The following is a 214,606-nucleotide window of genomic DNA, read 5'->3' as shown; positions in this document are numbered from 1 at the left end:
GTATGGGTCACTCTTACAAGTGGATCATTATATTTGGGGGTCCTTGGCATCAAATTGTTTGAAAATCTGTGATCTAATGCATGAGAGTTATCAAGTGTCCAAATAATTTTTGTGGCCACTATAGCTGTGTTGGCACCAAAGCTTTTCTTATTTCTTTGCTTGAAGTTACATAAAGATCCAGTAGAAACAGACATGGGTGTATTTTTGCTTTAGCAGCTCTTAAACGTCTACAGCATATTTAATTGAATACAATGTACAGTTTATATTCCGCTGTTGTAGATGCTGACACAGTTGTCATGGTGTAACATCTGCCAATGTACTGTATATGTGCTCGCATAAACATTACGTTATAACAGTTGTGAGACTGCATGTATATCTGCGGTGTTCTCTAGTGTGATGCGGGAGTAATATTACGGGGATTACCATAAAATGATAGGCCCTGGGGCTGGTGGATGAGGGTAGGGGGAGGAGGGGCTGTTTCCTGGATGTAGCCCTTGTTTGTCTGCCTGACCTGGCATCACTAGGGGCAGATCCCACGCCTGTCTGAAGCTGTTAGCCAGCCGCTGTGTTCGGCTAGCTGAGCTTAGTTTGGCTGGGCATGGGGGAGGCTGGGGCCAAAACATGCTTTGTGCTGGGGTGTGTGGGCAGGGGGGTTATGACTCTTGTCTAATTCATCATACCATTTCTTACTTATCAGTCAGAGGTGTGCTTAGCACTGTTGAATTAAAACTCAGTAAAAATACTGCCTGTTCAGTTTCTCCATCCTGCTAATCATCACTCTCTTGCTCACTCCTACCCAATGGACTCACCAGTTTAAAATATTTATTGACCATTTATGGCCATTCATCATAAATCTCTGAGCTTTAATTCTATGCTCTGGACATTGGCTTGTTATATGCATTAAAAGGGTCCAGAGTTACTTTCTACCTTCTGACAATTCTGTAGATCCCTTGTGTTGAAAAGTAAAGCTTTGGTAATTCCCTGGTAGGTTTAACTCATTACATCTATTGAGATTTCTCTGTGCAGTGTGCACATTGACTATTATTGTCTTTCTGTAACTCAATCAGTGAAATCTTGGGTCAGAGATGTTGCAATGATGCTGTAATACAAAGAATTTACTCTAGTATATTACCATTTTTTCTAGTCTCATTCTGGAGCAAATAAACCAGCTGTATTTTCTTAACATTTTGTAAAGCTTTCACTGCTCAATTGCTGTTTTTAGAGGCTTGTTATTATTTTTCAATTGGTGGATTGAGAGTTAGTTTGAGAAGTCAGTTACAGCCATTCCGTGTGTTGTTTTTGTCTTGGATACACATTGAACCCTAGGCAAACTGTGGGATAGAGATAGAGAGTAAAGTAGCAAGCGAGAGATCAAAGATAGAACTTGCAAGTGAGTTGAGGATTTAATTCTGTCAACAAATTCAGTTGTGGAAAAGTTTCAGCTTTTTCATATAAAAAAAACAGTCCCCTGTAAGACAGTTAAAGTTACATTGTTTAGTTGAAGAGTATTTAACTTCTACCTCTCCAAACTTCCCATCTTAATCCTGACCCCCAAGACCCCCAAGTTAGTGGAACCTATTATGTCAGCCACTTTGCCTTATCTCAAATCTCACATGTATATTCTACAGGATCAGATATCAGGTAACACTTCCTTTGTTGGTTTCCTTGAAGGACAGAAAGAGACAGAAAAGGAAACATATTTGACAGCTTGCATGAAGCATTATTGACATGAATAAAGCAATATTTTGCTTGACCACTGGCGTTTTTTCTTTGGGGTATTTTGAATTTAGGACTTATTTTCATAATATCAACTTTCGGTAGGTAATCAGTTTAACCTATATTGTTGCATTAACAGATTGAACAATGGCCTATCTGAATATACCCCTCCAACAATAATTTAGCTTTGATCTTTTGACCTTACTTTCTTTGTTAGTGAGGGTGAACTGTCTCCAGCACCCAATCGGTTGTCATGAGGCAGTCCAGCCCGTGTCGTCACCCAGCCAGCTCTATAAAACTCCCCCCGACTCACTCACCTGGTTGGACAAACACCTCTCTAATCTACAGCTGAGATCACGCAAATTTCAACTTTTTTAGTCAGTATTTCTACGTCCTTTTAGTGGGCAAACTGAGGAAAAACTAGATTCTAAAATCCAAAATTTATACAATACAACTTTTATATGAATCTCGCAAACATTTCATATTTCACGGGCATGTGCAACATGACGGCAGAGTCCCAGCACTCGCCCGACGAGGCGGCCAGTCCAGTGGTATTGTCGCCTAATGTGAGCCTGGACTCCCCCATTCCTCCACCACTGAACCACCATGTCCGATTCAAGGATGGTGTTCTCATCAAAGCTGAGCCTCGGGGCAGCAGCCCAAACACAGACAGAGATGAAGGGCTTTCACTGGGACAAACCGAGGAGCACCTTCCCGCCACTGGAAGCCGGCGAAGGAAAAGGCCAGTGCAGCGAGGAAAACCACCCTACAGTTACATCGCCCTAATAGCGATGGCCATCGCCAATTCACCTGAGAGAAAACTTACCCTGGGGGGCATCTATAAATTTATCATGGAGCGCTTTCCATTTTACCGCGAGAATTCGAAAAAGTGGCAAAATTCTATACGCCATAACCTCACCCTCAACGACTGTTTCGTGAAGATCCCACGGGAGCCCGGTAGGCCTGGGAAAGGAAACTACTGGACGCTTGACCCAGCCGCTGAGGACATGTTCGATAACGGGAGTTTTTTGCGTAGGAGAAAAAGGTTCAAGCGGACTGATGTAAGCACATATCCTGGGTACATGCAAAGCTCCAGTGCTTTCACCCCCACACCAATGGGCAGACAGACATTCCCCAACTCATTGTACCCGGGTATGACGTCGGGCTACGGGTCTCAGGTGACTGGATCTGCGCACCCAGCGATGCTCCATCACTATCAGACATCGGCCGGGGTCGCGCAAGGTCAGCCCAGAATGTTCAGCATCGATAACATTATTAGTCAGCAGACAGTCATGCAAAGCGGGCCTGGGGGAGACCTCAGCCCACAGTCTTTCGGCCTGGGCGCGGGAGACCTGGGTACCATGACCTCCAGCTGTTCCGTATCTACCTCTGACCCAACCTTCTTTCAGACCCAGTCGATAAATCCCACAAGTAACATGCTGAGCAGGAACACCGGATCTTTTGCTTCAAACATGACAGCCGGCTTCACTTACCCCTCATCGGCTTCACCTACTCACCTGTCCGGGGTCACGCAGTCCAGCTTCTCTCCGGGAGGTTCACAGGTGTACTGCACTGGGAACAGGATGTCGCTGCCCGCTGTACGCTCTGGGTCGTGCGCCGAGCACACAGAACCCCTTTTAGGTCTCCCCGGATCAGCTATGAACTCCTACAATAATTCCTACGTGAGACAAGCAAATTTTGCCTCTGGACTGGAGCGATACATGTGAAAAATCGACTGATAAGACATTTCACTCCTTCATAAACTACGTAAATGATTGTTCTGACGATTTAAGAATTCGTCTGGATCCATTCTGAAATACATGACACTGCTACCGCTCAGGCCCCATGAATGGGTTCTTAATCTTCATGAGTGTTGATTGTATAACAGAAGTTGTGTACCATATGGTAAAATGAACACGTTTAAAGTTAAAAGTATCTTCTGTGCTTCCTAAATCGAAAAGTAGCCTATAACCGTTCTGTTATTGCAATGTAGGCTCATTTGTTACCTTGTTTGTATATATAGGCTAGGATCTGTGGAACAAGAAAACTGACAATCAGCCACTTGAAAAATTTAAATATTGTAAGCTAATAAATGTGTTCTGTGCAATTCGTTTTGTTTGTCATCTATTTGAAATCGCTTAAAAAAAATCGCAATAAAACTGGCTTGAGTTTTCATTACTTAGAGCTGCTAAAAACAAAATATAAGATAAAAACGAATAATAAATAGAGTAATAATAGCCTAACTGTAGTAACCACTACTAATGCTGCTTTCTTAAATTGAAAACAAAAACCTAGGTTTTTCAAATAATTCTGTTTTCCTTTGTAATTCCAAGCAATGTTTCTTTCATTAAATTAAATGAATTAATTGAAACGCTCTTTTCAGTGTATGTGATATAAAATCATAAATTATGTAATCTGTATTGATTATGTAATCTGTACAAAAACAGTGAAACAGCCACTCAAAAAATAAAAAAAAATCCTACTAAATTCAGTTTGATTATTTTTTTTTATAAAATTGTAATGCGTAATCTTAAAAGTATTATTTCAATAATTAATTTTTTGAGGGAATGGGCTTGTAAAAAATTTAACATTTTATTAATTTAAATATAATATAATTTAACATTGTTTGAAATATTCATATTTATCCTATATAGGCTGAATATAAATTACGTTTGTAATATTTTTTTAATTACAATAAAGTTATTCGGTCAGTTGAATGTATCTACAGGAAACAAGCAGCCTACTAATAATCACTTGTGTTCAACTTAATTCCGCTATTGGAGCGATGTGAAGACTGACATGTGTGACGTACGATATTTTATATGATATAACAATTAGACATTTTGTGCTGTGGTCTTTAGATGATTCTTTTGTAAAATGCGTTTCTATCCTCTCACTTTAATCCACATTCTGGCATTCTACATGCAACATAATATTTAAAGGCTGTGTTTAACCCACAATCACGACAGATTTTGTAAAGTCCACTCATTTTGCTGGTTAGGGCGACATCGACTGGTCATCTCTGTATTCATTGGACAAAAGGCCGATCTCTGTAAAACTATGATTTGAAGCAATTCACCTAAAATCCACCAGATGTCAGGCACCACCAAGTCAAGACCATGGCTGACAATTCACTAGCCATTCACGGACTACTTTGCATCTAGTCAATTTTAGATAGGCTTCTAAGATTTAAACCATCTTTAATCATTCAATTTTATTATTTATCCTTACATTTCAAACATTGCCTTATTAACATCTTGATTGATTTATTAATTAAGGTATTCAATTAAAAACATGTCTACACATAGCCTAATATTTAGATACATATTTGGCATATATACATTTATTATAGGGGGACTGGCTCCCCTGCTATGTCTGGTTCCTCCCAAGGTTTTTCTTTTTCCACTACTTCACTTCCTATAGAGTTTTATATAATTTTTAAATCGTTCAATCGTCTTTGGTATGCATAATTAATCGCAATATAGGGAATATTAATACAGGGCACAGCGTTAACATTTCTGAAAACATGTCTTTCCAAAGCCATAATGAGGCCTAATATCATTTGCAACATTCAGTAGGAGCAAATGTTTCATAACATATAACGTCTCGTAAAGATAACATGCAATTTTGTCTGGCAGGGAGACAATAAGGAACTAACTAGAGAAACATGCGTCGCCCCATCATAAAAGTCTTAATTACGATGATTTGGATGAGGACCCATCCTTCGACTTAAGGGTAACACAAAGTAGCCTACATTTAATTACATTTAGCATATATTTAGGAACTACATATAAAAAGTGTAGTGGTACTCATGAAATGAGAAATTTAATTTAAAATGCCTGCAGTTTAAAAGTCTGATTGAATGGTAAGGAGTCGCATGAGGCAACGGCCGCTAATTTGTAAAGTTCAAGCTCAATCCATTTTAAGATTTATGGAGTGCACCAGACAATCGCTAGGTGGCAGTAAATCGGTGTAAAATGTGTTACAGAGTTGCAGACCGTTTCCTTTGCCAGAGTGTTTCTATTCTGTGCCACACATCAACTGAGGAGGAAAAAGCCTCTTTGACAGTTTATAAACTGATGTTGATTTTCTGGGTCTTTTCCAGTGTTGCCTGTGATTTGCACTATGACATTCAAGCTGTGCAGAGCCTTGAACGGGCAGACGTTCAAAATACCTTTTTGGTCAATTGAGGAGAAAGGAGAGAATGTTAGGAAAGTGTATTCAGTCACTTGAGAACTGTACATCTCTTCTCGACACTAGAGAAAGGTGCGTGGCGTAAGGCCTCATTGAAAAACTCTCCTAAAATAAACACCTTTAAACCGAGCCTCATATGAGGAAATCCCGTTTTGAGCCATATAAATATATTGTATTTGATGAGACAGGAATTTTGCACAGTATTGCTTCGTCCCCGTGATTGTTTAAAATAAACAGATTCCTTCAAATGATGAACTAAACTGTATATTTACGCCTTTAAATCTTAAACGATATTTACCAGAAATCAACCAAGTGCAGAAAAGCCGTGCTTTCAATACTACAATCAGACTAAAAGATCCAACTAAAATACAATAAAAAAGAAAGTATGTGTTCCCCTTAACAATAGCAGGCCTACAGACCTACACTGAAAAAAATGTCTCAACAACCATGACGTATGTCTTTTTTAAATAATTTGTATCTTTACTTAATTTGCATTAAAGTGTAAAACACAACATTTAAAATTATAAAGTGAACTAAGAGTGATACATAGTCAATAAATAATTGAAGTTCTTTGGCTTAAAAATCCATAAAATCAAAGATTTGAAGTAGCCTACCACTAACTGAAACGATCAAGTGAAGAACTGAGAATGAGGGGACGTTCAAGCATGTTTGCTTGATCAAAAGAAACTTTTTGGGGCATGAATTAGTTGTTTTTAAGAATTCATAGTGATTTTAGCTCTTTTTAGTATTATTGATGTTGTTTTAGGCTGATGTAATGAGTTGTTTTGTGTAAAGTCACCATTAGGGTGATTAGTGTTTCCTTTGGTGAAGTTGGATTCTGTTCAAACCTTGTATTATTTCCTTGCGCATATAAATGTGCATCGTTGAAGTGGAGCTTTGTGTATTATTTGGGGACTCAAGTTTCATGACCTCAGTTGTTATTTTCTTTAGAGTACGTTAAATTAAGACGAATCAATGATATTCATGTTAATATGAAATAACTTAGTATTAGTTGTTAAATCTTATTCGTGCCACAAACATTTTAAAGTAATAAAGCTGAATGAACGTAGGAATAACAAAAGTTTTCAAGTTATGATAATATAAAATTACCACAAGTTGAATTTACTTAAGAAGCATAATGCAAAAATTCCTCATAAATATTTTAAGTAAATCCAACAAATCTTTTTTTCTCCCCAGTGTAGCCTAGTCTGTATAATACTAGTTTCCTAAGGATGAAATGAAAGATAATTTTTTTTATATACAAATATGGACAGAAAGCACACAGAGTGCATTTTAAAAGGAGAAATGTGCATAGCCATTGAATACCGTAAAAGGATTTAATCGGACTTCATTGAATTCGTCTGAGGCACGAAATGGATCGTATGTGAATAATGAGCAAAATGACAGAGAATTCGATGCCGAGTTCTGCGGCGTATAGCTTGCCATCCAACAATGAGCAATGAGATGAATTGGAGCAGGTTGCATAGAGTATGTGCGCCGTTTACATACAGAATATATGGTATGCGAAAAACGTAAACGGAGGGGTTGTGAATTCCTGACAGAGGAAACATTAAAAACCCAAGAGATGTGGTTAATAACGGCAAGAAAAATAGAAACCTTCTCAAAATTCGAACGTAAAGAGAGACTTCACTGGAAGCTAAACACAAACTAGGCTAGAGCTTTATAGAGCATTCTGATTCACCCCCGTTTTAGGAGGACGTGAAATAATAGTCTAATCATAGACAACTAATTCTCATACAAAAACAAGCAGACATACAGACAAGCAAACAAATAGCGTACTAAATAAATAGCCTATATGATAAGCAAATAGTTTTAGATTACGATTATAATTTAACTCGGTGTTATTTAAAGAGCCCGTTCAATTGCCGAATGACATACTAAGTTATTGATGGTGTTCTGATTTAGTAATGAGATGCAAATTAATACTACATTTACAAATAACATTAAATAAATATGTGGAATGACTTGAATACACTTGAATACAACTAATTTGTCCCTATTGCTGTGCATGTTTGAGAGATGTGCACTGTAGATTGAGAGATCTAAAATATTTAGATTTGCAATGTCATACAACCTATTTTAAATGTGTTCATTTATTGAAGAAAATGTTATTTGTTGATTCTCTTTTGATAATTTGTTTTATTTATTTATTGTGAATGTATCTCTCTGTTAGCCTATAGAACATCCATCTCGTGATTTAATGCAAAGATAATGTCTTTAATGTTTTGGTAGCTTTTTGTAATATATTTGCTATATTAATCACTCTTGAAATTAGGCTATTTTTGCCTTTAATTTCTAACCAGCATTACTATCGGATGGATTGTGTATAAGGTTATTATATTGATATTTTGAACAAAAATAGAAAATAAAACATCAAGTGTAATAAGCTACCAAATGTTTTTATTAAATTATGGATTGCCATCTTATTTGTTGTATCCAAGCAGAACAAATCATGCGGAAATTTACCTGTAACGGAAGGCTTTTTCATATATTTCTCGTTTGTTATTTTGCCATTCGTCATGATTGTCAGTTAAATATGCTTGATTCAAGATTATCACAGAAGATAACATGCACTTGCTGCCTTTTCCCCTGTGCTGCTTTTCTCGGCTCTACCGTAGTTCCTGGTTACTGACATGCTGGTCACGTGATTGTGGTGCCAGAATAAATAGTTTTTGAGAGCCGCAAGGGGGTATACTTGGAGACTCATTCACGCTACGCACTACGGCTGTACACGCTAACAAAGTCTCGAAAATGAAAACAAGCCCAATAGTTCAGGTATAGTTAGAGTGCTCTTCGTATTATCTTAAAGTGTATAGGCTATTGCAGAGGCACCAACTACACTACAACTATAGAAATCAAGGTCTCATCTGAGTGTCCAGTTCGAATTGAATGTACTCTGGACAGTTCTTGCGTTATGCAAGTCTCGTCTGATTCTTTCAAGGGTTTGCAGTTGCATAAGGTACATTTTCTATGCGGCTCCAGGACGTGAAGAAAACCTCTTCTTGGCCCTTGAAGGACGGGGAGTTTTGTTGGTCCAGAGCACACGAGTAACTGAGAGGACTCACTGATTGTGGTGGGTGCTACACGAGACTGGACACGGAACGCGAAAGAGGAAGACAAAAAGACTCTCCAAGAATGACTCTGGGGACGGACATGTCGGACAGTTCTACTCTGTCCGACGACGTGGACATCGATGTCGTTGGGGGTGATATTGTAAAAGAGGGTAAATATCTTCACCATCATCACAGTTTTCACTTGGACAACGACTCCGATGACACTCTGTCCCAAAATGCGGGGGAGGGCGCAATGTCTCCGAGTCAAAGCAGCTCGGACTGTCCGGCTGACCGAGTCGAGCCACGGGATGAAAACAGGACTGGGGCGTTGACTGGGGATAAACCAGGGAAAAATGCATTGGTGAAACCCCCTTATTCCTATATAGCCCTGATAACCATGTCTATCCTGCAGAGCCCGAAGAAACGATTGACTCTAAGCGAGATCTGCGAGTTTATCAGCAACAGGTTCCCGTATTACCGGGAGAAATTCCCTGCGTGGCAAAACTCTATCCGACACAATCTGTCTCTAAATGACTGCTTTGTCAAAATCCCCCGCGAACCCGGTAACCCGGGCAAAGGCAACTACTGGACCCTCGACCCAGAGTCCGCCGACATGTTTGACAATGGGAGTTTTTTGCGCAGAAGAAAGCGCTTCAAAAGACACCAAGCCAATGAGATCCTTAGGGAGGCAGGGGGATTTCTACCCGGCTTTGGCTACGGACCTTACGGTTACAATTACGGCATACAGTTGCAGAATTTCCACGCTCATCACCCCTATCACCCACACCACCCGGGAGGCACTTTTCCTTTCCAAAACGCGCCTTGTGTTCTCCCAACGCCTTCTTCAATATTCTCAACGCCACACTCCTTTCCTTCGTTTTTAGGTACCGAGCTGAGAAAGCCATTCTATCCCCAACTCAGCCCGACTCTTCCTTGTCTAGCGCCACTTAAAACGGACACTAATGCTCCAAGTCGGCCTTCCTTCTCTATAGACAATATAATTGGTGCGGCTAGCTCACCAGCTTCGCCTTACACCGCACAACCGGGTGGACAGGCTCAGATCTTGGCCATGCTGACTCCCTCACTTGCTTCGGCCACGAACCACTTGAATCTAACACAAGAAACGATGCTAGCTGGCACACAGACATTCTCGAGCAAAACGTCAAACCTTAACAATTGCCATTTCTAGACTGGCAGTAAACTGAATGTGCAGCAGTCCAATTTAATTTGGTTGTTTCGTCATTTGCTAAGGTAGGATTTACATTTTTGCAAGATTAAGAAAGCCGCCCATGTTTCTGAATTCTTAAAAACAAGGGTAATAATTACGTTTATTTATGAACTGTAAATATGTAAGCTTTTGAAGCGAGAAACAGGCCAATAAAAGGAAATTAAGACCATGTATATATAGTAATCTATAATGGAGTCGAGATTTCACCTTTGGACGGCCAGTGGACCTTTGCCGTTTTATTCAGAAAGTTATGTTGTGTACTCATTGACATGGGATTTCCTCTTTGGCCGACTTAAATGAAGATTGTTTTAATTATTTTATTATTTTGTATATTTGTGAATTTGTGAACAGCACTGTCATAACCGAGACTCAGGATTTAGTTGTTTTGAAAGCACATTGCCAGAGACAATAGGGGCTGTAAATAGATTGCATAGTTAACGTCCCACTTCCCCTCGTTCTCTCAACAGACGTATTCTGGTAAAATTATTCTTATTTTATTTCTGTTAATAGATGCTTATGTGGTTTTTGGTGTAAATCGTATTACCTCTCTTTCTGTCTGACTCTTGTGCATAAGTAAATACATATTTCATTATTCCATTGAAAATAATATGTGAAAATAATATTGTTATGTAAAGAGACAAAACAATGTCCATAGGTCATTTTTGTTGTATTGACAAGACAATAAATGTTTGTGAATTTTGAAGATGTTTCCGTTAACTTCTTTAAGCTTTAGAATTCGATTAGGCCCGTCGACCTGCAGCCTAATTGAACTGAGGTGCATAACGTTTACACAAAATGTTGTTTATAAGTTCAACCCTGTTTAAAGTCCACTTCCAAATGTAAAAAGTCCACTTGAAAGTTAAGAAAAGGTTAAATGTAACAGCATTACTTTTGGGTTCATTGATGTTTTGTAATCATTTTTCCAACACAAGCGTGTGCACAGAGGCCTAACAAGTCAATGGTGTTAAATGGCTAATAAAATCTATAGCCTAACAATGTTTGCTTTGTGCATTCAAAAAATGTCCTTCCGCCACACACTATATTACTCAAGATTTTAAGTAAAATACTTGTATCCTGTATCTTGTATCTGAAATAATATTGAATATCTTAACGAAACAAAAAACATAATAGTAGGCCCTATGTGATATTTTCACACCATATTTTCAGCTGTCTCTATAGGCTGAGAGTCCAATGCACATGTTTCCTTATGTGTGGCGCTTTGAGTCATGATAATTGACCAGTTTCTGGCAAACGACAAAGAGCTAAAGCAAGGGGAACATCAGCCCATGAAAGCCTATTGAATGTGAGGGTTCTACATGGATACCCACGAAGTCTTTAGAGGATTCGTTGCTAATTTGTGGTAGCTTTTTTTTTCATCTGGAATCTAATCCACAATAATGCAGCTTTTTCCTATTTGTTGATGTTGTCACTGAAGACCTTGTCCCTAAAGCCTGAATGGGCACCCAGCAAGTGGTCCCTAGCGAGACAAGCCACACACATTTGCTTCTGAAAGGCGATCGTCTTAAAAGACTCTCGGTTGTCCGCTTTCATGTCATCTGTGTTGTCTCGAGACATGTACAAAAGAAGCAGCGGGAATTCGCCGGAGTGCGAAAAAAAGACTGATGAATCAATTTCAGAGTTGGCCGAGCTGCACGGGACTGTTCTGAAGGTGGTACATAAAGCTGCCTTTATTTACTTGGTTCGTGCGCAAATGGGTAAATTTGCTTCGTGGGGTGTTTTTGACAACTGATCGTTAGGCATAAAGGGAGGGTTAACTGACTCGCCGTATTTTTCTCTCTTCTTCATCTCCGCAAATCCTTTGAAGCAAATGCAAACATGTTTTGGGGTTGTAGCCTATTAATTAAAAACGTTATGAATGTAGTCATTTTAAAAATGAAGTCTGAAATTTTGGGTTACATTTAATTGGAACAAAACTTGGCAAAACGAATAGTTAAACCTTATTTTCAAGCGTGTTGGACCACCAGCCAAGCACTGCGCGTGATGTCGTCTGTCATTTTTGGGATATAGGCCTAATGAACATCTCCTTAAATAGTTCAATATAAAGGCATGACGCTGTTATTCTTTATGTTTCAAATCTAGTTGCAGAGTACATTAATTTGTAAATGACTTGACCATTGACGACTAACGTAAATGTGATGCGAATGTAATGCACTGGAGAGGCCTGGCCATTATTAGCATATAGCCTAAATATGATGAATAATGAAGCTGAGGATCTTCTAGACCGTCTAAGTTTATTTTTCTTCTACTTCTTCCTCTTTATTATTATTATTATTATTATTATTATTATTATCATCATTATCATTATCATTATTATTATTTCTAAGCGTGCAGAGTTTGGGACTTAAGCCTGACTTCATGGTAGAGGTCATGTCATCCTCTAGTAAACTCGCGTATCCCCACATTCAAAAAGACTGAGAGGAAGAACGATAAATGTATTGCAGGTCGGAGGTGAGAGCAGTAGAGAGGAAGGAGCGTTACACAACAGTGTACTTTTGATCTGTACTGGGGGGGTGGGTGAAATGTCCATTGATGAAATGTCCATTAAGGAAAATCACAGAGAAAACTTTTTACAGCCTAGAAATGCTTGATTGGAGGTTGTTATGTTTGAAGCTGTCACATTTGTAGTATATAATCCAAGTTTCAGACAAACAGGCTGTTGATTAAATGAAGCGAAATGCAAGATTAATAGGCGTACATCTTCTCTCTTGACGGTCAGTAGGCCTACTTTTGAGTCTTGTTTTGTTCAAGTGTAAATCACGGGTTGTGGCCTTAAATCCCACTAATTACCCGTTCATTTCGCTCTCATTTTTTCCGTGTGGCGCGTTAGTTAGGCTATACGCCATGAGGGGACCACCCACGATTTCGCATGGAGCAAAGCATATCTCTTATCTCCTCTATCGTTCTAAATTAAAAACGGATATCTTTAAACAACTCTACGGATTTGCTTCGGGCATTTGTTTTATGTTCTCTACATTCTGCAGTGTTGTCTTTTTTTTTTAGTTTTTTTTTTTTTTTGCACGGGCTATTAATCTAAACAGCGGCTTTCACTGTTGTGAAATGTCAATTTTCACCGATCTGTACTCACTCGACACTTGAGCATAAGCTTTGAATTTACATTGACCTTTAACAGGAATATTTGGAGTTGTGTAGCCTAAACCTTTCTGTTTATAATGCTTGTCTTAGGATATGGTGACGTTTTGGTTTCTGATCATTAGAACTGTATTTATTGGTTTATTTTGTTTAGGTATTCTTGTCTGCTTGTGTCTGAATACTTTTTCTGGTTCAATTATAATTTTGTATTATGGGCGCTTTTGTTAGATTAAGCAGACCACACATTTGGCAGTTTATCACTTCCATTTATTTATCAAGTACATTTTTTTTTTTAGCTTGTTCTGAACTCAACGATTAAGCATATTATGTTGCAATTGACATTTTGACTTTTTATACATATAGGCGGCTACTGTATTTCAATTATTCGATTAACGTAAAATGAATCTCTAAATCCAGTATAAATTTGGCACAGTTTATTGATTTATTTTGCAGTGAATAATGCATAATATGCATGAACCCTTAACCTTTAATTTAGTTTTCATGTAGGCTATGTGTAATAAGTAAAAAGTAGGCCTAATGCAGCTTTATAAATAATTATGAAATACGTGAAATGATTAATGCCTGCAAATAAATATTTTAGGCTTGTGTGATGAAATAATGTGTGATAAAGGATTTCTATAGAAAATATTTTAAGATTAATTCATACATTTGTATTACTTTAAACATAAACCGCGGTGTATTATTTTCATTATTATTATTATTGATGACTTATAACGAACAACACTCCATATCTAGTTCATTACTTTTAAATCTGTTTAAGAGACATGATTATAATTTGAAAATGAACGTGTCTTGATATAAAATGGATCTGAGGGTATCACATTTGTACCTTCTATGAACTGAGGCACCTGCTGCAAGGGTGCCCCTTTTTTCATCAATGGCTCCATTTAATATTAGTCTATTCATATATATGTGAGGACTTTTTAAGACGAGTTATCAGGCACCATAAAAAAATTAATGAAAAAATAAAAAAATAACAATGCTTCGTATCAACCCGCATTATGCATTTATTTGGTTTGTGAAATTGGTGTGAATCCCCTTATACACAGTAGCTACTATTTCTATTATTACTGCAAATACAGTCGCTGAACCTCTTGGGAAATATTCGCCTTTCTAATTGGCCTAATTATCTCATTTGCCAATTTGGTCTATCTGTGGACCTTTCCAAATTAAACTTTGTGTTTTAAAACGGTATGCTAGTCAGCAGGCCTTCATCCATCTGATCCTCCCTCTAGCTCTCTCTTTCTCGCTGTCCTTCTCTAACAAACTCTCTAATTTAAAGAGGTGAAACAAACAGATGATGGGAGCACTCGCCCTCATTGTAAAGGAATGCCGCTGGCCGAGACCCCCGACACCCCGGTATGAAGCAGAGATGTAGGGCCACAATAAATTAGACCCTCCCGCCGAGACGCAGCATCTCCCCCTCCATGTTTTTCTAGCGCACCGAGGAATCCTCTGCTAAATTAATTTAGAATGTGCAAATAAAGCAGAGATACAGGCCTCCCCTCTACTCTGGAAACAAAATATTAACTTTGGATGTGTTCGCCCCATCGACTCACTGAAGGACACCTGCTGTTGGAACCCATCCCACATCACTGCGAGCACTGAGGTCGATGACCGAATATTGAAAACTAATCTAAAATCTTATGAACACAATAGCTTCTTTAGATGTTCTAAAAATGACAGCAGCCTCAACAAAAGGCTTTTTCATTAGATGACAACATCCTCACATTATTCTGTATGTTTGCCACAAAAACAGTAACACACTGATCCAAAGTGTGTCCGGGATATTACCGAATCCGAGCCGGACGGTTTAGTGTTAGCGTTGCGGGTCGTGGGCTTAACTTGATGTGACCAAAAATCTGTTGGTGTGATGGAGAGGGGCAGCTGTCGGCTGTCCGCGAGCACAATCCCATCCGGTCAACTATAGTGGAAACGTTCATGCTCAAAAGATAGAGGATTCTTTTTCCAGTCTAACCACTGAAAAACTTGCGTGAAGTTGAATATTTAATTTGATTATTTTGCTGTTGCACAAAGTCATCATATAAGCCATGTTGTCTTTTTTCCGCTTTATGGGCAAACAGGGTCCTCGTCGTGACAGCGGATGACACACCTCCGAAAATACATTTATTCACAGGCATATTGCATAAAATAATAAACAAACTCCAAGACTTTTTCCATTTAGAAAATCACATTTAAATACAGATGGTGCAGCAAATGAGGAGATTAGCCGAAGCTATCAATAGCTTCACTGATAATAATCTATAGCCTAGTGATATAATCGTCTCAGATAACTGCATCTCTATTACACTTGAAGTGAAAGATTTTCCCTTAGAGGGAATTTTTGAGTTCTGCCTGAACAAAATAATGAGATTTTGGTTTACTAGAATAATCCAAACACGTTTCCCAGCTGAGTAGCATGCATAGGCCACCTTTTCATCTTGAAATTAAAACTAAATTCCCGTGTTGCATTTAACGGGTCCATTTTCCACATTAAAAGAAATGAGATAGGCCTACATGTTTATCCCAGAACCAGGTGAAACAGAAATTTCGTCAGAGTAGGCTTTTCATATCTTTGTTAACCGAAGACTGTTTTCGGAAAGAATGGGAAAGTCCCGAGATAAAAATGAAGTTTACTATAGGCTACAGAGTGAAATGCGATCAGAGAGAGGTCGCAGGGCCAAACTTTTTAAGACTAATGTTTATTTAGAGAAGTGAGCGCTGCACTAATGTCTTAAGCAGAGCTGACCGGACCCCCGCGCGAGCTTCCCTCCGCGTGTGCGCGCGAGCCTCTCCTGGCTACTGACAAACTGACGGGAACCTCCTCGAGGAGACGTGTGTCAAAATGCGAAAATGTTTTTCACATTGTGATTCGTTTGTCAAATGTCACACATTTATTGGTTTGAAATTTTAACTGTTACAATCCGAGCGCAAGTGAACCTGTTTCAGACCGATTTGACCCGCTGCCTCGATACTTTTTGTTAACGGACGAAAGCCTCCGTGTTTGTGTGAGTGTGTGTTGTTTGTAAGCAGATGCTCCACTGAGCTCTGTGTTTTCTTACAGTTTGTGAAATTGAATTAGATACGGTTAGGAATCTGACCTCGTAGCAGACCCGTACATATTTCCAACTCCCATGTTCGTCGTGTTTTGGGGTGTTTTTGTTTGCTCAGCTGGAATGACCGTCAAACAGCCAGCCGTTGTCTTCTGCGTCTGACTCCCTCTCCGCTCCTGCCTCGCTCCCTCCTGTCCCCTCTCATGCTCTCCCGGCCTCAGCTCACCGCCAACACGAATCATAGGGAGGTACAATCAGATCCGGAGGAACACTCACCTACTCACACCCATACATTAACTATGTTTTTGGCAGATGCTGCTTTCTTACAAAAGCAGTCACATCACATGACGCCAAGACTGAAGAAGTAATTTTGACAATATGGGTTGTTACAATGTACTCTATAACTGCTCTGTAAGTCAATACAATGCAATTCAACACGGTGAAAAAAAGCACATTAAAGCAGCATAAAAGTAATCCATGCAAAGATACTTTTACTTATATTATTTTTCAGTATAATTGATCCTCCCTGCCCAGTAGGTGGCAATGTGCACGAAGAATGTGAATCGCCAAAAACAAAGAAGAGCTCTTTGGAGAGAAGGGCAATTGGGAGGGCTGTTTAAAAGTGGAAATTTATAATAAATTAGGGACTTACATTTTCCCACCCACTTACGTAACGGATTTGACTAAAAATCTTCATTTGTGTTCAGCAGAAGAAATAAGTCATACACATCTGGGATGACATGAGGGTGAATAAATGAGAGAAATATCATTTTTGGGTGAACGAATATACTTTAATATAGGCTTTAATATAGGCTTGAACTAAATATTTCCCCTTTATTAAAGGGATAGTTCACCCAAAAATGAAAATTCTCTCATCATTTATTCACTTTCATGCCATCCCAGATGTGTATGACTTTCATTCATCTGCAAAACACAAATTATGATTTTAGAAATATATTTCAGCTCTGTAGGTCCATACAATGAAATTGAATGGGTGCCAAAATTGTGATACTCCAAAAAGCACATAAAGGCTTCATAAAAGTAATCCATATGACTATTTTCAGAAGTGATATGATAGTTGTGGTTGAGAAACAAATCAAGATTTAGTCCCTTTTTGCTTGCAAATCTTCACACTGCCAAGTATGCACAAAGAATATGAATAATCAAAAACACAAGAAGAATGTAAAAGTGACCTTATTCTCGCTCACACCTATCATAACGCTTCTGAATACATTGAGTCTAATGAATTATTTTTATGCTGACTTATGTGATTTTTGGAGCTTAAAAAAATTGGCACCCATTCACTTACATTGTATGGACCAAAAGAGCAGAGAAATTCTTCTAAAAATCATTATTTGAGTTCAGAAGATAAAGAAAGTCATACACATCTGGGATGGCATGCGGGTGAATAAATGATGAGAGAATTTTAATTGTTCGATGAACTATCCCTTTAAAGGACTCAAAATGAAATTCAGAAAGAAATTCATGCATTCATCACATATCTGAAAGCCTATGTTCATGAATTGTTATACTAATTTAGAATATGCATTTTTTTAAATTATGTAGATTCAAAAAAGACTAAATTTGAGGTACGAAATTACAGCTTTTGTGCTCTAGACAAACATATGACATTGGGTGTATAGAGTTGCAACAACAGCAATATGTTGCTTATAATCGGAGTGTTATTGCGTGAAAACTAGTGGGCAGATGCCACACCACTGAGATAAGGCCATTGAGAGCAGAGAAACACAATGGCTGGGGAGCAACACATACCAAAGAACATACTCAAGTGAAGAGGCAGCGGGCAGAGAGCGCAAGATGAAGCCTCTCTGCACTTCACTCGCTTAGTACTACCTTTATGGGACCCTATCACAGCAGAGCCCCTTGCCTCCCAGATCTGGGCCAGCATACGGGCACAATAGCATTGAGTTCACCGGGTGACTCGAAACACTTAATGTTCCACCGCTCTCAAGCACCTTTCCCCAACCCCACTCTATAGTATTGCTGTGTGAGGTAATGAGAGAGGGAGTTTGTGTGTGAGTGAGTGTGTGAGTGTGTGAGAGAGTGTGTGAGTGTGTGAGTGAGTGAGTGAGTGATGTACTCATTAGTAAAACAACACCAGATAATCCGGATTTGTTGCACCTTCACATTTAACACTGCAGCATAGAAGCTGCCCTAATGTGTCTTTTCCAATAATTCATGGTTTCAAGCTGCTGCTCCATGCTACGTTAATATGTTTCAAATGACCTGGATTGGTGTTTTCTATCTGAATTAATTTACTGTCATTTTGTTCACATGTAGATCTGTGTGCAGGAGAGGAAACGAGGACAGGAAACTATTTGCACATTTTGGAATGAAGTCTTTCTCTCTGGTCCTGTTGGTCATCCCTCTTCTACACCACAGCCATACCAAGCAAATCCACGAACCAAATGTTTTGGAACAGTTTCTTTATATATATATATAGTTAAAATATAATTAAATGAAACCCATTATGCCACTTATATATTATCTGTTTAAATTAGTTACAAATGTAAAAATATTATGACTTGAAAAATACAGTATTTAAACATTGCAATATTGTTAAATATTATAATTAATTGTAATTTTCACAAATGCATTATTAAATTGTTTACAAAATGCTTTATTTGCTGGCCACTTGTAAACATTTCTTTACACACAAAAAATAGAAAACATAGAATATAAATAATGTCAATAATATTGATACAATAATAAACACTCATGCTGTTATTATTAATGGTGTTTTTATGAATGACACTACCATTCCCAAGTTTGTAAACACTAAGACATTTTTGTCCTTGAAAGAATTTGATGCTTCTCTTCACCCAAAAACACTACTTTCAAGGAATATTAGATTCAAGACAAGTTAAGCTCAGTCAACAGCATTTATGGCATAATGTTGATTAACACAAAAATTAATTTTGAATCCCCTTTTCTAAAAAAAAAAATAGCATAAATTGAGGTGACAGTGAGGCACTTAGAATGGAAATTTTTGGAGGGTTTAAATGCATAATTGTGAAGCTTATAGTTTTATAAAAGCACTTACATTAATTATTCTTTTAAAATGGTGTATTATTTGGCTGTAAAGTTTAATGTGAAGTTTAAATCTTAATCTTTTTTAGGGTTTACAGCATTACGTCATCATGGCAACAGTGAAAGTAGATTTAAGCTAACTTTACACAGAAAAGGTTATTACATGATCTTATCACACTAAAATCATATTAACATGCATATAGATTTTGTCTTGTGGCTCTACTTTTGAAACAGTGAGTATTTTAACATTTACGGATTCATTCTAAATGCCTCACTGTAACCCAGATTTTGTCTTTTCTTTTTAAGAAAAGGAGCGATGAGCCGAAATTAAGTTTTGTAGTAATCAACATTTGAGCTTAACTTGTATTGAACCCAGAAATGTACATGAAAACATTATTAATGCTATAAATTACTATTACTGTTTGAAATAACTGACATATATTGTTTATAAAAATAAAATACTTGAGTCAAAGCTCCAAGTATGTACACACACACACACACACACACACACACACACACACACACACACACACACACACACACACACACACACACACACACACACACACACACACACACACACGTTGTGTTTCCATGTTTTATGGGGACTTTCCATAGTCATAATGGTTTTTATACTGTACAAACTTTATATTCTATCCCCTAACCCTACCCCTAAACCTAACCCTCACAGAAAACTTTCTGCATTTTTACATTTTCAAAAAACATAATTTAGTATGATTTATAAGCTGTTTTCCTCATGGGGACTGACAAAATGTCCCCACAAGGTCAAAAATTTCGGGTTTTACTATCCTTATGGGGACATTTGGTCCCCACAAAGTGATAAATACACGCTCACACACACACACACACACACACACACACACACACACACACACACACACACACACACACACACACACACACACACAGTAGTGTTTCCATGTTTTATGGGGACTTTCCATAGTCATAATGGTTTTTATACTGTACAAACTTTATATTCTATCCCCTAAACCTAACCCTACCCCTAAACCTAACCCTCACAGAAAACTTTCTGCATTTTTACATTTTCAAAAAACATAATTTAGTATGATTTATAAGCTGTTTTCCTCATGGGGACCGACAAAATGTCCCACAAGGTCAAAATTTCGGGTTTTACTATCCTTATGGGGACATTTGGTCCCCAGAAAGTGATAAATACACGCTCACACACACACACACACACACACACACACACACACACACACACACACACACACACACACACACACACACACACACACACACACACACACACATGTTTGGTTTCCATGTTTTATGGGGACTTTCCATAGACATAATGGTTTTTATACTGTACAAACTTTATATTCTATCCCCTAAACCTAACCCTACCCCTAAACCTAACCCTCACAGAAAACTTTCTGCATTTTTACATTTTCAATAAAACATAGTTAAATATGTTTTTTAAGATATTCAAATAATGGGAACACTAGAAATGTCCTCATAAACTACATTTATAGCATAATACCCTTGTTATTACCAGTTTGTCTCCTAAAAAAAGTCCTCGTAAATCACTTAAACCTGCCCACACACACACACACACACACACACACACACACACACACACACACACACACACTATACTGTACACATACAGTATATACTGAAAATAATATGTCAGTATATACTGTACTGTATATACTGCCCTGAATCATGTCCAATGTTGCCTTATTCAAATTACATATTAAATATATATACAGGGTTGGGAGGGTTACTTTTTGAATGTATTCCACTACAGATTACAAAAAACATGCTGTAAAATGTAATGTGTAACATATTCAAAATACTTTGCATTACTTCTTCAGCACTGGTAGATTTTTTTTAAAACTTGTTTTAACTATAAAAACTCTCTTATGCCATGTTGTTTCTAAATCAAGATAAATAATATTGATATTGTTTTAAGGATTTTTAAGATATTTTTACTGGAAAACAATAAAAAAAAATATTATCAAGAATACTATTTTTGCCCTAATATCAAAGGTCTTACTAGAAAAATAGAAATTATGATCCAACGTGAATTTTCTTGATATAAAAACATGATCATGCCTGGTAACCTGCCTGTAAAACGGCTAGAAAAAGCATTTTAGCTTAGTGCTGACAATTGACACAAGCTGACAATTTACACAAGGTTTATTTCTATTTCTTCTACTCCAAACTTACTTCAACATTACTTCTCTGTCTGCTCGAATGAATATAACACATCATAAGACAGTGTTTCACCACTGTTATAAATGTATTCCATATGAAAGGACTAAATATTAAATGAAACAAATGACAATGAAATGCAAAGTAATCTCTTCAGTAATCAAAATACTTTTTGAATGTAATCTGTATTCTAATTTCCAATTATTTAAATTGTAACTGTAGTGGAATGAAGTTTATATTTTTTATATAATATTTTGTAGTTTAAATACATAATCCCGTTACATGTATTCCATTACTCCCCAGCCCTGTATATATATATATATATATATATGTATTGTTGAATGTTGCATACTTTTATGCTTTGATTCAGGGCACACAGTATGTGCTAATATTAGTTTAATAAATAGCAGACAATGCATTTCTATCAGATTTTTCCCTGTAGCACATATGTGTTATGGTTCCAGCTTGTTGTATCTCTGAGGTTTGTTTTACAATTGTGTGTTTGTTTACATAGCTGGAGTATAGCCATCATGTGCAACATGTAATCACACTCACTACAATACTTTTCCTGCATCTCCAAACACTACAGGAACTGTGGAGCACCGTTACTACATCAGCAACTCTCTTTCTAAAACAGAACGGAAGGAGAGAGGAGGTGGAGACTACTTATCACTCCTAGAGAAAGTTTCTAAGGTAGTAACCCTACTTTAGTGGTTTTAGTCCTAAATACTGTTACTCATACCCTAATCCTTTAAGAGAGGACTGTGTGTTCATGAGTGAGTGAGTGAGTGAGTGTGTGTGTGTGTGTGTGTGTGTGTGTGTGTGTGTGTGGTTATATTCCCCTTAGTCTTTTGTTGCCTTTAGAGAACCTTTCCTAGGACTATTTTTTCAGTGCTGAAGCACCATGTTATGGCGGAAGTCTTTTGTGGTGTATCTGTGGGTTTCTGCATGTGCATATGAGTGTGTGTGTATGTGTGCGTGGCCACACAGGGCTAAAGGTTCTGAAGTGGGTTGCGGTTTTCAGCCCCCAAGTTCAAAGCTGAGGAGGGCTGAAAAGCGGGAAAAGATGATGAGACCTCTCTAATGCACCTTATTTAAAAAATGTTAGGAATAAAGAAATAAAAGCTGGCCAGAAACAATGGCCATCCTCCCTGAGAGGCAGCAGCGGTGGAGGTGAAGTGCCCTGAGATTGCAGAGCAGAGTCTCAAACAGAGAGGCATCTGGCAGTACAGGGGCTGCTTATAATCTGCCCTAATTATTAATGTCCTCTAGTAATTTTACTAAGGATTTCTCTCCTTTTTTGTAATGAATGCATTGTAAGAAACCTCAGAGAAAGTAAGCCTGTCTCGGTGTGTGTGTGCATACATATTGCTGGCAGAGAAAGTGACAGAGATTAGGTTAAGTGGGCTGTTTAGATGTAACAGATGCTGAATGAGAGAGAGTGAGAGAGTGGAGAGAAAATGAAAGGACATCTTGGGACTGTGAGAGGACCTCAGGGGAAAAGCTAAAGTGAAAATTATATAATTGCACAGGACTCTCTCCGTATTCCGTAGTAGTATTTGTGTTTTGATGAACAGACTTAGATGTATACCAAGGTACAGCTCATGTGGTGACACATTTAAAAACTTTCACAAACCAATACAATTCTCCAAATAAAACAACCTCTATTCATCATAACATGCATTTTGTGTCAATTATATATTTTCTCTAATCAAACCCTCAGGTTTTTCGTTCCATCTCATGTTCTTTTATTTCTGCGTCATGTTTTGGTGAGGGGCAGGACGTTTTTTCGTGGATATTTATATACCAAGAGGATGTGGTATGTAGCACTAGGGAGGCCGTCAGGGTGGCAGACCCCAGTGTGAGTATCATGGGGTGAGGGAGAGGAAGTGAGCTCCGGGTCCACCACTGTTTGTCTTCCCCTGTGGTACTGCCCGGCTCTGTCACAGACCATTGTGGCCCAAGCAGATTGATGGGGAGCAGTGGCAGGAAGTTGAGAGCTAGGAAGAAAAACCAAAAGCAGGTAAAGGAATGGATTGCTCCATCCCCCTCTCTTTTCCAACCAAAATCTTTACTTATATCCATTATTCCCTTAAATGGTACACTTCATTATTGGTTGCTTTATAATGTGTGTTGAGAATATAAATATTACTGAAAAATCCACTGAGATCATATCAATAAAATGACAAACATGGATCCAGACATGAGGTTTGTGCTGATTCAATCATTGCCACTGTCCCAAAATGTTTGAGATTATTGTGGATATCCATTTTACCTGTGTGACATCGCCATCCAAACTCCTCACTGATACTAGTGTTTAAAAATAATCTGAAAACACAAATCAAAACAAAATGTTATGCTTTTGAACTGTTCTCAATTATGTATGCCCACTACAATTGGATGAAGAGTAGGCTTTTCACTTATCACATTAAAGTAATAGATTTGAATAAATTAACATTTTGTAATTAGATACTCACCTTCATGTTGTTCCAAACACATATTCTTCCATGGAACACAAAAGGAGATGTAAGGCAGAATGTTAGCCTTAGTCACCATTCACTTTCATTGCATGGAAATAAAAAAAAAAGCAAAGAAATAAAATGGTGACAAAGGCAAACGTTCTGCATAACATTCCCTTAACTTTTGGAATAAAGCCTCTATTTGCCTCTATAGGTCCAAAGTGTAATAATTTTTGTCTATAAAATATAAAATATACTTTATTAGCATATCACCTGATAGCCTGAAATATACAATTTGGTAAGAACTGAGAAATGTATGTATTGTAATAGAGAAATTAATTAGATTGTTAATTATAAAAATGTTATTTACATTTTATAGACTTGATCAGTGGTTGCCAAACATTTTCTAACTCCATAACCCTTTTCACATTTAATCACTTTCTCTACCCCAGGGAGGCCATTTGTATTATTGTATTGAAAAAATAAACAGTAAATGAAAGGTTTTTCAATATTTAGGTGAACTACTCTAACTGGTGGCTCCCTTTTTGAGCACAGACCTGACAGGGAAATACACAAAATGAAAAGAGTGCAGTACATGAGCCCTGGTCTATTTTTAAAGAATAAAAGAGTAAAGACGCTGACTACCACACCTTGAGTTGCAAGTTCGAATACAGGGCTTGCTGAGTGACTCAGTCAGGCTTCCTGAGCAACCAACAGGCCTGGTTTCTAGGGTGGGTGAAGTCACGTTGGGTTAACTTCCTTGTGGTCACTATAATGTGGTTCTCGCTCTCGCTGGGGCGCATGGTGAGTTGAGCGTGGATGCTGCTGAGAATACAGTGGGCAACGAATTTCACCAAAAGATGAGTAGTTTGCATCTATGGAAATTTCTGTCACTCTGCACAACATGTTTTTTTTTTTTTGTTATCTTACAAGTCACTAATATTATTTATCTGAACTGTTGACCTGATGACCTTCATGAGCTGGAACAATCCTCTATGTTCTACTAATGTCTATTGTGATCATAGCCCTGCACATTGCTTGAAAACACTCACTTGCACAGAGAAACAATTTCTAACTGACACTTTATTCCCATTGCCCTCTGTTTTACTAGTCTTACTCATTAACCAGTGCTGGAGGATTGATTTAATATATTTCGAGCTGGAGAAACTAACCGGTATCACCTATGAGAATGAGCAGCAACATAGGATGAAGAGGAATTGGATCCCAGATGAGCTCTGAGCTGTGTTATAAATGCTGGTCCAGATGGCAGTGAAAGGGTATGTGCTCCCAGAATTCTGTTGAGCCAACTCTCTCACCCAATGTTGTTCTTCCTCCTGCGTTCTGTCAGACTTATTGTCTTAGTTCATTTCAACATGCTTTTCTTGGCATGGAGGTGTCAGACACTTCCTTCTCTCTCTTCCTCTCACACCGCCCCTCTGTTGTGTTCATCACCCTGTTCTAGCTTCATTATTGTTCTGGTTTGCTTTTTTCACCTGGATGCCCTTCCTTGCATCCTTTCTTTATTTCTCTCTGTCCTTCTGTGCAATCTCTCCAAAAGAGCATGAGACAGTGCGAGAAAGAGAGCAAGGGAGAGAAAGGTCACTCTTGGTTGAGTGGTTTCACCCCTCCCAAGGCACTGCAAGAGTCTGAACCATATGCTCACATGATGGAGAAGTTTCTGTACAGGCATTCTTCTGCATTGCATACTTGCAGGTTAGTATTGGATAACAAATGGAGTTGCAATGAAATGTGTTTATTTTTCATTTTATACTGTATATTGGGTTACACTATAGGTCCATATTTAGCATTTATATGTGTACCTGCATGTAACATGTGCAAGAGTGTGTGCAAATGTTGGCCCTTTTGTGTTGACACAGCAGCGTTTTAAAGAGCCTGACCGGCGAGTGGATGAATGAGTGTGTGTGTGTGTGCATGTGAAGGGGATCCTGTTGAGAGTATTTGTGTACACAGATGCAGATTGGGGAGAAAAAGAGAGAGGGTGAGCAAGAGAGAGAAAGAGAGCGAGAGAGAGAGAGAGAGAGAGAGAGAGAGAGAGAGAGAGAGAGGGAGAGAGGTGATTGGCCAATGTGTTAGTGTGGAGAGGGCAATCGAGGGGATCGTCTTCCCCGCTGGCCCTTGCCTGGCCCCAGCCATGGTTCTCCAGGGGTCCCTCAGTTCCTTTGGAAAAACATTTCAGCCCCTCTCACCTCTGAACCCAGCTCTCTGCCTGTTTATCTTGGCTGTGCTGCCTGACAGCTTTACTGATGTTCAACACAGCCACACAGGGTTAGAAGGAAAGGGAGACAGATAGGGAGAGATGGACAGAGAGAGAGAGAGAGAGAGAGAGAGAGGGAGGGGAGGAAACGTGGTAGAGTTGGTTTACCCTGATCCTAATCGCCAAATTTTGGAGCCTTTTTTGGAGGTCTCATTCAGTAATTCTACAGTGATGCTGGAGTAAAGATGGGAGAAAAAGAGAGATACAGCGAGGGGGAGTTGATTATAATGTTTTCCTCTATGACTGTTCACACAACAGCAGAATATGGTTGTGAGTCATGTCTGAAGAGCTAAATATGTTCATACACAGTCCAGTATGAAAAAGAGTGACAACCACATTATACAATCCAAACTTGTTATGAAAAGCATTTTAAAAACCTCTAGTTGTTTAATCCATGTCTTCAGAAGAGATATGATTAACAGATTCATATTTAAATCCTTTTTACTCTCAATCCCCACTTTTACATTCTTCTTTTTTCCCTTTTCCTCCCAATTTGGCATGCCCAATTCCCAATGTGCTTTTAAGTCCTTGTGGTTGTGTAGTGATTCGCCTCAATCTGGGTGGCAGAGGACGAATCCCAGCTGCCTCCACATCTGAGACTGTCAACCCTTGCATCTTATCACGTGGCTTGTTGAGCACGTTGCCACGGAGACAGCACGCCCCACTGTGAACGAACCACATTATAGTGACCATGAGGAGGTTACCCCATGTAAATCTACCCTTCCTAGCAACCGGGCCAATTTGGTTGCTTAGGAGACCTGGATGGAGTCGCGCATTATGCCCTGGGATAGCAAACTCTAGGGGTGGATGCCAGCGTCTTTACCACTGAGCTTACCCATGCCCCCTTTCTTTTTGTGTTTTTGCTGATTTGCATTCTTCGAGCATATCACCACCTAATCGTTTTTCTGGATTGCTTTTATGCTGCATTTATGTGCATTTTGGAAAATTTTGGTCAACATTCTCTTGCATTGTGTGGACCAGCAGAGCTGAGATATTCTTCTAAAAACCTTTGTTTGTCTTCAGCAGAAGATAGATAGTCACACATCTGAATTCATAGATGTTTTAGCTCTTTTGTTGTATTATTTATGCTTTTTTGCATATAGTTGTTTGGTGTAATGTCACCATTAGGGTGATTTGTGTCTCTTTGGTCAATCGCACTATCTCAGTTCTCTTAGTGTATGTGCAGATGATGTGCATGTGAAAATAATTATATAATAACTGACCTAGAATCAGTCATTATCTTTATTTGAGCTGTGCTGTTGTTTGATCTAAAATTGAATCAATTCATTTAAAATGTACAACAGTAGAAACAACAATATTTAAATTCAAATCTGAGTTAAGTTTTCTTGCGTGTAGTTAACTCAACTTAAATAGTTAAGTTTACTCTACTTGAAAACCAAGTTAACTGAACTTAAATACTCAAGTTTTGGGAGACCCATAACTCAGTGGAATTGAAAGAACGAGTTTACTCAATCAAATGAGTACAGTGAACTTCTTAGGGTTTTCAGTGAACCTTATAGATAAAAAGTCTTAATGTTTACCAGAATTTAAACTATGTAAATACTTAAAGACAGAATGAAAAGTCTTGAAATGTACTATTGTTATCCATTACTAAGGTTACAGCCATTAAAAGCATATTAGAATAGAGGGTTAACTTCAGTTTATACAGATCATACAGACAGTTTACGATTCTGTTTTGTTCTCCACAGGACTTCAAAATATTTAAATGAATGTAGTAACAAGATATTTGAGATTTGAGTGGTGGTGGCGTAGTGGCTAAAGCACATAACTGTTAATCAGAAGGTTGTTGGTTCGATCCCCACAGCCACCACCATTGTGTCCTTGAGCAAAGCACTTAACTCCAGGTTGCTCCGGGGGGATTGTCCCTGTAATAACTGCACTGTAAGTCGCTTTGGATAGAAGCGTCTGTCAAAGAAAAGAAAAAAGAAATAAAAATACATTTGCTTTGCATTCATCCAAAAGATCTGCAAGATGTATCTTTTGTGTCTAAACAGAAGTTAGTCCACAACAATTACTGGTGATCAATCACCTGAAACAGTGCCTTGACAGATGTGTTTGTTTGTAAAAACGTTTGCTTGTCTTATTAGTCTCAGTGGTCACAGATGCAAATCACATCCGTATGTGTCTCTTGTCCAGTGTTGGGGTAACGTGATAAAAGTAACATAAGTTACATAATCAGATTACTTTGTCAAGCAACGAGTAAAGTAACACAATCATTTATTTTAGACCATAATATCTGAGTTACCTTTTTAATAAATAATGCATTGGTTTTGTACACTTCTACTGTCCCTGTATTGCAAGAAATCAGGAGTAAAAGTGTGCAAACGTCGGGGAGGAGATGTAGTGCATAATTGGCATTGTAGGTCTATAGAAGGTGAGGCCAGAGACTATTTAGCAGAGATGAGTCACTCCTATTAAAATAAATGGGAGAAATTGGAATGCCCAACCAGGAAGCTCTAGCATCCAACAGTCAATGGATGTAGAAAGGAAGTCCCACCTTGCAGGTAAAAGAGCCAATCACCTTTTTGTCTGTCAATCAACTCGCTAACACACATGCAATTTTCGTGCTTTAAAGTAATATGAGGTCAACATTCTGTTGAGTAAAACGCAATTGAACCATTTGTAAATACACAAATCATTAAACACGTTTAGGTACTATGAGTTACCAGTAAACTCGTAAATTATGTACAATTCTTCATGAGATCGGGTAAGACTTTATCCTTAAAACATTTTGTATCATTCTTTATGACATCATCCACATTCTCACACAACATTCTGCAATACTTCATGACATCATCCAACCTCTCACGAATACTATATGAAGGTATGACATCACCCAGTGACCCAACACAACTTAAACAGAAAAGAACTGAAAATATTGCGTAGTATTAAGACATTATCAACCCACTAATTTAAACAATTACTTGTTTATTCACTGAAATACACAACATTCTACTGCATAAGTTATAGCATCATCCATCCTCTCCTTCTGTTCTGTCTGGCATCACTGTGGAAACAGTGCTACAGTAAAAACAGCTGTTAGAAACAGAGGTTATGAGGGTCAGTCACAGGCTGAGAGAAAGATCTGTGTAGGCCTGTCAGTAGTTACAAAGATTTTAACATCTGGCATGGCCCTAGAGAGAGAGGGGAGATAGAGAGAGAGAGTAAAAGTGCTGTATGTCTTCGCATTGACAGTCTAACCCTGTCTGACCTTTGACTCCTGCTGTCTCTCACTCTCAGCCAAAACAGGACATTAGTTAGCAATAGAATCTCCCTTTCATTACTACTCCCTGTAGATTACTCATCAAAGCCTCTATCATACATGGATATATATTTGTGTTTATCATAATAGAATGGATTTCAAGGGAGAACTCAGCAGCCAAAAAAGTTATATATAATTGCTGATATATCTTTACATATCTCTCTTCCCATCACCCAAATCCACACCTAGTCGGCTACTGTTTAACCTTTTTTAATGCACTTTGAACACTTGTCATTTCAGTTGCATGGTACATGCATATGGTAATCATATTCCTATGGTAACTGTGGCCTATTTTTCAATATTTGATACCATCATGGTACTGCCACAGTAGGCAACATTTTTTAAATGAGAATTTTGAGAAACTTCACGTGAATAAAAACACAGTTGACTATTTAAACATTTCAAAGCTACAGTTGCCACGTAGTTTGTACAGTAACTAGCTTTTTAGCTTAGTTAATATTTCTGTAGAGTACAGCGGTTTAGTTAGAGTACAGTTGCCAAACACTGTTGAGTCTGTGAAGGGAGGACAGGTGACAAATGAAGGGTTATGAGAATATTATGAAAGAGTCAGATGGGAAACAGGGATGTCTGCCATTTTAAAAAAGACAAATCTGAATAAAAATTCATTATAAGCTGTGTAGTTTTTAGTTTTGACTTGTAGAAGTTATGAATTGCTGGTAATGTAGAATTTAGTAGCCAAATTGGCTGGTTTGAGAAATTTTTTTAAATAGGAATTGATATAGATAAAAAGTGTATCCTACTCAGTCCAGAGATATAGGAAACTTCACAAACAAACAATGTTTAGTTTAAAAAATATGAATATCTGCTAGTGCTGTTAAAAAGCAAAATGCAGTGATCCTGCTTATCTGGATCAGGGAACTTTATAATATCACATTTTCATTTCAAATTTACACAAGCACATAATATCTGATTTAGTATTCTGATATATGATAATGTTTATTTTCACCAGCGTTGAAAGATAAAAAGAAGCAAAACACATGTCCTGTGTCTGCGGCTTGTGACATTTTAAACTTACCGGTTTAGCAAAGGTTGTACAACAAACCCTGTGTTCAAGTTTGTATTAAGATTCATGTGCCAGAGGTTCTCAGAGGGAAAATAGTAATTTTATAGATCAAGGGGCATCTGAGTGTAAATTATCTTTTCGGTATATTTGACAGTGTCAAATACACTATTTATTTCATATTATGGATGAATGATTAAGTACTTTATATCCAGTCATTTTATTTTGTTGGGCATTTTAATGGAATATAACTGGGAGAGTTTCACATCATAGTTGAAAAATCAGTTTGTACATTTTTCGTCAGCTTATAAACCATTTACAGAAGATTCTCGTCATTATTTGTCAACAGAAACACTTAATACTGAAGTTTTTTAACAGCGCCTTCTAGACTAGACTAGCTGGTTTGTTTTTAATTGTGTGTCTTATATCCAATGTCTTAAGCTGTACTTTGCTCAGTATGCCGTGCCCACCAGTCCACCACTCTCGAACATGTAAACATATTTCAATGCAAATAAACCCATTAATAGTAAACTCTTTTGCAAATTTGTGAGTTACCTTACAGTTTTATCTAAAGTGACTTGCAGTACACTTATCACAGGGGCAGCCCCCTGGAGCATCATAAAGTTGAGTGCTTTGCATCAAGCAAGACATTCTGTCGATCACTTGGTTTCTATTTCTGCTGTGATGTGCTCTAGCCTCCTCCACTGTGAACTCTCAGTGGTCCAAAATCCTGCTCCTCATTACTGTACATAAACATTTTGTATGCTCTGATTGGCTGTGGTTGAATCTTTTAGCATCCATCTGGTTAGGACACCATTTAAGAATGACAGCAGTCTGACCCACCCTAAAACCTTTCATCCTCGACCCCTCTCACTACCTCCTGTCCCATGGGCACCTTTGCTGTTTGTTTGGTATATGTCAAGTTTATGGCAAACTGTGTCTGATCTAGAATAATAACATGTGTGTTCCACATTAGGGGTTGGGAGAGTCCACAGAGAGAAGGAGTGTGAACAAGGCAGGAGTATGCAGAAACCTGGAGAAATGGTGAGAAAAAGTGAAGAAGGCTAATTGATTTGATAAAAAAACGGATTAAGAGGAAAATAAAGAGTATACAATTAAGAGGCAGGACATTTTTAAAGTTCTTACCTTTTTTCCTGAAGCTTGCTGAGTATGGACACCCCGCTTAGAAATGCCAACTGGATCAGAAGTGACTGATGAGCTGAATTGAAGGGATGTGACGAGGGTGGTAGAGCAAAAGAGAGAGCAAGTGCTACAAGCCAAGAGGGGGAGCCGAAGAAAGAGTGAGAGGGCATTCTGAGGCCATCCCAACCAAAGGGTGAAAGGGACAGGAAAAAAGACAAATGACAAATCTGATAAAGGTTCTCTGAATAGTTGTGGCCATATTAAGAACAGGGCTATCTGGGCTGCACATCTGCAGAATCCATTACAGGGTGTGCAATGTACTCGGTGTTTTTTTCTGCCTGGATGGCCCAAGACCATGCGGCAAAGCTGAGCTCAGGTTTCGCCTGTGTGAGGCAGGGGGCTGTCTCCTGTTGACGCGTGATGATTTAGTCAGGTGTGAGCGTGCATTTTCCAATTTGGGGGAAAATAAATTAGAAGTGATTTTTTATGAGGGCTGTGTCCCAGTTCCCTGCCTTGCAATCCACCCCTACTGTGCACTGTCAACCCAACTGATGTGTTTATTAAGAGCATGGCGGTTGGACCTCCGGGCCCTTGCAAGAGCACATACTTAACTAACTCATCGACTTGCATGTCTAAACATGAACACACACAAACAAACACACATACAGTGGGTTCAAAGGTCTGAGACCACATTGAAAATCTGGAAATAAACTGTTTTAGGAGCTTAAAAATTTAAATAAAGAAACGTCAGACTATAATATAAAAGAAATGTAAAATATGTTAGATTAAGTCACTAATCATATAAGCAAATATGTGGCATTGATCAGATTTCCTTGCTACCATTAAAGCACACAAGATGCTATCAGGAAAATTCTCAGATAATTCTGGAATAACATGGATCATCAGATTTGCACAAACTTGTGGAGCTCGAGAGCATGCTGCCTTTAAAGTAAAAGGGAACATATCAAATACTAAGAAATTCATGATAATTAATCAGTTTAGCTTTTAACTCAAACCTTGGATGGACTCGGGAGTCAGTTTGACCCATTTTAACTTTTAACAATGATTTACATCCATTTAACTTTACATTTTCAGCCTGAAACGTCATGACATCCTCAACAGAGGTGATCAGAACATGACAATGTATTTGTTTTAGAACATAAAACAAATCTACAAAAAAATCTGTACTTTGTACCTCAGAGTAAAGTTGATCCGGATCATATAAAAACTTACAAGAAAGCTTTAAAATGGTAGAAAAGTTTAAAATGTTCTTATAAATACACTCATACTCATAATTTCACACACACACACACATGCACGCACACACACACACACACACACACACACACACACACACACACACACACACACACACACACACTCATTGACAACAGACACAAATGCAAACACAAGTTTTTTTATTGATATTAATTTGTTCAAAAGGTATTTTACTGTTAATTCGGTGTTCATGATATGTTAATTAAATGTTCTACATGTTAAAATTAAATATATAAATGAAAAATAAACACCTGGAAAAAAAGTATAAATAATGCAAATTAAAGCTAATAGTTAGTGGATTATTTTGTTCAAATAATCATCAGAAGAGTTTCAAAGGGAATGCTAGTCCAACATGACATGCATTAAAAATATTGAGTGTACCTTTAATTGTCATGAAAATAACATCTCAATGAAAGAAAAACATGCTAATTGTCTTAAAAATAAGCTTATTTTTCTTTCATGCAATTTTTTTTCATTTGATTTTTTTACTGAAATATGACGTTTTCGCAAAATTCACCAATTCATACATACAGTATACCACTTAATATTTGTGAATTAAAAATCCTGTAATTCGTGAGCACAGTTAGGATAAAGTACTAAGCTCTTAATACTTATATTTTTTTAACAATATAAGTTGTTAAGCTAATATGATCTCTGTTGTGTTGAAATTTCATGTGCTTGGCAGTCTCATTTGTATTTAAAGATGAAACTCTGATTCTAACATCATATGCTGGTAAAGAAAAAATATTTTTTTTTTCCCCTCTCACTGCATTTTCCCCTGTGCTGCTTGAAGAGTAATATTTTTGCAGAGGAGGGTGCAGTAAGTAGTCTGTGCCCAAGGAAGCGCCCTGACTGAGCTCTGCAGGAGGCTTGGCTCAGGAAACCCAAACCCTCAGTGACCTCTGACCTTTGCTACTGCGCCAGCATCTGCACCAGAGAAAGAAAGATTGAAAAGGAGGAATAGACCAAGATGAACAGTGTAAGACAAAGACAGAAAGTAGAGATTGAGGACAGACAATGAGCTTAATAGAGGTTGGAGTGAGAGAAAAAGCAACTGTGTTAGATGGAAAATGAAAGTCAGAAAAATAGTAGCAGAAAATAAATAGACAAAGACAGTGGTGCCATATTACGCTCTGTGACTGTCCAAAAAGACTTTGTGCTAATGTTTGGTTTGAGTGGTTAGAAAAAAGTCTGAAATCTGTTCTATTACTGTAATACTCTGACAGCGGTAGTGATAATGACAAAGACAGATCACAAAAGCAGCGGCCGGAAATGAGCCCTCCTAACCATCAAGAAAACAGTAGTGCGTGTCTCCTCTCTGAGGTTTAATTTCATTATATATAGGTGAGACCAGGGCTAGTTGTCACAATGGCTATACCTCTTAGACACACAAATGCTTATTTGCTCTAGTAATGGTTTTGTATGTTGGTTTCAAACATGCTAATTTTTTATTTTTACTTTTGTGAAATCTATTTTCCAAATTAAATTTAATTAACCATCATACTTTGATGGTTGACAATATTTTTATAGGTTGTAATTTCATGCAATTAATGAATTATAATATCTGTTCAACAAAACTATTGTTTGCTATTTTTGTATTTTATATTTTACATTTTTGCTCTTTTGAGCACGTTTACATTCACCAAATTTATACTGTATGTTCGTGTCTTTTTAAAGGTGTCATTCCATAAGTGTTTTCTTATGCGAGGGACACATCCCGCCATCAGATCAGCATGAGAACTACATTCACTTTTTGGGCCACGCAGAGACAGCTCTCGTAGAGATAGATTGCCCTCACTGTGAGGGCATGTGTCTCAAGATGCTTCGCTCACAATCGCCCATGTTCTGAGGGACGGATCAGCCTCACGTGCACTTCCCCCCACCTCTTGTGTGACTCACGATGGATCACATTAGGACGCATGGTGGGGGCCGCGAGGTCGAGCAGGATGAATTTGAGGTGGACATCATGCTGGCACATGCCCCGCGAGCCCCTCAGTCTCTGTATACTGCGTGTATGCCAATGCAGTATGTGCATGACGAGCCTGGCCCTCTGTAGGAGTGTGCCGCCTCGTCACGTTCAGCGGTTCTGATGCTGGGGATGATGATGTTATGTCTCTAGCTGCATCTGGCGAGTGGTCAGTGGATGGCCAAAGAGCTCGGTCTCGAGCAGTCTCCAGAGAAACCTGAAAAACCTTGCCATTATGTATGGTTTGTGCAGTTCGGACGCCGTCAAGCAACCACGATCCGCTCTCCCTGGAAGTTCATAATGAACTGACAAAATCCTGGCAAGTGCCCTATTCAGCTTGCTCGCAGAGCGATTCCACTCTTCTCAATAAAGTGGACCACGGGGAACACAAAAGTTATGCCCAACTACCCCCACTGAAAGAGGCTGTAGTGACACATCTCTGCCCGGCGAGAAGCAGGGTGTGGAACTCACGGCCCGTTCATCTTTCTGAAGAATTAACTTCAGCACTGTCTGGAAAAGCATACACAGTGGTAGGCCAAACTGGTTCAGCACTCTACGTGATTACGATGCTCCAAGTTTTCCAAGCTAAGCTACTCAAACAAATGATCCAGAGATGTTCAAAGAGCTCCGCATAGCAATGGATTTAACGCTGCGAGCCACGAAAGTTACTGCATAGGCCATTGGTTAGTCAACGAGCAACCTGATGTTTTTGGATACTCACATCTGGCTGACCCTCACGGAAATGTGCAACGCTGTAAAATACGCTCTATTTGATGCTCCAGTGTCTCCAGCTGGCCTTTTCAGAAGCTCTGTGGATAGATTTGTTGACCACTATGTCACGACTCAGTAACACTCACAGGCTATGATACGTTTTATAGCAAAACGGAGCAGTACTTCATCACAACCGGCTTACTCCCACTCTGGCCAGCAGCCGGCCAAAAACCCCACACCAGCTGCCTCAGCGCCGGCAAATTTCACCACCAAGCTGCTGGTAAATCCTTGCAAGCCTTGAGCCAAAAGAAGGCAGCAGCCTCAGCGCAAGCCCTGTGCTGAATGGAACCACGAATGTTGTTCAATATGTTGTTTTCTGTTTCTCACATTAATCACATGTAATAAAGTTTGCACATTATGCACAACCACTTCCCAATGGTGAGCAGTGCATTAAGTACAGCACTCACACGAGATGCTCACACTTTTTTAATAAAGGGCTTTCCCATTTGGCGCATTATATCTTGTAATGAATGTACAGAGATTGCAAAAAGAGTACAGCGCTCTCCTTTTTAGTAGTTCATGCGTGCGCACCTCATGGTACAGACCATTCTTCGGTGTCTGTTTCAGTTCAAACTGAAAAAAAGTCATTTCATTTTCATGCGCATCGCGGTGATGTACAACTGTCTGGCTCCTCTTGCACCGTAGACAGCGTCAGCCTTCTACCAACAGGGTGTTATGCTGGGTCAAGTTTTCAGAAGGAAAGTGCTGACCACAAATGCATTCAACACAGTTTGTGGCGTGGTATGTAACAGATGCCCGACTTTCTACACCTGGACAGGTGTGAAACAGCTGTGACATGCCAACCGCCTAGAACACTGGTTCCCAAGCCTGTTCCTGTAGGCCCCCCAACACAACACATTTTGGATATTTCCCTAATCAAACATATGGTTGGCAAACACAAGTATGTGTTTCCCCCGATGCGCCTCCTTCATTCTGTCATTAGCAAAGTCTGAGGATCATTTATATGGTCACCCTGGCTTACGAGTCACAGGTTGCGTATTACCCAATTGGTGTTAAATTACACTCAACTACAGGTGTGGCCTCTTCATGGGCATGGACGAACAATGTGTCCTTAAAGACATTTTGTACATCTAATTTTGTAGCAGGATGATCTTCCCAATGCTAATAAAAACCTACAGTAGGCTATTTAATGGCAGGTTCCCATTTTGACAACTTGCCTTTCACGGTTTGACAACATGCCGCAATATCTTTGCAATTTCTTCCCTAGGCAATAATGTTTTTTTTTTTTTATAGCCAAGGTATTAAGCCAATACAGTATGTGCCTACACAGAAATCGACTTATAATAAACATGCCTTGAGAAATATTTACTTGAGTTAAAAGTGTGACAACTAGCCTCACTCTACCCTATAGCCCCTGAAACGTTAAGCCAAGAGATATGTCTTCTACTTCATGTTCATTGGCCATGCAACGCCCCATAGCTGCCATCAGGGGAGTGGCAAGAGATTCTCTAACAACAGGGTTCAAAGTCTTGCACATTTAGGAGTTGCTATAACATGACTGGGAGTGTCAGAGAAAGAGAGGGAGGAAATGACAGTGTAGTTTTCCAGCTCATGCTTTGCTGAGCTGGGTGAGGGGCAGCAATCGGCTGGGTGGTCAATTGAATTGTATGTATGGAAAAACTCAAGGACATAATCACAGGGCTCTCAGATTTCTCTTATTGCTGCTTTATCTCTTTTTCGACCACTCGAAATGCAACTTAAGTTGACTTTCTCTGTTTGGGTTTGTACTTCATGAGTTCCCAGGAGAACAGTAGTCTGAGGGAAATGTTTCTAAAATCATGTGCTTTAACACGTCCCAAAATACCCAACAGCCCAGTTAAGCCAATTTCAGTTTCACTGAAATTGACAGAATGAACAACAGACATATAACACTTTTTTATGTCGTCCAGCACTCAATTTAAGCCCAATTCAATTTGTCCACTTCAGAAATATCAAGCCTAGAGATACACAACATTGTTTGGGAGCTAAGAGGGTGTTGAAATCTGCTGAATGGTATTGTTAACAAAGCTCACAGGACAGTCTGTTTCTTGAACTGACTTTGGGGCCCACTCTAAATGTCAGCTCTGATTGGCATGATTAGATGTGGCGCTATGGGAAGCGCCCTACCACGATCCAACGGAGCAAGCTGTCAGCGGACAGAGAGAAACCCAAACACGGCTGGCCGCAAATCTCGTCCGTACCTCCAAACCCAATACTTTCTGCAAAACATAAATGGTTTCTATTAGGTTGCTCCTGTGGCTTTCTCTCCATTTCTTTCTTCTTGCCCAAGCTGTCTAGTGCTCTTGCTCTTCTTCAAGCACTTACTGTACTTGATTTCTAAAAACAAATCCATACAGCACGATTGAATTAGCAACATCTATTCAATAACAATGATGTAATCCATTTATACTCAGGAATCCAGCTTTAATGCGGCAGTGGAACGTTGGAATGCTGCAGAAAAACAAACGCAGCATAGGAAAATAGACAAAACTGGATAATGGTAGGCAGAGAGGAAGAAAGAGCAAATGAGAAAGAGAGAGAAAATTAGATGGACGGGTAAGAGCATGACAAAACTGATAATAATGTGTGTTCTTTTCCATCAGTCATACTTCGAGTTTTTTAGGCAGAAATTTTTGGCACTTTGTTTAGAAGAGCGCAGAGATAGAACAGGACATTATAAGAAGAGGGAGATAGGGGGAACATGATCATATATGAACCATAGAGTCGCCCAGCACTACAGCTTAGTGAGCATATTAATGAGGGCAATTACATGTGCACCAATATGCTGATAACTACCAAAAATCTGCTCTTTCAAAAATTCCAGCAACGCAAGAACACCATGTTTGCGCAAAATTTGAAATCATTGTGTTATTCTCTGCTTTTGACTACAAAATGTGTTATTTGCACAACACTTGTGCACATTACATAAGAACCCCAGTAAAGGTGTTTACATGCAACATGAAATTGGGGAAATGGTTAAAAATCTATGTGAGCTGGTTTTTGCTTGAACCGTTTCTGACAGATGCACTCAATGTGTCTGACCATGAGAGTTTTCAACTCCGAAAGATCTCATGTTTTGAGGGGGTATCAAGTATTGATACACTGTATTGAGTGAGTTTGGCAGAGAGTAGAGTCACTCAAATACTGATCTTCCATTGAGAGAGAGAGAGAGAGAGAGAGAGAGAGAGAGAGAGAGAGAGAAAGTGGGAGAATGTGTGAGAGTAGTAAAAGTGTTGACAATGCTGAAGCTTGTAACTCAATGCTGACACTGAATACACCATCTTTCCATGCCCAGAGTTGTCTCTCTGCTCCCCCTGCTTAGTTCAGCTGCTTCAACTCATTGAACACAGGGTCGTCTCAATCAAATATTAAAATTCTGTCATTATTTACTCACCCTTACTTTGTTTCAAACCTGTATGACTTTCTTCTTCTGTGGAACACAAAAGGAGATATTAGACAGAATTGCAGCCTCAGTCACCATTCACTTGAATGGAAAAAGATGCAATTAAAGTGAATGGTGACTGAGATTAACAAACTGCCCAGCAACTCCTTTTGTGTTTTACAGAAGAAAGAAAGTCATACAGGTTTGAAACAGCATGAGTAAATTATGACAATTTTAATATTTTTTGGTGAACTATCCCTTTAAAGGCAAATAGCAGAGTCAAACCTCATATCATAAAATGATTATATGATAATATTTTCATTCTTTGTGAGGAGGTTCAAGAGGAGAATTCAGGCTCCTGTCATCTTCTCTTTGCAGTGTCGTAATGTGTTTGCATTATTAATGAACGCAAGGACAGAAGTGACGAAATCAGTCAGAATATCAAAGGAGGGATATAAAAACTGTTGTTATGGAGAGTGTAGAATGCTGGGGCCAAAACAATTATATTTTAGTCACGATCTAAGATAATAGAATTGGAGAAATAAAATAAAAAACACAGACAATCTGATTAATATGTCACTAATCAAGGCCAAAAAACATCTCTGGATCCTTTTCGAATTATAAACAGATGTTTTTTAAGGATGCAATCTAGTAGTTGTGAAAATGGCATCTAGTCCATGTCTTAAAGTGCAAAGTGTATTGGAAGTTTTTTAAATATATATACTGAAATGTACTGAGGTTACTAGAATGTGTTTAAATTTAGGAAGGACAATTTTAATGGTTGCAAGGGTCAGGTGATATTGTCAAATTACACACACATTGTGTCACCTGGCATACCTCATTACTGTAAGGTATACACACAGAGGTGGGGAAGAGGCTATGAGGAGGTATTTACAACCTACAGAGTGACGTGCTAACAGCTTTAACGAGAGAACAGGAGTTAATGTTTAATTTGAAGCTGGTCAAATGGATGCTCACTTTTCTGTATTCCTACAAGATGACAAGGCCATGAAACACTCATATACACCCACACAAACACATACTAAAGATATAAAACTAACAACTTAGTTTATTAATTCTAAGGGCTATGAACAATCATCAACCACAATCACTCCGACCCTGAGTAAACGACAGGAGCAGGATTTGAATGCACTTATTTCTAATGGTGAACGTGGTGTAACAGGATAAATGCAACAATGTAAACTTCTATTAAGGATATCACCTAAAACGTGCATTGCCGTTTTGAATAAAATACTCTCATAGTGCTTATTGCATACTGTGCAGTACATACAGTATGCTAGAACAATATATTTTTTTATAAAACAATATGAGACTGAATAAAATATCAGTTTCAAACAGTTGTTGTCACATGACCTCTTTATGCTGCATGTTTAATTTAGTTAATTAAGGCCTATTTTGCATTTTGAATACAATTTTTGTGTACAAATGTCTAAACTTTTGGCAGTATGATCAAAAAATAACTAATAAATTAATGTCAAAATAAAATAAAATAACCCTTTTTGGGTGCACCAATAAATTAAATTGTGTGCCGATAACGATTATTTAGAACAAATACTGATAGTTAGGTGGTTCAGCTTTTTTATGCTGCCTTTATGAAATGACTATCAATCAATAAATCATATAATGTTTTTAATGTTCTTAACTCAAATTAATTTATTCTGAATAATAAATCTTGTCCCTTTTTACATCAAGTAGCCTCTGCTTTAGCTATAACAAATACATGATATTTCTCGCTGTGTTGAGTTTTAAGGTGAGTAATCAGATTAGTTTATTTAAGGTTTTAACTGTAGTTCCTCCTCATAAAATTCTAGCAGTGCAAAGCTTACAAATTGCAACTGCGCTTACATTGTCAACCAATTCATAGTAATTCTATGGCTAATTGTCAGATGTGTTTTTCTGACTGGAAATAATTGGCTCTGATCATCTGCTATTTTTACAGACTTAACTTTTCTTGAGCTTAATTCGGTCTGTGTTTATCGGAAATCAAAACACAAACCCCAGTGGCCGAAGTGGGAAGTGCTTTCGCTCAGTTTCTGGGTGAAAGGCCCACAGAGGGCTGCCAGAAGCCAGTTGTTGTTTTTTTTATTAACTATAAAGGATAGTAATACAGTGAAGCAGAATGCATATATATATTTTTTTTTACTTTACCCCCAAACCTCAACCCTAAACCTAACCATTAGTGGAGTAAATAATTGAATCTAAGATGGAAAATGGATACTCTGAATCACGCATTAATTCTACACGATTACTTCCTGTTTTTGATGCAGGACTAGAATCCAGAACTCCTTCACTGCTGATACAATGAGCCTCCGGTTGTGCAACAGGAAATAAGTGAATAATTTGAACCAACGTAAAAACGTGTGATGGGAGATGGGGCTGATCAGTAACTCTGCATAATGGGGCAGATATTTGGGTACTGGATCATTCAGAAACAACAAGATGACTTGCTGTGTGATCATGTTGGTTTTTAAACAAAGATAATTGCTTTTATATATTATAATTATTTACTATATTTTATTATATTACTATATTTACATTCTTAATACACATTCCTTGTCTAATTCTAAATTAATCTGTGCATGTTATTCCAAAGAAATTAAAATATTTGTCTCTGTAATATTGAATCGTAATGAAATAACTTTGTTTACCCTGATGGATAAAATCAAGTAATATCAAGTAAATATCCTGATTTATCTAGAAATTTGTGAAATTTCAGAAGTTCATGTTAAAATCAAAGTATACTGTATAATGCACAGTATACTGCATACCACAAAAATAGTAAGATTAGCATGGCAGTATTCTTTTTCAAACATCAGCATCATCTAGGCCCACAGCTACATAGGCTACCTAATGCACAGATTGTTGTCAGTTGAGCCCTATAACGAGTCTGGAGTAGAGGAGAAGAATAACTAACAGGATCACACAGCACATCTTAATTTAGCGCTTTGATTAGCTAATTAGTTAGCAATAATATTAGCTGACTTGACAGAGAACTCAAGTGCACTGTGATGTTAACAGTCTAGACAGTTGCTGTGGAGTTTCTACTAAATAAGAGTCTTTTTAAGCTTCAGGTATGAAAATTCCACCCTGTGTACATCTCTTGTCCATTCTGTTCATTTAACTTCATCCAACACTTAATTTACAGCATGTTACCAACAGACTCAAAAGTATTCCTGGAAAAATAAGGTTGCATATTTGTCTTCGTGCAGTTGTGTGAGTGTGTGTGTGTGTGTGTGTGCCAGGCAGAGGGAAATTAAAACACATTACACTCTCTTGCAATCTCAAGTAGCCTTGACCTCCTGCCCTGAGTGTGGCTTCCCCACAGCTTAGCTCATGCATCTTCAGACAAGCATACATATGCATGAATACATGCCATAGTACAGTTAGAGAACAAGGTAATTGCCCATAGCCGGGTGGGACTGAGGGCAAGAACAAGGTTTTACAGCACAGATGAAAATAAAACATAAGGACTTTGTGGTTCACAGTACAGTTGGAAAGACAAATATTATTTTTTACGAGGGAGAGAGAAGGCTGGGGCTAGCTTTATAAAACACCTTAATGACTGAATAGCTTAAGTATTAAATCTCCCGACCTGAGCTCTGTCAGGGAGTCTGTAGCCTTGCACCAGATAGGAAGAGGGTGAGGCGACGGACCAACCTTGTGAGAGCGGCAATGTGGTCAGGAGGAGATTAAACCCTCCCCACATTCTGCTTTCGATCAATCTTCGGCAGGGACACCTTCTCCATAAATCTTTGTATTGGATAGCTTTTGGTGGTTTAATAATTACCTGCGAATGAATTAACTTCACTTTTTGATGTGAACTCAGAGATTGGGGTGAAAGATGCATTTTTGAACGGTGCGCTGTGCTGCTATTTCCTTGAAATGGAACACTTTGTTTTTTTTTCAATAATGGACAATAGGCTACTGAACCCATGTAAAATATATTATTCAAAATATTAAATAAAAATGACAATAATTCAGTGCAAATAAGTTGATTTTGCATATACTGCTTTAAGCTACAGTACCCTCTCACTGAGAATCTTTAAATTCCACCATACGTGGGTCAAAACAGTGAAGCTCAGTTTTTTGTTCATATCTATTAAATGATTCAAAGATACATTACATTACAAATGCAATTAATTCAAAACAATAATTTATATTAACGTTTTCAATTATGAAAATGTTTCTAATTAATAAATTCAAACTCATTTTGATATTAAAGCACACAAAAATATGTGATTTATAAAAATCATGAAAATAAAAGTCTTGAAAAGGGGAAATTCTTGAAAGAAAAGAGGTTTGTTTGGTTGAGTAGTGCAGAATGTTATTATTATTTAAAAAATAATCTGTGAACAATTTTATTTTAAGATCTTAATATTTAAAAGACTTCTGTCCACCAAATCAAAATCATGTGGTGTAACCAACATAGGCATTTTGTTGTAATGGGGAAAAAAACAAAACACAGAAGACACCTGTACACCCTCGTGACTGTTTAAAGTTAGAAAAAAAAAAACAATATTATTTTTAAATATAATTATTTTTATGAAAAGGCATGATAAAAAAATCATGATATTTGTGAAGCACAATGTTTCATCTTGAAAAATGCGTATGGAAGCTTTTTAACATTTAATTTATGCAAACATGTATTGAAGTTGCAAGGAAAGTATTTGAATCCCTTTTACTTTATGGTTAGACCACATGACTTTTAATGTAATTAAATACTTATTTTGTAGAAAATGTTATTTTTTTTTCTTCCTTCAAAACATTTTAAAACCTGCATGGATTCAACGATTTCATTTCTGCGAACTTCACACTTTCAATTTGATTTGCAAAAGATTTTAGATTTGTATCACCTCTGAACACTTTATTTGTCAGTGATGTATGACCCAAATATCATGCCTACATGATTATTTAAAAACTTGTTGACATAACCTGGTATTTGGTAGCTGGCCTTCTCATGTAATAAAAGAGGCCTATCTTTATAAAACACCTTAATGACTGGATGGCTGAAATAATAAATTACTCAACCTGAGTCAGTGAATCTGTCTTTAAATTAAATCACAATGAAACACTCCGCAACAGACTGTAGACCTAAACCAGGTCCATTCTTGCCTTTATATTTGGATAACCCAACAGAATCTACTATGGTAACATATGAATCCCGCCCATCTCATCTTTAATGCAAATTGCCACCTTCACCTCCACTTACTTTCCATGACTTCTGCCGAGGAATCACGTTATTTAGTCAAACATTCTTGTGGTTTGCAGAGATAGCGACGGTCCGCGTGTTTGGACGGTACAATATACAACTCAGATGGAGAAGATCAAAGACAATGGAGGAAAGGATCTTAGAAGTCAGAGCCAAGGCTCATTACCGGTATACACATCCTGCTCCGGAATGTTAACACGGAGAGTGGCTGTGTCAAATTCTCCACATATGCTCGTCGCGGTTCAGTTACTTTTTAAAGCGAGATACCGTATTTAAATGTTTTGGTTACGTTACCCCAGGCGACGGTGATGAATATGCTAATAGGCGGACATACCACAGAAATGACTCAGATTTTCCTTGAATATGTATTTTACCCCTCGGGCCGCCGATGATAATCATCACTGATAATCATTACTGAAACGGCGGGAATGTCCATTCACTGCGGCGCGCGAATATCTTGAACGTTCATTCTGCGCGCAGTTTCTCACGAGCTATCCGTTACGGTTCTGCTTTGCAAGCACGCGAGCTATTTCAACCTGGTTTCTCAGTGCCAGTGTGTGTAAAAACCAAGATTAGTATTTCATTAAATGCATCAGACAAAATAAATAAATAAAAAGGAGAGCTCTGGGCTTTAGTGGCTAAACCACAGCAGTTTGCCTCTTTCATTCCTATTTCTCCCTCTTTCTCTGTTTGCCTCTGTCATCTACATTCTCTTTAAGTCTTTCTCTCTTTCACTTCAGCTGCAGGCCTGATGGTAGGACTTCCTCCTGTTAGCCATTATGATGTGTGTGTCTCTGGGTGGTCTGGCCCCAGTTCTATGGCTCTAATAGTTTTGTACTGGTGTAGCCCTTGCTAGGCCCAAGGGCGTAGAGAGAGAGAGAGAAAGAGAGACACAGAGGGCAGTTTGTCTAATAAAACCCATGTCCAGACCACTGCATGTCCCTTTTAGCACTTCCTGGACACTGCCCCCTGCCAACCCCAACCACCTCCTGTGCTCCACCTCTAATGGGACACAGCTGGTAACCCCTCCCTCTTTACTTCTCTACTACTATCTCTTTATATAATTTTAGCTATTTCATTCATCCTTTATCACTCTGCTTCTCTTTTTATCTATCTTGCTGATGTGCAGGGCATTCTAAAATGCTTAATGAGAAAAATGCTTAACATAGCTTAATGTATTAAGACAGTGAAATCAGAGGACCAAATTCAGTATGCACTTTATTGATGATGCACACTATTGACCTGTTTCAGTGACGGTCAATAGACAGTCAATTTTCTTTGCAGCCACAATATTTGTGAACTTCAGTGGGAGGAAACAATGGCATTGAATGGAAAAACACCCTTGAAACAGAAAATCTAAACTTGCTGCAAACTTACCGCAAACGTGCCGTTCATTATTTTCACATGCGAATAAGCTTGTGATTCGCTTCAAATGTTGGCCAGAAGTTTACATCTCTTCACCGGTAGTGGAAAACTTCTGGTAAACCTTTGGCAACAATGGACAGTTTGCCAGCAAGTTTGCCGCAAAGCTCATTTGCATGTGAAAATGATCTGTGGCGAATTTGTGGCATGTTTTTGGCTAATTTGCCATGAACTCTTGATTTTTGTATGGGACGATATCAAGAAAAACATAAAAAATTGCTTTTGATCCATGGAAAGTCCCAGGAAAAGTTCATACAGTTCTGAAGACCAAACTGGACTTTCAAGGACATCTAAATATATTTGATCCACGTTTCATCTCCATAAGATGGCGAGTCTGATGTGTGACCGATGCACACATCGTACATTTGCCCACCAATACATCACTGTAAACATATCTCATTCAGAAGTTACAAATGTTGTTTTCAGGTTTGATTTGTTCACAATATAACGAAACGTCTGTGATGATCACATCTGTATGAATGTAAGAGTTGCTTTTAACTTGTGAAGAAGGCTTCTGTTGCATCCCACATCTAAGCACATTAAAGTTATATGGAACTTCTTTTTTTTGGGGATACAAGATGGTGCCGCAGATAGCAGCCTTGGTGTGGAGCTCTCCAATTCTTTTGTTGTTTTTGTTTGTTTGTCCTGTGGTTAGTAATTTTTTTTACAATCAGTTTTACCATGGACAAACTGCTGAACGTTCAGCAGCACATACCAGACAATCTTTTACAGGTTTTTGACTATTTTGATATTTTTGTTGGAGATGCAGCTGTGTTGTTCAAGCACGCTATGACACGCAAGCGAGGGAAGCGAGCCGGCGTGCTGGTCAAGCTCCGTCAGTGCAGCTTTTGTACAGCACTGCTGAGTATTCATCTAGTGAATCTCCACTCTCTACCTAACAAACGGACAAACTACATCTCCTCACCCGTACAAACAAGGACTTTTCAAACTCTGCTGCCTTGTGCTTCACAGAAACCTGGCCGAGTGAAGCCGTTCCATACAGTGCGTTACATTTGCCGGGTTTCCAGCAGTTCAGAGTGTATCACATTGAGGAGTTAACTGGGGAAACTAGAGGTGGTGGAACATGCTTTTACATCAATTAAAGTTGGTGTACAGATGTTACAACATTAAAGAAGATGTGCTGTCCTAATTTGGAAGCTTTTTATCAACTCTAATCTTTTCTACTCGCAGGCTGGAGTTTTCCTCGTTTATTCTGGTGAGTGTTTATATTCCTCCACAAGCATGTGTGAGCACAATGCTGCAACAGCTGGCTGATCAGAACACAGACATTGAACAACAATACCCGGACTGTCTGGTGCATTCAAAACAACCTGTAGCTGAACATGCTTAAAACAGTGGAGATGATAGTGGACTTTACGAGGAACACCTCAACAGTGACCCCACTCAACATTCTGTACAGCACTGTGGCAGCAGTGGAGTCATTCAGGTTCCTGGGCTCTACCATCTCACAGGACCTGAAGTGGGAGACCCACAATGACTCCACTGTGAAAAAGGCCCAGCAGAGGTTGTCAGTTGAGGAAGTTCAACCTGCCACAGGTGCTCCTGATACAGTTCTACTCAGCAGTCATTGAGTCTGACCTATGCACTTCAATAACTATCTTGTTTGGTTCGGCTATCAGAAGACTCTGATAGCTGTCAAAGGACAGTTCGGACTGCTGAGTGGATTATTGGTTTCCCCCTTCCCTCCCTTCAAGAACTGTACACTTCCAGAGTGAGGAAAACGGCTGGAAAAATAACTCTGTACCCCACTCACCCAGCCAACTACTTCTTTGAACTTTTGCCTTCTGGCCGGTGCTACAGAGCTCTGAGCACCAGAATCATCAGGTACAAGATTTTTTTTTTTCGCTCAGGCTATCCATATCATGAACAGTTAAAACTGTCCCATTGAGCAATAATCATATGCATTACACAGCTTAGTCTATTTATTTTCATCCAACTTGCCATTACATTCCCTTGCATTATCTGTATATAACATATTTTATTTTTACATATGTATACAGTGGTGGACGAAGTACACATACCATGTACTTGAGTTAAAGTAAAGATACTCAAGGTAAAATATTACTCAAGTAAAAGTAGAAGTGCTGCCTTTAAACATTCACTTGAGTAAAAGTACAAAAGTATTTGCCTTCAAATGTACTTAAGTATCCAAGTACTATGATTTTTTTATGGCCATAATATCCTATTATAATTTGTCACAAGACTCTTGCTTAACTCAGTCTACATGAAGACTAATGTCACTCTTGGCACACCAATCTATTAATAAAATGACAATTAGTCAAATGTATATATATATATTTGAATTGAATACATTTTTTGTGTGTAATTTTGGAGGGAAGGGGACTGTTCCCATAAGGTATAATACATTTACAGTATTTACTGTATATATTTTTCTCGAGTGTCTATGTCATAATTATTAACATCCTAATGTTATGATACATTCACATAAACCTGCACAACGCCATTAAATATATACACACACACGCGCGCGCGCGCGGCGCACACATACATAGAATATATATAAATATATTAGATATATTCTATGTTATGGGAGCAGCCAATTTCCCTCCAAAATTAAACACAAAAACGTATTAATGCAGTGTTTCTGCTACTCCCCAGAAAAAAAAAGCTATTATATGCAAGTCATTTTAGTGTCAACATAATAATCAATGTACATTATGCGTCAATGTTTACCGATAATTGCTGCAATAATAGCTGCTGCTCTCTGCCCAGCTTAAAATCATTGTCAACGCAATTTGTTTGGAACTATTGAGAACTACACGAATCACGTGACCGCGCGGCGGCGAGATCACTGTCGCAACCGTCTATGTTCGCAACTCTCATATTTAACGGCTCTGGGGTGCGTTTCCCGTACAACGACGTAACTTGCTGCTCCACTACCGTAGTACGATGCACTGTTGAAGAAATCAACTTGCTAGTCACGACTGTTTCCCGAAACCGTATTGTCGCAAATTGGTTGTTCAACCACGTTGGTTAATGAATGTCACACATGTGGTGGAGTAAAAACTACTTTTAATGAATCTGTTTGTGATCGAATTAATGCTATATGTTTTGCTATAAATTACGGACATGTCATCTGAGGACTATCTCATATTTTTCTCAGTTATTTGCTTTATTTCCACTTTCCAGATTCAATCATAGGCTCGTTCTTACGCACTAGAGCACGTTCACACATGCGCACTCTTCAAAAACGGTGCTTTAAATCTATTGACAAACTAAAAGACATTTGTATGTCTTCTAAATAAAAGATACTGATTGTACTGAATGTCATCTTGCTTATTTGGCTCAAGATAATAATTTATTAAGCCCACATGTTATAATAACAAGAAACTCTGCTTCTAACCACAGGTCGAGAGCTGTCGTTCCAACCACACAACTCTGCGATGCTGTTTGCGAATGTTCGTTGGAACGATGGTTTCGGGAAACACCGACTCGTTGAACTATGATGATAACGACGGAACTTGCGACCATAGTTGGCTAACGATGCTTTTGGGAAACGCACCCCTGGTTCGCTTAGTAGATGCCGCCAAGGCAAGTTCAAAACAAAGCGTGCGCGCTGTACTGTGATTGGTGGCTCGTTTGACCAGTTACGTTTTTATCCACTCATAAATAAAAAGGAACGACTGATTTTGAAAATGTAGTAGAGTAAAAAGTAAGATATTTGACTTTGAAATGTAGTGGAGTTAAAGTAAAAGTCTCCCCAAATTTAAATACTTCAGTAAAGTGCAGAGTCTCTTTAAATACTTAAGTACTTAAGTACAGTAATGAATTACATTTACTTCGTTACTGTCCACCACTGTATGTATATAAATTCTATATTTAAAGTTGCACATTAAACTTTTTCCCTCCATAAAAAACGTTATAAAGAAAATGCTTAACGTAGCTTAATGTGTTAAGACCAAATTCAGTAATCAGCCTATGCATGCTTGGTATAGTAAGGGGGCAACTTTTAGATTCTGGGCTCATCTGCTTGCTTGTATATAGTATGCATCATCAATAAGGTGCATGCTGAATTTTTCCCATTAACCATTTTAGAATGTCCCTGCTGTACCTGTGCTATGCTTGTTTCTCTCTTATTCTGTTTGTCTTTTTCTGTCCTGTCAATGCTTGGGGACAGTTGTATGGCTGGATGAGAGTGGACTGGCTGGGTTTTGCTCTCTGATATGGCGTGAGACAGTATGTGAGGGGCTGCAGAGAAGATAATACTCATTTACACACACACACCCCACGGCCTCAGTGCCCTACCTTCCACTATGTGTGTGTGTTCACACATCGGTCCACTTCAGCACACTCTCTTTCTCATTTACTTCTTAACATCCTCCACCATGTGGCCAGTAACAGCTCCAGTGTGGGGAGCATTTGTTCTGCAGATATTCCTCTGGCATTTCTCATTAAAAGAGTGCTGTGCTGAGAATTGCTTAGGATTTTACAGTATGATGGCTGCAAAACAAACAGAGCAGCGAGTTCTATGCAGCCTGGCTGTACGTTAAAACCCACACCCACCATCTGATAGCATAACGGCTCTCCCAGCCAGATCTAGGGGTTCACAGGGTGACGATTGTACTCGCTGCCGCATGCTTTTGGCAGAACACGATAGCTTTACATCTTCAACAGCATGTTCTGTGTGATGTGCAGCACACAGGTGGGCATATACACCATTTCCAATCAGATGTCACTGTAAAAGTGAAGACCACATGACTTTCAGTAGATAAAGCCACAGTACGGGGAGGGGTGGATGGCAATTGAAAGGTTCTGTGAAAAAGGCAGACAAGCATTCTGCCCTACAAAATTAAAACAAAGTACTGCCAACAACACTGAGAAAAAATTGTTTCAAAGTTACTTTGTTGTAATGTGGATATTGACATTATTGCAGTTTTCACACTCGGTTTTCTCTAAATTTGTACACTGATTAGCCAAACCTGTCTGTCGCTAGACACGATCATAGTCTAACAGACCCGGTTTTGGTCACACTCAGTTTTGAGAGAATTTGCAGTTCCTGCATTTTGCCTTTGCACAGCAGTGTTTTACTCTGTTATTATTCAGAGAGAGTGGCAGAAATGAATAGAGAGGAGAAGAAATTAAATGTGAGGGAAATTAAAGAGCAAAAAGAGAAGCAGCAGTTAAGACATTCTAATTTGGTACAAAACAAGTAGTGGAAGAAGAGGAGGTGGAAATATTGCAGATGCTCTCTTAAAGGAATATCCCGGGTTCAATTAAAAAATAATGTTGATTACCACAAAAATTTATTTAGAATTGTCATACCTTTTCTTAAAAAAAAAAAAAAAAACGTTTGGTTACGTATGTAACCTCCGTTCCCCGAGGGAGGGAACGACACGTTGTGTCGGAGAAGCGACACTAGGGGTTTCTCTTGAGCGCCGATATCCACCTCTGATCTATGAAAAAAGGCCAATGAGAGTTGGCAGCCAGTATTTGCATGTTCCGCCCCCGGACATACGGGTATTTAAGCGGCGCAAATACGGGAGTTCATTCAGGATTTTTCTGAGGAGCCGGAAATGGTCCGGCCACAACAGTGGCTCGGTTCAGCGACATGGCGGAGGAAAGACACAACGTGTCGTTCCTCCCTCGGGAACGGAGGTTACATACGTAACCAAACATTCCCCTTCTGTCGCTCTCTCCACGTTGTGTCGGAGAAGCGACACTAGGGGACCCATTCCAATCTTGCCATGCGCTGAACCGTGTACGTGAACCGCCGATACAGAGGCGGGCAGGGATTTCATCCAGTGCCACGCATTGTCTGTACCTGGCTGCACGTACCCTTCCCCAATGCCCCATAAGAACATCGGGATCCTTCTAGTTACCCTGAGAGGGGAACAAGGCGATGTTTGCCAACATGGGAACGGGCCAGCCTGGCTGGGCCTCTTTTCTCTCTATGTTTCTCGCATAGAGCAATCACGGCCGGGGCCCTTACACGCATATAGGGAAGGGGGTCTTACCCAGACCCTGCGGAGACCACACCTGCCATTTTTCTTGGGGAGGAAAAGTGGTAGACACGTCACATGGCCGTTCTTGGGGCTCGTGTGGAAAGTATGGTGTGGTGGTAGATCCAGCCTCGAAAGGGAGGAGTTGCTACAGCACGGCGACCGGGGCAGCTGTAACTGCCTAAGGGAGACACGGGGGTCCGCTCGTAAGGGGACAGAACCGTGGAATACACACAGGGGGAGTCCGAGCAGGAGGCCTTACCTGTGGAGCACCTATACCAGTACAGGGTAGCCATCAGGATACCCGCAGTGGCTTGGGTCGGCGAGTTCCTCCGCTGAACCGCGGACCCGGAGGGCTGGGGAGGAATCGACCAGGGTCCCGACTCGGAGTGGGGCGCCCTGGGAAAAAAAAAGCGCACTACTTAACCTTGACGTCAGGAAAAGGGCGCTGGGAAAAAGCCTATGTGTTACCAAGTTCTACGGGCTCGGACCTGAGAAAACACGAGACGCAACCGACTCAACGCGGAGGTTGTAAAACCTCGCGAAGGTGTTGGGTGTTGCCCAACCCGCGGCTCTACAGATGTCTGCTAGGGAGGTGCCCTTGGCCAGTGCCCACGAGGACGCAACACCCCTTGTTGAGTGAGCTCGGACCCGCAAGGGTAGGGGCACGGCCTGGGTGTGATAAGCCAGTGTGATGGCATCGACAACCCAGTGGGCGAGCCTCTGTTTGGAGACGGCATTCCCTTTCTGCCGTCCCCCAAAGCAGACAAAGAGCTGCTCAGGGTGTGCACTGGACATAGCAACGAAAGGGCTGGGTCTGCCTCCTCCCGGGGCAGCGTTTGCAGGTTCACTACCTGATCTCGGAATGGTGTGGTAGGAACCTTGGGCACATAGCCCGGTCGCGGTCTTAGGATCACAGACGTATCCGCCGGACCGAACTCCAGGCAAGTGTCGCTGACAGAGAACGCTTGCAGGTCCCCGACCCTCTTGATAGAGGCGAGCGCGATCAGCAGGGCTGTCTTAAGAGAGAGGGCCCTGAGTCCAATTGATTCAAGCGGCTCGAAGGGAGGTCTCTGGAGTCCTGCCAAGACTACCGAGAGATCCCGGGAGGGAACTAGGCCTGGCCGGGAGGGATTCAACCTCCGAGCGCTCTCAGGAACCTGAGGATCAGGTCGTGCTTACCCAAAGACTTGCCGTCTACAGGATCGTGGTGGGCGGCAATGGCGGCAACATACACCTTGAGGGTGGACGGGGACAGCCTCCTGTCCAGCCTCTCCTGTAGGAACAGGAGCACTGACTTGATCGCGCAACTCTGCGGGTCTTCAGTTCGGGAAGAACACCAATCTGCGAACAAGCGCCACTTTAGGGCGTAAAGGTGCCTGGTAGAGGGGGCTCTGGCTTGGTTGATTGTATTCACAACGGTCGCCGGTAAGCCGGCTAGCTCTTCCGCATCCCGTCCAGGGACCAGACGTGGAGGTTCCAGAGGTCTGGGCGCGGGTGCCAGAGCGTGCCCCGTCCCTGGGAGAGGAGGTCCTTTCTCAGGGGAATTCGCCAGGGAGGAGCTGTCGCGAGAAGCCTGAGTTCCGAGAACCAAGTCCGAGTGGGCCAGTAGGGGACCACTAGCGTGACTCGCTCCTCGTCCTCCCTGACCTTGCACAGCACCGGTACAAGAAGGTTCACTGGGGGAAATGCGTACTTGCGCAGCCCCGAGGGCCCGACTGGGGGTGAAGCCTCCACTCCCCGCTGGGCAGGCGTTGTCGTGATAGCGCGTCCGCTACGACGTTGAGCTTGCCGGGGATGTGAGTGGCACGCAGCGACTTGAGTCGCTGCTGGCTCCATAGGAGGAGACGGCGGGCGAGTTGTGACATGTGGCGGAGCGTACGCCGCCTTGGCGATTTATGTACGCCACCACCGTGGTGCTGTCCGATCTCACGAGGACGTGTTTGTCCCGAACTAACGGGAGGAACTTCCTGAGGGCAAGAAGGACGGTCAGCAACTCCAGGCAGTTGATGTGCCAACGCAGCGGGGCCCCTTTCCAACGGCCCGCTGCTGCGTGCCCGCTGCACACGGCACCCCACCCGGACCGGGAGGTGTCGGTTGTGACCAGAACACGTCGGGACACCTGCTGCAGGGGCACTCCTGCCCGTAAAAAGCAGAGGTCTGTCCAGGGTCGGAGTGTTTTGAGGCAGGCGGGGGTGATCCTTACCCGATGCGTGCCGTGGTGCCATGCTTGTCTCGGGACTCGAGTCTGGAGCCAGTGCTGGAGTGGTCTCATATGCATCAACCCCAGCGGCGCAACTGCCGCGGAGGACGTCATATGCCCCAGGAGCCTCTGGAAAAGTTTTAGAGGGACCACTGTGCCTGGCTTGAAGGAAGCGAGGCAGTCCAGCACCGACTGAGCACGCTCGCTCGTGAGACGTGCTGTCATTGAGACTGAGTCTAACTCCAACCCGAGAAAAGAGATGCTCTGAAACGGAGTGAGCTTGCTCTTTTCCCAGTTGACCTGAAGCCCCAAGCGGCTGAGGTGCCGGAGCACCTGGTCTCTGTGTGTGCATAATAACTCTCGAGAGTGTGCTAGGATGAGCCAGTCATCAAGGTAGTTGAGAATGTGGATGCCGGCTACTCGTAGCGGGAAAAGGGCCACCTCTGCGACCTTCGTGAAGACGCAAGGGGACAGAGACAGGCCGAAGGGGAGGACTTTGTACTGAAACGCCTGGCCGTCGAACGCGAACCGTAAGAAGGGTCGGTGTCGTGGCAGAATTGAGAGTTTTAACAAGGCCCAATTGAAAACTCGCAGGTCCAGGATTGGTCGTAAGCCGCCGCCTTTCTTGGGTACAATGAAGTAAGGGCTGTAGAGACCCTTGCTCATTTCGGTTGGAGGGACGGGCTCTACCGCGCCCTTGGCTAAGAGGGTCGCGATTTCCATGCGCAGGGAACTGGCATGCTCACCGTGTACTGCGGAAAAGCGGACGCCCCTGAAGGGGGGCGGGAGCCGGGCAAACTGAATTGCGTAACCGAGTCGAATGGTCCGGTGCAGCCAGCGTGACGCGTTGGGAAGCGAAAACCACGATTCCCAGCTCCGCGCTAGGGGCACCAAAGGGACGAGTATTTTGGACGTACCCGGCGGGGCCTCGCAGCGGGGCGGAACAGGTAATGCAGCGTCGGGCGGCTTCGTTGCGGCCTGAGGCTGAGGTGCTGAGAATAGACTCAAAGCACTTACCTTGCTCCGCGCGCCTGGCAGGGGGCGGGTTCGTGACTGAGGAGGAGGTCTGATGTTGGCATCCTCTGGACTCGTCTGAACCGGCCAGCCGGGGGACAGTAGTGGGCAGGCGGAAGGCGGGATCTCCGTGTCCGGTGTACCGGGACTGCCGTAGTCTGAAAGCAGATTGCCGTGAGAACGGCATTTGCGGGCCAGGTGACCCAGAGGCAAAGAAAAGAGCTCTTTTATTGAGAATGTGGGTACCACAGCCCCCGTCAGGGGATGTGGCAAATGAAAAAACAAAGGATTCTCCTCCCGGCCCTCCACCGGGGGACGGAGCGGTCTTACCACCTCTGGAGCTAACGTCTTCGGCTCTGGGTCGACTGTCTCAGGAACTCTTGGGAGCCTTCCGGGTCCTAGAGGGGGTTCGTGAGACAGGGGGCGTGCGCCACCTGTGGGGTGCTCGACGCTGGGGCTGAGAGCTGGGCCCGGGTTGAGGCGGAGCAGGAGCTGGTTTCTTCGCCGCAGGGGGACGCCCTCGGCGAGCAGACGGGGCAGGGCCCGTAGCGGCAGGTGTGCGGTGGGGCATGATGTGAGATATGGCCTCCGTCTGCTTCTTCACCACGGAGAACTGTTGGGCGAAGTCCGAAAAGGCCAATCTGGGAGACAGGTGCGTCTAGGAAGCGGTTCTTGTCGGCCTCACGCATCTCGACCAGGTTGAGCCAGAGATGGCGTTCCTGGACCACTAGGGTGGCCATCGCCTGTCCGAGTGCCTGCGCTGTGGCCTTCGTCGCTCTCAGGGCGAGGTCGGTCGCTGAGCGCAGTTCCTGCAGCACATCAGGATCAAGTCCACCCCCGTGCATGTTTCTGAGTGCTTTGGCCTGGTGGACTTGCAGGAGGGCCATCGCATGCAGGGCGGAGGCAGCGCGTCCAGCCGCACTGTAGGCCTTCGCGTTGAGCGAGGATGTTGTCCTACAGGGCTTGGATGGGAGTACGGGGCGGCCACGCCAGGAGGTAGGGCTACCGGGCATAGATGGTACGCAACTGCCCTATCGACCTGGGGAATTGCCCCGTATCCGTGGCGCTCTCCGCCGTCGAGGGTGGTGAGAGTGGAGCGGGTGGCACCTAGACGAGCGGAGAGCGGGGCTCTCCACGTAGACGTCAGCTCGTCATGCACCTCCGGGAAAAACGGGACCGGGGGATGCGAGGCCGCGAACGGCGCTGCCCCCAGGAACCAGTCATCCAACCGTGAAGGCTGTGGGGAGGATGGAGGGTTCCAATCCAACCCCACGCTCACGGCGGCCCGGGAAAGCATGTCAGACATCTGAGCGTCGGCCTCAGCCTGGGCCTGCTGGCCCGAAGGTGGCAGTCCAGGGGAGTCCTCGGCATCAGACATCACACTCTCTGATGCGGCGGCGAGCTCATCTGCTTCGGGCTCAGGAGGATAGACAGCCAGGCCGTGAGGCGAGCCGCTATCGCCGCGAGCGTAGACGTGGACCAGCGAGCATGTCGGGGAACGGGAGGTTCGCGGGGGGCTACCCGGCAAAACTGCACCCGCTGCCGCCCCCAAATCGCCCCCAGCGCCAACCGCATCGTCCTCAATCCCGTGGGAAGAAGGAACAATGCGGGGTGCAGCTGGGGTGGCTTGCTTTCTGTTGAAAGCAAGCCGCGACCGCAACGTGGTCGTGGTCATGGTCATGTTCTCGCAGTGAGAACATGAACCATCCACAAACGCTGCCTCGGTGTGATCGCGGCCCAAACACACGAGACAGCACCTGTGGCCGTCTGAAGCAGAGAGGCTTCTACCGCATCCAGGAACAACACAGGGGCGGAAGGGCATCTTGAAAAAGACGCGTCCTGAAAAGGACGTTCAACGCCGCTGTGTTTTGCTCTTTTAGAGAAATTCACTCTTTTAAGGGAAATAACTCTTTTAATACACAGTATGTGTGTGTGTCTGCGCTGTCGAAGCGCTCAGGGGCAACAATGCATGCCGTGCAAGTAGGAGAAAGCCGCTGTTGTGCGCCGTCAAATCCAACAGCATGCAGATCGTCAGAGGAAACAGGAACGTAGTGGTGTGTAAACTCGCAGCAAACTGCAAACAGACCATCGGCTCCGAAGAAATTTTCTGAATGAACTCCCGTATTTGCACAACTTAAATACCCGTATGTCCGGGGGCGGGACATGCAAATACTGGCTGCCAACTCTCATTGGCCTTTTTTCATAGATCAGAGGTGGATATCGGCGCTCAAGAGAGACCCCTAGTGTCGCTTCTCCAACACAACGTGGAGAGAGTGACAGAAGGGGAATCTGGGTTACAGTGAGGCACTTACAATGGAAGTGAATGGGGCCAATCCGTAAACATAGCCATAAAACGTAAACAAAATGTGTGTTAACATGATTTTATTGTGATAAAATTGCTCACCTTTCTGTGTAAAGTTAAACCCAATTTTACAACTTCGTTGCCATGACATTGTAATGCAGTGAATCCTGATATCTTGCAAAAACAATGATTTAAAATAACTTTACAGCTTAAATAATACCCAAGTTTTAACAGAAAATTATAAGCTACACATTTCTGTCTTTAAACCCTGCCACAAATGGCCCCCATTAACCAACCTCGATTTAGCTTTTTTTTTTAAGAAAACGAGGGATGAGATGAAATAAATATTTGTGTCAATCAACATTATGCCACAAATGGTGTTGATTGATCTTAACTTGAATTGAACCTGAAATGTTCCTTTAAATGCATTATCTTCTGCTTCTCATATCTACAGAGCATTCAAGTGATGCCATGGTTAATGCAAAGACTGTCAAGTTCTTCATTGTCATAGTGGCAGTGTCTGGGTCAGCCATGGGTTTTCTGCTTCAATTTTCAGACTGTCCCATCTCTTTGATCGTGCCACAGCGGTTACATAGCCCTCTTCTGTTTACTGCCCAGAGACGCCCAGCAGACGCCCAGGCTAAACAGGAAAGGACCCAGCATCAAAGGGGATACAGCAGTCAGTATGTACATGTGTCTCACACATACAAACACACAAATGCCAGATGCAGAACCACTATCACATCTGCCATTTAATCCAGATGTGGTTTCAGACCTTTAAGAACATTTTACATGGGGTTTTCTTCAACTTCTGGCACTTTTAAAACATTATTCACACTCTCACTAGTTATTTAATTTGTTTTCTACTTACAATGTTCAACATTATGCAGTATATGCATCACAGGAGACTTATGTCATTTTTGTAATTTATTTTCTGAAAACATGAAAATTCCCACCAGTGTCATTTCTAACACATCTAAAATTCTGTTCCTTATTCATTGATTTTTAATGGGAATGACAACAAGGCTGTGAGAAATATACTTACAGTCTCTTCAAAGGGCTGTACTTCAGTTTTAAGTCTTAAAGTCACTGACAAAACCTTGCTAAAATATCTGTCCAAAAGCATTCAGTATACAAAGAACTCCAGACATCATGATTTGTGGAAAATCAGATGTGATCTAAGAACTTTATACAGCGTTATACTATTCCTTCCATTGAAGAGATGGTAAGTCTATCCCTCACAGCCGCAGTTTCATTCCCATTAATAATCAAAGATGGCACTACCGTGAATAAGGTCCATTGGGTTTAATAAACTCTGTGGTGTAAGAAACAGTGATAAAAACAAAATCCTTAGTCTCGCTAAGGCTAATTTCACACTCTAGCTAATATCTAGCAAAATTACATCTTGACTGAACATAACTTGTCTTATATTGTGTAACTTGATGGCCTAGGGGAGTACCCCAGCCATGACCCCGGTTGGAGCAATAGCCCAGCCCCACATCACACTCACGAAGGTGGGGCCACAAGGAGATCCAGAGGCCTTCATCGAGCTCTTCGTGCGGGTGGCTGAAATGTGGGGCTGGCCCAACACCCAGTGGGCAGCCCGATTGCTGTCCTTGCTGTCCGGGGAAACCCAGCTTGCGGCCCAGCAAATTCCAGTCGTAACACAGTACATAAAAGTGTACACAGTACACAGACCTAAAGTGGGCCATGTTGCAACGGGTTGGCCGTAACCCAGAACAACACCAGCAGTGCTTCTGTACTCTGCCGTACAGTGTATGCGGTCGCCCGTTTGCCTTTGCTCAACAGCTCTGCGATGCCTGTTGGAGGTGTCTGCTGGCAGAGGATCACGACGATGAAGCTGTTTGTCTGCCGGTTTCCGAAAGGAATGGCTGAGTGGGTCCAGTGCCACCGCCCAGTGTCACTGACGGAGGCAATCCAGCTGGCTGAGGACCATTTGGTGGCACATTCGGGGGCCAGCGAGCCCACTTCTATCTCTCTCTCTCTCTCTCTCTCTCTCTCTTCCCTCCCCCTCACATTCCTCTCGTCCTGCTCCTATTCCCCAGAAATGGGGTATTCTGACCCAAAAACTGGTTCCCCGGTCCCGTGGGCCATTCAACCAGATAGTTTTCTCTAACCCACTCCACTCTCCCTCACAGGCTGGTGAATCCGCTGCCACGGGTGCAGGTGTGAAGTCTGGACCAGTCTGCTGGAGCTGCGGGGAACCTGGGCATTTCCAGGACCAATGCCCCGTAATGGAGGTGGAGACATTGGTCCAGATCCCCAATGCATCACAGGCCGCCCCCGATCGAGCAGAAGCTTATCGGATACCTGTGAGTATTAAGGGGTGGTACATCCCAAGCCTTGGTGGATTCAGGTTGTTATTAAGAATTGGTTGTATCGAGTGACGCAGACACTCAGACAAAAGGGGATACAACCCAATTGTTAATACCAAAGAGCCGTCAGGAAATGCTATTCCAGATGGCTTATCATAATCCGATGGTGGGTCACTTAGGACAGGAAAAAACACTAAACCATCTGATAGCCCATTTCTATTGGCCAGACATTGATCAGGTGGTGTGCAGCATGCCGTGAATGTCAGATGGTGAATCGCGTGGCCACCCCAAAAGTGCTATTGCGTCCCCTTCGAAAGAATTGCTATGGATCTCGTCGGGCCATTAGAGCAGACAACATGCGGGCATCGCTTTGTGTTGTTTCTGGTGGAGTATGCAATGCACTATCCGGAAGCAGTGCCTCTGCTCAGTCACTCTTCAAAAGTCACTCTTCAAAATAATCTGCTGAGTACGGATTCCGAAAGAAATCTTCACTGAACAGGGCACAATGTTTATGTCATGTACACTAAGTGAACTGTACTAATTATGGGGGATTAAATTGATTTGGACCAGCGTTTACCACCCCTAAACAGACGGCTTTGTCGAACGATTTAATCAGGCACTAAAGAATATGATTTGTAAGTTTGTGGATGAAGACGCTCGAAATTGGGACAGTGGCTTAAGCCCCTATTATTTGCAATACGAGAGGTCCCGCAAGCCTCCACTGGGTTCTCCTCATTTGAATTATTGTACAGGTGTCGACCGTGCAGTGTGCTTGATGTCCTGTGGAAAATTGGTAGGAGGGATCTTTAAACAGCAAAAACTAATTTCCATACATTCTTGACCTGAGAGCAAAACTCCACACACTGGGGAAATTCATCACATCAGATTTACCACTTCAGAGAGGCAGTCCCTGTGACTTTGGCGATGGTGGTTCCAGAGAGGGAGTAGCTCGGACCGGAGGTGAAATTAAAAGCCACTGATTGAGTCACCCCGGTCTTTTGCGGAGACCACCTCTCATCGTCACAAGTCATGAAGGTTGTCAGGTTGCAAGGAAAATTCTCAGACTATTTCTCACCTCTTCCCAGTCGTATGAATCTCATAGAGCACCATTTCGAAATGACCCTAGGGGTAGTGGTACGCAGTCGTTCCTATCCATTACCTGAGCACAAAAAAATAAGTGGTTTGGGAAGAATTAAAGGCCATGCTAGATATGGGGGTAATAGAAGAATCCCACAGTGACTGGGCCAGCCCGGTGATGCTGGTTCTGAAGAGTGACGGCTTGGATTTAACTAAGGGATATTGGCAGGTCCCCTTAACTTCCATGTCCCGTGAAAAGACGATATTTTCCACACCATTCGGTGTTGGAATTACACCAATTCGTGAGACTTCTGTTTGGTTTGTTCAGGGCCCCATCTCTGTTTCAGTGGCTCATGGACCAAATCCTCAGAATTGCACACTCCTGACTTCTTTCTCACATTTATCTTAAAGACGGATGCATCAAAAAGGAGGATAGGAGCGGTACGGTCCCACATGGTGGAGGGGGAGGAGCTCCCCAACTCTCATTGAGGGAGACTAGGTACTGCACAATAGAGAAGGAGTGTTTGGCCATCACGTGGGCAGTTCTCACCTTCTGGTACTATCTGTTGGGGCGTGCTTTTACCCTCTGATCAGACCCCATCCCGCTCCAGTTGCTCCATCGCACGAAGTATACCAATGCGCGGATCACCCATTGGTATCTAGCTCTTTAGCCTTTTAAATTTGAGGTGGTCCACAGGCCGGGGGCGCAGATGGCTGTGGCGGATTTTCTCTCTAGAGGGGGGCCGAGTGACATCTGTGGAGAGCGAGGCTGAGAGAGGATGAACGGTAAGGATAGAAACCTGTGGGAAATTATCTCTAACAGCTGTTCTGTGTTACAGTGAGGGCTGGAGAGGGATAAAAAGGGTGTCCAGACCACCAGAGGACAGAGAGAAAGACACATGCAGCAGAGTGTGTGTGCATTTACATTGAGCTGAAAAGTTGAGTTTTGTGTTAAGCTGAAAAATGAAAAAATAAAGATTTACATGGACTGTTCACCTGGCCCCCACTTCCTCCTTCAAAGTAGCAAGAGATCTGTTACAACATAAAAATATTTACTTTTACACTGGATTTTCATAGTTTAATATTGAAAGTCTGTGTCTGTGACAAGGCTAAAACAATAGAATCTATACATTAAAAGCATTTGGAAAGTACTGAAATTAAATGATCAAGGCATGGTTAGAAGTTTCTAAGTAAGTTTTAATATGTGACTTTCAAAAAGTAAACAACTTCTGATAGTTATAATAAAAATGAACCCCCAGGACATGAAATTGCCTGAAGTTGAAGAAACACCTAGATGAGTGCGTGTCTGTGTGCAAGCATGTATGAGCATAGTGCCTCGGGACCTCCCAGATGAATGTTTGTGATTGTGCTGAGGTAGTGCATGTGTATTATATAGTGTTTGGATGCACTTATGCATTTATGGGTTACTATAAGCTTCCTCTGTACTAGAGTAAAATAAACAGGCAGAAAGAAGGAAAATCTACTGTGTGTGATAGATGTGAATCATTGTGCATATGTGTGTTTTGAGGGGCAGGGTGGACACTGTTTGTGTATTGAGGGAATAACGTAGTGCCTACTGTACACATGCTCCTCTCAACTAAAGGAAGAAAAGCAAGACATGCTGCTTATGATGTCAGATTTATATTAAATTTGAGCTCTTTTTATGTGTGTTCATTTGTATGACCTCTGGCATTGTATTTGTTTCAGGCCGTAAACATCGGAAATGAGTGCATATGTGTGATAGAGAGCCTTCTAAGAGCAGCCTTAACTTCAATAGCAAGGCTGTTAGAGGTGATGTGACGAGTGCTGGTCAGGGTGAGGGCTGGAGTTTGTCAGGACAGTTCAAGGACGGTGTCTCTCTGCCAAGTGTGGCTCCAGTGACAGGGCAGGAGGAGACTGGCGGGGCTGCAGGCAGTGCAGTCTGGGTGGAGAAAGCTTAGTAAGTTTACCTAAGAGGCTCAGTTTACGTTCTGGGTCACCAAAGTTAGACCCTATACACTGTTTAGCTTTAGATGTGCAACTTGCATGGTGAGGTTGTTTGTCAGGAGCGTGAGTAAATGATTTATTGTATATGACATTCAACAAGACAGATCTAACTAGACTGTGTTGCAGGCTTAATGTTTAAAGGGCAGTTTTGGGAGCATTGTTTGTTCTCAAAGTCCTTTTACAGTATGCAATGTTTGGTAAATGCAAAATTACTCCTATAAACAACCTGCGTTCATTGCTGCACTAAAAAAAGTCAATAAACACACTACAGTATTTTACACCAAGTTCACCCTGCAATTATAGCTGATCTGATGACCTGTGCTGAATTACTATGGCCTGGATGTTGTGTCACGAATCTGCTGAAGGGCCTGACAGTATGCCAGGTGAAGGGCATGGTGCCAGCCATGGTCTGCAGAGGTGTGGAAATGCCCAGCTGTTGCTTATCCCTGAGAAAAATGGCATTTATTAATATGTGAGACAACAGTGATGACTGCACTGTTACGTGCGTCTTTTTGGGTATTTTCTTAAAAGGATAGATTTAATAATATTAGGCAGAAGGTTGCTTTTTCCATAAATTGAAAGTGGATGACTTAAGCTGTCATTGTCCCTAAAGCCCAAAGTATACTTCAGATTTGACGCGAACACCTAGATTATGCTACAGTGGAATGCTAGCCTTTCAAAGTATATTTAATTTAACTGTGCACATACACAAGAGGTTGGCACATGCACGCTATGACTGCTATGAGCAACTACACTATTTCTCTTAAGGAGTTTAGACCCATAAATATCTTTTTATTCCTTCAGACTCGAGTTGTATTTTCTACCTTCGTCTTCTGATGTTTCCCGGTGATTACATCTTCTTCTTGCGCATTTGCGTGACAGCAAAGGCTCTATTGTGAGTGTTGGCACCTTGTGGACACACTAATTAGTGCAAATAATTCCAGGCACATGTGCTCATTCTGTGCATTCAGAGTTTGCACTGTTAGTCAAATGTGCATGCATTCAAAGCTCTTACACAGCATATGCTGACACCTTGCATTCATGACCGACAAAGTATAATTTGGGTTTAACATCTCCTGTTGTATTCCATGGATGAAAACATTCATACCAGTTTGAGACAACATGAGGGCGAATAAATGATGACAGAATATTTGGATGAACTACCTTTTAAAAAACGAATTTCTGTTTACACAGTAAACGAATAACTAAAGTCAAGCTAATACTTTACTGTACTAATACCCCCCCCCCCTCCTACTGTGTTTGGATCGGTCCATCTCCTGGAACTTTGAGTGACACACAGCTCACAAATTTGTCTCAGTGAGGTACCGAAACCCAACAAGAAGATGTGACGGACAACTAGCCACTCAGCAAATTATGAGTGGACTTAACATTATTTAGCAGTCAAAAACAGGACTGACAACCATAATGTTCTGTTTTGTGAACGTGGCCTATATATGTTTGGGAAACTTCCTAATCTTCTCTTGGCAACTCCAGATCCCTCAGGTGTATTTGAGCATCCTCAGAGGAGCAGCACTCCTGGGACAGGGGGCATTTGACCATACGTTTTGCCTTTATCTTCCTCTCTCTCTTTTTATCTTTCCTTCTCTCTCTATCATACATCTAGCTCAGTGATACAAAAGCCCTTCACAATAAATGAAGCAGGCCTTTCAGCAGGCCAAGCGTCAGTGTATGTCAGTGCGACTGTGGTTTCACCCTCCACGGAGGTCCAGGACGCTGTGTGTTGTGGCCCTTACCCCCAGATAGACCCATTCAGCCATGGGACATAATGAACACTCCTGGCCTCATTCACTCCCACAATGGGCTTCTCCACTGCCATTGAGTGTAAGTACAATAGAGAACATCGCTCCAATTAAACCCCAGAGGACAATACATGTGGAAGGGGGCCAATGCTTGGGTGTTTGGGGTAGAAGATGTTGGGGGTCCCTCTTCTGGGTGCTGAAGTGGGGGGTCATAGGGGTAACGAATGTCGCCGACCGGGTGCATTTGTCTGTGATGTGCTATTAGGATCAGCAAGAAGTAAGAACTGAAGAAGTAGGAGCCCTCCATGGGGCTGTTGGCCTAATGAGAGGGATGAGGTGAAGAGAGGGGAGGAGTGAGAGGGATACTATATGTGACATATTAGAGGAAATAGATCAGAGACACTTGTCCTCATTGCTGCTCATCTATATTGAAATCTTTGCTTTGATATTAAAGGAATAGTTCCCCAAAAATGTGTAATTCTGTCATTGTTTATTAATTCTCATGTTCCAAACCCTGATGTCTTTCTTCCCCCCATGGAAAAGAAAAAATATGTTATTATAGGCAATAAACATATTGACTTAGTCACTAATCTCTTTCATCTTTTTCCATGAAAGTGAATGGTGACTGAGGCTCTCATTCTGTTTAATGTCTCATTTTGTGTTCTAGAGAAAAGAGTAAGTCACACTGGTTTGGAAATGCCAATTTCTATCAAACAACAATAAATATTTTTTATGAATAAAATTAAATCAACCAAAATATAACACATGGGTTATATTTGATGTATTTAATATCAGAAAATGACTTGAAATCGCATGCTCACAAGTAAATAACCCATTATAAAAAAAAGTTTTGGAACCCTGGCCAAATGTTATTACATTTATTTGATTTAATGAGAGTTTATGTTTACACTACATATCTCATGTTGTATTATTTGTTTAAATTTCATAAATTACTAATATACCGATAACCTCAGTTACATAGGTGTTTACAAGTACGAATGATGTTCATTTCTGGCTGGACTATTCCTTTAAACTCATACTGTAGCATACTGTGGTTGCTTTGTTTACAATGGAAGTCATGTCAAGAGATACTGAACTATGGTCTACCTAATGTTGTTGTTTAAAAGGTTTTTCAACCAAAATATAAGACTTTACTATGATCTAATAAACAAAAATTAGTCATTTAATTTATTATGAATTATATGTAATATATATGTGATATTTGTAATAGAAAATCTCCTCTTGAAATCAAAGCATTATGCTTTTATTAACCCAATCAATAACCCATAAGGGTTCTTATGGTCCAATATTTTTTGGGATCCTGGTCCTATATCATTTCATTATGTGTGATTTTATGAGAGTTTCTGTTTACAAATAATCATGTTGGATTATCTCTGTAACCCAAACAGCTGTGTCTGTAGGTCAGTGCTACAAAACCCAATGTCCGGAATCCTAAATATAACTCAATTCAAAGTCGAGGTGCAGGCCACTGCATCTGTGAGTGCAGATGGTCTGAGTTTTCTTTGTGGCCAAGGTGTGTAATTGAATCGGGCAGACCTCTGGACAGCTTTGTTCCTCTCCTGTCCCTTGCGGTCCCGGCAGCCACACAGGAAGACGTGTGTCAAACACTGAGACAAGGGAGCTCTCTCTGCACAGCCCACACAGGAGCAGGGGAACGGAGAGCGAGAAGAAAAGGGAAAAGGTGGAATTAATGCTGTAAGAATAAACATGGAAAAGAAACACAGGAGAAGTGGTTAGTTAAATAACAGAGAGGGAAAAGCTGCTCTTGGGGAACATTCAAGACATACCCGAATTTTTTTAAAGTAAAGTCTCAGCGTTGAAAAAAGGTTACAAAATGCTTGTGCAAAGAATCCTCTGCCATATTGTGGTTGTATAAACGTATTATTGACATTTATACACAAAATAGATGGAGGCCTTTAGAGAGGTGACATTTCACTGGGCGAGACGGCCACGAATACCAACAAACTGACAGAGCGAGATGGAGAAAGCACATGCATTTTAGAGCTTTGCCCTTTTGTTGATAAGCAGGAAGAGGCTAAAGTGTTAGGGCGGCTCACTGAAAGGGCTGAGGTGGCTCTCGATCCCATCAGGGTCCCTGAGGAGGGCTGTAGTTGATCGGGTGTCTGTCAGGGCTGGAGGTTGTTGTGTTGTGTCCTGGGATCAATCTTCCTCTCTGACCCTAAGGGACTCTTAGAACTCTTAAGGACATTGAAAGTGAGAGACACAGTAATCCCTAAATGTTCCCTGTCAGCCTGACAGCTGAGGCCTTTTCTTCTCTAAGTGTGTGTGTGTGTGTGTGTGTGTGTGTGTGTGTGTGTGTGTGTGTATTTTGAAAATGTCTTACTAATATGATAAAACATGTGGAAAACATACTTATGAGCACCTTTAAAATTCTCATAAATTGGCCAAATCATGTTTTGCTTTAAATTTAATGTCAACAGGTTTACAAAACAAAAAGGTTCTATTTGTTAACATCAGTTAATGCTTTAGGTATCATGAACAAACAATTAAAAACATTTTTCAACATTTATTAATGTTGGTTAATGTTAATTTGTCAAAATACTATTGTTGCTTATTCGTGTTAGTTCATAATGCATTAACTATTGTTAATTTATATGACTTCTAATGCAAAAATCAAAATAAAATGTACTGGGGTCATTCCGTGCCAATTCAACCAGAGGACTCTGGTTCAAAAATGTTATATATATATATATATATATATATATATATATATATATATATATATATGTAACTAATGAAGAATAAACACTGGATTACAATGAAATCCAAAATGTTAAAAACATAGATTCATATTTACTGAGTAATACATTATTTAGAGGTGTTTCTTTATTAAGAATATTGAGGTATCTTTAATACTTTAGGAGCACTCCAACTTTGAAAAAACAGCACAAATAAGTGTTTTACCCCCATTTGTGTACTGACACCATAGCTACGTATATGGTGTTTTTTGTTGTTGTAGTTACCTGTAGTTTTGCTCCAAAATCATGGGTGAAAATATAATTTTGTTAACGAATACAACAAATTGTAAAGTGTTACCTAAAAATCCTCATCTTAGAATTAAAAACATTGGATTTATGAGAGGTCCTCCTCACTAATGTAGCTTCTACACTGTGTTTGTGTTTGAATGAAAAAGACATGAAGTGGATGATGAAAGTGTGTGTATGTGTTTGTGAATGTGTGTGTGTGTGTGTGTGTGTGTGTGTGTGTGTGTGTGTGTGTGTGTGTGTGTGTGTGTGTGAGCGTGTATTTATCACTTTGTGGGGACCAAATGTCCCCATAAGGATAGTAAAACCCGAAATTTTTGACCTTGTGGGGACATTTTGTCGGTCCCCATGAGGAAAACAGCTTATAAATCATACTAAATTATGTTTTTTGAAAATGTAAAAATGCAGAAAGTTTTCTGTGAGGGTTAGGTTTAGGGGTAGGGTTAGGTTTAGGGGATAGAATATAAAGTTTGTACAGTATAAAAACCATTATGTCTATGGAAAGTCCCCATAAAACATGGAAACACAACATGTGTGTGTGTGTGTGTGTGTGTGTTTATCCTACAAGGATAGTAAAACCTGAGATCACCAACCTTGTGGGGCCCAGCCAGTAGGAAATGGCTTAGTAAACATACAAAAAAATGTTTTTTGAAAATGTAAAAATTAAAAAATGTTTCTGTGACGTTAGGTTTAGGGGAAGGGTTAGGGTTAGGGTATAGAAATTATTGTGTATAAAATACATAAAATGTATGGAAGTCTATGGAGAGTCCCCACAATGATATAAATGTGTGTGTGTATCAAGGCATTGGTACATGATTTCTCAGGTACAGTAGGCATGCTTTCATTGAAGTGGTCATCTGTAAGATGGATAAACTCATGTAATTTAGCTCAGTAGTGCTAAGAGCCCTCCAGCTCACTGGACTGGTTCCTCATTCTGCACTTAGAGAGCAAGCCAAACATTTCTGTGTCTTGTCTGTGCTGAAGCCACTCTCCTCCGCACAACTCCATTCACAAACTAAACTCTCTGTTAAGCCTCATCTGCCCTCAATTTACTCCTTCTGCGACCTCTGACCTGTCAGTACAGCATTCCTTTCTTTATTACACAAAACACTATATTGTTTTCTAATGAAAAGGTGCATAAATAGACTTGAATATTTGCTAGCCTACTTCAGTGGAACCAACTTTGTTATTGTAAATCAAAGGTAGGGGAGCAAAGTTGCTGGATAGGAAGTGTCTTTGTATTGCGTATAGGGGATTGCATTTGTGTTAGTATGTGGGCTGTGGCTGAGATTTAAGGAGGCAGTAATGTATTTTTAGTGCATGTTTGCCTCTCTGCGTCTGTATTTATGCATGTATATATTAAAAGACAGGGGGCACTATATACTTCTCTGCCTAACTTATGGCTCCCAGGGCACTTTTAACTTAGGCACAGTGCAGCTTTCATTCTTTAGCTCTCTTTCTTTTCTTGTCCCCTCTTTTTTAGATTCTTTCCATCTGTGCCTGCTTCCTCTGGCTGATGGAGGTGAGGAGAGTGTGCGTATGTGTGTGTTAGGGGTAAATCATGTTCATCCTTTCTCTCCTGCAACAGATTTATGGGGGCTTTGGCCTTTTCTAAATATTTGGCTTTACCCCTGTATGGGGAGAGATGGGATGAGGTGAAGAGAGGGGAGGAGTGAGAGGGATAATATATGTGACATATTAGAGGAAATAGATCAGAGACACTTGTCCTCATTGCTGCTCATCTATATTGAAATATTTGCTTTGATATTAGAAGGATAGTTCCCCCCAAAATTTGAATTCTGTCATCGTGGAGGGGGGCAGATAAAGAACACTGGCTGATGGGGCCGGTGTCCTGAAAATATATGCTACCTGTCATGCTACCTATCAGGATGTGCTACCAATGCTATATTTGCTCAGTGTTAGGGTTGGGGTTAGGGTTTGGGGTAGAGCTTAGTACAGCCTCACACTACATCACACATCTGATAGTTATGCTGGTAGCACATCCTGATAGGTTAGATAGGATAGATATTATCTGCCTGACAAGATGTGCTTCCTAGGTTTTTAACACATTTCATGCTGTTGTAGTACATTTCGACAGGTTTTTATGTGCCTCCTGACATGTGTAACCCATGCTTTAACTTTACACATCACTGTTTTTATTGCTGGTAGCACATCCTTAGCAGGTAGTATAGATTGTCAGATCACCGGCCCAGTTTAAGAACACTGGCTGATGGTGTGTGTGAGTGTGTACATGGTCTCCTTTACATAGTAATCTAAACTTCCACAGTTTATTTCTAAATCTTTCTAGAATTCAAAGCAATTCTAGACTATAAAAGGAATATTCCAGGTTTAATACAAGATAAGCTCAATCGACAGCATTTGTCGCATAGTATTCACTACCAAATTTCGACTTGTCCCTCGTTTATTTGTATTTTCTAAAGCAAAAATGACAGTGAGGCACTTACAATGAAAGTGAAAGGGGCAGTCCATAAACACTTAAAATACACATTGTTTCGAAAGTATAGCCACATGACATTAACATTATATGTGTTAACATGATTGTAGTGTGATAAAATCTCTTACTAACCTTATCTGTGTAAAGTTATATCCAATAGAGCAAATTCGTTGCCATGATGATGCAAACCTGTAACCCTGTAAGCGATTTTATCACTCTAAAATAATCTAGATCAGAGGTTAAAAATGTTTAACACCTATAATGGTAACATCTTGTGGCTATACTTTTTTTTAAAACAGTGTGTATTTTATTGTTAATGAACCGGCCCCACTGACTTCCAGGGCAGATGCCATACTGTATTTAATGTCAACATACAATGGCGTTTACAACCCATTTACTTTTGTAATGCCATGTATTTCTGATTGATTGGATCATGAAAAGTTGTCTCTAAATAATAGGTGGGCGGAGTGCAGTGGTTGAAAAAAAGAAATATTAACATTGTTATTATTGAAAAATACGTGGACTTGGTGACATCACCTGAAGTTGTATAAGAGGTGGAGCAAGTTAATACATTTTAATAAAAGATTCAAATGCAATTCATTTCTATAACAGTTGGCTCTACACAGACACATACTCTATTTCCATTGCTTATAGTCTCACCTTTCATTCATTTCAAATTAAATATCCTTCTGTAAGGTCTATTGGTGTCTATTGATGCTTATTGACAGTTCTCATTTTAAGGCAAATGACTATCAGGTGGGAGGCAGGTGTTTTGCCAATATTTGGGTGTCAACTGCAAAATATTGATGGTAAAGATTATATGGATTCTCTGCTTTCTGAGTTTATAGATTTGGGTCAGTTTGTCATATAATTTTAGTAGCACAGGGTGAGAGCCATGGGAATGTTAATGTCAGAGTCAACTCCCTATTGTTAGGAATTTTGTCTGTGAAAAATTGGTGGCAAATTTCCAGGACTATTTCCAGTGGCAATAAATATCACATAATTCAAGGTTTGGTTTGAGCTCTTATTCTGTGTTTTTCTGTTTTTGATCTGTAGCGTCTAGCCTTGGAGATGACAAAGAATGTCATGGGACAAAAAATGAGAGAGAGGGGGGAAAAAAAAACATTGCATTTGTTTTCTTTTGCTGTTTCTCCCACAGACTCAATTAGACTCACTTAAACAAGTTTAAGCAGTGGACTGTGGAGGTAACTCTATTGTCCAAGCCAATTATTTATAGTGGTTATTTAAACATAAACATGATTCCAAAAACTCTGATGATAATGTAAACTAAATCTTTTTTCTTGCGCTTTCACTCTAAGTATGGGGTGTTTGGGAGTAATTGTGAAGCCTCTTCCACTTGGCTATTCTGAGTGGAAACACGGTGTCACATTACTACACTATTCTCTGATGCTCAGCTTGTGGCATAGAGAGAGAATGTCCAAAACATAAATAGTATTCAGATCACTAATGCTGGGTTTCACTAGAAAATTCGAACTATTTCTGCCTTATATCAGCTTCTTGTAGGGGTTCCAAGGGACAAAGGGGGAGGGAGAGTGAGAAGTTGTTTGTGGGAGAGCAGCACTGTTAAAACAACATTAGCATGGCGAGAGAAAGGAACTTGTAGCAGTTTGGACTCCTGTTCTCTGGCTGGAATGCACAGCAGTGGCATTTACACATTCATGGTGATTTATGGATGCTGACTTCTCCTTCATTCTCATTCTCTCTCTCTAAAATGTCCAAGCCTGTGAAGATGAGGGATTTCTAGAGTACCCCCCCACACACACACCTGTTGTATCAATATCAAATTAAAAGAGAGAAAGACTAAATTTGAGTAGACAACTGACAGTGACAATCTGTTAATGTATGCGAGTCTTGATGAGCATAAGGCAACAATAGTAATTGTCCTCCTATTATTTAATGTGAAAAGAGAGAGTACAGTTGCTCTGAAGATTTACCTCCCTTTTGTTCCACAATCGCCTCTGTGAGTAATAGAACTAATTTATTACACTATAATTTAGCCATAAAATTATATCAAACCATCGAAATTGGTATTATAACTCAATGCGGCTTTGACAAGCTTATTCCCTGTTGCTCAATGAATGTCTTCTGGAATCTGTCTATTGGCAGTTCACTTTTTAAGTGTGTGAGTGTTTGAGGGGAAAAGTAAAACTTGGATGTAGATGAGACTCAAGCTGTGTGGCGTATATGTGTATAGGATGCAGAGGGATGAATGGAGACAGAAATTGCTTTCTTTCACTGAGCCGTGATACAAGAGGGTAGAGGGTTAGAGGAAAGAAGGGAGTCGGATTAGCAATTCTCTGTCTGGAAACCACTTGTCAATATAATATAATATAATATAATATAATATAAATGCAGGGGCGTCGGACTGGGGGGGTAAAGGGTACCGAGTACCCAGGGCCCGAGGCAGGGGGGGCCCCTTAGAAGTCAGTTTTCTATACATACATATTTGGTACGGGGGCCCAGCAAGATGGTTTGTACCCAGGGCCCAAAATTTGGTGCTACGCCCCTGTATAAATGGGTCATTGACAAAAAAGGTTGTTAGAGATGTACTTTAAAAAATATCAGGTTCATAGAAATGTAATATTTGTGTCCATGTTTGTTTCATACAATTTTGAAAAATCTTTTCCCTCCAAGCATTTTCTACAAGAGCCTTGATGATTTTAAACCATGACTTTAAAAGTAAAAGGTATTAAAATGCTTTCATAGCTGAAAACTCATTTGAACACTTTTTGAAATATCAAGATATTTTCTTAAGGTACTCCATTTGACCTGAACAAAATGTGCCTTTTTATAAAAATGTCTCTCTCTCTCTCTCTCTCTCTCTCTCTCTATATATATATATATATATATATATATAACCCCAATTCCAAATTTGGAAATTTGTTTTAAAAATGCAAATAATTCAAAAAGGAGTGATTTGTCAATTATATTTAGCCTTTACTATTTTGAAAGCACTACAACTACACATTATATGATGTTTTACCTTGGGAATTTCATATTTTTTTTATTTTTATGTACAGTATTTTCAAATCAGTTGATTGCAACACACACTTCAAAAAAGTTGAGACAGGGGCAATTTAAAACTAATAACAGGAGATATTAAACAGGTGAAGCAATTATGCCATAGTACTGTATAAGAAGCCTCCAAAAACAGCCTAGTCTTTCAAGAGCAAGGATCATTCAAGACTTGTCAATTTGCCAACAGATGCCTCAGCAAATAATCCAGCACTTTGAGAACAATGTTCCCCAAAGACAAATTGGAAAGATTTTGAGCATTTCACCCTCTAGAGTGCCAGGGTTGGGGAGTAACGGAATACATGTTACGGGATTACATATTTAAAATATAAGTAACTGTATTCCACTACAGTTACAATTTAAATCATTGGTAATTTGAATACAGTTACATTCAAAAAGTATTTTGATTACTGAAGAGATTACTTTGCATTTTATTGTCATTTGTTTCATTTAATATTTAGTCAGATGGAAAACATTTATACATATAAATGATGCAATCCAAAGTGCATTTGAACAGCAGTGAAACAATTTCTTATGATGTGTTACATTCATACGAGCAGACAGAGAAGTAAGTTTGAAGTAAGTTTGGAGCAGAAGAAATAGAAATAAACCTTGTGTAAATTGTCAGCTTTACGCTAAGTTATAATGCTATTTCTAGCCATTTTATATGCACATTACCAAGCATGATCATATTTATTTATTAAAATAATTAATATTTTTCTAGAAAGACCTTTGATATTAGAGCATTATCGTATTCTTGATCATCATTTTTGTATTGTTTTCCTGTAAAAATATCTAAAAATCTTTAAAACTAGATATAACATTTTTTATCATGATTTAGAAACAACACTGCATAAGATATTTAGGTTTTTCAGAGAATGTATTTTAACATGTGTATTTTGTCTTACTGTACTGGCAGAATTTGTAATAGTCAAAGCAAGTGAAAAAATCCACCAGCGCTGAAGAAGTAATCCATAGTATTTAGAATATGTTACTGACCTTGAGAAATCTAACAGAATATTTTACAAATTACTTTTTACAGCATGTATTCTGTAATCTGTAGTGGAATACATTTCAAAAGTACCTCCCAACCCTGTACAATGTACAATATAGTTAACAGATTCAAAGAATCTTGTCAAATCTTGTGCATACAGGGCAAGACGAAAACCATTTATGAATTCACATGATCTCTGATACCTCAGACATCACTATCTTAAAAAACGTAATTCATCTGTAATGGATAACTTTAGAAACCTTTGTTAGTCAGCACCATTCACCACTGCATCAATAGATGCATTTACATTTACGCATTTGGCTGACGCTTTTATCCAAAGTGACTTACAGTGCACTTATTACAGGGACAATCCCCCCCGGAGCAACTTGGATTAAGTGTCTTGCTCAAGGACACAATGGTGGTGGCTGTGGGGATCGAACCAGCGACCTTCTGATTAACAGTTATGTGCTTTAGTCCACTAGGCCACCACCAAGCCGAAGCCATACATCAACACTGTCCAGAAGCACTGCCGACTTCTCTGGGCTCGGTCTCATCTTAGATGGAAAGCAAAAAAGTGGAACTGTGTTTTTTGGTCTGAAGAGTCCACATTTCAAAAAGTTTTTGAAAAACAAAGCTGTCGTGTTATCCGGGCCAAAGAGGAAAAGCTGTTATTAGCATCAGGTCCAAAAGCCAGTGTCTGTGTGGGCCAGGGGTGTGTCAGTGCCCATGGCATGGGTAACTCACACAGCTGTGAGAACACTGTGAATGCAGACATATGTAAAAATTTTGGAGCAACATATATACTGCCATCCAGTGATGCCCCTGCATTTTCCTGCAGGACATCTTCAAACCACATACTGCCTGTGCATATTTAAAGTTCATGGCTGTGTTAGCAGAGTGTGTGGGTGCTAGACTGGCCAGTTGAGAATGTGTGGCACATTATAAAGCACACCATACAGCAACGAAGACCCTGTACAATTGTGCAGACAAAGACCTACATAATGGATGAATGGGGGAAAATTCCACTTTCTACACTTAAACTTGTGTCTTCAGAGCCCAAATGCTTAATAAATGCAGAAGAAATGGTGATGTTTCACAGTGGTAAACACTCGACTGTCCCAAATTTTTTGGAACGTGTTGCAATCAAAATTTGAAATTATTGTACATTTAAAAAAAAAAACAATGAAAGTCACAGAGTAAAACATAATAAAATGTGTAGTTATAGTGCTTTCAAAAAAGCAAAGGGTGAATATAATTTACAAATCACTTATTTTGGTTTTTATTAGCATTTCTCATACTGTCCCATATTTTTCAGATTTGGGGTTGCATATATTTAAACTTCACACATGATGTGAGGATGAGAGTCTCAAGGTTTTTTTTTTCTCCGTGTTATGGTTTTCTTGCCACATGACAACAGAATGGCTATGTACATGTTGGTTGCACCACCTGACTTTTATTTAACGGACAAGAAAAAATTATAATAATATTTTTAAACTAAAATTGAATAACTACTTATTTTTAAGGAATAATTCTGTAATATTATTGCAAACTACATGTGCCAATATTTTTTGTTTAGCAAGAATTTCAGCTTTTAATTAGATTTTTATTTATTTATTTATTTTACTGTCTCCGGACAGTTACACCACAGTTTTACACCACAAACATTGTTTTTTTTTACATTAACTTCAAGGATTTTAACAATAAAATGTATAGTTCAGGCAAAATTATTTTGTTTACATCACGTCATTGACCCATATATGAATGCATTTGAATTAGATAACAAAATACCAAACTGTATTTGTTTTAAGCAAAACTATTTATAAAAGTAAGTTTGTAAATTATACAATATTAAACTGTGTATTATAACAAATAGACTGTTTAAAATTAAGATATTTGGACACTTTCTGCTTGTCAAACTTGTCTGAGCTTGTCCACGGTTGTCATGAACTACAACTTACTGTAGGACAGCTGTGATACAGGAACTGACATCATGCATCCACAAAAATGACTTTTGGACCAGTTGGTTAAAGGTAATAACAAAAATGGTAAGAAAATGTCTAGCTTAATTTCTTTGCAAATACCACTTGATTTTTTATGATCTAATGCAATGATATTCATACAAGCATATGTGTGGCTTAATTGTCCAAACAATTTTTGGGGTCATTGCACCTGTACTCCATTCTTATCTGAGGCCGGCCGTTGACACAAAATTAGCCATTTTTTCTGCCAAGGTATGCTTGTTTACATGTTAAAAATTTAAACCTGTAATTAAACAAAATAATGTGTTGTTTTGATGTTCTTTTTGCATTGCGGTTATGTTTGACTGGGGTTAATGAGAAAGAGAGGGGCACTCATCACCCTACACCCCCTCTCTGAACTCAGCGTGTTCTCACCCACCCCGAACACAGATCTAATTGGGGGCAATCACTCAGATAAAAAGGCTCAGGAACAGTACGTCTAGGCTCTACACACACACACTCTATTTTTTGCTCTCTCAATCTCTCTCCCTCTTTCTCTTTCTCTCCCTTGTCCTCTTGTATGTTAGCCCTCGCATAAAATGCCATGTCCTTCTTTCATTTCTACACTGAGTGATCCAATCAGCTGGCTTTTGTGTGGGAGAAGGAGAAGAGGCAGAGAGACAGAAGATATGGAGAGAGGGAGAGAGATCTTTAGAAAACCCCACAGGTTTTCTAAAGATGTTCTCTTTCCCACTGTAGTGTTAAAGTTGAAGTATATATTTTGTAATTTTTAAATACTTTCTCCTATCCCAGTTTAATGTTCAGAGGCAACAATAAGTAAGTACGATTTCCTTGAAGAATGTAAACACTGCTGTCCTTTGGCATATTCAAAAAATTGCTGTGTTTGTTTGAGTGACCCAATATGTAAACTTCTGGCTCAGCCAATGGTGTGAATTTAGGGTGGGACTAATTATTTAACAGAGCGCAACAGTCTGCTTCTGTAAAAAAAAAAAATTTGCAGTGACTATTTGCACCTTGGGTAAATAGCATCTGCCACTCAGTGCAGGTTTTTTCACCTCAATAGTCTGCTGACACCACAGGAATATACAACAAACTAGACAATAGGTGTCGCTGCAGTGACACGGGGTGTAAAGATGGTGTGTAAATGTGTACTGTTGTCCTAGCGACCCCGGTTCGATTCTGCCTTTTGTCCTATTCTTTTTCTTCCTCTCCGATTTCCCGTTTCAACTCTTAATATTTCCTTTAATGCTACTTTTAAAAAAAATAGATACAAATTAATATAAAAGTTGATCTCATCACATTGATTTGGTCACCGTGAATGTCGGAGAGTGCAGAGAAGGGTTTGAGCCAAAGGGCGGGGTCTGTTGATTGCACTCGTTCCCATGGCTCGGCATTGCATCACTGTATTATTATAGTAATAACCATGCTATTTGCAGAAACCATAGTTTTAATGCTATTAACCATGTGTTACTACAGTAATATGGTGGTAACATAGAAAACATGGTTAATTATGTGGTTACTGTAAATTTGTAGCAAAATACCAAGGTGAATGAAGTGAAAACCAGGCTATTTTTTCTAAGGTAAATTTAGGGTTAGGTTTAGGGGAAAATATAGTGTATCTGTGGGACGCTAAATAAACAGTGCAGTGATGGCCATGTACTGTATGTTTGTATTTAAATATGAGTGCAAATAGTATCTGACACCATTTGCATCAAGGTGCAATTAGTATCTAACAGTATTAGCACAAGGGTTGTGGTGCAGTTGGCAGCCTGTGCAAATAATATCTGCCACTATTTGCACTGGAGTGTAAATAGCATATACAATTATTTGCACCAGCCAAAAAATCTTCCATGGGGAGCTGATTGTTAACGATAACTTAAAAATCTTTAAATATAGACTTACCATGAGCTAAGAGGTTTGGAGCCATAAGTCTGTGTTATTTTAATTAATTAATAACAAAAAATAATGTTTAATAGAGAATTTCTTTTAATGTTATTAAGAATTTTATGAAATCCCTATGGAAAAAAAAAGATTTTTATTTTTTTTTCCAAATGGCTGACTGCTGAAAAGGTGGGCGGGTACTGCTCTGCACTATAGGATAATGGCAGATGGGGGCATGGCAGAAGAGGCAGGATGCGTTTGGAGAAAACCTGTTTGGAAACAATCATTTTTGTCAATTCGTTTTGGTGGCACTAGTGGTGCAGAAATGGCTTATTTCACCTTTAAGTCACAACTAATGCTGTAAATGTATCAATAACAACACCTCAGATATGTGTGGAGCAGGTGCATGTTGTTCCAGAGGAAGTAGATTGTGGTGAAGAGGCCTGTTCATGATTGCCATGTGGGCTTCAGAAAAGAGAGAGTCTGTTGATTTGGAAATGGTACAAAATGAAATATGCACAATGATTGCGAAGCTCTTTAACTGAAGAGCCACAGCCACCCGCACTCTGACGTTGCCCCCCTCTTGGCATCTCTCAGAGGGTGATAGTGTTGAAGTCAGTGTTGAGTTACGGATGGTACTGTTGGATGAAGAGGATGGTTGGAGGCTAATAGGGTGGAGCAGGCTGACTATTGAGAGAGCCAACCCCACTTAGCTCCTTTACTCCTCTCTCTCCCTTTCTCTCCTTTCTATGTTACCATGTAGATTTTTGCTTTGCCACTCTATGGCCCAATTAAAAATGTCTTACTGCAGTGTTTAAATACAAATTGAGCATTGGATATCTGATGTGCAGTTGATTTAATTCAGAAAATCTATTGGTTTAAAGATTTAAATAATGATTTAATAAAATGGAAAAGTTAGAGTAATTTCTCCTATGCCACCTTAATGTGCAGAGACAACTGTATGTTCGTAGGTTGACTTCCTTGAAAACATGCAGCATGATCAACTCAACATGTTGCTACCGAATTTTCCAGTTCCCTGACATCGGCTCCATTAACCTTTATGCGCCATCTCCCATCAGACATCTTTACATCAAATAAGTTTATTACTTCCTGTGATGTGTTGCACCAGCAGTGTCAGAGACATGGTTTCTTGTTCAAGCTCGATTCTAATGTTCTGTTTTCCCTCCAACATTTTTACTTGACTGACAGTGAAGTTTGGGTTAGGGCTGTGGGTCATTCCTTGGATTGAGTAATATTTCAGTCCTCCAGACCTTTTTTAAGTGATGGTTCACTAAAATGAAATGTTGAAAGCTTTTTACAAGATGTTGATATGTCCATTATAATGATTTAAATGCTATAATGTTTGTTATTAATATAAATATTTATTTGTCTTCCTTTGCTGAGAAAGATAATTTACCCAAACAAATCATGATTTAAAAAAAATATATATATATATAAAAGGCTATAAAAATGTGTTCCTCAGTCTGAACTCAACCCCGTCACACCAACCATTTTCAGCCCATACAAATTGTAGTTCTGCCCATATGTGATGTTATTAATCAGAAGTTACATCATTCAGCAGTCATCAACAGCATGGTACAAAAACAGGTAAGAAATATCATAATCTGTATTAATATAATTCCTATTTTGAAGTGTATTATAGTAAGATGGGTATGATCAAGCTCAACAACTCAACCCTGTCACATGAAATTAAGATATTAAATCAGTACTTTACAATATGATATTTTAATCCAGCTGTCATTTTTAGCAAAAATGCTCAACTCCGTCTCACTCAACCCTGTCAAATTTCTTCACTGTAAACCTGTTACAGGGTTGAGTTATTCAGTACATTTATAAATATTGTAACAAAAATTGAAATAGTCAATGTATTATATATGAAAAATTCTATATATTTACTTCAATGAAACATGGTGTTAAAAATATGTGGGTGCAAGTCACCTAGTGATTGGAGAGTGAATGGGTTGAAACAAGAGTGATAATATTTAATAATTAAAATGGAAACACCATTCAGAATCAATATATTGTTTGCTGGGCACAGCCTGACATGTTAAGGGTTAGCTAAAAAAAAAAAAAAAAGGCTTTAGTTAAATATCTGAATTTAATCATTTAAAAAATTATAAAATCAATTAGGCCACACACACACAAATTTGACTTTTTGTAGCTTTACACATAAAAATAAGAAAACGGTCATAAATCAGTCATAAATTGTATATTTATTGTCATTAAATTTGTATGAGGGACACATAAGAAGCAGGTAGATGCTTATTTTATAACAAGTTTTGTGTAGAATAATTTTCAAACCACTTCCATTATGTCCGTGATGGGGTGGAGAAAAAAGTTGTCCAAATCAGAAAGAGAAAGAAAAAAAGGAAATAATAAAAGGGATTTGATGTCTGATGTGGAAAAATATGTGCCTAATGTTTTGGAGTATTCAGACAATCAAATATAGTTGAAAACAAAATCCAATATGAAATATTACCGAATCCCTGGAATGACCCGTATGTTAATAAAATATGCATTCCTGTTAAATGCATTAGATAATTTACAACTAAAACCAACCTTGCTTTGAAACTTGATTTTACAGCTACTCTGTTGATATTTCACCCAGAAACCAAAGCTCACACATACCCATATGTTCAACAACACTTCCACCTTCGGCCACTTGGGGCAGTAGTTCCAATTTTGGTGAGCACAGAGCAATTTCAACTGAAGGAACATTTTACCAACTGTCACCAATTTACAGTAAGATCAGTTGGGGCTTTTAACTGCATTCAACAAATTGTTTGTCTGAGTGGCTCAATAGCAAACGTTGGCTCAACCAATGGCTTAAGTTTGTTTTGGAAGTATCTGTTTGACTTGAACAATGTCAGACAAAGAGTGTTTGGGAAACTTTTTTGAACACAGTCATTATTTTGTAATGCCGTTTGATAATAGCAAAGAAATTACACTTTTCATGAGCTTTTCACTTTCACATTCATGAGCCATAAATAGGCAAAATACTGCAGAGAAAATGATGTAAAACACTAACTATTGTAGATACAGTAGCTTTAAAAAATTTGCTTTGGTGTTTTGTGAGATTTTTCATAGCTCAGCTGATCAAATATTGTACTGAGGTAATGAATCCAAGTCAAAGTGTTCTGAATTATCATGTTACATTAAACATGAGAGCTGTACCCTTGGCACTTGGTTTCAGAGCATGAGCATGTGTGTGCGTATGTGTCTGTGAGCACACTAGCGCTCCAGTATCCTCTACAGAACAATCGTGTTACACCTCTCCAGTATCAATTAAAACCAACAGTCCACTCGGCACTCATCTTCTGCCTCTGTTTATACATCTCTCTCTCTCTCTCTCTCTCTCTCTCTCTCTCTCTCTCTCTCGCTCTCTCTCTTTCCCAGCCAGTGAAAACATTAACATAAGTAAAGCTCTCTCCAGGACCGGCCTCTCTGTAGCCGTGTATGCTCCAGAGACACAGGGGAAAACATCATGGTCCAGGAGAGTAGCTAATGAGTAAGCGTCGGTGAGCCAGGAGCTGATGGGTAAAGGCACACGGCCCTGCTGATGGGAGAGGACTAGTGTAATTGTTCAGCCCCTTGTCTCTGTTGATACAGGCTCTTCAGAAAGCATGTGATTTAGCTAAAAGCTATCTCCAGGCCAAGTAATTAGAGACACCATTTAGGCCTGGCATTAGCCTGATCCGCTGTTATCGACTCGCACAAAGGACACACATCCACACACACTCTTTACTACCAATTTAACACCACGCAGTGGGTGTTATTCAAGCTATTTGTGGTGTGATTTGTCACCTGGTGTGACAGAGAGAGTAAGTCAGTGGACAAGTGTGTATGTGTGCTTGGGCATGTGTTTCTTAATATGTTTTCACTCTCTGAGCAGGGTGTGTATTGATGTGTTTAAACACTAAAATCACTGTATGTCCTCAGACAGAGGCTGTACACTTGAAAGACTGAAGTATTTTATATGGGTGTGTGTGTGTGTGTGTGTGTGTGTGTGTGTGTGTGTGTGTGTGTGTGTGTGTGTGTGTGTGTGTGTGTGTGCGCGTGTAAGGGGTGTTTGTCTGTGCGTATTGCTGGGTTCACACTCTAACAGCGGTGGGTCAGTGTGGCAATTAAACCCATTCAACAGCCAAGAGAAGACACACACACACACACACACACACACTACTTCACGCAAACACATCGTAGTCATCTCTTTCCCATCTTTAAAAGGATAATTCTCCCAAAAATTACAATTCTTTCATCATTTACTCACTCTCATGCATCGCTACAGAACACTTTTTGGAACAGATTTTTTAATCATGTAGCTCTGACAGAATGAGTTGATGAGTTTGTGATTCACAGAAACCTCAAAAGTCATTCTGAATGTGTACCTGAGTAATGTAACAAAAATCAGGGTTTGTGAAAGTTGGACAGCAACCAAAAAGTTAGTCAAACCCTAACTCTTAACATGTCTTTAATAGTTAATAAAAACAACCTCCAAGAATAGCATTCCCAAGGTGGGCTCTGTTGAGATGAAAAAGAGAAATGTGATAGAATTTACTGGAACTGAGTGATGGGCTGAAGGAGGAACATACAGAGAAATTGAGAAAGGAGCGTTTGTGGAGAGGTGAAGTTAAAACGATCAGGGTGCCCCTTGTGGCACCTCTCTCCTTCTCTGCCGTACTCTTTATGGGTTACCCGATTCCCTGACAGTTTGTTTTAAATTTGACCATGCAGATGCTTCTCTGGGTGACTGACATTTATAGTTTAGAAAAGATTATATCAGCTTCCCGCAGATTGTGTTACTGTATTTAAAAAGAACCAACCATAGAGAGAGAGAGAGAGAGAGAGAGAGAGAGTGAGAGAGTCAGGAAAACTGTACTGGAAGTGGAGCGAAGTTCAGGGGAGCCAGGTTTGGCTTACAGCATTAGACACAGATTCTTTCTGATTTCAAAGGACAACATAAGCATCAAATTTGAGGATATTAGTTTTTGATAGGCAGCTGGGGCAAAGAACTTGGAGGGAAAAACACACTGTTCCCATTACTGACTTCAGCTTCCATTCTATCCTGCCAGAGAACAACACGCTCATCGGGACTTTGCTTCTGACAGTGATCTCCCTTTTACTCCCATAACAGTACATTTAGATCTCAATCTGTGTTTCTCTGTATTCCTATTTCTATCTCTAAATATCTTTCCTCCTTCTTCTGTTTAATTATCTTTCTATCCATATCTGTCTTTAAGAATGACTGAATTTGTGTGTGAAATCTTTACATGGTTTACATACTGTTGTACTTAAATTGCTTAGCCAGATAATGGAAAAATTACACAGTCCATAGAAGCAAGCCTCTGAAATTTCATAAACATTTAGAGTATTCAAGTTCCATTTCCTAAATAGCGTCTGATGCAACTTGGCAGGGGCATTAGGGGGCTCAAAAGGACATAGGGTTATGAAAATGGGTTGAGCGGGCTAAACAACACATATGAAACCACCAATACAAGGAGAAAAACAGAACAAGGGATATTAGATGGAAAATAATGGAGACTTGAAGGGGGTTGTTAGCGAAAATGAAGAAAAACCTCACTGCTGCTGTCAGAAAGCATTTTCGACTGTTACTCTGTCAGGTTGAAATTAAAAGGTCATTCATCCTGTGGCTGCACTTAATCAAACCCCATCGACACAAAGCCTTTCTTTTCCTTTTGAAAACATGCAGAGAAAAAATGGAACAACAACTGACTGATCAAAAAAATGGATGGCACCAACTTGCTGGATGAACCATGATCTGCATTAATTAGAACAAATCAATGATATTTGGGATGTGGTACTGTTTATCCAAGTCATACATTTCAGAAAAGTCAGGAGTTATCAGTGAACAGAACAATGGGTCTTGCACTCAAAATATTTAAATTGTAATTTCCATCAAAGTGAATATTTAAATATTTATTATAATATTGTATATTAAAATGATCTACATTATTATAAATTAAGCATAACTGTAAATTAAGTTTAATTGTGCTTCATTCATTATATGCACATTGTGTTAAATATTTCTCAATTCAGTTTGTTGGACATTTGTAAAAATTGAAATTTGTTAATGTTGTGCATACAACAGATTAAAGTGATAGTTTACCTAGAAATTAAAAACGTGTCATTACTTACTCATTCTCATGTCACAACCAAACCCATATAACTTTCCATCCTCCATTGAACATAAAATTAGATGTTAGGCACAATGTTAGAGACTAACAGTTATCATTTACTTTCATTGAATGGAAGAAAAAAAAAGTTGCAATGAAAGTGAATGGTGACTGAGTGAATAGTGACTAAGGTGACTGAGTGAAGATTCTATTTAACATCACCTTTGATAATCCCCAAATCTCCTGAATGATGACCGTATTTTCTTTTTGGGTGAATTGTCCAGATTAAGCTGTTTGGAATTGACTCCACACAACTGAGGGTGACTAACCCATCCTGGTATAAAATCATGTGGTTATAGGGCACAGTTTCCAGTACTGTATACTGTACATCCCACCCCACTAAGAGCCTGAAACTGGTTCACACTCAAGACGCCTGAGCCTCAATGGCAGCTGTGTAACCTGGCCTCATATCTGTAAGTCAGCTCAAATAAAACTTTGACACTATCCCACACCCTCCCTCTGTAACGTCGAAGACAACACATGCTGTCTTTGACAGGCATTTAGCCTTTTAGTTTGGGGTGACTTTGTAAACATTATTCTAAGATATCTCACCCTCTGAATTTTCAGAACAAATTGAGTTCCACTCTGTTGCAGATTTGGTGCAGATACACGCAAATTAAGTTAAAGAAAATTAGATTACGTTCAGTTACATCATGCGTTCAGTTAATGCTTTAAAGAGCTTAGTACTCACTGTTTTTTTCCCTGTCTTGCTCTCCTCTTGCTGTGAATAATAACAACCATTAAGAGCATTACTTAACCAGAGAGACTAGAGATATCTGACCTGTTTCTGATACTATCTATCGGTCAATCTGTCTGTATGTCTCTGTCTGTCCATCTGTCCGTCTGTGCGTTTATCTATCTCACATTCTTTTTGTCTATCTGTCTGACTGTTGGGGCTGTAAAACATTCAACCTTCAAGCTTTTAAAACTATTTGGAGTCTTGACAAACTTAACACAATCTAATCTAGTTAAGCATAATTGGTGTAAGATTGTGCATATAAATGTGTTCAACTCAACTTGATAGACCAAACAATGGAAGTTCTGGACGTAGAGCCTTCGGTTTAATTTGTAGTTTCTATATTAAAATCTCTGCTACCATTGCTGTGACCTTTGCCTTTACCCCTGAAACTCGCTTTCTCTCTCTGATTCTACAGCTTGCTCAGATAAGGTCTTGCACTTTGAAGTTTGTGTCCCCTTTCCTGAAATTGGGGGTTTGTCGGTTTGAGGCAAGACAGTTGTTGACTTGATTTTCTTGAATCAAGATGAAAGACCAATCTGTCTTTCTATTGCATTTGATCAGCGACTTCCAGTGACTTCTATGCATTCAGGTTCATCACATTCAACCTCTAATCCACTCATGACAGTATGATAGAGGTGACGGCAGAGTGTCTGAGAGCCCCTGACTCTGGCCTCTCTCTCTTTTTTCTCAGTATCATCAATGACTTTGATTATTATGGGCTCAGTGATAGAATGGAAGTGCTGTCATTTGTCTGTAATAGTAGCACAATCAGGCACTAACAATCAGTATTGCCACCGAGGGGCCAAATATTTACCCCAGTGTGTGCAGGCGTGTTTCTGCTTTACATGCTGTTTACACTGACAGATGTACATGACGCAGTGTGCTATGATTTTGCTATCGTTCTCCCTCTCCTTCTCTTTTCTTTTCCATCCCTCTCTCTCATGATTGGCTTTCTAACTCAACATTATATAGTATCGAGAAGATATATGTACTTATGTTTTCAATTGTGAAGCTCTTAGGTTGACAAGCTCTTATGTAGATGTTCTCTTTAATCTGCCTCTTCATTAGAGCAGTGTTAAGAAGGGAGGGGGAGGTGGATGGAGAGAAAAAAGAAGAGTATAAGTAGAGAAATATGGGGGGGATGGGAGCTAGTTAAGGGCGGTCGTGCATCTCCCTCGAGTGTTTCTGCCTCACCTTTAATCTATGGAAATGTGTGTATCAGATGAGAAGTAATTGTAAAGTGGAGTTTGACCATTAAAATGTCTGGAGTGTATGCTTGATCAGCAGTCCAAAGATAGAGCTGAGATAATCACCGTCACCCGCAGGACACCAATGATGGGGACGGAATTAATTTGTGGTGGAGAAAAACAAATTAAGCCACTCGCTGCAGAGCTCTCCATTAGACAATAGCATATATAAATATTTGATCTTGGGCGATACAGGTTTGCAAAGGTTTAGCACATGCTCATTGAGACGAGAGCTAACACTTCAACCATGCTGTGTTCATCTGATTTCTCCTTAACCCTATCATCCTTCTCTTTTTCTTTCATCTCTCTCTTCCATCTCAGCTCTCTTCCGAATCCCTCACTCGTCACCTTTTCCTCACCAACTGTTGTTTTTTACTCCGCAGACTCATTCTCCGTGCCTGAAGCTATAGCAGCATCAATCCTATTTTATGTGAACGGTTGAGAATAAGCATTAACCCCTCATAAAGAATATAATGTGAACCGTCCTTAATAAGATTCAGCTGGCACTATTTAAAATGTCACAATGCTTTACGAATATTGCTATCAATTTTAATGGTATCTGTAATTCAGAGTAAGAGTTACAGTCTGACTGACTTCTAAATGTTTCTTTATTTTTAAAGCTTGATGCCCTCACTTATTTGACTAAAAATAATAATGAACTGTCTCTTGAAATTATATGATGAACAGGAAGTGACATCATTCCCCCATGGCTATAAACAATGCCAGAAACATACCTATATTTACATATGGAGGGACACACCAAGGAACAAAATATGCCATTGAAAATAATTGTTCATCAATACAATAATTAAGCATATAACAGCATGACTCAAATATATACAGATAGATCAAAAGATGAACCCAAAATCAGGTAGAACAGCAGTATATATTCCTCAGCACAAAGTTAAAATAGCAAAAAGAGTGACTGATCATATATCTGTATTTACGACAGAATTGATAGCTTTGTCCCTGGCATTACAGTGGGTGGAAGATAAACAGCCTGAAAGTATTGTGATCTGTACAGATTCACAATCAGCACTAGTAAGTTTAGCGAGTGGAGTATCTTCAGCAAGACCAGATATTTTAAATGATATAATTATTCTCTCAAGTATATATTAGGAGAAGGAACAGATTATAGAATTCGTAGGGAATTATTTTGATTTTTGAATGTTACAGGATAGGTAAATAGGATTTAACTGTAATTTTTTGTATTTATTAATTCATTTGTTTATCCTCAACCAATTTGTGCTCCATATTCCAGTCCAGTAGGTGGCGGAAATGCACCTTCAAGTTGGTTGCCAATGCCAACCGCTATATAAACAACAGAAGAAGTGACATTATTTGAGTCTTCAGAGAAGACGTGTTGAAAAGTTGGTGACTTCTGTCATTCACAATTTTTTTTATTTTATGCTCGACCCCATACAATAAAAAGAAAATATATATTGTGTTAATATCGTAATCGCATACTGCCACGCTGCTGTTAAAACATACGTCGGAAAGGTTGACAGTCGTAGGCATCTGATTGAAAGTGTGGTGGATACTTTTCTGTTATGCCTGAGCTGGCAAAGTGTAAGTTTGGTAAATAAATAAATGAATAGCATGTATGCCACCTATACAATACGAATGGCTGCTTTCTTTAAATTTTCAAAACCTCAACATGCAAACGGAACTTTTTTTATGGAGTGAGTCCCCTTGTAGGCCTAATCTTAACGACTTTATATAAATTGGCCTGTCGCTCGGTTTTAGTTGACACAAGCGTAACTAACACGCTCAGACCAAAGAGCATCGGTGTTGACGTTCATGGTTTGATTAGCTGACAACAGGCTGCCGTAATTATCTCAGCGTGCGTTAATGACTGTGTCGATGGGAATGCGGAGTTCTAACGCGGCGCTCCTCCTCGCTTTGTGACTTAATGAGGCTCAGGCTGGTGCTCTAATGAGCGGGATTTAATGGATTTATTTCCGTTTAGGCTACGAGGAACGACGCTCCCTGATACACGACATAATATTGATTAAAGTGAGTCAGCAAATTTAACTTTAAAAATACGATAACTTTTACTTAATAAAAAATATACATGGTGCTTAAACGGAACACGCTATTAAAACATGTCCCATTTAAAAAGTCCCTTACAAACAAACGTTTACTCATGCATTACATGACATACGGAAGTCTCCAACAAGGAAGCTTTATGCATGCTATAGTCTAGTCTATGAGGCTATTTCATCGTGCTAGTGATAAATAAAAGATATAGAACTGGGCACGCAAAACTCACTTGGGGCACAAAACATGATAACGGTGACAATCAACAGATATTTATCTATTTATTTTTGATTATGAACTGATTAGAAAATGAAATTAAGACTGCAAAAATGAACAAGAAGTTTCTTTATTCAAGCCTAGTACACACTGGGAACTTCAGCTTAAAAATTGAATTGAATTGAATTTTATTTTATTTACCAGTGGAATTTACTTACATTACCAAATAAATATGACTTTTAATATGTTTTCTACTTTTGGATTTATTAATGATGACATTGTAAATATAGCAAACATTCATAAATAATATTTATTTATAAACACAATAGTTTGAATGTACAATTAACTTAACCTTACATATTCAATGTAGAAAGTAATTTATTTGCTATTTACTTCACACACAATTATTATTTTTTTTTTCAGTGAATGATGTTATTATCAAATTCTCAAAATGCGTTCTTGTGTTAAAATAAGCACAATTATTCTAATATTAACTTCTAATCATATGAGCACATGTTTGACATAGTAGGGTTCATATCTTGATATTGAACATTAGTTCAACCCAATCTCTGTTTAGTCTTACAAGTTATCTGAATTTCAAAACAGTTGAAAGTCATTTGGGCACTTTCAATGTTTGCTCCAGCAAGCTGTCAGAGGAACTGTGTCCTCCACCTCCCTGATCAATACTAATTTAGTGTTAATAGATGTCAATTGATCCAATGTCCCCAGGGGCGTGGCATGACCACACACAGAGTTTGACATCTAGCCTATGAAGGAGGTGGTAATCTAGGGAATTAAGAGCCATTCTTTTTGCAGCAGAAATACAATGCAACAATATATTTTATAAAATAAAAGTAAATGGTTACTGAGGCTGTCAATCTGCATTAGGACTGGGTATGGGTATAATTCAGTTATATTGTCCTTTTTGCTTACATATGAAATGGAGTGGTGGTGGTGTAGTGGGCAAACGCACATAACTGTTAATCAGAAGGTCGCTTGTTCAATCCCCACGGCCACCACCATTGTGTCCTTGAGCAAGGCACTTAACTCCAGGTTGCTCCGGGGGGGGATTGTCCCTGTAATAAGTGCACTGTAAGTCGCTTTGGATAAAAGCGTCTGCCAAATGCATAAATGTAAATATGAAAGGCATTTTCTCTCAGCTAATGCTGGTAATTATATAGGGGACCTGTATTTGTTATTTATATTTTATTTGTTTTTCATAATTTTTGACACATTTTAGCTTTTTTTAAATGAAAAATCCATGTATTCAATTAATAGATATTATATTAAATTGCATATAATATTTATACTGTATGTTGTATGTTTGTTGTTACATGCAAAATTGAAACTATTAACAAGTATCAAAATTGATTTGTATAACACATGCTAAAAAACGGTTCCATCTCTTTAAGAATATTGGTTTCACAAAGATCATCTGTAAATGAGCACATATTAATGAGAGGACCCGAATGGCTTTACCTCATTCAGGCTGTATGCAGCATGATATGATTTAAATGTTTATCTTTTGTAGTTTTTGAAAAACAACCTACTGTAAAGAAAAGAAAGGGTGTTAAAATGGACTGTATTCAGTGGCTAATGGGTCACGTGGATCTCGTCTTTGGACGTAACAGATCGAATGAAACATTTACTCTAAACCCGCAGTGATTTTTGTAGATACTGAGCATCTATGCAAGAGAGGCAATGAAAATGTATTGTAGTTTAGAAGCTCACAATTATTTCCTCAGTGGAGAGCTCAGGAATGTTCGCTCCTGTTATAACAAAGTTTTTTCTAGGCAAGTCAGGTCACTCGGCAGACATCTTTGAAATGCACTTTGGCAGCTATTTTAAATGTAAACATGCAGCATACAAGTGCAGCTCCTATCTACTTGAATGGGAAAATTGGGGAAAACAACAAAAACGGTTGGTCAAGATTACTATTAAAGAACATATTTCAAATCAGCAGTAAAGACACTGGTATCATACATTGCGTTTCTTTACCTCAAATTACTCTAAAAAACTATTTTCACTGGCTTGTATAGCTAATGTGCATGCACATTCTCGATTTGTGTGACAGATGTTGTCTTTGTCTAAAAGGTGATTGGCTTGTTTACCTGTAAGGCGGGACTTTCTTTCTACATCTGTTGACCATTGGGCATTCCAGTTTCTCCCATTCATTTTAATAGAAGTGACCCATCTCTGCTAAATAGTCTCTGCTTATAATCAATGACGCTGACCGCGTGACCCATGGACAAGGTAAGGATTTATTTTTTAATGATTAAAATATATTTTTCTTGTCTCTTTCTTCTTGATAAAGTGTCTGCTAAAAGATTAAATGTAAAAGTAATGACTTGCGTAGTTTGGTAAACGTGATAAAGTCACTAATAAAGTGACTTTCACTGTTGTTTTGAATGAGGGTGCTTTCTTTTCAGAAGTAATCATCCCTATGCACTTTGAAGACTTTAATATTCACTGTGAGAGCTTTGAAAGACTAAAAGGTTTGGGACTCAAAAATATGGTCATTCAGAATTCACTTAAGTAATTTTATTGGAAATTCCCAGTTTGAAGCGATCTTAATGCATGACTATCATGATTGTTCTCCCTTCAAAGTGCCCTTCAGAGGGTGATTTATCCTGTTTGGAATGCACAACAAGCAGGAAATGTTCAAGGAACAAAAAGACGTCACTTCCTTAAACAGTCTTGAAATGGTCTATACTCTACTGCACAATCACTGGTGAGTCAAATCGGAACATTTACCAGTCAGTGGCTAATCACAGACATTTTTAGTCACAAAACACAAAAATGTGGTTGCAAATGTGAGTAATTTTGTCTCATTGTAGTAGAGGGTTGCACATAGAGTAAAAGATCGGCCTTGGGATCTAAAAATCAATATCTGGATTGTTCAAATGAAGATTGTGATTCATCTGAAAACCTGAACATTTTGGATGATCTATCCCTTTTATTTATTTGTTAGTAGTAGTAGTTACAACTTCACTTAGCTCTCGTCACAATGCTTCAGATGGTTTTTAGACTAGAGGTACAGCAAGAATGGTTTTAGGTAGCAGATGTGGAAATTTGGGCATGTAGGAAGGTGAACATGTTGCTATGAGCATATACATTGACAGTGTTTGTATTAGTGTGGAGTTTGATTTATAAGCTGACAACACCACACAAAAAATAAATGTTGTTCAAATGATCATACATTTTTGGCTTAAAGCCTAAAATGTTGAATAGTTCCCTTTCCCATTCCTTTCTCTGGTTCTTATAAAGGTCCCTCTGATGCTAAGCCTGCCCTGGAGACCATTGAATTGGCTGATGCACAACATTCAACAAGCTCTTATCTGCAAGGAATGAATTTAGCATTTATAAACATAATCAAATAAAACAACTTTCGCAAAATAGGAAACAGATAATTTATAGTCGAGTTAAAATGTGTTTAATCTGTTGTTTGTCCCACCCTTAGAGACTATTTGGAAGATAAGGATTTCTCGAAATTCTCCTTGTTTATTCCCGTCTTCTACCCATATTTAACTGTCACTCATCTTTATTTCCCTCCCTTGTTCTCTGTGCCCTGCGGCTTTTCTCTCACACAGGGGCTGTGTGACGGCGCTGTTGCGAGCAGAGAAATCTGGGGGACCATCCGAAACCAATTAGGGTGGCGCAACAGCCACCCAAAGACTCTGTGACGGATGGGGCTCTTGTATTTATAGCAGGGGTAATTGGCAACACACTCACTCACTCACTCACTCACTCCATTTGTGGTGCATGAATGCACTTTTCTCAAGAAGTGTGAGGGAGAGCCTAAGTCCCTCCAAACTATGATTCATGTTACATCACAGTTTGACAGCACAGACTTGTATGGGATTACATGATCCTCCCTCTCTGAAGCCAAGATGCTTTGAAATTGTTTAGGCTGCATACTAGTAATTTCTGCCAAAGAAAATCTTTCCAACATCCAAGGGCCAAATGGCCTGGAATGAACGTATTAATACGATCATCAGTCATTGTGGAGGGGATGAGGTGGACAGATGGAGCGCAGAATCACAGTGGCTGCGTGCAGCTGATACGGAAGTCAGGGCCGATGCTGTACATCTCGGCTATCTGTCCGGGACTGTCGGCGCGTCAAACCTGCATGTGAAAATATACACACAGCACATCTGCCTCTCATTGGCTGCCATAAATTGCTGCCATGTGGTCTTCTGATAAATAGGCCAGTCTATTTATTGGAACACAACAAATTGCCTACAAACACTGACATGGAATTGAAGAACTATAAATACTAGATGCGATGAAAGTTTTAAAACGTGCTGCAGGTATTTTATGAGAGTCCTTGTTTTTTCTTTTTATGTACTTTCAGCCACTCCTCTCACTCCTTTCTTCTCCCTCTGCCAGACCAGTAGAGGAGTGGACTCTCTCTCTCGCTCCCTCTCTCTCTCTTTGGCTGTAAGTGATCATGCACAGAATGTAGATAAGGTGACTCCATCATATTTCCAAGTGCTGTACACCAAAACCAAGAAACACTGCCATAAGTTTCCTGAATGATTTGTCAACAGACAAGCCCTAAACCCCATGTAATTACATATTTGGAGTTTATCTGGGTTTATGCGAAAATGCTCAAATGTCCCTTCCTTGGTGGTCCTTAAACACATCCATATGTCTTGAGTGTTTCCCTTTCTCACTCCTCCTCTTTCTCTCCCCCCAATCTTTGGAAACATTATCCATTTGCACGAGTAGATTAGTAAACCCGTTGGTGTTGTGTTTATCTATTGTTAAGTTGTTGTGGCATTATACACTTTCACTGGCCCAAATGAGGTTTTTGTAGTGTGGAAGATCTGGGTGGGACAGTTTGCAAACAGAATAAAGCCACAAAGCACATTCCTTCAGAACCAAACGGGAACACATTAAATGTGGGGAGACCTGGAATCGTGTGTGGGCCTGTTTTTCCTCCCCGCTTGAGAAAACCGATCTGTTTTAGAACACGTGCTAAATATTACCATATTTACATTTTCCTGTTTGAAAAAGGCCAAGCCAGGAGGGAGGGTGATGGGTTTGCAGTGGAAAGGTCTCGAGCCGGGTTAGGCTCTGTTTGAAACTCTAAACCCTTTTCATGCTTATTTGTTTTATGATTCTGCAGGGTACTGTGTTTATACTCAAAGTGCAACATCTGGATTAGATAATTTGTTGAGAATTAACCAAGGCTGGATGCTTATCAACCTTTTTGGATTAAATCTGTTTGATGTTTTGCGATTTCACTTCATGATGATTTTTTTGTCGGCATGTCATCTTATATCTTGCATATGTTTTGTTCTAATAACTTTGTGAAAAAGCCAGGTAAGGGCAATGATTTTTGTGGTGGAATGGCCCCTTTTAAACACACAAAACACACACAGAGAGCGTCCACACACTAATCACATTCATAGCCTTTGATCTATAATGGCTTATTTGAAAGTTAAGCATGTGGTGACCGTTTGTGTAAAGGCCACTCCTGCAGACTGCATAGTGGATGAGCAGAGAATGATTAAATCCCTCTTACTACAGTAATACTTCTGTTGTCAACATAGACTCATGACAACTGTAATTCTTACAACATAATAATTTGTACGAGATGGCGAAATCGTAAGATATCATGTGACTTGGCTCATATGGTACAACTTTAATTCTCATAGAAACTAACCTATCCACAAACACAATTTAATATCAATATACAATACAGGCATTTCTTCTGTGGTACACAACAGTTCTTTTTCTAATGAGATCAAATGGTAAAAATCAGGGGTTAAGTTGAGGGTTTTGTTATGGGTTTAGACTATGTTTAGGTTTGGATTAGGGGTTAAATTTAGGAAAAAAACGTAAAAGCATTTTTCATTGATTTTCTTTATTTTTTTGTATTAGCCAGCTTTTATGATTTTTTTGTAACTATTTTGCCATCTTGTACAATTATTACTAGTATGACTTGTCATCAGACCCATCTGTGTTTTTTGCAGAGATTGTGTTACAACCATGCCTATGTCTGCCATGACAGGGCAGGTTTAATGAAGTGCTGGCACATACTGTGCCATATGCACATCCAGATTAATTTATGAATCAAGGAATGACAGAGTAAATTAGTGAATGAATCTGTTTGATTTAGATTTTTTGTAAGGCAGGGGGTGGGTCGCAACAATGGTATAAACGGATTAAACTTGCACAAAAAAAAAAAAAATTTGATTGTTTTGTGCCTTATGAAAAGACAGCATCATCATTTATCAGCATGGTGCCACCAGTGCTTTTAGATTATATCCCAATGAGTTTTATTAATATGCATTTAATAGTATAAACATTTTCAGAAATGACTCCTAGGACTAAAGAGAACAACAGTCATTTGAATCATGGGAATGTCTTTACCTCGAGCTGTTCTGCCATGCAGGGTTCCAGTATGGATTGTAAGCTAACTGTGTTACTGAGGTCAGCCATAGTTTCAAGATATGGGGTCTGTGTCACGTTAATGTTAATGAACAACAACAAGATGTGTGTTCTACAATACAGAGAGGAGTTCTTTTATTTGTTGTCTTAGCTTAGACAAGAGGGACAAAATGGTCAAGAAACCGAACGAGCCATTAATTAAAAGAGTAGTTCACCCAAAAATGAAAATTATTTCAACATTTATTGCATACAATGAAAGTAAACGGTGACTGTGGCTAACTTTCCACCTAAAATCTCCTTTTGTGTTCCACAGAAGAATGAAAGTCAAACAAGTTTGGAACATGAGATTAGATAAATGATGACAGAATTTTCATTGTTTGAACAATACCTTTTAAGTTAAGAAAAACCCAGCCCAGTATGTGTTATAAACTGCAAGGAGACTTTCTAACACCCCTCTTAGTCTGCATGGTGATCATGCAAATGATGCTTGTTCATCAAGAACGTACAAGAGGAATGAGCCGAGTTATCTGTTGTAGTGATTAATAACCACATAAAATGTCCAAACACAGTGAGGATATTTCAAGCTTGTCACAATGAAGACTCACAAGCCAGCATTCTTTTCTAATAAACAATGCAAAAATTGTAGTTACAGTAAGTTGCGTACATATGAAGTGAATGGGGCCCTTCCAAAAATCTAATTACACAGAAATTATGTCAGCATGTGTAATCTTTACATCTTGGGGCTATCATTTCAAAACATGTGTTTTAATGTTTATGGACTGGCCCCATCCATTGTGCCTCACAACAGTGACCACAATTTGTTGTTTGTTTGTTTTTGGTAAAAAAAATTCAATAAACATTATGTTGTATTGAACCCGGGACATTGCTTTAATTATTTAACTTGGGTTGTAGCATATGTAATATGGTTTAAGAAATAATGACTGACATCAGTTACAGAGCACAGTGGATTCTCCTCTGTACTTCTTAGTGCACATACATCTGCACATTTGTGAATTACTTACATTAGAGTGGACAGGAATGGCTTGAATAAAACAGGCTCCAAGTTCACAAGAAGTAACACTATAATCACCATAATGATAACTTCACACAAGTCATGACTTCTGACCTGCTGCAACAAAACAACAATTGTCCAAAGAGCTAACTTTGGTAATATTACTATATTACCCCATACGTTCCATTATCTTGACCAACCTCTCATAATTTATTCAAGCACAAGATCATATGGGTTTTCCACACAGCTGCGATTTAGATAGTAGTTATGAAGACAAAGTTTCATAATATATACTGTATATACACGTATTCTGTGTATACTAATATATATGAATGATGAACTCAAAAATGTATATTTCCCACTGATTCACTAAGAGCAGAATATATGCGTTTTAAGACAAAATATTTTCTAATATATAATGTGCCTACGACTTATTCACTATATACAGTATATATAAATATAGTTGACATTTTAAGTAATATATCATTAATATAATGACAATGTTACGGTTTACAGTATTAAAACTAGAAAGAATAGTAAAAAATTTAGACTTAAGTAAGCTTTTTTTTTTTAAATTTGAGAACTATTTACAGTGTTATGAATATTTGGGAATTTGTAATAGTCCAGGTTGTCAGTAGTACTGTATGTAGTTGTATTTGACATTTCCACTCTCTGGCACACATGTCTACTCTGGCCAATCAGCTAAAACACTGTGGGTTGGTTGCTTATGTATTCTTACGCCCTGACCTTGAACTTACATGTCACATAAACAGTTTATTGTCAGTTTTTGTCTGGTTACTGACACTGCTGATAGCAAGCAATCTGTTATCAGTACTCTGTAGTTAGGCACTCGGTGAACATGATTGTTGAAGCTGTATATAAAAAGCTTCGAATCAAGGATTTAATTAGGACTTTATATTGTTTTGCAGTGAATAATGGGCCTAATTGCCTAATTTGTGTATTGGATTTCACAGTGTATAAAAACACACTTTGCATTGATTAATTACAGATATAGTTCAGTGATTGGGGAGGTTGCTTGCTGTAATCCCTGCAGAGATTCCCTGCATTCCTTTATTTTCATCCGTACAATAGAATGCGGATTACATGCCACTGAACTGACAGAATGTGTACTTTTGTAGAGAGAGTTTAGAACATTTGATATTTCTGCCAAGGAGAAAAGTTAGTGGATTTATGGAAGCTGTTACCATTCCCTGTGCTGGGGGAAAGCCCTACATTTTTCCACACCACTGGCCTCACATTTCATCTCCCATTTTCCATCTTTTTCCAACTCCTTTATTTCTTCGTCCATCCCTCTCTCCCCAATCAGCAGTATATCTCTTAGTTTTACACAGTTTTAATGGCGAATTTGCAGTAAACTGACTGTCCTGATGCTGTCTGCTCAATTTACGAGGTTACAGTGATCTAGCTCGATCTCTGGTCTCTCTTCTGCTGTGAAGCTTTTTGAGTTCTGAGTGCATTCTGACTTTTGAATAGCTTGAACTCTCATCACTGCATAAAACTCAGCCAGCCAAACAGTCCTCTAAAACACAAAAGGTGTGAGAGTGAAGTGCGGCCATACGCTGTACTGCTTTTTGTAATGTCTCAACACTTATGTCAGGAGACATTTTCTTAATGAGAAAGATGAAGGTATGTGCATGTGGTTGTGTTTTTGTGGTTGTAACAGAATTAGTATGAACTTCTGCCATTTTGTGATGTGATGTCTTGGCTGGTGCTGTAATCCACAGAGCCTGAATCCATGTGAACCTGTTGAAAACGAGGTGGAAATGGTCTTGAGTAAACGCACTGTTAGCGTGTCAGACAGACATGAAGCTTGCGACTGAATACCCATACAAACTATTACCACATTTCTCATATGACTCATACAGACAAACTTTGGAGCAGATCATTTGACTTTTTCTGTTATTGTGCGTTAACCAGCAATATAAATTAGTTTTTTTGGTTTAATAGACACGTTTACAAAAGTTGAAGCACATCAATGTAGTAACAGATGGCACAACAGCAAGAATCCAAATAAGATTTATTTGTCATCTTCTTTTTCTCTTTTTACTCTCATTATCCCTCTCATATACAGACACACGCTTTCTCAGACCAAGTGAATAGTTTGGGCTTTGGCCTCTCCAAAGGTTGAACCAAAAATAAGGGGTTGTTTAACAGCACTGGCAGGAGCTTACATAAACAGGCAGGTAATTAGAGTTACATGAGGTTCTGTCTCTCTGTCTGGTATCACCACTTGAAGAGATTCAGGAGAACCAAATGAAACATTTGGAAGGAATGAGCAACCAGCTGACGTCACATCATGCATTATGGATGAATACAATTTCCGTCCTTGTGGAAAAAGCTTTCATCAAACTGTTGCTTGCCTTATTTACAATATATGCAAATGCTTGATAGTAAATTAAAATAACATGCGTTTAAGCTCAGTTGCAAGTTTTATTTCCTCGAGTGAGGGCTAAGAATAGATATATGTTGAGGTACACAATGTCAGATTTATTGATGTGTAGTAGTTTTGTAAGTACAACAGTTAACATTGCTTATTTTAGTTTTGTAGACCTGGTTATTTACAGTGCCGTTCTTTAAAAGTAAGGGTTGAATAATGGACAGCATTTGTGATGCTAGTTACAGAGTTCTTTCATCACTGAAAGAAGCAGAACAGCTCAAGGCTATTTCATGAGAGCTTTGTTACATTAAAAACATTTGATCACTTCTAAGATGAACAATGACGCTGCCTAAAAACCAACACAGCCAGCTTGCATTTATGTGAAATGCTTATATCCTAAACTGCCATTGTTGTGGCAAAACGTGATGTTGGTTTGTGGACACAGGGCCTGTGTAAGGAATCTCATTGGCAAAGCACATTGTATAGAGTGGAGAGGGTGCAGACATGACTGGTGGTGTCTCGTACCTCTCATCTGTGTCTCTTATGATTGTATTTGTGTTTCGGCTGCCTTTGGGCAGTTTTCTGGATGCTCTGCTTTGATCTCAACCATAAGTGAGCTGTGACAACAACACTGAGATGTAAAAAAGAAAAATAGCCAGTTGATGTTTCCTTGACAGGCTTCATGATATTTGTTGTATTTTGTGTGTACTTTCTATATGGCTCATTGATGCTTTTTCATGGCTGTATGAATCATGTGTATAATATAATGATCATGTCATCGTTAAAAAAAAAACTTTTTATTCTGTTTAAATCTTTCCGTGACTGATATTTTCCAACATTAGTCTTCATCTCCAATTATGTCAGTCTCCACAGCGATCACCATGACTCTTCTCCTGACTCCCAAAGTATTTTTGAAGGAAAATGAGGCTCTTTTGAACCTGGTCCATTAGTTGATTGACCTCTAAAGGCTGAGGAGAGGTAATGTTCAAAGCAGTGAGAGAAGAAGGGGAAATTTGGCATGTGTAAAATCCTACAGACTTGCAACATTAATTGGAATATCAAATAAAGTAAACTTTGCAATATATAATATTAGTAGTCAATTGAAACTTTAATGCTGAGCTTTAAGATGTAATATACAGTGACATAAGTCACTTAAAACCTATTTGAAGAATTTATTTCTGCAATGAAGAATTCAAGGCACATTTCTGGCTGACTTCTCCCGTTCAAGCCTTCACTCTTTATTTCAATTGCATTATTACACACCACAAGTGTTTGATTCAATGTATATGTCAAACATGGTTACAGTCTCTGTTCAGTTTAAGTAAAAGATCAGAGTGCATTTTCAGTTTTGTCTGGGGAATAATAAGAGCATGCATGCAGGTGTTGCCACATGGCTGTACATTTCACATATGTTTACTGGCAGTGAGTTTGTAGGCTTTCATTAGTGGTCTTGTCTGTTTGTGTGCTAAAAAGGTTTACCTAAACATCTGAGAGTCTGTGTGTTTAATCAAGTATATAAAACAACAGTAAACTCTCTCTCAGCCTCTCTCCCACTTTTAGTCCATTCAAAAGGACTCCTTTGCTTTCAATCTGCTAGTACTACTAGCACTAACACACATGCACACAAGCCTTTTTTCACAAGCAATTTCTCCCTCTTTCCATCCATTGCACCCTACTGCACAAACACAGCTATCCTATAGGGCTGTCTCTCTAGGGGTGATCTGAGGATTTTGAGGGGGAAAGATGCAGAAGCTCACACATGGACAGCTGTGTGTGTGGGAGGGCTTTGATCAAAGCCGGGGGGAACAGCCAAGTGGAGGTGGCTGCAGAATGCGGGCTGTGATCATTGAGGAAGGGGTGGGGCTCACTACTGTGACACACTAGCACTGCAAAGAACAAACACCTGCTTATCTCCTCACCACCTCCTCCATCTCAAAAGCACTGCTTGCAGCCTGTGTATGAATTCACTGAGACATCCAGGAATAGGGGCTCCAGTAATAATGGCAGCCACAGCATGCAGTGGCAGTATAGTGTTGACGGTAGTCCTTTAAATGAAAAATATTATTGATAATGCAGATAAACCTTTTGCTCTCCTCTGTTAAGGAGAGCAGATAAAAAGGAAATAATGATTTCATCCAGTAGAAGTGGTCTATTATAATATAGATGAGCACATTCACTGGGCATTTATTGTTCTTTTTTTTTTTTTTTTTTTTTTCTGGTCAGTTTTATTTCCATCCACACTTTGCAGAGCTCTTTATTGAATAAAATTTGAGAACAAAGAACAACCCTGAATTTCCAATAATTACATCATATATTTACTCAATTGACTCCGGGCAGAGGATTGTTTATTTTGGACAGATCGTGTATTGTAAGACGGAGAATGTGGGAAGTCTGTTCAAAAAGACACAATGTAACGAAGCTCATGTTACTGTATGCGCGTGGCGATGAAATTCAGATTAACTATTGTGCGCGCTGATGCAGTTTTATATTTATTGCAGTATTAAATATTCACCTATTTATTACAACGTGGAACATATTCCTAATCCGTCTATACAATTTAACCCAACCAACTTGTGCTTAATACAGGATTTTTGTTTTGTTTTTTATAAGTATGGGATTTAAAAATTTGCTTTCGTTCGACACAAAACGTATTGGAATATAATCAGGAGTGATGAAAATAGCCTATAGGCCTATATATATATATATATATATATATATATATATATATATATATATATATATATATATATATATATATATATATATATATATATATATAATTTTTTTATAGATTTCCTTCAGTTTCTGGCACGCGTGTAACGTTATGCCTAATTCAAAACACATCCAGAGTAGCTTTCTTTAAAGGTTTCTTTGTTTTCTTTGTATGTCCAAACCCAATTTATTTTCAATAAAGCAGCTGTGAGTTGTCCGTTTGGAAAGAAATATAATAGTCCTCAGCTTGTGTCAATATTTCACAGACTGTCCGGGTAAGAAAAATTAATTGTGAATAATATAAATCAATAAAAAAAAGCTTTTGAAACTCAAGAAAAATCGTGAAAAGCTCCATAATCTGTTGCCAAACACAACTTACAAACACGATCCTGAAGACCGTCGGTTTATTAGAGTTGACGCAGACTGAAAATTAAAATTGACAATGATAAATTAATAACAGAAGGCAGCACGGGCAGATTTTAGTTGGATTGTGAAGACAATTTTCCATAATGCAATATTTGGACTTTTGTATTACTGATAATAATAATACTTATTATTTAATATGCAAATTAAATAATGGCTATACTGTAATTATATGTAAATTATAAAAGTAGGCTACATTTATGGTAGCCTATACCATAAAACTGTTGTGGTTGTTGTTTATTATTATTATTTAATATTATTAATTATCGGTTGCTAATGGTTTTGGGGTACAAGTATTGTTGCACTAATAGCCTATAATTAACTTCTAATAACAAATGTTTAACTTTCTATTTTATGTTGTTGCTTGTCGCATTGGGGTCTATACCTTCGAGTCAATAACTTTTAGGCTATCAACTCTGCTCTTTCATGATACTTTTTTTTTTATATAAAATGCTACATAAATCATTTAGAATGCCAAAGCGTTCTAAAAATTCTACTTGTAATAAAATAAATACAAATTAACAGTCAACCATCAGTTTGCAGCTCACGTCAAAGCAACTCTCGAACCTCGCAGTCAGCACGCTACTTAAGTGGCTCTGTGGAAGAGAATCCACAAAAGAACATATGTTTCAACTTCGGTTCCAGGCTAACACACCGATTTGAGCTGGAGATGCCGCCGAAGTTCCATCCGTTTCATGCTTCCATGATGTCATGTAATTAAATAATTGGAGGAGAAGACATTTCAGTGTGAGGAAGGAAACGCACAATTTACCCCAGAATATATCAGCATAACATAACTACATTTTTATTTGGCTGCGACACAGGCCTGCATGGGCCCCCGTGGACAGTGCTTCTTATAAGTGACGCGGGGTGCGCGCAGGGGGGTGTTATTCAATAACAACGAATTAAAAACAAATCAAATCTTTCCGTTAAACAGCAGTCGCATAAAGGATCAAGCCTTGGCAGCGAGACAGCCTTTTAACGGAATCTGACACCCGCAATTTATTTGAAAAGCGTGACGCTTCATTACTGTAATATCGTTGTAGGCTAATCACCGAACAATATAGCTGCTTCCTCGCCAAGATCAGACGTAACGCACGAGAGCCTTATTAAGAACACAGAGGGTTTACGGAAAGCATTTCCAACATTGCCATATGTGCATCATTATCTTGACTCATAATTTGTATTTTGAACTTATGATGCTTCATATTTTTTTTTTCAATTGAGTTTTTTATGACTTTGATGACAATGCAGTTTTTGTTGAGTAGTGTTTTTATGCTAGAGCATTTCTTTGGCAGTCTTGCCTTTGTCGAAAGCTGTCTTTTTTTTTACCTACAGAAAATGCCAGATAAAAACGCGAGAATGAAATCAATGTGTGTTTCCAAACAAAACGAATGGCATCAAAGACGTGTTTGGCTTTTCTGTGGTTCTCTCCGCGGGCGATCCCTCTCTTCTTCAGATGACCCCTCATTGGAGTCTTAGATTGTGCGATACAAAGGCGAGCAGATGGGCTCTAGTCTCCTCTTTTCTCTTTCTCTCTTTCTGCTCTAACAGCAAAGCACGCAAAACTAACACACATCTCAGCGCCGTTTCTTGAGGACGTGCTCTTGTCACCATACCGTCTTAAACAGACACAGGTCAATTAGACATTCTGGCTGAACAATAATGTGATTTCCTCCAAAAATGGACTGTTTGCAACGAGTCAGGTCTGTTTTGCTGGCGTATATCTTATCTAATTCAGTTCAGCTATATCGGCATGCCAGAAGTAAAGTAGGCTATTGCCAAATCAATGGAAAGTCATTTCTATACAGATACAAAATAATAATAATACAAAATTGATATATATATATATATATATATATATATATATATATATATATATATATATATATATGGTACAAGAAGACGATAAGTAAATATGAAAAAAGAAAAGTGAACTTGGAATAAACAAAATAAATCTCGTCTCTCTCTCTGTCTTTTTTCCTCGATTAATTGTTTGATGAATTGTTTGTTCGGCTGGTATAACGTATACCCCATTTAAATAGGAGTGGATAAATGTTTTTATTATTATTGGTTTAGCCTATTTTGCTTTCCCTCTGCCAGGCCTGAGAATCAGCGGTGTTCATTGCCCTACTTGCCCACCACGAGAAGTGGTTTAGTTCTCAGAACCTCAGAAGTGTATTTGGCATGAATAGATCAGGGTCTCAACAAAGCGGCCGAACTCTGGGATCCTCGTCGGAGTTTGGAAACCATTGCTTCGTGTGAAGAGAGCAGCGAGGGTAGAGCCGGGTCTCTCTCTCTCTCGCTGTCTCTCTCTCTCTCTCTCTCTCTCTCTCTCTCACGCGCACACACACACACACACACACACACACACACACACACACACACACACACACACACACACACACACACACACACACAACACAAACACGTACATTGCATTAGGCGGTAATAGGTTTGGGATGACCTAAACGATTTGTTGACTGGGACAATAAATCTGTTGTGTGTTTCTTGGCATGCTGAGGGGAGGATTACAAGTTGTCGTACAAAGGAATGCAAATTGCTGGCCGAACTGTTGGAGAGGGCTTGGAGGAGGCGAGCAATTCGCACCATTTGTGTGGATCCCTTCTTCTTTTTCTCCCCCTTTATTTTATGTTTTTTTCTATTAGGCCTAATAACTGTGAAGGGGTTGAAAGTAGCCACTGTATTCATTCCAAATCAATGGATCACCCTAGCAAGCCCTGCAGACCCCGAGATTTACATTCCAATGAAATATCGACGCTGAGAGGTGACCAGGGGGACAATGTCCTTCACTGCTGTAAAGACATTTCTATACGGAGCCGCGTGAAAAGTATTGAATCACTCATTTTACTTCACCTTCTTCGATCTCCTCTGAGATTGCCCGTAATTATTTAACATGAAATAGCCAAATAGCCACCATCAGTAACGAAAAGTCTTTAACTTCACTCACCTGTGACCATTTGCATACATAGCCTAATATAATTGATTGCAATAGTTGCTGTAAAAATATATAAAAGGGAAATAAAACACAGCTGACTAGACGGTGGAATTAGAATATGCTGCATGTAGGCCTAAGCATAATTCAAAATCGCTGAAGGAAGGATACGTATTCATATTGCCTTAATAGCTCATATTTATGAATGCTTGATTTGCATGTCAATTTGTTCTCTGAATCGTTTCTTAATAAAACGATATTTTCATTTGCTTCTTTATATAGATTATATTTTTTGAAAGAAAAAAAAATACTTTTGCCTGAATATGGAAAACAAAATTATTACAGTGTAGCCTAAGATGGAGTCCCTAGTTTGTAATGGACTGTGAGAAACAACTTTACCAAAACTTTACTCACGAAATTCGGCCCAAAAAGTAATTTCATGACTTGGTATTTCAGCAGAGTATAGTGGAGCTATTTAAATATACACTCGTAGACCTGTATGCATTATTGCACATTAAATGCTTCTCTGTAAATAATATTTCAGGTTTAAAGTAGCCTATGCTGGATGTCTAATGTGTAATATTTTATGTAAGATACTGTAAAGCATTTAAGCTGTCTTAGTTGTCCTCTAATCGTGGTAGATAAATTGCCTCTTCTGCAGATGAATTGTTTAGACGTTGAGGAATAAGCGGGAAAATAGCCGTGTTCAACAGCTCCCCCTAGCGACCCTGAAATAAAATGCAACGCGCGGCAAATTCCTCTCAACACAGACAGAATCCTTAAGTGAAGTTTCAGCAGGAACACAATGACACGAACACATAGTCCTTCATAATGTTATTGGTGATAATGGCCTACAAATATACAGTCCCAGTATTATAGTAAATAATATTTTCAGATTAGTGATAAAAGACAATTGGCTGTAGGCCTACTTTTTACAGCCTATTCATAATTTCCTCTCTCTCTCTCTCTCTCTCTCTCTCTCTCTCTCTCTCTCTCTCTCTCTCTCTCTCTCTCTCAATTTAAAAGTACTTTTAAATTGTCTCTGTCGAAATACAGCTGACTCTGGCACAATGTGGAGCGATGCGCCGTTTTAATTAAACCACAACAAGGATATTTAAAAGTCTGCTCACACCCCAGAAAGCCACAGGAGACATCTCGCTCCTCCCAAAGCACTTGTTTAATGGCTCTGTGCTAAAAGCACCTGTCATGTGAGTTACAATAATGTTTTACAATTACCTGCTTCTAGGGACGAGCCATAATTGCCATTCCCATAACTTTTTTTTTTTTTTACTTTAAATGTTGCATAACACCAAAACCATTATTTTAAAAGACCACTGAGATAGAGAGCGGGTGTGTGGCGACGAGAGAAGGAGACTAGCTGCTTGTCTTGATTTCCGTCATGAAAGCAGCACTTAAACACAAGGACAAAATGACGAACAAAACAGGTGAGTCAGAGGCCTCGCTTAGAGGCGAGTCAAAGTGAAACGCTCGGTGAGTGTCGTGGGCTGTCGAAGACCTTAACCGGGAATCTACTTATCTTAATGACCCACGGCCAACTATGCAAACCTGAGCTCGCCACTCAATTAATTGCATTGTCTTTGATCAACACTCATCGCTAAATTTAAATCCACTGGCACTGGGCTACCCATATGTGGCACACAGCACGAGTGGCTGTACGACCAGGATTGGTTTGATAAATACAATTATGACATGGCACAAAAGACCTGCATATCCATTTGCAGTGTTTTTCCCGCCACATACAGTACGTCACCTTGGTAACGGCGCCTCTAGAATGCAGATCAGGCAATCGGCTCTTGTGTTCTCCTCGGCAATCGAGTTTGATAGCTGTCACTTTTGTTCACGCTCCCAGCCCATCGCCCAGATCTTTTTCCTCTCTTCAGCTCTGAATTGATCAATTTGCCTCCCTTTTTTTCTTCTTTTTTGCCCTTCCACTTACCGGCGACAGAGTCCCATAAAACCGCTCACTTAGACGTGCACGGCTGCAGCGGGAGAGAGGTCAGTGTTATCCAAACAGTGCCATTGGGCCATTTGCTATAGCACCCTCCAGCCAGCAAGCCGGAGGAATCAGAGCCCCTCACTTCAATCAGGCTTACAAGCACAGGCTGTGCACAATGAATTTATAATGCCAAGAGCAGTGTAAAATCAAACCAAGAGAGCAAGGGAGATGGAAACAGGGAGAGAGAATGGAGAGCGTGTGGGAGGTGTATTGCTTGCTGTGTAGAGGGGAGAAAGAGACGCACACAGAGCAATGGAGAGAGAGAGAGAATTATGCTATCGATGTCAGTGGCTCCTATTTTGCTTGTGCCAGATGCTTGTTTACAAATGGAAATAAACAAGTGATTGTTGAAGTTGAGAAAATATACTGTGAGCAAGCCAGCAGTAAACAGGGACCTGTCTCTCTCTCTCTCGCTCTCTCTCGCTCTCTCCCTTTAAAATACTGCTCAATGCTTTTATAATTTGTTATCAAACTCATTGAACACATTGGCTGTAGGTTTAAAACAAGTTATGACACCAAGCTGTTATTCCTTGAGTAATTAGGAACCTGCCTACAGAACATCCACAAATGATATCATATTCATCAACCAAAATGCATGACCACAAAGTGAGAAGTCCAACTCACTCCAAGATGTTAGGTTTACAAACAAAAGTACCGCATATGTAAGGTTTAACATGTGCACTGCTGCAGCCATTGATGACAGGAAAGTCAGTCCATTCCTAAACAGCTCAAATCAGATAACAGTTACTGACTTTCAATTAAAGGGATAGTTCCTCCCAAAATGAAAATTCTCTCATCATTTTCTCACCCTCATGACATCCCAGATGCCTTTCTTTCTTCTGCTGAACACAAACAAAATATTTTTAAAGATAAATATTTAGCTCTCTAGGTCCTCACAATTTGAGTGAATGGTAGCAAAATTCCAAGATGCACATAAAGGCAGCATAAAAGTAATCCAAATTACTCCAGTGGTTAAATCCATGTCTTCAGAAGCCATATGACAGTAGAAACGCTCCACATTTACTCCGTTACATTTACCCGAGTAACTTTTAGGAGGAAAAACTCGTAAATTTTGAATGGAATTTTTATTTAATTTTTTCCTTTTACTCCTTTACATTTTATGGCGTTCCTCTCGTTACTGTTTTTTATGTTAAAGAGGTGACGAATTTGGGCTTATATTGCTGACCAGATCACTTGTTTCTCTTGCGAGATCTGGCAACACAAGGTGCTGTGGTCTAACGTGAATCCAACAGTGTCAGCCCACTTTTTCAGCAGGCTCAGAACATCTGGAAGGTAATGGCCAAAATGGGAGATAAAGTGACCGTGTCGACAGAGACACGTCACCCATGGCCTCATATACAAACACTTTTTTCGCTCCAAGGAGTGAAAACAAGCAGTTATATAATGCGATGCCTGCTCTGTGCTCCAAAACAAGTTGCCCTATCAGCATACAAGAATTTATGCTCCAACCTAAGAAAACAAATTGCAGTAAGTTGGCACTTTGCCATAATTTTAATATAATGTTAACACATTGAAATTATGTGTTTTTCTTTTTATGCATTAAGTTGATAGTCAATTTTTCAGAAACAAGCTTGAAACGTTTGAGATGGAACATGATTGTATTTTATATGAAGTAAAAATTGCATTTGATGTTTATATGGCATTAAAAATTAACTACTCAAAATAAGAATAAAGTGTATTGATAAGAGAAATGCATAACCAGTATAGTGTTTAGTGCTGGATAGAAAGCTACACTGCTATCGTTCTGTCATCAGAATCCACATTGCTCATGGATTTTAGTCAGTGACATAAATAAATACCAGAATTGTATGAGCTTTTTTCTGCAGATTCAGGTGGAACCATTGCACTAAAATAGTCTGACAGTATTTTCTTCAGCACATTTCAGCAGCACTGTATAATTATTCACAATTATTGTATTGCATTTATGCCTTAAAAAATGCATGCAATCATGCGTTTTACAACAATTGTAGACTATTACATTTATTTCTGATTTGTTATATCTGCTCTGTATACATCTGAAATGATCTCATCATTTGGCAAAAAGGCTGCTGAGTACAGTACTTTTTTATTTAAAAGAAAATCCCATTTAAATGTACTAAAATAATTGTTAGAAAGAATCAGACCAAAATCATTAGAAGTAATTGGAACCTGAATCATCAAATTCCTTATGATAAAAATTATCCTCCCTGCCCAGCAGGTGAACAAAATCTATTTGCACTATTGTGAATTTTGCACAAAAAATGGCAAAAACAAGAGAATGTGAAAATGAAATTGGAGATTAATAGTAAAAATGGCTTTAATACTGACCTATCGCTTCCAGTGGTGGGCCATGCGTTTAAAGTCTAGGCCTTCAGTGTGATTCATGCCATAAAGAAAACACAGTTTCACAATGAATAAGATTATTACGTGTTACATCATACATTATGTTGCAGCTAACTAATAATACCAATTGACATTTTAAATACACATCCACACACAAAAGCCAGAACTTGAAACGACACTTAATGCTCAAGCAAGCCTAATTTGAACTGCAGCATGACTGTTTTGCAAAATGAACGTCTCACGGACAGACATTCAAAAATCATAATTTCTAAAGGTCTAAAGTACCTGGACAAATTATTTAAGAATGTTTGCGATTTATTTGTTGCTTGCAATAAATTTAGTTTCGTCAGGGTGCACAGTTACACTGTATTCCATTCAAGCTGGATGTGGGATATTCCTACTTGATATCTCTGACCATAAATGCATTCCATTCCCCGATATTTGGAACTGCAATGCTCCCGTTAGCTTAGCAGAGGTTTGACTCTCTTTAGAGATGTCTCCTAGCAACCCATTTACATTTACATTTATGCATTTGGCAGACGCTTTTATCCAAAGCGACTTACAGTGCACTTATTGCAGGGACAATCCCCCTGGAGCAACCTGGAGTCAAGGGCCCAACAGTGGCATCTTGGTGGTGCTGGGGCTTGAACCCCCAACCTTCTGGTCAGTAACCCTGAGCCTCAACCACTGAGCCACCACTGCCCCATGATAAACAATGCTGCAGCGCTAACATTTGTGCTTCAGGTGTATGATTGTCAAAAGAGATTATAATGTTTTATACACCTGTTTCAGCAGGTGTTTGTTAACAAGCTTTAATATCATGTAATGTGGAAATGAACTCATTTATCGTTATTACTTATAAAGTGAATGTTTATCACTTTGTTTATGTTTGTGTGACATCATGCCCCTGCATCTAGGCGAAATTGGAGTTGAGAATTTGTGCTCGAGCCTACAAAATCCGACTTTCCGAGTTGAATGGAACGCAGCACTACTTTTCAAAACTTGATCCGACACTTAATGCTATTCACTTGCACTGTTGAGGGATTGGAATACAGAAGGCCTGATGGGGTGGAGCGCAGACTCACATGCTGCTTTGGCTAACAAGCTCGGCTTTGGGCATGCGATTTGTGAAACAGTTGTCACACTTTGCTGGTAAGCATCAAGGAATAAATTCTAACTGGATAAACTCTTTGTTTTTCTGTTTTTGTTTGTAGATTAATTAAGAGTGGAAAGTGATTAAAAATACATAGGCAAAAAGGTGATTGAGAATGAAAGGATGAAAAATATTTATTTATTTGGCATTTTAGGCCAGCATAGAAGGCTTTGAGAAATCACCACTTATTGCTTCTGAAGACATTGATTTAACCACTGGAGTCATTTGGATTACTTTTATGCTCTCTTTGTGATTTTTGGAGCTTCAAAGGTCTGGCCACCATTCACTTGCATTGTGAGGACCAACAGAACTGAGATATTCTTCTAACTCTTAATTTGTGTTCTGCAGAAAAAAGGAAGTCATACATTCTGAGATGGCATAAGAATAAAATATGAGAGAATTTTCATTTTTGGGTGAACTGTTCCTGCAAGTTAATTTGTTTTAATTAAATTACTTTGGTTACAGATTTCTAAAACAATATTTATGTGAAATGCATTCAAAAGTGTAATTATGTTCAAATGTCCAGTATGCAGGGGCAGTGGACATCTGTGGCTTAACCCAGTTACATGCATGCATCATACACTGGATATACTTTAGAATATGTTTTGGCAAAGAGTTCATTTTGAAATGAAGTAAATCTTTCAATAAAGAAACTTTTCAGATCTACCAACGGCTTTATTCCACGACTATAGGCAATCATCTGCAAAACTCCTTTATAATACTGCTCAATGGTTTTATAATTTGTTATGGAACTCATTGAACACATTGGCTGTAGGTTTAAAACAAGTTATGACACCAAGCTGTTATTCCTTGAGTAATTAGGAACCTGCCTACAGAACATCCACAAATGATATTATATTCATCAACCAAAATGCATGACCACAAAGTGAGAAGTCCAACTCACTCCAAGATGTTAGGTTTACAAACAAAAGTACCGCATATGTAAGGTTTAACATGTGCACTGCTGCAGCCATTGATGACAGGAAAGTCAGTCCATTCCTCTCTTTTATTATTGTATGTTGATATTGAATCTTCTTATCAGCCACTGAATTTCAATCACATATTCAGTTTTATATAATCTATTCTTATTATAGACAAACACACACACACACACACACACACACACACACACACAGTGATTATATAAAAACGATCCTTTTCTGCGATATCCACTTTTGGTTTGATCTGATCTGGATGTTTAATTATAATTGGCTTCAAAAAGTAAGTATGTGTGCGTGTGTGCATGCGTGTGTGTTTTGGAAGACTGCGGCTGTGCGAGGGCTGGTTGGAAACTTCTCTAGCTTTTCTTCCTCACAAACAGAAATCATTGAAACATTTTTAAATGTAATTATGAAATATATAGTTGGCCCTTTACAGTTACAGGGCTGTTAGCAACAATTAGTTAGCCTCATTTGACAATGCATTCAATAAGTTATACAGTAGGTAGGCCTACTTACGTTACCCGAAGCAGCTGCATCTTGCTGTTGAAGTGCTGATTTTACTTCTTTTTTTCAAATGCCCATTTCAATATTCTAATAAATCTCCTCACCAAGACAAGTGCACTCCTAAGAACCATCTGTCTAAAGCCATCATGGTAATTACGTCCAAAAGTTCCAATCTCATTGGCCCAATCCTATGTAACTTATCGACGACTGGCCAGTTTACATGTCAGTCAGTACTTTTTATCTGAGTGGGCGGTTCTTGTCAGGAGTGAATGAATGTAAAATGGAGACAATGTTTGATGCGCAGCTGCTTGTGCTGCGCATCAAACTTGTAATTGGTACAAGGTTATAGAAACATTCAGGGCTTTTCCTGAAACATCCCGGGCTGAAGCCCAGTAAGCCCACCCCTGCGCCGCACCTGCCAGTATGTCTGTTTGCGTTTCCGTGACAGCTAAAGGTTCCGCGCCCCCGAACAAGTCATTGAAAGGGAAATGAGGGATGCTGCGTGTATGACTTGCCTGTGACAGTGAACAAGAAGGAAACAAATTTGTTGAGCAGAAAAACACTTTTTGTGAAAAGTGTTTTAGAAAGTTACTTAAAAGTACATTTATTAGTAATGTGATTACTTTTTCGATGAAGTAATTAGTAAAGAAATCTGATCGTAATTTAAGAGAAGCAATTAGTGGTTTGTAGTAGGTTGTGGTTGATCGGTTAGGTTTTGATAAGGGGTTCGGGTAAGGGCATAATATTAATAATCATGTCCTTAACACCTAGTGTGTAAAACTCATGCTTGCTTCCGCATTAGACATCGGGGCATTTGCACGTGATGAAATCATACAAAATCATACAAAATAGCCAACTCGTAAAATATGTACAGATTTTCATGAGACTGGGTTGTAGATTACCTTTCAGGAGTAACTTACCCAACACTGGTAACAATGCATTGTCCATTGAAAGTGGTGTGTGTATATGTTTGTCAGAGCTGTTTGCTTATTCTCTGTCTGGTTTGTGGCCTTTGACCACATTAAGTTCTTCATTATCATGACTGCTCTTATCATCTCAAATCAGACATTCAAGAGCAAGCACGACATAAACATGTTTGTCTATAAAGTGAAAGAGGGAGACAGAGAGAGACTGTGAAAGAGTGAATTAGATGAAATAGATGAGAATAAGATGAAAGAATAAAATTAAGGTGGAGTGAAATAGGGGTACATGAGAGTCCCAAAGAAAGCCATGGATAGAAGGAGCTCCTAAGGTGAGAGGAGAAGACAGGGATAGATGAAGAAGAACATGGATGGAGCTTCATTGAAGCTTATGGTGCAGTTCCTCATTTGTCCTCTAGTTTAAAAAGGAGGCATAGTCAGCCTTTGGCAAACAGAATGTTTTTATGAGATGGCACTGCAATTACCCGTTACCTTGACTGTCTTCATTTTAAGAGCTGGTCGGCCTTGGGGTTACCTGGATACACCTGGGGGGAGGTGATAAAGGGCTTAAGTCAATGGAGTCAATGAGCTCAAATTAAACCCATCCCAAGTTAGTCTCCACTTTCTCCATCATTGTGTCGGAGGCCTATTACCCTGTTTGTCTCCAGGCCTCTCGGTTAAGGACAAATGCCCTTGCTTTGTCCTTAACCGAACTGCCTGTATCTTTAGCTCAAGATGAATGCAGTCTTCATGGTGTGGGCAACCCCTGCTGAATAACTTGCACGACAATATAAATTTGAAGAGATATCAAGCAGGTGAAAATATGTGGTAACTCAGCCGTGAGTGCTAAAGATTACCATCTGTTAAGCTTAAGATATGCATTTGCTTGTGTGTGCATGAGTTTGTATGCATGCATGCATGCAAGTTTGTGTGCGTTTGCATAGTGAGCATTTAACTTCAGTTTGCAGACAATAGCCTTACAAGCACACAAACACACATGCACATGCCCCCCCCCCCCAAATTTAATCCAGGCCCATTTGACCTCCACCTTCCCTATGACCTCTAGCAAACTCTCAGGCGAGATGAAGGCTACGGTTAGTGTGTGTGTCCCTTGATGTCTGACTGAGAGTAAACATTGATGGTCAAACACACATCCCCTTTTTCCTTCACTCTCTGTCCGACTACTCACCTCCAGACTGCCTCTATTTCTCAAGCACCTCTCCTTCTCCCATCCAACACCCACTTTGAAAAATGAAACTAAATGTTTTATGGCTGTTTTAATTTATGACCTAATTCCTCTGGCTAATTTGAATATCTGGAAAACTATTCTTATTTAAATATTACCTCAAGCTTGGTAATGCTCTTCTCCCTGGGAGATTTTAACTGCATCCTTTAAACAGTTTCCTTTGCAAACTATCTAATAGTTAGCTGTTCTCTTTTATGAATTGTCTATCATTATCCAGTATGAGCTTTGCTTTGTGGTCACTAAAATAATCAAATATATGCTTATGAAAATTTTGTATTCATTACAGGGAAAGTATCTTGTGGTAAAGTCATATTTGTTTCTCTCTTTCCCCCCTTTCGCTGCCTCCGTAGAAGCTTTCATGTGTGTGTGTAATTATCGGCTATCATTATTGTGTTGATTCTCATCGTTGGAGCATCAAAGCATTGGATCACTGCATGCAGTGAAGCTTACAACTATTTTCCGCTCTTTCTCTCACACTCTCTTTAAATCTCTCTTATTATTTATTAATTTATTTATTTAGAATAAATTTGTTAGCGTCTGTTTTTGAGTGCACTCTCTCAAGCTGTTGTCGGTATCAAAGAGAGCTCGTGAAGTGCCCCTTGTTCATGAATAAATGAATCGTTGAAACATCCAGAAAACCTGTGAACCACAACATACTCACTTCTCTCTTTCTTTTCCTCTTCCAGCCTATCACTCATCCCATCTCCTCTCCAAACACACTTTCCCTGGGTGGCAAAATATTTACCCCAGAGTGTGGCGTTACAATGTCTACGAGTTTACAAACTCTCTTTTTTCTTTGCAGTTTTCACAAAATCTCATGACATTTTTTACATAATTCACGAGTTGGCTATTTCATATGATCTCACACGATGTTGTTCACATAAACTTGTACGACTTCATCACGTGCAAATTCCCAGATGTCTAATGCGGAAGTAAGCACGAGCTCCGTGCACAAGGCGTTAAGGACAGACTAATATTATGCCCTTACCCAAAGCCCTTATCTTAACTTAACCAATCGGTACAGTGTGCAAACATTGCAAACTTGGTTTTTGCTCTGATATGCATTTTCAGCTGTGACACCTTATATAGACAGCTGTATGCCTTTCCAAAATCATGTCCAATCAATTTAATTAGCCACAGGTGGATTCTGTTTGTCATAGCAAAGGATCTAAATACTTATGTCAACGTGAAATAGCAGTTTATATATATATATATATATATATATACATGTTTTCAAAATGATCAAAATCAGCTTTGCCATTATGGGGTAGTGTAGATTGGTGTGGAAAAAATATTTAATGCATTTTAGCATAAGGTTGCAACATAAAACATAAAAAAAAATTAAGGGGTCTGAATAATTTCTGAATGCACTGTATATCTGTATAACAATACAAATGTATTATTTTATATAAAGAGAGATTTTACTGTAAAAAAAATTAAACAGTAACCATTAATTAGGTAAAATTAATCCAGCATATTGTCAATATAAGTTGAGATGTTGGGTTAAAATGTGTAACCCAACTTGCTGGGTTAGTTTAATCCAACATGTGTTCTGTCCAATATTTACCTAGCGCTGGGTTGCCAATTGGGTTACATTTAAAATTTAGAGTGTTGAAAAATAAAACTCTTAAAAACTCTTATTCTACCACAGCTCTCTACATTCCAAAAATACCTATAATATTGTTTTATCACAAAATATATTATTGTGCTATAATTTGACTATGCAAGTTTTCTGTTGCTCTGTATTTGTGTGGGTGTCATACAGAGTAAGGCCCAAGCAAAACAACCACCTGTTTTTATGCAATATTTTGTAATTAGTAAAGCTCCATGAAATACACTTTGTTAGTTTCAGTAATATTTCAATTACATTTACATGTAATAGCCTAAAAACTGCAAAGTGTTACTAGAACAGCCACATTGAATATGAAGGCAGTAACAGGGATTTAAGAAATGAAAAAGCAAAGTTTCCCGCTCCAAGGCGCCATTTATTTATTTGAAAATAGAAAATAAATTAAGCAAAAAATACATAAATAAATAAAATAGAAATACAATTAAATTTTACACGTGCTCCACGTATTGGTGTGTTTTTATAGACCAGCTTAATTATTACTTATTTTACTTAAGAGAAAACTGACAATTGAACTATAAAACTGATATTTTTTAAATCGTAATTACATTGTAATACCGTACTGTGAGGTAAATATTTTGCTGCCTCTCCATATCGAAATTTTTTTCATATTTAATTATTTATTCAGTAAAATTTCAACACACTCTCACAGCAAAATCGTCAGGATTCATATGACTTTTCTAAATTTTGCTAATTCGTTTGATATTGTGCGACTGCACTCATTTGAATTCCTACGACTTTCTCTACAACCAGTGATGTCACTGGACATCATTTCCATCTAATATGTGACAATTACTTGCTTCTGTTACACACAACAGCTAAACAGATTTGGAAAGGCATACACCTGTCTGTATAACGTCTCACAGCTGAAAATGCATATCAGAGCAAAAACCAAGTCATGAGGTCAAAGGAACTGCCTGAAGAGCTCAGAGACAGGATTGTTTCGAGGCACAGATCTGGTGAAGGCTACACACATTTTTTTGGCTACATTGAAGGTTTTCTAAGAGCATAGTGGCCTCCATAATTCTCAAAAGGAAGAAGTTTAGAACAACCAGGACTCTTCCTAGAGCTGGTCGCCCGGACAAACTGAGCAATTGGGGGATAAGGGCCTGGTAAGAGAGTTGACCAAGAGCCTGATGGTCACTCTGGTTGAACTCCAGAGATCATGTGTGGAGATGGAATAAACTTGCAGAAGGACAACCATCACTGCAACACTCCATCGATCTGGGCTTTATGGCAGAGTGGCCAGATGAAAGCCTCTCCTTGGTGCAAGACACAAAAAAGCACCTAAAGGACTCTCAGACTGTGAGAAATAAGATTCTCTGGTCTGATAAAATGAAGATTGAACTGTTTGGCCTCAATTCCAATCGTCATGTCTGGAGGAAACCAGGAACGCTTATCACCTGTGCAATACCATCCCAACGGTGAAGCATGGTTGTGGTGGTAGCATCAAGCTGTGGGGGTGTTTTTCAGCAGCAGGGATTGGGGCACTGGTCAGGGTTGAAAGAAAGCTGAACGCAGCAAAATACAGAGATATCCTTAATGAAAACCTTGTCCAGAGCACTCAGGACCTCAGACTGGGCCGAAGGTTCACCATCTAACAGGACAATGACCCTAAGCACACAACCAAGACAATGCAAGAGTGGGTTGGGGATAACTCTGTGAATGTCCAGCCAGAGCCTGGACTTGAAAATAGCTGTCCACTGATGGTCCCCACCCACAGGACAGAGCTTTATAAAAACCATTATGTCTATGGAAAGTCCCCATAAAACATGGAAACACAACGTGTGTGTGTGATACTTCAAATGTGAGGAACAAATAGGCTGACATTTAAGATTAAATGACTTGCGTAATGATCACTTTTCTATTTTCTAAAGACACTATAATGGAATACTGCTGTCTGATTTTAGTAAAGGGTGCAATACAAATGCACATATTATTCTGTAAAGTATATAGATGAAGCACAGATTTGTATTATCCTGAAAGTAATGTAGTCTGCTTGAAGATAAACAATAAATAAGACACTGACAAATCATCAGTAGTCTACAAATGTAATACATATCAGGTTAGACTATCCAGAATTTTTATAAAAATATTAAAAAGCGAGATGATATGTTAACTCAAGCAATCCAGACTGGAAATGTAAACCATTAGGGACCGAATGTGTGTTACATTTGAAGTTCAATATATTTGTATTCAGCACTAGTACAAATGTGCAAGAGAAAGTGAAATCTAATTTTATCAAACAGATAAGACATGCAACACACACTTCAAAAATGGGAAAAGGTGTCTGTTGTTTCAGTCAGTCATAGGTCTGTATAATTTCACTTATTTACAGTAACAACAAGAGGTTGCTATCTACCTGATTCATATTACCTTGGATGTAATGATTAAACACTCTGAAGGTGGAGAAATGTATCGTATTTGTGTTTTACTGTATATATATACTCTGTGTGTGTGTGTGTGTGTGTGTGTGTGTGTGTGTGTGTGTGTGTGTGTGTGTGTGTGTGTGTGTGTGTGTGTGTGTGTGTGTGTGTGTGTATATATATATATATATATAGCCTACATTGGTAAATATTCAGCTATTTTTGATCTCACAATCTTTTAACAGACATATAGAAATATATATTTTATTTAGTTATTTAATACTTATCGACAACTAAATTTTTTATTTATTCTTTGCAGACTTGCAGTTAATAAATGTAATTTGCCCATATCATTATGAAATAAGGTAGGCCTACTTGATGAAACTTGCTGTTGGGTGAAGGATCCAATTTACTGATTAAGTTGATCTTTTCTTCAAAACACATTAATGAAACATTATTATTAGTATCCCTAATATATTTTTTTGTGTTTTCACATTGTTGTTGTCACAGCTGTTTATAATGACTTTTGAGCTGTTTCCATTGCTTTGCGATTGTCAAGGAGAGAGGTGGATTACATCAACACTCGTTTGCTCTTCCTTACATTCCCAGATATCATCCTCAAATTTTGCCACCTTGAGACCTGAATTTCACAACCTGATTTATATTTTATTTTATAGGTGAATTTACTCAAAATATTGAAACTTATATAAAATTAACAGCACAATTTTTCGATAACATCAAATTACATTCAGTATTTTTTTCAAGATCATGAATTCACAGGCTTTTTCAAATTCAAGTTCTGGTGATAAAAAATTGACGCCATACACATCTGCTGTAGTCGCGTCACTCGCTTGACTTGATCACGTCGCTCTCTCTTAGACATCGGCTGTGTCTCGTTTGGAAGGATGCGTCCTCCAGAGGTCGCATTTGTCGGCCGCATACGTCATAGAGGCTTTTATTTATTTATTTTTTACTGCTTTTTATATATTGTCAGTGCCTTTTATGTAAATGCACTTACATTTATACAATTGTTAAGCTTTTTTTTTGCATTCCCAATAATAAAACAAATATATATATATATATATATATATATATATATATATATATATATATATATATATATATATATATAAAATTTAATTAAAAAATGAAACGAGATGATGGCTATGCGGTCTATCCGGAGGACGCATCCTCACAACCGAGACACAGCTACTGTTTCCGTCTGCATTTGTGCATATAAACATATGCACAATACACAATAAACACAATAAACATAACAATTCTCAAGAGCAATTTTTGAAGGGGACACCAAAGGGTTTTTTGTTGTTGCCCCGTTTGCATTTGTATTATTTTATTTCTTAAACAATTATTTTAAGAATATATCATTATATTATTTACAATACACATATTTCAATGATATTTTGGGGGACAACCCTCAGATAGGGGGTCCTGACTCCCCGACCCTATGAGTGAGGTTAATATAGATGCAATAATGTTTATTACATAGACATTTCTTTTGAAGGGACTAAAATAAAATAAAAGCACTCATTTGAAATAATTTAGAGTAGAAACTTAAATTCCCTGTGATTTCTGAGGAAGTCGTTTCGATGACAGTCCCCCGTATTAACAAAGACGCTCTCTTGTTCTGTGTGTTCTATAACGTGGCCCTGACTTTTTATCAAAAGGAACATAATATGTATTTATATTTGAAAGACCTTGAGTTGATATCTATTGTTTTTTCTTCTTCTCTACTTCAAATCAGAAATACTCTAGATACATTTCCAGAAAGCATCCGAAGGTCACAAATAAAACTATACAGACAAACAACATTCAGGAAATAATATTGATACAAATAAGCCTAGTTTAATTTAATTATAATTTAAATGTTCTGGCAGAAGCTGTTTTGATATTAAACACTCTCAGCATCTTCCTAATTTGTAAAGGTGCTGAAACCGTTAGGCAGTAATCCTTGGGCCTTAACCTTGGACCATATGACCGTGGAAAGGGGGGGGCTTTAAAGCCAATGGGGTCCTGGAGGTGTGTGGGCAAAGTCAGGCCTACCGCATTATATGCTTTAACATGTATAGCAAATCCAGCGCGGTTAAACAAACTTAACCTTCATTTGTGAAACGGTGCAACTCAAAGGGCAGAAAACGACTTGTGAAACTAATTACCGTTCGGAAAAAGCAACAGAGAGAGAGGGAGAGAGTGAGAGAGTGGAGGAAAGAACAGAAATCATTTAAGATGAAGAGGCATTTTTAATGAGTTTGCTCAGACATTGATTTTCTGCAGTAATCTTTTATTAATATGCAGTGGGCGTCCTGTCCCCAAGCCCAGGGAGGGGTCACAGCCTGTCAGGGCCCCTACTCCCTCAAATAACACCCCAAAGCCCAGGGAAAATGGTATTTTAGCGAAGGCAAACATTGTCCTGTCTTGGCTTAAGGGGCGAAATAGCTGTTTGTTTTAAAACTTGTTCCTCTCTAAGTATGGTGCCTTTTGAAAGACCGACAGGACGTCAATAGATGAAAAAGTCTATTTTCACAAATTGATTTGATTTAATACTTTAGTTTTGAAATCGCAAGTCCTTTCAACTTTGCTCAATGGCGGTAGCCTATTTACGTTTTGATTGTGATTGATTAAAAGAAGGGCAAACATATTTATAAATATGCTATATGGAACAATTAAGAGACAAAAGCCACCAAAGTTAGATCCATGTTTTTTTTTTGTTTGTTTGTTTCATGATTTTCTGTTATAATAATAGGCACGTGTACATTCTTTTTAAAGAAACAACAACGCTGTGGTAAAGCTATCGATTAATTTTGGTGGCATTTATTTATTTCAATATGTAGGCTATTATTGTAACCAAATGTATAACTTTAGGTTACCCACAAGGAAGCATAATTTGATATGTGCACAGGCATTAAGTCAGTAGATTTTGAGTAGGCTATTTTCGGAGCTTTAAAAAAAAAAAAGAGAGAGAGAGAGAGAGAGAAAGAGCGCATATTACGTGTATGCCAATTATTCGAATTAAAAACTACTGTAGGTTCACATTGCATTTTAAAGGAAACGTTCAGTTGCAAGGGTAATGTCCGCCACCTAGTGGCTCATTCAGGATGGGTAGATTACACTGAAAGAGTGCAATTTTTAGATTAGAACTGAGCAATTTTTTTTTTATGTCTAGGATAATATCAGTCAGAAAATCTCCTTTTATTCATATTTAATAAACTACTTTATTTATAATTTTAAACGATAATATAATAATCCCTTAACCACAGCAGGGGAAAGTTGATTCGGAAATATGTCTACTTGTAACACCAATAGGGGGCAGTATGCATTCATATCTTCGTCACGCGAAAAACACCCAAATACAGTTAAAACACAAAGGAAGTATTTTTTCATAACTTTGTTACCTTTAATAATTGAGAAATACATGAAAAATAAACTCTTCATGAAATAATAAATATAAAATTTCTGTATGAACAAATGCACAATTTACAAAACAATGTCATCTCTGTGAACTATTTAAGTTATTGCATTATCTTTCACCAACCATTTTACATTATAACAGTCTCTATTATATTATTTAGGTGTTAGGCTCGATACTGATAATTTGGTATATTTTCTATCGCCCCATTTCACTCGTTTGAAAAAAATAAAAACTTCTTCACATTCTTATTTTGCTGTCTGCTTTGATTGGGCAATAGAGACCAGTCACATGTCTATTCACATAATGGTACAATAACTCATTAAAGCTGATTTTTACATTCAGAGAATCAGGTTTGAACATAGTCATAACATAACTTTAAAACAATGTTCTTATTTATTTCTGTTATATACGACTACCATTCTGCCAGATGTAACAAATAGAAAGTGCTCACATTTGTATACTGTTACACAATGCGGCAACAGCATTGTAGTATTTATTTATTTAAAGGCAAAAACCCCAAATTGATCTAAGCAGTACTACCATTTACTTTGTCCACAATGGTAGTGCACCTCAGAAGAAAGTCTGACTAGAGATGGGTTATATGCCTCCAAAAAACTCCTCAGGAAGTGAAAAGCAGTTGTGAAATGAGACAGGCCAAAAGGCAAGTCAGCGAATATCTTGGGTTTGGAACAGAAAAGTCAAGTGCACTGGGGGTTGTGAGCTGGCTGGGGGTCTTCAGTCTGTCTCTGAGCTGAGTTCTTCTTTGCTGTTGTTTCTGGCGTGTTAAAGAAGGCTCCACAGTCACATAGCCATTGGTTATCCTAATTTTGGGATGTGCAGTTGTGCTATGGTCAAGACAAAAACAAAAATATGTATTAATAAATAACCAAACTGGCATTGTCATTCAAAACAGCTATTTAACTATTTGAAGCAACATTACTGAAGTGTAGATGAAATAAAAAGAAACGGAACTGTTTCATAAGGGAAAAAAAGAGAATTTAGTAATTTAGAATTTAGTGGTAATTTAGTTTCTGGTATTCATTGCATCCTCACCTGTCTCCTATGCGCACCCATAGATCACTGAACAGCCGTGCTCGACTGTGTGCATGATGGGTTTTACGAGGACGCTTATGCCGGCCAAACTCTTCTAGCTGACTGAGGCTGTCTGGCAGCAGCATGTGGGAGAGTTCTTCCTGGCTGGTCTCCTCAAGCTCAGGGGGCCTTGATGTCCATTCCATTGCTGGCTCTGAGCTTCCTTCAGTGGTAATCACAGTGGTACCCTCCACTTCAGACCAGCTCCTTGGATGAAAACATGTTGAGCCCAAGTAATAAAACTTTTGGCATGAAGTAATGTTTTATGTGATGCTCTCAAAGTCAGCAATCAGCATATATATATCAATACAGTCATAATTTTTTAAAGATTGTTTTTTAAGATAGAGGAATGTTCTGAGTTCAACACAAGTTAAGTATAATTGAAAGCATTTGTGTCAATGTTCATTACCACAAAAAAGGATTTTGACTCATACTTTGTTTATTTAAAAAAGAAAATAAAAAAATGGTAGTTAAAGTAAGACACTTACAATGGAAGTGAATGGGTCAGGCCAAAAAAAAAAAAACATTGTTTAAAAAGTATATTCACAAGACGTTAACATTATTTGTTAGTTAACATTTAGTGTGATAAAATCGCTTGCTGCAGTGCCGGTAAACACTGTTAGAGATTTTGTCACACTAAATTCATGTTAACATGTAAGAAGTTTACATTTTGTGGCTTTACTTTTGAAATGGTGTATATTTTTACATTTACAGACTGACCCCATTTACTTCAGTTGTAATTGATTTACTGTAACCTCGATTTTTGCATAAACCAGGGACGAGTTGAACTTATTTTCTATAATAATCATTCAATTGAGTACTCAACTTTGGATTGAACTTAACTTGTAATGAATTGGGACCAATCCGTAAAAATGGAACACGAGGGGAGTTCTTCTCTTTGAAAATGGCAATTATTTTTTAACATTCGTTTTGGTGATGCTAGTGGTGCAGAAATGACCCACTTAAAAATAGTTTATTCATATATGTACAGGTTATTTTAGAACTGGACAATACCAAGAGACACTAAGATTGGAGTGTTTAAAAAAAAAGCCCTGGCTTGGTGTGAGTGTGTCTGTGTGTGTTTCGGAGTGTCTTTGGACTTCAAACGCGCCCATATCAACTTTCAGCTTGCAAAGAATTTACAAAGAGCCAAAATTGCCAGTAAGGTCAAAGTAACAATCTCATAGTCTAACGCTCTCTTACTGTATATGTATATGAAACACTTGTGATTTTTGTTTCATCATGTTTAATATAGAATTTGGAACATTTAGACATTGGGATGTAGAATGAAGCCCACAGCAAACTCCTGTTTTGGCCTTTTACCGTACTGTACCAGTAGGGCGTAGTATTGCCCAAGATAATGTCTCTGTTCGCTCTTGTCTTCACCAGCTGTTGAGTGCCCACTGGGGTCTTCCATTACAGTAAACATGAGCCAAAGCCACACGCACTGGGTAACCATGATGATATTTGTCTTATGGTAAACCATCCTTCATTCCTATTTGCTACCTTGTGGTCAGGTCAACCAGCTGTGTTTAATGTGTCCATAAAGCATTTTTTATTTCTCTCATAATCACCCAAATGTGCACCACAAACACACTACAGGACTAGTTGAGCCTCATGTTTGTGGTTCATTAGCTATTAGTAAACATCTGTCTAGCTGCCATCACACATAGTTTTATTTGCCCGTCATATCACCTCATTTTTCCCTTTACAGTGGAGACTGAAATAGAGCGGGACAGATGGAGAGAAAGTGAGAGGAAGCCTGAGAATGCTGCAAGGGTTTGTGTTTCGAAAGCACAGTCAGTCCTTCATTCAGGCGGTCCATCCAGCTGTCAGCTTGTTACCACAGCCACTGTCATCATCTCCAGCAATCTTAGAACTTGCACTCGTTCTTTCTGCCTCTCCCACTTCCAGCACCATTGTGTGCCAGGGAAAATAGCTTGCATTAAATTTGCAACAGGAGCTTTTCAAATGATAGATGTTTGCTGTTGTGGCGGTTGTCGGGTGCTGTTTGAGTATAAACTGCCTTTTTGGGACCATTTGCCCACTTGGTGCTCTAATTTTTCTATTTGCGCCTTTGTTTTGACTGGGTGTCGGAGCCATTACAACAGCTATTTTAATGATCACAAACTACACAGCCTTTGGATCACCTCTTTTCAGCCCCCTGGAGGCCTGTTGAGTAATGGTATGAAAATGAAGAGAGGGGGGTGGAGGGGGGTGTTGCCTTTGTGTGAGCATGCACAGCACCCCTCTCTAAAAGACAAATGGGTGAGGCCTACAGGCCATCTGAGTTGGCAGAGCACAGGTCTGGCCCACCTCATCATGGTTGGTGGGTGGAGATCAAAGGCACAGTTTAACTCTGTTTGCAGTTTAGCACAATAAGTGGAATATCCTCCCGATGAATTACAATGTGCTAGGGGTTTCTATGTGGTGAACTACGATGCATTGGTGATCTGTGTATGTAGTATGCAGCATTATATTCTGCTCAGTGGAGGGTTTGTTGTTTAACAACTTCATAATTATTATGTGTGTGTAGGGGAATTGGCACAGAGAGAAAAGGAAATAGAGGAAGACATAAATAAGGATACTAAATCTAAATGTGGGACAAAGCGAAGGAAAGCGATGTCTTTTGTGAGAGAACCATGCTGCCCAGCAAAGGCAAAACAAAATAGGTTATGACCAAAATAGGGTTTCTTAGATCTGTGATTCCCAACCAGTGGTATGCATTCCCCAGGGTCTACATAAGCAGATTCCAGGGGGTACTCAAAGATAATATTTTTTGTGCTTTGTTGAACCTATAAAACAAAATGTATGACTTGTATAAATTAAAATGAGAGGAATAAGGGATGGGTAAAAAGATAGATTATCTGATTAATCGCAATCTTCATTTGAGTCCTCCCTGTATGGATTCTTAAAATCTCAAGATTGATCTTTTACTCTATGCAAAATTCAGCAGTATGTTGAGAGTAAAAGTTTCGTTTCACTCGTTCTGTTAAATTTGTTCAAAGTTGAGATCCCTTTTAATACACTTTCTATTCTTTACAGTCAATTGTTGATCAAAAGAAACATTTAATTCTAAAAAGAGGAGCTGTGCCACTTCACTATTGTTAATACGCACTCAACCAAAATACTTCAGAGACGCTCGCTGGACTGCAAGTATTCTCTTAAAGGACTTGATAGTATGGAATAACATGCACTAAACATGCGTGATAGATTAATTTCTCTTTGGCATAAGCCCTGTCCTTCGGTTCAGAATCACAATTCTCGCTCAAACCATCAGATCCTGTTGGAAGGCAATGACAGCAGGGGAGAAGAACTTACCCCTACAGCAGGACGGGACCTAAACTGGTGGTGGTGGGTGAAAGCTATGAGTTGTACGACATAGGCTAGTTCATGATTGGATGAGATGTCGGAACTGAATGAATGAATAAATGATGTAATGTAACTGCGAGTCCTCTGTGGGAACTATAGCTTACACTTCCATTTGTCATTGGGACAGTACCGTTTTAGCGCTTCTACATATCAATGTAAATAGTAACATGTACAAATTATGCATTTATATAATAAACATGTACATATTTATCTATATATGTTCTAAGATTAGAAGTTAGAAGGTCCCCTGTATAATTACCAACATTTATTTTATATGTAAGCAAAATGGACATTATAACTGAAATATACAGTACCTAATTGTATTGGAATCAAAAAGAAAATACTGTTGGTACATATCTTTGGTTTTGTGTCGATGAAGGGGTATTTGAGCCTTATTGATGGTGTTGTGTATTTAAGGCAAAAAAAAAAAAAGTTGGCAAACACTATGAATATGATCTTTTGCATTAAAGTCAGGTTTGGCTCAAATATGCTCAGATTAAAAGAAAACATATTGTGCATTTATAATGCACATATGGCTGGACAATCAAAACATTTAAATGCCATTTTCCTCAGGGCTGAGTAAAAGTATGAAATGTCCAATTAAACACTCTATTACTTTAGTTTTGGTTGTGTGGACTACAATTTCTTTACAATGAATAGCAATTGACCTGTATAATTTGTGCCCTGTTATTATTTTTTCATAGTGTTCTAAATTTGAAGGTTCCTTGTATAATTTACAGCATTAGATGAGAAAATGTATTTCATACGTAGGCAAATGTATGAATCACTCTAATGTGAATCAGAACCAAATCCGTATCAGAATCGAATCAAATCAGGTACCCAGCCCTTATTTCTCTCAGTTTCAATGTTGGCATAGTTACTGCAGTTTGCCAGCATGAACCACAAAACACTGCAGAATGAATCTTAGTGGGTGTTTGTTAACTCACTGTGTGATGGGCACTTGTGCTGGCGTGTGCTCCACCTCATAACCCTCTTGTCGCAGAATATCCAGCACACTGTTGTTGCCCAGGAAATGACCTGCACCAAACAGGAAACAAGGAGCAGTCATATTAAAAAGGTCAAAAAGCTGCTGAAACGATACATCTCAGGTGGGTATGTACAAACACAAAGATCAGGCAGAAACTGTAAATGCATTTGGTCATGGGCTGGGGGGACACTGTCTCAAGAACCCTCCCTTTTTTATGTTGGTTTTGTTCTTGATCTTAAGGTGCACATATTCCTGAAGAATGAGGCCATATCACACGCCCCGTGCTACTGCCTCTCCGCCTTGGCTCTCACGTATAATGCACTCATAATTCCTTCACTCTTGAGACATCAAACACACGCGCTCCAGCACCACGCTGATGAAAGCTGTTTCACTTCTCAGCGCAGGCGATAATCTTGTGTCACTCAACCCAGCAATAAGCACAAATACAGCCTGACCTCATCGCCTCAGCATGCTCCATGATCTTATTAATGGCATGCTGAAAATCTTCAAGGCTGTCTATTTTCATTCTTCTTTATTATCTTGCTGATCACTCATGAACATAGGGTGGGAGAGGGGCTTGAGACACTTTCTTGGCCACAAAGTTCAAAGGCTGCTAGGGCAACTGGCACAGAGCATGAAGAAGCTACCGCTGAGCGTTGGTCAGATCAGATGGCCAGATTATGCAACTCACAGAGGCACCTCGGACCTTGGTGTGGTAGGAAGGAACAGGCAGCCCATTGAGGCCTGTCCCGTTCTGTACCTCACCCCATATTCTGATTCATACATATGATTTCAGGCACCTAAATAACCCTGCTAGACAGAGAAAGTAGTTACTGAAGGAAAGGTAGGTTACTGGAGGAAGTAGTTAGCTTAAGTTTCAGGCTTGGTGAACTGTGGGTGGTCACCTGGCTAAATGATAATCGCGTAGCCATAGCTACTAAATTAAATAACCACTGAACACCTGTAGAGGTCTTTTCTTCTGACAATGACTCATCCTAGACCTAGTGCTTTCAAGCTACATCCAGCAAACCTGTCACAGTACTTTAACCAGTTCTTACTCAGATTGCTATGCATTTTAGATAGACAGAGAGAGAGAGAGAGAGAGAGAGAGAGAGAGAGTTAGCTTGAATATGATCAGATTCAAGCATATTCAGATTTTATTTTATAATAACTATAAAATATTGTAATAAGCATTTTTATATTAATTGTTTATATGTGTGTGTGATCCTTCGTTATTGAACCATGACCTTGGTGCCCACACTCTTTTATTTAAACTACAAGAACACTTGGCCCACATGTTGTGAACATGTTAGAATAAGACTTTTCTTAAAGACTCTACTTGAATTGTCTGCAAAGAAGCAGGGGTATCCTCCAAAGAATGAATCAGCCTGCACTAATATCTCACTCTGTTTTTCTTTAAGCATCCACACCCAAAACGCTGGCATGCAAAAATAAATACACCCACCCAGAAACAAACAAAACAAAACCAAACTCCATACACAGACTCACTCACCGACAAGAGATCCAGTTCTCCCAAAGCTGATACAATTCAGCATGTGTATTTTTGTGGTGTTTATTTTGTGACCACAGTTGGTATATTCTGATTACCAAGAACAAACTGACATTAAGAAGTCCTGAAAACACAGCAGACACATGCAGCAATAACATGCCTCAAATCCATTTGAGGCTTAGCAAAAGCACCTGGCTTTTCGCTCTACAGTAGTTACACCCAAAGTCCTCTTCCCAACCATCCCTCTAAGAGAGAGACTTGCAGAGACCAAGACAGGTGCAGGTCTTTCTTCTGTCTAACACAGGTGGAATGAACTGACAGTCCACCTGTGTTAGACAGAAGAAAGAACAGTTGTTACTAAATATGATTCATGTGGTACTGCCATAGTTTGAATTGGAATATTTGTTTTTTAGGTTTGCAATTTGCAATAAGGTTGCATACGTTCACGTTTGTTAACACAGTAAGGGCTGTAGAAACCCTTCTTTATCTCGGCTGGAGGGACAGGCGCTATTGGGTCCTTGAGTAGCAGAGTTGTAATCTCTGTACGTAAAGTGCTGGCATTTTCGCCGTGCATTGAAGTGGAGCGAATACCACAGAGACAAGGCAGGAGCCTGGCAAATTTAATCGCTTAGCCGAGTGGGATGGTCCTGGTCAACCACCACGATGGGTTGGACAGCGAAAGCCATGTGCCCAAGCTCCATGCGAGGGGCACTAAGAGGACGATAGTTTTTGATGTACCGGTTGGAGCTTCGCAGCGGGGGAGTAGGTAATAATACGTCGGGAGGCAAAAGCGCATCCCGAGGCTTGGGTGCTGAGAAAAGACTCAAAGCACTTATCTTGCTCTGCGCACCCAGCAGGGGGTGGGTAAGAGACTGAGGAGGAGGTCCTGTGAAGATGTCCTCGGAACTCATCTGCACAGGCCCGTGGGGGATGGGCAATTGCTGGTCCGAAGGTGAAGTAACAGCGTCCGGGAAACCGAGACTGTGGTTTTTTTGGTGCCAGGGAGCCTTGAGAACGGCGCACACCGGCTAGATTACCCAGGAAGTGAGGAAATCGCTCTTTTATTAACATGTGGTATTGCAGTCCAAAGGGGGTGCGGCAATGGAAAATAAGGAAAACAAGGATTTTCTTCCTGACCCTCCACCGAGGGATGGAGCGGTCTTGGTATCAGGTCCGGAGCGAACGCCTGACTCCCTGGGTCTTCTGTCTCAGGAGTGCTTAGGAGCCTTCTGGGTCCTAGAGGAAGTCCTGGAAACGGGACGTGCGCCACTTGCGAGGCACTCGACGCTGGGGCTGAGAGCTGGGCCCAGGTTGAGGCGGAGCTGCCTGATGCTTGGAAGAAGCTGCAGGGGGATGCCCTCGGTGGGCAGACGGGGCGCGGACCTGCCTCACGCTCACGGCGGCCCGGGAAAGCATAGCGGACATCTGCACATCAGCCTCAGACTGGCCGAGCAGACCTGAAGGTGGCAGCCCAGACGAGTCATCAGCACCAGATGACGCTTGGGGTCCGAGGGAGACAACGGACTGGCCATGAGGCAAGCCGGTCTTGCGTCGGCTCGGATGGAAGCAAACGAGAGTGCTGGGGTGGCAGTTGGTTTCGTGGGGAATTACCCGGTGAAACCAAGCTCGTTGCTCTCCCCAAATCGCCGGCCGCACCACTGCACAGCGTGCAGAGAAGGAGAAAGCCACTGGAAATGCGCCGTAAGATCCAACAGAAGTGTTCTGGCAGAGTTTAGTGGAGCAGTAGTGAGAACTAGGCTTGCTTCTGAACAACCGCTTGGCTCCAAAGAAAAATTTCTCATTGGCCCTTTCTCAAGTTCAGAGGTATGCAAGGCTCTCAAGAAAGACCCCTTGTGTCACTACAATCGACACAATGTCGAGTGAGTGACAGAAGGGGAACCAATGTTAACAAATTCATCCTTATTGTGAAGGGTTACTGTTTTTTAACCTGTAGCTTAACTGGTAGAGAATGGTGGCAATACCAAGATCATAAGTTATAATACCAGTGATCACACATACTGATCAAGTGTATTCTTGAATGCACTGTAAGTTGCTTTGAATAAAAGTGCCCGCTAAATGAATATATGTGTGTGTGTTTAACCAATGTCCTAAGATCTGGCCTTTACTATAATGTGCAAATCTGCTCAAACTCTCTTGCAGAGTTATTCTTGGTTTCTCTTGGGGTAATTAGGGGTTCTACATCACTTTTTAGACTTCAGTTGGTGCATTTATAAATTTTCCAACCCCCCTCTCACTCAGAAGATGTACTGTGACTGGGGTTGGCTTGAGTGTTTTGGGTTATGTCCAGGTATGTCAGCAACTTAATGTACACTTATACATGGCATACAAGACCATACACATATTTTTGGCCTGTGGGAACAATTGGCATGTTTGTGTGCTTTACACTTTGTCATGGAGTGTCATGGAGGTGGGTAATGAAGACTGATTGACTGTACAGTACTTTTCACTTCTCGCACATTGGGCACTGCTGATATGCTGCCAACAAAAAGTATTCAGCAGGGAGAAATATTGATGGAAAGAGACGAGAGAGGACATATAGGAAGGCCATTTAAGCTTGTGGTATACAGTATAACTGAAAGGTGAATCACAGTGATTTTTGCCAATGTCCCTAGATCAACGTCTTTTGTTGGCCCTGGAACAACATTCCTGTAAAAGAAAGTCCTTACCCTAAAAATCAGAGAAGAATGATATGTTGATATGAATGGTAAATCCCTAAGCCTAACCCTAACCCTAAAGAGGCTTCCAAATGACTTGTTTTATGACATCAATGCACTGCTCAATGGCAGCGTGAAGCACTAATTTGCCCTCCACATGAAAAGCGTTGCACATAACATCATAAAAGGGCAAATTTACAAGTTTGCCAGGTAAGAAGCGAGAGTTAAGCACTGTCAACACTGAAAACATGTATTTAGACAGAAGAGAAAAAGTCCTGGCAGCTGCTTTGAAGCATTCATTGCAGACAGTAATCTCATAAGTAACCTCATAGAGGACTCATACATTAAGGTCTTAGGATGTTTTTGGTGAAATGAAATTAGTCTCTGGATGCTCTGAAACCATAAGGTAAATATGAATAAAAAATAATGAGACATTCAAAATCTATTTATAATAGTTTTTATATTTTTTTTTATTTGTATCCCCTTTTCTCCCAACTTGAAAAGCCCAATTCCCACTACTTTGTAGATCCTCATGGTGGCGCGGTTACTCTCCTCATTCCGGGTGGCGGAGGACAAGTCTCTGTTGCATCTTATGATGTTGCTTATTGGGCATGACACCATGGAGACTCCGCATGTGGAGGCTCATGCTATTCTCCATGATCCACGCACAACTTACCACGTGCCCCATTGAGAGCGAGAACCACTAATCGCAACCACGAGGAGGTTACCCCATGTGACTACCCTCCCTAGAAACCAGGACAATTTGGTTGCTTATGAGACCTAGCTGGAGTCACTCAGCACACCCTGGATTTAAACTTGCGACTCCAGGGGTGGTAGTCAGTGTCAATACTCGCTGAGCTACCCAGGCCCCCTCTTCATGATAGTTTTTAAATACTTTTTGTTGTTTATAATCTAAAAGACATCATTAGTGATGCAAAAACTTTACTGAAAATTACTTTGGTGTGAAGTTGGACCTGTTATTTCAAAGACAGATTTTGCAATTATGCAAATTGCCCAGTAATCATTAGTTGACACTTTGAAATGCCGTGTTACAATTCTTTATGCAAGCACAATGTGGTGGTGGGGATAACACTGAAGCTGACGCTGCACTGAAAGAAATTGGACCCCCGTTTCCACCTGGTATTAAGATGCTTCTTGGGTGATCCGATCACATGTGGTCAGGTAAGATACATCACTGTTTACACTTTCTCATTTAAATGTGTCTCCTTTCACCACTTGTGTTCGGATTTGGAGGGGAGGGACTCTGTTTCATAACGACATACATAAATCACAAATGTCAATGTGTTACTTCATGACATTAAAGCACAACAAAGTCAGAAAAGACAAAGAAAGGGTGAAAAAAAAACAGCAAGCTATTTCTCCCAGATGCATCTGAAATCGATTCTAAGCACAAATGCAGTATTTCGAGCAGAATTGTCTGTTATTTTAGTAGTTTTAGGGCATTGGTTGATTGACAGGTGAGGGGTGGTGCATCTCTGCTGCCGGGATGCATACAGGACAAATTTGCATTTACATATCAAATGTGATGTGGTTACATGCCTTTTTGATCGCATACATATGTTGTTTTTGGTGATCTGATCACAAAATGTTTTAGACACCATTAAGACCTGTATTTAGCACCGACTACATGTGATCCGATCACCAAAAACGATACCAGGTGGAAACGGGGTCTTGGAATATGGTTTACTAAAAGAAAAACAAAAAACTAGGAAAACATTTCCACGCAGAAATTGCTAGTAAGACCATATTTTCAAGTAAAGGCTACACACAATTCTTGGTGGCTCTAATGAGAAATTCTCAAGTAAAGTTTGCTTTGCAGTACACTGTTTCAAGGAAATGTTACTCACTCTTTGTTTGTACATTTTACTCAAGCATTGTAAGCATTACATTAAGTCTTGATTTTACATTATTATAATTTTTTTAGCATTTTAATGCTTTTTTAAAAATATACTTAGTCATGTACCACATGACACATGAAAGCCTTCCACAGGGAAGCTTAATGCATGCTATGTAGTCTATTAGACAATATCACCTTACATAACTGCCTTGAATAACAAGAAGTTACCAAAAATAATAACGAAATCAACAATAAAAAAGTGTTAATCAACTTGCAAACAGTGAAACCATGCAAGCACATTAAAGCCCGGTGCATGATGGGAATACCAGCTTCAAAAAGTTAAGTAAATTTGTTTATTTTATTTACCTGTGAAATATAATCAAATTTATTTTAATTTATCCCTAAAATTGGATTGGTTGACTGGAATATTATTCCAAAACCAACAAGGACTTTCATCCATCATGGTGCCTGGCATTGTGGGCCATCCAGCTTGCATTTTCTTTGATTATACACTGAAAGAACTATTCACTGCTATGCTACGTGTTGTAACATCTAAATTGACTGATTTGTTTCAATTCGGAAAAATTATTTAACATCATTGAACAAACCTGAATGCGTTCGGTTTTACCAACAAAACTAATTTGAAGTGTTAGGTAGACATAGACATTGTTACCATTTTTTAAAGTGAAGTGCTAGTTTTGTAATGCTTGCTCTCTGCCTGCATGCTGTCTTTTATTATGAGCATATGTGTGTGTGTCTGTGACTGTGTAGTGTCAGATGCTCAAGGGAATCCTCCACAGTAGACTCAATCAGAGTAATTTATTTAGCTGCTATCCAGCTCTCTGTGATTACCCCACAAGCTACTGACCTCTAATTCAGTAGAACTCCATCTGATCCACACACACATACACATACATACTGTCCTCTGCACGTTTTTACAGCAGCAGGATATCTATAAATCTCAACGTGGTCTCTGAGTCAATAAACCCTCTGCACTGACCCAAGTGTAAGCGAGAGTGCATGACCCACAGATCAGTTAGGAGAACAGCTCTCACACCTCCTGTAAATCTCACAGCGAGATCAGAAAATTCTAGCCCTCAGGCCATCTCTGGGATCTGAGTTGAGCCTAGAGATTAGTGGGAATTAAGAGGGTGCTTCTCTCGTTTACCTGTCCGACGGGACTCCTGTGGTGGTGGCTCAGCAGACACTTTAATGAGGCTGCCGTTGGGTATGGTAGGGGTTCGGTTCTGTTTGTGGGTTCAATGGTTTAATGCAGAATCATTGAAGCTGTTTCCGTCATGGCTTTAAATATTTACATTTCTCTTACAGTGACTGTGGGGTGGACATTTTCACGGTTAGGTAAAGCACTCAACTAAAAGAGAGGGAGAGCAAGAGAGCATTAACAGTCAAAGCTCACAAGGGTTAAACCATTTAGGGGAAATTGCCCCGTGGTTTGTTTTAGTTTTTGACTTCTGGGGTCTTCACTTCATTCTTGGAACTCTGAAGTGGCTGCGTGAAGTAGTAGGCGTGATTCAAGACAAAGAAGCCTTTCTTAAATATGTAATGGTAAGTGCACACATTAGCATACTTGAAGAGAGTAGTTACATGCTGTTACATTTCTCTTTCACTCTATTTTTCTCTTAGACTCAATTTAAATTTAGTGTGCTTTATTGGCATGACAAAATTCTGTATTTAAATGAATGTTCCAGGTTCAATACAAGTTAAGCTCAATCAACAGCATTTGTGGCATAATGTTGATTACCACAAAAAATTATTTCGACTCGTCCCTCCTTTTCTTAAAAAAAAAAGAAGCAAAAATCGAGGTTACATTGAGGCACTTCAAATGGAAGTGAATGGGAACAATGAAAGTGAGTGTGACCAATTTTTGGAGAGTTTGAACACAGAAATGTGAACCTTATAATTTCATAAAAGCACTTGCATTAATTCTTCTGTTGAAATTTGTGTATAATTTGAGCTGTAAATTTGTTTAAATTGTCATTTTTACAGTCGTTTCATGGGTTTTAGGGTTTGTTGACATTTCATAGTCATGGTAACGAAGTTGTAAAATTGGCTATAACGTATAAGTAATTGTATCACACTAAAATCATGTTAACATACATATTCTTTTAGTGTTGTATCTATATTTTTGAAACAGTGAATATTTTAGCGTTTGAGGTTTGACATTCACTTCCATTATAGTGCCTCACTGGAACCAATATTTCATTTCTTTTTTTTTTTAAGAAAAGGAGGGACAAGTCAAAATAAATGTATGTGTTAATCAATATTATGCCACTAATTCTGTTGATTGAGCTTAACTTGTATTGAACCCGGAACATTCCTTTTATTTGCCAAAGCAGCACAAAATAATTGAAATAAAATATTTTGAGTAAACAATTACCACATTACAAGTATTAACAACATAAATTCAAATATGATTAGTTATATATGTACACTGGCGGCCAAAAGTTTGGAATAATGTACAGATTTTGCTGTTTCAGAAGGAAATTGGTACTTTTATTAACCAAAGTGGCATTCAACTGATCACAATGTATAGTCAGGACATTACTGATGTAAAAACACCATAACAACCATCACTCCAACACCTTGTCCTTGAGTAATCATGCTAAAGTGCTAATTTGGAACTAGAAAATCACTTGCCATTATATCAAACACAGTTGAAATCTATTTGGTTCGTTAAATGAAAATTAACATTGTCTAATAGTAGATCAAGGTCAATATTTGGGCAAAAAAGAAACTGCTTTCTCTAGAAACACGCCAGTCAATTTTTATTTTGAGGAATGAAGGCTATACAATGCTTGACATTTCATACAAAAGTGTACACTACAGTCTTCAAAGACAAAGGACAACTAGCTCTAACAATGACAGAAAGAGATGTGGAAGGCCAGAAGTACAACTAAACAAGAGGATGAGTACATCAGAGTTTCTAGTTTGAGAAATAGACGCCTCACATGTCCTAGGCTGACAGCTTCATTGAATTCTACCCACTCAACACCAGTTTCATGTACAACAGTAAAAAGAAGACTCAGGGGTGCAGGCCTTATGGGAAGAATTGCAAAGAAAAAGCCCTTTTGAAACAGAAAAACAAAAAGAAAAGGTTTGAGTGGGCAAAGAAACGGAGACATTGGACAACAGATAATTGGAAAAAAGTGTTATGCATCTTAATCACATTGAGCTTTTGTGGGATCAGCTAGACTGTAAGGTGCGTGAGAAGTGCTCTACATCTATGGCAAGTGCTACAGGAAGTGTGGGGTGAAATGTCTCCTGAGTATCTGGACAAAGTGACAGCTAGAATGCCAAGGATCTGCAAAGCTGTCATTGCTGCATGTGGGGGAAAAGTTCTGAATATCTTTTTCAAATTGTAATAGTAATTTTTCACATTATTAATATCCTGACTATACACTGTGATCAGTTGAATGACACTTTGGTGAATAAAAGTACCAATTTATTTCCATAAGAGCTAAATCTGCATGTTTCGGTTTCTGTGCTAATAATTCTTTACATTGAATGGTCATGTATGCATATTTGCATGTATACATGTTTGCATTTAGTTTAATTTTATTTATTTATGTTTTCAATTAGTATTTCATATTTATTTTGTGTCCTGGCAGCAGAGTTCAGGTGGGATTAGATCACCTACAGTATGTAAAAAAGGGGAAGAAAAGCTAGAGCATGTTTTTGTAAACATGCTTTAAAAAGGCAAATGGTTAAACACAAAATATTAATTAAGTCATTTATTAAACAAGAGTTAGTTAGAAACTGAAACAAGACACAGATACGGTATCATTCACTATTCCTCAAATTGTTTCAGGGACATACTTCGCTGCTATTCTCTTTTTTCACTCCTGTTCAGTTCCTCTCAGACTCTCAAAATGTATTGACTGTTATAATTCCCACAATACCTTTCTTTTTGGTTAACTTCCTTTACAATGTAGCTGAAATAATTCACATAATAAATAACAGACTGTGGAGTTTGTGAGTGCATTCACAAACTCTTTAAAAGTGTGTAAGTACATCACAGCAAAACAGTGTGAGAAACTGTGTGTGGGTGAACAGAGATCACATGTACTGTAATGTGAGCATAAACTGTATTAGCACTAAGATACGTCTCTTTAGTAGCTAATGATGCATGTAATAGTCAGATAATGAGCTCTGCTGATCTAATTAGCTGTGAGAGTCTCTTCAGCATCTCCACAAATGGCCTCAGAGATTCAGACCAAAACAGAGTCGCAGCTCAAGACAAACAGACTGATTCCTCCAGGGTCCAAAAGCCATTACAATTGATTGGCATTTAATAGTTAATATTTTTTATTGTGTTTCCATTTGGAGTAGCCATTTAATGATAGGACTGTACAAACAAATATCCTGCTTACCTCTTGACACTGGAAACTGTTAATCCGTTCTATATTTCCTAGTATGTATAGGTCTAGCAGGACTGGCATGAGATTTACATATGCTGATTTAGGAATGGCATAGTACCATACTTCTCATACAATTTTTTCCATATCTATAGACAGCAGATAACTGTATCTTCTTTAACTCTAGAGGTGACATGTGAGTTTACTTTGGTCTTTTTCTCCAGAGAATTACTGCATCTATGAAGCAGAAGACTACAGCAAAAGTGTCCATTTGCTCTCCATTTAATCCCATTGCTGGGACCCACTTTAGTTTAGTAGTTTTTGAATACCTTGTCCTCAAGCATTTGATACAATATACCTATTATGTGAATACTGCATACTTGTACTTCCATTTAAAGTACCTGCATTTAATTAGATCTGTTATGACACTGTTTACTTTACCCTTTATCCTAAACCTACCCCAACAATAACCCTAAACCCTAACCCTAATCTAAACCCTACTCCTTAACCTGCCCATACTTCAACCTCAGTAGCAGCAAATATGAAACTTGTGAGTATTTTACATAACAACATGTAGTTACACAATAAATAAATTGTATTGTATGTATTTATAAGTTAGTACATACATAGTAGTTAAAGACACCTAATATAAAGTGGGACCCATTGCTGTCAAGGAGAAACCATTAAAATATCAAAGAGATCTCATTTGTGATTTTACTTTCTCGTTGTTTGAACTTTATGAACATTTTCATTTCAAAGGGTCCTTTGAGGCAATTATTTCTGAGCAATTCTGTAAGGAATGACACAACAACCGCCACAAACAACTGCAGAACACATGTTCCCACGTGTTCTCACTAAACACACACAAACATGCACACTCAAGAATGATCACATTCACACAAACACAGTAAGAGATAAACAGTGTCCCATGTGTTTACTGTAACTGACTGTATCAGTTCTGTAGTGTTTATGATATTAGCTTTGTCATTTATTAGTGTCATACACATATCATATTGACAGCAAAACAAATCTGAGGCCGTTATTGAGAAGACAAATGCTCCCCATTACATGTGTATGTAGAATGTGTATTAAAGAAGAGGAAATTCCTGGGCATGTTTTCAATAAGAGCACAAACTCTGAGCAGTACCGAGGAACCAGGCAAATGAGAACTTGCTGAAACACCACACACACACACACACACACACACACTCAGCAAACTGCTAATTAGGACGTAAGTTGACGCGTAAATGAGAATTATTTTTCTATTAGGAAGACCCGCAGACTGAGTGAAATTAAGATGACATTTATTTGATGAATGTAAAACTGAAATGTAATGTCTCTCTTTGGCGTAAGCCCCCGGTCTGGCGGACCGAAGTTGTTGTACTCGGAACCGTCATATCCTGACGAAGATAGGAGGCAGAGGCGAGGAGCCTACCCCCATACAGGATGGGACTCAACTGGTGATGGTGGGGTGGTGGAGGCTGCCGCGTTAGCACACTGAAACAGCAATGTGATAGATTGTGAGCAGACTTATAAAGCAATGGCTTACATGTGATTGGCTAGGGGTTACCTAGCTAATGGTGTAACGATGTACACCTGCTAGTCTTCCTGCTAGAACTACGCTGTGCTTACATTTCTTGGTATGTTCACAAATGACTGTTTTCATATAAATGAGGGCATAGACACCATGTGTATGTGGGGGTCAGGTTGGACCTATTATGTGGACCAAATGTCACCACAAGGATGAGAAAACATGGAATTACCTACATTTTGGGGACCAGCCAACGTAAAATGGCTAAATGTTTAATGCATATCTAAAAATACAGAAAGGTTTGTGTGAGGGTTAGATGTAGGGGTAAAGGTAGAGTTAGGGGACACAAAATATCATTAACTCAATATTAAAATAATAACATTCGATGGAAAGTCCCCACCATGTGTTTGTAGATGTGAAGGTTTCTGTGGATGTAAATACTAAATGTAAATGAGAGAAGATTGTGTCTGTGTGTGTGATCTGTACTTTTAACAGATGTGGCATGGTGGTATGTTAATGCTTATCAGCTGACCTGTTATGACTCTTATGTAACATTGCTTTCATAAGGTCACACTCACTAAAGAACAAAGCAAAAGTGATGAAAGGAGAGAGGAACTTCAGAGAATAAGGATCAATTTTCTTATGAAAAACAGAATTTTACCAAAACTGTCTGTATGAAGCTTTGGTATTAAAGGAATATTCCGGATTCAATACAAGTTAATCTCAATCGACAGCATATGTGGCATGATGTTGATTACCACAAATATAATTTTGACTTATCCCTCCTTTTCCTTTAAAACAAGCAAAAATCAAGGTTACAGTAAAGCATTTACAATGGAAGTGAATTAGGCCAATTTTTGGAAAGTTTAAAGGCAGAAATGTGAAGCTTATAATTTCATAAAAGCACTTATAGAAATTATATATATATATATATATAAGTTAACCCAACGTGACTTTACCCACCCTCGCAACCGGGCCAATTGGTTGCTTTGGAAGCCTGACTGGAGTCAGGCTTCCAAATGTGGTTCTCGCTCTCGGTGGGGTACAACACACCATGGGTATGAACTTGCGACTCCAGGTGTGGTAGCCAGCTTCTTTACTTGCTGAGCTACCCAGGCCCCTAGATCATAATATTTGTGGGATTACAGGATTTAAAGCGTTACACCGTCATGGTAACGAAGTTGTAAAATTGGATTTAACTTTCCACAGAAAAGGGTAGTTATCACACTAAACCATGTATATTGTTTACGTCTTGTGGCCACACTTTTAAAACATTATTGTTACATTTACACAAGTGCCTCACTGTAACCCAGATTTTTGCATTTTCTTTTTAAGAAAATTGGGGAATAGAAAATAAGTCTAAATATTTTATTTTATTTGTTGAGTTCTTTCCTGCTATACTTTACTTGGGTATGAAGGATTGGGTTGAGGGTATGTGAGCGTATGTGTGTCTGATTTCCCAAAAGAGCCTTGAAGCCTGTGCCACAGGGCTACCTCTAGAATTAGAACATGCTATTGCAAGTGAAAACGGGAAGGGGGTAGCGACTTTGGTGGGGCAAAGATGGATGGCCTGTTCAAATCACTTTACTGGCATAGCATATAGTTTAATCACCCTCTGAAAGACTGGCTCTAGTAACTAGAACCCTCCCAGCCAAGTTAGCTCTTAATTTTCCTTTGTGTCAGTGGTTCTGATCTGATTCAAAGTGGTCTAAGTCCAGTGCAAAGTAGCTGTTAGTAACTCAAACAAGAGTTTTGCATAAATTCAGTTTACATGGACATAGAGGCCAACTAACACCAAAGTGTATTGGTTTATTGAGCATGCATTAGAGTTGTGGTTGCGACACATTTAAAGATTTGTCACAGTCACAACCATTACTGTTTACTGTTATCACTTAAGCTCACTTTGATATCGACACATTGGGATCATATGTCTCATTAAAATGTATACCTTGGATGCACTTAAAGTTGCTCAAATTGCATTTATGTCTTCCAAATGCAAAAATGTAAATATAAAATCAATTAATTACATGAGCCCACTCCACAAACACATAAAAAACAACACGCTTACTACTTGTCTAAAAGAAAACCCCAGGATCTGAACATCAGTGCTTATGAAAGAAACCCAAACATAAATAGAAGCTCATACACATTACACACACCACCGGTATCCCTCAGGACTTGATGCAGCACTCAGGAAATATTATCAACATTAACTTGGAATGCCAGTTGAAACAAACAGCTCACACTCTCTGCATGTAGACAAGAAGAGTTGCCAGTCTTCTCAGTCTGTGTGAGTGAGTTTGTGCAGCGGTGTTGGTGTGTTTGGAATAAGTCACAAGCTGGGAGCTATTCTTTTACTCTGCACTCTACACAATTGACATATTTGCTTTAAGGGAATACACAAAAAGGAGTGAAGGTCGTTTTCTCTCTCTGTCCAGACTGATCACACAGTGAATTCGGTGACAGTAGATAGAAAGTTCTGAAGATGAAATTGGTCTGTACCTACCAAAATTAGAAACCACTGCCCCCAGTAGGTGGCGCCAAAAGCAAGTTGTATTTTTAGTTGTAAATAACGTAACTGTCAACAGAAATAATTTTTTTATTAACCCTATTCCCTAAGCCAAATCCCAAAACTAACACTATGACCTAACCAGATGCGACACACGATAAAAGGTATCTTTTCTTTGTTAATCTGAATTTTTCCCCTAACCAGCCACGACACGACACGAGTGACAGGGCATTATATTTTTTTCATTCTTTCTATTTTTGCAACGATGTGCCTGGCAGCCTAGTCAACAAATGTTTCTAAAATCCTTCTCATAACAGTATATTAAAGCCAGAGTTATGGTTTAACTGGTTTTCAAATTAACTGGTGACTTCCGTGTAACTCCAAATGTGAATGCACGTCTGCAGATTAGTCTGACACAACATTTTGTTGTGCTTTAAATGTAAACTTTACCACTGCATGATTCTGGTATCCATGTAAAATGAAAAATAAGTAGTCTTATTAGTTATAATGGCAAAAATAGGCTATATCAACAAACTAAATAAATAAATACATAGGGTACAATAGGGTAAAAGGCTCCATTGATTTTATTTTCTCCAAAAACACTAAATAGCAACAAAATCTACCACAGCTCTTTCCTAAACACCTGTTTGTCACTATGCACTGCAAACATTTCCTCTTCCATTGCGTGAAGTGTCTAAAGTGTTTGATTTTAAGATCATTTGATCTAATATTTAATAATTTTTTAAATGTTGTAAATTAATCTAACGAAATATCTTGGAAATTATCACATTTATTTTAATACAAAATACTTATTTTTCATTTTCAATTTTGTTCAAGATGATTATATATATAAAAAATGCAATAACTTTCCAATAAGTGAAAGGAAAGCATTTGGGGTAACATTTTTGTCATTATTGTTGTTCAATAACTGGTGTCTCTGGACACTCGGAAACAATAAGATAATAATTAATTCAAATAAATGATGAGACATTAAATATCTCTTCATAAATTTGGACAGTTTTAAAATATTTATTGTAGCTTTGTACTCTCAAAGACATAATTTGTGAGGAAAAAACTTATGTGAAAAACATTTAGGTGTGAAGTTGGAGCCGAGGTTGCGCTGTGACATGTCGCTTCATAGACTTCAATGCATTTGGCAGGGCTGATGTGGGTCAGGTGAAAACCCCCCCAACATGTATAAACATCAGTCACTTTTACGCATTAATAGCTCTTCCATTCATTTTTCTCCATGATGAACAAGATAGACTCATATGCTGATGCTGAAGTAAATGAACGACACGCCCCTCTCATTCAGTCGGTCGGTACATGTACCAGGTCATTGAGTTTGTTTATGAAGGAGAAGTTTCACCAATGCAGCTTTCATCTCCACTGTGAGGTGCTGCTGGCCGTAGCTGTCACAAATCAAGCGATCTGCCTCGGTTGGACTGCGTTTTCCAAGCACACGATTGGCTGCTGCTGTAATCAATCATGAGGGTGTAAGTTCCCTTAACCGTTGATGTTGTTTCACAATGCGTAGCCGCTGGCAGTGACAAAACTATACAAATTTGTGTATTTGACTCCTATTTCGAGTCCCGATCGTTACTGCGATTTTGTACATGTAATGGAAACCTTGCTAGCAACACAGTGAAACCGTTTTATGATACTGAAATATTTTCCAGAACAAATCATTATTTTCCAGAACATTTAAGTATTTTTCAAATTTTCCATTACTTTTCCATGACACAGAAACTGCATGGCAAAAGACGCGTGGGAACCCTGAAAGTTGTATGTTAGTGTACTATTCAAAACAAAGCCTTTCTGTCTCCCTTTATCATGTGAACTCACACATACAGAAGTACACACACACACACACACACACACACACACACACACACACACACATGTGTGCATTGCTCAGCAGTGGGAAAAATCTTTGGGGCCATTTGGTTTTACTGCTATCTGGGGAAGAGTTTGTGTGTGTGTGTGTGTGTGTGTGTGTGTGTGTGTGTGTGTGTGTGTGTGTGTGTGTACATGCAAAGCTAGGCTGATTCCTTGTCAGTGTGAACTGATCTCATCTTCATGTGGTTAAGTGTGTGTGAGAGGTTTGTGTGACTCACCAGCTCCAAAAGCAAAAAAGAAGCTCTGGGTGGGGCTTCTCTGCAGGAGGGCGGAGACGCGACGTGCCATCCGCTCATTGCGTTTGTAAATGAGCTCCTGCCGCAGGTATCTGTCAATCTGCTGCGCCGTCAAGCGCTCGTGAGCTGGCAGGGAACTGTTGATAAAATGTGGAAGCTGAGAAAGACAGAGAGAGGGGTATTATGAAAGGCATGTCATACATCTGAGCCTGTAACTGTGCAGCAAAGACATTTACACCACATTGCGGAATGCGATAGCCATAAACACATAGAGATGCAGTTTTAATGTCAGTGTGCATTTGTGTTTGAGCTCCACACACATTGATTTGCTGAGCAGTAAAGTGTATGTGCGAACCATTCTACATCTGGTTGGGTTTGTCTACACAGTCCGCTATGCATACTAGGTATGGACAGAATAAATGGGAAAAAGAATGGGAAAACAAACTTTAAAGAAATAAGAAAGAATTGTGTGAAAGAGAAAGTGAGAGAAAAATATGGAAACACCTCAAGACAGCATCTTATGACTTATTTACATCATATGTTCCATGAAAAAATGCCAAAAATTGTTGGCAAAGTTTACTCCAAGCATATTCATATCAAGCATGTTGGAAATATTTGTCACCCTCTAAGAAACTCAGCAATCAATTAATGTTCACATCAACCATCAGAATGGGGAAAAATGTGATCTCAGTGATTTGGACTGTGGCATGATTGTTGGTGTCAGATAGGCTGGTTTGAGTATTTCTGTAATTGCTGATCTCCTGGGACTTTCACGCACAACAGTCTCTAGAATTTACTCAGAATGGTGCCAAAAACAAAAAACATTCAGTGAGTGGCAGTTCTGTGAATGGAAACGCCTTGTTGATGGGAGAGGTCAACAGAGAATGGTCAGACTGGTTCCAACTGACAAAGTCTACCGTAACTCAGATGACCACTCTCATTCTGAGAGTGTGTGTGTGTGTGTGTGTGTGTGTACATGCAAAGTTAGGCTGATTCCTTGTCAGTGTGAACTGATCTCATCTTCATGTGGTTAAGTGTGTGTGAGAGGTTTGTGTGACTCACCAGCTCCAAAAGCAAAAAAGAAGCTCTGGGTGGGGCTATAGGCTATTCTGGGGCTATAGGGGGACCTACACAATATTAGGCAGGTGGTTTTAATGTTGTGGCTGATCGATGTATGTATGTATGTATATATATATATATATATATATATATATATATATATATATATATATATATTAATAAATATATCCATCGGAATGAGTTGTTGAAATCTGAAATGCTGATTCCATACACATGTGCTTAGAAAGTCCCAAATTAATTATTGTTAGTTGGTGAGTTTTGACCTAAAGGATGCAAAAAATTAGCATCACATCGCAAAATTGTGCAGTATGCAATGTTATGTGAAGGGGTCTGTAAGAATTCATTGTCTCAAGTTAAAGATGCTTTTTTGCAGCACTAGCACATTAAACACTTTACCTTTAAAGCTTTGTCATGGTGAAAAATTATGTTTGGTGTGTTTATTCATTTGGAATCAGTGTGTATAGATCTTTGAAAGGGAGCAGAGCATTAGGTTCATATATATGATTATGGGACTCATTTCTGGACCTAGGTGTAATTGATGGTCGGAAACAAGGCGCACCCCATGTCATGACTAGCTATACATACACCAGAGATCCCCATAATGGATAATGGCCCAGGAACAGAGGAGGAGAGAAAGACTTAAAAGGGAAACAGTGAGGTGGCCCCTTGTTACAATCCAGAGCTCAGAAATATTTAAATACTATGTGTGTGTGTGTATTTTTACGTTTTTACAGAAGTCTTTTAGTGTAATGCCCTCTTCCACTCTCTCTCTCTCTCTCCTTTTCCATAACATACAGTATAAAGACCCTTCTATAAGACATAAACAGAAATTGAACAAAAGCCGGAGTATGAACAGTGAAAACGATTTCAATTTTAATGCTAATATCTTATTTTATTTATATTTTTATTTCTTATTATTTGTTTTAATTTTAGTTTCATATACATTTTGTTTAAATAATGAATTATTGCAGTCTACTGGTCTACTCCTTTTTTGTTTCTTTTTTATTTAACGTGTTCTTGCAGTGGATGAGCATTATGACCAATCACAGACAATCTGTTGCTTGCTTTCTGTGCATAACTGATTCAAACTTTTAATAATAACTTCTGCTTCTAAGAGGGCCAATGTGAAGTTGAACATCTAGGCAACTAATCTTGATTGACTGATGTTTAAAACAGCAATAAATGTATTCATTAATTATTAGTTCTCAGCCTCTTTTGGATATGTAGCTGACATAAAGTATATGGCACACAGCTGATCCACCCAAAATTAGTATATTAATGTACATTCTATTAACAGCAATGAATCATAATTACAAGATCAAGGGAAATAATAATCGATTATGATGTTTGTTACAATCGTGCAGCCCTGTTGTTACACATATGACAACAACGCATTTAAGCCTGTGGCAGCTGAAGTTGACAAAGGTTATACCACTCTTTCCATATGAATATTCTTTTTTGGGTGACTTTGAACATTTTAAAAGCTTTTTAAAAAGTTTTAGTGTTGAGAATTGTCACAGAAATGAGATAAACTGCCATTAAAATCATTGGGTTGTGATTGATCGGAATAGATGAACAAATGCCTCTCAATAATTTGTTTAAAATGTAATTGACAGTTTTTCTCAACTGTTTTTTTATGTTTTTCTTCTTTCGCTTTGGCATAATCGTCGAATGACTATCAAACTGTATGACTAACTAATTGAACATTAGGTCATTTGTTCACATGACTATAGTCATTTATAATTGCTTTGGCACAAAATGCATGGTAAGCCTTGCAGATCAAAATAGTTTGCATTCATTTGCTATTGAATGATATTACTCTCAAATACAATTATACACATGTTCATTATGTAAATCCCTACATGCTAAATAGAACAACCAACAATCACAATAACCTGTCACACATATATTAGATACATAATAGCTATGTGGTATTTTTGTAATAGTTGTCAGATGGATAGACTTAGGCAAGATGGGGAACAATTCAATTCCCTCACAATTTAGAGCAATGTATGTACAGGTAAGAATTCATCATTGTACACTACACAGTGCTGTAATCTCCTTGTCTTTCAGTATTGACAAGTAAAACCTGTATATGCAGAATATGTTGTGCAATATGGGATATGCGTAACTGTATGATTTACTATATCTACTGTAAATTATTTCCTAAATTGCTAAATTGCTTTACTAACTTTTATAGAGAGTGATGGAGCTGGAGGCTGATGAATCCCCACACATTTTTGCGTATTATGTTAAGGCAGCATTCAAATTGACCAAAGTCATGAGACGTGGCCATAATATTATTGGTCCCCGAGCCACTGTTGATGTGCCAGGCCAGCGTGGAGGGAACATTACAATGTGTGCTGCCATATGTGGGAATGGTGTACTCAGCCACAATCCCATCATTGGGCCCTATAACACACAACGTCTCCTCAATTTCCTGGAAAATCTTTACAGGGATCTCATTCCTGAGAATGAGATGGGGTTGCTAAGAATTGACTTGCCAACGTATGTTATAGTTTGGGACAACGGAAGTTTCCATCATTCAAATGGTTTGTTGCCCACCCACGTTTTTGATGGAGTTTCTCTCACCATACTCCCCATTCCTAAATCCCATTGAGGAGTTATTTTCTGCATGGAGACTGGTCCTGACGACCAGTTGTCCTTACTGGGTGCAATGGATGCTGGTTGTGAGGATATCACAGTAGATTGTTGTAGGGGGTGGCTGTGTCATGCCAAAATATTTTTCCCTCATTGCATTGCAAGGGATGATATCAGGTGTGACGTAGATGAAATGTTGTGGCCAGACAGAGAGGAGAGATTGGAAGACCCATGAGGTTGATGAACTTGCAGCATATTTTTCTTTTTTCTTGCACATATTGTAGTTCCTGAATTTTGCTGTTGTATATATTTTTTTCTGCACAACTTTCTTCACGTATTTTCGGTTGGCTGTAAAGTATGTACGTACATACAATGATGAGAAATGTTTGAATAAATGTTTTGTTGAAAGTATAGTGTGTGCAATGACTTTTTTACATCAATACTATTCAGCTGCCTACATATACAATGTTAGCATTTGGACAGTTGTGGCAGAGCGGAGGGCGGGGCCGGGTCGTGATCCTACACACCCGATCCCATATTAGGCTAATCAAGCCTCCCGAGAGGGATAAAGGTCGACTGCAGAGGATCGTGCGGGAGAGAGAGATAGTTTACGGACCTGTCCGTCATGTGTGTTTGTGTCTTCCTTCAAGTTTGTCATTAAAACTATTATTTATATTGAAAAGCCGGTTCTCGCCTCCTCCTTTCCATTGATCCCTTTACACTGGTGCCGATGCCCGGGAAGGAGGAGAGATGCCCGTCGCGGAGTCCTCGACACTGCCATCCACCCAGGGGAGCGCCGCTGCCATCCACCGGAAGAGGGAGTAGACCGACCGGCCGGACACGGTGAACTGCCTCCGTCCGCGAGGCGAGTGGGGACAGGACTCCCTGACTGCCTGGAGCGATGGAGCCGCTGCCAGGGGCGGAGGAGAGCCCTGCCATTCCCCAGAAATGCGGAGGGGTCGATGGAAGTGGGAAGTGTCTCCCCGACCTCCTGGAGCGTTAGGGCCGCTGCCAGGGGCGGAGGAGAGTCCCCACAAGTCGCCGAGAACGCGGAGGGGCGTTCTTTCCGCCGGGGGTCGTGAGTCTGACTCCGGTCTGCCTGGGGAGAAGCGGCTGTCGTCCGCATGAGAGGGTGGAGTAGTGATCGAGGACCATGCGACGGTGTATCGGAGAACCGGTGAGTAGTTTTTTTTTTTTTTTTTTCATCTCACTCTCTCTCTCTCTCTCTCTCTCTCTCTCTCTCTCACTCTCACTGCCTTTTCCCTCTCTTTTAAAATTTACAGTGTTTTTTGGGGGGTACTACACTGTTACAGGAAGTACCCTCCCAGTTTAATTATTTCTGTTTCCCTCCCCTTGTCCCCTCCCTCGTCCAGGTAGACGGGGATGACCTGCCGGCAGATGGGGCTTAGGCCACGCCCTCCCCCAGGGAAAGGGGGTGTACGTCATGCTGGGGGCTCCCCAACCTGAGAGAACAAGGGAGGAACGTGGCAGGGTGGAGGGCGGGGCCAGGTCGTGATCCTACACACCCGGTCCCGTATCAGGCTAATCAAGGGATAAAGGTAGACTGCAGAGGATCGCGTGGGAGAGAGAGATAGTTTACGGACATGTCCGTCATGTGTGTTTGTGTCTTCCTTTAAGTTTTTCATTAAAACTATTATTTATATTGAAAAGCCGGTTCTCGCATCCTCCTTTCCATTGATCCCTTTACAACAGTATAACATAGTGGGTAACTATCACATTTTCAGAGTACATTTGACAAGATGTCTTTGCATTTTGACTGTCTTAGTCTAAGCAATGTTAAAGGAACCTTTTGTTTTGATGACAATGATTTATTCATTGATGGATTTATTTACATTTGAAACATGAGTTAATTCTTTTGAGTTATCACCTTTCGCAGGTGGTGTGCTGCATGTACCACGTGATGTAAGGATTGTGCTTAGAGTTTTGACAATTGTAAGTTTGTTTCAGTAAATGTGCCAAATCAATTGAACAATAACAATTAAAATGTAGAATAACAAGATATTCCACAAAATATTTACAAAATGACATGTTTTTTTCTGAAGTATAATATCTTACTTTTAACGTAATTATATAGCAACATGGCACTGCAAAGTGTGAGCATTTATGTTTGGATCTCTGCGTGGAGTATATATATATATATAGTGAGAGAATGAAGGGTAGAGAGGTAGAAAGCACAGAAGTAGAGAGCACACAGATACCTTATCACACAGTACAGCCATTAGCTGTCCTGTGTCTGACCTTTGCAGGAAATGTGAATCAACAGAGTAAAATTCCCTTCCTCCTTTCACCACTCCCTGACAATTTTCCTTAAATGTTAATTTTTTTCTCTCTCTCTCTCTCTCTCTCTCTCTCTCTCTCTCTCTCTCTCTCTCTCTCTCTCCTCACTGTATGTGTGTGGTGTTGAAAAGCTTTAATCTGTTAGTGTGTATCTGGGTGAATTGGAGAATTATATGCCATCCATCAGAGGGAAACTGCCGTAGCTCAAAATGACCCCAATACATCATGCACACTCACAATTCCACTAATATACTGTACACACATACACACTCCAATACAACAAACTTGCATGATGCTTAAGAACAGGACCAGAAGCAAGGTAGTACAGTACAGTACAGTACGTGTGTTTGTTGTTTGTTTTGTTATTTGGTTGTTTTAAATGGGCTGTATAATCTTTATTAATATTCATCCAAACACGAACACAAAACTGCTGCATGTCACAACACAATAACAGACAATCTTAAGATATTGATACTTAAAGTACAGATCTGAAGAGCTGAATTTTGGAACATTGAGACTGCACAGTGGGTGGGGCTATCCAATATGACACAGTTGTAATTTGAGCTAAAGCAGCAGAATTTATGATATCATTGTTGTCAGGTTCAGAATCTGAATCAGAATGAGCTTTATTGTGAAGTATTCTCACGTACACAAGGAATTTTAGAACCTATGGTTACACCCCGGTTGCCCAACTTGCCTTAAAAGGACTTTGTTAGAACGTAACTTGTGTCCCAAATGACACACTATACACTTACACTATACACTCAGTCATATAGTGTATACATTTTAAAAGTGTAGAACTGTACCATTTTACATTTACATTTATGCATTTGGCAGACGCTTTTATCCAAAGCGACTTTAATGTGCACTTATTACAGTACCAATCCCCCCGGAGCAACCTGGAATTAAGTGCCTTGCTCAAGGACACAATGGTGGTGGCTGTGGGGTTCAAACCAGTGTCCTTCTGATTAACAGTTTACCAGTTATGTGCTTAGAGCACTACACCACCACCAAATAGAACACAAGTCATATGTTGCCGCTACCTCTAGCAAGTTATCCAACCTCAGTTCAACACATTTGCAAACTGCTGTCTTCACTGAAGTTTCACTAGTTTCCTCACTCTCCATAGGATAACTCCGCCCCTTCCGCTATGTACGGCAGCCCACGAGGTTTCACATCGTCCATCGTTTCACACACCGTTTTGACAGTTAAAGAAGTGCATCATCTTGGTACTTATGGTAAATTTATTTTTGTTTCATTTTTAGTGTAAACATGCTACTTGCACCACTTACACTACAAAATGTGTAAGTGTAGAATAGTGCAGAAGTGTGTGGTGTGGGATGCACCTATAGTATATGCTTGTGTGATGTTTTCTGTTTGTTTGTTTGTTTGGTTGGTTGGTTGTTTACCTGTGACGTGTCATGGTTGAAGATGATGGAGTTGAGATCTCCACAGTTGTAGTGTGTTATGAGGTCCTCGGTGGTAAAGGCATCCTGCAGAATGCCTGCACGCAAACTCTCATGCTGCAACAGAGTCTGATTCAGAGCAAACAACACCTGCAGAGAGAGAGAGAGAGAGAGAGAGAGAGAGAGAGAGAAAGAAAGAGTCAGTCAGTTATTAATTTTTAGCTTGTAAAATACACAATCTTCGTCATTTTCACTCCCGCACATACAAATATGATGTCACATCGGACTCAAATAGCCAACAATGTGTTCTCTTACACATAATCACAAACACACTCTTTATTTATTCATACGCTACAAACATAGACCATGGAATATAAAAATGTTCCTTTCAGAGGTAGCCAAATATTACACCAACAAAAGGCTAGACACCAAGTAGAAATAAGTGCCATAAAATGGCCTGTTTCCAGAGCAACAGGTATGAGAGAGAAAGTGAATGTGTGAGAGACAAAAAGACAGGGAGTGCTCGTTTAAAAACAACTCTATCTACAGGGTCCAAGGGTCATAAATTTACAGACCCCATTAAAATAAAAAGTAAACTCTCTTTAGAGATAATTTATGGTGTGCAACAGCCACAGACCACAGCGACACTGCAGCTGTCCCAGACTCCTGGGGTTAAACTTCACTCTCCCGCCCACTCTGCTGTCACACCATGCCTGATTGGCTGAGTCACTCAGGTCCGGCTGTCAATCACAGTTAAGCGTTTTGACAGGAGAGCCCATTGGAGATGGGAGGGGGGAGTTTTTTCTGTTATTTTGCATGGAAAGGTAGATTGAATTTCACAGAATCAGGCATTCTACTAGCTAACACACGATCATGTGTGGTCAGATGATTTGTGTACTTGATTACACCTCTCTATTCTGGCTGGGACCCGTCATGCTAATTGCCTTGAAGACTTACAGAGAGGATGTGTTTGTGGGTGTGTGTGACAGAAATACAGTAATGAAAATTGACTATGAGAGCAGTGATGCTGATAGATTTATTTGCAAGCTTATAGGCTACAGAAGATTTAGCCCCTGCCCCCCAGAGAAACGCTGGAAATGAAAGTTTGTGCTTTTCTGTTTAGCAATGAGAAAACAGAGCCTTCTCTGGTGAAAAACAGATTGTTGTTTTATCCACTGAAGACAATGTGCTGTGAATTTTGTCTGTAGTTCGGGCCTCCAATCATAAAGGAACATGCTACTTAGTTTAAAAATGCTGGAGATGTGGCTAAGTGCACATAAGCTTCAATAAGTTAAGTGGTGGCAAGAGTTCAAGTGGCTGACAAGCATTCGAGGCTGGCTTGCATCATTAACCCCCATATTAATTGGTGGCGGTGGGGGGTGTTGTTTGAATGTTTGTTTGTTTGTTTGTTTGTTTTTGGCCATTCAAGATAAAGTCAATGAAATCGAATGAAATTGGGGGTTTGTTGCTTTTATTCCACATCTGTTAGCTTTGAGAATAGCTATATGCTAGTGAACTCAGAAACGTTGAGACAGGTATGTTTTAGCAGAAATATATCCTCTTCCTGGAAGAACAGATCAAAATATTGATGAATCGTTTTGCACTTACAGGCATATCCAAATTTTTCCAAAAAAATATTTTTACAAAATTCTTTAGATGGAAAATATCCTTCCCACTAACATCACCTGCCTCTGATTGGCAATTGCAAGCAGCAAATCATGGTTTTCAAAGTTCAATGCATGTGTTATAAACTATAAAGGCTATTTGATATTTACATTTTCTTCAAAATACAATAGATACAGACCTAATTTCCTGTTTCAATAGGAATTACATCAACACAGAAAGAAAATTGCACCCTTTTCAAGCCATCGCTGTTTGTGTAAAAATATTTTATACTTTACGTGAACTGAACTGAAGAATTTTCAACCTCATGGACAATAAACAGTTTTTAAGCCATCTATTTTCAGACTAGTGCTCTGCAGATCTTTGTATCCCTGCCAATGCGGTAATCCTACAATGGGCTGTGATCAAACCAGCACCAGAGCAGCGCAAATGCACTCCATCTATCTCACTTCACATCCAGCCAATACTCTGTGCTCTGAGCCGACCCCCTGCCGGCCTTGTAATCGCTGGCCATTTATTTCAGAATTGCGTGTGTTGTTTAACTGTCTATATTTTTTTACATGGCCCTGTCATGACGGGTGTTGCCTTCCTGTGCAGATGTACTCTGGCTCTAGTATGGCACAGTATGTGCTCGCACATTGGAGCTTTACAGTGATGCCAGCTGCTGCAGGGGTAACGGCACACTCAGATTACAAGACGGGTGTCTGACCCATCTGCCCTGCTTCTATGGCAGTGCCAAAAATTAGGTGTTTTCCTTAAGCACATTCCATGTGAGAAATATAGAGATGAAAGAATGACTGGGATGTGATGGATAGAGGGATAAAAGAATGGGACAGAGAACACAAAAGTGTGCCTGGCTAGTCTGATGGCTGTTTTAGAGGTGTTTGGGAGTTTTCTGCAGGTCAGGCTGGGAGACCAAGTAGCGATCAACTAAACCAGCTGTACACCATCTTAAATCTGGTTTACTGGTCTTAGCCAGTCTCTCAGCCTGACCAGGCTAGTCTGACGGCTGTTTTAAAGGGGTTTGGGAGTTTTCAGCTGGTCAGGCTGAGATACCAACTAGCAGACTAGGTTTATGAGCTAAACATCAGCTTAAACCTGGGTTGTTAGTCTTAGCTAGTCTCTTAGCCTGACCAGGCTAGACTGTTGGCTTGTTTTAGAGAAGTTTTATGCACTTTTCAGCTGGTCAGTCTGGAAGACCAGCTAGCTGACCAGCTAAACCAGCTGAAAACCAGCTGAAAACCATCTTAAACCTGGTTTTCTGGTCTTAGCCAGTCTCTAAACTTGGCAAGGTTAGGCTGTTGGCTATTTTAGAGGGGTTTAGGGAGTTTATAGAGTGGTTAGGCTGGGAGACCAGCTAGCCGATCAGCTAAACCAGCTGAACATCAGCAAAAATCTGGTTTGTTGGACTTAGCTAGTCTCTCAGCCTGGCTAGACTGGTTTTTGGGATAATTTTAATGGGTTTTGGGCAATTTTCACCTGGTTAGGCTGGGCGACCAGCTAAATCAGCTGCACACCATCATGGCCAGACTAGGCGATCAGCTAGACCAGCTTATAAAGGTTGGGAGACCAGCTTGAACCAGCTAAGACCAGCATACCATCTTTGGCTAGTTTAAGCTTTTTTTCTCAGCAGGTTAAACACAAAAACTCCTCTGCACACAAAAAAGCTTGAAGAATCCACCAAGAACCCCTCCAAGAGAGGGAGGGAAATATAAAACAATTTTATTAAAATGTGTTTTATTATTATCTATGTCTTGCTGCTGTTTTTGTATGGTTTTTGTATTGTAGTGCACTGGAAAATCCTGTCACGAAGACAAATTCCTTGTATGTGTATGCATACTTGGCAATAAAGCTGATTCTGATTCTGATTATTCAAGTTCTGTTGTTCCAAATCTTTTAACCTCAAAATTTCCCGATCAGATGGGCACACAGCAGGTTGCATCTTTTTCGCACCTTCCGTTCTATTTTTACTTTCTTTGTTTTTTCTTCTAACGATTCAGCTCTCTAGCATTCACAAACTGATCATCTTAGTTTATGGAAAGTTGAGTAAGGAACAGTAAACGAGGTGGATAACAAGAAAGCAGAAAATAGAGAGAGAGGGGCAGTTCTGAGGTGGAGAACAGAGGGATGGAGTGAGAGAGGATGGAAAAATAAATAATAGCTGGATGTAGGCGCATGTGCTCCACAGCTGGAAATGATTTCATCTCTTTATGAGTGGTCAGGGGCATTATGGGAAAAGTGCAGAGAGGCACAGGTGCAGTTGGTGGGCAATGTGAGCCAAAATATGCTTAGAGTATCCAGCGAAAGCTAGTCGATAATAGCCAAACACAGCTGGCCACTTCAAACCAACATTCTGAGGATGACACTTGTTTTTTATTAGTCATTAATTAGAGGTTATTCTCTCTCTCTCTCTCTCTCTCTCTCGCTCTCTCGCCATATCTTCTCTTCGCTCCTTATTTTGCTCTTACTCCTGACTGTCTGCTACCTTTAAAACAGCGTATATTTTCTTTAGCAGCTATACGGCATCAGAAAAAAATTTTATCTGAGAAAGTTGAATATAATGTTAAAAATACAAATATTTTTACATTTCTAAAAATCCTTTAAAAAACAAGGTTTAATCTGAGAAGCAGCATTTAAGATATTTAGGCTTACTTTTATATATATAAATATTTGTATATTTGTCAATCTTAAATATATATATATATATATATATATATATATATATATATATATATATATATATATATATATATATATATATATATATATGCAGTGCAGTAAAGACAAAACATACTTATATTATATACTTTTATAGGGTTAGGGTTAGGGTTATATATAAAAGTATATAATATAAGTATATTTTGTCTTTACTGCACTCGCAGAAGTAACCAAGTGAAAAAATACACTTATATTTAAGACACATTCTCTTAAAGCAAGTCTAAATATCTTATATGTTGCTTCTCAAGTAAATGTATCTTGTTTTAAGGATTTTTAAACAATTTTACATTAAAAAAAATACAAAAACACTTGATAACAATATGATTTTTTTGCAGTGAATTTCTTTACTGAATTAAACATAATAAACATAATTTTTTCTTTTTTTAATTCAATGAATGTCATTTAGAGGTATATTTTAAAGATGATTTTGTCCTCTTTATTGTTAGTAAGCACATTTAATACAACCTTTTAAGTCAGGCACAAGCTAAATAATTGGTTAAGAGCTAATGATTAACCGTTGCAATAATCGCCGAATAGTCGAATAATCGTTCTAATAATCGTTAGATTAATCGATTATAAAAATAATAGTTAGTTGCAGCCCTACACTCCATCAGAGTATGGACATTCTTTCCAATTTTTTGTTGATTGCTAAATATTTTTTGTTTGTTAGTCTGAGTTTAACATATGTAGAGGAAAGCAGTTCATGCAGATTATAGCATATGGCATGACGAAAACGGAGCAAACTTTTCGCAAGTTTACCCAGCAGCATTATAACAAAGGACTGTACCACACTACTCTATGTAAAACTTTTTTAGTTCCTCTCTCCTACTGACAGATTCTTATGGAGCACTTTCATGACCAGACCTTGCAACTCTCTTTTTTTCTTTTCATTTTTGTAGTTCAGTTCCTTCTTTCTTGGAGCCTAGGAATTGCCACAAAGAGAAGTTTGGTAGGCCATTGGTGCTGCGGGCGTCCCCAGAAAACCTTTTATTTGGTGACATTTCTCTCCATTCAGTCGTCTCTATTCTGACAGTCACTCCATCTCAAACCTGCTGTCAGCCTGCAGTTTAATAAGAAGCTGGAGAGTTTCTCTTTTTCCTCTCTTTTTCTCTCTTTCACACCCGCTCTCTCTCTTTTTACACTTGTCCAAAAACAAACTTTGCCATTTGACTTGGCAGCCCCAAGAGTGGAGTCTTCAGCCATTCTTTCCCCTATTGCAAAAAAGCAAACAAGTCGAAAGAGGATGAAAATAATCGACTTCTTCTCAGCTCTTCAGCTGCTTCTGTGCTGTGAGAAGAAAAAAGAGGGTAATTACCAGAGAGAACTAAATGGGTAGAGACCAAGAAATCAAGAGAGGACTAAGGGAATGATGGAATGGAAGGATGAATAAACAGTGAGGAAGAGAGGAGCATTGTTAAGTTGGGTCAGAGGTCAAATGGAGCTCAGACGCCTGTAAGCCCACAGCTCTGAACAAACACTACGATAGGGACAAGACGAGCTGCATGGGGCTTCAGAATATTTATTAAACTCTGTGACAAAAAGTGAGCTCAGTTGGAAATGATAAAACAGATAGTTCTGACTCTATATTCTGATTCTAAATTCTGAGCTACGTTAAATGTTGTTGTAAAATGCCTACAAATGCAGGTTATTTTAACGGGGGTCCAGGGAACCCAAGGGAGGGCTTAAGGGGGTGCTAGGGGGTCTGCAGATAATTTCAGAGAAAGTTTGACATTATTACTGTTTCATTATGCTTTCTAAAGACTACCAGTCTTAATTCATAAATTGAAAATGTTTTTCTACAGGTTTAAATAAACAAAATTATTCAGTGACATCATTTTCCAAAGTATGTGATAATGAAGGTTTCGGAAAATTACATTTTATTGTAGATAAGAACTGTAAACATAGCAAAATCAATGCATTTTCAAATGGAAACATAGGTGTGTTAATATTGACGTGGTCTAATGTGAGATACGCTTTCAACTTAATACACTGTAAACATTTATCAAGAAAATATTTGATAATTGTTTATTTTTTTGGCTTTAGTACAATAACAGTATAAATGCTAGTAATTTAATTTAGAAAGTGGCATGTTGTATTTTTAATAGCACGCTTACTTTCCCCATACTATATAAATGGGTCACTACACTTTAAAATACACAGCAGACTTTTAATTTTAAGATGTGGTCCCTTGCAAGAGGATCATCATATTTTTTGGTCATTGCATGAAGTGTAAAAACCTCTGCATAAATGCACACCTGCGACCGCACATTCTATAATAATGTACGAAGGCCGTGTCTACACTAATACATTTTCGTTTTAAAATGCATTGATTTTGCTATGTTTAAGCCTCTCATCCACACTGGAATGGCATTTTCCTTCACCAACAACAAATTGCTTTAGGAAACTGAAAAATAAGTTTTCTAACTTATACAGATTAGTGTGTAAATCACCTAAGCTGCTATGTTGCTTGGCTACCGCAAACAGCCCCTACAGTTAGCATAAAGAACTATATTACTTGGTGTAAGAATTGTTTATTCAATAATTATTAATAATAAAAGTTTATTGGGGCCTGGGTAGCTCAGTGAGTACTGACTACCACCCCTGGAATCACGATTTCAAATCCAGGGCGTGACTCCAGCCAGGTCTCCTAAGACTTCACATGCGGAGTCTCCACGGTGTCTTGCACAATGAGCCACATGATAAATATGTGTGGACTGACAGTCTCAGAAGTGGAGGCAACTGAGACTTGTCCTCCGACACCTAGATTGAGGTGTGTAACCGTGCCACCACAAGGACCTACTAAGTATTGGGAATTGGGCATTCCAAATTGGGAGAAAATAATAAATAATAATAAAATAATAATAATAAATGTTTATTGAACATTGTCTTTTATAATTTTGCTGTTGCCACCAATGAAAGCAATAACCCACTTGTATCCTTTAATCAATTAATAAATAATGAATATATATATATATATATATATATATATATATATATATATATATATATATATATATATTTATTTATTTATTTATTTTTCTAAAAATGCACAATTGTCTTTTAGGGTTAATTTCAGCATTTATTCGTTGTCAAATTGTTCCAAGCCCATGTGACTTTCATTCTTACATGGAACACAAAAGGACATGTTGGCCAGAATGTCACCATTCACTTTCATTGTATAAGAAAAAGGAAAAAAAGATGCAGTGAAAGTGTGTATACAGCACTCTTTCATTGATCTCTTTACATTCTGAAGATACTGTAGTGTCCCTTCCAACTGGCAGAGGTAACTGACTCCCACTGCTGTGAGTTTATCAGACCCCAGAATGTCTGATAGCATCTAAACCATATGATGCTCATTCCACCAAAAAGAGGTAGAGAGAGAGGGATAGGGTCCTTCCAAGTTCTGTCTTATCTCCAGCACCGGCCTTCATTCACTTAATGCCCTCAAACAGCTTAATTCTTCTTGATTGATTTGTATTTTTTACAATCTTTTACTGGAGGGCGTGCTGAAACATGATCATTGCAAGTAAGTTTGAATATGAATATAAATGTACAAAGGAAACTGGAGAAAAGAGTCCAGACCACTCCTGTTCATTCATACAGTGTGTTTGAGAGAGAGAGAGAGAGAGAGAGAGAGAGAGAGAGAGAGAGAGAGAGATAGAGAGCGAGAGAGCGAGAGAGGAAAAATTAGAAGAAGACTGAAATTACTGACTCTGGAGATGTGTGTCATGTTCTTCTGCTCATAGTCGCAGATCAGATCTGTAATGAAGCTGAGCCGCTCCCCACCCAAACCTGCAGACTCTCTCTCTCTCTCTCTCTACGATTCATCCTTATCATAATGTTTATTCTCCTTTCATCTCCTCTGTGTCCTTCCTGCACTGCTTTGCTTTCATGTTTGTGTATGTGTGTGTGTGTGTGTGTGTGTCCACTGATTTTGGCAGGATCTGTGTGTGTGTATGTAAGATGTGTTTGTCTGATTGTGTGGTCATTGTGTCAATGTGTATTTCATGTCTTCCAGTCTGTGTTTACCAGTGTTTGTACCATACTGTGTCCAACTGGTGCAAAGTGAAGTATTATTTTATTAGTGGTATTATAAGTATTATAGAAGTGTTCTTGCAAAGAAACAAAATCATCATCAGCCAAGCATCTTTGAGGTTATTCATTTAAATGAATATACTTTTATGTGGAGGATGATTTTAGACGAGTGAGATTTTACTATGGCTCCCAGTATTGTGGTGGTCACAGCTGAGGACAAAAACTCAGAAGGCAGAAGTGGAAGTTTACTGTTTGTTTAGGGTTCCCACACTTTTTGACCAATACATTTCTATGACTTTTCCATGACATTTCTAGTGATTTGGATTTTAAAAAAAATCATTTTGATTCAACCCGATTTACTAAGGAATCATTTTGATGGATATGTTAACCATTCATATTATTAAAAATAATCGACTCAAAAGAATGATTCCCTCATAAATTGGACAAAACTAAGGCTTGCAAGCAAGTTGTCACTCTACACAAGAGAGATATAAAATGCTACTAATAGCAATATTTAGCCAATAGTATATTTTAGAGCAGAAGATAACAAGAAACATTTTTATATTCTTTATAGAAATTTCAGTGATTTCTAAGATTGTATTAATTTCTAAGACTTTTCCAGGCCTGGAAAACACCATTTTAATATTAAAGTGTAACATTTCTGCAACACCAGTATCAACAAACGGAACTGTAAAAATGTTGTTTTCAAACAGATTTCCGATTGCACACTCTGTCTGCCATTGGCAAAAAAAAAAAAAAACAGATAGTCCCACGCCAAATTAGTGCTATTGGTTGAGTCAATGTTGCTGTGTCGGCTGGATGGGACGCTCAAACAAACAGAGCAATTTTGGAAAGTGCCACAGAAACACAGTGTTACTTTTCGGGTAAATCAAACTACTAATAGCTTACTTGTACCCATCTACAGTATATTAAGATAGGATAGTTGAAATTGATAAAAAATCACATTCATATGCTTTAGAACTCTACAATATTTCTATATATCTATGATTGTGGGACACTGTTTCATCATTTCATCATGTCTTATCTGGTTTTGACACATTGAAAGATCAAAGCCTGATTGTGACTTTCTCTTTTACCATGGACAGAAATGACACAGCAATACTGCCTAAGCCCAAACAAACATGCCATTTCACGGCAAATCTTGTGCAGAAAAATCTAATTTCACACATTGACTGAGCCAGCCCTGCCTGCAGGCCTGCTTCTAGCAGACTAGAGCAGAAACAGAGAATATGTATGTACTGTATGTGTGTGTGTTTGTGTGTGTGTGTGTGTGTGTGTGTGTGTGTGTGTGTGTGTGTGTGTGAGCGTGTATTTATCACTTTGTGGGGACCAAATGTCCCCATAAGGATAGTAAAACCCGAAATTTTTGACCTTGTGGGGACATTTTGTCAGTCCCCATGAGGAAAACAGCTTATAAATCATACTAAATTATGTTTTTTGAAAATGTAAAAATGCAGAAAGTTTTCTGTGAGGGTTAGGTTTAGGGGTTGGGTTAGGTTTAGGGGATAGAATATAAAGTTTGTACAGTATAAAAACCATTATGTCTATGGAAAGTCCCCATAAAACATGGAAACACAACATGTGTGTGTGTGTGTGTGTGTGTGTGTGTGTGTGTAATTCTGCTTAATGGCAGGCATATGTTGACTTGATTGTGTCCTTTGTGTATGGTACATGTGACCTGAAAACAGAAACCTAAAAGTGTGTGCTGTCATATCAGTAGTGTTTACTTATGTAGAATGTTGCGGGTGTGTATAAAGGCAACTGCACACTTCCAAAAGGGTCAGCCTCCTCTGTCAATTTCAATATATTCCATTACAACATGAACAACTCCTGTCAGCATGTATGCACACACTCCAACAAGAACAAGATGTCTGAGCCAGAGTAGATATAGAGATGGAACACACACACAGATCGCCAAGAAGTCACACCATGCTCTCTGAACACTGGCAAGAGAGTGAAGTGACACATTTTTTTCCTGATGGAAAATATGTGCAGTGTCTTAACAGTGTTATGTCATATATTTCTCTCTCCCTCTCTCTTAAAGGGATAGTCCACACAAATATTGTTCCAAACCCATTTGACTTTCTTCCAAGGAACACAAAAGAAGGTAATTGTCAGAATGTTAGTCGCCATCAGTGTTAAGTGGAATCCAATTCTGGAGTAATTAATTACTATAATGTAATTACTTTTTTAAGTACAAAAAGTAGTGTAATACATAACATTTTATATTATTATAATCAGATTTTAGTTAACGACTTTCAAATAAATGTATTACTTTTAAGCACATTACTTTGGTTAAACAAATTTTCTAAATATTATTTATGTAGAATACATTTAAATCATATGTACCTCTGTTTACATTTTCTCTGAAAGCTGAAGGGTGTGCAGCCCCTAACAAGTTATAGTAATGGAGAAATATGTGGGTGTATGACAGCATCCGATATTGAACAAGGAGAAAATATATAGACATTATTTTGAATTCGTTAAGCAGACAAGTTATGTTGCTGATGTTTTTTGTTTTAGAAAGTAACTTAAAATGATAAGGTTTTTTTTCCCGATCGATAAAGTCAGTAATCTGATTGCAATTTTTGAGAAGTAATTTGTGATTTGTAGTGTATTACTTATTTTGAGTAACTTACTGAACACTAGTCATCATTCACATTCATTGGAAAGAATGGAAAAAAGTTTAAATGAAAATGAGTCTCCTTTTGTGTTTCATGTAAGAAAGAAAGATAATTGAGTTTGGAACGGCATGATGTTGAGTAAATTATGATTTTTTATTTTTATTTTTTATACCTTTACTCACAAGTACATATACAGATGTATGCGGCAAAATTTTCTGTCGTGAGATGCTAAATCAAAGGTAAAAAAAAAAATCTCCATTTGGGGACATAAGGAAGGTTACAATAAGTACTATATACTATATAAAAGTATATATACTATACATTTAAAAAAAAAATTTGAATTCAAGAAACTGTTTCTTTCAGAGGTAAGGTTTGTCTGCTGTCATTATAATTAGCCTTATATTAACAATAGAAGTATATGGTATGTCCTCATTTAGATATCTAGGGTGTGTGTGTGCGTGCGTGCGTGCACGCTCGTGAGAGAGAAGATATTTCATATTTTATGCGTCTGAGTGGGCATATAGCCATGTTATTGGTGTGATGTGTGGGCTGGCTTGGGCAGCCCTCTGAGACTCAGCCCAGCTCTCCCTTTAGATCATCAGAATACAAAATGTCAGCTCGTTCTCTCTCCTCCACACCCGTCTACACAGAACAAGGGAAGGGGGGAAAGAGGGTAGCTTGGAAAAGGAGAGTGTGAATTAGAAGCAGATGAAGGCAGGAAGTCAGAGCCAGTGTTTCAGCAGGAGCAACACTTCTACTGTACTGTTGGTATTAATATAATGAGTACTATCTATTGACTGCTATTTTATTCATATTGAGCTAACAATATTTGTTATACTTTAACCCTAACATAAGAAATCTTTTGGCATTATTTATTTTAATAAAACAGCATTTGGTACTTTTATTAAGCATTTCGAATTACAGGGACAGTTCCTCATAATGTAGGTGATTTCAGGTTTTTCTCTATTATAGGGGCATTTTGCTCCTCACAATGTATATTACACAGAAATACACAGCCAGACAAATCTGTACTGAAACAGATACACATAGGCACCCGCACAAACATATAGACAAACAGGGCTTCCGTTTCCAGTTGTAATCTGCAGCTGGCTGGATTGTTATCTCACTCTGTGCACAAGACAGAGACAGACACAGAGGAAAATGGCAAAATGGAAAGAGGGATAGCACAGACAGACATGCAGACGACAGGATGAACACAAGGAAAAAAGACAGAGAGAGCCAAGGGATGGAGCCTGAAACACACACACACACACACACACACACACACACACACACACACACACACACACACACACACACACACAAACAGAGAGCACCTCACTGGCTGTGTGCTGGCATTAATTAGAAAGTGCGATCCAAAGTTTTCTATGTCTAACACTTTGTCGTCCCCCTTTTTCTTTCTCCCCTCTCTTTCTTTTTCATCCCCTTCACTCCAAAACAAAGAGAGAGGTTTGCTACTTTACTAGAATGTTCCACAGGTGAGGGCAGGGCCAATTTGTAAATGGGCCATCCGGCAACATGCAAAGAGTAGCACTCCAGACTGCAGTCTGTTTTTAAATAATCAACACTATATTCACATATATTTATGTGAATATAAACATCTCACAAAGGTATTGTATTATATTTGTGGTTTGTAGAAAGGGCAGGGGCATGTCCCCCCATTTCTGGAAATTGGGGGTGGGCGGTTTGGTCTCTTTGGTGCCCTAGATAAAACAACAATTACAAGACCAACCAAATGCTTCTGCCATCTAGTTGCATCTGTTGTGGAATAAACAAACTCACTTTGTCCTATTGTTAGTTTTCAATGGTTTTGTGTGTTCTATAACTTGTCCATTTAGGTTATATTCAGGGTTTATTTGCTGTTTTCCAGCATCAATAACAGCATTCATATCATCCAGAGGGGTGTCCTAACGCACAGGCTTATATGGGATGAAGCCCATTGGCCTACAACTCCAATGAGGCCCAGCTCGCGGCTATGGGGCCCATTTTCCCCTATCCATGTTTGCGGGAGGAGTGTCTAAACACTTTCAGCGGGAGATGCGGTTGTTAATAAGGTCACAGTGTGCAACAGTTAAAGGCGTCCGTGTAGTGCTTGTTCAATGCAGAGCAGTTCCACCCCACCCCCCTTCAACAACTAGAAGGGGGGCACTGCAGACACAAAATGGGCCCTGAGGTACCTTAAAGTGCCCCTGATCATCCATATGATGTATTTAGTTCAGGGGTGTCCAAAAGCTCAGAGTTGAGTTCATTTCTCTTTTATATTTACAGCTGTAGTTGTTTTCCTTGAAAGTTTTATTGTTGTGTGTTTTAGCTGTGTGTGTATGTGTGTGCGTTATGGTGGTGTGTGTGCTTGTTTGCCTCCCAGTAATCGCATGCACTTGGCAACCTTAGGCTTTTTGTTAAAATTACAAGAGATTTTGGTTTGCTTCATCCATATTTGTGTGTGTTGTGTATTTCATATGTGCTTCAAAAAGCAAACACTTTATAATTTCATTAGACCTGTAATAATGTGCAGCATTAAGGAAAGCAGAGATCTGGGATTTGGTTTCCCACCAGCATTGACTAAAATAAAGATTGTTGTTTGTGTTGTGGACATGATAGCCCAACAGCCAATCACAAACCAACCTGTGTGTCTTCTGCTGCCAGCAACCAATCACATGCAATCCCCATTTCCATTTGATGCCAATAACCAATCATACACCAATCTCTGCTCATACTGTTGACCCAATTGACTAAATCCTTGCAAATCAAAAACTCATTTTTGGGAAAACATGCAGCAGCATACACACACACAAAGAATGGTTTTGAAGGTTGTATTTGTTTTGTGGACACAATTGACAAGACTAACTTTAGTCACTCAAAAAAAAATATTTTTGGAAAATATATAATTTAGAATGAAGGTTTAAAAATGTGAATTAAACTACATGATAATTATTGTTCGAAATTTGCAACACATACACACCATGTGCATGCACACACACTACACCCACACCCCCCACACACACTTGTTTACTAACTTCATCAGGCTGGTATGGATGGTACAACCTTGATAAAGCAGTTTATTTCATGGGAGACCTTCAGAAAAAAATGAATGGCAGAAACTCAAGACTTTTTATGCCTTTGGTGTGAAACACAGAAAAATGTTATCAACTCAAAAATGTACTTTAGATTTACTAGAACTGTAAATAAAAATGGAAAAATTACTTTTTAGTAAAAGAAAAACCAAATAGATTTTAAGCTATGTATTATGAAATATTGTAATTGGGTAATTTGGGATAATTGAGATGAAATGCCAAGCAACTGTCCCATAAAACTATTTAAAATATTTTAAGCTTGTATAATTATTATACACAATTTTTTTCCCCACCTAATATTAACTGAGTATTAAAAAAACAAACAAACAAAAAAATAAATGGTAACCAGTCACCGATGCTAATATATACATATTCCCTTATATATTCAAATAAACTTTAACCTATAATAAATAATCAAATAAAAGTTAATGAACATTATTTGCCAAGCCTATATCTGCAAGCTTAGCAGATGTCCATAATTAAAAGCTTTTTAGAATATTAAAAAGACAATTCATTTTGATAATGATTTAACTTTTTTAATGAAGTCACATGCTGATTAATTTTCATGTGAAAATGTGTCATAAATGTCTTTCAGTCCTGTTAACAGAGTCTGTTAAATGTGAAGGAGCAGGTGGGGAAGAGAATCATTTTGTGGTAGCACCAGACATAACCAGTGGTGCCGCCTAGCTGATCTCAGCTGATTTAATTAAATGAGTCGGCCTTCTCCTGCTCTGAACAAGTCTGCCCTACATACACATGAGTGTCACACTGACAACTCATATGAATGCATACAATGGATCTCTTATATTTGACTCCCAACTACTTTTCTATATATATATTGTTTTTTTTTTTTTCTCTCTGTTTTGCACAAATATTTCCACTGGGCTTCTCTGTTTGGGAGCGGAGGACTCTGTTGGGTTAAACTGGTTTAAAACAGGAGTGTCCCCGTGTTTCTGTAAAAAATGGGTCTGATTAAGTACTTGGGGGAACAGGAATGACTCTGGGAGATGCAAGGGGGGTGTTGAGTAATAATATATAGTAGAATTAGGATGAAGTGCAATATTGCATTGACTCCAGTGTCTGAAATGTACTTTTTGCCACACCTGCCAATGATGGGTGAATCAGACGGATCTCACAGTGAAATCGGAAACAGTAGGTTGACTTGTCTCTAGCCAAAACTGGTCTGTGCTTACCTAAATGTGAAACACTGCCACCAGTGGCAAAGACAGTAATTGTTGCAGCTGTATGGGCACACGTGAGCTCCTTTTTCAAGATGAAATGTCCACGAAGGGGCGCCAAATGCGAGATGTAAAGCAAGTTGTTTTCAGCTGTACAGGATGTAATGCAGTGAAGATGAATGCATATTTTATAAACTGTAACACTCAACTAAGGTTGCCACCCATCCCATAAAATACGGGATCGTCCCGTTTTTAAAGATGAAAAGTCACGTCCCGTTTCCAATCAATTGTCCTGTATTTTAAATTGGTCAGGTAGCGCCGTTCAAGGTCATTAATTTAACCTTGATATTCGTTGTAAATGTTACATAATGCGGTTAAGGGACCATCTGAAATGTCCACACAAGCAACAGTGCAGAACATGAAAGTTACTTAATTTTATGTACTATGCAAAGCCACATTTTTATTTGCATTTAGCACCTATAGTGAGTGTTAATTTTGAAATCTGGTTGTCACATAACTCAAGGGTTGCAGGTTTGAATTTTTAACAATGAGCAATAAGTGAATCTGTTTTTGAGTGGTAGTTTAGTGCAGTCTAATCTGCTTCAGATTGGCCGTTCTGTGACCCTACCACTATCTCTAGTTCACATCTCTCTCTGGGACTACTGTCTGGGTTGGATATGCTTCAAGTCGTTTAACCTTTCCTTTCTCACTTTCTTTCTATTGTCTCTCATTTTCATTTCTGTAGTTAATCATAATGAATCTGAATTGTTAAGAAACCTGGGATCCAGCATCCAAAACACAGCATACAGTATGCTGGTGACCATCTGGTCTTTTAAACAGGGATTTATTTTATATATATATATATATATATAAAATAAAATAAATAAATAAATTATATATATATATAATATTAAAATATTATATATATATATATATATATATATATATATATATATATATATATATATATATATATATATATATATATATATATAATATTTTAATTTAAAAGATTGGACTTTCAAAAGTCCTGAGAAACTCAGATGGTTAAAGTCCTAGTTCCAGGATGTGTTTGACCTACAACATCGAAATGTCTGAGACATTTTTCATAAACTTTATCTGTCAGAATCACTTATGTTGAGACGAATGTGTTTTTGTTTATGTGTTTAAATAAGTAAATGATGGCAGCTCGCATCTTTGATCAGAGTCACTTCTCATGTTTCATTTATCCTCAGATACTCTTGGTGAGTGGTTGTGGTTTTGGTGTCCCTTGGCATGTGCAGTATCTGTGTGCATGGTGTGAGATGCCTCATCTCTGTCCTACACACAAACTTACCACACTTTTTAATCACTTTGTTTCCATATACCTAGGCGCCTTTATAAGGAGAGCAGGAAGAGAAGATGCATTTCTGCAAAAAAAAGCACTTGATTCACAGCAAAAACATACTGTTAGCAGTTTAGGGAAAAGCTTAATTTTCAAGGCCTCTCCAAACTGATTATAGTCAGTGAATTGTGTACCCCATAAACAGTGTAACCAGAATCCATGGGAAGGGAAGATGAGCTCTGTGGATTATTAAATTTCACCAGACCTTGAGCACACACATACATGGTCAAACACACTTGCAAACACACTGCTGACGCCTGCAGGGATGTGAAGAGATAATTAGCCCAACCACAACACACATAATAAAGTCCGGTTTGTGGCCAGTTCAGCAGTGACCGTGAGTCAAAGCACAACAATAAAGGTAGCCTTGAACAGAATACCCTACTCTGAGAAAAATGTTACCCTTCATTTTCTGTCTGTCCTTTTAAGCATCTCCAAACAGTGAGTGGTTATGGAATCCACACATGAAACACAAAATTGGATCAGGCAGTGAAATTTAGAGCTAGGTTATGGTGCTGGATCCATTGCCGGAGATTTGGCTGATGGTAGGTGACAAAAGCACCAACAATCTAAGAATCTAAGAAGCACATAGATCCTCCACCAAAGAATTGGGTTTTAAATGATACACTTTTAAAAAATATATAGGGGAAACCAGGTCTAGTTGTCACAATATTTTTTTCCAGTGAAAAGTTTTCATGGTAGGATTATTAAAGAGAGTCAATTTCTGCATAGCCACATATCTTGACATCTTTGCTACAAAAAAGCTTCGAATATTTTCAAAATTTTTGCCCAGGAAAAAAGATAATTAAACACACGTTAACCAGTTGTGGGGCATATCGTCACACTACATAAGGCAAGTTGTTACAAAGAAAAAACAAAAACTTTATATTGGTTCTCACCTTAAACTGATTGTATCGCTTAGAAGGCATGGATTAATCCACTTGAGTTGCATGGATTACATTTATGCTGCATTTATATCCTTTTTGGAGTTTGGACATGTTGGACCCCATTGCCTACTCTTTTTCTCCCTTCAACCAGAGTAGCAACCAGGACACATGGTTATCATTGACGGGGGATTGTAGATTCCTTTTATCTGGGGGTGACTGTCTGTTTCCTAAACCCTGGTTTGACCTCCCTACCTTTATCTCTCCTTGTCATCTCACTCTCTTCCTTTCTCTCTCCACTTTCACCCAATCTCATCTGCTTCTCATCTGTGAGAGAAAGTGAATCGGGGGCTTTGGAATCAGAGAATGTGTAGTGTATGTCAGCTCTGGGCTCTTAAACGTTTTCCCATGTAGAATTGAAGGATATCTATTCCCACAATATATGGTACAGTTTGCATTATCTGCTGTCTTTCATGAGCCAACAGATACACACGGATCACCAGTACAAACAGTGGTGTGTCAGTGTAAATGTGTGGACAACTTGTCTTTGTGGAAAAAAAGGAATGAGATTTGACGAGGCAGCCTGCCATTTCAAAACACACATCTATACAGACATTCAGTTGGGCTGTCAGTGCCTGTTAGGCTTGGCATTCTGGTTAGCAGGCGATTAAGATCCACTTTCGGAAGACCTTTTCATCTGAACTCCTCTCCCGAACAGAGACAGACAGTGAGAAAGTGAAAGAAAAAGAAACTCACTAGAATTGTTATTCAGAGAATTTGTAATTATTTTTTTAATTATTATTTGATGCATGTGGCCAGATGATTTTCTTCACTTTATACTTTTGCTTATATGATGTTATGCTTGAAATCAGTTATGCAATCATATTCATATATTTACGTTTATGTACTAATTTCTCTATACTTTCAAACTATAAATGTACTCAATTATATTCAACATGTATGCTGGAATATTAGGTCGTTCTCTTTGTACAACATTGAGAGTTTGTGCAAACACAATGATCTCCAGACACCACAGAGTCTGAGTCAGATGGACCTTAGAGTCTGGTTTTTATTCTTAATTGTCTAAACTTCGTGTACTCGGGACAGACACAGGATGTTGCTTGTTCATCTTGCTGAGCTCGGTAATTTTCGATACCTAGCTAGACAAACATGCAAGGGGGTCTGTTTTGGACTTTTAGACTAAACCACAGTTTTCACACCTCTATAGGTCAGAGCGCCCTGACCTGACACCCTGAGTTGTATTGCCATCATGATAAACACTTGCACCTAGAAAGGAAGTGCTTTTTGCACATACACATAGGGTATTAAAGAGCCTAATGAATCTTTGGACTTAGTCCTTGGGAATATCTTTAGTCAACATTTATAGTCAAATATTTTATTTCTGTATCATTACATTAATTTAATATTCATCTTTATATTTATATTGACTTTCATGTAATACATTTTTTCACATTAAATCTTTCTACAAATCACCTGATTTATTGAAGTCATTTCCATTTTCTGGATTACTCTGCACCATTATTAAAACCAATAATGCAAAATAAAATAAATTTGACTAGTGCTCTCAGACTTTTGGATAACACAGCTGGCCAACTCCATGTTATGCAACATCACTGTCAGGGAGCCAGTGGGTCATCCTTCTAAAATACCAATAAGCACTATCAGATGGATTTTCTGCTGCAGAGTTTCGTTTAACAGTTGGGGTGTTGTGGATTAGGGTGTTGGATTTGTCAACGGAGGTGAGACACTGTGTCCTGCCTGACGTCAGAGCGAGGGGGGTGGGGGTGGGCAGCTGCCACCCTGCGCCACCCTTCTGGCCCCACCCCTGTCTCCGGTCCCGGCATTCTCCATTAGTGTTGTTGAATTTGTTGCTGTTGCAAATTAATTTTATGCGCAAATATCATCACAAGAAAAATTGGCGATACTGCATGATGTCGCTATTAGGGTTACTTTCGTGAGTCGGAATGCAAGACGGGAAAAGTCTCCACGGGTGTTTAGGTGAGAACTTAAGAGTTCTCATCTAAAAAGTTACTAAGGGAAACATACCAGGACTGTAGGTGGGAAAGGGCCTTTTATGTCCACAGTAACATCTGCCATAAAACTGACCCAGATCACGCGACACTGTCCATGTACAGTAAACTAACAAACATTACTTGCATACCTTTTTTGTGTAAAGTGTTTCCAATTTTCAACTTTGTTGCCATGATGACAATGTCATAAACCCCAAAATGACCATAAAACTTGTCGATCTAAACAACTTTACAGCTCAAATATAATACCCATGTTTTAACAGAACAATTAATGTGCTTTTATAAAATGAAAAGCTACACAGTTCAGCCTTTAAACACTTAAAAAAATGGCACCATTCACTTACATTGTAGGCGCCTCAGCTTAAACTTGATTTTTGCACTTTTTCAAGAAAAAAAAAGCCAAATTTCTTTTTGTGGTAATCAGCATTATGCCTTTTATTGAACCATAAATATTCCTTTAATACATAACGCTCAGTTAGCAGTTAGCACAGTGCCAATATCATATCCTCAATGACAAAAAAACTACTTGAAATCTGATTTGACTGCTCAGACTGAAACACATTTTCAAAAATTGGCCTAATTAGATTTCAAATAATTTATGGATAGGCTTTGGATTGTGTTTGTAAAATATGTCAGATTTCATGCACTATATATATATATATATATATATATATATATATATATATATATATATATATATATATATATATATATATATATTTGCCTGTGTGAACAGCCAACAAATGAGCGAAAATGGAGAGAGAGAGAGAGTTTTTTTGCTGCCTGTGTGAACAGCCAACAAATGAGTGAGAATGTAGAGAGAGAGAGAGAGAACGTACTGAGAATGTCCACCATAACAACCACATCTCTGTAGATCAGTTAGAACAACATGAGTAGTTCAGTATTGTCTGCACATAAAACAAAAACGTAAGGCAGTTTGCACCATAGTTCCCCTTATATGCAGTGTCCTTCAGAGACAAACACACCAAAGGTGCTCTCTCTCTCTCTCTCTCTCTCTCTCTCAATTTCTCTATGCATCTACCTTTTCTCCCTCACTAGAAAACCATTAACTCTTCTCTACGGATAATGTGTTTCAAATGACTCCTCATCATCTCATGCCTCTTTGTCTCTCTCCTGTTTTGGGGTGCCTCTTAAAAGGCTGCTTTGGCGAGGGATGTTTCCTCCTGAGTTTGGCCTGTGCTCTGTGGCAGGTTCGAGAGGGGCCCCTGCAAGTTTCTATTGTACAGGTTGATGGATGCTTATTTCACATTAGACAGAACTGAGGGTGGAGGGAGACGTTGCTATTCGGTAACAGCGTTGAGGGGGTCTTGTTCCCCCTGGCAACGAGTGACACTCCAAACTTCCTGAAAGTGGGACTATGTGGGATAGTCAGTTGTAGCTGAGTTAACAAGCTCCTGTGTGCTTTTCTTGCTATATAAAGAGCACTGTCACACTCAACCTCTGCACAGCAGGGTCATGGCTCCTGAAGAACACAAGGTGGGAGGGGGCCCACATTTGGCTGGTAAAGACATTATGGAAGGGAACGCATAAACACACACAGAAGCCCCTTGGTAGCTAGAGCTCTGTTTTCAAGTCTTTTTTTCTCTCAGGGTTCTTAATTCTTTCTTGGTTACCTGTGCCCACTAACAAAAGAAATGTCTATCTGGTGTCACGTTACTATACCTATATTTTTGCTAAATCATTTTTACAGAACTCATTGTAATGAACACAGAATCAACAGTGACTTAAATTTCCTTAACAAAAAGCATGAGTAAAAGGGCAGATTATCAGTTCATAAATGCATACTTTTTGCTCTGTTCCTCACACAATACTATCTTATGACAAAACACTTTAACCTTCTGGGGTCTGAGGGTGTTTTGGGCCCTGGAGAAGTTTTGACATGCCTTGACATTTGTGCTTTTTCTCAGACATTCAGTTGCTTAAAAACATATTAATGGCTAATGTCTGATAACACTGTATTCAACAAAAAACTGGGCTACAATAATATGTTTGCAACATGTATGTACATGTTTGTATTTTTGAGAAAATAATGTTTATGCATGAAAAAACACAAATTTTAAGTCATTGAAATAAGGCCATATAACACATACTAGGGCTGGGCGATATGGCCAAAACTGTTATCACGATAATCTTTTTCATATTGTTGAATATCGATATTTATCACGATATACATTTACACATTGCACTTTCTTTTTTTTATTTCAAAGTTGATGGAAGAAAAGAAGCAAAAATTTATTCTAAACAGTCAAAATAGTCTCTACAAAACTGCACAGGGGGTCCAGAGATGGCCAAAGCAGTGGGGTCTGTGGGATCTTTTACCAATTTTACCATATTTTACAGTTTATCAATTGAAAATGAATATTAAAAGATCATCTGTTTGTTCTGAAGCATAGTGACAGCAGTCCAGTATTGTTGGAATATTTTTTATATTAATAGCATCATTACTGAAGTCTTCAGTGTCACATGATCCTTCAGAAATTATAACATTATAATATGCACTGATTTTCTAATATGGGCATATTCAAAGTGCATTTTACTCATTTACACCTGAACACATATTTGCAAGCACAAGCTTTGTTGATGATAATGAGGCAGCATAAAAACTAGTTAAATATAATCTAAACATTCATATTATTTTTATATCATATTACATATCATATTTCTATCATACAGCATACAATTTAAATGCCTGCTTTAGCAGAAACAGCATTTAAATGTAACAAAAACATGTTTATTAGGAGTCATATTTCAAATTTCTATACTCTGAATCCTGGCTGGCAAGTCTGGAAACAGTCCCACTAGTAAAATATGTACATGTTTATATGAAATAGCATATCAACTAATTTAAGTAAAACTAAATGACTTACTCATCCGAAATTGTATCCTCGGCTGGATCAAGTCACTCTTCAAAATACAACCGTTCATCAGAGTCCCGCTCTTCTTCTGAGAAAAATGTGAACTCTTCATCACTATCCAGAAGTTTCCTCGCTTGTGTATCGTGCAATCTTCCAAATGCACAGGAAAGTGAATGAACTTCATGTTTTTAAGATACGGCGTTTACCATTTGCATTGATCGCTTCAGTACATTACCATATGAATAGCACCCTCTGCCCGTGGGTGTGATCACATTAGGGATAATTAGCTGAGCCATGAGAAAATGTACATCACTTTGTTACATACAGATTACATTGCAGGAGAATATTTGTTTTAAATTTGAATTGTTTAACCCCCTCTGAAACTGAGCTGCGTGCACATTTTGAACTACCTAGATGATTGGTTATTACTGGCCCAATCAGAGGCTCTGTTATGCCAGCACAGGGACGCATTGCTCCAACATCTGAACAGCTTGGGCCTCAATGTCAACTGGACGAAGAGCACGCCCTTTCCCAAGCCAACAAATCTCCTTTTTGGGAGTCTGTCTCGACTCCATGAGCGAGCGTGCGCATCTTACAAGTGAGTCCGTTCAGGCCATTCTCCAGTTTCTGTCTCAGTTCAAGCTGGGGAGAACACTTCCACTGAAGCTGTTTCAAAAAGCACTGGGGCTTATGGTGGTGGCATTCACCATCATTCCATTAGGTCTTTTACACATGAAATCTCTTTAGTGCAAGCTCAAGCACTGTGTGCAACGATATGCCTGGCGCCAAGGTTTTCCTAACCTTGAAGGCTTTTCAATCCAAAATGGCAAATTATCATGTTGTGAGTCACCTGGACAAAACGGCAGTTGTGGCATACATAAACCGCCAAGGTGGAATTTGTTCCCTGCCAATGATGAGACTCCTCCTGTGGAGCGAGCACCATCTCCTCTCCCTGCGGGCGACATATGTTCCAGGCCATCTGAATTATGGTGTGGACCTGTTGTCACGCCAAGGAGTGATGCTGAAAAAATGGAGACTTCATCCTCAGACTGTCCTGAGGATTTGACTGGTACTCCAAGTTCCAAGCTCTGCTAGGAGTGCATACAAATGGCCTGCAAAACACAAATATGCATTTCCCCAGGTGTGCCTCCTTCACTCTGTCATAGACAAAGTCTGAGAGGACAAGGAAACGATTCTATTGGTTGCTCCGAAGTGGCCCAATCAGTCCTGGTTACCAAAGATTATAGATATTCTGGATGGCTCTCCATGGGAAATACTGCTGAGGAGGGATCTCCTCTCTCAAGCTCAGGGCACAATCTGGCATCCCCAGCCCAAGCTGAGAAACCGGCATGTGTGGCCCTTGGACAGAGCACACTAAATGTCCCAGAACTGACCCAGTTGGTTATAAACATCATTTTACAGGCTAGAGTGCCATCTATGAGATGCCCTTATGTGCTGAAATGGAATGTGTTCACTAATTGGTGCTTTTCCCATGGCAAAGACCCAGTGAACTGCCCCATACCTGACATTCTAACATTTCTTCAAGAGCAATGGGACGCAGGGCTCACTCCGTCAACGCTCAAAGTTTATCTAGTGACTATCTCTGCATATCACGCACCTGAAGCCGGCACCTCTATAAGCACACATGATTTGATCATAAAGATCTTTAGGGGTGCAAGGTGGCTAAATCACTCTTACCCGACTAGAGTCCCGACTTGGGACATAACTTTGGTCCTAAAAGTACTCGCAGGGCCCCCCCTTGTTGAATTGTGTGTGCTGTCTATTAAGACCAAATTACTGCTTGCTCTGGCCTCAGTAAAATGGGTCAGTGATTTGCAAGCACTGTTGGTTGACAATAGTTTTCTGGAGTTTGATCCGGGTCCTTCAAAAGCCACCATCAAACCCAGAAAAGGCTATATGCCTTTTTATCCACACCTTTCAGAGTTCAGGTGGTTCACCTTCAAGCCTTTTTCCCTCCTCCATTTAAGTCGTATGAGGAACATTCCTTGCATTTGTTAAGCCCTGTGCTAGCACTGCACACATACTTTGAGTGCACCCGCCAGTTCAGAATATCTGACCAGCTCTGTCTACAAGCAAAGACTTTCTCACTGGATCGTTGATGTGATCGCCCTGGCTTACGAGTTGCAGGGTGCTAACTGCTCAATTGGTGTTAAAGCACACTAAACAAGAGGCATGTGCTCTTCGTGGGCATAGACAAATGGTGAGTCAAGACATACGTTTTGCAGCACGTTTGTCTTTTTAAAACGCATTCACAAGGATTTACAACCTAAACCTAATGTCTCTCTCCTCGCAAGTCCCCTCTGTCTAGAGTGCTTGCTATTTTATTGCCCGAACATTACTTCTGCCCTTTTTAAGTTTAGGCTCCCCTGTCAATTTACACAACTGTCTGCATTCAGACCGTTGTAATTTTCCATAAAGTCTCAATCACTTTCATTATTAATAAAACTTCCTTCCCAACTTGGGTTGTGAAGGGGTTAATGCTTACAATATGAATGTAGTTCATATATTCATACTAAGTGTTCCCCTCCTGGCTCACCATGAAGGTTATTCACTTGTGGCATACTCGTGTTGGTCGCCATCCCGCAGGACTGCAACATCATGTTCTTTCAAGTATTATGCTCTGGTATCCCTCTCTGGGAGAGTTATGTCATGTTGTGCGGCATGATGGGACTCATTTTCCCATATGCAATGTCGAGTGAACTGAATCATAAGGGAACATCTCGGTTATTTATGTAACCTTGGATCCATGAGGAGAAGGGAACGAGACATTGCATAAGCTGGCCGCACTACAGACTCAGAGATTTTTTTAGATGCGAGCGATACGCTTTTTGTCCCTCTGAGGAATGGTGTTTGCGCGACCGCTTATATACCAGACAGCTTCATGTCTAAAAGGGTGGGGCTTAAACATCATATACAATCTTAGAATTGTTGTGTTATTGTAGAAGGGTTTCAACTAGGTTGTTGGAAAAGGATTTAACATATGCGTCAGCATAATGCAATAAAATAAACAATCCCTTCATCTCAGGGAACGGAGGTTGCATACGTAACCGAGAGGTTTTTTCAGATACTGACAATTTTTGGCAGCTTCTCATCTGACATACGCAGCTGTGTTTCATGTGATTGACAAGTGATCTCCTGTCTAGGACAACCAGCTGTCTAGGACAACCGGAAGCCTACAGGTCTCGTGTGCACTTGTATGCTTCAGTAATCCAGTAGGCTTCCTGGTTGTCCTAGACAGGAGAACACAGAACGAGATCTCTAGTCTTGCGCTACTCAATCCAGTTTCTCTCTTTTGCAACACAAACTTCAAAACTTGCGTGACCTATTCAAATTCTACAGAGTTTTGAGTTATAAGTGATAAGGAGCAAGTCAAACATCTCAAACAGCAAGAGAGCCTGACATTCTAGCCAACATGGTCTCCAGCTAAAACAACTTGTCATGCTCCAACAAATATGTGTCACCTGTCATGCAGATTTTTTTAACTACACCTCATCACCTTAATACAATTCAAAGTTCAAATGATGTTAGATATTAGAAACAACCCAGCTTTGCTTTCAGATATTCAACTATTCTCTACAGAGATTACTTAAGATCCAAATAAACAAATTTTTTTTTTTTAGTTATGGATTATTATATTTGTTACATTGCTTTCAGAAGCAAACAAGTATTTTGAAGGAAATGTATACTAACAATAAAAATAATAATAATAATATTAAACAACATCAGACTAAAATGTGGCACAATGTGAAATTTAGCATTGTGGTAAGGTTGTTATAAAGCCAGTTTGATTGGTATTTTATTTTTTTACACAGACTATGTTTGTCAAGTTCCAAATAGTAGGAGTGGTGGTGGTTTAGTGGTCTAAGCACATAACTGGTAATCTGCTATCTGTTAATCAGAAGGATGCTGGTTTGAGTCCCACACCCACCACCATTGTGTCCTTGAGTAAGGCACTTAACTCCAGGTTGCTCCAGGGGGATTGTCCCTGTAATAAGTGCTCTGTAAGTCGCTTTGGATAAAAGCGTCTGCCAAATGCATAAATATAAATATACATAAATACAAATAAAGAGAAAATTATATCAAAGTAGATTTCATTTATAAAGTATATAATTCAATGACTGGATTGTTAAAAAAAGGCTTTATTTCAGTTATCCTGAAATAAAATGAGTTATTCAGTGATATAAGATTTTCCACTATCTTGTTGCTATTCTTCTAAAACAATGTATATTTTAACAACATGATCACACAGGAGGTCGGCATGTTGTTTCTGAGAGTTCCAGTACCCTAGGATCAGACACATTATGCAGACTCACTGACAAGCTACTTCTCCAATCAGATATTTTTGCATCATCTGAAATGTGTTTACCTTGCCTAGTGCCACAACTGGAAGGTCATTGCATCAGCAGAGGCCTAGGTTCACATCCCTCATTGAAACCAGGGAGTAATTGAGTTAGCATAATCAGTGACAAGTGCGATTCAGAGGTTGCATTTTTCCCTCTAACGTAGGTTTGGGGGTCAGGTTGGGCGTTTCAGTTAAAACTTGCATTTCTATTCACTGAATTACATCCTTTACAATTGAAAACAACTTGTTTCACAGCTCGCATTTGACGCCCCTCCGTGGACAACACACCCGGAAAATGAACACGTGCCTATCTTCGCAACATCACTTAACGGTTTGGCCAATGGGGGCAGTGATTTGAATTTTGGTAAACACAGAATGATTGTGAGATCAGTCTAATTATAAAGTTTATTCTGGTACAGTGGCTTGCTCTTGAAATAGCACTACTGTCATCGTGACTTTTGCTTGATTTTACAAACTCGACAACTCAAAAATATATTCTGTGGAAATCGACTGCATGTCACAGATGCTGTCCCTAGAGCTTAACTGGTTTTGAACTGGGAACATCACTATTACTTCTCCATTTCATTGTCCACACAATCAATCCTATATCTTCTCTGTGGTTACCTACCCTTCTCTGACCTGTTTATCTTTTGTATTTAGGAATGTGTTGGGAATTTACTGCTGAAGCTGCTGGCCAAGCTTGTATACAAACCAGCTGACACAGAGAGTGTCTTAAGCACACAAATATACAAACACAGGAAATGTTTGAGTGTGCAGAGCAGTATAACTGCCTTCCAAAGCTGTGGAGACACTGAGGTCATCTCAGGGTTGGAGTCAAAGAATCTGAAATATGTAAATCTTGGACTGAAAAGCCAGAAAAGTGGTAATTGCTTCTGCTGGTGGTCCAATCGTAGCACTATAATAACAGGCTCAATTAAATCACAACGGCATTCCAATACAGCTCCACACCCAAGTTTTTAAACGCAGCTAATTCCTGAACATTACCTGTCATTATTTCAGCAATAACAGATTATTACACTAATTGAAACACTCTAAACAGTCTTGAGCTATTCATGTCATCTTTGGCTTTCTTGAAAATTGCTTTATAAGTAGATCTAACCAAATCCAGCAACGGCTAATGGTAGGGTTTAGGATTAGTGGACTACAAGGAAAGCTGACGTGTTTTGCATAGTCAGGGTCAGTTGGAAAATCCGTTCCTGCTCTGTCGACACTCTCTTCCATCTCCAGTTCTTCACCGTGCTAAATACCACTCCTGTTAGCAGGCATTAAAAAGCCATTCACACCACAGCCATGTGCTTGAGTTGGCCACCACAATAGCTGAGCTAAAATGCCTGGAAGGTGTCTGTTACTCATGCACACACACTCAAATACACACTTTTTCTCTCACTCATCACTTTCTTCCATCTCCTTTAGTTTTTGGCAAGCTATAAGCATTCTGTCTCTCTGGATTGGTGCTTTGAGCATTATAGCCAGTCTGACAGAGCAGATACAATCATGACAAGTTGTAATAATTTGTAATATATAGTATGACTTGGCTTGTATGAGAAGTTCATTGGTTTCTATATTTTTCGCTGTGGGAGTGTGGTGGAACTACCCGCCCCTTCCTCTCATCATCATCATCATCGCCCCAACTCTGAGGGCCATCCTTCAGCCAGGCTTACAATGGGAGTGGGCTGGAGAGTGAGAAGAGGTGCATAGTTAATAATCCTTATTCTGACAGTGCTGATGAAGCACACCTGATGGTAATAAGGTTTCATCACTACTGTCTTTATAATGCAGAGTGCACCTCTTCTCTGAGAGCCGGCTTCAAATCTCCATGTGTGCACACACTGGCATCCTCGCACGGTCAGAATATGACTCCCGGCACTAGTTAGGTGTATCGCTGGGTAAGAACAGCACGTGTCACAGCCGACAGGCTAGAGGCTGGGCCGCCTTTCCCTCACACCTGCCTCGGGCCTGGGAAGACAGGCCGCTAACAACGCTGATGCACCATGGATCCAGGAGTGGAGTGTGTGTGGCTGTCGGGCCCTGCTCATGCCTGGGCCATTCCATGGACACTTCCCTGCCCTTCACGGAGCCCTGTTTCACAGAGAGGATGCCAGATTCACCTTTGTTTTGATCACGATTCACCCTGGACGCTATTTTCCCCATTTATAAACATTTTGTTATTATGTTCAATAAATGCTCTGCGAGGCTTGATGCCACACCCTGTGTCTGTCACTTCATCACCCCACCACAGAGTAGAAGTCATAAGCTTTTAATAGTACAAGATGGTTAAATAGTATGAGTTGGCTTGTACTAATTGTTATGATTTGGACACCTCGAACTATATTATGACTTGTCATGAGACTGGTTTAAAATTCCTCACACTGTGTTTTACCTTCCACAGTATTCTGAATTTTTTTTAGAAATTGTTAGAATTGCAAAATTGTTAGAAATCGTATGAGCTGGTTCATACATTTATTTAGGGATTTGCCATCTCGTACTAATTATTACAAATTGTAATCAAACTGTTTTTACCTTAAAGAAACTCTAGAAACTGCTATTATGGCTGAAACCTGTGAAAGCGAGCAAGGTGAATATGATGTACATATTCAAATCAAAGGATTTGCTAATGCATTTCAATCTAATATCACCACTAGCCATGAAAAAGTGTTCTCTGGCATGGGTGTGCACCTGAAACCATATTTTTCACATTAGAGTCTCTGTAAAGTTGCCTTGTAGCACACAGGCCTGCAGCCATATCTGCAGGCACACTGCATGGGGAGGATGGAGCCGTGTAGGGCTGTTCTCCTCCTGCGATGCCCAAATGACCATCACAGAAATCAACTACACTGCACATGGGACCTATGAATGAACCAGTGTAGCAGCGGGGTCCATTGGGGTTGAACAGGGTATTTTTGAGGGGAAGGGCGGGGTAAAGAGCTTGATGGGTGGGACAGAGATGCTGTAGCGCAAGTCTAGTCTACATCTCTCTCTCTCTGTCTGACTCTCTCTCTGTCTCTCTCTCTCTCTCTCACTCCTCCCTCGGGCAGGTGGTCTAGTCGAAAACTGACAGGGGCATTAGAAACCAATTACCCAGACTGCTTACACACAGGCTTTTCACTGCCAAGCCAAACTATGCTATTTGAATAGGCCTGCGTGTTCACTCCCACCACACAACCCTCCCATCTCTCTCTATCTTTATCTGTATCCAGCTCACAGCAGAAAGTATGTGAGATGGTACTGTATAATATCCCTATTCCTATTTCTAGTCTGTTTTTCTTAATTTTCATTCAGCGCTGACATTTCTTCTGGATGTTCAATTTAACAGTTATGAATACAATTAAACTTTGTGTGCTTTTTCTCAGAGGACTCAAAGGAAACTGTTACAAGAAGGATGCACTAAAGGTTCAGTTTGTGTTTGATCATCGGAAGATCTTCCAGTGTTTGGCCTTTCCTTCTATTTACCTGTACAGTCTCTGACTAGTGTACTAGAGCTTGACTTGATTACTGATTGTACTGTTTTATTTTATAACAATTTATAAACATTTCCCCCTTTTTATTTCTTTAAAATTTTTATACCCTTTAATTTATTTATTTCTAATGCATTTTTAATTAATTATTAAATTAATTTAAAATTGACTTTTATCTGTCTTTATATCTCTTTTTAAGTCTATATTCTATAAACGTCACAGTTCTGGCATATGTGCCTGCTCACACTGTTGCTTGTTTTTCTCTCCTTCATGTCTCACAGGTGGAGCCGGCACGTGTGGGAACGCTGATCTATCCTGCGGAAACGCTGATCACGGTGATGAATTACATGCCTGCTTCCACCTGCTTCACTCTGATTGCACACCTTACTTATTCCTTGTGTTTCCCCTCCTTCTTTGCCAGTTTATTGTTCTCTGTCATGTCTTACGTTTCTCTTTTGTGTAGTTCGAGCATGCTTGTGTATCTGTTGGTTGCCTGTCTACAGAGGTGTGTTTACCTGCCTGCTTGCGGTCACTCACCAGTTGGTGCCCAGTACTTGTGGAGGAGTATTCTTTGGTATCTGCCCATGTCTTGGAGATTCGTCACCCACACGTTGTTTGCTGCTCTTCATATAAAGCTATCTCCTCTGAACTTCGCAGAGTGTTTGACAGCTCAAGGTTGGGAAGCTGGGAGGATTTTATCAGGACTGTGTCAGGGTAATCGATCAGTAGCAAGGTCTTTCGGACACTATTCAGGACAAAATGTATTCTTAGGACCTTCCCCCGCAATTCAACGTTTCAGTAGACCTGGCCATCCGGGTTGATCACCGTTTCACTCAACGCTGTGAGCATCGTTGACGCCGCTCTTCGCCCTCTTGGGCAGTAAATCCTCACTCAAAATTCACGCCTCTTACCAGAGTTTCTGATCCTCACCCCTAATTTGAACCCATACAGGTGGATAGACTTCAGATGTCATGAAAGGAAAGGCAGCTACGACTTCAAAGGGGTTTGTGCTTCACCTGTGGCCATTTGGTGGATTCAAGGGCCGAAGGGAATTTCATTGACACAGACTTGGCTTCCAAATGGAAGCTCCCCAGGATCTGATTGGATGAGCCCATCACCGCCCACTTGCTTAGTGGCATGCCCCTGTCAGTCATCACCCATTCCACTAAGCCAGTCACTTTGATCTCCAGAAACCACTGTTGTCCAACAGTTTGGACAAGAGTGGTTGTCCATACCAGTTTGGACAACAGTCCTTCTATCTCATCTCATCCCCATTGACCCCAGTTGTGCCGGAACACCCCTGCTTGGTTACACAACCCACACATAGATTGGGCAAGCAACACTGTACTTGCCTGGAGCTATTTTTGTTCTTCACATTGTCTTAACTCTGCTTTCTCCCCTGTCCTGTCTTGTGTTTCGTTGCAGGATGAGCCGGAGGATATGTCAGGAGTGCTGTTGGTGTACCACGACTTGAGGGCGGTATTCAGCAGGTCATGCGCCACGTCCCTTCCTCCTAATCGCCCGTACGACTGTGCTATTGAATTGCTTTCAGGCACGTCCCATCCTCGAGGACAGTTGTATTAACTCTCAGCTCCTGAGAGGGAGGCCATGAACAGGTACATTATGGATTCTTTAGCAGCCTGTCTCATCCGCCCTTCCTCGTTGCCAACAGGGGTGGGGTTCTTCTTCGTGGAGAAGGATGGTGGCATTGCTTAGACCCTGCGTAGATTATCAGGGGCTGAATTACATCACTGTAAAGAATTGTTATCCTTTGCCGTTAATGTCTTCAGTTTTCAAACTCTTGCAAGGGGTGTCCAACTTTACGAAGTTTGACCTACGCAACGCTTACCACCTGGTTTGTATCAGGAAGGGGGATGAGTGGAAGACGGCATTTATCACTCATAGGGGGCACTTTGAATATTTGGTCATGCCTTTCGGACTGGTCAACGACCCCACCATCTTCCAGGGGCTCATGAATGACGTGCTAAGAGACATGTTAGATAATTTTGTCTTTATCTTGACGATATTCTGATCTTCTCCCGGTATGCAGGACCATGTGCGGCACATCAGTCAGGTGCTTCAGCGGCTGTTAGAGAATTGTCTGATTGTCACAGTAGAGAAGTGAGGTTGGTGTTGGATCGGTCCTTTCTCAGCGCTCTCCCTCGGATAGATGCATCCGTGTGTGTTCTTTTCGCACTGACTGACCCCTACAGAACTGGAATTACTGGCTGCCGGGTTGGCTTTGGGTGAGTGGCATCATTGTTTAGAGGGTTCGGGGATACCTTTCATGGTTTGGACTGATTGCAAGAATCTAGAGTACATCCGTAGCACCTAATGTCTTAACCGTAGGCAGGCTCACTGGGCATTATTTTTCACTTGTTTTGATTTCAACCTCCCATAACGTCTGGGCTCCAAAAATGTCAAGCCTGACTCTTTATCTGTATGATTCGAAATCAAGACCTCCACTACCCCAGCGGATACCATCCTCCCTGCTCCTCGAATGGTGAGCATGGTATCCTGGGAGGTGGAGGCTAAAGTCTGCTCAACACTATGACACACCGCATTCCCTGCCACCTGTTTGCAAACTGTTTGTTTCAGTTCAATTTGTTTCTGATCAGTTCAAACGCATGTCCTTCACTGGGGTTACTTATCTAATGTTGCCTGCCACCTGGGGGCTACTTGTAACCAAATGCTCATTAGACAGCGTTTCTGGTGGCCATCACTTGCATGAGACCTTCACCAGTTCATTGCCACATGCCCTAATTGTTTGACCAATAAGACTTCCTGTAACCCAGCCAGGCTCGTCCAACAGCTATCAGTGCCTTCGAGACCCTGGTCGCACATTTTGTAACTGGTCTCCCCCCTCCCATGGCAACACATTTGTTTTTTTTTGTTTTTTTTTGTTTTTTTTTTTATTTTATTTTGCTTTTTTCAAATACAATAACAAACATCAGATACAACACAAAGGCAACTACCACAAATACAAAGCGACAACAATCAACAAAAAAAAAAAAAAAAAAAAAAAAACACCAAAAAGGGAGATACAATGTAAGACAGTTAGAAAATTAACTTTATCAAATTAAGTCATGTGGTACTATATTTATATAGTTCAAAAAGGGTTTCCAGATTTTATGAAATAAGTCACTCCTGTTTCTCATTGAATATGTGATCTTCTCTAAGGGTACACAGCTGCAAATCTCCGACAACCACAATCCAATTGGCACATCAGTGTCTGCTTTCCATTTCAAAGCAATAAATTTTTTAGCTATTATTAACAACATTTCAGTAAGCTTAATAGCTTGTCTGTTTCGGAGGTTAGAGTTGGTAAAATTGCCTAATAAACACACCTCTGGATCCATTGGAAAATCAATTCCATGAATCCATGATATACTATCGCATACTTGCACCCAAAACACCTTAACTTTAGGACACAACCAGGTAGAGTGCAAAAATGTTCCTTCTTCTGTACCACATCTGAAGCAGAGGGGTGAAATACTGTTGTTAAATTTATGTAATCTAAATGGAGTGTAGTAGAGCTGGTGTAAAAAATTAAACTGAATTAATCTATACCTAGAATTCAAGGTTGAGGTGACCCCATCTTTACATAATTGATCCCACAGGCATCTAATAGTCTCGGCTAAAGGTTCGATAGCCAGTGCAAAGAGAGCTGGGCTTAGGGGGCATCCTTGTCTACATCCTCTATACAAGGGAAATGTAGCAGAAGTAATTCCGTTAGTAACTATTTTTGCTTTAGGGGATTTATAAAGTGAATAAATTAGATCAATAAATGCAGCTCCAAATCCAAATTTTTTCAGCACTTCAAAAAGATATGACCACTCGATGCGATCAAAAGCCTTTTCGGCATCAAGAGAAACAGCTACTCCTGGTATGCGATTTTCTTTAGCAGTATGAATGACATTGGCTATCATTTTAGTAACTAATTTATAATCCACATTAAGGAGTGAAATTGGCCTATAGGACACACATTTCAGCGGATCCTTACCTTTTTTGTATATTACCGAATTTATTGCATTGGAGAAAGAATCTGGAAAACATTTGTCCATCCTAGACTGGTCAAGTACTTCCATCAAGTAAGGCACAAGCAAATCTTTAAATACTTTATAAAACTCTGATGGGAAGCCGTCTTCACCCGGAGATTTATTATTAGGCATTAAAAGGATGGTTTCAATCAACTCAGAGGCAGAAAAAGGCTGATCCAAATCGATCCTGTCATCCTCTGAAACACATGTAATTGGATTGAGGATAAGAAAGAATCCATTTGTGAACTATCTGTACTTGCCTGAGAAGTATATAACTCTGTGTAATATTGATTAAATGCATCATTAATCTGTAGAGGAATGTATGTTTCCGCATTACCTGTATTTATAGCATTTATCGTTCGTTTCTGTTCATCTCGTTTTAATTGCCAGGCCAAAACTTTGTGTGCTTTCTCGCCAAGCTCATAATAACGCTGTTTAGAGCTAATAATAGCCCTCTCTGCCTGGTAGGTGTTCATTTTATTATACTCCATTTTTTTATTAAGTAATTCCCTATAAACATCCTTATTCTGATCCGTATGGTATATTTTTTCAAGTGCTGAGATTTCAGATTCTAGCTCATTCAGTTTGGATTTTTTTGATTTTATTAACCCCTTAGTATATGCAATACAACGGCCCCTAAGATACGCCTTTAAATTGCCCCATAATATAAAACTATTGGAACAGGAAGGTTTATTCGTAGCAGTAAAAATATCGATTCTCTAATAAACTTTTGAAATTCTGATTGTTTAAGAAGAATGGGATTTAGCCTCCACCTGTAAGTTTGTCCTGTTTTCTCTGGAATGGACAATGATATTACAAGGGGAGAATGGTCACTCAACAAACGAGGAAGATATTCAACATCCATCACACAGTATAAAAGTTGGGTGGATAACAAAAAATAATCTATATGAGTGTGTGTATCATGAGGATGTGAATAAAAAGAGTAATCTCTAACATGTGGATGTTCATGCCTCCAGACATCTGTTAGGTTTAAATCTTTCATAAAAGCAGAGGTAGATTTAGCTGCTTTAGAAAGAGGCAATGTTCTGGTTGAAGATCTATCCAGTACATTGTCGAGACAAAAGTTAAAGTCACCACCTACCAAGAGTGAGCCTGATGATTGAGCGATTTGAAGGAAAACATTTTGTATAAACAAGTGATCATCAATATTTGGAGCATATATATTTAACATCGTCCACTGTTCAGAATACATATGTCCTTGTATCATTACGTATCGCCCTGAAGGGTCAAGTACCGATTTTGTAACTGTAAATGGGACATTTTTATTAATCAGTATAGCCGTTCCCCTTGACTTAGAATTAAACGAGGATGCAAAGACTTGACCTACCCACTCTCTTTTTAATTTTTTATGCTCAGAGTCTGTTAAATGGGTTTCTTGCAGGAAAACTATTTCTGCCCTCAACTTCTTAAGGTACATATTTTCTTTTAACTGGACTATGTAGACCCTTAGCATTAAATGTCACAAATTTCAAAGGTTTTGTCATGTATACTCTATGGTATCCATATCACCATATAAAATACCCTCATAAAAAATTAACATTATCCTGATCGATCCACTATCACCCTGGAATTGAAATGTTGACATGCATCTCTCCGGGAAAAACACACACACACACACACAAAAACAAAAAAACAAACAAAAACAAAGAACCCACATATAACACAAAAATCCTACTAAAGCTGCTGAACCAGAACTATCAGCAGCTGAGGAAAAAAAAACCGTTGAGAAACGATTAGCTCGCACTTCCTTCCCAATCAAGAGTGGAGGGCTAACCCCGAGCTCTGTTTATACATAAAACACACTGATATAAACAACATTTGTTTATAACAATAATGGCCCAAACTTATTGAACTCAATTAGAAATGCACTCATGTGTAGTCGTCCTAAAAAATTTCCATGTCTGGCCTCGGTCCATAATCAAATGAAATCCCTCACTGATACTAAAACCAGAGAGAGAAATTAAATAAATAAAATAAAATAATAATAATAAATGAATATTTATTATATATAGCCTGTATATATACATAGATATACATATATATGCATACACACATACATACAAAGGAAAATAAACAAATAACTCGTGGGCGACCAAAGATTATCAGGTAAAGATCCCCAAGTATCCGTTTAACAAATCACTCACCCACCCAGATCTAACAACTGGGACGAGTATAAGAATATCCATCCCGAAGCGCCGCAGACTCCACCGCTTCAACTACAGCTCAGTCACGTTCCGACAGAAACTTGAGGACTTCATCAGGTGTGTGACAGAACCGTATTCCACCATCCTCCGTAAGAATATGAATACGAGCGGGATATACGAGATGGCAATTGACATTCTTCTCCTTTAATGTCTTAAGCGCTGGGATCATCCCTCTTCTGCGGTGCATCACTTCTGATGAGAAATCCGGAAAAAAGCTGACTTTCTTCCCAACGGAAATTGGGGCTTTATCTCGGGCAATACGGAGGATACTTTCCCGGTCCTGGAATCTCAGAAGCCGAATCAGGACGGGCCGCGGAGCCTTTCCCGGAATTCGCACTGCCGGGACGCGGTGTGCACGCTCGATGTTCATTGGAGCGCTGAAGTTCTCTTCTCCTAAAACGTTCGGCAGCCATGTCTTAAAAAATTTGACCATATCCCGACCTTCAACTCCTTCACTCAATCCAATCAAGCGGATATTATTCCGTCTGTTGTAGTTTTCTATATATTCCAGTTTATTTCTAATAAACTCGTCTTTTTTGAGGAGACTGAGGGACCGCTCATTTCCCGAAACTGCATCTTCCACATCACTGATTCTTTGCTCGGCCGTAGTGATCCAGCCTTGTATAGATGATACGGACAGGGTCAGTGTATCAATTGATCCCTGAATGGAGTTACGAAGGTCCGACATTTGAGAAATCAGCTCCTGCTTAAAACTCCCAATGATCTCTCGAAACTCTTTCAGCGCGGCGGCGAGCATCCCCGCTGAATTTTCCCCCTCCGAGGCGAGCCCTTCGGCGGCCTTTTGCGGAGACTTTCTCTCAGTTGATTCGGCGGTTTTATGCTCATCTTTCCTAGGTTTTGGTCGACGCTCCATAATTCCACGTTCCACACAAGTATTCGGCGGACTATTTACTACTATTTGGGCAATGTTTCAGTGTTTATTTCAACAGATATTAGGCGATTTCTAGAGAGCTCTCTTGGTTGCGACTCACTTCCACGAGCTCATCACGTGACTCCCCAACACATTTGTTTTGACTGTAGTGGGCTGGCTCTCAAAGGTGGCTCATTTCATTCCCCTCCCCAAATTACCTTCAGCGAGGGAGACAGCGGTGCAGTCATAAATCACGTCTTCTGTATTCATGGTCTTCTTGTCGAGGAGGTTTCTGACAGAGGCCCCCAGTTTGTGTGACATTTTTGGGCAGAGATCTGTCCACAGTTTGGGGCAACCGTGACTTTGTGTTCTGGGTTTCATCCCCAGACAAATGGTCAGACAGAGTGAGCGAACTAGGAACTGGAAAAGACCTCCCGTAACCCTTCTTCTTGGAGCGAGAATTTGGTTTGGGTCGAGTACCTCATTGCCATCGCCGTCTACGGGGTTATCACCTTTCCAGTGTAGCCCCAGGAGGCATACCTATGTGGTGTCACAGTTCCAGCATTTGTGCTGGCTCACACTGTTGTTTGTTTTTCTCTCCCTTGTGTCTCACAGATGGAGCCACCACCTCCACCTGCTTCATTGTGATTGCACTCCCTTCTTATTCCTTGTGTTTCCCCTCCTTCTTTGCCAGTTTATTGTTTGCTGTCATGTCTAACATTTCTTTCTTGTGTAGTTGGAGTATGCTCGAGTATCTGTTGGTTGCCTGTCTATATAGGTGTGGTTACCTGCCTACTTGCGGTCATCAAGAGTGGTGTTGTGGTATTGTACTGTTTTATTTTATAACAATTTATAAACTTTTCCCCCTTTTTTCCATTTTATTTATTTCAAATTCACTTTTTTTTAATTTTTAAATGATTTTGGATATGTCATTATATTTCTTTCTTATGTCTATATTTTATATAATTACAATATTAAGCATCCTTCCTTTCTTCCTTTCTTTCTCACACACCTCTGTGGCTCATGTACTACATACATATTCACCATTAGCGCCCATTTTTCCAGGTTTCACCCACAGTTGCCCACTAATCTGTTTGCTTAGCTCTGACCTCACCACAGTCGGTAGTTACTATACACATCAGGCCCAAAAGTCTTTCAGACATGTGGCCCTCTCACAGAGCTGAAACCAAAACCTGAGATTTCTCTCACTATCGCTTTCTCTCTCTTCCCATCTTTCTGTCAAGATAGTGTAATTTCAGCTGCGTAATATCATCACCCATGGTAAATGGTTCCTGAGGAACCAGAGCTGGAATCTTTAAGCAAATTTGATTTCTCAAATTTGCCTTCCATAAACGTTGACATATGTTTGATATTAAATATAAACTGTTCCAGTGGGTTCCAAAGAAAGTGAGAGTGGGAGATTTTGAGAGGGAAGGAGAACAGGAGTCTGAGCATTAAATGGCAGGTGAAATTGAGCGAGATCTGAAGCAGAGGAAAAACATTCTCAGAATGGAGAAGAGAAAATAAATGTTACGCCTAAACATCTTTTGTCTTGGCCACATATTAGGGGGAAAAAAATATAAGATCTCTTCTTGAAATCTGCCTTTTTTTACATAAGCAAAGCAAGCACATTGTTCATCCTTTTAAGGGGATAATGTTGAAAGATCAGACTCAGGATAGCAAGCCACGGTCCTACCCCCATAAACACTGAAGAAGACACTTCACTCCCAATATTCAGATTAGTGGTCGATCACTATGGGTTGTCTATGACAGATTCTTGACCTTTTACCAATGGTTCCCTTAAATTTTTTATATTTAGTTAAATTCTTGTTGCAAACTATACCATGTCCCAGCTTCACAACTGATCTAAACAATGCAACAATAAGTTGTTAAAGTTCTCAGCCTCTGCAATCAATCCGGCTTCCATCACAGCAGGGTGAATCAACAAACATCATGGTTTCCTCTAAAAAAAGAAAGGTTTGAAGTAGAAGAGGTATTTAACTCAAGGACAATCCTGAAGTTTGGATAGTGAGGAATGTAAGCAAAGAAAATGTATCAACCATAGACAGAACAAGAATTTCAGCGAAGAAAAAACACATACATTGTGGAAAGCATTACTAGCACTACATGAAGAGCTGCCACTTTGTACAGCAATGAGAAAAAGAGAGCAGAGGTGGTTGAGAATACAGGAGAGGACCAGGGTCAAAAACTAAGGCCTTTTGGAAAATAATGCCACTGAAAGTGAAGAAATGTAAATGAAAATTTTCAAATGTGGGGGTAAAACATGCCCACCTAGTTAATTCCTCTATTTCTATTTTTTAAGCGTCTTATATATTCCTTAATGTTCTATTCTAAGCCTAGTAGGGATTGGAACCGTAAGGAATTTAACAATTCTTCTTAACGATTATGGTTCCCAATTCCCAATTCCCAATTCTTTTAGCGGGTACTTTTGAGGACAAATATGTGGAAATAAGGAATACAGTTCTTACTGTATTTAGGGTCTACTGCCCTCAGCTGTCTGTTATCATTTATCTGTGATCATTCTATGTTATTTTAATAAAACAGAATTATGCAGAATGTGTTCACACAGACTTTTAATTAAGACATTTTACTCATTCATGTTTTTTTTAATAATTATAACAAAACTCAATGTGTATATTTAAATACACCTTGACATATGAACATATCGTCTGTAATTACTCTGATGTACTGTAAGTCTCACAAGTTGAATGGTACAGTAAGTTTTTGAGTCACTAAATTGAACCAGCGGATGAGTCATTCTTTCGTGAAGTAGTATTGTATGTTTTGCTGTGTAGATTCAAATGAACCGGCTCATATGAATTAACTTTTGGGAATAGTTGCGCTGTACATATGTTTGGAGCTGTAGACAATGAGGGTAAACCAGTTTTGGGGGGAAAGAGTTCGATAGGGAATCAGAAGATTTATTTGCACACCAGTAAAACTTTACGAGAGGAGCCACATTTCAAGTGAACCAACGGGGCGTTTTTCACATCAGTCCCAGCCTGATGTGGGCGAGCTATGAAAACTCCATCTGAGGCAGAGGAGTAGAAATCATAAAAGAGCAAGGATGGTATGTTTTCATCAGTGGCTAAAGGCATCTGTTCAAACCATGGTGGAAGCTTTTTGGTGCGCACTAGGACATTTAATGTGAAATGATTCGATTTTGTTGGGTTGCCTGTGTGTATGTATCTATATGCACGTGCCTGCATGACCAGAGGTCACATAGTAGCCATATTCCTATCCTTATTTGACTCATGGGGTTTGTGTGGACATGCACGGGCAGGACCCGAAGGAGTGTTTAGGGAGAGTATGGATTGTTTTAGAGCATAGGTCACCAAGAGGCCACTCAAAGAGTGATGTGGACCTGATACGCCTGAGAACCCGGGATAGAAGTTCTCTGTATTTCAAACAACATGAAACAGTATTTGCAATGCATTTAACATGTAATGTAATGGATTTTTAAGTGAAACCAAATACTCAACAGGAAATCATTTAGGCAGATACAATCGGTATTTGATTGGATCGGAAAGGGGGATAGTGATTTATATTATGTGCCTCTCTGGAATATTTGATTCTGATTGGTCACTGCAATCAATGCAGTCTATGGTCAAATATTTTTGGATAATGACTGCAATACTATATAACTGACTGTTATCCCATGAAGCTTTGCGAATGACATAATCAAATGAAAACAAAACAAAATTTAAAAAATGAATTATTCATTTAAAGTTGTTGATTAATAAGTATATAAACAATGCATTTTATTCCAAATATTCATATATACTTATATATGAGTAGTTTGAAGGAGTGAGACCGACTCAACCAACTCAACTCTGTCATTCACTGTGCATTATGGGAGTGGGCAGTCACTATGTGATCTCTTGGCAGGCTTTGTTGGCTGTGATTCTCTGATTGGTGGATGTTTCTCAGCTGTATCACAGGTGGTGTAGATCTTAACCATGAATTTCTCTAATAAAATTTGTTTTTTCCAACTGGAGTTGAAATAACACAGACTGATGGCTTCAACAGAAGTATAAACCATTGATAAACAACCTTGGAGCTCACGATAGTTCTGTCTTTAAAGTTTCATCTAATTTATCAGGTTATCATTAAAAAAATTCACTTTGGAGAAAATTAATGGGATCTTACTTCTGGAACCATATTGTTGTGCTCCATAGTTCATGTACATTTATTTATTGGTAAGCAGCCGTGTAGCAAGGCAAGCTGGACAATCTGGTTTATATTACGAGAATGACCATCTTATTGTAAATTAGCCCATATTTTTCTTGCCCAATCAGCCTCAGTTACGCAGAAAAGTTGTTTCAGAGGCAGAGAACGTTATTACATTTTGATAAAAAACATGTTTGAAAAAAAAATTATTCTTTAGAATAATGCTCTGATGAATAACACAATAATACCAGAGACATTTAGTAATAAAGTAAATAAGGGTAAAATGGGCCTGTAACAAGTTTCCAGTGAGGAAGGGACGGAAACAGCAACAGGGTTCAGGTAAGGTTGTTTTTAATTCTCACACACTAATTCACACACTAATATAACACAATAGCTTCTTGGCCTTCGTGTCGGGCTCTCTCTTGGGCTCTGTTGCTGCTGCTTTTTATGCCGCTCTCCTCAAGCTACTGCAATTAGAGACAGGTGTTAGACATAATTTAGCTCAGGTGTGAGCGCCCTTACCGCTTTTCTCTCCCGGACGGGCGCTTGACCACGCCCCCGTTGCCACATACCCCCACCGCCCGACTCAGGCCGGGCGTCATCCGACCTGCCTACCACTCCCCCATTTCTGGAGAGGAAGTCAGCGGCAGCCATCTGCACCCCGGTCTGTGGACCACCTTGAACTTAAAAGGCTGGAGGGCCAGATACCAACGGGTGATCCGGGCGTTAGTATCTTTCATGCGGTGGAGCCACTGCAGTGGGGCGTGATCCGAGCAGAGGGTGAAGGCCCGCCCCAGCAGGTAGTATCGGAGGGTGAGGACCGCCCACTTGATGGCCAGACACTCCTTCTCTATGGTGCTGTACTTAGTCTCCCTCAAGGAGAGCTTCGGCTAATGTACAGCACCGGGCTCCTCTCCCTCCACCACCTGCGAGAGTACGGCCCCCAGCCCTCTGTCTGAAGCGTCCGTCTGCAAAACAAAAGGAGAGAGAAGTCAGGTGCATGCAAAAGCGGCCCCCACAAAGTGCAGCTTTAATCTGTGTAAACGCCTGTTGGCACTGCTCCGACCATTGGACCGGATCTGGAGCCCCCTTTTTAGTGAGGTCAGTCAGCGGGCTGGTGACATCCGAATAATTAGGCACAAATCTTCTGTAATAGCCAGCCAGCCCCAGGAACTGCCTCACCCCCTTTTTGGTCTTGGGACTAGGGCAAGTCGCAATCGCCGCAGTCTTGTCAATTTGGGGACGCACCTGGCCATGACCCAAGTGGAACCCCAGATACCGTACCTCCGCACGCCCAACCGCGCACTTTTTCGGGTTTGCCGTGAGCCCCGCCCGCCGCAGCGATCTCAGGACGGCCCTCAGATGTTGCATGTGCCGCTGCCAATCATTGCTATAAATGATGATATCGTCTAGATAGGCAGCGGTGTAAGCAGTGTGCGGTCTGAGGACCCCACGTGGGCGTCGCCCGTACAGCAGCTCGAACGGTGAGAACCCCGTGGAGGCTTGTGGGACCTCCCGTACTGCGAATAACAGGGGGTCGAGCCACCTATCCCAATTCCTAGCGTCTTCGTGTACGAACTTACGAATCATATTTTTTAGTGTTTTATTAAATCGCTCCACTAGGCCATCAGTCTGCGGATGGTAAACGCTAGTGCTGAATCGACTTAATGCCCAATAGTTCAGTAAAGCTCGCGAAGTGTATGCGTGACATAAGCGTTGTGCCCTGATCGGTGAGGATTTCTTTCGGAATCCCCACCCGGGAGATTATTTTGAAGAGTGCCCCTGCAACACTACGTGCGGAGATGTTGCTCAGGGGCACTGCTTCCGGATATCGCGTTGCGTAATCCACTAGGACTAACACAAAGTGATGTCCGCGTGCCGTCCGTTCTAATGGCCCGACGAGGTCCATTCCAATTCTTTCGAAGGGGACCTCGATCAATGGAAGGGGGCGCAAAGGCGCTTTTGGGGTAGCCGGTGGGTTTACCAACTGACATTCACGGCACGCTGCACACCACCTGCGGACGTCACTGCCAATGCCCGGCCAATAGAAACGGGCTATTAGACGGAGAAGTGTCTTTCTTTCCCCGAGGTGACCAGCCATAGGATTATAGTGAGCTGCCTGGAAAACCATTTCCCGGCGGCTCCGTGGAATCAATAATTGTGTCACTTCCTCCTTTGTTTGAGCGTCCTGCGTCACTCTGTACAACCGATCTTTAATAAGCGAAAAATATTGGTATGCAATGGCGACGCCCGGCTGGAGCTGTTGACCATCAATTACTCTCACTTGGCCAAGAGCATGTTTAAGGGTTTCGTCCCGTGACTGCTCTAGAGGGAAGTCCCCCTCAGGGAATTCCCTGAGAGGAGGGGGCGGCCACCTCGCCCCTTCCCTCGTCATTCCGAGCAGCTGAGGACGGCCCCGGCTCCGCCTCCCCTGCCAAAGCATCGCACACCGCACACCTCTTTATGCAGGACCCATCCGCACAAATACCCTCTAAAATATCTTTGAAATTCGGCCAATCAGTACCCAAGATTAGCGGATGGGTGAGGCGGGAACTAACCGCTGCCTCCACACTATGGTTTTTTCCCCTGAATTGAATCGCCAAAGTCACCATGGGATACTTGTGAACATCCCCATGCACACACCTCACCCTCACCAGTTTAGCTAATCCCAAAGCCCCGGGTTGAACCAAGCGTTGGTGGATGGTGGTCTGGTTACAGCCAGTATCCAACAATGCTTGGTATGTACCTCCCTGGATCCTTACCGGAATACGGTACGCTCCAGCCCGATCGGGGGCAGCCTGAGGGAAGTCGGAGACCTGCACCACCATCCCTATTTCCATCAGCGGACACTGATCCCGGAAGTGGTCCAGGTCTCCGCACCTCCAGCAGACCGGCCCAGGCGCCACGGCCGCACCCGTGCTGGCGGGCACCCCCACCTGAGGAGGAGAGCAGCTGAAGGACGGGGAAGGGGTAGGCGGGTTCTCCCACGGCCGGGAAGTTGGTCTCGTGAATCCTCCGCGCCTGCGGGGGGCAGGAACGGACCCTGGGGAGAGAGCAGAGCGAGAGGGCAGAGGGGAGGGGAGAAAAACAGGGGAAGACACAGGGGAAGGGGAGAGAGAGAGAGGGCTCATCCGCCCTTGGAATCGCCGCCATGTGGTCCTCCGCGAGTCGTACGGCTTCCTCCAGCGACGCCGGGCGGTGGCACTGGACCCACTCCGCCGTTTTCCGGGGCAAGCACTGGACAAACTGCTCCAGTACCACTTGATCGACGAGCTCCTCGATGTCGCGATCCCCCGCAAGCAGCCACCTCCGACAGGCATCACGGAGCCGCTGGGCGAACGCAAACGGGTGGTCGGATTTATCCAGTTTCATGGCCCGGAAGAGCTGGCGACTTTCTTCCGGGGTCCGACCAACCCGTTGCAGGATGGCTCTCCTCAAGTCGGTATAAGCCAGGAGGCTTGTTGCCGGAAGATGTTGTGCCGCGAGTTGTGCTTCCCCGGACAAGAGAGGGACGAGGCGGGCTGCCCACTGGTCGCGTGGCCAACCCCAAATTTCCACCGTGCGCTCAAAGAGGTCCAGGAACGCCTCTGGATCATCTACCGGCCCCATCTTCTGTAGCGCGGGTGGGGGCAGTGTTGTGCGGGTGTCCGGGGTCGCGGCTGCATCTGGAGCAGCCTCCTGGCTGAGGAGGCTCCGGATGGCAAGCCGGTCCTCTGCTTGAGCCCGCATGATCTCAAAGAACCGACAATCCTGGTCCTGTCGGAGCTCAAGCAGAGACTGTTGGTGGCCCTGATGGAGCGTAGCGAGGGACTGGAGGACTTCCGCCAGCTGGGAGGACTCTATGGGGTGACTCTGTTCCATAGCTTTGGACCACTGTTCCTGTAAATTCCCGGGTTTCGGCACCAGTGTAACAAGTTTCCAGTGAGGAAGGGACGGAAACAGCAACAGGGTTCAGGTAAGGTTGTTTTAATTCTCACACACTAATTCACACACTAATATAACACAATAGCTTCTTGGCCTTCGTGTCGGGCTCTCTCTTGGGCTCTGTTGCTGCTGCTTTTTATGCCGCTCTCCTCAAGCTACTGCAATTAGAGACAGGTGTTAGACATAATTTAGCTCAGGTGTGAGCGCCCTTACCGCTTTTCTCTCCCGGACGGGCGCTTGACCACGCCCCCGCTGCCACAGGGCCATTTTGCAAATGCGAGGAATAGTGGCTCCATCTTTGTAAGTACATGTAGTTTCAAAGGCGCTAAATGAATGGGGCCATACAAGTGAATTTCCTTAGATTTTTTTGGTGTACACATGATTGATGTATTTCATTCTCAATCTCAACTCTCTGTTCATCTGAAAAAAGCATTGCAGATCAGATTCTCATATTTCTGAACGTGTGCCCTGTCTGTGGTCAATCGCCTAACAAATCTTTCCGATGAAAGAAAAACACTCTCTTAACCATCTCTATATCTGTTTCTCTGTTTGTAGTTTGTCGACTGTTTGTGTGATATTTGATTGAACTCTTATTAAACCCATTAGTTATATTTGTATATATTCATGTCTTTGTGTGTGTATGTATACTTTTTTGTAAAAGAGACCTTGTTCTCGCCGATAGATAAGACATTCGGTGGGCAACCTTTTGCTTGACGTGAGACCATTAAAGCAAAGATGAAATGACTGTTCCATTCTTAAAGAGGAATTCAGAGAGGAAGATGAAGAGTAGGGGAAGGGAAAGAAAGGTGGATCTTGGCGGTCTGTGGAATAGCACTCTGTCTTGTGCATTCCCAGCTGCTGGGTCTACTGAGCGAGCTCAGAGCACTGCTGCTTGAACACGATCTTTCCCCAATGTGCAGAATTCATTAGGACTGGAATAGCACAACAGACTTAGCACGATGGGGCCATTCATTTAGTCATTCAGATGTTTCATGAATCACTAATGATAGGAAGCATCAGGGACCACTCACTTGATATAACTTAGATTATTCAATCACTGGCAACTTTCAGCAAAATCCACCTGGATTTCTACATTTAAGGTCAATGCATTAAAAATAAGACTTTCTTCTGTGGAGCACAAAAGATGTTAGTATGAGTTTGGGGCAGAAATAAAAAAAAATATATATATATGAAAAAGAAATATATATATATATATTGTTTTGTATCTAACTCTTGAAACTTGAAAGTGAAAAGTCCACAGAACAGGATGTTTGTGGGGCATGAACCTCTGTGTGTATTGCATGGATAATTGCCTCTGCGAGGAAAGCCGCACCCTCAGCACTGACACAGTGTTGAGCTTGCGGACCACTGCTGCCTCACTGTGTGTGTGCCACGCTCTGGGTACGATGGCACTTTGATGTAGTTAACTACCTCCCATTTGATGAAAGTAAACATTCATGGTATCAATGACTTGGCTTTTCCTCTTGAGTGAATTCCAGTGCAAGCCTCCATTTCAGGCCAGTGCATAATTGTCTAAGTGGCTCTGGACAGCAGGGGGCAATTTAGTCATTAGAAAGGCCAATCAAGTAATTAGGCCAGTGGTTTGACTGCCGTGTGTACGCTCACGGGCCCTGCAGATTGCCTGATTTGGCTTTGGCACATTTGCTCTTTACATTATTGAAGGCTTCAGTCCCCTAGTAGACATCCTCTACTTGTGTGTTGGAGTTATTTACAAGAATAATGGGTAATTGTGGAAATTAAGACCTGGATACAAACCAAGGTCATTCATGAGTCAGAAGTATTTACGACATGGAGAGCGCCAGAATCTTGGTTAATATTTCTAGACATGCTAAAAACATCATCCAAAAGGTTGATTCTCTTCCAGTCAGCCACTTCCCATTTCAAACAATGAGGAAAGAATTTGACGATAACATCTTTGCTTCCACCAGACTAGAGATCCTGCAAGAAGGCCTAGAGTATGTTCTAATTCTGCAAAATGCCCATATTTTAAGATTCTAATTCTAAATATGTTAATACCATTGTGTGCTGTTATTCAAATTCCACTCTGCAGGTAGAGTGACACAGAAGAGCATGAAATGCCTTTAGGAGGAGAATGAGAGAGTGAAAGGTAAGGGGAATATTTTAGGCTAGGTTATCCAGCAGGATCAAAGAAGTGAATGCTTTTTCCATCACCTTGTTGCCCATGCCAGCAGATCATGTCATCTTGTGCTTACACACAAGGCCTGGAATGTAAATGTGGCAAAAGTCAGATTATCCTTTATTTAATACACATTATAATTTTTTAACTGTCTAATTAATATGTCATTACAGGTCATGGATACTGACATAGTAATTCACAAACTCTTAAGCCTTTTGAGAAAAAAATCTTGGGTTCTTTTCTGAGCTGTTTGTGTACCATCCTAAACAGCAAATGTATTGTAGCTTCATTCCAAGTAACTTTTACCAAGTTTTTATGTTGAAAGGTTTTTTTATTAAATGCAAATGTCTATCTATATTTATACATTGTAATGGCTGATTCAAGTTTAACAAACCTTTGAGTGAACAAAGAAGTTCTTGCTTCAAACATGAAAGATGTAAAGACTTGCTCTATAAGTTAGTCACTTTTAATTCAGTAGCTGCTCAGTTAATCCAAGACTGATTCAGAGAGGGATACAATGAAGGATTTATTAGAGGTAAAAAACTTGTTACTTGATGAGTTGTTTGAATTGATTCATTAAAAGAACAGATCATAAGAGTTTTGTATGTTGCTTTGTATGTTTGTTTTTGGGTGCAACCAACCAACCAACTAACATAACATTATTTTGTAGTACACAATATTTTTATCTCATCACATTCAAACTGCAAGCTCACAACTCGTGTAATATAATATAATATATCTATTTTTTGGCATGTTTCTGGCGATTCAGTATCGGCAGAGTGTCGCTGCTGAACGGCGATTCAGTAAACATTGCTGTGTTGTGTGGTGCATCAGTAACTTTCAGTTTGTTTGTGTTTTTACCCCCGTGTTGTTGATTAAAGCAAGAATTGTATTCTAATGATAAGATATTTCAATGTATATATTTCTTAAATTGGATGAATGCCGTGTGTTAAATCATTAAATATTTTTAAAGAGCCATCAAATGGTTACAACGTAAGTTTTGAGTAATTATTTGTTGTAGCATGCTGATAAAAAATAGTTTAGAAAGCAAGCCAGTTGCGACATTGGTCCACACTACATTATAATATCACTGCTAATATAATTTTTAATATTATGACGACAAGCTCTTGACAGTGAGTGTACAAAAACGTCTGCTGTATATGCCCTAAATGTATCTCTTAATTCAATTAGCCCTCCACCAAGTTCCATCAACACTTCAGCATTTCTTTACATCTGAAAACAGATGCGGCTGCTAAAGTGGGAGAACCAACAGCTGTATTATGTTATGTAGCAGACACTTGAATATGAGTCAAGTCATTTTTATTTGTATAGCGCTTATAACAACACACATCGTTTCAAATCAGCTGTACAGAAACTCATGTATTAACAAAAAATTTAACTGTAATATCTATAAAGTCTTAGAGTGATTAAATATGATTGTAAATTGTGAATACAATTTTAATAATTCAATAATATTTGTATTTAGAACCACTATGAGCAAGCTGAAGGCAACTGGGGCAAGGAACACAAAACTCAATGTTGGTTAATGGAGAAAAATAACCTTGGGAGAAACAAGGCTCACTGTGGGGGTCAGTTCCCCTCTGACTAACCAGCATAATGCCAGTATTAGTTATTTATGTCAAGTGCAGGGCATGTTTTAAGATTAGTAAACTAAGTAAGTGTTAAGGTCCAGTGTTTAAAAAAAGATTTTTTTTTTATGAACTGTAAGATTAATGACTAATGTCTTTGAAGTCCATCCTGATTAACTGCAGAAGTTCACATAGATGCATTGTCCTCTTTTAGTTGGCTGATGAAGGCTTTTGTTGGCAATTAAATGATAGTCAGTGTATTCCATTTCAAGAGTGTAGTCCATCAATAAACATAGGTGATGCAGGCAGAGATCAATGAGGTGCATCGCCGTTTAACCAGCAGGTCATTTCGATGAGGTTCTGTGGGGTCCACCCTAAATCCAAGGTTCAGGCAGCGGCATATGAAGTATCCGATGTCTTACAGTTGGAGTTGGCATTAGTTCATCCTCTGAAGTCCATCTTAAAAGACTGAAGTGATGTCTGACTAGACACATAGCAGTGGAGTCCGACACTAAGCAGCACCAGAGCTGGATCTGGCCAGCACTGGTAACCTTGGTATATGATACCCGAGGCTGAGACATCGAAATACATAAAATAATATTAGCAAAGATGTCATTTAATTTTATGCAGAGTTATAGATCATGATAGATGTTTCTGGTTCCGGCAGACCTAACTAAAGCAGCCTAATTTTGAGCTGATGAATAAATTAGGTGTATGCCTGGCTAAATAGATGAGTCTTTAGTCTAGACATAAACTGAGTGAGTGTGTCTGCATCCTGAACAGTGTTAGGGAGACTATTCCATAGTTTAGGAGCCAAATAGGAAAAGGATCTACCTCCTTTTGTGGATTTTGATATTATAGGAACTATTAACAAGCCAGAATTTTGTGATCGTAATGAATATTATGGAATATAGCATGTCAGAAGGTCACTTAAGTACTGTGGAGCTAGACCATTCAAAGCTTTGTAAGTAGTTAACAGAATTAAAAAATTAAGTTTATCAAGTAGCTAATGTAGCAACGATAATATGGGGCTAATATGCTTACATTTCTTGGTTCTAGTCAAGTTTATTTATTGAACTTGCTGGACATCCTCCCTGTAATGCATTACAATAATCTAGTCTTGAGGTCATGAATGCATGAATTAGATTTTTGACATCAGCAACAAAGAGCATGTGTCATAACGTAGCAATATTTCTAAGGTGGAAGAATGCTGCTCTACAAACATTGGACATTTTATTTTCAAAGGACAGATTTGTATCAAATATAACACCCAAGTTCTTCGCTGTAGAAGATGACATAACAGTACATCCATAGGGAGTCAAATTATGTTTTAGCGCCTTATTTTTTTAGAGGTTTTTGGTCCAATAATTAGTAACTCTGTTTTGTCAGAATTGAGTAGACGGACATTTCTGACCATCCAATCTTTTATTTCATTGATACGCTGCTAATTTGGAGAATTGTGAATTTTCGTTGGGTTTAGATGAAATATAAAGTTGGGTATTGTCGGCATAACAGTGGAAACTTATTCCATGATTCCTGATAATATTTCCCAGGGGATGCATATATAAGGAGAAAAGCAGAGGCCCTAATACTCATCCCTGTGGCACTCCATACTTAACTTTTGTTTGATTTGACAATTCCTCATTTACACAAACAAAGTGGTAGTGGTCTGATAAATAGGACATAAACCATGCTAATGCAATTCCACTAATGCCAACATAATTCTCCAGCCTATTCAAGAGAATGTCATGATCTACTGCGTCGAAGGCAGCACCAAGATCTAAAAGCACTAGAAGAGAAACTAAGCCACGGTCAGATGATAAGTGCAAGTCATTTGTAACTCTGATAAGTGCAGTCTCTGTACTGTAATGGGGGAACAGAAAGTCAACCTGCAATGACTTGAAAAAGACTTGACATTGCAGCGAGTTCTTTCACAGAGAAGACATGGGTTTTACTGTTTAGGTAGGCCTAAAATAGCCTTGAAACTTTACTTGCTTGCTGGCTGGCCCAGAATAACACATAGACTCTGGTCTCCACAAGGTTTTCTATACTGTCAGCAAGCCCATGGCTTTTGACTTCAGCCCAGAGGATGATGACATAATGTTTCTTGTCCATTTTGTGTCACCTTCCCCCAATTTTCAAATGCTAGCTACAGAGACAATCCAAGATGAATAAATATAAACATGTGTTTATTGCTTTAGCAAAAGTATGAGGCATCTGGACAACTTTTGGATTATATGAGCTGTTCAGGAGACATGGTTGACTCAGTCATGAAACTGGAGATAAGTGGCTTGCCCTCTGCCCCTATAGACACACTGAACAGCTCTTGCTTTATCTCTTGGAGTTTTGCATGCTTTAAGCGTTAAGCAAGTGTGTTTCGCTTCCTGTCATGCTCAGCAGTTTATGTTCATCCCCCTGTGCAGAGCTAGAGATGAACCATGCACACCCTGTGGCCTTTGAAACACCCCACTTATGCTTCAAGGAGAAAACCAAACCTACATTAATGGTCTTCAACTTCCCCCTGCACTCCATCCGAGAGCCAGACATGGATCTATGCTAGGCCAGGCAAACCACTCCAATCTCCAGGCACCACACCCCATTATCTCCCAAGGAACCACATCAGCTCTGAGATGGGGACCTGTTTGTCTGAGACACCTCCTGTGCTTAAAGCATTTCCTGGAAAACAGGAGAGCTCTTGGGGTACAGCTTTCCAGTGAACAGGGAGAAAAAGACAGCCTAACTGCTTTAACCTAAGGTAAGGGCCAGGGCAGGGCACCTACAGTAAGGGGTTTCAAACTGCCGTCTGAGGACCTTGTGGGGGGTGCTAGGGTGTCCATGGAAAATTTTAGAGAATTAAAAAAAAAATGTTTTTTATAAATTATAAAAAAAATGTTTAAGTTATTATTTTATTATAATGACAGCCCTAGTTTAGTAAAGTAAAGCAGAGGAAAGCCGGATGCACAATGTGCATTTTTATGGTCCTTTACAATTGTTGCTTTTCAGACTGTACAACAGCGCTACTTAACCCTCGAGTCATCTTTTACGGCCCACGTTATGATTTCATTATCAAGGATAAATCCTAGCAATCCTAGCCTAGAAAATCCGTATGAATTGATGTGTGCATTTTCAAGAGCATTCACAGTAGTTCTCTGAATTGCTGACTCACAGCACAGTTCAAGAGGAAAAAAAACTGCAAAAGCTTACAACAAATGAAATAAATAAATAATATCTGGGCATAGCTGATGTTAGAGTATGTGAGAGTAAACATTCATAGAAAATTCATATGCATGAATTCATACTTTATACTGTACTTCTGTTATATTTGAAGCAATGCACCTGTCTCTTTAACATGCTATTTGCACTGTATATTACTTTCATTGCAAAAGTAATTTATCATTTCTACCCGCTCGGTTCTCCCAATGGCCAGTCTGCCCCTGATTGGCCCCAAAGTCCGTTGGCCCACTGGGAAAATGCCCGGTATGCCAGATTACCAGTCCAGCCCTGGTCTGAGCATTAGTTTTTATCTAAAAAGACAACAAAATAGTCTAATAATAGTGAGTTTCAATAACATTCTTACCTTCTCCTTCATTAAAACTTGCATGAATCTACTGACTTCAGTATAAGAATTATAAACACAAAGCAGATCTATGTTATCATTTTCCAACAATAGTCTATTTAAACTGCTGAGCAAAGCTTTTATCAGAAAAGACCATCATAATAATAATTTTGAGTTTCAATAATGTTCTTTCGTCACTGTAAAGCACATTTCAATGAGTTGAGTCAATGCTCCGTTCAACGCCAGCGTCAAGCACCACATTGCCCTCCACATGACAAGAGTTGCAGAAAGCATCACAGAGGGTTGATTTTACTAGTTTGCCATGTAAAAAAAGCAGGAGGTGGCACAATAAACATTGAAAACATGTATTTGGAAGAGAGAAAAAAAGCTTGCAGTTGCTTTGACAGCAGAAAGTAATAAAAGGGCTCATTTATGTTTAGGTCGAAGCATTTTCTTGGTGAATTTAAATTAGTTCAATAACTGGAGTCTCTGATATTCGTAAACAATAAGGTAATATTTAATTAATAGAAATTATGAGACATTTAATGTCTCTTCACAAATTTGGACAGTTTTTAAAAATTCCTTGCTGCTTAATACTCTCAAAGACATTATTGGTGAAGCAAAAATGTGTGTTTCAAAAACACTTTGGTGAAGTGACGTCACTTCATAGACTTCAATGTATTCTGCAGTACTGATGCGATTCATGTGAAAGACCCTTAATGCGTATAAATATCAGTAACATTAGCACATGAATCATTGCTCTTTACTATCACAAAAGTGACCGATTATGGTTTCAAAACAGCAAATTTCTCTGAAAGGTGAGGAGATTGGATCCCTAAAATCATGCATTTATTTATTTTGTGGAATTGTATTCTTTTCCACGGCACACCTGAAAATCTTTAAAGGCACACTGAGTAGTGTGCCACAGAACAGTGGTTGGGAAACACTGCTCTAGAGTATATACTGTATATATACTCAATCTCATTTGAGAGTCACTCATCAGCGTAAATCTGTGTCAGATTTCAATAATTTTCTAAATTTTAATAGCTCATTGGAGATATATACTTGTCATCATTACAGTCATAACAGGGGAAAATGATAGTTTATCCTGCAATAACAGGGTTGAGGCACCTTTAGAGATCTGTGTCACTTCACCGCAAAATGCTAAAGAGGGTAAACAAAACTTTATGACCTGTCACTGGAGCAGATTTGGAGATAATATTGGCTATATTTCTCTAGTTATTTGACAGCTCAGGTAATTGTGATGGTGTTTATTAGTTGACATTATCTTGACAACAAAACTGATCATATCTGTTTTCTATATAGCAATGAATGTGGTAGAAAATGGCTCTTTACATTTTTTTAACAAAGCCATGAGAAAGTTTTACTTTTACACCCAAAATGTATAGGCTATATATTAAAATAAAAATGTAAAAATTGCTTTAAAATTAATATGATATAGGCTACTATAAAAAAAAAATTACTACAAAAATGAATAGATTTACACACACAAACATACAGTACATTTATATATATTTAGATAAAACATATTATATTATTAACATTGACATTATGTCTGACTGTATGAAATTCATAATAGCCGAGACTGTTTCGCATCTGGCTATTGTTGGAGCAGTCACACTGCACTATTGCTCAGAGACATTCTGACACTGATAAAACTTCAGCTAAGATTAATTGCAAAGGCAAATAATCGGCAATTGGTGAACATGTCATAGTTCACCAGCTTTAGAAATAACAACAAAATCTGCAAACATTTATGCACACTCGATTGTTATTATTTATTGCTGTCAATCAATTTAAAATTCTATCAAGTTAATTACATGATATGCCAATTAATTCATCTAATTAATCGCATATAACAATATTTGCTGAAAAGGCCCCCAAATAATCGTAATTTAACATAATAATCAAAATAATTATGAATATATTAATTGTAATTAATATAATAATTTAGACATTTACTTTAGAGAAGACATTACTGTGTCAGATAAGTAAAGCATTCATTAGAAAATACAAAAAGTAGCGTTAGAAGTCAATATATTATTTTGTTTCTTGGCATATCATTGAACTTAAGCATATCACTGACCTGCAGTCCACAGCAATCAATTTTGCAACAGAGTTTGTCAATCTGTCCGAGGTAGACTTCACAGCTCATAGGTGCACATTTCCTGTACAGCTGGAGCTGCACTGACTGCCCCCTGCTTTCTGTTCAAAAACATGAACGTGGCACTTCAAGCTTGAATTGCTCCATTCCGTACTACGGAATTTATGGGGCATGATTACTTGTGTTATTTTTTCCACGTTATTTACATAATAAATCAAACTGAACAAGTTGTGATTAATTATGAAGCATAAATCGCCAGCCTTACATATAACAAATCGACAGCCTTAGAATTTATATATGAAAATATAATGTATATCTGCTTTATATTTGAAAAAGAGAGTCCATCGCAAAAGGAACATCATATTTAGGGGTCCTTGGCATCAGAAAGTTTGAAAACCGCTGAACTATGGGAAAGCTTACCGGGGTCGGGATAGCAGCAATAACTGATTACTCACCGCCACGTTTGCATGGCTCTCCTGGAGCCCGAAAAAGAGAGCACTCCAAGTTTTTAGGATATTGTAGGCAGTTACTTTTATTGGGAACAATTAATATGCCTGCTAGCGGCTTTTGGAACTGTTCCCAACTCTGATCTCTAACAATCCCGCAGCTCATGTTTCAGATTAAGCCTTGCAGCGACACCACAGCCTACACATCATCCACCCCTTCCCTATTTCCCTTGCCTCCATGCAAGATTTTGCCATCTGACCTCACTCCTGCTTCAGCGTTCCTGGTGAGCACCGTGCTCAAATTATCCCTCACATTCTAATACAGCATAATCATTTGCCTGTCATTTTCATTTCATGGTCTTTACTTCTTCTGGGACTATTTTTGGGTGGAGAGTTGTAGGAAATTCAGATGTTCAAAAGCATGTTGATTAGCCCTGTGATTAAAATGGATCACTGGCTGAGCCTTTGCCAGAATCTATAGCAGACACTTAAACAATCATTGAGAGCATTTTGTAACAGTTCCTGTTGCAGTGCATAACTACATTTGTGCTACCCATTTTGGTGACATTTACCCAAAGTCCCTTTCAAGGCAAGTCAGTCCACTTGGTGGCCATCTTAGGAAAGCTCCCAGGCAGGCTAAGCAGGTATTTGCTATAAACCAGCAGAATAAAAGTACAGCTCCTATCTACTTAAATGGGGAAAAAACTAAATCTCCAAAATGGTTGATCAAGATTACAATCAAAGAACATATTTCAAATTAGCATTAAATTCTGGCAACAATAGTATCATAAATTGTACTTCTTTAGCTCATATCACACACACACACACAAAAACAAAAACATAATTTTTTCAGGCTGGTTCAGCTAATGCTCTTGCGTGTTCTCGACTGACCTGGCTTTTTTACCTGGGACTTTCCTTTTATACCTCAGTTCGGCATTCCAATTTTTTCCCATTCAGTTAAATACCGGTGGTCGCCTCGGGCTAAATAGTCTCAGCATTTATCTTATACTGCAATTTTGTGGAAAAAAAAACTGTTACTCCTAAAAAGAATTAACTTTATTATATTTCAAGCAATATCCAAACTGGAATTCTGTCTAAAACCAATTCTGTCTGCATTGCAAAAACACATTTTCTTGATCAGTATTTTTGTTTTGTTTTCCCACTATTCAATCATCTTTAAAACAAGATCAATCTAAAAATATTATAATATTTTATTTGATATATTAAAGGGATAGTTTGCCCAAAAATTATCTTATAATTTACTAATTTAAGGAGACTGAGGCTAACGTAGGCAGAATGTTATCCTCAGTCACCATTGAATTTCACTGCATGTTTTTCTTTACAATGAAAGTGAATGGTGACTGAAACGAACATTCTGCCTAACATCTTCTTTTGTCTCGTGGAAGAAATAAAGTCATATGGGTTTGAAACCACATGAGGGTGGTTCTTTGTGTGAACCATCTTTTAAAGACTTGTTGTAAGAGTTTATATCTTGAAATAGGTTTATTTTTCTTACCTCATTGGCAAATAGATTTTTTCTTGTATTAAGAATAAACCTCACTAAATTTAGCTATATTTGTGCTTAAAATAATAATAATAAAACAAATAAACTTTATTATTATTAACAAGTGTTAATATCTAACATAATTTTGCTTATTAAGTAAATCTTTCTTCTTTTAAGGGTGTTTCGATATTTTCCACTGGACAATATAAGGATTTTTTGCAGTGTAAAAGCATTCCAAAACAGCTATATTTAAAAAAGATATACCATTAAATAGGCACTAAGACATTTTTGACTCTCTTAGTCTGGGAATGAGGCTGGTATTTTGACCTCTCCCTGATTAAAGACATGAGAGCTGTCACCCTGAGCTGGGACCTCATTTCCCACGATTCCTCACAGGGTGCGCTGGCTGGCAGGCCTTGCAGGCAAGTTCTTTTTTGACAACATAGTTAGGAGGTGCTGATGAAAGTGGAGAGCCTACAGTATGTTGCCCCTGTACCCTCTCAAATAAGCACAGGAGCCCCACTGTCTGTCACACGTAGGTCCTGCGCTCACAGATTCAGTTGCCGTGCGAGCGTTGAAGTGTGTGTGGCAGTGATTTTGTGGCAGTGCCACATAGGTGAATATATTCAAAAAGTGTCCTCGCAATTCAAGGCATCACAGAAACATGCAAGGACTGCTATATAGGCTTTGAAACATAAGAGTATTCAATAAAAAGACTCAGCCATGCTATATATAGCCCCTTTACTCTTAATATCTCTGACCCATGGCTCCTTTCTATGCTGAAAGCTGGATACTCTCCACCTGCATATCATCAAGTAATTCGATTAGACTGTCCATCGTTCACACTTAAAGTTACATTAGACAGGCAGCAGTAGGATAATCAAGACGTGTAAGATGACAGCGAGACCCCACAGGCATTCTCTTTGCTCCGGCTATACCTCATACATTTTATTCACCATTGATTTCCACCCCACTCTATCAGTCTGACAGCATTTCTCCCTCCCTTTCTGAATTTATCTCCAGTGGCTTCAGACTTTTGTCAGACATTTATCTAATTTCCTCCCTGCTTTGGTTTGTTGATGGATATTCATAATCCCTTAATCCATACTGACACCTATTTTCACCTCCAAATCCCCGATACACACTTGCTCAAACTCACAAATATCTCTCCGTCTAGCAGCCTGCTCACTGACCTGTGAAAAATTTAGTCCATTCAGAGGATGGCACTGTTCCTCCACCCTCTCCACAGCACCTGTCCTCTTCCCCATGCGTTCAGCCTCCTGCGCCAGGAACAGGTCGAGCACCGGTGTTCCCCTTGACCGCACGTCTGCTTCCGTCAATGAGTTCACCATCAACATCACCCATACGGGCCGCTTGCGTTCCCAGTTACCCGCAATGGCATTGAAGAGATAGTCGGCATAAAGCCCCCGTCCACGCTGGTCTGCCGTCATCCAGAAAGGCATCATGTGTTTAACGTATTCCAGGTGACGTTTCAGCCGGCGGTAGATGTCTCGCGGCAGCAATGTCTGGAGGTTCTCTCCATTGGGAAGCAATTGGCAGTTGGTGAGTTTCGAGATGGTGAGAGGATCTGTGAGATCCAGTTCGAAGAAAATGCTGGTGCTGGTTTGGAAGGCCCATTTCGAGTTCTCAGGGATGTAATCCCAAACTCGGGTGTAGGGGACGTGGATTGTCCCAAACAGATAGGATGGAGGGTTAGGGGGAGGACGTTTTATGGTCCACAGGAAGGAGTTCATATCTTTCTGCTTAATAAGGAGAAAAGGAAGAAGAGCAGATTTTAGGGTCAGAGTTCAATAACAGAGCATTAGAATGAAAAAAAATGTATATCAATGTAATTTACTTTTAGAAACAGAATCATCTAATTTATCTAAATTAACTTTCATTATTTATCAAATTAAATATATTTAATAAATACATTTTTAAAGCAAATTATTTTTTGAGAAGTGTTCTCACGTACACAAGGAATTTCTTTGGTGATAGGAGAAACAAGTGCACACCGAACATTAAAGTGAGAAAGAATATAAAACAAGGTAAAAGTATAAATAGACATACAAATAATGTGACATATAACAGAATGGCATATGTACATGTGCAAGTGGTAATGTATGTGCAAGGTAGGGGTATGTACAGTTATTGAATTAAATATGTGAATTTACATATGTGCATGAGATCTGTATTTACATTATTGCACTATGGGGGAGTCCTGAGGCAGTTTAATTGTTCATGTGGTAAATGGCCTGTGGGTAAAAACTGTTCTTGTGCCTGGATGTCCTAGCGCTCAGTGCTCTGTAGCACCGGCCAGAGGGAAACAGTTCATAGCGGGAGTGGGCAGGGTGTGTGGGGTCCAGAGTGATTCTACCTGCACATTTCCTCACTCTGGAGATGTACATGTCTTGGAGGGTGGGCAGGGGGGCACCAATAATCCTCTCAGCAGTCCTGATTGTCTGTTGTAGTTTCCTTCTATCTGATTTGATGACTGAACTTAACAAGACAGTTAAAGATGTACACAGGACAGACTCTGTAGAACTGAGTCATCAGCTCCAGTGACAGGTTGAACTTCCTCAGCTGGCGAAGGAAGTACAACCTCTACTGAGCCTTCTTCACAATGGAGTCTATGTGAGTGTCCCACTTCAGGTCCTGAGAGATGATAGAGCCCAGGAACCTGAATGACTCCACTGCTGCCACAGTGCTGTTTGGGATGGTGAGGGGGAGGAGTACAGGGGGATTTCTCCTGAAGTCCACTATCATCTCCACTGTTTTCAGTGTCTTCAGCTCAAGGATGTTGTGCCAGCCAGATGTTCAACCTCCCATCTGTATGCAGACACGTCACCATCGTGGATGAGGCTGATGACCGTGGTGCAGCCTGCAAACTTCAGGAACTTGGCAATGGGGTCCTTTGCAGTGCAGTCATTTGTGTGCAGGGAGAAGAGCAGTGGAGAATGAACGCATCACTCTGGAGCACCAGTGCTAATAGCGCGGGTCCCAGATGTGAGTTTCCCCAGTCTCACTAGCTGCTGTCTATCTGACAGAAAGCCGGTGATCCCATCGACCAGATTGGGGTGGGCATGGAGAGCTGGATCAGTTTGGTTGAGAGAAGATCAGGCATGATGGTATTGAAGGCTGAACTGAAGTCCAAAAAGAGGATCCTTGCATATGTCCCAGGTCTGTCGAGGTGTTGCATGATATAATGCAGTCCCGTATTGATAGTATCATCCACAGACCTGTTTGCTCAGTAAGCAAACAGAAGGGGTCCAGCAGGGGTCCAGTGATGTCCTTCAAGTTGGCCAAAACCAGTCTTTCAAACAACTTCATGACCATAGATGTGAGAGTGACAAGTCTGTAGTCATTAAGTCTGGTGAATTTTTTCTTTTGAATGATGGTGAAGCATTTGAAGCAGCAGGGAACTTCACACTGCTCCAGTGATCTATTAAAGATGTGTGTGAAGATGTGGGCCAGTTGGTCAGCGCAGACTTTCAGACAGGCAGGTGAAACACCATCTGGGTCTGCAGCTTTCCTAGTCTTCTGTTTCCGAAAGACATGGCACACATCCTCCTCACAGATAATGTTTGCAGATGGAGTAGCAGGAGGGGGGAGGTGGTGGGTATATATATATGTATATTAAAAACAATATAATTGTTGAATGGAATAGGAATGGAAAAAATCACAACCAAATCCATGTTTAAATAAAAAAATATACACACTAATGTAATAATAACAATGTTTTTTTTTATTCCTATATCCCAGAGAGCCACAGATATGCATATGCATTAAACTTTCATTAAATTCTTTATCTTATTCACTGCCAAATTAGGACAAAAAGTAAGCAACCGTATGGCAGCTGTTTCACAGAGGAGTCAGTTCATGACACTGCACTGATAGAGCTGGCATATTAAACCTGTGGTGGAAATGTTTAACCGGGGTTCTTATTTTACAGTGTGCCTCTCCTCGTAAAAAAGAGCCTTTACACTCTGCAGAGCTGCAAACCTCTGCTGTTCTGCACCCTCTGAAACACTCAAGTATTTACTAGTTGTTGAGGCTGTCAATAGCTCTACGCTTGTAAAATGTGACCTGCAATGAACATCTTGCTCTTAAACGGTCAGCCTTTAAATTTGATTAATTGTTCAACTACCTCTGATCAGGAAAGAGCAGTTTAGAGTTTATTAACCAGCTGATGCCAATAAAAGCATATAACAGAACTGAACAGAACTGATATAACCAACATGTGGCTGCATTTTGGGTGCTTCTTTATGTCAGCAGTTTTTGGTCTTGCTTGCATTTACACAAATTATTTATATTTATCTCTGATTATATATATTTATATAATTATTTAAATTTATATCCTGTATACAAAAGAAGGAAATATATCCAACAAGTCATGATTTTTTATACATTTTATATTTAATTTCATGTTTTCTATTATACTGAAAAATAACATGAATATATATTCAAATATAATAAGTAATATCTAAAATAGGTAATTTGTTTACATATAATTCAACTTATTAGAGTTATTTGTTTAGGTATGGATGCCTAAAATCCTTACAAATGTCCACATGTGATTGCTCTTCTCTTTGAGTATTGACAATATGTCTCAGCACAAATTAATACTGACCAGATTTACCAGAGAGAAGCTTATAAACTAAAGTAATAATTCTGTATGAGAAGGTCACATTCACAGGCCCCTCTCTGACATACACTTCCCTGTTTTATGGAGTAAATTATTAACCAAAACCAGGCCTTGTATATATGGGTGCATTAAGAATTGCAAAAACAGGTCACATCCTGGACAATGATACCATCATTAAAGATTTAAATCTCCTAGAGATAATTTATTATTTTTTTTTTAAATGAATTGACGGAACAAATATGAATAAGGTAAACCTGCAGAAATACAAATTTGACTTCTGCATGCATAATGCATTATCCATAAAAACTTTCAATCTTTGTGTAACAAAGCCTTAAATTGTATATATTATATGAGTTGAAGGACTGGATGATTTTGGACCTCTTTAGTAGTCCAAATCTTCTATTTCAAGACTTGGAATCCTTAATATTACATATGCTTGAAGGAATCTAAATGTACGAACATGTGCTCTTGGACTCTAATGATCATTCCTCGACCCATGATGAATTCTCTACTCCAGACACTGTACAGCTCAGATGAAAGTGATCAGACATTAATTACGTTAAAGAGGCTGTTATACATTTGCCAATTCCTAATGAAGTAAATATGCTCGATAACTACTTTAACAGTTCTCGTCTCACTGAAACTTGATCCGTTTATGAGGGTCAGTGAAATTTTTCCATATAAATACATTTGAAGTCAATTCACCCGTGGGTTTCCCCTTTTCTTTTGCCACATTAAGTGGCATGGCACTGGCAAAACTGAGGAGTATTTCACTTGGCACCAAAAATCATTTTTCAGGCCCAGATTTCTACGCGTACGCGACAAGATGTGAAACGCGATTGGCTGGGCGCCACTACAAATATTGAAATTGCTTTAACATGGACATGCAGTTATGTTTCGTTCAGAATAATTTTAATTTATTAAATGTAAAATCAATAATTCATCAATTTGTTTTATAACGATTATAATATCTGTATACAATTAGAATAATAATGATGATAATAATACAAAGATTAAGAAGAATATGAAATTGTAATAAAGTTATTTAAAGGAAAGACGTCACTGAACGTCAAAACCAAAGTAACCAATATTTTATATATTGTATGTTAATTTAATACATAAAATTGTTGCGAAAATAAACAAGCCTAATTATTTAAATGGCCATCTTGAGTTATTTGAAGTGTAATATATTTAATTTTAAAATTATCCAACATTTGAAATTAACTTCATTAATTTAGTCTAAAATGGCACTTGTTAAAACTTAAAAGCGCACTTTTGTTAAACCATACAAACATTATAATCGTTTTGACTCTAGACAATCTCTGTTAGCTACTGCAGTTGTCGGAAATAAAAGCACCTCTAAATATCCACACACAAAAAGAGAAACATTAGCAATTGAGACGATCAAATAGCGCATCAATCTCCTGTTTCATCATGTTATGCATGATAGAGTTTCATGACATATGAGGTCCTGCGAAGGTGCACGCAGTGATCACGAGACAACTTCACCAAGTGCACGCGAGACAACTCACCGATACATGCTTGTCGCATTGCCGCGTCCTCTCGTGCGTGTCCCGGGATGAGCCCACTTGAGAGAAAGCACATAAAATCACCAACCATCGTAGTCCCGAGTGACAGTTCATTTCGAGATGAGAGGGCACAGAATAATTCACACTCTCCTCGGCTCCCGTTGCCTCTCTTGTTTGCAAGTTTCTCCTGGCTAGTGTTTTTCGCCGGTAATGCGTTTCGGCTCACATTTGCCGTCTAGAAAGGGCGCGTGAAGCATTCTGCTCCTCCGCCATTCTCCTGCTCCAGACTTTCAAAAGGTATTCTTGTTTTGACTCGGGGTCTCCTCACTTGCCCTGCAGTGGCGAACACAAACTCCTCACAAGTTTGCAGTTTTAACTGCGCTAAGAATGTGAAACGCCTTGAATGTTTCCCCCCTCTGCTTATTTTACGAAAGGAGGGGAGAGCAGGTTGTTTTGGAGGACCAGTGTGTATCTATATTATTTCGACGGTGATGGAAAGAGTGCACATTAATCTTTATATCTTGAAAAATATTCCAGCCTTCCTTTTGGTTGAAGACTATATTTTGTGCAGTCAAAATAATTCAGACAGTCAACAGCAGTTCCTACAAGGATCGTTTTGCTTTGATTTCTTTTCTACGAAACTTTTTTTTTAATTGGGGCATTTGGTATTGAACGCAGGCCATCGGGTCTTTTAACACTTAAATGTTTCATTTTTATTTATTATTATTTTTTTTTTTGACATGTTGCACTGTTAACCCTCAATTCATCACTGTCTATTTGACACTAGCCTAATGTGTCATGGCTATTGACACTAATCATTTTTGCATTGAGGTTTACATGATAGCAGGCATGGCTATGATTAATGGATCTAAACATTGCAAGTAATGCATGCAAAAATATATTTCAAGTTTATTTTTCATTCCTTGTCTCATGTCATTCTGATTAGTAAAAATTGGAGGATGAATGGCGGTACTGAAAGCTAGTTGTCATTTTCTGCAGTGCCAGTTCCGGTGCCATAACCAGTGTTATTGTCCGAGTGGCTGACCGAGTGGCAGTGTCAAGTAGTGGGCAATTAATCATAGGGATCCATCAAAACAAGCTCCACAGAGCTCTGCTGGTGACAGCAGAAAGGTTTGACACAAGAGCCCCTTTGTGTTTCTATCATGTCTCATTCTCCAGACTCTCCACAGGTCTTTTATGAGTATCCAATGCCGGCATGCTTTCTTTTACCTATTG

At 39.5% G+C, this 214,606-nt stretch overlaps 3 protein-coding genes across 5 annotated transcripts; 2 read left to right on the top strand and 1 right to left on the bottom strand.

Annotated features, from left to right (window-relative positions):
- The first annotated feature begins 2,177 nt into the window (after positions 1-2,177).
- On the top strand, positions 2,178-3,443 carry LOC127631231 (forkhead box protein E4-like). The gene has a single exon (XM_052109295.1). It carries the CDS (start codon positions 2,178-2,180, stop codon positions 3,441-3,443), a length of 1,266 nt encoding a protein of 421 aa, XP_051965255.1.
- Positions 3,444-8,639: 5,196 nt separating this feature from the next.
- On the top strand, positions 8,640-10,901 carry LOC127631008 (forkhead box protein D2-like). The gene has a single exon (XM_052108945.1). It carries the CDS (start codon positions 9,067-9,069, stop codon positions 10,171-10,173), a length of 1,107 nt encoding a protein of 368 aa, XP_051964905.1. The 5' UTR covers positions 8,640-9,066; the 3' UTR covers positions 10,174-10,901.
- A 17,264-nt stretch (positions 10,902-28,165) lies between these two features.
- Positions 28,166-213,898, bottom strand: LOC127630476 (metalloprotease TIKI2). Of its 3 annotated transcripts, none has more exons than XM_052108024.1 (7): positions 213,374-213,893; positions 208,390-208,956; positions 150,243-150,389; positions 142,837-143,011; positions 126,220-126,310; positions 121,862-122,107; positions 120,789-121,653 (listed from the first exon to the last, which is right to left on the bottom strand). In XM_052108024.1, exons 1-7 carry the CDS (start codon positions 213,482-213,484, stop codon positions 121,428-121,430), a joined length of 1,563 nt encoding a protein of 520 aa, XP_051963984.1. In that variant the 5' UTR covers positions 213,485-213,893; the 3' UTR covers positions 120,789-121,427. The 3 variants fall into 3 exon arrangements, with proteins under 3 accessions (XP_051963986.1, XP_051963984.1, XP_051963983.1); XM_052108023.1 differs by having other exon boundaries at positions 208,390-208,959; positions 213,374-213,891; XM_052108026.1 differs by lacking the exons at positions 120,789-121,653; positions 121,862-122,107 and adding an exon at positions 28,166-28,310 and having other exon boundaries at positions 208,390-208,959; positions 213,374-213,898.
- Between the last annotated feature and the right edge of the window lie 708 nt (positions 213,899-214,606).

Source organism: Xyrauchen texanus, chromosome 37 (assembly GCF_025860055.1).
Source record: "Xyrauchen texanus isolate HMW12.3.18 chromosome 37, RBS_HiC_50CHRs, whole genome shotgun sequence".
In the NCBI taxonomy this organism is placed as follows: domain Eukaryota; kingdom Metazoa; phylum Chordata; class Actinopteri; order Cypriniformes; family Catostomidae; genus Xyrauchen; species Xyrauchen texanus.
The sequence above is the reverse complement of the archived record's forward strand: the minus strand, read 5'-3'. Positions and strand labels throughout refer to the sequence as shown.

Bases quoted from the DNA above. Each gene is read 5' to 3' on its own strand.
- LOC127630476 (XM_052108023.1), bottom strand. From the start codon at position 213,484: ATGAACTGTCACTCGGGACTACGATGGTTGGTGATTTTATGTGCTTTC. The intron at 208,960-213,373 runs GTGAGTTGTCTC...CTCCTTATTAAG, and splicing joins AATGCGACAAGCATGTATCG to CAGAAAGATATGAACTCCTT. The intron at 122,108-126,219 runs GTGAGTTAACAA...TTTTCATCCAAG, and splicing joins GCACAAGTGCCCATCACACA to GAGCTGGTCTGAAGTGGAGG.
- LOC127631008 (XM_052108945.1), top strand. From the start codon at position 9,067: ATGACTCTGGGGACGGACATGTCGGACAGTTCTACTCTGTCCGACGAC.
- LOC127631231 (XM_052109295.1), top strand. From the start codon at position 2,178: ATGAATCTCGCAAACATTTCATATTTCACGGGCATGTGCAACATGACG.